Source organism: Equus przewalskii, chromosome 9, assembly GCF_037783145.1.
Source record: "Equus przewalskii isolate Varuska chromosome 9, EquPr2, whole genome shotgun sequence".
In the NCBI taxonomy this organism is placed as follows: Eukaryota; Metazoa; Chordata; class Mammalia; order Perissodactyla; family Equidae; genus Equus; species Equus przewalskii.
In genome coordinates this window covers 55,147,735-55,436,092 of record NC_091839.1, presented here as the reverse complement: position 1 = coordinate 55,436,092, position 288,358 = coordinate 55,147,735, and the positions used below count along the sequence as shown (strand labels likewise).

The 288,358-nt window shown below is 40.9% G+C and overlaps 1 protein-coding gene, 3 long non-coding RNA genes and 1 pseudogene across 7 annotated transcripts; 3 read left to right on the top strand and 2 right to left on the bottom strand.

The window, feature by feature from the left end:
* The first annotated feature begins 57,764 nt into the window (after positions 1 to 57,764).
* Positions 57,765 to 93,475, top strand: LOC103548868 (uncharacterized). 2 transcript variants are annotated; one of them, XR_011522711.1, is made up of 3 exons: positions 57,765 to 57,845; positions 92,559 to 92,745; positions 93,313 to 93,475. It is a non-coding gene; the product is annotated as an uncharacterized lncRNA (long non-coding RNA). The 2 variants fall into 2 exon arrangements; XR_544367.2 differs by lacking the exon at positions 57,765 to 57,845 and adding an exon at positions 81,803 to 82,013.
* A 22,767-nt stretch (positions 93,476 to 116,242) lies between these two features.
* LOC139073362 (uncharacterized) lies at positions 116,243 to 117,499 on the bottom strand. Its single transcript, XR_011522014.1, has 2 exons — positions 117,360 to 117,499; positions 116,243 to 116,448 (listed from the first exon to the last, which is right to left on the bottom strand). It is a non-coding gene; the product is annotated as an uncharacterized lncRNA (long non-coding RNA).
* A 1,288-nt stretch (positions 117,500 to 118,787) lies between these two features.
* Positions 118,788 to 241,646, top strand: PREP (prolyl endopeptidase). 3 transcript variants are annotated; one of them, XM_070556757.1, is made up of 15 exons: positions 118,788 to 119,144; positions 124,495 to 124,569; positions 142,965 to 143,098; positions 144,420 to 144,550; positions 147,284 to 147,493; positions 151,502 to 151,623; positions 168,930 to 169,035; positions 185,116 to 185,307; positions 189,498 to 189,695; positions 196,632 to 196,735; positions 227,514 to 227,650; positions 230,232 to 230,326; positions 233,864 to 233,995; positions 237,823 to 237,979; positions 240,899 to 241,646. In XM_070556757.1, exons 1-15 carry the CDS (start codon positions 119,100 to 119,102, stop codon positions 241,191 to 241,193), a joined length of 2,133 nt encoding a protein of 710 aa, XP_070412858.1. In that variant the 5' UTR covers positions 118,788 to 119,099; the 3' UTR covers positions 241,194 to 241,646. The 3 variants fall into 3 exon arrangements, with proteins under 3 accessions (XP_070412858.1, XP_070412861.1, XP_070412859.1); XM_070556758.1 differs by having other exon boundaries at positions 118,900 to 119,379; XM_070556760.1 differs by lacking the exons at positions 237,823 to 237,979; positions 240,899 to 241,646 and adding an exon at positions 236,472 to 236,623 and having other exon boundaries at positions 118,854 to 119,144.
* Positions 171,186 to 176,631, top strand: LOC139073360 (Y-box-binding protein 1 pseudogene; annotated as a pseudogene).
* A 10,951-nt stretch (positions 241,647 to 252,597) lies between the features above and the next one.
* On the bottom strand, positions 252,598 to 254,391 carry LOC139073361 (uncharacterized). Its single transcript, XR_011522013.1, has 3 exons — positions 254,258 to 254,391; positions 253,224 to 253,388; positions 252,598 to 252,718 (listed from the first exon to the last, which is right to left on the bottom strand). It is a non-coding gene; the product is annotated as an uncharacterized lncRNA (long non-coding RNA).
* Positions 254,392 to 288,358: the final 33,967 nt, after the last annotated feature.

The following is a 288,358-nucleotide window of genomic DNA, read 5'->3' as shown; positions in this document are numbered from 1 at the left end:
GCAGATTCTGGCTTTCCCTGTGCTGAAATCAGGAAACAAAAATGTCACTTTTTGTAACTTTGGTTTATCCTATTCTCTCCTAACCAGATGCACATACTTTGAAAAGACTCTCTTCTTTTTTAAAAACCATGAATACGAAGACAATGGCTTGCTTAAATGATATTAAATGCAGAATATTGAGTCTATTATGGGCATCCCTTGATGTGGTAGGACTTCCTGAAGGAAACTGATTTTATAATACTGGGAAAGTTTATTGTTGAAAATTTTATTTGAGTTAATGGATTCTTTTGAACCCAATGTTCGTGTTGTTATAGGTGGAAGAATTCTTGGAAAGTTTGTCTTTGATTCCCTGACTTAGAAATAGAAATCCACTTTGTTGGGCCTTGTTTCCCATAGAGATACTTGCCAAGTTAATCTATATTAAATTCTTCCCAGATTCATTTAGTGTGGACTGGCTATGGCTGACCCAAAGCTATTTTGAATTGAAAAACTTTCAACAAGTTGTGTGTAAGAGTCAAGCTTAGAATGACATAAAATTGAACAAAGAAAAAACCTCTTTTTGGCATTTCACGATAAGTTGGCCCAGTACAATTTTTGTGACCTTATGTAACATTTTCTCTCATCTTTGGCAGATTAACTTTGTCTTTCGTGTGTGTAAAAATTGGACTTTCATAAGATGGCACATAAAACTAAAACTAATTATTTCAACATTCGTTTAAAAATGTTTATTAAGAGCCAGCTATGGATAAGGCTTGGTCCTGGAGATGTGGTGTTGAAATGATAGGCATGGTCCCTCCCTTGTGGCTCACAGGGAAAGAGGAGACAGGCAAATAGATGAGCAGAAACAATCAAGTATGGTAGGGTTTGTACATTATTCATAAGACAAATTGAGGAGCAACGTTACTCATGGAACAAAACAGAAGAATTTTGCATATTAATTCTCTTGGGAAGAAAATCTGTACATAGACTTTTCATTTTACATGACGATTTATAATTTGCCTTTCCCTTAGTTTGACAGCAAGCAGCTAAGTTTTTATACTAGGATCAGAAGAGTGAAGAAAAATGTCTGAACAATTCACGATTACTGGTGGGGATCTTCTAAAAGAACTTATAGATCAACATCAAAGGAGGTGATTTAAGTATATCTATTAAGAATTTGAGCTGAAAATAAGTGAAAATTTAGTTCCTATCCGAAAAACGAAGCTATAAGTATATAATTTAATAAAACTAAGAGTAGCAGAAGAAATAAAGCAAGCTTTAATCATAGAGAAACTTTGAAACAACTTCTACAAGCAAGTTGAAATTTAAAAACTAGATTTCAGTTCCTGTATGGAATTTTGCTTTATTCAGAACTGCTGGGAGCACTGGAATGAGAGATGTGAGACCCAGGTCTCTCCTTCAGCAGCTCATTGTCAGGCAGGGTAGAAGACAAGTAGGCAATCCCAACACACCCCACCAAGCTGGGGAGAAAAGACACTCCACAGTCATAAAAGAACATTCGTAAAACACAATTGTTGAAAGAGCCTGTCCGCTTCATGAGACTGCGAATAATTGAGGTTGGCAGAGCAGTGGGTATGATCTGGAAGACAAACTGGAGAGACAGACAAGAGAGAGGTAAAGAAGTACCAGAAAATCAGGACGAGGAGTTTAGATTTTAACATGAAGTTAAACAGAAAGCTTTCAAGTCTTATGCCTGAAGGGGTAAGATGACATTGTTAGATTTTGGTTTTTAGAAAAATCTTTCGGTTTGCATGGTGGGGAATTGATAACAGAAAGAAAAGACTGGAATCAGAGACACAAATAGAAGGCCTTTGCAGTAATTCAATTGAGAAATGACCAAGTCCTGAACTTCGATAGTGGAAACAGAGAGGAATGGATAAGCTGGGTAATTGATCAGAAGTGAAAGTTGAGAGGATGCTTCCAGATTAAGTTGATGGGATGGCTGGTGGGGCATTTACTGAGACGGAAATTGCAAATTGCTGGAAGAGAAGTAGGTTTGGGTGGAAGATAAAGAGTTGGATTTTAAATGTTTGCGCAAAAGATGCCTGTGGGTGGAGAATTCTGGAAGGCAGCTGGAAACATTGGCCTGGAGCTTCAGAGAAGAGATCTAGACTTAAGATAAAAATCGTATGAGGGAAATCCCCCAGCAAGAGTGTGAGGGAAAAAGAGGGTGAAGGACACAGGTCTGGTAAACACAGACTTTTAAAGGCTGGGCAAAGAGTAATTCTAATAGATGACCGAAAAATAGAGAAAATAGAAAACAGGAAAGATTGGTGCCATGGACTCTCAGGGTGGAGAGACTTTTCAGGAAGGAAAACATGGTTGATAGTATTAATTGCTAGAGAGGGCAAGTGAGGTGTGTCCTTTGGGTATTCTTGGCAAGAGCAGTTTCAGTGGTAGGGTGGGGTCAGGAGTCAGCTTGCAGGTAAAGAGAGGAGGTAATTAGCGGTGGGGAAGCAGAAACAAGAAGTGTAGACTTGTGTGAGGCTCTGCTTTTCCAAAAGGAGAGAGGGGTTAGGAAATGTACAGGCCTATGGTTTTATGTTTTGGAGTAAAGTCTCACTCACACACACACACACACACACACACACACCCAAAATAAGTACTGTCATTTGTTTTATTGCTCTAGCTTAAGAGCGATAGAATGATGTTGGCATGTAAAATTCTAACAATAGACACCCTAAAATTTTCAGTGATTCCTTCCTTTTTGTTGTAACTCAAGAAGATATAACACATTGTCTTTAATGGTCAAGAAGAAATACAGCAATGCAAAGGAATTAGATATAAAGGCAAAAATTTAGAGACAAATAACTAAAGCATCAGATAACAGCAATCATCCCAATTTGTAACCTCAAGTCCACAAACTTCCATTCATTTGGCGATCTTTTTTAAATGGAGGCCTGTTTTTTTTGAAAACAAACGATTCTTTTACAGTTATCTTCTGAAAGAAATGTACAGATGTTAAAGTGAATCAGAAGAATGGAGGGACATTCATTTTTATATGAACAAAAGTCAAAAATGCCCTTTAAAAATAGCAATTTTATGTTGATTATCTCAACAACAGGAGGAACTTTAGAATCCATTAGCCCATTTTACAGATGGGAAAACTGATGCCCAGAGGGCTCAGGTGGCTTGTTTACTGCTAGGATCAGGACAAAAACCTTTCTCTCTTAACATCCATCTGACCACTACACCCCCAAAAGATTTCCTCTTCCTAAACCAATGCAAGTTGCTGTTGGCTATAAAAGGAATATAATAATTCTGTTCATTTGACTCCCAGAGGTTTCTCACCAATAACTGAAAGGGCTTAGAAAGTGCATTGAGCTCTAGGCAAAATAAATTATACTCATTGAAGGTGTTTATCTTCTACTAATGCTACACTTTTCTATTTCCATTTACGTCTTCATATTTTCTTGGTTGCTCTGTGTATTATTATTTTCCAATCACTCTGGTCCCTAATTTTACACACACACACACACACACACACGCAAACCTTTCTCTTGTAAGCTTACTCCCCTTTCGTAAAGCTGTCCTCACTGCTGTCAGTTGAGCGTTTGGGTCCTACCTGGTCACCATGTGGCGTGTGAGTTCATGCACACAGATGGTCTGAGCTTCCTCACTAAGGGATAGTCCCTGTCCCTAAACCTGGTTCCCACAATTTGTACAAAGGCCAACCTCAAAGGACCACCACTTACGGGTCCTCTGTGGGATTAGAAACAGGTTTTACCACATGTTTTCTGTCCTGGTTCCGTTTCTGAGAGCCCCTCACACATGACATTAGACTTGGAGATACTTAAGAAAAAAAGAAGGAAAGAAAAAAAGAACACCCTTAAAGCTAATCCTGCTGTTGAAAGAAAGCAGAATTAGACTTTGGAAAATGTCCATTCCTTAATATCTCATATTGCTCTCATTTGTAGTATAAAGTGATGCAACTCGCATTGTACTTTGTCCAGTGGTGCGCTTAATCCCCATGAAAGAAAGAAATGAATCACTGAAGAAAGACTCTTGCCTCCCAAATGACTCTTTCTCAAATTAGAAATGAGTAATTATTAAAGGGATAAATAACTAGAGTTTCTCAGAATAGATAAATTTCCTCAAGTCATGAGACAGCCCTCACAAGATTCCCCCATCCCAAATCCTGGAAACGCTAAGCCTCTGACACCCCCATTCTTGCGTTCAGGAACTGAGACATTTAAATGGGCATGAGTGGAAAAATCCACATTGGCTCACAGGATATGAATACGGTTTCCTTGCTTCAAGTGGCATCTTAATGGGAATTGTGTTTCTCACTCCAATTAAGAGGCCAAGCCCCAGAGAAAGCCTCTAACTTTCAATAGCTGTATATAAATAGAGTGGGGGAGTGAACAATCACCTCACCGCTTTCCCAGGCCTGCCTTCAAGGGCATCAGACTACAGAACCAATCGCATGAGAAATATCACTCATGTGTATTGCCATGGTGGTTTCCATTTTAAAGGCTGGTATTTACCATTCAGTCAAGAGCGTACTGTAACCAAAAAAACAACGAGTTACGCGTTGTGATAAAGTTAGTCCGATGCAAATGCCAATTTTTTTGAGAAAATAGCTATGCTAAAGCAATTCAGATGTCTTCAAGAGAAAAGTAATTTATCTTGCCTCTTTGATCTTATAGAAGTTCACTGTCTCTCTTCCAAGCTTCAGGTATCTCTAGTCACTAGGAAATATCTTGAAAATTAGGCTAAAATTGGTGAATAAACAGGCTAAGTGCAAACACATTGGTTCCCCAAGCTCTGGTCATGATCCATGAGCACGAATGAAGAACGGATCTATCTGTCATGCATTGTTCTCTGTAGGCCCAGCTTGATGAGTAAGAAGCTGAGTTACGGTTTCTTGGCTGAGATCAGCTGTCTCCAGGAACTTGAGTAACTGTCTCCAGCCTAGTGTGTGTACAGAAAGCAGACGGGCCTTAGGTAGCCCAGAATTTAGCAAAACACGAGGCTGTCTTCCTGTTAACCTACTCACCTTATACAGCAGCAAAACGACAATTGAAAAAGGACCCAAAACGCCTCCAAGTAAGAGCATTAAAATATAAAAATAACAAAATGCCATGCTCGGCAGGGATGTTTTGTGGGAGGTGATTTCCCACTGTCATCGTGCCTCAAAAGATTTTATTTTATTTTATTTTACTTTATTTATTTATTTATTTATTTGAGGAAGATTAGCCCTGAGCTAACTGCTGCCAATCCTCCTCTTTTTGCTGAGGAACACCGGCCCTGAGCTTAACATCTGTGCCCATCTTCCTCTACTTTATATGTGGGACGCCAAGCCGTGCCGTGTCCGCACCCGGGATCTGAACCGGTGAACCCTGGGCCGCCAAAGCAGAACGTGCGCACTTAACCACTGCGCCACCGGGCCAGCCCCAAAAGATTTTAGACAAACCACAAGCATTCTAATTTCTCTCAGAAGTACATTATGGATCTATCATCCATGAATTTAGCTAATTATTTTGGAAGTGACTTAATTTCAGTCTAAACTACTTTTTGAGCATACACATCATAAAGGTAAATAGTTGGATAGAGATAGATAGGTAGGTAGATAGACCAATAGATAGATGGATAGACAGACAGACCAATAGATAGACAGACAGACAGATAGATAGATAGATGATAGATAGATAGGTAGATAGATAGATAGATACACACACATACTATTCACTGTGTGAAACAGGTTATTCTTGTTTGAGCTAAATTTCTGCCCCTCGAATTTTCTAGGTTATTTTCTTTATCCTATTAAATCAGATTTTGTAAATAAATTTGTGTTATTTTTCTGCATGGTTTGGATGATTTTATGGGTTTTATAGACGCCCCCTCAACCTCCGCTCTTTCAGACTGGAGTACTTTTTGTTTTATTTTATTTTTCAGTAATTTCACTAGAAATAGCAAGTAAACCTATAAATGTCGAAATCTCAAAAGCAGATCTTTTTTGCTCACTTCTTGAGAGATAATCCTTGAGGAGAACACGGAAATAACAGTCCAGAAGGAGATAAAATATACCACGTGGTTTCCGAGGGCACTTCCAGTGATCGTGGCCTATTTGACTCCACCACACAGGGCAGATTCATTTGTTTTACAAAAAGGTTCTCAAATTATCAACCTGCCTCCACCCTAACCCCAATTTTGTTGCAGGTGAAGAGGATAGTTAGTGGGTGACTAGACCAGATCAGAACAGTTACTCTCTACACACATGATCTTATTTCATCCTCACCACACCTCTGAGAGATAGGTGTGATTATCTCCATCTTAAAGATGTGCAGCTGAGGCTTGGAGAAGGGTTAAGAAATATGCCGACGGTCAGAGCTGGTAAGTGGTAGGACCGAGATTCAAACCCAGGATTGTCTGGGTGCCCGGTTGAGAACCTGAAAATGCTTCTGGCCCTGCCATTGCGGGGATTCTTACTCTTTTAGGTTGCCCTCATCTTTTAGGATATGAGTCTATCCTTGTCTTCATGGTTCCTTTACACCAGCTGTGCATGTCAATTAGCTCAGGAACGCATCTACTGCATCTGTCTTTGCAGCCTTCTCTCTGTTCAGCAGTCCTGTTTGCAACGAGATTATAGCACAGTCACTACCATGAATCCCAGATGAGTGAATATGAATGGCAGCAATGTTAGTAATTAAAAATGTGAGATGCTACCAGTTTTCAATTCGGACGGTTGAAATTGTATATGTGGCTATTTTCCACTTGTAAATTCAGTCTTTTATCCCCACAAAGCGTCTGAAATGAGAGAAATAAAAATATGGTTGCTAAATATTTGGGGGGATTATTTTGTAGGCCAGTGAAAACACAATCTTTCATTTGTTTCACCAATGGTGGGAAGGCTCTCTTTTTTATTTTCCTGTATAGGTCCCCTGGGAATGAATGCACACAACACAAAATAATATTCTTTTAATTTTTTTTTCCAAAAACGCTATTATTTCCACATGGTGACATCCATCTCCCTTTTCCAAACTGCCCCAATAAGCTCCAGACAGATTCAATACAACTCAAAAATGTAAGGGATGGCTTATTTTGGCTTCAGTATTCAAGTCTAAGGCAAGACAACTTTATTTTTTTGGTGAGGAAGATTGTCCCTGAGCTAACATCTGTGCCAATCTTCCTCTGTTTTGTATGTGGGATGCTGCCACAGCATGGCTTGATGAGTGGTATGTAGATCTGTACCCAGGATCCAAACCCATGAACCCTGGGCTGCCAAAGTGGAGCATGCAAACCCAACCACTATGCCACTGGGCTGACCCCTTCAGGACAACTTTTTAAGTGACACATGTGGTCAAAGTGTAGATTATTTTCTCCAAATTATAATATCTAAAAAATTAAAATGAATTTCCCCACTCTCTGGGACTTTTGACTGTGAAACTGTGAACTCATCAGGATACCTGGACCAAAAGGTGACTGCCTCGACCCTCTCCACGGTAAGAGCATTTGGGGTGCAAGATGTCAGCTGACTGCTGAGGAGAGAGCCAGGGGCTAAATCAGAATTTTGAGTTACCAAAACATCTACGCTCTCCAGCAAGCATGATATAAGACAGTTTCCCCTAAATGTATTCATCTTGTCTGACTTGTTGTAGATGATCCTATTCAAATAAATTTAGAGAATGTGGTACATTTTCCTTTTTTCCTATTGGCAACATACACTGCCATATTAAGGGAATGCAGTAAACAGCTGAATTTTCTTTAATATAACAGTTCCTACTTTCTTTGACGATGGAACTCTTTGTCCTACAGCGTCACATGAAGCTAATATCGGTGGAACACACTTTGGAAACAATTAATCATCAGCAGAAAGGGCTCAAGATCTAACTTAGGAGGGGTTCAGGCTAAATTTTTTCTCTTGAATTTAGTAGGTATCACTTTGGCAAATCATAAGACATTATCTAGAAAATGTGGGACATGGGGAGAAGGAAACGAAATAATGGTGTGAAAGCATCTCTTCAACAGTAAACTTGCATGTAGTTACTATTTTTTTAAGAGAAAAATTAGGTGACTTTCTTGTTGTGGCACAGTGGGTTCGCGAGTCAGCGCTTGAGCTGCACGCGGGAGAGGGACGACTCCGACATCAAATTTTACAATCCTGAGTTTTATCTCCCTAAGAATCTCAGTGTGACCTTGGACATGGTCTCTGTGTTTCTCCTAATGTGCCTGAGACAGAAAGCCAAAGCTTTTGCCTAGCATATTTGCCAGCCAAGATTCAGAACCACCAGAAACACAGGAGGGAGCAATCCCTCTATCCGCTAGCTAAAATAAGAAAGAAAAAAAAACGGGGCGGGCTGGTTAAAGCAAAACAGGCAGGGTTCCCAAGAGGATAGACAAGCTAACCAGTTACCAAACTAGAAACTTTGATGTCCAGGGAGTTACTGATATATACTATTTTGATTCTGTGGCGTGCAAACTGAAGTCTGCCTTTAAAATTATTTTGAAGAGCACTGTTAACTGTGGCTTTCCTTTAATTTGCAATGATAAGTTATCTACATTCCCAGAAAAGGAATGAATAGTAACTAAACCAGTAACAACAACTTGGTCCCTTCCCTGGACCTCTGTCATTGCCAACTTTCATCCCCTATTCTTTGAGTTTGAAAAATATTTTTCCATATTAATATTTAATAATACTTTATCCTTATGACTTTAGACTGACATAGTGCCCTGTTAACTAAGTTTTATCACAGTCCTTCTGATCAGATGTGGACCGTTTTAACTGCACTTCTCATATTGAGATCCAAAAGGGAGGATTTAAGATAGGTGCCTGAATTCGCAATGGTAATTAACAGGACAAGTGGGCTGAAGTAAAAGAATAGTAAATAATATTTGTTGAAAGTAGACTATTTGTCAAGCCCTGTATATGTTTTTTGGTTTTTTATTTTATTTATATTTTTTAAAGACTTTTTTCTTGTATTTTTTTAAAGATTGGCACCTGGGCTAACAACTGTTGCCAATCTTTTTTTTTTTCCTGCTTTATCTCCCCAAACCCCCCTGTACACAGTTGTATATCTTAGTTGCAGGTCCCTCTAGTTGTTAGGTTTTTTGTTTTTGTCTTTGTGGGGTTTTCGCTCTGCAAGGTAGATGCTATTTTTTCCACTTTACAGAGGAAGAAATTTAGGAATTAAAAAAATAAATAATTTAATACCTTTTATAGATTCAAGCAGCTAACGGATGGAGCTGGGATTTCAACCCAGAACAGTTTGCCTCTAAGACTGACCTTTTTATCAGTAATGACTCTCCAAATGACCAGCAGTATAATTCTGTATCATATCATAGCCTATTTTTCCTTTTTAAATTAGGTTTCACAAGCTTTGGTTATGAGAAAATAAAATGGCAGGATTTTCAGTATTCAGATTTGAACCTACCCCCAGGGAATACTCTGCCCACACTAGTATCAGCAAATTGGACACCGATTCTTTTTATGGCAAAATCCTTCTCACTTCCTGGATTAAATAAGCCATTCAAAGTACAGCTTCTGGGTACCCACAGCAAATCTATTCTTTTTAAGGACATGAGTTCACACTATGATGTATTTTTTTGGTATAAAAATTACCTTACAAAGTATGTGGATAAAGCTTTGCTTTAATGGCTGATATTCCAAGCCTTTGAAAAATAAGATGAGATGATTTTTTGTTCTGACTTGTCAGTATTCAAAATCACTTTTAATGTTATTATTCTTAAAAAATAGCCTTAAAACACCCAACTTTATGGTTTGCAGAATTCATTCATCTGTAGGTTTTGAGGACCCTCTTTGCCCCCGGCTTGCTCTTGGGTGCTAGAGAGCAAGTGATTAATAGTGGAAATCGCTGTCCCGCGTAAACTTGCCGTCTAGAGCAGAAGCAGGCGAATAAATTATAACCACAATACACACAGAACAAAAGTGTTATGTTAAGGTTAAGTAGAAGGTACAGCTAAGCAAATCAGGGGTATTAGAAAAGAATTACCAAAGGGGCTGATATCTAAGCTGAATCTTGAAAGATGAGTACCGGTGTGTTAGGCGGGTAAACAGAGAAGAAGGAGGCAAGCCCAGGTAATCATTAGTTTACTAGATGTATGACACATGGGGTGAATGGAAAAGGATCTGCGTTACAAATGTATTTCCATCAAATGTAAATAATTTTCCTAGTTGCAGGTTTGGGGAAACATTTTCAGTATTCCAATAAGCCCACCATTCTTCAGAGCCTTTTCTAGATTAAAAATGGAGAAAATCGTGGATTTAACGGGAGCAGGGTGTGTTGTGAAAGTAGCTAAATAGCTGATAGGCTAGGATGTTCTCCCGGAATCAAATTCTGATGATCACATCTGTCACATCAGCACACATACAGCTTCAACAAGCAGCAGCTCCATTTATGGATTCTGTCTGATTTTGGAGTGCAAGATTTTGAACTTCCATTATATTCTCCTCTCTGATATGGTTGCATGATATTTAATTCAGCTCCTCATTTTTCTATTGTGAACATGCCCTTGCGTTACTTGGTTTTTAGGAAAATGTTGTTTTCTGCATTGCACTGCCCCTTTAACAGAGAAGTTACAGCAATAGAGTGTTCAAATGTGACAATTTATGAATTCGAAATCTTCAACTTTGCATAACGGTATAACGTTCTTCTCCTCATGACTGCTCTAGTCTGCTAAAAATTACCTCAGAATAACATCAAATCATCAATGAACAAATAATGTAATTTCTGCCGTCATTTAACATTACCAAATATGGAGATGTTTAGTCTTTTTACAATTACTTAAGAGAAAATATAACTTGATGGGAGCAAATGTTGAGAGTTTTTTTTTTTCATTCCAAAAGTATGTTGTCACTAATTTTTTTATAAATTATTGAAAAGACGGAGGGCGTGAAGCCCTTCGGAGAAACCGTGCAGATAGTCCACTTAAAGTCTGTCTCATTTGATTGTCTGGAAGCCAAGTATTTCTTACTTGGAAACGATGACAGTGCATGCAAGTTGTGACATGGTTTACTTCCTTTTGTTTCAACTTCAGGTGACTTTCCCAGGAAGAACTGGTTTGTGATCCATCTACACAGCACCACTCCCTGTCCTTTGTGCAGAGTGGATTGGGTCATTGCAATTCTTCAGAACAGCTCTTTGAGGTTGAATATTTTTGTGGAGTTGGAATGATCTTATCCCTCCTTTCCCGTAGCGTAAAGCAATATCTTGGTGACCTGCTGTGTCATTCTGGAGGGAGCGGATTGCTATAGATATTCCCTTGGAATGTTATCCGAAGGGCCTTTAGATGATCATATTTTATAGGCTTTTGACTTCTTAGAAAACTCTCCAAATTATTCTCACTTAATGTTTCAACCAATGTATCTAAGTAGAAAATTTGCTCGAGAAACTAAGATCTATAATTAACTAATTCGATTCCTAATATTAATTCTGTCACCGACTTGCTGAGGAATTACGTAGCACAATCAATTAAAATAGAAAGTCTTACTACTGGGGGTGAGCACGCTGAAGTGTATTCAGGAACTGATAAACAATAATGTACACCCGAAATTACGCAATGTTATAAACCATTATAATCCCAATAAAATTACTTGGAAAAAAATGGAAAGTCTTAGAGATTCAGAAATAAAAAAGATAAAAGGAGTTATATGCTTGAATGGTTTTGCATTATCAATCCTAGTACAAATGACTAATGAATTTGTTGTTCATTATATTTGAATCTGTTGTTTGAATCAATGACCAGTAAGAAAATCATAAAAGATCAAAAATTTTTCAGAATTAGGATTCTGGTATAGATGTATTATGAAGGATAATAATTTCCTAATTTTAAGAAAGATCCTTTGCCATGATTACAGCAATTAAGTCTGAACATCTTGAGCGAGTTCCTGCCAAGAGCTGCCAAAGAATGAAATTCACTCATACTTGTGAAATTTAAGCGCATTATTGAAGATGGTAATGAATTTAACATTTCGGTTAAAACCAACAGATGATTGCAATGAACCAAGAAACATAAGCATTACCCTAATAGGTAAATTTGCAGTTTTCTCATCTATAAAAGGCATTTGCTAAAAATCAGTCTTCAGACAAGAAAGTATAATAATGATAAAAATAATTATAATAATGATTATAATTGCTGCTATATTGTTATGCTTAATATTTTTATCATTTAATTCTCAAAGCAATTTTATGTAACCATATGAAGAAAGTATACTATATAGCCATAGCTATAGCTACATTATATATATAATATTCTATATATATAAATTCTATATATAATATTAGAAACAATTATGTAATCACAGAGTGGTTAAGTGTGAGTCCAAGAGAATATTCAATTGCTTTATTGGTTTGGGTTACATTTTGAGTTCTGTTTTCTCCTCCTAATCTGACATAGGAAAATTCACTAAACTGCGTCAAATTAATTCCAAAACAAGTAGCTGGAGATGAAACAATAAAATGTCAACCTGGTTGTGCTAAAAAGTGAACATAATTAGTTTTGACTCTGTATGAACATTTAAAATTAATTTTATTTGTACGTAGCAGTAAAGCTAAATGCATAACATACGTTGTTCTCTAGATCGTAAATATTTGCAAATCCTGTCGCAATTCAGAGGAAAGGCATCAAAAAAAGCTAACTATCTTAATCATCTTAATGGATAATATTTCACATAATAATACATTCCATCTAAACTGTGCTTTCTATACTAAATAAGGGACAAAGGAAACTGTCACACCCTTCAATAGAAACTTAGCAAATGCTAACATTTAAATGCTTTATATTTGACCAGGAATGTTTTATTTCCTCCAATATAATTCTGTAATATTATAATCCAGATAGCTTATTTGGGTGAACATTATGAAAATCACAGCATGGTCAACTTAATATCCTGAGGAAACCACAGATGGCCATCACGTGTTTTTGAAGTCACTGTATTATTTGCATACAAATCCTGTGGAAGCCAGCACAGTGACTCATACAGCGAAATGTGAAGTTATCATACATTTCCTGAAATTCCACCTCTTCCATGAAATCTTTTATGTTAACTAATTAGAAGTGACAGTATTCCTCCCTGAGCAAGCAGAGTCATTTCCTCTCAATTCACTTTTCCCCTCAGCTTGTGTGTTATGACACACTTTCTTCATGTGTAGTTGCATAACGTTAAGATGTTGACTACACAGAGACAAATGGGCAATCTGAGTAAATTTTTAGCTTCTTAGGCTACATGTTTGTAAGAAATAAAACCACGTCTGTTTATCTCCTGTTTTTGACTCAGTCTTGCTTCACCTATGATCATTTATATTTTGAGAATGATGAGGATGACGGTGAGGAAGATGGCAAAAATGTTTGTGTAAAGGGATGAGGATAATAAGGTGCATGTTCAGAGTCCTTGTGTTGAAAGGCATTAGGTATGGGCAAAACAGGCAAGTGATTTTAGGTAAAGTTGTGAAGGACCACTTTGACCTGTCTACTGAGGATTTCTGTCTCTGAGAGGCCGTATAATGCAATTGGATGGTCATTTCTTTAGAGTTCCTGTATTAGCTATGTGACTTTGGGCGAGATGTTTAACCTTTATGAGACTCAAGATTCTCATAATAAATAATAACAGTCTTATAAGATTGATATGAGGCCAAGAACCATCAATCATTAGGCAGATAAATAAAATAAAGTTTATAACATTCATGGTACTGGATCTGGCACATGGTTAGCCCTCAATAACTTTTATCTACTGTTATTGGGAATCAAGAAATCTATATTGAGGGGCTGGCCCGTGGCACAGTGGTTAAGTTTGCACATTCCGCTTCAGCGGCCCGGGGTTCGCCAGTTTGGATCCAGGGTGCGGACCTACATAGCCCTTAGCAAGCCATGCTGTGGTAGGTGTCTCACATATAAATAGGAGGAAGATGGGCACAGACATTAGCTCAGGGCAAATCTTCCTCAGCAAAAAGAGGAGGATTGGCGGCAGATGTTAGCTCAGAGCTAATCTTCCTCAAAAAAAAAAAAGAAATCTATATTGAATGCCATACAAGGTTCATACTTAGGTTCTAATGATATTTACCCTCAATTTTGTGTTTACCTTGTGCCAACCAATGTATGATTGTAGGTGTTATCTCCCTCTTTACACTAACACCCTACTGAGTATTTATGAAGTGGATTATACAGTTAATGAAGAGCAGAGGCAAAACTCTAACGCTGGGCTTTGCGTCACCATCCTCTGTTAAGATGCCTCAAAGAGCCTCCACAGCCAACTGAAATCTGAAACCTTTCCATTTGTTTTCCTGATAAGTAACTTGGCATTATTCTTCTGACATTGTCTTGCTCTTCAAAATCCTACCAACAATTTGGGATTGGTAAATGCAAAATTCTGCTTTGAATTCTGACCGGGTGCCTTTTTTTAAACATTATAGTTAAAAAAAATATTTGTTGATTTTTCTATAGTGGAGACTTTTTTGAAGGAAAGGAATCGTTCACTTCAATTCGAAGAAAAATTGCTAACACTTAGAGTAGTTCCTGTCGCATAACAGGCCTTCGGCACATGTTTGTTCCTGTTATTCCTTAGCATTCTGAGCTGTGCTATCTTCTCTTCTTTTTTTATTGAGATATAATAGACATAAAACATTGCATTCGTTTTAGATGTACAACATAATAAGTTGGCATATTTATATATTTGTGAAATGATCACCACAATGTTTAGTTACCACACATATGGTAACCACACATAGTTACCACTTTTTTTCTTGTGAAGAGAACTTTTAAGATCTACTTTCTTAGAAACTTTCAAATATGCAATATTATTAGCTATAGTTGGTTGCCATGCTGTATATTACATCCCCAGGACTTATTTATTTTATAACTGGAAGTCTGTACCTTTTGACCACCTTCACCCATTTCGTCCACCCCTCTCACTCTGCCTCTGCCACCCTCCAATCTGTTGTCTGTGTCTTCTCTTCTTTTCTACATAATCTCCCTAATTCATCCATCCTCATGACTTCCATGCTAATTTCATAAACTCTTTGAACGTCAGTTTCCTCTACCATAAATTTTGTGTCCTCCATAAAATTTTCTTGTGATGATAAATGAGACAATAAAACATTTGGCATGCCCAGAAAAATTAATGCCTAACACATGGTCGTCAATGAATATTTGGGACTGTTATCATTGTTAAGCAGCAATTATGTATTGCTGGCTTCTAAATCTCTATCACCAGCCCAGACTACGTTCTGCCTCCAAACATATCTAACTTCCTATGAGACATCTCCACTTGGATTTTCAACAGCCATCTCAAACACAGAATGTGTGGAACATTATGTCTACATTTCCCCATGACCCCTCCCCGTCCCACCACCAATTTCCTACTTCCACTAAATTCCAGTTGCCAAAGCCAGAAATCTGGAAATCATTCTAGGCGTCCTTCTCCTTCCCTTACTCCTGCATCCGGAGTCCCAAAGCCCTGAGGATTCTACCTCCTACTCACTCTTGAATCTACCTCTCCTTCCATGCATCCTGTACATCTCCATGCAATACCTTCTCTCACGACTGTCGACACAAGCCACCCACACGGTGTCTGAACCCCTAGTTTCAGTCCTGTCCAATTTATCCTCTAGATTGCTGCCAAAGCAAGGCTGTTGAAATGCAAATCTGAGCACATCACTCCCCTACTACAGGCTGAAGGGCCACTTTTTTGCTCTTCAGCCTCATCTCTTTATCCTGTGCTCGCACTAAGTCAGGCTCCACGCACCTCCCCAGTGCAATGTACTCCATGTCTCCAAATCTTCACACAAGCTCTCTGCTTTTGCCACCTCTACACATATGTTCTTCAAAATTCAACTCGTATGTCACTTCTCTAGTAAACCTGTTTTCCACACCAGTCATGAACCACCAAAACTTCTATCTCCTCCTACTCCAGGCTGGGCAGGTCCTTTCCTAGTGCTCACCTAGTTACCTGTACCAACGGGATGATAATTCATCTCATTCTTCATCTATCTTTCTGTCTCCCCTCTACTTGATGAGTACCTTAAGGGCAGAGATTATTTTTCCCTTTGTATTACTACCCAGGATGTTGTCAGAGACACAACCTGTACTTTGTAAATGATTATTACTTAAGTAAATAGATACCTCTTTAAGTTTTCTGCTCTTAATTAAATCTCTTTTGTTTAGTGCAAAGAATACAGAATTTGGAGTTTGAAGACTTGCATTCAAGTCCCAACTGTGCTACTAGTTGGAGACATTGAACAAATTAGTTAATAAATTAGTTAAATTTATTTCCTCGTGGTAAAGATCAGATATGATCATGGATGTAAACTTTGTAAATAGCAAAGGATTTTGAAAATATAATAGATAAGATACAGAGATGAAATACAGTGTAGCTCAAGATGAAATGATGTCATTGAGATGATCAAACTTTAATAATTGAAGCTGTGCACTCTGCGAGTGTCTTTTTTGGGAAACACGTAGCACAGACACCTGTGTACAAACCTAGATTCTACTATTAATTCTTATTGATTGTCTGTATTGTGTAAGTTATTTAAATGCTTTGGGCCATAATTTTCTCATCTGTAAAATAGGAATGGTAATAGAATGTCTCCATAGAATTGTTGTGAAGATTAGATGCATTAAGACCTGTAAAACACGGCAACTGAAAGACTGTAAATCCGGAAAATGTTGATGCTTTTGTCATTAAAAGCCCTTGTTTCTCCCATGAACCAAAGAATAACTATTCTATTTAAAATTTTGGAGTTATAAGAAACTATTGGTCAAATATTACTGAGTCTAGAATTATTGAATGTAGACGCAGATTGAAATTTTAATGGAAGCAACATCCAAGACCTAGAAAATACGAAGGTAGCAGTAACCGTAAGGAGGATAAATGGGTAAGTGTACTTACAATAACTAATAGATATTAATCAATGGTTTTACTTATATTAATTTTCCCCATGTTTTTTCAAAGAATTTGATAATTCACTGTAAAACCTGACTCTTTCCCACCTACGTTCATCTTAAATTCTGCCACATTATAAACACACTAATATGATAAACACACACATTATACAACATTCTAAAAACACTACTCTTACCTTGTCATTTTCTTTAAAATTTTCTTTTTTTGGTTGTCTCCTACACAATGCACAAGATAAAAGCCAAACTTTTAACTTGATGTTCAAGGGCCTCCATCACTGGGCCACCCCCTCCTACAATTTATCACTCCCAATTCAAATCCGCTGCTCCTGATACAACCCCATGAACATGCCCCATGAGTTCCTGTTTCCTAATCTGTTCATGCCACCCCTCTCCACTAAACCTCACCAGAATTCCTTCCTCTCTCTCCCTACTTCCAAAGTCTACCCATCCTTCTCTCACCCCAGTAGCCATTGATAAATTCTTCTACTAAATTCCTCTATTAATGATGAAGATGATGATGATAACAAAGATGATAGTAATTAACATTGATTGAGTGGTGACTAAGTGCCAGGTACAAAGCCAAAAGATTATGTATGTTATCTCATTTAAGTCTTCTAACAACTTTAGAGTGTAAGCACTATTACTTCTGAATGAAGCTGAGGCCCAGAGAGATTCAATCCTGACAAGTTACAAGTACCAGAGTGGGTGGTAAGGGCCTGGATATGAAGGAATACCTGCCTGCCTGCTTCTAAAGTTCCCGCTCTTAACTGCTAGGCTGTGCTTTCCCGGGTTGTCCATACTGATTGTCCATAGGTTTGATGTTTGCCATTTACTGCTTTGTATCATTAGTTAACTCTTCTGTGGATGCTTGCTCTCCCATTGAGGTGGTTATTCTCCATATACCTCCCCAAATCTGTTCTCTGTTTTGCTCTGGGTCTTAAAGGCTAACTGTTTGGGCTGCATCATCTACTTCCTTGCCCTCTGGCTTCCTGATGAGTAGGGAACCAATGGAAGGCATCGGCAGGAGATCAGATGGTTGGGAAAAAAGAGATGGAGTCACTCTCCTACTTTTGTCACTGTTCCTTCCCTGCCTCGCCAAGTTTCACTCCTATTGAAGCAGCCTTCTTCCAGGCCCCCAAGTTCTGATTACACTGCCCTCCTTGTTCATTCAGGCCCAGTGATGGTAATAGCTTCCTGCTGTTCCTAATCCCTTGGTGTTTTCACCATTCCTTGCTGGTTTCCTTAATCTTGATCATGCCATTGTAAATGATCTTTTCTTTAAACTAGTTTCAGTTAAATATTTTTAATATGCCATCTGATTCCTTACTAGAACTTCCACCACCATCTCAAATTTTTAAGGAATTAAAATATTGGAGCTATTTGATAAATACTGATCACCCCTCTTGTTAGTGAAGGAGTATGTACCTCTATGTGCATATAATGTAATAAACTTATGAATATGAATCTACAGCAATGACTATCTTTCTTCTTCTGAATGTGTTTTATGGATCATTATTAACTATGCCTAGAAATCTTAATCACTTCTACGCATCAGGTCATGGTAAAAGAGGAATGCATAGAGAATACTCAGGAAGTTTTAATTTGGCGTTTTACAAGAGTTTCCTGAAAACTGCCTTTTTTCTGTCCAGCTTACACAATGATATGGGATGCTTCCTGTATAGAAGAAATGTATATTTTTAGATGTAGACTAGTCTGTTACAGAACATGGCAACATTTGCCCACGGATCTCCCCAAGCATCAGTGTGTGTCTGATTCTCAGGCTGTGCATCTGTTGAGTTGTCAGGAGTGCTTTTCCTTGGGGCTGTGAACCACCCCTCCCTGGAAGATTGTTCTCAGAGCTGATTATTCCTGAGCCTGTCCTTCCCATCAGACATAACTTCATGCTCTTTACAATGATCTAAGGAGCCTCTCCCCTTCCAACCCCAATTCCAGCTGACATTTATGAACAGTCTGTTCAAAGCAAACCCAACTTTTCTCCACCGAAATGATAACCTGAGTTTAGAAAAATCAACAATGGCAGTAAATGAATGCAACGTTTATCTTTGGAATTAAGGAAGGATTTCCAGTTGGCTGATTTTCTATCATAAAAGCATTGATTGCATTCTTGTATCCAGACAGGGCTTTTACCATACAAAGAGAGCAAATCTATGTAAAGAAAAACATTTTCTGATATTTGTGGCAGTAAAACCTTATTTTTTTTAAACCCTAGGTAAATCTATTTATATTAATCCATTGAAAAGTAAAAATGGAAATTTTCAGGAGAGAGAAAAATGTGTGCTTCAAACCAGTCTCAGTCATTTAGAGAATGCTTGGTACTCAAAGATATAGGAAACAATGACTACTTTAGGTGGCCACTAACATGGGTCAATACAGTTTTTCTTACTTCTTTCCCTCTTATCAAAGTTTCCAAGATGGTAGAGCCATGTTTTAATTGGAGCAAATAGCCCAAAAAGGAGCGTTACAATAGGCCTACTTCCCCAGGCACGGTCTTGTCTGGTTCAGGGGTCCCTGCCCATCTCTCTGCCTCGTGAGCAATGGCAGCTTTGAATTAGGGGTGAGGAGTTTATCGAAGGATTATTTTTAGATAACTGAGAAACATGAAGAGTCAATTTGCTGGTATTTTTCTTTTCCTGTAAGGATGAAAATAAAAGCTAAACGTTGAGGTTGATCATCAGAGATGTTACAATAAATTCAAGTACTTACGACTTTATAAACAATTATCGGGTGCCTAGTGATTTTTAAGAAATGTGTTTAGTGATTTCACTTGTCCAAACAGCTGCAGAGGAACTGGAAATTTGTTTATTTTGAGAAAACTACAACAACAAGAATGTAAGAACCATTTCCAGGCTAGCATTGCTGGGAGAGGATAGTTACACTTGGTGCAATCAGTAATTCCTCAAACATAATAATTAGTCAAGAACCAATCCAGGTTTCTACCCCCATTTACTAAACAGTGTGGGGCTATGTGAGAAAGGTGACGACAACCATGACTTTACCACGGTCAAAACAAGACTCAAGATTCATTAAGGAAGCCTCATGGTACCCTCCATGTTGGTAAGGATACTCTGGGTTCATGATCTGATCTCTCAGTTCTACTAGCCTGGAACTTCACTAATTTGTGTATCCAGGATCTATCAGATTTGAGGGTAGCAATTCTCAATCCAGGTATGCAACAGAATCAATCATCAGCAGAGGTTTAAAAATTTATACATGGCCTGATGTCCCCTCCTGAAATTCTGACTCAATGGATCTAGGTTGGAGCTTTAGTCGAGTCTCTCTGTATTTTTAAGCTTTTCAAGTGATTCAGATGCAGCCAAAGTTAAAAATCACTGTCCTAGAACAAGTACTAAAACTGCCCAAAGTCTTGAGAGCAAAGGTATGTGAGGTTACTAATTTAACTTTTTCTTCTTTCTCCTTCTCACCCTTTTTCCCATCCTTTCTTTCCTCCTTCAATATTTACTAAGCACTTACTGTGTGCCAGGCGCGTAGGAGGAATATCCCTGACAATGTTTATGTATCCAAATCCAATAGTCAACATTTTCTCTTTCCAAAAGACTAATTCCCTTGGAAAAGCAAAGGAAGTTTAGAAGACTGATGGTAAACAGTTAAGTCATTGATCAATTTAACAAGAACCGGTTAAGTCTTTACTGTGTGTTCATCAGAATAAATGTCATTGAGTGATCTTAAGAGAGATTTTTATTTCACTACAGTTGCTGGATGTGTCTCTCTCTACAATTCTAAGATAGTTTCTACCTGCCGACTCCGTCAATGCGTTGTGTTGACAAGTCAGTGTAGCCCTATGTAGGACAGTAACTGGAGAAATACGGACATTCTCTGTACCTCTTATACAGCTGTGAAGACTTCCTTTTTCTACCTTTGTTACTACACCACATCCTTTCTTCATTTCAAAATAATTTCATAACTTATCTTACCTAAGTTTGCAAGTCTTACTGTAATTACTTAGAGAGGAAAGCACCTTATTCATTAAACTATTTACAAGTCATATTTTCAGATGGACATCCAGGAAGGTTTCTTGCACCAAGATAATCCTATTTTCAGGATGGCAAGTGCTTAAGGGCCTCAGTCTGAGAGGGTGGACCTTCCCTGTCCCGGATGGGGCATTCTCAGTCAGCTCTGGTCGGAGAAATGGACATCCATTTTATTTTGGGACCTGTAGCATTCTGTCCGGTTGGACGACTATGAGAAAAGATTCTACTGTAGCAGTGACCCCAGTGAGGCCCTCCTCTTAGAAGTCAGCCATGAGTTTCACTCACATTTTCTCCACTTTTTAAATGCATTCCCTTTATTTTAACTCTCCCTATTTGAAGATGTCTCTCCATATAAACCCCCACCCAGACCTCTGAAATCCAGTCCTGAAACCTAGCCTCAAATCCAGCTACTCACAGTCATCTCTACCAAGAAGACTCACATGACACTTACATCCGAGTGGAATGAATCTCCCCAACAATGTGCTCTTCCTCCTAGATTCCTTGCCTTTTTGGTGGCAATGCCAAACACCTAGTGTCTCAAGGCAGAAACCTAAATGACATCATAGATTTCTGTCACTCCATCCTATTTCTTCTTCTCCCACTCATCTCACTCGATAAATCATCAAGTACTTTTGAGTCCACCTTTTTAACATCTCTCATATCCATCGTGTTTTCTCCCTTCTACTGTAACTGCCTTAGTTTAGAGTCTCATTAACTCTTGCAGTAGTTTTATAATTGGTTTCTACCATTTTTACAGCTACTGTCTTTTCTGCATCACTTCAACCTCAACAGAGACACAAACATAATATTTCTAAAGCAAAGTTTGATCACGATTCTCCTTTGCTTAAAATCTTCCCTGGCTATCATCACTTATGGGATAAAGGTAAGAATGAAGAGGACGACACACACAAAATAGAAAGGAATAAAGCCACGTGGAATGTATGGGGAACCATAAGCATTTTGATAGTGCCCAAGCCCATGAGAGTGAGGTAAAGAAAGCAGAAGGTAGGAGGAGCCAGATCATCCACAGCAGGCCAAGTATCTGCTGTTCCTTCTTCTGGAATGCCTTGGCCTATTCCCTTAACTGGCAGCTCAGAAGTGACTTCTGGAAAGCATTCTCTAATATCCTTACATGGAAGTTAATCATTCCTTCCTCAATGCGGATGCTGTGTCTCATATCGTTGCTATTGTTCTAATTACAGTTTAATATAATTACTTGTTTGCATGTCTGTCTCCCCTTTAGAGTATGAGCTTCTTTAGGACAAGGACTGTGTTTTCTTCATTCCTGTATTGCCGTATGACAAGCTGCCCAGCACATAGTGAGCCTCCAGTAACTGATCTCTTTCCCTCTGCTTTCTTTTTAATTTCATAAGAACGCAGATGAGAGGAGGCCGGCCCCACGGCTGAGTGGTTAAGTTCATGAGCTCTGCTTTGTTGGTCCAGGATTTTGCTGATTTGGATCCTAGGCGTGGACATGGCACTGCCCATCAGGCCATGCTGAGGCGGCGTCCCACATGCCACAACTAGAAGGACCCACAAAAATAAAATATGCAACTATATGTTGGGGGGCTTTGGGGAGAAAAAGCAGGAAAAAAAAAAAGATTGGCAACAGATGTTAGCTCAGGTGCCAATTTTTATAAAAAAAAAAAAAACGAATACAGGCAAGAGATGATAAAATCTTAGCTAACAGTGATGGTAGGAATCCAAGGAGGAAATATGTTTTTAGAACTATTTAAGAAATTGAATTGACTTAGGCATTAACTAAAGGGAGATAAGAAATGGTTGTCAGACCTCTTCCTCAAGGACGTAAGGAAGAGGGAGCTCATCTTCCTTGTCCTCAGTTATATAAGTTTCAGTTCTTTGGGATTTTATCTATTTTGTTCAATTATTCCTCAGAGCTTGTGGTATATCTAACATTAAGTTTGCATTGAATCAGATTAAAATTAATTATAACTTTTGACATTTTGAGTGTTTTAGTATTATTATTAGAGATAGCTTTTAAAAAGGAAGTGACGTTTAAGATAGATTTGAACAAAGCACAGATGAAATTTCAAAGCAACAAAATTACAAGGCAGGAAAGATAATTCTACGAGAATGTTAGCAGAATTTGGACAGGTTCTACTAAAAATCAACTCAGATTACAAATGAATATAGAGAAGAGAATACAGGTGAGGACAGGAATGCTCTTTGGATGAGGAAAACACTTGCTATGGGTGATTCCAGTAATCAAACTGGACGCAAACCATGTGAATCAAGCATCAGGCTCCTTTATAACAAAGAGAGCCCTTGGTCCAGCAAAGAACATGCCTCCCCCTGAAGGAGCGGGCTCCCAGTCATGGCAGGGCTAGGAGAGGGGAAGTGCTATACGGGCAGAGGACATGGAGCCGGAACAGGTTTCTCTTGCAAGAGTGAGGCCGGATTTGGCAACGCCCACCATGCCTCTCAGTTTGAGTCTTTGAGACCTGACCTGCTAGTCCTGAGTTCTGTAAGCTATTCTTCCTGACTCAAGGATGAGAGCAATAAGACACAAATGAGCTATAACGATATGTTCTTACTTGGTCTGTCCTCCCTACTCAGTATACAACCATTGAGTCCATGCCGGTAAGAAAACTTTCTTTCCTCTCATCTTATCCCTCTGCTGCTGGGAATAATTTTAGGAGCTCTTTCAGAGCAAGTCATATCTTAATCAGCCCTAAGCCCTTGGGCCAGTCGTGACTGCAAGACTGGTAGCCTCAATGAATCATCAAAATGGATGATGACATCGCCCTCCGGCCATCGTGACTTGGCACCTCCAGGTCAGCGTCTGTCTTTAGATCTTTACTGGCCTTCCAACACCTACTGTGAGTGTGGGTTTGGGGTCTGAAGACCCCTCTTTTCATTACCCAGTCAGTAATCCTTTATTCTATACAAAATCATTGCCCTGAGACAGAAGATGTGTTGACCACCAGGACAATCTTGGAGCTGGCGTAGTGTCTCAACTCTTACCCCAGGTCCATCTCAGATGCCCTCTGACTTCTGACGTCCAGGTGCCAGGAATTTTTCTCATAAGAAATGAGAAACATCCTTTACTTCTGGCTCTCTCCTTCACCTACCAAACGTGTAGAATTACTTAAAAGGTTTACTGAAGCCAGGTCTCTGGACCAGACACAAAGGAGCAGACGTGTATTACTTAGATGATCGAAGTGCTGCGTAAAACTTGCTTTAGAGTCATGTGCATGAAAACAATGAAACTTGTAATAAAACAACTTTCCCCATATCTTTAGTTTTATCTTCCAATCAATATTATAAATTTACAAGGAATAACAATGACTAGATTTGAATTAATTAGGTGGGATTTTAGCCAGTTTCAATAAAATGTGTATGATCATAAATATAGTGGTCATATATTCAGATGTGCTGAGAAAACGTAGCTCTATAATTTTGTCTATAATATAATTTTTTCACAGCCCCAACCACTTTTTGGATAAAAATTAACTAAATTTTTAATCTAACTTCATATTAATATAATTTGCTAATTTTTTAAAAGATGAGTAACAGTATCTCATTTTGATAAAAACACTTGAACCCTCAGAGAGCCCCATGCCCCTTAAGAGGGTGTCCAAGTGTATGGAGGGAGATATGTGACTTAGATGTCCTTATGGGGTTAGAGTGGAAGGACATCCCGGTCTCGTGCTGGTCCTTTGGGGAATGCTGATAGTGTTCGCTGTTGTCCAGAGCTGCCTGTTATCATCTGGAGGCTGCTTGTCCTGATGGCCTCCATGCTTAGCCTGCTAGAATGCCCTAGGTGACTGTCCCCTACTTCTCCCTCACCTCCTCGCCTGAGCCTACTGGCTCAGCACTTCTCCCCATGGCCCTTTTCTCCCCCTAAGACGGGCTATAGTTCCATCTTCCAGCTGAGTAATTCTCTATTCAGTGGTATTCCATCTGCTGATGAAGTGATCATCCAACAATGTGTTTCAAGTATTACCTTTTTAATTTCTAGATATTCCATTGTTTACTTTAATTCTGCTTGTTCCGTATTCATATTTTCAACTTCTCTTTTATTTCTTCAAGTATATTAAGTATAGTTTATATTGAGCATTGGACATCTCAAACGGGTCAAATCTTTCAGAGTCTGTTGTCAGTATCTGTTCTCTGAAATTCTCCTTTGTGTTATTTCTTAGTGTGTTTTGTGATTTTTGACTGTGAGTTGCTAATTTTCCTTAAAACTTTCTCTGTAAGAATCTTTGAGGCTTGGATTGAGCTTCCAGTTCTCTAGAACAGATCCATATCTACTTCTGCCAGTGACCTAGATGTGCTAACAACTGGAAACTATTTAAATTCTCAGCTTGGAAGTATGAGTTCTAACAGATAATCTTTCCATAATATGATTATGAATGCTCAATGAGAATTTTTTTCCTCCTTTCTGCAACCAAAGGTAAGGCAGCAAGTTATTTTGTACCTCTCCGTACAGTGGAGTTGATTTCTTATTCACCCTGTCACAGTGGATGCAGCCATTTGAGATACTCTGAATCTGACACAAGGATTCTCCCTGTTGGTGAAGCTCTGAGGTTACCTTTCATTTCCTGAACCCCAAGAAGTAGTCAGAGGAGAAGCTCACGTTTCCCAGGTTTAGTCAGAATTCCCCCAGTTAGAACTCACTTTTGGCACTTGTTTATTTCTCAGGGCTCCTGTTTTCTCTTCTTTTATGTGCTTGGTGAATTCCTTACTTTTGTGCCATCTCAACGAAGTGTGCTCTTTTTTTTTTTTTTTTGCTGAGGAGGATTGGCCCTGAGCAAACATCTGTTGCCAATCTTCCTCTTTTTTTGCTTGAGGAAGATTAGCCCTAAGCTGAAATCTGTACTAGTCTTCCTCCAGTTTATATGTGGGTCACCACCACAGCATGGCTGATGAGTGGGGTAGGTCTACACCCAGGATCAAAACCCACAAATCTGGACAGCTGAAGCAGAGTGTGCCAAACTTAACCACTATGCCATGGGGCAGGCCTCTCAATGAAGAATTTTTATGCTGTCCAAGAATTTTTTTTAATCAGGAATGTCATCTAGCGTATCTCCTCCAGCATACTGCTGGTAACATCACCAGCCCTTTTCGTATCATAAATAAGAACAAGCATTTACAAGGTTGAGATTTTATACACTGGAGCTTTGGAACCAGACAAATCTAGGTTAGAATTCCAGCTCTTTGACCCACTATTGTATGACCATAGGCGAGTTTCTTAGACTTTTCAATCTCTACTTGCCTCATTATTAAGAGGAGATTACAATACCCTTGGCTTTCAGGTTAATATAACGATTAAAGAGATCATATTGTAAAGCACTTAGCAAACCGCCTGGAATCTATTCAGTCATGAATAGTTATTTTGATTATTACTGTTATTTTATAAATTTGCTCCATGCATTTAAATTTTTCATAAAATAATTTTTACTCAATTAATTAAACAAGTATTTACAAACAATAAATGTTCTAGATTCTAGAGTTAAAATAGTGAATAAGATAAACTCCCAACCCTTTGATACTTATATTCTAGTAAGAAAGATAATAAACCAGTAAGTAAGTAAATATATACAATATCAGGTACTAATAATTGCCACAAAGAAAAATAAAGCAGGTTAGGAGATGGAAAATAATTGGCTAAGATATAGATGCAGGTCTATGTTAAGTAATATGATCAGATAAGACCTCTCAGAGAGGAAATAATTTGAACAAAATCCTGAATGAGGTGAGAGAAGAAGCCATGTAGATAACAAAGGAGAATAGCCTCCCAGGCAGACAGAAGCACTAGTACAAGACGGTCAGAAACACACTCGCCCTGGTGCGGACCTCTGGGATGGTGAGCACGGCTGGAGCAGAGCGATGAGAACTGAGGTTCGAGAGACTGGTAGGGGACAGATCATGTAGGACATCATGAGTCATAATACGGACTTTAGAGTTAACTCTAATTATAATGGAAAGTCACTGGAGCATTTTGCACAAGGGAATGACATGATCTGATTCATATTTTAATAAGACCACTCTGGACAATGTATGGGGAGTAAACAATGGGAGTAGGACAAGGTAGACTAATGGGAAGCCAGTTAGGAAGCTTACTGCTGACTAGAGAGAGACAGCAGGGGTTTAGGCTAGGATGACAGTGGGAGAGGTGCTAAAAGGAGGACGTGATTTGAAAGTAATCATGTCCAAAGTTCACAGGGTTTGGTGCTAGATTTGGATATGGAAAGACATAAAGAAGTTCAGGATAATGGATATCTAACATTTTGGGCTGAGCAACTAGGGGTAAATGAGATGGGAAAGAGTGGCAGAGAATTGAACTTGTTAGGCTAGGAAATCAAGTTTGGGTTCTTGTACACATTAAATTTGGTATGTCTATTAGTGGAAACATTTACCATGAAATTGGACACTTATGAGTCTGGAGCTCTGAGGACTTGCAGATAAAATCTGGGTCAGCAGCATATGGATGGTTTTTAGAGCAATGAGAGTGTGGATTCAGAGGCAAAGAGCTCTGAGGATTAAACCCTGGGATGCTCCCTCATTTAGACACTTGGAAACTGAGAATGAGAGTCCTGTGAGGGTAGAGAAAGATATGGAGATGGGAGTATTGGAGAAGTCAACTGAAGAAAATGATTCTAAAAAGAGAGTTTGTGATCAGCTGCTTCAAATGCTGCAGCAAAGTCAAAAAAGATGAGGGTTAAAAATTGACCATTGCGAGGGGCTGGCACCGTGGCCAAGTGGTTAAGTTCGCATGCTCAGCTGCAGGCAGCCCAGTGTTTCATTGGTTCGAATCCTGGGCGCGGACATGGCACTGCTCATCAAACCACGCTGAGGCAGCGTCCCACATGCCACAACTAGAAGGACCCACAACAAAGAATATACAACTATGTACCGGGGGCTTTGGGGAGAAAAAGGAAAAAAATAAAATCTTAAAAAAAAAAAAAATTGACCATTGCGCTTGACGTGATGGAAGTTGTTGGTAGGAATGAAAGTATGATTGAAGTTATTTGAGGTGAGATAGTTAATACTGAAACTCTTTTGGGGAGTTTTATAATAAAGAAGAGAAAAGTCATGAGGATGTGTATTCCAGGAGAGTGTTTTACAAGATGGCAGATATTATACCATGTTGGTATGTTGATGGGCACGATCCAGGAAAGAAGGTGATATTAGTAATGCAAGAGGGATGTGGGATATAGGGAAAAGGCTCCAAGTAGGACAAGCAGGAGAGGATTCAGAGCAGAAGGTGTTAGTCTTAGAAAGAAGCATGGACAGTTCATCCCTCCCTCACTTTAGTCAGCTCTCTGCTCAAACCTAATAAGAGACGTCTTCCCTGAATATCCTTCCTAAAATTGTACCTTACCTCATGATCATGGCTATGCTTTCAACCTCCTTTGCTTTCCTTCGTAACACATTTCATGTCTAGTAACATGTTGAATGTGTGTTTATTGATTTATTATTCGTCTTTTACCCAAGAATGAAATCACCAAAAGGGAAGGGACTTCATTTGTTTGCTATCTCGAGAATTTCTAACACTGCCTGGCATATAGTACCCATTTAATGAGTGCATATTGGGTATTAAATGAGTAAAACAGGAAGAAAAATAGAAAAATTTGTGTACAAATGCAGGTAGGTTGGTAGATTTGGTGGCAGGAAGAATGATTATTTCTCTTCTCATTACTTCTATTTTCTCAGTGTAATGAGAGGCAGAGTCAACAGTCAGAAGGGAACAGAAAGGATAAAATATTTGCCTCAGAGAACGGAAAAAGAAATACACTACAAAATGTAGCTGAATTACCAGAAAATGTCAAGAGACTATGTAAGACCTGTGGTCAAAATAGTAAAGTGAGACCAGTTAGTAAATTTGTGAGTTTTCTTTCACCTAAAATATGCCAGTTAGGTGTAGGCATAGAGAAAGTAGAGAAGTGGGTTTAATCAGCGTTGGGATTTTTGCTGTATGAGTATGGCAGAGGGAGAGGGGGCATTCCACTAGTTTCCGAGGGCTGCCATGAAAAAATTACCACAAACTTAGTGGCTTAAAACAACAAAAATTTATTTTCTCACAGTTCAGGAGGCCAGAAGTCTGAAATCAAAATAGCAGCAAGATTGGTTCCTTCTGGAGTCTCTGCCCCATGCTTCTCTCCTAGCTTCTGGTGGTTTCTGGCAATCCTTGGTATTCACTGGCTTGTAGCAGCACAACTCCATTCTCTGCCTCCATCTTCACATGGCCTTTATCCATGTGCCTATGTCTCTGTGTGTCCTTCTGCTCTTCTTATGAGGACACCGATCACTGGATGTAGGGCCCACCTCAATCCAGTGTGTCCTCATCTTAACTAATTACATCTGCAAAGACCCTATTTCCAAATAAGATCATATTCTAAGGCTCTGAGGGCACATGAATTTTTGGGAGACACTATCAACTCATTGTCGGGGTTGAGGGCATATGGGAAGAAGTGACTCTAGCAATGAACCATAGAGTTTAATAGGAAAAGAGATATCAGGACATGTAGTGGGGTGAATAATGGGCACTGAGAAATGGTAGGGACCATGGATTGGTGGGCCCTGCGTGGAGTAAGGGTACTACAATAAGTGAGTTGGAAAAGCAGGAGATGGTAAAGAGTGGGAAGCTTGGAATTTTGGAGACAACTGATAATGTCAAATTCTAGGGCATAACCATGGAAGACATTGGTGTTACGAAGGAAAGGGATCTCAGAACTGAGGAGGTCAAGGAACTATGAGGACAGCACATTAGCTAAATCAGCTATGGGGGTGGTAAAGTCCCCAAGGATGGTGCCAGATGGAAAGGTGTAGTATGTCATGTGCTACAATCCCTAGGGACTGAGGAAAAATGACCATATTGTCAGTTAATCACCTCAATAAGGACAGATAGCCGCTGGTTCCTTATGGCATGTGAGCATGAAAAGAGCTGGAGATTTTGAGGGAGGAGCATGGAAGATACGTGCCCACCTCCAGGTTCTGTCAGAGCTGGGGCGTGCGGACATAACAGCCTCTCCCTAAGATTGACCAGTGGACCGCACCATTGTCAGGGAATATTCAGGTGTCAAGTAGAACAAGAACGTTCAGAGCTTAATTTCTGAACAAGGTGTGCAGAGGATTCTGCTGACCACGGCATGATGGAGAGGTGTGGGAAGTGATCAAAAGTGGGAGACTGGCTGAGACAACAAAATGTACACTGCTGTGGGGGATGAGAGGCTGGGGAGGAGGTTTGGCCAGAAAGACTTCTTATAGTGGTGGAAGTAAACAGGGCAGCACAGCCCAACACTGTAGGGACAGACTTTAATTTAGTTCATCCTTCTCTTAACTCGGGGGATGTGATTCCCTACATTCTCAGTATTATAAATAACTCTAGAATGAATATTTGTACCTCTCCGGAGTGTTACAGCCACTGCACTTTCAGGTTATATGTGGTTCACTATGTTTAGTAACATCTGCCTCTAACTGGAATGGGAGCTTGAGGGCCTTGAGAGCTGGGCTCACGATCTATCCTACTTCTTTAGTCATTGCATTTTGCACATAGTAGGAGTTTCAAAATGGCTGCATTGGTTATAGTTATTTGAAAAACCTAAAAATAAACCCATTTTCAATTCTCTTCCTCTATGCTTTCCTTTGTCATTTCTGGAAATGGAACACGGAGCACAATATTATGTTAAAAGATTTTTTCTACCCTTATAATAGTCTTCAAGCCTGTTTACTTGTTCAGGGCACATTGTCACCATGTGACAGGACGTGTGTGCTCTAAAATGACAAAGTGTGTGGATCCTAGCCAGCAGGGTCAAGAAAACACTTCATAAACAAGGCTGTAAATAACATCTGGGCTGTCCAAATACAGGAGGACCTGGTAGCTTTTCCTTTGGCTTGTTGTTTTGTTTGGTCGTGGCCATCTCCCTGTAGACCCAAACAAGTCAGGGAGCCACTGTCAGCCCCAAATAACTTCAGGCTAATTCTTGTCGTTGAGAATATATGGCAGGCTGTCAATGGGAAAACCAGATCCTGCAGAGTGAAATGACAGGAAACCAGTGAATCACAGTGTTGAAGAAGAAAGCCAAAAGGTCCTAATACTCAAGATAAAGGCTTTGAACCATGAAAGGGAAATAAAGCTTGTAAACACTTTTTATCTCAGAGTACAGAAAACATTTGATGAGAATAATAATAACTTCAATTGATAGAAGAGTTCTCATTTGAATACCTCAAAATACAACTTTCCATGCAGACATTAGTCAACTTAGCCATCTAATATTCAATTCATATTCTTTCTACCATAGTTGTTTTCTAGTCTATTATAAAAACATCCTTTAAGTAATGGAAGTTACATCAAATGAAAGGTTACGGTGATTTTTAATATCTTGAAAGAAAACTACATTATAAAGATGTACTGCAGAAAACTCTACCGTGGCTACAGCTGCAAACTCCTCAGCTACCTTGATTACTCATTTAACGATGGTGCCTTTTCTAGATGCTGTAACTTGTTCAGATGGGATTTGAGTTCTGCGAATGCAACCATTACAAATAACAACAACTTTGAGAAAATAGCAGTGGAATCTGATGAGGTGACTTTTCCCTTTCTCTGTCTCAAAGAGCAGTGCCAGAAAAAGACCTTTTGCTAGTAGCACGCTGCATCTCAGCCCTTGTTAGAATTACAGAATTGAGAATGGGCATGATGTGATGGCAGGGCTGGGTGGGGCTTCAGACTTCATCTAGCTATGTCTGTGTCTGTGTTACTTCTGTATCTCAATGCCCAGCTCTGGGCACCTGCCCAGAGAAAGGTGCCAGACACGCAGCTTCCTTCACTGATGTTCATGGCACAGACTAATAGAATTGCAAGGAGAACCAGATGAATCCACCGTCCTAGTTGGGGACTTCAGGAGTACTCTGGAAGCACTACTCTGTCTCTGGTTCAATTCTATTCAGCAGATACTGATTGAGTAACTACTATGTGCCCTGTGAGACAACGTGGGAACACCCCTGGACTTGGAGTCAGGAGATCTGAGTGCAAAGCCAGGTTCTACCACTTACCACCTATGACCTCAGGTCAATCACTTGATGTTTTTCTCGGTGTGCCTCCACATCTGTGAAACAGGTTGCAATGAGAATTAAATGCCATAAATTGTGTGCTGTTATGTGCTCAACTATTACTTTTCTTCTTGTCTTCTGGTGGATTAGGTGTTGTGGGAAACATAATATCAGTCTAAGTCAGGTTCTGACCCTTGAAGAGTTGAGTGTCTAACGGAGAGACACTGGCCTAACTCCTGGGAGAATTTAGCTCATGGACCTGGAGACGACATGAGGGACTCACCCTAGTACTGTGATCCCGCTCTCTGTGGTGCAAGCAGGAAACTTCACACTCAACAGGCTCCCAGGTGACCTGAAGCATTCTACTGAAAAGCTAGCCTCTATCCTCCTCAACCCTGTGGATGCTGACATTTTAAAAAAGACTCCTGAGACTCAAGACCTCAAAGGCATTTCAGGAGTTACATTATAATACATACAATAGTGTTGGGGACTAGAGATAGAGAGGGAGAGAGAGGGGACCTCCTCCCACAACCTTCTCTTCCATTATATGATATATGAGCTCTGACTACAAAGCTCACATTGCAATTTTTGTGTTATTCTTTCGTGCTACTAATCACTTTCTACTTTCCATTAGAAATTATATATAATTTATTCTCTCCGTGGTTCACCTTGTATCTCTCAAAGTAGCTTAGCACATGGCAATGAGAAATAAATGTTAGGTGAATTGATCAATGAATAAATGCAATGTATTCTTCCCAACTTCCGTAACTGCTGAAGCCCAAAAGGAAAGGGAGGATTGGAATACAGAAAGCAGAAAGGCAATGTCTCTGGAGTTTCCCTGGCCAAGATCAAAGCATTTTTGACTCATGAGGGGCCATTTCCCAAGGATGAGAACAAGTGAACATTTCCCTGTCTCTCTCAGAAAGGGATGAATGCTGAGATCTTGAAAATGCCTTGCTCTATTCTGCCAAACTCACGAACACACCATATGAGATGCTGGTGGAAGTGGATTTACCAAAATAATTTCCAAGAAAGGAAAACCAGTGATCAAAGTGGGCTGTCCTCCAGTGAGACTTAGTGGCCCAAAAAATTCAATCAGCTATGGCCTCAGGACTTTTGGCAGGCAGCTTGGTGCCTTTCTCTCTGCAAGCAATACTGTCCAGTGGAGAGCTCTAATAGCCTGAAACACTGGGTTTATCATGGGGAGATTTCTAAATCTAAATTTAAGAGAGTGTATAAGCACAGAACTAAAAGAGGAGGAATCAGTGGCGCCAAGAGCTTATTCATAATGCCTTATGTGGCATTTGGGAGATTTTCCAGGTTTGAATTGCTTGTTTGTAATCCACATTGGCATCTTGCTGAGGGCAGATATTAAGGTATGTTCCCCATATCCATTTGGGAGACATCAGCTAGCCAACTTCAAAGCCAGGTTGACCAGGCTCTCTTAGGATTTCACAATGGAACATGAGCTTTGAAAGGCAAGAATGCAAATCAGGGTCTCATGTGGCAGTCTGGAGAAATCAATCCATTAGAGTTAAAGGCCTTGAGGGGTCTCCCCAGATCTGCTGTTATGAAGGGGATAACTTCAGTAGGAACAAGTAGCAGCCACTTAACCTGAGCATCAGTTGCGCTGTTTCGATGAGTGGTTCACAAGATTCACTGCCACCCTGAATTAAATGTAAGATCTCACCCAAGCTGGTGTCAACATCATTTGTATAAATATATATACACATATATGCCAGGTCCACCCCTGGAGAGCCTGAATCGGTAGGACTATGGTAGAATTCTAGAATAGTTGCTTTTAAAGCTCCCCATATGATTCTGAGGCACAGCTAGGTTTGGGAACCAGTGGTGTGCATAATTAACATTGTCCAGGAGTAGCCAAGGTATGGAACAACCCACAGGCAGCATTACCATTTTCCAATGAATTTTTGACTTTGAGAAATACTTCAGGTAGTGATTTCAATTTTATAGTTATAGTCATGTGCTTGACATACACACTCGCTCACACACACGCACAGACACACACGCATGCATGCGCCAGTGATAGAAAGAAAAACTCTAGATTTGATTCACCCAGTTACTGGCCAAATTCTTTCCATCCACTGAACTTCCTCAGAGCTCTTTGAAGTCAGCAATTACTTTGTTCTCAGAAGAGTCATTCTGTGGCGAGGAAAATGTTGAAAGTTTGGCAATGTATTAGGACTTTCCAAATCTGGGTCATTTCAAAATATTTATCTGTATGTTGTTTATTCTTTTTCAGTATTTAGACCTCATTCTTTCTAATAACCAGAGGGCAATCTATTGATATTAGTCACCTGGAATGCATCATAAAGATAGTAAATTTGCCAGTAGTGATAACAAAAGACAGCTACTGATAACTGATTTCCTTATTAATCCACCCTGTCTTGGTTCAGAAACCCAGATTTAGTAAACTGAATAGAGCCCTTCACACAGTGTCTGAAACAGAAGCATTCCTCACTAGATATGAACTATGATTTTCATTATTCTTTTTTCATTAACTCATTACCCAGCCCCACTCCTGACAAGTTATCATCGATGTTCTGAGCAAATATTTTACATACACCCTTTTCCTATCTTCTAGAATTACTGTTCCCTGACCTCCTGTTTTATCCCATATGTTTGTCCCTGACACTTATAGACAGAAATCTTTGGGTAACATTTCCATTGATAGTTGAAACATATGGCCTTTTTTTGATGTTCTCTTAGATTCCCCATTTGCAGGAAACCACAGATCCTAATGTCGATTTCCTGTGTTGCTGCAGAATCTCACGATGCAAGGATTTCACTTTTTAATGGTTCCTTCTCTCCTCACGTAAGCCCTTCCATACAGCAATGCTCACTGTTGCGTCTGAACACACACTGACTCGTAACGCTAGGCACGGCTGCTCCAACCCGTTTCTACTCTCCAGCTCCACTCTGTGGTACAATTCAGCCTGACCCTCCAACCCCCAAAGGGTATTGAATCATTGGCTCATACCCAGTCCAGGTCCCAGTTAGCATCCTCCGTTTTTCACTATGTAATGGATTAAGTGTTGATATTTACAGCAGCTTTATTGATAACCCTGATGATAAGATAGCTTTGGTGTCTCCCAAACCATCTATGTTCCTTCAGTGAATACTTCCACTGGATTCCCTCATCACAGCACGTTATCCATCAGGCTCTGCCTCTCACAGGGAAATTCGCAAAGCCAGAGCATGTGTGTGTCTCAGCCTTTGGAAAAGATAGGCAAATTACAAAAAAAGGGACAGTTTTTAATCTGTTTTGAATCTACTGTCTTTCTACTTCTCAAACACACACACACACACACACACACACACACAGAGCCTCTGTTTTTCTAAGAGCTTTTGAAATTTTGGTTGGCTTATACCCTCGAGGCCAATGGACAGGAAATGAGAATTGAATAGGAAAGGAGCTGAAAACATCTTCTTCAAATTTTTTGTTGTGTGGGGTATGATAGTTTTCCATCTAAAATGCTTTAAAAATAGATTTACCAGGAAATATTACTTTATATAGTAGGACTGCCATTCCTTAATATTTGTATATGGTTATTATTATCACTACCAGTTAAAATCACCATATTAATAGCTCTCTTGAATAAAGGCTTTCATTGACCATCTGAAAAATTTAGAAAATATTGAGATAAATTTCCCTGCATTGTAATTGCAGGGATGATGTTCTAAGGAATGTCCTATCGTTAAACAAGTCCCGTAGAATTACAGTGTTGAGGGAAAGACCCTTATTAACTCTTGAATCATTCACTCTTTTAACTTCATTTACTATACAGGAAAAGTTTCAAATGATTTCACTTAGACATAGAAAAATAACCCTTCTAATTCTATTTAAGATTTTAAGACTTCCTAATTCTATCTTCTTTCTCATTTATGCATTTGCTTCCCAACCTACATTAAAATAGGAAAAAAAATAAAAACAATGTAGTGAGTTTTTCATAAAAATCTGTTCTTCAATTTGAGATTATTTTCTACTTACTGTTTTGGTATTCAAATGCCCTTCCTTTTTTGAAGTTATAGATACAATAGATGAAAGATTTTTGCTTATTGTCCTCACTTGACAAAACAAAACGTTGTTACTTCCACATTGGTCTCCAAATTTAATTTTGAAATTTTACTTTTTAAGGAAATTCAAAACTCCTGAAATCATGCCTTTAGAAGTCCATGACAGGACACCCTGCTAAATGCTGCAGTCGTGGTTGCAATAAGCCAGACCACGCAGAGATGCCTGCCGGAGACTTTGCTGCTATAACTTAAGAAATAGATTAGGTGACTGTGGCTGGTGTCCCAGAGGTCATAATTCTTCCTCAGATATTTCAAAAGGATAAGGTAATTAAGTTAATAATCCCTGTTGTTATAAATATTAGATGTGGCGTTGTTCGTTTATTGCTTCTAACATCCATGATATCGATTTACACAAGAATAACTTGAGGGAAGTTCTGGTATTGAAGACTCTAGAAAGGAACTAGGATCAAAGACTCCTAGATTAAAGGGTTGATTTAGGATAAATGCTAAAAGGCATAATGTGAACAACACACTTATTACCAACAAGAAATGCCAGTCTTACCTACAGTTCTATCTGGTGACAAGGATTTCACTTCCTGTAAAAGCAAAACAAAAACGGAAACGTAATCGAGTGAAGTAAATTGTTACTTGTGCAATTAACATAAAAGCGCTGGTATTTAGATACCTTTAATTTACATTTAAAATGCAGTTTAATAGCTAATGTAGGTAGGGCCACACAGGAAGAAAAATTTTACTTCTAAATTTGTGCATATTTGAATAGTATTTACAACAAATATACGCTTGTGTTTATAATCCTAAACAGTTCACTTATCTATGTGTTGTATTTTGAGATCATAATATTTAGAGTCTATATCTGAGCCTCTTTTGAGAAACTCAGAGTACAGTTTAAACAGCTAGATTGTCCCACTTCATGAACCACAGACGTCTAAATTAGCGCAGCTTCACAGGCTCAAAGACTGAGATTGATTGGTATGCGGTCAAAGAAGACTTTTAATATAACATGAAAATACAACCTATACCAACTGTGCAGTATTTCTGAAAACAGCTGCTTCTCAGTGTCATCTCACACGTGACAACTGCTATGGCAGAGGGCTGGTAAAAACTTTTGAAAACAACAAAAACTTACGCAAAACAGTTTTAAATCAGTCTGCCAAGTTGACCTCGAAGGATCATTTCATATAACATTTGCCTTAACTAAGTTTCAATTTTCCCACTTACATCCTACTCCTGGGCAATTTTCCAAGCCTGCTACCACTTTCCAGAAGCCCTGGTTGGGTATTTGTGTTCAGCGTCTGGTACTCTGGAAGGGTCTGTTCTCCTAAGTCTGTGATTGTCCACCATGCCCTGCAAGTAGATATGCTCTCTTCTTTTCCACATTCAATTTTTATTTTTGGCCAATTAGCACATAAGGTTTTGTCCATAACAGCGATCACAGACTGCAGCTCATGGGCCAAATCCAGCCCACCATCTGATTTTGTAAATAAAGTTTTATCAGGCCATATCCATGCCCATTGGTTTATGCGCTGTCTATGGATGCTACACAGTTGAATATTTGCTACAGTTACTGCATGAACCACAAACCTTAAAATTTTTTTCTATCTAGCCCCTTATAGAAAATGTTTGCTGGCTCTGGCCTACGAGGAAGAAAACACATGTTGCCAGAGGGGATTATCCATCCACATGGGCTTGGGTGTTAATTCCTTATCAAAGAAACATTTCAAAAGAATTTTTTATTTAATGTCATTGCCTTTCAAGTCACTGAGGAAAAAACATATTCTTTTCAAAGACAGATGTTGCCCATGTTTCTTATGCTTTTACTTTTTAATATTTGGTCTCTATGTAGATTCATAATGTATGCTGGGGGAAGGGGAAATATTTGGGTCAAGTGTGATCAATGCTGAAATAGGCAGGCCTTTAGCAAAATTTGAAGACGGTGAACCCAACTTTGGTGACTTTCCACCGTCCCTTTTCTCCTGCCCTGCCCTCTGCCTCTTTCTCCTTGGCATGGTCTACGTCATACACAGATTCCTCCTTTACTTAGGTTAGCTCTCAATTAATCCCCACTAGCTTCCTAACTGATAGTGACTTTGGTGTTACTCTCCTCATGGCATTTATATTTTAAAAAGGAATTTCTGAAACTGAGGAAATATAGCAAAAAACCCAGCTTGCCAATCAAGGGGCTGAGTGTATGGGTTACTGTCATGTCAAAGTTTTGATCTCCATCGGGCAGCCCTTGGGCCAGGTGCTTTCCAACAGCCAGGAGCCACTCCAGAGGCAAGCAGCTTCCCCTGGGTGACACACTGGCACTGTATTTTTCTATCATGTCATGAAATGAAGAAAATTGGGAAGCACTCACCTCTAGGGATAAATCATTACGTGTTTCACTTACCCTGAAAGGGGAACAAGTCTTGGGAAATCAGAATTAATGGTGACCACTTTATATTTCCTGGAAAGTTAAAAGACTCTGCTTACAAGTAAATCAATAATCTATAGATTAAATCAGATGAAGGAGTCCAATTTGAGGTCACTTATAATTCTCAATCAAGAACAAAATCAGATTTTACTAATTAATTGGGATTGTATACTGATTATAAGAATGTAGAGTACACCTCTGTCCTCTTCCTCTGGTGGGTGTCCTTATCACTTTTCCCAATGTGTGGTCCATAGAAGGAACTCAATATTGTGTGGTTGTGTGATCTCTGAGGTGATCCATGGACCTGCAGCATTGTCATCACCTGACAACTTGTTAGAAATGCAGAATCTTGGGTCCACCCCCATCTCCTGAATCAGAAGTTGCTCTTTAACAAAATCTCCCAAGTGATTCCTGTGCCCTCAAGTTTGAGAAGCGCTGGGTAAGAAATCAAGTGAGACTAGACGTATGGAAAATATGAAGTTAAAAATAAATATTTTAGGAAAGATGAAAAAAATAAAGTGACTGTAAAAGGAAAAAGTGTTTTTTTTTCTTTTAAATAAAAATCCATGGGGGAGAGCGCCATTTTGTAAACTCAGTCAGCACCCAGACAGACTTCACCACACAGCAGAGTCTGACCTGCGGACAGTTGAGCAGAAATTCTGACATGGTTCCCAACAGGTACCATTTCCTTTGAAATGCTGTGGAGGGATGAAACCCTGATGTGTTGAACTTAGCCTGGCTCTATTTTTCCTGGCAGGAAATTCCATCAGCTTCACGCACATATGGAGGGTTCTGGGCTCGTATTGGGAAGGCTCAGCAGGACACAGAGATGATTTAATGGACTGTGCAAATCTCCAAACTGGAACCCACTCCCAGAATAGAAAGAAGCACCTGGGATTCTTGGAGTGCACTGTCATGGGGCCAGGAAGAAGGATGATCCTTGCCATGGTTTAGTGACTTTTGAGATGCCTTCTGTCGGGCCACTCTGACTCCTAAAAGAAAGAAATTAAAAAACCATTGCCCAACCAAAATGGAAAATAGAATTGCCTAATATTTTAGAGAAAAGCATCACATTTGCAAATCTATAGAATACGAGGTACAACTTACATGCTTGACTTTGATCTTTTGCCATCTTTAGAAATAAATGCTTCTGGAGTCAGAGGTCAGAATAAACACCATGGTGGGGAGAACCATATTCTTCTCTGTCCCTTCTATGCAGTAAAGTGCTTTGAACTTTTCTGGATATCATCAGGAATGTGCAAAGTCAATTATTCTGACTGAGAGGATCATGGGCATTCTTTTAGATTTCCTCCATAAGGACAAAGACAGATCTAACTACAGGGCAAGATTCCTAGAGACGGCCTGGGGTCACAGGCAACTTTGTGGAGAGCTGGCAGAAACTGCAGTCCTCCTTTGGGACTCTGTAGAGCTGGTCCCTGCACAAGAATAAATCTAGACAGCAAGAGCTGAGCTGAGACAGTACAAGTCTGGATGCTAAGGTGGAGAGAAGAAAAGGAGAGAGAAACATGCTCTAGAATCCATAGTCTGGAAGTATAAGCCCACACAAAGTTCCGAAGTCCCTCTTTAGCCACCTTGGCAAGGTGCTGAGCTCTTCATGGCCTGTTCTTTTTTCTTTTTTTAATAGCACAATTTTTGGTTTTGTTTGTTTTTGTTTTTGTTTGCAGGGAAAGATTCACCCAGAGCTAACATCTGTTTCCAATCTTCCTGGTTTCCCCCCACCACCCCCAAAGCCCCAGTGCATGGTTGTATATCCTAGTCGTATGTCCTTCTAGTTCTCTGTGAGCCACCACCACAGCATGGCAAGTGACAGATGGGTGGTATGGTTCCGTGACTGGGAAATGAACCTGAGTCCCCAAAACGGTAAGAGTGCTGAACTTTAGCCACTAGACCATCAGGGCTGGCTCTTCAGTCTGTTCTTAAACTTCCTGTCCAACATCAGTGTTTGCTGTGTTCTTTCCCAGTACAAGTCAACGCCTCTATGATACTTTCTCTCTCCCCAGCACAGCAAACTAAATGTCATCTTTCAAGACTCAGAGCCTATGACATTTTCTTACAGATGTCTTCACACCTCTGCCACGGCCAAAAAGGTAGGTTATATCACTCATTCATTGGGCTCCTATGCACTTGTTACATAATTCTTTTTTAGAATTTATTCCATTGTCCTTTAATTTCTCATTTATAGCCCATACACCAATGTGGTGCCCCAAAGGAGACACCATGTCTTTTTTGTCCATTTCATATGCCTAATTCTTGGCAATAAAGCATGGCATGTAATAGGCAATTAATTTTTGCCAAATTAGAACAAAGTTATTGTTTCAAACATGAATACCCTTTAAATAATCTCTCAACCCTCTTTAACTTTTTTTTTTTGGTAAAATGAAGGTGATATATCTACTATAGAATCATTTTAAAAACTCATTTGGAAAAATGTGAAATGTACTAACAGCCCAAAGTACATCTCAAGTCCTTCATTTTTATAATTTTTTTGCTGACAATTCTGATTCTTTTATCCACAGAGCAGTCAATATGATAGAGACACCGAGGTGTGCTGTCTTTTATTGCTCTTTAATTGTTTCATATCTATAGACCTTACCTCCCCAGATATATCGTAATTCAATTCAATTCAAACAATTTCAAATCAGCAAATGGTTATTGAGTGACCAATGTTTGTGAGGATCTGTGCTACCTGAGCGCTGGCACCAGTTCTTGTTTTGACTTTTGTTTTAATTTATTGAACAAATATTTGTTGAGTATTTACTTATACATTTGATCCCTAGTCCGAGAGAGATTACATTTCCTTTTTGGTCTCCATGTTTCCAAGAAAATGACCAGTATTGCACAAGGTCAAGGGAAAATCGAACAGGCGACAGTGAGTGATCTTGGATGGAGCAGTTGGTGGTCCCAAGCTCAAGATAGATTCACAGGCAGAAAATTCACATGAAATTCAGGTAAACCGTGGCATCAGGAGGTCCCATCCAGGAGGCAAAACATGGCAAAAAGGGACTTTGAACAACAGTCCACGTCAGAAGTCATGTGGTCCACAGGTTATAGCATCCCTGACCTGGGGTGAGGGAATACTGTGGCCTCAATTCTAGAGAACACCTAGAAAGTACTGAGGAAGATGACTTAGGCAAAAACTTGGGACTTTTAGCTGAACTCTCATAGAATCTCATGGTCCGCTGATGAAAATACTGGCAACAAGACAGCTCATACCTAGAATCTCAGAACCCCAGAAGCTGTACCTCCCAGGCTGCAAAAGAGGTTGGAGGAAGTTGGAGAAGCTGGGAAATTATGCCTGAAACAGGGATTTCTGGATCTGGGGACTAGAACTCAATTCTAAGTTCCCCCAAATAGTGGCCCTGAGGCTGTTGACCTTCCATCCTTCCATCTGCCTCAGTTGAGGGTGGGAGTGAGCCAGCTGGTAAGGGGCACTCAGAGGACCCAGCGTCAGCCAAGTCAGAGAGAGAAAAAGAGGATCAAATGGGACAAGTAGCAGGGATGACCAGAAAGGCTCAAGACTGGGAATTCAGCCACCAGGTACTAAAAATAGCTCCTTGTGTCACTGTACTTATTGCACCACATTGATGTTTTCTTTTTACTTGTCTGTCTCCCTTGCTAGGCGCTAAGCCTGTCTGCCCACGAAGGCAGAGCTTGGGTCTTACCTCATTCATCACTTTATTCTTAGTACAAAACATTGCCCGCCACAGAGTGGGCACTCAAGATACATTGCCCAATAAATGAAAGAGTGTATTCATGTCAGGCATGGGGCAAGTAAAGTCAGTCAAGTAAAGAAAAGTCAAAATGCTGAACGTGGAGATGTACTGTGGGCCAGGCAAGCAAGGGGTCAAGTCTACAAGATAAACTGAAACAGTCCTGAATAGTGGTTACGTGTCTGAGCTTTGGGGTCATGCCTGGGCTTGAATTTCTGGTTCTGTTTCTGTTAGTTTCTATCTCGGGAGCCTGGGCAAGTGTTAAATTGCTCTGAACCTCGGTTTCTACTCCACGAAATAGCAGTTTATACCTCATATGAGGATTTAACAAGCTAGTAGGTAAAAAAGGTCAGCTCAGTGCTAGATCCTGTACTCAACAACTGGTTGCTATTAAGGCAGGCAGGAAGCAGCAAATCCCGTAATTCCAAAGCTAATAAGCATCATCCAGAGATGGGGAGACTGGAGCCCAGAGATAAAGAATCTAGTCTCTGGGACTAAAAAATAATGATGAGGAACTCAAATGGAGACTGAAAACACAGGCCAAAGATTGAGGTTTCGAGGAGCAAGACTCAGGCAAGAGATCTTATACGTCAGGCATGGAGGGTACAAAAGAAAGGAGTGTAGCTTGAACCTATTCCAACAGCTTGCAAAGGCCAGAGATCCTTCTGTGCCTTAGAGCAGGACTGTTCACAGCAAGTGGGCAGGTATGAGCTCATCGGAGAAACTAATAAGTACACTTGGCAAGAACGGGAATGAGGAAGGGTGTGAAATCAGGCAGTTCATGACGGCCAGACACATGGAAGGTGGTCAATAAATAGTTGTTGATAATTTACCTTCATCATTAGCACAATTGTTGCAAAGAGGAGAAGTGCATATGTACTCATTTTGATTGTGAAACTTTTTCAAACTAGGCAAAGTTGAGCATCTTATTTGTGAACATTCTGGAGGAAATGATGTTTTCTAAGCTATCTCCACTATTTTATCTGTGGAATCACTGGTGTGTTTTATGGAATATTTGGCCATTTGCCCTTAATCTACCTCCAACAATATAGGAAGCACCACCTGTGCCAGCATGGAAACAAGACTTCTTGGCTGAAATGGGTGTGAGCAAAATTGAGGGCTGGTAGAATGAATGTGACACTTTGACCACGTGGGAGACCTTCTTATCTCTCCAGCCACCCCCTCTTGCTAAAGCTGTATCATGATTTTGCTCACAAAGACCGTGGTGATTCTGAAATTCTCCAGCTTCTTTGAACCCTTGCTCAAACATGTGGCCTTTGGGGGTTGTTCAGGCTGTTTTTTTCTGAGTAATGAATCTGTTTCTGAGCATACAAGCAACGGGCATCACAGAGAATGCAAAGTTTTCTTGTACAAATGTCAGTTGGAATAAAAGGAATCTGGAGCCAGCCTGGCAGCCTGGGAGCCGTTACCAGATGAAGTCAGAACCTCAGTTTGTGTCTGCATGACACCAAACATCCAGCTAAAAAGTGAAAAACTCAAGCAGTCATCCAGATGTTTTGTCTGCTTGATGCCAAACATCCTGATGTTTTCAACTATCCAGATGTTTGGCATCAGGCAGATCAACATCCAAAATCTGGAAACATCTAGGTGTTTGGTATCTTGTAGACACAGCCTTGGACCACTGGGCAGTGAACACCAGGAACTTGGACATCATTTTTGCTGTTAATAGGAACTGTGAATCTCATAAGAGCTTCACAAGAGTAAGGTGATTCAGTTTAAAAAGGGAAAAGAGCTTGGAGTCAAACACATGGGTTAACAGGGCTCTGCCAGAGGGACTGATACGAAGTAGAGAAAAACACAGCAAAGCCCACTGCACTGCAGTTCAAATGACTTTGCAGTCTCTCGCTCAGGCAACAGACCTCTTTCTATGTCCGTTCCTCAAACCCTCGGGAAGAGGCGGCAGGGAGCTCAGCTCTGGAGCAAGTCAGTTTGAGTCTAATCTTGTGTTGATATCAGGCATTACTTATGAAACTGGATCCCCTGCTTCCTAAAAGTGAACCTGAATTTCTCAACTGATTTCAGAACTTTTTTCATGTCCTCATGACCAGCCTGGTCACGCTGAAGTTATTTAACTTTCAAGTCGATGTATTTCTGGATATGCCTCCTTAGTATGAATGTAAACAAGGACTAAGCTGGCCTCTAAGGGGACAGTGAGAGTGAACTGTGCTTTGCCAGAACTAATTTCATTCTCTTTTCTAGACAGGCACTCTTTACTTCATCTCGCTCCTCTTGATTCTGGCTCATGATCTATGCCTAACTCTCTCTTACTCTTCTCCCAATAATCCTGAGAAATGCAGAAGAAAGGAAGGAAGAGCGAGAAAGAAAGAGAAAGAGAGAAAGAAAGGAATCCAAAGGTCCCGAGGACAGCATGTGCAAGGGAGTTTAAAAACAACAACATAAAAGGAAGCATAAGAGCAACCTAATAAAAGGATGAAACACGGTCATGCGACAGAGAAGAGAATCTGAACATCTGCACTTTTTCTTATTTATAACCATGTCAGGAAAACAGGAAAAACAGTGTGCAAAACCTCAAGCGGAATTTTCTTTCTGTCCCAATTTTGCTAGTATATTCCACTTGGAAGAAAGTGACCATTTTGATTGTCTTCTATAGGCTTGAAATATACTATTCATCATTGTCTCATGCATCCTATGATTGTGAGTGAGTCGTTATTACTCATTGTTACGTGGGGGAATTCCTCCCCTACCCACATCTGGACTTTTGCCGTTACAGCAAAGGGTAGAAGCAGAGCCTGTCTGACCCTTTGTCATTTCTAGATTCGACGCATCCTTTTCTCTTTTTGGATGGCTTCTTTGCCATTGTTTTATTATTGTTGTTGTTGTTCCTTACTGGTTGGTTGAATTGTTTTTAAATTTTGTTGTGACAATGGTAATGGCAACGGTTGCACTCAACCCAAATTCCCTCATCAATATCATCACTGTTAAGTCAATCAGGAGATTAGCAATTGCTAAGATACACATAATTTGGGCTCCTTAAAGGAGACAGACATCTGTTTTCCTTGGCAGCAGTCTTGTTTCCAGGCCCTTACTTGATACCATGTGTGTGCCTAACTCCCATTCACAACAATAGCTTTTATCCTTGGGGTTTGGTAGTATAGTTAATTGATGCCTTTATCTTTTCATGAGAGATGCCAGCTCACATCAAAAAAAACAAAAAAGGAGGGAAGAAAAAAAACCAAAACAAGACACACTACAAAGGCTTGGCTTCATATCTGGTGGAACTAAAGAACCTCAAAGCCGGACTCAGTATTAGAGAAAAGTAAAGATTGCTTTCATCCACATTGCTGAAAAATTTGCCTGTATCCTCTAATTTTTCCTGCCAGCACTGAGAATTCAATAAGTATTCAGTCCTCAATATTAAAATCTGATTTTTGCCTTTGAGAAATACAAGTGTCAATCAAAATCGAAGAGAAGGAGGGGCAAGGTGTGTGTTTCCTGGATGAGAACAAGTGATGCCAGACAGCTGGGTGGGAACCATTTCACCTTGGGCCGTGATGGTAACTGGAGGCCAGCTGCCTTCTCCAGAAAGAACTAAAGTGTGCCTTTTTATGAACTCTGGAATAAAGGATCAGGTCAGTTTGTTTGTTTATTGCAGCACTCTGCAAACTGGGATACCCACATATTGGGAAAACAATGCTGTCATGTCCTAACTCCCTAGAGAAAAATCAAATTCTTTCGTAGGAAAATAATCCTACTGTGCTCAGAGGAGTGCCTAGCTTTCTCACATAAGGGAAACTGATGCATTAAAGTTATGATTATTTATTCATCCCCTCAAAAAACATTTATTGAGTAGGAAAGCAGCATGGGGTTGACAGGAAAAGCTCCAGATTAAAAATTGGCTGATGAGAGTTCTAGTTCAGTTCAGCTGGGAAGATAAGATAAGCACGTGAAATATTTCAATGAAAGTAAAAGACAATACACAATTAAGTACCTAAATGGGCATTTGGTTAAGATAAAATCTGTCTAAAGGAAGATAAAGCTTTGTATTTCCAGGATGTAAGAGTAAGAAACACTTTTCAAATATGTCATCTTAACTATTTTTATTATTATTCATTGTAATTATTGATACTTAGTCTCAAAACTCTGATCCACACATTTTCCTTATGTGAACATAAAGAAAAACATCAAGACTGAAGTTTTAGATAGCCACTTCACTACTAGCTTAAATTGTCCTTTTTCTTTCAAATCCAACTATTTACAGGTATATTTTAATGGTTATATTTTCTTTTCTTATTATTACAAGTATACAGAAAGAATAGACTAATAATAAGCACTGATTTATGCATCCAGCTTTGTCAAATCTTGATGTTTTGCCCTATTTATTTAAAATCTTTTTTTAAGGACAAAAGACTGTCCATATTCAGTTGAAGCCCCTTAAATTCCCCTCTCCTAATTCCCAACCCTTCCTCCCTCCATCCTTCCCACAGTTAACCGCTACTCTGAATCTGGTGTTTCCCATTCATGTTCTCATACTTTTACATTATATGTTCATATACATAATATACTACATGTATTTAACTTTATTTCAAAGGTATTATAAAGTATTATTATTATGCAATTTGTTTTTTCACTAAACATTATGTTTTTGAGATTTATCCACGTTGATATTTGTTTTGTATATGTAGGTCACTTATTTTAATAGTTGAAATTGATTATAACACAATTTATTTATCCTTTCTATTCATCACCACTGGGTTGCTTCAAATTTTGTGATGACAAGCAAAGTTCTCATGAATATTCTAGAACAAGCCTCTTTGTGCACATGTGCTAGAGTTTCTATAGGGGCAGAATTGCTGAATCCTATAATATGTGCACCTTATACTTTCCTAGCTATTTTCTAATCATTCTCCAAAGAGGCTGTCTTGATGTATACACCCACAAGAAGCGTGTGAATATTTCTGTTTATCTGCATCCTTGACAGTGCTTGCTATTGCAAGTGCACATTTGAAAAAAGTATTATCACTGCTTCTACACTCAAAATGCCTGAAATATTACTAAGCATAAAGATGCAATTGCTTCATTATTGAAAATAACATATTGCACGTTACCACCAATCGCATAAAAGAATCTCCAGTGCCTACAAGCCTTCCCACCAGGGAAAGCTACCCAATAGCCAAAGATTCTGTCTCTTCCTAAGATGTTTCAGGGTGTTCATCCAAGCCATGATCAAGTTTTAGAACTAGGAAACATTTTAGAAATCATTCAATGCAGTAGCATCATTTAAACATAAAGAGTTATGCACAGAATCACAGTGCAATGAAAATTATAGTATTAGAATTTATTTAGAACCTACTATGTGCCGGGTACCATTCTAGTTGCTTCACAAATATTTTTAATCCTCACGACAATAGCCAGATAACATCACAAAGAGTTTATTCTCCAAAACACATTGTTATTCTCATATGGCTACAGAGAAAAGACACCATGCTATTTAATTGGAATGGAATAAAATTGTACCAGACAGAGTTCCTACTTTTAAAGGCGTACAATCTGGAAGGGAAAGCGACACCACAATGAGGAAAGCTTGGTGATGGCTCGGACCAAGGCACGCTGCTGGCAAAGAATCTTTTTCCAGAGGGGATCACTTAGGACAACATCCTGAGGAAACTGGAATGGGAATTGGGCTTTGAAGGACAGGTAGAATGTGCATGGACACCATCTCACCTTGGATGAGCCGTCTGCGCATTGCCTACTTAATGACTATGAGGTGGCCAATGAGTGGCATCCAAGGGTCTACGGGTATGTCTATGGGGAGAGGGGAGGACAAACCAGACTGGAAAGGGCTAAGGGGAAAGTCAGTCTGACGAAGACAGCAGAAGATCTGGAGTATCAGGCAGCTGGCCAGCAACTGGGGAAGACCCAATAAAACTACTTCTCAGGACCACAGCAGCAAGGCCCCTGTGCTCTGTCCCCCGCTGACCTCCTTTCTTCCCACTCTCCTCATCTTGGCTCTGACCTGTTGGCCTCTCTTCTGTTTCTGGAACATTCCAAGCTGGTGGCCCCAGGAGGATATTTCACCTACAGCTTCCTCTGCTTGGGACATGTTGCCTGGTTTTATGCACAGCTGGCTCCTTATCATTCAAGTCTTTCCCTGAACATCCTATCTAAACCAGCCTCTGCCCTTCCCTTCCTCCCTCTCAGCAACCCATTTTGTTTTCTTCACAGTCTTTCTCACTGTCTGAAATTATCCCACTCGTTTATTTAACCACTTGCCTCAATGACAGAGTGAGCACCATGAGAACAGGGAATTGTCATTCTTGTTCTGTGTTGTGTGGCCAGCCTCTGGCACATAAAATGGCTTCAGTAAACATATATTGACTGTTGGAAGAATGAACCACAATATGCTACTTTCCAAAGAGGCAGGTAGGCTATCGGAAACTGCAGTCTTTTAAGAAGTTGGGATCTCACAGGGGTAGAGTGCAGGATTAGATTAAGAAGACACTGAGTAAGATGTATGAAGTAGGAGGTTACCAAGGGGGACTCAGAAAACAAAAATGTAGCAGGGAGATAATGTGTCAGCTTAGAGAACAGTGCCTGGCACATCACAGAACACAAAAAACTCTTGTCAAAGGAATTGACTCTCAACTTTAATCTGGTGACTATTCTGAGAGCAGAGAGCCTGGATGTGGGCAAATTAGTTGGGAATTTATTCCAAAATCCCTCCAAAATCTGGTTTTAGAAATCTGGTTCATTGCAATAGCAGTGGGATATGGCAAAGAGAATCAACAGGACTTCATGACTGTTTGCCTGGGGAGGGGGCTGAGGAGGGGACAGTGTGGGAAAGAGGGAAATAAAACTGGCCCTGAGCTTCAGAGTCTGGGTGACTGGGTGACACCATTTCAGAGATGGAGAAGTCCAGATGAAGAGCTAGTTTGGGGCGAGACTGGAGAGTTCAGTGTGGATGTTTGGGGCACATAAAGGCCAGAACACAGCAGAATTAGGAGGAGGTTGAAATGAGACTGGAGCTCTATAGAGGCCTAGAATAAGGATATATATGTGCGTGCAAGCTACTTCAATCACTTTTGGAAAGAGGCAGATTGGGAACAAAACTAAACGGAATTGGGAATATCAGCCGTATAGCAAGAATGTAGCAGGACCCAATCTATCCGGCCTGCCCTATTATTCAGCAGCAGAACAATATTGGGATTCATCTCAAAAACTGGGTATGCTGGACTTCTTTGGACCACAAGTCAGGCCCTTAATACCTAATATCCTTTCATCTAAGCAATTTACTTTTCTTAGGAGGCAATATCAATAAGCAGTTAAGAACACAGCAATGGAGTGATTGCCCGGATTCCAACCCTGACTTTGCCACTTACTAGTCACGTGAATTTAAGCAGATTATTTAACCTCACTGTTTCTTTATCTGTAAGATGGGAATAACAATAGTGCCTATGCCACTCAGACTGTTGTGAAGATCTAATGAATTAACGCATGTAAAGCATGTTGCTTAGAACCTGGTACACCAGAAATACTCAAAAGAATCCCCAAAGCTTTGTATTGAGAACTGGAACATGTGTTTTTATTTTCATTTATGAACAGGCCTTGTTCAGTCTGGGTATGTTTTACTGTCTGGGAAATTGTAGAATATTTTCAACAAAATAGGAAAACATCCCCATTAGTGTTCATTCCACCAAAGGAGGCCACCTCGTTAGATTGAGATTCAAAAGGACACCACTTAGGCATGCTGCCACTATGTCAAGTCCCATGTCTTGCCACATTTTAGCAACTCAGGTGCACTAAATTCTCACAATTGAAAAAGCCCTGGGAAGAATTTCAATGCTATTGTTTTGCAGACTTCCTTTCACTCTGCTTTGAATTTGTCCCAGTTCCAATTTTAGACAATAAATCACAAGCCTTTAAAAAGGGAGTTCCATTCAACATTGAGAAAAGGGAAAATGAATTCGTGAACTAGATGTCAATTATCAGTCCCCAACTGGGGCAAAGTCTGAACTCCTCAGCTCGGTAAATTCAACCATGGGGGATTTTTTTGGTTGTTTGTTTGTTTAGTTTGTCATTTTATTTTAAACAATAAAGTTTGTTTAAAATGAGGCCATCTTTCTGCTTTGTTCATAGTTGTTGGGCTATCAGGAGTAATGAGGCCGTGCAATGTATTTGATTGGTCATTCCTGACTACCTTTAAAAATGAACCCTTACAATAGTAACTTTTACAAGGATAATCTACCAGCAAACATCAGTAGGCCAGACATACTGGCAGTCCCTAGTCAATCTGTAACTGAAAACTAAAAGTATAGCAGGAAATCCTAATAATGAAACTTGCAGGATTATAGAGCCACTGAAGCAGAAAACAAAAAGTAGGTGATAACGGCTAAGAAGTGCAACCTTGACAGTTGTCATGTCTTTGAGGATTTTCTTAATGCGTGGGCAGATCTTCACCTATTTTTGAATTCAGTTTAGCCATCCAAAACAACTCTTGGCTCTGGGTTATTTTCCATCCTCTTCTAAGAGAATACCTTGTAGCTACAATCAACAGAGCTATTCCAACAAGCATTTTTTGCTCAGTCTTTCCCAAAGTAATAGAGAGTTCAGGTTATCACATCTTAGTGTCATGTGGTGCTAAATTACACTCCAAGGAGAGATAACAAGACTGCCCCAGGGGGGTGGGAGCCGTGGGTGTGGACTTTGTCCCAGCCAAGGTCCCTTTCTCTCCAGGGGAGCTAAATGTGTCAAGCTTATGTGGTGGGAAGGGGTATCAGAGCTGGGTGGGGTGGGGTCAAGGAAACAAGGAAGGTAGTTCTGCCATTGGCTCAAAAATTCCTAGGCCCCCTTGGGTGCCACAGTTGGAAACAGTGATTCCATCTTGTATTGCCGGTGAATCACAAAGTGGCCTTGAGTGATCACACCCTTCCCATGTGTCCCAGCTTTCTCTCTTCTGCAAGAGAGGCGTCTGCACCACCTGCCAAGTGTGGAATGGGGAGATCTGTTAGGAAGGCCAAATCTTCACCCTGGTCATACCAACACTGTTTTCCAGTTTTCTGCAGTGGATCTTAGAACCCCACTGCCAGCCTCCCATGGTCACAGACCCCCAGACTTTGCATTCAGCCCCACACAGGCTCCAGGTGCAGAGTGAAGAAGTACAATGCAGGCTGGACTAAGACCTATAGGACACGCTTCCTAAATCTGCTAACTTACTCTGTGTTGCCCGCACGTCACCTTCTGCTGACTGCTGCCCACGTGTCCAGAGACTCTGCTGGTCTCTTACTGACTAAAACTACCCAGAAACCGTGGCTTCAGGCAGCAGTTCCCTCTAAGCCTCCTTCAGGAATCTGGGAGGCAGCCACCATGTCTATAGTACTTTCCTGAAAGCCAAGAAGAACCCAGCTGCTCATGCAGTGAAGACTGTCAAGCCCTCGTGGAGACATGACATTATCAAGCACAAAATAACTGCTTTAAAAGAATGGGAAATCATTTATGTGCAACTGGAATCTGCTCTCACCCACTCACCCACCAGGGTGAGCATTTGAAGTTATGTAAATGTGGCAATTATGAAAAGAAAATATGTTTCTAGGATTGGAAACTACTATATTTTTACGTCTTATTCAATGTGCAATAGCTTTGTGGCTATTGAATTAAGAATATGGCATGTAAGAAGACAGAAATCAGGACCTAGAAAATGTGTACCTGTGCAGCCTCTCTACATTGCCAGCTCCCAGAGAAGGGCAAGCACACCTTTGAAGGAGAGGGAAAATCTTTTAGTAACAGGATATGAAGGTGACGCAGTCTACCGCGTCTCAGACTATTCTCGAGCGCCTGGCACATGCGGTCGCTCAGGCTTCTGACAATTGTAAGGGAAAATCAGTACACGTCCTTGCTATGTGGAAACCCATCCCATCTTCAGCACCCCCAGTGTCTGGGACCCTGGGGCTGTCATGGAGCCAATCCATGTCTCCTCTCTGCAGGAGTCTAGGTTAACACTGGAGACAAGCCCAAAAGAACCACTGGGTTGGCCTCGGAGCTCCCCAAGCTGGACTCCTAAGGGTCCTGTCAAAGGAGCCAGTTGGCCTTTTTTACTAAAACAAGAGAAATCTGAGGGTCCTAAAGAATATTTACTGGATTCATACATGTAGGGGAAATCCTCTCACGTAGAGCAGGCTGCATCCAGTCTTCTCTAGGAACGAAGACCTAGAAATAAGAACATTCAACATGGTATCAACCATATTAGAAAATGCTGATATCTGCAGTACCAACGCACATGATATAAAATGTATCATATTCTCCCCGAAACTCATGGAGTTGTAGACCTCAAATATGTATACCTTTGGGGTTTTTTTAGAAGATTAGCCCTGAGCTAACATCTGTTGCCAATCTCCTTCTTTTTTTTTCTCCTTCTCCCCAAAGCCCCCAGTACATAGTTGTATATTCTAGTCATAGGTCCTTCTAGTTCTTCTATGTGGGACACCGCCTCAGCATGGCTTGATGAGCAGTGCCATGTCCACACCCAGGACCCAAACCAATGAAACCCTGGGCCAACAAAGTACAGCGTGCGAATTTAACCATGGGGCCACAGGGGCCAGCCCCATTAAATATGTATAACTTTTTATATGCTAATCATACCTCAATAAAGTGGTTTAAAAAGTAAAAGAATAAATAAAATGTATCATTCTACCATCTAATTTACATCTTTATGTGATTTAAACGGTTTTTAGGTTTTCTATTGAGATTTTTCTAAATCTTTTTTTTCTTCCCATCACACATGTTTGTTTGCAGGATATTTTCCCCCCTAAGAAGGTACATTTGACATTGGACCTCATGTCATTACTCATCTTTCTCTAAAGCCTGGTGAAAGCGTTATGTGATTTTGGAATATGCGCTTTACTTATACACTTGTCAGCTGATCATTTCGTAAGTGCTTGTTACAGAAGATAATCCAAAACAGAGTCCTTCACATCATCAAAAGGTTAAACTTCAGATTCTTTTGTAACACTTACACCTACAGTATTGTGTCTGAAACCAAGAGCAGAAAAAAAGAGACATTTTATTCTTTTGATCTGCCTAAATGTGCAAGTGTTCATTTAAGCTCTCTTCTCGCACATTCATCCACTGGGTGCCTCTTACTGTGTGTTTAGGTTATAGTGAAAACATAGACATTTGTTCAGCCTTACTTGCAGGAGGTCGTAGAAGAAAGTCTATTTTGGCCTCCTGAGAAGCAGGCGCTCCCACAGTCACTGGAGCGAAGGAATGAATGCTCTGAAAGGATATTTCAGAAGAGCTAAATGCCGTCTTCATTCATAACTCAGCTATTTTAGGATATGGTTCAGAAAAGCTTCTTGGTCATTCATCAGTCCGCACAGCAGCAGAAGTCAGATCTTCGTGATAAGCTATGTCTCTCCGCGTGTGTACATCTATACACGTACACACGGGGATAGAAATAAACACATGTGCCTGACGTGACCCATATTTTAACCACAATCCTCCCTATGATGTGATTTCAGGAGCACTTAAAAGACATTTTGCTGCATTGACATCATAAATCTCACAATTAGAGACTCATCCTTTACCTTAAAGTTTCTCCTTCTGTCAGGACACAAATAACCCAGGGGTGGTGTTAATATTTAGAGCTGTACTCCAGTGCAAGTAAAGTTATCTGATTCTCTGCCAAGAGTTGGGTTCGATTTCCAGCAAACAGAGAGGACAGATGACCCTGGCTGTCCCGGGAACACAAGATTGAGAGAAAGGTGTCCAAGAAGGGAGAGTAGCATTGCTCCGAGACAATGTTCAACTGTATCCCTAGGGCCAGAATGGCAGCATGTTTTGAAACAGAGACGACTTAACTAGTGAAATCAAAAGAGGTCTTTAGCCTCAGAAACAAGAAAAAAAGAAATAGAAATGTCAATAAACAAGAGACTTCCACCTTCTCTTCATGAACCCACCCCCTCTCCCTCAAACAGCATCTGTGTTCCCCTGACTTATTCTTGTTCGTGACCCCCAACAAGATCTGGGAGCCTTTCATCCATGCATTTTGGCCACTGACCACGGCCTACATTTCCCTTGTTAAGAAAAGGAACTAATCCTCAGATTGCCAAACATTTATAAACAAACGAACTTAGAGTAGATTTTCAAAATAAGCCTTTGTGACGGTTATAGATGGTCAAGATGGTGAAAGTGAAACCAAACAGAGCAGAGAGGATAACAGGGTGGACTGGAGGCGCCCAGCCACGGGTCCTAGAAGCCTGGCCACCGAAGAGGAAACAGTCGTGTCCCATGCTTAGATCCGGCTGAAGTTTCGCCATCTGAGTGACATCGAGACGGTTTATGTGAATGGAGGTGTTTTCAATTTCTCCTTTTAAAGCACAAGGACTTTGGCAAGGTCACTTGATGTGTCACACCCTGACCTCTCCGAATCCTCTCCAAGCCTTAGTGGGAGACAGAACAAAAGGTTTTAAACGCAAAAGTTGGGCAGACTGCGCTGTGTCCGGGAAAACCCAGCTATGGTGGGCTTATTGTTGTCACGATGACCATTCTTCTTCCGCCGACATCTTTCATTGCGTCTCCGTGTTTTTGTGAAACAAAAGAACCAGCTGAGACTCCAACAAAGAAGAATGCAGGGAAAGGGGAGAGAATACTTTGAGCAAGAATAGCTTGGAAGGAGCCAAAAGTGGAAAAGGAAGTCTAATTCTGTCCCAATCCGGGGGAAAAAAGTTTTTTGAGAAATGTAAACAAATCAGGAAATCCTGGCACTTACTCCAGTTCCGATCTGGGGAAACGCAGCAGTCCTGTCCCCAGGACTGAGCTGCCTGCCGTTTGTGAATGAAATCCAGATTAAACTGTTCATTGAGCCCTGCCAGCCCCGCAGTTTGCAGCTTTCCTTTTGCCTATGGCGTAGCTTCAGCTTTAAAATAATAATAATAAAAAAAACATATGCATGTTATTAACTCTCCATATTCAAATGGAAATTCAATGCTATCATAAATCTCTCTTTTTCTAATGTAAATTCCTTTCTCTAGCATGAAGCTGCAGGAAAGGCATTGTATCTGAGCAATCTAAACTTGAAAGAGAATTTTTGTTAAACCAGTTATGATAGGGGAAACATGTTTTTCACTGAGTCGAAAGATTAAAGTTGGTTGTAAAAAGGGGTGGGGGACTGAGGGAGACTCATTGGTTGCTCAGCTAATGATTAGATACAGAACTTCAAGGGCAAATTAAGAGGCACAAAAGAGTCGTGCAGATAAGTGAAAACAGTTCCAATGATATTAAATAAAAGATGCATTGTTTATCTTAGGTCGTAATCTCCACTTCCATATTCATCTCCATCTAAGCAATGCCCTCCTCCCCATTAGCTACCCCTAAGTGGGTTCCAAATTCGACTTCACAACACATCTGCACATCAGGGCATCTGTGGCTCCCTTTCTCGCTTACCAGAACCACCCTCTTCCCCTAGCTTTGCTATGTCTGGGTGCCTCTTCTAATGAACCTTTGGCCAAGAAGAATGTGGGCATGAGATGAAGAAGAGAAGTAGTCTTTTTTTCTCTCTCTGTTTGGAAATACGTCGTGAACCCTTTGGTTTATGAATATTCACCAAATACCACAGATGCCTCCTTTAAGTTGTCTCCACTAATTGGTTTTCGTTTGTCACTCTTCTCTCACCCTACCACTCCTCTTTGCCTCGTGCCCCCAAACATACCCCAGATCCTTCATTTCAAAAATTATTCTTTCTAATGTAGTCTTGGTCTGGGCATGCAGCAACAAAAATATGTCCAGGTGTTATGGAGCAACAGGGAGCAAATTTAAAGGGCTTCCTGAAGCTGTGATATCAGTAGAAGCTCACAGACAAGGAGAAGTTTCTCTTGGACGGAGGAGATGGTTTTGAGGAGGACACAGGCTCCAGACATGCCTCTCCTCCAGGCTGAAGCTCTTGTCCCTTTAGTATGTGTATTTGCATAGAAACTTCCAGAGCGGAGTGGGGTCAGGGCTTCAATTCTCAAGGCAAAAGCTTTCTCAATTAACTTTTAAGAACACAGTACAAGGATATACAGAGAAAATATATCCCTCTGTATATACGAGAAGTAGTAACTCTGTCCTAGAAAGGCATTTGTGACAAAAAGTAACATTGAAATTGGAAATAAAAATAGTAACAGCAGGACAAAACTTGACTCATACAGGTTTCCTATTAAGGGTTTGAATACACATGCCTGCAGTCAAATTATTACTAATATTTAGAACTGAAATAATGTAACTTAGAATCTTCTCAATAAAAATACCAGAACCAAGCTCTCTGGCAGCCTTCTAGCATCGTCATCTCCCCACAGGGACCAGTTTCTCCCTGATCTCTTATTTAATGTTCAGCATTCAAGATAGGAGATTTAATGTTCTTTCTGGATTGGTCAGAGATTTATGGCACCTATAGAAATGTTCATAAAATCTGAGGCTGTGCAAGGCTTTTGGCGTCCATCTCGTTGTTATCAGAACCATAAAAATCATCACCCTCGTGTCCATGGCCAGTCTTGTCTTTCTAGATAATGTAATCCAGAGAAAAATAAAATTGCCTCTGAGCATCTGAGCATCTGCTTCCAGTAGAGTATGCTGTCAAGCGTGTGTGTGTGTGTGTGTGTGTGTGTGTGTGTGTTGAGAGGGTGGTGGTGTCAGATCAGGAAATGGAGCTAGAGAGCAGCAAAATCAAACTGTATCCATTTCAGGACTTAAAGGGGAACTTTGTGAGACTGTTTCTAGGGCACCTCATTTCATCTGTCAGAAGGGCGCTGTGGTGTGTACATCATTCTCTTCAGCCTGGTTCTCTGGCCTAGCCTACCCGGGAGTGGTGGTCTCCAGAGCGTAGACAGAGAAGGGAAGCAGGTGCTTCAACTCCCAGCATCTGGTTTAGATGACCACAATGCAGAGAACACCTGCAGCCTGCATTTCAGCCAAGTCTGGCCTCCCATTGTATTCCATTGGACTTTCTGCCTTCAGCAAGAAAAAGGCATTGTTTATCAGATTTGCCAAAGGATCTCCGGGGAGGTGGAGAGAGACAGGAAAAACAAACCTAAAACAAGATGCAAGTGTAAGAGAAGCGCTGGGAGACCTTGATGATTTATGTCTATCCGAGGTAATCTTTCAACCTGACACTAGGAAAGTAAAGCTGAGAGAGGGAGAGAGAGCCAAACGTTAGCATGGACCAAGACAGTTTCTAACAGTTTTCCGAGAGAACTGATATTGGTAATCTTGTCCAAACCCTGGTCCTTAGGAGGAGACAGAAAACAAACCATATTCACTAAGGGTCTAATTTGTGCAGGACTTTGTGCCATCAGGTTTAAAGGTAAATGGCTGCTGCCCTGTACTGGAAAAAAACCTGACAGAGAAGATGGTCTTGCTACTTATGTACCAAATGTTCCATTGGCTCATTTTGTAATTTCATGTTTTGTAGTAACAACGTGTTGAGGGAACTGCTTCTCTGCAAATCATACCAAAAGCAGTAACCTTGGTTTAGACTTCTCTAACCAAGGCGGGCAAAGCAAATACAACTGATCCAACAATATAATACAACCTCATGATTGGTATATTGGGACAAAATTAGAGAGCTTATTTCCAGGGGCTCGGAAAATACTGTAGAGGTATCATATAAAATGTGTTTTGTTGTAAATGATTCCCAATGAGTCCCTGAGTTTTCTTTCCTTTGTATAGAGCCCCAACTAGTGGAAAACTGGAAAACTGCAATTAAAGTGAAACCATTTCCATGAGACACGACCACAGGTCTTCCCTCAGGTAAGAAAGAGTCGTGGATCTTTCAGATGTTGCTCTTTTCGGGGGATGAAGATAAGGACTAGATAAGGACTGCTAAGCGGGAGGGAGATGTGAGACAGGCTTATATTTAGCTTTTTACGGGGTAAAGGGCACACTGGTCCTGATGAAAACATGTACAATCTCTCACATTTGAAATGAGTCAATGTGCTGTATCTACAGCTAATTTGAGAAAGGAAAACATTTCTTGAGTTCAGAACTTATTCTTCTTGAAGACATGTTTTCAGAAGAAAGGGGAAGGCACTCTGACACAAGAATGCATACACTGGAGGAAAGAACCCTGGTTTCACAAATTAAATGAGCATGCAATTACAATTGTGTCACGCTAGTTCCGAACAGAACAGATAAGAACGTGTCCCTGTCGGGGTCCGTGAAAGGGAAGATAGAAGCAGGGAGAGGCAGCAAAGGGAAGGAAAGGCTCCAAAACCCACCAACTAAGAATAAAAGAGCAGCACTTGGAGAAGTGACGGATGACACAGATTTTCCTGAAGGAATTGAATCTTGGGAGTTGTTGGGGTTTTAGTTTCTTTCTTTCTTGGTTACTTCTCCATTTTAAGCAATCTCATTTTTTTGTGGCTTTTAGAGGAGTCTTGGCTCCCTTACCAAAAAGTACCAATAAAATGCAGGTGCCCTAGAAAGGTTATAAAAATGCAAGATGAATCCATCAATCAGACGAAGTATAGTTTCTGTGCATCAGGGGTTCATGGACAAGCTTCAGGGACTTCATGCAACTCCCTAACAAGATATGCAATTTCTCTGTGTGTATGTGTGTGTGCCTTTTTTCCTGGATTTTATAGCTTTTACTGATTCTCAAAGGGGTCTGTAACCCGAAGGAAGAATAAGGAACATCACTCTACCGGAACCTATGCACAGACAGAAAACAGTCACATTTTAATGGTTGTCCGTCAGGGTGATCTCAGACTTCATAAAATTCTGTTCTTAGAGAAGCCAAGCAGAGATAGCACAATATTTCAGGATATCACAAAGCAGACGGCAGCCTTCTGGTCTTTCACGCAGTGACTCTTCAGACAGAGTTATAAGAAGGTTCCTGGTGTGATGGCACAGGGGTACCCTCCCCAACCTCAGCATAACGTGCGTGCTGTCCTTGAGCAGTTTCTGAGATGCCTGATGTCCATTAACAAAGCTTGCTTCTGGACACATTAAACAACATGGGTTGTGCTCAAAAACCCAAAAACAGAAGCTGTCATTTTTTTCAACATTTTCGCTGTGGAAAATGGGAGAAAATGTTTAACTTTAGGACCTGGAGGTTTCCTCAGCACATTCGATTGTTATCAAAATTAAGGCAAGAAAGCAGAACTCTTATGCCACTTCCTTAAGTTTTGTGGTGGTGATTACACTCTCCAATCCTTCATTTCGTTTGAAAAGGGGTTTGTTTAAATACGACATATTTGAAGATCATTAAGTCTCTCGAGTTCAAGGATAAGAAGAGTGATAAGGCCTTCTTGATGCTATTTAACTTTTTTTATGGCATCAGTTTTCCCATAGATTTTATTTAACAAATGACTTGGTTGTGAAGAAAAGTCGTTATAGTAATCTGCCTGGCCCAGCGTTCACCTCCCAACCAGACAGTTAATCGCACGCGGGGAGCTTCAGGGATCACTAGGGAACACACACATCACCCATAAGTAATCCCCTGTTAGTTGGCATGTGGTCCTATGTCACTAAGATTTTCCTTTGAGCTCTTGTCACAGCCCCTGTTCTTTCCACCTCCGATAGGCACACTCTGTTTTCAAAATTCATGAAAAACAAGATGAGGAGCTAATCTAAGAAAGAATACGAAACTTGCCTGCATTTTTTTTTCTTGTTTTTGCTCTCTGTTGCTTTTGAGACTAAAAGAAACTTACATAATTGATATAAATTTTTGCGTCCTTATTGGAACAATTAGGCAGAAGACTTCAGGAAAAAAAGTTTTCAAAAATTGAGGTTTGGTGGGTTTTTTTATTTTTTTTACTCCCTTACCCCCTTACCAAGATCATTTAAAAGGTTATTTTAAATATAACCACAAACTGTTCAACCAGACGAAAATGAAAGTAGGCCACTTAGAGGTTTTTGTCTAAACTAAAGCAGAACATCTTAAGCTAATAATTTTAACCATTGGGAGTTCACTGGCTACTAGAAGGAGTTACTTTGAAATTAAGAAGGAAGTATTTTAAATATTACATCTGAATTTGTAATTTTTCTCTTGTAGGATATACAGAGTATATAGTATTTTTTTTTCCATTCCCCTTAGGAATAAACTGACCTTCCTCCCAGAGCAGTGAAACCCCAGACTTGGACCCCAGCCAGCTGCCTTTCAGCGCCACATCATTAAGAACTCTTGGAGGTGCTGTTTAAATGTAAATTTTCCAGCACTCCTTCAGCAGACAGATAAGCTATGCTAAAGCGGTCCGGGCATGTTTGACACATCCAATTTTAAAAAGGAAGGAAAGGGGGAAAGCTTTCAAAAATATGTATATCAAAGTGAAAGTTAGTGAAAATAAGGCCATTCATCTAATTTAGGGGCGTCAAAAAGTCAGATACTGGTACCCGTTTCATGACTTTCTAGATAAAAGCAAATTTGCCAGTCAGTTTAAAGAAGGACGAGCAAACCCTCAAATAAAAACGTTGTTCATGCATTCTCAAGAAGGCAAGCAGCCCAGAAATAAAAGGAGGCCACTTATATTCCCTATGTTCTAGCAATTTAGGATTTCTTCAGACATTGTCAAGGTCCAGCGTGAGGTCTGGGTAATCGAAAGAGAGTTATAATGCACGTGCATACAAGACACAAACCTAAAGAAAAGACGGAGAGAGGGAAGGAGAGAAAGGAAAATCTCTATTTCCATTCAGTTGATACTCACATTTTAAACCCAATATAGGTTGAGACATGCAGGTGAAAATAACAAGGTCAGCTCATGAGAGAGGTTTTGGAGGGGAGCCATGCCATCCCCCGAGTCAATGCTGAATAGTCTAGCAGGTCTAGACTTCATTAAATAATATCATCTGCCCTCTATTGTAACCCGTGATGTCAATTGAATATCCAACCATAGAATAAGGCAGAAGCAGCCAATTTGAAGACCTTTCCTTCATTTCACAGAATTCTATCAACATGTAGAAAAACACAAGTGTATGAGCACATGTACACAATCAATTTTCAATTGCCTGTAATTATGTTCCCACCACCACTGATAAACGAAATTAATTTCTAATTAATTTTGAAATGCATTTCAAGCTACTATACCTTCTGGTATGCATTTAGCTTAATCTCATATTACTATCTTAGCACACTCTGACAGAGTCAGAGGGTTGAATGATAATGATTGAAGTGGCCTGAGATGTTTAAAGCAACCATGAAAATTTACAAAATAGATAATCAATACTAAGATAATGAAAGCGTGCAAACATTTTCTTTTTATTATCTTCTTACTCTTAATTAATTCCTTCTTAATGGCTATTTAACCTTACATGAATCTTCACATAACTTTCCACTGTGATTTTTCTCATTGATTTCCACAATGACTAAATGTGCTGAGTAAAATATTAATTCTTAATTTCTTTGTGGCAGAAGTATACACTTTGGGAGTATTACTATTTTTTTTTAATAACTGATAACTTTTCCTACTTACAAATCAGGGTTTAGTTGGTGACAATTTTTAAAGAAATTGACTTTTCACACGTTACAAGTTTTCTTAACTCACCTTATAAACATACTTGACTCTTGCGACTTCTCTTCAAAGAAAAATATAACCAGATCAAATACAAAAATGAAGAATATGCAGATTATGCCAATGCCACTTTTTTCCATGTATTTAAAACGTATATCTATATTTGATTACAATTAATGAGATAGTTTGTGTCTCCTCTCTTGCAACTTGTACAAAATCTTAAAAGAAAATGGAAATTGACTCTGAACGAGTCCCACAACCTGGGAATTCTGAGTTTTAGCTGTACTTTTTTGTCAGCAGATAATTTTTAGCAAATCAATTCAAACATGCAAAGAAAATACAAAATTGGTTTAAACAAGTTACCAACAAAGGTACAAGCACGAAAGGGCAAGTTATGTCTCCATAAATAAATTTATCTTGGGCTTGGTAAGTCCTATGTCAAGTACACACCAGATAGAAATATCAGTTATGTTTAGTTAAGGTCAAAGTTCCAATTCTAGAATTTTGGTTACCTGTCCTGTATACCTTATACCTATTTTTAAAGGAATACGCCATTATTGTCTGGCCCCTAGACTACATATTTTTTTTAATTTAAATTTTTATTGATGTGTTTTTGCAATATACTTGGGAAAGATGCCAAAATGTTAACATCAGTATCAATAAAAATTAATGTGAATGTTTTAAAGGAAAGAGTGAGAGAAAAGAAGGAAGAAAAACTATTTCCTGTGTGTAGCCATATTATTGTCATCATTAGAATCTCATTAAAAGTAAGAAGACAGAAAAGAGTGGCACATGTGTGTATCCAGTCATATTTATCTCAAAACTATGCCAAATCTCCATTTGAAATTTCATGATATTTATTATTTTGAACCCATCTAAAATTGCTTCTTACTGAAGTTTTTGGATGAGACATGTGTAATTTGAGTAGCTGTAGACATTTATTTGCCTAATATGAAACTTTCAGCCATTAGTATAGTTATAATGTAATTTATCTTAATTTTCACTAAAACATAAAAAGTTTGATACTTTTCTGCAACCGTACAACTAGGCTCCATGTCTATTCTGATGTGAGGGATTCTATAAAATGATTTTTTTATTACTAAAATCTTTCTTATACATTGAGAACCATTTACATATGTATTAGGCTAAAATTGGTCTTATGCAACGAGTCTCATATTTTTTACAGGCCACATATATTTGAATAGAGTTTCCAAAAAAGAATAAACAGTCATTAGAACTCTACTCTATATTCCATCAAATAATATTGAAAAGAAACTTTCTTGTGAACACTGAACAAGAGGAACTTATCTATTCCTCTGTTTCTCCTCTAATTTATGGAGACAGAAAAAAGTTTTTATTTAATAAAGTCAACTTTTATTTGAGAGCCGGTAAATCATTGCAAAGTCCATGTGCCAATGGTTTCTGTATTTGTTTCCTAGGGGTTCCATAACAAAATACCAAAACCTAGGTGACCTAAAACAAAAGGAAGGTATTCTCTTACAGTTCTGGAAGCTGAAATCGAGCCGTCCTCTGTGCCCCGCTCTCTCTGACAGCTCTCAGAGAGAATCTCTCCTTGCCCCTTCTAGCTTCTGCTGTCTGCCAGCTGTCCTTGGCACTTTTCGTCTTGCAGATGCATCACTCCAGTCACAGGGCCGTCTTCTCCCTTTGTGTCTTCACATGGTCTTCCCTCTGTGCTTGTCCTGTGTCCGAATTTCCCTTTTTCATAAGGATACCAGTCATATTGGATAAGGGCCCACCCTAATGATCTCATTTTAATCGGATGCTCTCAGTAAAGACCCCATTTCCAAATTCACATTCTGAGGTACTAGGGGTTAGGTCTTCAACATATCTTTTTTTTATGGGTTTGGAAGGAGCAAAACTTAATCCATAACAATTGATATAACTTAGTTCTGACAAGGATCTTGCTGGGAGGTTTTTTGTTTGTTGTTGTTTTTTGTCCCAGAAAGACATAGTCTCATCACAATTCAGATAAAATTAGAATCCATTTATAAAGATTATGGAGGAATAGGCTGGCTGGTGTCATAGTGGTTAAGTTCACATGCTCTGCTTCAGCAGCCCCAGGTTCGCAGGTTCAGGCCCCAGGCACCGACCTACACACTGCTCATGCGGTGCTGTGGTGGCATCCTATATACAAAATAGAGGAAGAGTGTCACACATGTTAGCTCAGGGCCAATCTTCCTCATCAAAAAACAACAACAAAGATCATGGCAGGAAGAAGACCCTGGAAGTTGAAATTAAAAACTGAAATTTTCTCTAAAAAGTAAATTGTATTAGATTAAACTATATCAAATTACTGAAAATTTCAACCACTTTTTACCAATAAAAATGTCATTCATATGTCCCAAATTAATACATTAGTGGAATGAAAAGAGAATTAGAAAGCTGGGAAACAAAGAAAAAATCATCAAGGAAGCTCTGTAAGAGATAGACACAAAGAGGAAATAGAATTTTAAACAAAACAATCTCCTTCTTAACATCATCATTTTAATTTTTAGAATTTAACAAAATAATGTCAATGTCTAAAAGCATTTTTTATCACAGCACAATTATGCTATCCTTTGTTCTTATTCATTTGATTTTTGTCATCCTATCTACTAGAACTTTTTATTAATCTAAGAAATCACATCTGTTTTTTAAAAACAGTATTGCAGGGGCCGACCCCATGGCCGAGTGGTTAACGTTCCATGCCCTCTGCTTCGGCAGCATTGGTCCATGGGTTCGAATCCCAGGTGTGGACCTACTCCACTCATCAGCCATTCTGTGGTGGCATCCCACATACAAAAGAATAGAGGAGGATTGGCGCATATGTTAGCTCAGGGCTAATCTTCCTCAAAAAAAACCCAATATTGCAACAACACTGCAGATTTGTTTGAAAGAGTCATTGTTATCTATCTTTGGAAGGGAGGCAAAATAAACCTCTCAAAGATAAATTTAAAAGTTCAAAATTTCAGGGGCCAGCCCACCAGGGTTCACTGGTTCGGATCCCAGGTGTGGACCTACGCACCACTCATCAAGTCATGCTGTGCCAGGCGTCCTGCATACAAAATAGAGGAAGATGGGCACGGATGTTAGCTCAGGGCCAGTCTTCCTCAGCAAAAAGAGAAGGATTAGCAGCAGATGTTAATTCAGGGCTAATCTTCCTCAAAAAAAAAAAAAAAAAAAAAAGTAGTTCAAAATTTCAGATCCTTACAAGGAAAATGAAAACTTTCAGGTCATATTTCCATTGCCAAAAGTTAAAGTTAGTCTAATATTCAGTAAAAAGCCATAATTAAGAAAAAGGTTAAAATTCTGTATGTCTATTCTAAAAGCTCACCATTTCTGTAAATATTCTATGTTAATCTTGACAGGCATGTTCATGGATAGATATAAATGTATTTTTACTTTTTCCCAACTTGAATTTTGCAGCAGGAATGCATCCCATGCTTTCGTGTCCAATATACCTGATGAAGAAATGGGGCCTGCTTAAGCAAACAGGATCTAGCATTTTAATCATTTTCCCACAGAGGCCAACTATGTATTTACAAATTACTAAAGAAAAGGTTTTCAGGAACAAATAAATGGTTTTTATATTTTTCAGTATGCTGGCAGTAGTAAGGGTCCCACCACTCTGATTTCTGAGAGTCCTAGAAAGTGTTTAAATTCAAGGATTTGGTCCTCAATTGGCTTTCACAGACATCTTTGAACCACATCTGAATTTTCAGTATCATTATAATGTTATCTTTATAACAGTTATTATTCTTTCAGTTGCAAGTGACTAAAAACCCAACTCAAAAGCACTAAAGCAAAAAAGGGAATTTGGTGGCTTACGCAACTGAACGATTCAGGAGAAACTTGACTTAGGATTCAAACAATGTCACCAGGAAGCAGTTTTTCCTTCCCCAGGTCTGGGCTCCATTTCTCAGTGTTAGTGGCAAATGACTGACACCAGGTTTGAGAACTACATTCTTCTGGGTTTGAATCCATCTAAAAGAACAAACATTTATCCCAGCATTCCTAGTGAAAGTCCAAAATTTGCTCTGAATGGCCCATCTTAGATCATACATTTACCCCTGAACCAATCACTGTGGCCAAAGGAATAAAATTTATATCTGGCTAACGTTCTTTACCCTTGGGCTCCTACCACAAAAATAGGGGATGAATGGATTCTAAACCGAATGGTGATGTATTGCCAGAAGAAGGAACGCAGTGCATCGAGGCAAGCTAAGACTATTGATTTGTTTGAAACACTAAACAAATGAGTAGAAATTATAGGAATCTTGTCAGAAAGAGAAATTGTGTTCACATCAGTTTGACTATTTTAACCTAAGTAATACTTTTATTATGCTTTCAATTGTGAAGATGGTAAATTCAGTCAAAACTAAAACGGGCTGTTTAGGGAATCCTAAAGATTTCACTCTCGAACTATTGTGGAACTGCTGCATAAACACCATCCGTCATATCTCAGATATCATTTGAAAGCATCATCTGCACAGCCTTCGAGCACCTTTAGACTACAGGAGAAGAGGTTTCTGGCATAGTCAGGGTCTGAGAAGCACCCATCAAGGAGGCTATTTTTGCAAAGCTCTGTGGATTACGTTCAACACCTTGAATTACATGGGAAATGAACAGGAGCTGGGAGCAGCCAAGGGTACACAGGTGTGGCATGAGAGGAGCCCACATTCTTAAATCGACAGGCGGCCATATTCTATTCAAGCTTCGTTCCCCGGGTGGTCCAGCTAACAAAGCTTCCTGTCATAAAGCTATCGCTCAGTACAAGGCAAGTGTATTGTGAATGCCAGGTTCAAAACAGTTCATTGAAAACTTCTTGGTGAAGTAATTAAAGCAGGCTGAGCTTTGGGAAATCCTCCAGGAGGGAGCTCGTTTTGAGAACAGCTTTCCAATTCACATTTCGTAAGCCAAGGGTAAGCTTAGTTCAGATGAATAACACACACACAAACACACACACACACACACACACACCACAAATTGTGGGATTAAAAAGTAGAATTGAGGTCAGGGCTAGACCACAGCAGAAGTGAATTGGCTTAAAGAAAACTAGATATTTTGTCTCCAAAACCATCTGTTTGTTGGATTGTTTTGCTTAATTGCTACTATTTGTATCTCTAGATTCAAATCTATGTTAGCAAGATTGCAGGTGAAGTTGCCCGCCTATCAGCTATACAGCTCAGTATTTTTTCTCCTTTGGGCAAAAAAAAAAAAAATAATGTGTGTTTCAAATGAGTAAAAGCCAAGCAGAAATTTATCTTCTGCCAGTCTGGAAAAACAAAACAAAATATAGTCTTTGTTCCTAAGGATCTTAAAAGACATATGGACAAGCTTCCACCATCTATCCTACAGGCTATCCTTTGCCTCGGGTCAGGGGATCAGAAAGGATAATTTTTCAAAGTTCCTTCCAGCTCTGTTCAGTGTGTCTGTCAGGTATATGGTTGTATGTCTCGCTTTTGTCGGTTTGCAGCAATTGCCTCCATGGTAATTGTTGTCAGTCTCCTAGGATTCTGCTGTAACAAAGTACCACAAATATAGTGGCTTAAAACAACAAAAATGTATTCTCTTAGAGTTCTGGAGGTCAGACATCCAAAACCATTTTACTAGGCTAAAGTCAAGGAGTTGGAAAGTCTGAGACCTTTTGGAGGCTTCGAAGGAAAAATCTGTTTCCTCGTCCTTTTCAGCTTCTTGTGGCCACCTGCATTGCTTGGTTTGTGTCCCCTTCCTCTATCGTCAAAGCACGTCGCTCCTCTCCCTGCTTCCGTCATCACATCACCTTCTCCTCTGGCTCTGACTCCTGCATCCCTCTTATGAGGACCCTTCTGATGACAATGGACCCACCTGGATAACTCAAATCAAGAACCTTAACTTAATCACATCTGCAAAGTTCCTTTTGTCGTATAAGGCAACATTCACAGTTCCCAAGGACATATTTGGGGTGCCATTATTCAGCCTACCATAGTACTTCTTCAGAAAATTGGATTGATGTCATTCTATGACATTATTCTGTGATTTTCAATTAAAAGAAAAAACAAAGTCTGCATGTGCTAACTGCTACTAGGAACTGTAATATCTTCAAAATAATAGGGTATAGTTTATGCCCTTAAGGAGCTTTCATCAAGCTGGGAAGACAGACTTATGTGCCAGTTGGAGAAGTATTAAATAGTGAGTGTGGGACCCAGCCCCATGGCCGGGTGGTTAAGTTGGTGTGCTCCACTTCAGCAGCCCAGGGTTTCACCAGTTCGGATCCTGGGCTCAGACTTAGCACCATTCGTCAAGCCATGCTGAGGCGGCGTCCCACATAGCAGGACTAGAAGGACCTACAATTAGAATATACAACCATGTACTGGGGGGCTTTGGGAGAAGAAGGAAAAAAAAAAAAGAAGAAGAAGATTGGCAACAGCTGTTAGCTCAGGGGCAATCTTAACATAAATAAATAAATAAATAAATAAATAGTAAGTGGGAGTGATACACAATGTTATCAAGCACCCACTGTGTGTCAGGCACTATATGAGATGCTGGGTATGAAAAGACAATTGAGTTATGGTACCTACCCCAAGTTGAATAGGAGTCCAGAGAGCAGAGAGAAATATATGGGAGAAAACTCTGTATCTATAGGTAGAGGCAACAGTTTTACACCCAGAAATTGTCTTATAGATTGGATTAGTGTGGTGGGAAAAGCAGTGGATTGGCATAGTCCAGAAATCTTGGTTTTTCCAATGACTTGGCAAAAATTAGCTGTGTATCCTTGGAAAGATCACATCCCTTCTCTGGTTGCTCTGATTTTTAGCAACTTGCTGGTTTTAATAGTCTGTGAGTTTTATGACTATCTTTCAGAATTTTAATGAAAAACTGCTGTCAGTACTGGAATTGATGGAAAACAACCATAGGAATTGAGAAGATGGATAAAAGGATTCAAGATTACTCAAAAAAATAGAAAATAAAGGAAGGCAACAGGAATTGTTATAGATACTGAGGGAATAAAGAACTGAATAGATTCATTGGCTGAGCCGCTATGGAAAGCATTGCCTGTCCACCCATGATAGGACTGACTTTTCTGGAATGACCCGCATGTGTCCAGTTGGCTTTACTTGGTTATTGCATAATCCACAATGTGAGACTTACCTTTATTAATTTAGCACTCCTGATGGTTGAGATAGCTAAAGAACTCACGAGGTCAGTTGTTTCCTGGAGATAAAAGTTAACTCCTGCCTAAAAGCTATGATTTTCTGGCACTGGACACAAAGTTTTCTAGCTAAAGCCTGAATGTTCCAGAACATTGATGAGAAACGCAATTTATTTTAATTTACATGTTGAATTTATATATTTAAATTTATTCTAAAATAATCTCCCAATCAAGCAGGCTACGAGAAAATATATCTCAATCTAGTCTGATGGGAAAAGCCTTAATGTGCTGTATCCAACGCTTATTCTACAATTTAATGTCTTTAACTTTCCAGTAGCCCAACTTTAAAGTGTCCCTGAGCCCTTTTTTATTCTCACTGAAGTAGGGTTAGGGGTGAATATCAGTGAATGGGAAAACGGACCCGTAAGAGAAAAAAAGAAAATCCTTTCTTACAAACAGCCTGAGGTGAAAAAGCATTTGTTGCTCCTGCTGGAGAGTTGGGGCTGGCTCCTTCTCGTCTTGCCTTGAGTTTGAAAAGCTGCTGTTGTTATCAGTAGCATTAATGTGCTTCAGGAGAAAAATAAACAGCTTTCCATTGAACTGTTGATATTTATGGAAAAGGTACAGTGGCTTTCTTTTTAGCCCCTAGAGTAAAAGGAGAAAAACTTGGCGCTTTTGAGGGAAATGATATAACTTGTAAATGGTGTTCTCAGGAAGTTTCTGAGGCGGCCAACAGAAATGGTGTGTCAGCTTACAGATTTTATTTTTTCCACAGTTGTAGAAATGAAGAAAGTTCAAATTTTACTAGAAAAATAAATAAAAATTAAATCGTAATGGCTGACCTGGGGAACTCGTTCTTTCCACTGATCTCCTGGGAATGAGCTCCCAGGCATTAGGTGCAATGCAAACACAAAGCAGCCCAGTTCCTTGTGTAAAGAGAGGTGGAAGAAATACATGCACAGTGTGTTGGTTCCTTACAATGCCTATTGCAAACCTGAAATTGACGATCCTTAAACACAGGGTCGTTTTTTGTGTTAGTACAGTCGAGGTCTGTTTAAAAGCACAGCCTTGGAGTACAATAAATTCCCCCACTTTCCCTAATGGATTTATTCTCCTTAAGTTCTTTCTGTAAGAAACGTTACACCATTTGAACCAATGACATGAAACCGTTGAGGGGAAGATTTATTCACTTCACAGGTTAATTCATGAAAGTGTGGGTCTAATTGTTGCATTTGGTGAGTGGAAATACAACATTTGCACAGCGCCGCTCATTTCCCTTCTTAACAGCAGGTTAAAATAGATTGATATTTTGCAGCCTGGCTTTTCATTTCATGGGATTTACACCCTGTTCCTGGAGTAATCAACAGCTTCTGATGGATGGTGATGCCAATTAATTCAAGTGCTCTTTTCCCATGAGCTCATGAATTTATTGTTACTGCTCACACAATTTACCTTTATACTCCAGACTTTTCTCCCTCTTTTCTTCCGTAGACTTGTCTTAACGTGTTTCTAGGACCAAGCATGTCACCAATGCTAGGTCACCTTGCTAACATGAGATGGTTAGTAAAATTGATATTGTCCTCCTTATATACACTAAAAAGATACTCTGTTTCAATATTCATATTGTAGTCTCCCTCCAAACTATGAGAGCCACAAAAAGGTTTTAAATGGGGAGTTTATAGTGATTTTTTTTCTGTCTCCTAGATTACAAAGTTCTGTCTACATCAACAGATATTTATTGAAATATAAGTGCAATGAGGTGTTTTACATGTTTATACTAGTTTTTACTATTTGTAAAGCACTTTTGTATCCATTGGGTTGTTTGATCCTAACAACCGCCTTGGCAGATGGAATGGGCAAGTATTATTATCCCCATTTTACACGTGGAAAAAGATAGAGGTTAAATGTCTCGCTGAAGGTTGCACAACTAATTACTAGCAGAACCAGTTCTTCGACACAGGTCTTCTAGCTTCCAGGGCAGGATCCTCCTGCTCCACCAGGGTGTTCAAATTCCATCCTGAGAACCCGGTCTGAGGCCACCTAAAAGAAGGGTTGCAGGGGAGGAAAACAGTCCCATTCTGAATTCCCTCGGAAAAAACAAAAGCCTGGCTTTTATCTGCTTTGCCTATTGAGAAACTGGATTGATTTGTATTTCAACAAGGAGATCTGCGGCAAATAAAAAAAAAAGGAAAACCACTGCAAGTCTCTTATGTACCATATGACCTTAAAATGACTAGAAAATACTGGCACGGTGATAATGTTAGTTCAGTCATATTTTTCTGGTACTAATAAAATATTTAGTCAGTTGTAGAGAAAAACGTCAATTCTAACAAATGAAGATATCATCAGTATCATCCTTAAAGCATTAAAAACCTGGTTATCTGTTAATACCATATTAGATAATTTTTTAAAAATTATTTGGAAATCTTCTGGAAACCTATCAATTAATAATAGCAAAAGGGTGACTGGGTGAACACAGAGATCTGGCAATAGGTGTGAGTAGTGCTGGACGAAGGCAGGGAGGATGTGACAGAGCCTGACCTTTGTCTTCTTTCAGGGTACCATGCAGGCCATTTATCACCCAGGCCAAGAACATGCCTCTTTAGGACGCTGTATTCTAAAACCACGTGAATAGTTTGCTTTTCTTTCTCTAGAGAGATATATTGTGATGCGCCTTAAAATCAGTTGACAAATGAGATTTTAAGAAATTATACATACATGGGGACCCTGGAGTCTTGAAGGAGGAAGCATTTGAGTTTGGGGCTACTGGTGATCACCACACCCTCTCCCCCATCTGCCCTCCCCCCACCCCTCCCCAACACACACACACACACACACACACAGAGAAAAGCTCTCTCAGCAGAGTGGAGCTTGAGCAGAGACCACCTGTAGCTGACAGTCTGTTCGCCCCGGTTCCCTAGCCGATGTTCCCAGAAAGACCCTGGCTTCTTTGAACCTTCCCATTATTTTGTGATTCTTCCAATAAAAACTTTCTTTTAGCCCAAGCTAGTTTAAGTTGGTTTCCTATCACCTGTCCTAGAAAAAAAGCCAGAGTAACACGGCAGCAGTTCAGAGAGATGGAAAGGGCAAAGACCTTAGAAACAAATAGCTCTGAACTTGAGTCACAGCCATTCCAGCCATGCAAACTTAAGCATGATTTAATTCCTCAAAGCTTCAGCTTCTTCCTCTGTTAAGTGGTCATATTAATAATACCTTCGTCCTAGAGTAATGGTGATGACTAAATGAAATCATGTGCGTGAAAGTGTCCAGCCGTCTTCCTAATGCTATCTTCAATGGTTAGGAATATTTCCAAGACCCTAATATACTAGTCATTCATTCACTAATTCAGTCAACACTTATTTATTAGTCAAGTGCCAACCATAGACTTAGTATTATACCTAGCATCAGGGCAAGAAAGCTAAAAAAGAAAGAAAGAAAGAAAGAAAAATATAGGCTCTTTGATTTCAAGAAGTTTGTGGTTCAGTTGGAGAAACATACAAATGATAGGGTTGACTATTGTCACAAAAGTTTTTGGCATAAATATGAATCAACACAACCTAAGGGAGTGACCAGGGTGGAGTTCAGCGTGTCAAAGAAGTTTCCTAGAGGAAGTAGAATTTAAGCCAAGGTTTGATAGTAAATACAGTGTGACCAGGGTGGAGTTCAGCGTGTCAAAGAAGTTTCCTAGAGGAAGTAGAATTTAAGCCAAGGTTTGATAGTAAATACAGTGATGCAATCAATAGATTGCGAGAGAGACTCTTTGAAAATGAAATGTCCTTCCTCATCTATTTTTATTTATTTTTTTGAGGAAGATTAGCCCTGAGCTAACATCTGCTGCCAATCCTCCTCTTTTTGCTGAGGAAGATTGGCCCTGAGCTAACATCCGTGCCCATCTTCCTCTACTTTATATGTGGGACTCCTGCCACAGCATGGCTTGATAAGTGATGCACATGTCCATGCCCGAGATCTGAACTGGTGAACCCCAGGCTGCTGAAGTGGAACGTGTGAACTTAACCGCTCTGCCACCAGGCCACCCCAAAATGTCCTTCCTTGTCTGTCAAAACTTTAGGTTCTTGGTCCTTTTGAATGAAAATGTTAGTATCAAATGGCACTCCTGAGTTGAGATTTGACTCATGGTGACTACAGACCCTAAAGAGTCACCTATTTGACTATCAAATAGCCAGTCAAATTTAATTCATACTCAGGCACCTTATATGGTTTTTATCTTCTAAGTTTCTTTCCAGCTCCTTACTTTCTAAAAATGCCTTGTACAGATTAAATAAAAGCAGTTATTATAGGGATATCCAAACAAAAGAGTGTTGTTTAAAAGACTACAAGGGGGGCCCACCCAGTGGCTCAGCAAAGTTCACACACACCCTGTTTTGGTGACCCCAGGTTGGCCAGATCCTGGGAACAGACCTATGCACCGCTTGGCAAGCCATGCTGTGGCAGGTGTCCCACATATAAAATAGAGGAAAATGGGCACAGATGTTAGCTCAGGGCCAATCTTCCTCAAAAAAAGACTACAAGAAGAAGTTGTATTTTCACCTCATCTCTGTAATAATGGTAATTTTGTTAAAGGGTAGATATGTACTAAGTACGAAATACTTTTTTCAGATTTCCTCTAACAGCTCTTGGGTACAATTTTTATGAGCATGTATGAGATGGGGTGCTTCATGCAAATAATCCTAGAATTACTTTCTATCTAATTGTGTTCAAACTCCAGGAGATTTGAACTAACAAGAAAGGGATATCAGCTAGTCGTGAAGCAAATTTTGCCAAAATAAATAATAATATATAATCAATATGCATAGACACTTGCCTAAGAAGCAGAAATTAAACATATCTGTACCTTTTATTCTACCCAAAACCCACACATTTGTTTGAGGAAAGAAATTAGAAAGCTAAGAATATGGCTTTGGTGTCAGGTGGACCTGGTTAACCTCTCTGAGCCTCAGTTTCCTCATCTGTGAAAGGGAGATAATCGTATGTATCTCATAGAATTCAGTGAGTATGAAGTGAGGGAATGTAAGTAAAGGTGTGGGGTGATGCTTGGCACACACTGTGTTAGGCGCTTCTGAAGTGCCTCACTTATGATAACTGGTCCACAGCCCTAAATGGATGCTAGAATTACCTGGAAAGCTTTAAAAAAAAAAAACCCAGATGTTTCAGACCCGCAAAAGAGATACTGATTTCATTGGTCTGGGGAGAGGCCCAGGCATTGGTAATTTTGAAAAGCTCTTGAAGTGGTGGTAATGTGTAATGAGGGATGAGAACCACTGCCTTAGACTTTGGCATCACCAATACCTACAACTCCTCCATGACCCAATTTCAAGTTTCTCCCTCTCCACACTCTAGCTCCTTACTTTCCCATTCACTCTCTCTCCCCATCTCAATAAAAGGCTTTTAACTCCATGAGGATCCAGTGGTTCTACCACCTTTACATTGACCCTCTCTCCAACCTTTTATTCTCTCCCTATTTATCTTCAATTCCATGGTTCATCATTAAGAGTAATCCCTGGCATATTTTCTCAGCTTCCTCGGCCCCTCCACTTCACCCCCCTCATCTGGTATGGTATCTGGTTGTCAAAGATTGCTCCCCATGAAATAAGCCTCCCAGCATTCATGCTCTTTGGGAGCCCCCTCCCATCTTGACCCTGGCTGATCTGTGACTCACTTTGATCAACAGAATGCAGTGGAAGTAACACTGTGCCAGTCCAGGGCTAAGACTTAACAAGCCCTGGCAGCTTCTGTATTTGCATTCGGGGGAGCCCTCAGATATGTAGAAATTAAGCTCTTCTGCTAGAGAGACTCCATGGAGACACCAGCCCAGCTTTTCGGCTGTCTCTGCCAAGGCACCAGCTCAGCTGAGCCCCAGATGACTGTACACCCAGCCAACACCACGTGATGCAAAAGAACAGCCTGGTCAACCCACCTAATTGTGAGAAATAATACATTGCTATTGCTTTAAACCATTAAGCTTTGGGGCTATTTGCAATACGGCAATAGACAAATAGGAGTTTATTTCTGCAAGTTCTTTGCTGACATAATAGAAACCTAAAAGCAATGATGTTGTCTTTGGGAACAGACAGAAGGTAGAAGAGCCTCACAAGACTATTAGCGAAGACTGGAAGAACGGTGAAGAAACTCCTACTGGAGGCTGGAAAACAGAGGACCTGGGTTATGTGCTGGCCAATCAAGCAGCAAAATTGTCACCTATTGTGTCATAAGAGATAGAAGTGGTACTTTTAATGAAGAGTGGATCTGGGTAAGGAGATTTCCAAGCAGAATAAGAATTTTGTTTAATGGAGTGGATTATAATTTGATACACAAACCCACAAAGTTTTTAAAGGAATTATATCAGCTTGGATTGAAAGGGACAGAAATAGTCCAAATGGAAAAGTGACTTTGGGGCCCCAACTTCTAACAGGAAAGAATCAGGCTGAGAATGCTATTCAGATGCAAACATGGGTTATGTCTTAGGGAAAAGAAAGATGGTCTCTGTGGAACCAAGAGCCCAAAGAAAAGAAACAAGACTAGTCTCAGAGAGCAAATTTCTTCCCTAATAAACGTAGATTCCTTGACCCTGGAACAGAGAAAATTGATGGTATATTTCCAGCTGGATTTCGGAATTGATATGGACCAGTGCCTCTCATAGGCTTCCTGTCCCACTCCCTTTTAAATGGGAGTGTCTCCTGTTCTCCTGTTCCTGTGTCACTATTGTATTTTGGGGTTGGGGGTCAGTGCAGATCAGATGTGGTCTCTTTACTTCACACATCTTCAGCTCAAGAGAAGATGTACCCAAGGGATCTCATCTACACCCAATAACAACATCCTAGACTTCAAAGCCTGAGCATGATTCTATGTGAGATGAAAGTTTTGAGGTCTTGGGAAGGGGGTGTGTTTTACATGTGGAAGAGATGCGAATCAATGAAAACCACAGGATAAACTCCAGCAGCTAGTCTCCAAAGATAGCCTCCAACATACCACACCTTCTTGTGTCCTCACCTTCACTGAACCAACAGAATGTGGCAGAAGTTATCTGGGCCAGTTCCAAACATAAGACTTAGTAAGTATTGGCAGCTTCTACTTTTTCACTTTTGGAGCCCTGAGCTGAAATACAGTAAGTCTGAATACCCTGCTGGAGATGCCAGGTGGAATGGAAAAGGCTCTGAAACTACCTGGAGACAGAGAAGCCCAGGCATCCCAGCATCCCAGCTAAGCCCAGTCTTCCAGCCATCCTGCCAACGTACAGACACATGAGTGAGCTGCTGTGGACATTTCAGCCCAGTCAAGTCCACCATGTTACTGCTGCCCTGCCTGACACCTTGTGAAGCAGACCAACAGGTCAAACCACAGACTTATGAGAAACAATAAACTACCGTGCTTTGGCATTTGTTATGCAGCCATAGATAACTGAAACACGTCAATTCCAGTTGAATACAACTCTTCCTTTGTGCAAATGTGGCATGAGTGCGCTCCCAAAGCTGATGAGGCTGGAGAAAATCGCATCACCCTGTTGACTAGTCTCACTTTAAATTATAACAAAATATCAAGTGGGCCGTTTGTGCTACAGAGTAATCATACTAAGTGTCCCTAGTCCGTTCACTTACTCCCCCACGCCATCTGTTTGTTAACTTTTTAATTTGTTTCTTTGAAACAGCCAATTTCTCCTGCTCCATCTTCACCCTCAGCTTTGACCTTTGCTCCTTCTTTCACTCTTAAAATGGAAGCAATTAAAAGACGACTTCCACAAGTATCTTCTCCATCGTATCTATCCTTCTACCTACACCTGGGGCCATGACTCTGCCTTTCCTTCTACTACTTTGCGTAAACTGCCCATTTTCCTGTTTGGTGCCACCCCTCCACTTTTGTAGTAGCTTCTGTTCTCTATCACTTCAGCACCTCCCTGCTCTGCTTCATCAACTTCTCCCTCTCTACGAGGTCCTTCCCATTAGGGAAGAAAACTCTCCCATCTTAAAAATTATACTTCTCTTGGGGGCCGGCCTTTGGTGGCCTGGGGTTCACAGGTTCAGATCCCCGGCAGGGACCTAGCACCACTCATCAAGCCACGCTGTGGCAGCGTCCCATATAAAATAGAGGAAGATGGGCACAGACATTAGTTCAGCAGCAACCTGCCTCAAGCAAAAAATAGGAAGATTGGCAACAAGTTAGCTCAGGGCCAATTTTTCTCACACCCACACAGAAATTACACTTCTCTTGATCCTACTTTCCCATCTAGTCACTTTGCCATTTCCACGCTCCTCTTTACAGCAAAATCCCTCAAAAAGATTGTCCATACTGTCTCCAATGTCTTTTCTCCTATTCTTTTTTAAACTCACTCTAATAAGAATTTTACTTCCAACCACTTCATTAAATCATTTTTACAGTTGATAAATCCAAAGGCCAATTCTCAGTCCTTAGTTTATTTGAACTATCAGCAACATTTAATGTAGTTGATACTTCCCTTTCTTAGAAGCACTTTCTTTACTTGATTTCCAGGACACAGGCTCGCTCAGATTTTACCTCTATTACACTAGCCGCTCCTTTTAGTCTCCTTTCCTGGTTCGTCCTCACTTTTGCAATATCTAAATGTTGGAGTGTCTCATAATTTGGTCTTTAGACCTCTCCAGTGCTCCATACACTTGTTGATATCATCCAGTCACATGACTTTAAAAACCATCTAGAGGGGCCAGCCTGGAGGCATAGTGGTTAAGTGTGCACTCTGCTTCAGAGGCCTGGGGTTCACAGGTTTGGATCCTGGATGTGGACTTATTCACAGCTCATCAAGCCATGCTGTGGCAGCATCCCATATACAAAGTGCAAGAAGATTGGCACAGATGTTAGCTCAAGGGCAATCTTCCTCAAGCAAAAAGAGGAAGGTTGGCAATGGATGTTAGCTCAGGGCCAATCTTCCTTACCAAAAAAAAAAAGAAAAGAAAAGAAAATCTATATACTGCTGTCAATCTCAAATATTTATTTCTAGTCCTAATCTCTCCTACAAAGTCCAGACTCGTATCTGCTTACATGACAATAGACATCTGGAATCTAGCGTGTCTAAAGTGAACTCCTGTCCTTCTCCCTCAAACCACAACCAATTTCTCTCTTTGTTCCTAGGTTCAACTCTGCATTCCCAATCACTCAGGCCGAAAACCTTGGAGTTATCCTTAACTTTTCTCTTTCTCCCACACTACACATTCAGTCAATCTGCCGTTAAAATATGGTTAGAATATGGCCGCTGGTCACTCCTCCACCACTGCCACCTTTGTCCAAGCCGTCATCACCTCTTGTGTGGATGGTTGCGACAGCTTTGTAACTAGTCTCCCTACTTCCCCACAGTCTTTTCTCACTACAGCAACCAAAGCAATCCCCTGAAACTGAGTCAGACCGTGTCACTCCACCACTCAAAACCTCCAGTGTCTCCCATCTCATGCCAAGTTAGAACTCTTACACTGCTTAAAGGGCCCTAAAACATCTGCACCCCATCCCTACCCTCACCTCTCTGACCTTGTCTCTCACTTCACTTCCCTTCCTCACTCCTCCTCAGCCCCTCTGGATTTCTTAGACCCTCTGGATAGGTATCAAGACTTATACTTTCTTCCTCCTGGAAAGATCTTCTCCTGAATACTTTCATGCCTGCTCTCTCATCTCCTTCTATACTCAAGAACACGCTTTCAGTGGAGTTTTCCTAGATAACGTTTTCTAAGTTGCCTGAGCATTCCCTAACACTCATTTCCTGCTCCACTTTTTTGTGTAGTAATTATACCATTTGTGTACAAATAGGAAGCTCTCACCTCCCATCTCCGCTAAAAGGAAAGCTCCGTGAGTGTGGGGATTTGTCTCTTTTTTATTCACAGTTGTCCCATTGTGAAAAACAGTGCCTAGCACATAGTAGGTACTCAGCAGATATTTCTTGAATGAATGGATGAGTAGCCCTAATAAAAACACGAATTCTAGAGCTGATCCACTCAACAACATGGATGAACATCAAAAACATTATGCTGAGCTAAAGAAACCAGACACAAAAGAGTACATACTGGATGAATCCATTTATATAAAGCTCTAAAAAAGACAAAGCTAGTCTATAATGACAGAAAGCAAATTAGTGAGTGCTAGAGGCTGGGGATGGGTGAGGAAATGGGAAGGGACATGAAGGAACTTTCAGGGGTGATAAAAATGTTCTTTATCTTGGTTGTGCAAAACTCTTTGAATTTTGCACTTAAAATGTGTACATTTTACCGTATTTAAGTTGTACCACGTCAGAACGTTAACTGAGAGAATGATGGAAACATGGAGTTAATTTAGATCTTTGGGGTAATAAGATTCACAGTGATTTTGAATGAAAGAAAGATAAATCTCACAAATTGTTACCTATAATAAACATAATATTTAGAGAGCACAGCATAAATTGTCCTTCCCGTGGTCTCTATATAAGGAATGGGTTGTATCTTTATGAGATATTAACCAACGTATCATGCCTCAGTTCTTCAAATTTTCCAATTTTTTTTCTTTTGGCAAGATTCGTTTATTTCTCTTTCTCACTAAATAGGATGTATAACAAAATTTCTATTAAAATAAAGTCAGCATTGGGGCAGGTGGACCAACAGAGAGGAGAAGGCAATAGGATGCCCCTCTATCACTCCAGGTCCTATCAGGAAATCCAAAATGGGAATTTAATAGAGAAAACCAGTGCAAGCCAAAACCCATAGGAACAATAAACTTAACTGAGTACTTCAGAAAATGGCACTTTTTTAATCCAAGAATCTTTGCAGACTATGTTCAGGTGTATTCCCAATAAATTTCACATTAGGTAGATCCATAATACATATATTTGTATACAATACATAAAAATAAATTTAACAAAAAATGTACAGTAAGTAAATAAAGAAAATGTCAAAATATTTCCATGGGACTAAAAAAGAGACTAATTCATGGAGATGCTATGAGTTCCGAATTGGCCTATTCTCTCTCAGTTAACCTATAGAGGAAAGAATTGTTGCAGCAATGATACAGCAATAGTCTGAATGACTCTCCAGAGGACTATGCCAAGTGAAAACAGCCAATCCAAAAAGGTTATATACGATACAATTGCATTTATGTAACACTTTAGAAATGAGAAAATTACAGAAATGGAGAACAGATTAGTGGTTGCAAGAGGGTAAGGGAGCGAATGGGAGCAGGAGGGAAGTGGACGTATCCACACAAAAGGGCAGCAGGATGGATCCTTGTGGTGTAGAAATGTTCTGTATCTTGACTGCATCAATGGCAGTATCCTGGTTGATATTGTTCTATAGTTTTGCAAGATGTTACCACTGGGGGAAACTGGGTGAAGGGTACAGGAGATCTCTCCATATTATTTATTACAACTACATACGAATCTACAATTATCTCAAAATTAAAAGTTTGAAGCAATTACTTAACCATTTGGGAAAAAAATCATGTTATTCCCCTCTCTCATTCTTGACATCAAAATTAATTCCGTAACAAAGAGTTAAAGGTAAAAACAACTCACAGCTACCATTTATTGAGCAATTACTACATGCCAGGTATGTTCATATATATTTCATTCTATTCTTCCAACAAGCTCGTAAGAGAGATATTATTATCTACATTTGACCAAAGAGGAAAATTAGGTGTTTTCCCAAATTCATACATAAAAAAAGAATAATCTACAAATAGAAGAGAAACAATAAACCGCAATGTACTTGTATTGAATGGATGAATATGATTCTAAGCATTTTAATTTTTTTCTTCTATAATTATTTATCTGCACTGAGTTGTCGGTGATGAACATGTTTTATACCTTTCAAAAAATTTTAAGGTTGGGCAAAGATAAAAAGTAAAGAACTTTTATCAAGGACAAGTTAGCAGGGATGTATGGCTCACACAGCAAAACACAAAAACTCCAGCTTAGTATAAGCTGTGCTTTAATAATTGCATCTAATTACGAGGGAGTGTTGAGCATTAATAATGTCTAAAGATGTTTAAAAAATAGCAATTAGCAATGACAAAGGAGAAATTTGGCAACATTTAGGAAATGACTGAATGGAGTAGAAGCAACGTGTTTTGAAAGGTGGATTTGATAATTACTAATTACTTTTGTTCTCATTTCTACCCAATTGAAGGAAGAGAGGCCAGAGTCAACCACAATCTTCTAGGCAAAAGGTAACCAGTGCCTGGATTTGGGTGACAGCAGTGAGGGTAGGAAGGAAGGGACAGAGATCAGAAAAGCTAGGAAGGAAGTGGATAAGACTTGGTGATTCATTAGCAATAAAGAACAATGGGCAGAAAAAAGCCAAAATGTGATGTAATAGAAAAAACAACATTGGGTACAGCCTTGGTTTTGCCATGATCCAGATAAGGATCCTAGAGACAATCTTTTAATGTTCTCTTGGCTTCTTTATCCTCATCCCTACAACGAATGGGTTGCTCTATAACTTTTAAGATCCCTCCTAGATCTAACATTTTAAGGTTAGGTGACCAGAATGACAACAGTAACATTGACAGAAATCCTGAGGAAGAATCTGATCCCAAAGGCTGAGATTTAGATTCTGACAACACCACTGCTGTGTGACCTTGAACAAATTACTTAACCTCTCTGTGCGTCAGTTTCCTTTGTAAAATGGGAATAATAATAACAGTGCCTACCTCCACAAACTAGAAGGACCACAACTAAAATATGCAACTATATGCTGGGGGGATTTGGGGAGAAAAAGCAGAAAAAAAATAATAGTGCCTATCTCACAGAATTGCCCCACATAAACCTGTAGGAAAGTGCCTGGCACGTCATAAACCTCAATAGATACCAGCAATTAATAACAGTGCCATCTATACTTAGAATTGATCACAATTATGCCTCAAGGTCCCAGCACAAGGACTCTCTAGACACCAAAACTTTGTCATAAAATTCAACTGTTATTACCTCTCTACCATAATATAATATGTTATGGGGGCAGATGGCAGATGGTTTGTAGAAATACGCCACGCAGGTTTCTGGGATTTAGGTGGCTGAGTCATCAGACCTGGTGTGCTACATAACCTTCCGATACTGCTTCCTAAAGTGAGCGCTGCTAGTCATCACGTCCAATCTTTCTAGCCCTGCACCATCAGGTCCTAATATTTGTCATGGGTATTACCCTAAAGCAACAGAACATAAAGATCTGAGTCATTTTGAAAAAAATAAGTGTTTATCCAGCAGCTGTAACCGTCAGAAACAAACCACTCTGAGAGAACGGATGCCCATGCACCAGATGGAGAGGGCGTGCGGCTGACCTCCCAGCCTTGGCCCTGTTGCCGTCACTTCCTGCAGAGCGTATGAGGCAAGAACCGGGCAAAATGGTAAGTTTATACACGCAGGTTGATTCCTTCCCTGCCCAAGCCCATCCTCGCCTGAATCTCATTGTAAGGATGGCAGTTCGGATAATGTCTGTCAACTAAAAGAGTAGTAGCTATTTGCCTAGGACTGCAAGAGGAAAACCAAATACAAGAGAGGAAAGCTTGTGAGAAGAGGGTACCAGCGAGGACGTGGTATTGGTACACAGGTCTCAATATTAAAATCATAGAAGAAATCTATATAACAAATGTAGAGAAAATTTTATTATTTAAGATTCAATCTACCAGATTTGTAAAATTTACTTCAGAGCCAACTTTCAATTTCAACTTACACGGGGCTGCATGCCTCAGACACTCTTTAAGCTGCCTTCTAGAACAGTGTGAAAGGTACTTTCCGAGCTCAAGTCAGCGTGATTATCTTGAAGTTCCCTCCACTTCACTTTAAAGGCCACTCAAATTGCTGGTTTAAACATTTCTAGAATGTAAGGAAGAAATGGCAATTGAATAATTCTTTCTTTGTTTCTCTCCCTAATGGCAAAGAGTATTTTTGTTTTATCTGTTTTCAAATTGTTTTCGTCATTTTCAAAATTGTACACTGAGCAGGCAGAGTGGTTATGTTAAACCTTAGTGTCTCTCATTAAAATGGTTCATAAATGAAGAAAGTGACTGGGTGTCTGTGTCTTCCTGACCACTCAGAGCACAGAATTCCACCATCAGCTCAGGACTTCAACCCAACCATCATGACTGTGCCACCTTGCACCTTGAACACTTGCTCTTAGTAACACATTGAAATTTCTCATCAGTTATCTTTTTCTCTACAACTGTTAGTAGAGATGATCAGTAGTTTTAATTTTTTTTTTTTCCTGCTGAGAAGCAAAGCTGTCGAGAGGAGGGTGGGTGCTGGAGAAGCCACTGAATTAGTAGCAGCTTGTTCTTAAGCTCAGTAATTTCAGTGTTGGCCTCCAGCCCTTCCAGTAATTTTCAAAGTGCCTATTTCCCTGTATTAAATGCTTTTCTTCTTAAAATACCTGGAGGTATTTCTATTTCCAGCTCTGGACTTGGACTGATAATTAATACAACTTGTCTAGGACAGATGACCCCTAGGGATGTTCCTGACACACTGTTACAAAATAAATTACTTTTTCTGATGTATAAAAATACATATTGCAATCGGGTGTTTTGGCCACCTTAATTTTTCAAAGTTGAGTTATTTTCATGGTGTTCCCTTATTCCTGTTTTCCTAATTATTGAAAAAATCAGTGGAATAAACACAGAGAGCACAGCCAGGAATTCTTGACTCAAGAAATGGAATTCTTCTTTATGCTCATTTTCCTGTCTACTGAATAATTAAAAGGAGATCATATTCATGAATCTTCGTAGGATCATGGAAACATTTGGCTGAGAACTGTAAAGTCAGTGGTCAAATGTTTCCTAATAATGAATAACTTGCCTAGACTTTACAGAACCCAACATACTGTCATTTCTCTATTATGATGCCAGGAACAGTAAGGAGCCAAGCAAAGACTCAAACCTGGGATATTCTGGTTCCAGACACCATGCCCTATCCTAGAGCAGTCCTCTGTCCCACACTGCTCCTCTGTACACTGGAGCTCAGCCCTAAAAATTTGAGGCAGTATTTTATATATATATATATATAAAAGATATATGTGTATACATATATACATATATATATACATATATAACATATACATATGTGCACATACATATATGTGTGTGTGTTTCCTGATTAACCTCAGTGGTTTTATGAAATATTGACCTTCACCTTTGAAAATTGCAAGGAAGGAGGGGCATATTGGGGTTTAATGTCCCAATTCTATTTTCTATTTTTAGATTACCTATATAAATATCAAGCCACTTTAAGCCTGACGCTCATCATGGTGGTTCTCCTTACAGCTCTCTCCCTTCTTTGAGAAATCAGTTTCTTCTTTTTCTCTTCCTGTCTACCCCACACTTGGGCATTGTTCTTTGGTATCACATGGTATCAGAACCCTTCGTGAAATAATACAGGTCAATGTTCTCTTCCTTCAGGATGTCTCAAATCTCTTGAAGGGCTCCATTCCCTGTACTGTAGTGTTGCCATCTTTAATCATTTGGAGTGTCTTCTGAAAGAGCCTTTTTTTTTCATAGAGGTCATAATAGCTTATAACATTGTGAAATTTCAATTGTACATTATTATTTGTCAGATACCATATATATGTGCCCCTTTACCACTTATGCCTACCACCCGCACCCAACCCCCTTCCCCTCTGGTAACCACTAATCTGGTCTCTTTGTCCATGTGTTGTTTATCTTCCACATATGAGTGAAATCCTGTGGTGTTTGTCTTTCTCTGTCTGGCTTATTTCACTTAATGTAATACCCTCAAGGTCCATCCAAGTTGTTGCAAATGGGACAATTTTGTCTTTTTTATGGCTGAATGATATTCCATTATATATTTATATATCACATCTTCTTTATCCAATCATCAGTTGCTAGGCACTTGAGTCGCTTCTATGTCTTGGCTACTGTGAATAATGCTGAAATGAACATAGGAGTGCATAAGTCTCTTTGAATTGTTGATTTCAAGTTCTTTGGGTAAATACCCAGTAGCGGGATAGCTAGGTGGTATGGTCTTTCTATTTTTAATTTTTTCAGAATTCTCCATTCTATTTTCCATAACAGCTGCACCAGTTTGCATTCTCCCCAGCGGTGTATGAGGGTTCCCTTTTCTCCACATCTTCTCCAACATTTGTTATTTTTTGTTTTGGTGATTATAGCTACTCTAACAGGTATAAGGTGATATCTTAGTGTAGTTTTGATTTGCATTTCCCTGATGATTAGTGATGTTGAACATCTTTTCATGTGCCTCTTGGCCATCTGTATATCTTCTTTGGAAAAATGTCTGTTCATAGCTTCTGTCCATTTTTTGATCGAGTTGTTTGTTTTTTGTCATTGAGTTGTGTGAGCTCTTTATATATTTTGGAGATTAAGCCCTTGTTGGATATATGATTTACAAATATTTTCTCCCAGTTGGTGGGTTATCTTTCTGTTTTGTTCCTGGTTTCCTTTGCCTTGCAGAAGCTCTTTAGTCCCACGTAGTCCCATTTGGTTATTTTTTCTTTTGTTTCCCTTGCCCGAGTAGACATGGTATTCGAAAAGATCCTTTTAAGACCAGTGTCAAAGAGGGTACTGCCTATATTCTCTTCTAGGAGTTTTATGGTGAAAGAGCCTTTATGAATTTTTTTGTACTTTCCTCCTTTATTGCCCTTGCAGGCTTTGTACAGGCATGACTATAACCGAAGCTGGTGCAGGCAGAGGCAAAGGTGGAGAGTGGTGAGGCAGACTCTTGACCTCACTATGCCTTAAACTTGAGAGAAAATAAGTGAACCACAAGAAAATATTAATTTCTTTTTATTTCTCTCTGCTATTTGAGAATATTTACTGTGTAACAGAAAACCAGCTATGGCAATTCTGTTTTATTGTTTCAACTTGCTACGTGTGTTAAAAAAGTGATTAAAAAAGACAATTGAGGTGATACAAACAAACACTTCACAAAGTTGAGTCTCCTGTCGGAGAACTGCAAAATGGGGTGGAGGGCAGGAAGCTTTTATAGGATAAAGAATAAAGAACAAGGAAGAGAAAAGTAGAAAATGTCAGGCTGGAGCAAAGAGTTAATCTTGTTTGTAGTGAGAAGACCCAGAGCTGGCTGGGCGTTTGAGGATTGGTTGACCGGATATACTGCATTTCAGGTCAAGCAGAGCGTTTACAGGCATGTGAAAGTTATCTTAAGTTTCGATTTGCTGACTTTGCACCCCAGGCAGGAGCAGCTCCATCTTGAGCCTAGAAAGTTATTTCAATATGTGATTTTTTGGTAATCATTAATTAACATTTTAGAATGTTTGGAACCATTTGACACCCTGATATACAGTGTGAGGGAAGTTCATATCTACCAGTATTGTATTTTGGTCCAGGTGTATCTTATCTTTCCATCTCCCACCCAGTTTGGACATCTGAAAAGAAAATACTCTCAAAAAGTCAGTTGGCCAATCAGAAGCATCCAAACCTGGGAGGAAGAGCAAATACATTGGATGATAGAAACTGGACCAAAAAAATCATGACAGGCTTGAACTATGGACCAGAAACAATGAGGTAAAAATATAGAGATTCAGATAAAGGCCAGCACCCGGCACAATAACGCAGCTGGTGAGGTTGGAAAAGTTAACATTTACTGAGAACCTTCTTGGTACTGCACCCTCTGCAATGTGCTTTTGCCTATCTTGTAAATTACGGTACAATCACACCCTCAGCATATGATTTTTACCTAGTGGGATAATGTAATGCAAGGTCAATGAGAACAGGGGCTGGATGGGAGCCAACTGTGTTATATTTGAATTCATGTTATGAGTGGGTGCATTATCTTTGGGTTTTATTGTAGTAAGTGTGAGGAGATGCAAGACTTTTGGTTTTCAGTACTGCTGAGGTGCTGCATATGTAGAACTGTAGCATCAAGAACTGATAATAATTACATTCTCTCCTCCGGCAAAGACTACGTGGGGAGTCCCGCTTTTAACTCTGAAGACTATTCTCTAAGTGAGAGAAAGGCACACAGCACTGCCTTCAGAAGAGAATGGAGTGGCATCTACTTTGAGGTGGGGTACAAGTTCTAAACTCACCACACTACAGTCATGCGTGGTAAAGTTCATCTTTGGAAATTCCTTAAATTGATTTTATATTGCCAGGATCTGGGTCGTGTGAAGGTCAAAAGTCAAAAATTAACTCCTTTGGTTTCCCTGTGTGTATGTTTTATGGGCTTCTTCCCCTGGTTCACTATGAATCCTGTGGGAACGGCGAGTGTAAAGGAGGAGAGGAGGATAAGAGGATTCCCATCCCCGACCTCTGTTGTTGCTATTTGTTGCAACACAGATATCGTTGAATTTCTGTAAGTTCAATGAGCTTTGGATGCCACTCACTGTTACCAGGAGAGTGAGGGAGGTTCAGAACCATGCCATATAACTCAAGAAATTAGAGATACTGAGTCTTAGAGCAACCTACTCACAGAAGACCCCACAGCTCCCTTAAAATGTTTGGAGGACTGTCCACTGAAAGAGGAATTAGAACAGAGTCAGTCATTTTCAAACAGCTGGAAATGGCTATCTGGAACTCTGTATTAAACAGAATGTGAGGCAACCTCCAAGGTCAATGGAGAAGAATTTTATTGATGATGATGTTCGTCAAATGCTTGAAAGAAAGCCAGTGCCCAGGTGTTGCACGTGTTGGGAACAGAGTGGATATAGTTGACATATTCTGAGCACTTGAAAGGGGAGTTCATGTGGGATTGGAAATGCTGTTTTCTGTCATGTACACTGAGAAGTCAAAAAAGTCAGTCTGGAAAAAGAAAGAAAGAGAGAAGAAGAAAGCAAATTTTCAGAAATGAGACAACTTACCACCCCAAAGATCATTCTCCTTTATTCCTGGTAAGTTTCCACTTCTCGTGCCTATCCCTCATAAAGAAATCCACGTATCCTTCCAATAAATTTCCCTTTTTGGCTTTAGCTAGTCATCTAGGTTTCTGGCTTTTGCAACCAAACAATCCCTAAGAGGTCTATGTCTCAGTGAGGGCATATTTCCATCCCATTTAATCCAATTCAACCAATGTCTATTGAACGCCTGACATACTTCTTATGTCTTATAATTTGGATCCAGTTATGAGCCTGGCCTACGACTCGAATTGATGGAAAATTCAAAGGGAAGAGCAGGCAGAGATTATGAAGAGACATAAATAAACGAAACAAGACAGAACATGGTGAGAGTCCTTGGTTCTTCTCACCCAGGTCATATGTTCTGAGTTCTCTTTAACATTTTCCCCAATGGGTGCCAGTGGGCAAGAGGTGTGGGTGGCCGTGGCTGAGACACAGCCCTTCGAATTGTCATAAGTGCAAACCCGAGGAATGAGAGGAAGTTTGACACAGGAAATAACAGCCAGCAGCAGAGCTTTCTGACGATGAAGAGCACAATCCAGTGAAGCCCTGTAATTAAGCAAGATCTTTTTTTTTTATTTGTTCAGAAACTACTGCCTTAATCTCTGAAGATAATAAACCTCACTTAAAGCCTTGAGTTAACTCGCTGTCCATAATGACTGAGATACAAATAGAGCTTTTATCCCACAAAAACCATTACCAGGACACAACTGATTAAAAAGTTAACCAAAATCCCTATCCCGAGTTAGAACCCTTACTTCTAGGAAGAGCCTGAGGGGAACAATAAACACACACACAGTTTCTATTTGTGTTCTGACTGCAAGGTTCAAAGCAAAGGAAACCCAAACCAAGTCAAAAGTTGGGAAAGAAACTCTAAATTGGCCAGGAGCAGCCAAACTTCCTCTTCTGACTTATCTGTGCTTAAATAACTAACCCCAGAACAGGCGCTACTGCTGTCCCCAAATCAAAGGCCCCTGCTGCCACCCCCACCGGAAAATGGATTTTCTGCAAAGCTCCTCAAGCTGCTTAGCTCTGAATTGAAGTCTCGTACAGTGTATCAGGTCAGTAGAGCCTGGGTCACATGCTTGGGTGCTACCTGCAAGAGATACTGGAAAAACAAGCCATCATCTTTACTCATGGGGAGGCAGGAGTCATAAAGTGGGAAATTCTCCAAACTCAGGAAAGTTATTCAAAAGGTTCTAGTCATGCAAAAACATGCACATGTCCATTAGATCACCTAAAGGACTTATTCCTCAGTTGTAAAATTCAACTAATTAACAACCTAGTTTGCTAAAAGACTGCCAACTATCCCTCAGGAACAATTCTCCCCTTCTTCTTAGTAGTATAACTCCCTTCAAGTTTAGCTGGGCACATGACCGCCCAGCTAGAGACTACATTTCTCAGCCTCCTTTGCAAGTATGACCATGTGACTAAATTCTGACCAATGGGATGTAAGAAAAAGATAGCATTTGTAGCTCCTCATGTTTTCCTTAAAGATGAAAAGTGCTTAGCCTACCTTTCTTCTTCCTTCTGGATTAGAAATGGCAACAGTTGGACCAGCTGCCTTGGATCTAGATACAGATGCATGTGTTGACGTTGTCAGAACCAACCCATAAGCCTGATTCCTAGATAACCTCACAGGCAGTGGTTCCAGGTGAACTTAGAGGGCAGTGCTGCATTTCCAGCCCTGTTAGAACAGCTTTGGGCTGTTACATCAAAATGAAATAACTCTGCTCTTATTTAAGGTGATGTATTTTATGGGCTTTTTGTTACAGCAGCTTAGGCTCCACACTGCCTAATATACTTGGTCATTCCAGAGACAGCACGTGTGAGTCTGGAGCTCTTAAGATGACTGAGGCACTAGAGGTAGATTCATAGGCTACTGGTGTTCTGATTGCCTTCTCAAGTCGTGCATAACAAACAGGAAGGCCTCTCCTGTGGGAGCCTAAGTGATGTTCTAAATCTCCAGGTCAGTGCATGGAATATGGTAGGCACTTAATAAATGCTAGCGAGTTCTCTGACCCTTCTTTCCAGGAATCATGGTAGCTGAGCGTCCTGAGGGACCACTATTGGCCTTACTCAGGCCTTTGGGATGTTTCACAAAACTCTCCCAGAGAAGATCACCAAATTGTCACAGCTAGGTTCAAGCTTAAATTCACTCAGATAAGAACTTAGAAGAAAAAAAGGGAACTAAGTTTGAGTCTGATCCTATGTATTCCCAAAATATCTAACTTGTTTGGGTGGAATACTGTAAAGATGGGGTGCCTGGCCTACATTTGAATCCTTTTAGGAAAGAAACTCTTCTACAATATTTAAATGCATGCTAGCCAAGGAAACTTCTGAGCTTTCTATCCACAGGGGAAAAACACCCCTCCCTGCTTAGATAAGCCTAGTGGTGGAAGAAGCTTCTATGGCGTCACAGGGAGCCCATGATGCTGGATGAATGGGGGAGTGGCAGTTTGGGGGTTAAGGAGAGTGGAAATAAAAGGACTCATCAAAAGATAGAAGATGAGGCTTCTAGCAGTGACTGTGCTGTAATTATCCATGAATCTATCCAATCCCCACATTAGGTTAAACATCCATCCATCCATTCATTCATCAGTTTAGTGATGTTTGTTGAGCACCGACAATGTGCCAGGTATCATCCGAGGTACCAAAGATGTAGCCGTGAATAAAACAAAATCTATACGGTATATAGAGAAAATTAAAGCAAGGTTAGGAGATGGGGAGTGACAGGGATGCTCTCTTAGATAGGCTGGTGGGGAAGGCTCTCTGAGTGGGGGAAATCCCAACAGAGATCCGAACGAAGTGAGGAGGGAGTGTCAGGCAGGGAGTGTCATATATATCTGGGCATGCCAGGCAGGCGGAGCAACAAGGACAAAGGCCCTGAGCAGGGGACTTACTTGGCAAGTTTAAACAGAAAGGAGGCTGATGTGGCTGGAGTATAGCAAGGCAGGAGAAAAGTCAGTGGAAGTGCCTGCAGAGAGGGGCTCTGGGAGTAGGCGATACAGGCCATGTATGTTGTAGGAAAGGACCCAGTTTCAATGTTCTCAGAACAGTTCCTGGCCACTGAGCACAGGGCTTGGGTCTTACTCACTCTAAGTCCCCTGTAGGGCTTTAACACTGCAGACATTCTGCAGAGAAACTGGAATAAACTGAATAAACTACTCTGGACTATACTCTAAACAGGCACATCAGGTACACCCAGCCACGAACAATACTTATATGTTTCCTTAGGGATTTTGGCAATTCACTGCACTAATAAGCTTGTCTTTGGCCATCAACTAGTTACATTTGCTGCAATAGAAGACTGATGATTTTTCTTTCCACATAACTGCTGACCTTGGAACGAGAAACACAACTGCATAAGACATTAAGTGCCCAAAATGTCATAAGACCTGGAGCAGCGATGGCACAAGCTTATTTTGGTAATCATTTGGGCAGAGTCAATAGAAGCATTCGTTGAATAATCCACTTCTGTATTTTAGGAAAATTGAGTCTTGAGTCAATTACCCAGGAAATGAAATGAACACTGCTGGCATGACAGGTTCTACCTATTGGTAGAAACATTTTTCATGCCCAGATTCTCTAAGAAAATTATGAAATGACATTGCTTAGTCTAGAAATTTTCTTCGGGATATATGAATTTAGTGTTTATTTTAAAACTATACCCTCTCCTTTTTTGAGAAGGGGATTTTCTTTTTTTCCTGAGGCAAGAATGGCCTTTGACTCAAGGTTAGATGACAATACTCCATAAAGGACATTGAGGGCTTTGTAATGGTAACAGGAAAAGCCCAAGAAAAGAGAGAACCTTGCTGAAGGATACATGCCCAAGAGGGAAGGGTGGGCTCCGGTAGGGAGGTGGGAGGAAGGCAAAGAGTGAAGAAGATGAAGGAGATCTGGAAGTGACTATTATTTCAAGAGATGGCCCTGATAAGCTTATTGTAGAGCACGGAGCCCCCGGTCAGCGACCTTTAACTGGACTCAGGTTACATTTGCTGTCAGTATTCAGTTGTCACAGAAATGGTCCATCTTTTTGAAAGACACATGCAAAGTATAGCTCAACTGAAACTATGTCTGTAATGACATTAGGGTTTTCACCTGTTCAGTGTAATATCCATATAAGTATTTAAGGCCATTCTGCCTTCTAGACACTTACCACTTGCTATGCCAAGTTGGGTGTTGTGGTCTCCAATTTTAGCCTAATAGTGCCGTGTACTCAAATATAGAGTGGCTGTTGCAGGGGATGGGGGAGGCAGACTGAGGGGGAAAGGGAAGTGATATATATGGGATGGCTTTAATTTCAATGAGACAATGTCTTAGAGATTCTGTTATCTTTACAAAAGTTTTTTATAGTAGTCTTGAATAGTTCTATTTTTCAGTTTCTCCATTTTGTTTTCTTCCTCAGAAGAGATGCCATCTCTTATATTTTAAATTTCCTGTACAGAATTTAATTTTATAGTGCCATCAAGACCAAAAATATGTCAATTTAGTGAGGGAAGATATTTCATTGCTTCAGAACATCCACATTTTGAAAAATAAACATGTTTCTTTTTCTCCTTGGTCAATTTGGCAGCATGAAGTAACTTATTTGTGGCTGTTATTTGTTTCCACAATTTCCCTTAATAGTAGGTTTCACAGTCTTTATATTCATGAAGCATTTCCTTATGTCTGGACCAAATCCCTTTTTGCTCTAATTTGAGGCCAAAGACTCTGTGGAGTTGCTCACAATCGTCTATTGAATAGATAAACACTTGGAATTTGTTTTGAAAGCTCACTTCAGCCTTGTCTTTACTAGGCTAAACAATCCTGCTCTCGCAGCCTTCCTCAGTGGCATTATAATGCATTCATGATCATGTGCTCCTGTATGAAACTGGACGCAATTCAACAATCTCAGGACTAGTTCAAGAAATGCCATACACAATTTATTTAACTTAATCCTATTATCCCTCGTATTTGAATGGTACTTTAATTTACAAGGTACTTTTATCAGCAATGGCCCATTTGGTCTCTGTAACAAATCTACGAGATGAATATTACTTATTTCTCTTTTCTTTTTTCTTTTTCTTTACAGATGAGGTCACTGAATCTTGGGCCACACTGCCAGTAAGTGGGAAAGTAGAGATACAATCCCACTCTTTTGAGACAAGAACCAGGGAGATTTCCACTACCTAGCAGCTGCCTACTATGTGCAAGGCCCTGTGCTGGGTGTTGCAAAGGATTTACATGAGTACCTGATTCCCACAGACCAGCTTGCACAGGTAAGGAAAAAGGTCTTGGGAAGGAAGTGGAGTGAGTTGGGCTCTGAGTGTTAAGTAAGGATTGGGTAGGCAGAGAAGAAAGTTAGCATATTCCTGGTGTAAGGAGACCTGTGTGTTGTGCAAGATTACTGCGTGTTAAGCTTATCTCTTCACAAGTAGGGGGCATCCTTTGAGAGATGATAAAGTTCCATGGTGAAGAGCTCAGGCTGTAAAGTCCAGAGGCTTGGATATAAATCCTGGTTTCATCAAGTACTAACTTTATGGTCCAGGGCAATTTCCTGGATCTCTTTTTGCTTCATTTTCTCATCTGTAATATTGGAGGATTAAATGTAACAATTCATGTAAGCATACAATAAATGTTAGCTATCATAGCACCAAAAATCCTCAAGAGACTAATTGTATCCAACATATAGTAGGAATAAAGGGTAGATAGGGGTTTTCCTAACTCACATCTCAGAGTATCTTATTTCCCAAGGTTGTGACATAATTCGAAAGCATTCTTATTCTTGCCACCAGTTCCTTAGGCCAAAGCATAATATCATTCTAATTTTCACTCTCGTTTTACAGGAAAAGAACCTGAAGAATAATCTGGTGGATGAACTCGTTATTCCCTCCACAGAGACAACTTTTAGTCTCACTGTTGAATATTCATGAGTCCAATGAACCTAAACTGCACACACAAAAAATCTAATAGGATAGAAAAATAAATCAAATTTTTAATTGGCCTAAACTGTCATTTACTTTCCATCTTAGCATGTAGGTTTTGGGTATTTGTTGTGCGTGGTTTGCATTTTGTTTAAATTAGAATGGCTGTTTCTATAAAACTCACCTCTCACTTGTGACCCCAACCCTGAATTAGAAATAAAGGAATACAGTTGTCATCACAGCGCACTTACAGGGATTTGAGCCTAATCCTGAGTAGTCCCAACAAAATGTGTCATGCATGTGAAAGCCTTCTATCATGAGTGCTCTGATGAAAGGAGAAACAAAATCACCAATTTAGAGGCCAGTGAAGAAGGCTTTTGCTGGAGAGGTGGGAGAGGCAAGTATAAGGTTGATCAGTGTCTTTACATTGGGGTGGAAGTATGGAGTATCACAAATAGTCTGCATTGCCATGGATGAATGGTACATGTGTACAGGCTACTAAATAATCATGGGTCTGGTTTTCTTCCTCCAACGGACCACGTAGTGTGGTGAGAGGCATGTCATTTGGAATTGCAGGGTGGGTATGTTAGTGCACTATGGCTGCAGCAACAAATTACCACAAACTTAGTGGCTTGAAACAATGTAGATTTAATTATTTTGCAGTTCTTTAGAGTAGAAGTCCAACATGGGTCTCACTGGTCTAAAATCAAGAAGTTGGCAGAGCTGCCTTCCCTTCTGAAGGCTCTAGGGGAGAAGTCATTTCCTTGCCTTTTCCAGGTTCTAGAGGCCACTGGCGTTTCTTGGCTTCAGGTCCTCTGCCTCTCTCTCCAAAGCCAGCAAAAGTGGGCCCAGTCATTCTCATACTGCATCACTCTGACCCATTCTACTGCCTCCCTTTTCGGTTTATAAGGACTATTGTGATGACATTGGGCCCACCTGGATAATCCAGGAAATCTCTCTATTTTAAGGTCAGCAGATAAGCAACCTTAATTCCATCTGCAACCTTCATTTCCCTTTCCATGTAAGGTAATACATGCACTATTTGCAGGAATTAGGACATGGACATCTTTGGGGGACCATAATTCTGCCTACCAGAGTAGATATTGGTGTCAAAAGATATTCTCAAAACCATTTGTTCAACAGATGCATTGATTAGTTAGGTTATAAGCCTCTCTTTTATCTAAAAATATCTACTAAAATTGTTAAGCCTACCAGACATGGACACCTTGGTGTCGGCACTTATCTGGAACAGCAGCTCTGCCTATTAACTTGGAGAGAGGCAAGGAAAGAACACAAAGAGAGTCAAGGCAATATGTCCTATGCTCAGCCTCTGTACCCAACATTTTATTCTTTGTTTTTGTTACGTGCACTAAGAGTTTCCCCTGCTCAAAAGCACCATCAGCTCACACTCTACGGAATATCAAGAGCTTCTGTACAAAGTTCTGTGGAGCTCTGCCACACCCATTTGCCATCACCTTACTCCAGCTAAAGTGGCTCATAATAATCCCAGGTTCATCTCTTGTTGGCTTTTCCTCCTTCATAAGTATTGAACTGTCATTTTCAAAATGCCTCAAGTCAACAGAATTCCAACTCTGATCTTGTTTAAAGAAAAGAGATACATTCAGTTGTACTTTTAAAACTCAAGTCCTGACTTAGTCTATCCAGCTGAATTGGGATCATCAGAAAGGAGTAGCAAAAAAAAAAAAAAAAAGATATTAGAGATATTTCAGGAAAGTTAAATTTAATTTTTAAGTTGAACATTATAATATTTTTAAAGTTCTGAGAGCTCTTGAATAATTTTTCTTCATTCATTCCTCTCTTGTACCAGAGTAAAGATCAAACCACTGACATCAAAGAAAATATTTTGTTTTGTTTTTAAGATCCTCATTCCACCAGAGGATACAATTCCACAAATTTTCTTGGTAATGTATTCTGAAGTTTAACAGTTCTTCTGTCTGGAATTTTTTCCTGGTCCAACCTAATTTAAATTTACTTATTCTTTTATAGTCTTAGTCAAAATGTAAAAAATCTGGTTTTCAACTTTATACAGAAGATATTTCTGTACTTAAAGACCCTTATCAGTGTTCATCCTTGCTAGGTTTGTCAGATCTAAACCTGGAGAACATGGTGTATGTTTTGACAAGACTTGTGCTAACAGTAATGCTCTGTGGTGTCTAACCCGGACTCAAACATTGTGTGTGTGAGTGCATGTGGGTAACGGCATGTACATGTGCGAGTGTGTGTGTCTTTGTTCTTTTAAAAACAGAACTACCAGAGAACCCTCCCCATATGGGACATCTGGAAATCCTGCCAAATTCCCTTTTTCCAGATCAAATCATCCCAGTCCCATTTAGTTTTGCTTCCAAAATTCAAATTTGTAAACATCAAAATGCACCATTAAAGGAAGCAAGAACCGCAGTGGCATGCATATGTAGCTAAGCATCTAGGGTAACGTAGAGTCAAACTTTCCTAGGAAAAAGAGAATAAATAAATGGCTTTTTTGTCTATTTCTTTCTAGCCTTAGAAATCTATGAAACAGAACCAAATACACCAACATATATTTGAGTATCCAATGGATTTTTAGCACTGACACAGGCTCTGTGGACCAAACAAGTAATTTGAGTTTTGTAATGTGCTTGAAATACGCACATATAGGATCTGTCTCAGGGGTGTCAGTGGAGCTATGTACTGGCAATTGACTCAAGCTTCCCATTCCCCCAGGGCTTCAAATGTGAGCTTTAGGTTATTTCCCCTAAAGAAAGTCTTTGATTGACAGAAGATGTTCATCATTCAAATTTAAGCTTCTGTCTCATTACAAGCATCCCACCTACAGTGCACTTTAAATGAAATAGTTTTTATAAATCCTGTAATTATCTTATGAAAAGCCCAATTACATTGCATTGCTTTTGTATTAAAAGCATTCATTTATTAACCATAAACATTTAAAATATACCACAATTATTTATAACCCTGTTGTAAAGTTGGGAAGTGGCCCAGGGCCTCTCTGAACCTCTGGGAGGCCCTGTGTGTATAGAACCCTGTCTTGGCGTCTGAGCCATTCAGTAAGAAGCCACAGGCTTCCATGGGTGGCACTATGCCAGCATCCAAAAAAAGCAGGGTCTGCCTTTATTGGCTTGATGCTTTGATGGCCTTTGATCAGGTCATTGTACCAGAGCAGCCAAGATAGAGGGCAAGATGTGGCCTTTCGGTAACCTTCCTTCTTTGTGTGAGAGTAAGACAAGTTAATTGGGCTTGACAGTACAGATGACCCTTTCAAGTCAGGTAAAATGAGACTGTTGTGCTTTTCACAGGTAGATAACTATTCATATTGCTTGTACTGTCTATGGGAAGAGAAAGGGGCTTGTTTGTTTTAAATGTTTTTCAAGGAAGGCAACAAAGATTCCCGGGGGGTTGCCTGGCCAGCTCTATTTAAGGAGACAATGGTGCCATTTGAAGGGTTTGAGACACATTGAAAGGTAGAGAACACACTCCCATTGATAAATTATTATTATTGATAACCCCTTCTTTGTCCTCCGTTTCACATAATTGTCAAAGTTCAGACTATGGGACCCAGTAGACTCACTTTAGAGCTCTCTTTCGGAAGCTACCTCTGAAAAGGGGTCCAGCCTTTCTGTGTTTTAGTAGTGATGGAATGTCCTGGGCAACCCCAGCTGGTATTGTTGACACCTTTTTAAGCAATTTGTTTTGCTCACAATATATTCTAGAACTCTTTTTCCCTTTGCATTAGTTCGATTCTCTTTATGAGCAACACCAATGACCATGCATGTGTTTCCAGGGGAAAAGAGAAATCGTCTGCGAGATCTTTCCTATGAGAGGAGCAGTCACTCTTCTCACTCGGCAAGATTTCCATGGTTGGAACATGGCACCATCTTCTCCTCTTCCCTGTAGAAAACCAAAAACTCACAGGCCACTTTCAGGGAGTCCAAGGCCCCTTAAGGTGGTATCACTTTGGTACCCACTATTCTATTTTCACCTGTGTTGGTCCTGTTCTAGTTTCAGGAGAACAGAACCTAATTTAGAAGAAAGAAAAGGAGAAAGGGAGAGAGGGAAGAAGATAACAGGGCTAGTCTCAGTGGAGGTTCTTAGGCGGCTGCAGTGGGTTTCTGCTCCCTGTGAACACAGCCCTGTCGTTGGAGGCACAATCTGTGGACTGATGTCATATGTCTTCCATTAGTAAAGAGAGATTTCCAAATAACTCCAAGATTTACCAGTAAAATAAAAAATAAAACTGACTTTTGTTGCATAGCACCAATGGAATTTCATCGTTACAGTATTGGCAGGGCTTCAGAAAAATAGTTTTGTCCATTTATTGTTCTAGGCTTTGTGAATAGGTAGCATTTCTTGTGGAGAACAACCTGACAATGCTTACCAAATGCCAGACCATACAATATCCTGTTTTTGGAAACTTACCTTAAGGAAACAATTTAAGAGGAGAAAATCATATTATTGGAAAGTATCTCTAAATAAAGGGAGATGCTTAGAGCAGCATTATGTATACTATTCGAAACTGGAAAGAATCTAAATTTCCAACAATAGAGGCTAATTAAGCAACTATGAAAATATTAAGTGTGGTGAGTGGACATGGAAAAACATTGATGAAACATAAAGTAAAAAATAATGTAAAATTCTATATACACAAAAAACTACAGAGGCTGGCCTGGTGGTGTAGTGGTTGAGTTTGTGTGCTCCACTTTGGCAGCCCAGGGTTCGCAGGTTTGGATTCCAGGAACCGACCTAGCACTGCTCATCAAGCCACACTGTGGTGGCATCTCACATAAAATGGAGGAAGATCGCCACAGATGTTAGCTCAGCAACAACCTTCCTCAAGCAAAAAGAGGAAGATTGGCAACAGATGTTAGCTCAGGGCCAATTGTCCTCACACAAAAAAAAGAAAAGACTACAGTCATGAAACAATTTTTGTGTATATTGAAAAGGTCTGTAAATAAACGGAAATGAATTCTTTGGTTTTTTTTTTTTTATCTTTTAGAATTTCCTGATACAATACTTCAAAGCTGATTTAATCACAGATGATTTAGGAGAAAATTAATTCATGTTTACTGAATGAGTGGTTATTGCCAGGGGTACATTTTCTTATATCATTAGAGATAAGGAGATGGTAGGAGATTAGTTTAGCTACCAAACATTCCATAGAAATTCTTTTGTTATCCAAAGTTTCAAGTGTGGTGTACCCAATAAACTTGAAAAGACTAGGATATTAGAGTCAGCATCTTCCCTTCATGGCATGATCAGTGGAAAAAATCTTTTCTCATCATCTTAGAAAAAAACCATAGAGTTACCACATGCAGTTTCAGAAAAACAGTGAAAGTGTCTTACATAGTAAAAGAGAATCAGTTCTCACTCATTTTTAAAAATTAACTCAAGAACTTTTAATATTGTTCCAAATTCAATAAACTAATTAAACTAAGAAATATATTGTGAGTAGGGCGTAATCTTATTAACAAAGCAAAAATTAGTTTTTCAAAGTTCTGTGTGTGACAAATGTGCTAGCATGAAGACATTTGTTTACTTCTTTTTTGTTTATGGAAATCTTGCCCTCTCTCTTGATTGTAAGTTCCTTTAAGGACAAATGATTTGCTTTTGCATCATTTATTCCCCCACATATGTGCTAGCATCCAGCACAAAATTAGCGCCCAATAAATATTTGCTTAAATAAGTAACAAATGAACAAGCCAAGCCAAATTCCAAACAAGCCCTTTTCCTCTTTTAATTTCTGTATGCTACATTATAGGAGAGTTTGTTTAATAAAACAACACCAAGAATCTTTGATTAAATGCCAAAAAGAATTCAACATTTAATAGTAGAGTAAATTCTACCATATGGAGAGCCAGGGAGGACTTCTACTTTTATATTTTATATACTTCTGGATTATTTTCATGTTTTATAATAAAAAACATATGTTACTTCCATAACTAAAAAATAGGATAAAATAATAGGCTGAAAATGTTTTGTTTTGGCATAAACATTCACACTGTAGGAATCTATTGTTCCTAAAGGGGTAGAGACAAAAGGAAGTTTCAAGGGTGCAGAGCACAGAAATATAAATGTTGTGTTTAATATAAATGTTAAGATTCACATAGCTTGAATTTAGAAAAATGCTGTTGACCCAGATCTCCTCAATCCTTTCCTAATGTAAATGAAAAGGAGCATGTTTTCCTCCACCTTTAGAATAACAGATTCTTTTCACTAGATCTTAGGGAGAGGGAGGTGGGAAATCATGTTGTTTTGCACTTCTTGTGAGTGAGTACAACTCCAATCAAAAGAAGGGAGAAAAAATGCTAAAGAGGACAAGTCATAGCCTTTCTCATTTCCCCCCAACTATTTTGTTCTGGGTTAGTTAGAACTTACAAGACTATGCTGCTAAACTTACCTAATAGTCTCAAAAATGTGGCTAAACATTGAGAAGATTTTACTCTAAAATTCAATTTATGGGGACTTGAAAATGAGTTAAATCTTCCCACCTCTTACATGTGGGCTGCACAAAGTGATTTTCTTCCAAAGAGTACAGAATGGAAAGGAGGGGAAAGAGCAACTTTACATGGAGAGATCCAACACCACTCACCTAGGTGATCAAGGTCAACAGCCACTGTTATAAGTCTTACTGACATCACGTACCCTTGAGATAATGTGGTGAGACCAGCGCTTTACCTCTATGGTCTTTCTCCCCAAAACTCCCAATTCCAGTCTAATCATGAGAAAAACCTCAGACAAATCCCAATTGAGGGATGTTCTACAAAATACCCACCAGTATTCCACAAAATGGTCAAGGTCATCAAAAACAAGGAAAGTCCGAGAAACTGTCACAACTAAGAGTTGCCTAAGGAGACATGACAACTACATGTAATGTAGTATTCTGGATGGAATCCTTCCTGGAACAGAAAAAGACATTAGGTAAAAACTAAAGGAATCTGAATAAAGTATGGACTTTAGTTAATGTTAACATATTAAAATTGACTCATTCGTTATGACAAATGTACCTTGGTAACGTAAGAAGTTAACAATAGGGGAAACTGGGTGCAACATATATGGGAGCTCTCTGCGGTGTCTTTGCGACTTTTTCTGTGAATCTAAAACTATCCTAAAATAAAGCGTTTAATTTTAAAAAGTAAATGAAGCAGGGATAAGGGAGGGGCAATTTAATATACCAATGTTAAAGATTTCTTCAAGCATGAAAGTTCTCATTGTCTGAAAAATATATGCCAGTCTTTGTGGGCCAATATTAATCCAAAGTATTCTTTTATGACATATTCTTTCAAAGAATTTGAATGCAAGAAAAAAAGAGTTATATCTGAAGATTGGAAGGGATCTTGAAAATATTCTCACCCAAACTCTTCATTTTATGAATGAGCTAGTAAGGAACTGAGAGGCAAGGCTAGTGGCAAACGTAAGCCCCATGACTCCACGCCCCCAAACTATGAAGACCCCCTACAAGAAAATGCTAACTGAACACAAGTAATCTGTTTCTCAGATATCCACCCGTCTGCTCGCAATCTGCCCTTGCTTTTGATCAGTCAATTCCTAAGAAGAGATCAGTCTCACAGCCAGAAATTTGGTATAATTGCCCAAAATTTCCCAGTAACTTAAAATTTAAAGTGATCTAGATATCAGCATAGCTGAACGTAGGACTTTAAGAATCATTGACATCTCTTGATTTTTTGCTTTAAAGCTGCTCTATATCCCTGGAGTGTCAGAGCAGATGTATCCAGACTTCCACTGGCTCAAAGTCTGAGCAAGTGAGTTTTGAACTTATATCCAGGAACATCCCAGAGAGGGAAAGTGCTTACCATACCTTTCAGGCATGTATCTCCCACCTAAATGACCCCAAAGTGATGTTAGACAATAGCTCCAGGGAAGGAATATTCTTGTTTACTCTCCCATCACTTCTTGGAGTGACTGAGGATCTCTGATGATGTAACTAAAATGCCTTAATCATGGCCTTTTACGGTGCTATCATCTTATACGGTTGTGCAGGTTGTCCATGGTACAACTAGCATGGTCATACATGACCATCCACTTTAGGACTGACAGTAAGCCAGGCATGAATCAGAGTTGATGTTTAAAGTGAGAAGAGGTCTACTTTAGCTCTTGTGATAGCAAAAGCTCTTTTCCATCTACCTTTTTTGACACGTAGATAGCACTCTATTAGATAGTGATTGTTTTGATAAGTTCATTATTGGAAAAAAATACATGCAGGAGGTATGCTCTGATATTCCTTCATAATTCTGCAGGTCCAGCAAAGTTTCTAAAGCCCTCTTACTTTCCCCAAACAAAGGAGCATGGACAACCCAGTGCTCAGGCGAGGTAACTAGATTTTATAACCCTTCAACACTCAAGAGAAGAGTGAATCTGTGCGGGAGGCGTGTCAGGTTTCCTGACTCCCAATCTAGTACTCTGGATACTAAGATGTGATAATTTAGAATTGTTGGAATCATTTTTTATTCTTTAATATTTCAAACAGATTAAAAATGACACCAGCCAATGTTAGGTGTCATGAAAAAATCGTAATATCAAGTACTGGATCCAAAGATTCGGTCTGGTTATGCTCACCATGCGCTACATCTGAAATATTAGAACCATTTTGCCATCCAGCAAAGATGTATTCATCCTTACTAAGAGCTTCTCTCTGAGTTCTTTTCACCTATAAAAAGGGGACTATAGTATTCTTAAATATTGTTCTAGAATATCGTGCCAAAACAAAATAATGTAGTAGATATTCTCAGTGGGAGAAAAACAGCTCAATTTAACATGTTTCCACAACTCCAGGCCCTCAGGGAGAATAAATAGCTACTTTAGGTTGGCTGTCTCACCACAGTTATTCTAACGTAGAATAAATAGTTAGATTGACAGGGTTTGCTCGTAGATCAGGAACCAGCTATCACAGAGTCTACCATGATGAAATGTCCTATAATAGGCAGCCAAAACACTCCAAGATGAGGTGGATCAAAGTGTAATCTATTGCGCTACTGCCTAACTTTTCTATTTGGTGGCAAAACTGTCCAGTAATAGCCAGAAAAAAAAGAATGAGCCCCTTTTAGATAGAAGAAAAAAAAATCTCCTATATTAGGTAGTACAACGTTACTTTATAAAAGGATTTCATCAAGAAACATTCTCTTTCAAAGATACCATATTTTATTTCTTGTGACACATTCCAACCAAACAATAATTAACATCAGCTTTACTACACAAAGAGAAATCATCGGTTGAGGAGAGCCATTTCAAAGCAAACGTATAATTTCCTTCCAACGTGTATTTTATATTTTGTCAGTTGTAAAAGTTAAGCATTATGTACAGGAAAGATGACACCTGAGCACGTAGAGGATCGTAGTGTTCCACATTCTAGACCAGTGTTATCGATTAGAACTTTTGGTAATCGTGGAAACCTACTGTATCTGTGCGGTCCAATATGGTAGCCACTAGCCAGATGTGGTGACTGAGCACTGGAAACATAGCTAGTGTGAATGAGGAACTAAATTTTAATTGTATTTACATTTAAATAGCCACATGTAGCCAGCGGGTACCTCCCTCGGCAGTGCAGCTACCGACACCAGGTTACAACCTAAGAGTATTATGGCACATGGTTCAGAGTAAGTGCTGGTTTAAATACAAAAAAAAAATAATGTGAAGTTTGGGAAGTATGGGCTTTGTGCCCATCATTTCATCATTAAATCTCTTCAACTGTAAAATGGGAATTTGTGACTCATCTGAGAAGGATGTACTTCAATAAAATTTTGAATACTTTTCAGAATTTTGTATGAATCATAGATTCCTGATCAACGAACAAGGATCATGCCTTGTATTTCTTTGTCGTCCTTTGTCCATTGGTTGCTCTATAATCTTGATGGTTGATTTGATGGCGGCTGATTTAAACAAATGTATTTTTTTAATATAAAGAATTTTATAAAGACTTAATCACTGCTAACAAACAATGTAATTAAATCTCCCAATCAAGGGACTGGATTATCTAAGTAACTTAGTGACTAAGTAAACTACATATTCACATAAAGTTCTCTTTTATCCACACCAAGCCTTTTTTGTGCACACAAAGCCTAAGTAGAGATGTCAAGGAGGCGGTTGAACGCACAAATCTGTAATTCAGAAAGCAGTCAAGATTATAGTTTGCACATTCTCTCTTTAATTTTCAAAGAGTAACATACTATCTAAATATTCACATTATTAAAATTGCAAAGTCCTTTAAGAGACTGCCTGCAATATGGTTCCTATCTTCAATAGTCTATTCCGTAGCATTTTACCCAGTTGCATATACCATTGTTTTATTAATAATATTAAATGAAATGGAATCAAGTGGCATAAATACATTAGCACTGACATTCTAATAAATTATCCATATGTATTTTTATTTTTTTAATTATTTTTTATTCTTTAATTTTTTTTTTTTTTTGAGGAAGATTAGCCCTGAGCTAACTACTGCCAGTCCTCCTCTTTTTGCTGAGGAAGACTGGCCCTGAGCTAACATCCGTGTCCATCTTCCTCTATTTTATATGTGGGACGCCTACCACAGCGTGGTGTGCCAAGCGGTGTCATGTCCGCACCCAGGATCCGAACCAGCGAACCTCAGGCCGCCAAGAAGCGGAACTTGAGAACTTAATTGCTGCACCACCAGGCTGGCCCCTAATTTTTTTTTTAAAAGATTTGCACCTGAGGTAACAACTGTTGCCAATCTTCTTTTTTTCTTTCTTTCTGCTTTTTCTCCCCAAATCCCACCAGTACATAGTTGCATATTTTAGTTGTGGGTCCTTCTAGTTGTGACATGTGGGATGCCACCTCAGCGTGGCCTGATGAGCGGTGCCATGTCCACGCCCAGGATCCGAACCAGCGGAACCCTGGGCTGCCGCAGTGGAGCACGTGAACTTAACCACTTGGCCATGGGGCCGGCCCCCATATGTATTTTTAAATTAGTGTTCTAGTTGATTGCAACAAAACTTATGGGTAGTAAAAATGTGTCAAAGTTCCATAAACAGCTCATTCACTTCAAACTGTCAAAGTCAGCAAAACTTTAATAAACAAACAAGGTTTTACATTTTTTTAAATAGTTCTTTGGAACTCATTTTAATGAGAGTAAAGCTATGATAAAATGCAAAATGTAATGATATTGTATGTTGCTATATTATATATGTATATTAACTTTTTTCCAACTTAACACAAAAATGCCAAACTAATCCAACATTCAAAAAGAAACTCCTAAAGTTTCTAGTTCATCCCTCTATATCTAAGTTAAAAATAAAAATATAAAAGATTCTTTCTGAATATCACTTATATGTCAGTTTCAGGATCCTAAGATATTTAGCGACAGTCACATTTAAAATGACTGGAAGAAAGGTACTAAATTCAATTGTTTACAAAACATATTCATTTTAAGAGCCCTACTTTCAATTCATTTTACAACATATATTGTACATATTTTCTTTCTACCACACAATCTTTAAATGTGGAACTTTCATTTTCTGATCATGTTTAAAATGAACAAAATTAAATGTTCTCTGAAATTCTAGGGATAAATCAAAGGCAGCTAGCCTGCTCGCCTTAACTCACTCAAGAGTAGGTTTTTGCTGCCACCTGTTGACAATAATTGCAAATAATAAATCTTGACTCCACAAATCACAAACCCCCATAGTTGAAGAAGTCCTTGGAAATCCATCCATACTACTTCCTTCATTTTATGAATGATAAAAGGGCTGAGAAGGCTAAGTCCCTCTCCCAAGGTCACTCAAAGGAAACAGATGTGAAACTTGGATATAGGTTTGGGCCTTGGAGTTCAGTGTTTATTTTCCTAAACCAGCTATGTATTCTCACTTGTTTAGGTGGCAGAGCACCTGAAATGCATAGTGCTCTTTGCATACATCATGAAATACTGATGTGCTTAAATTCATTACGTTAACCAGTAATATTTTTGCCATCTTATGGAAGAACAAGTCTATGCCTCTCCAAAAATATTGTAGCAAGTAGGTCCATTTGATATGACATTCAAACAAGTCTGGGCATGTCTGGAAGATGGGTAAGATGGGCTCACCAGGTGTCTGTTTGCGTGAGTGACTTAAGGGCCGTCTGGGAAAGAGTTCCTCTTCATGAGAGAAAACAGTTGAGGCCCACAAGTGTGACCCACGAGCACACGAAAGATCCTGTGTACTGGTTAATGTGCGTCACAGAGTGGCTAAAGTCTCATGTTTGAGTCTGAAAGAGAAAGAGCTGAAACTAAGGAGTGAGTAAAAACTAAAGGAGCTCTTCACACTGTGGGCACTGGCTTCTTAGGTGAAAGGAGACAGCTCCTCTGAGGCCTCCACCCATTTCATCTCTCTGGGAGGGGTATAAGTTCCTTCAACACAAGCCTTGAGGGCTTAGCGGGGACCATGACCAGGGAGAGTCAGGGCAAGGACAGAAGACCACATGGCACCTGGCTGACCATATTTATTAGCACATAGTAAATATCCCCTGCAACTCTTAGAATTAGTTGAGAAGGGAGACTTTAAAGGATTTGAAGTTCTCTCGACTGCTGATGGCAACGTGGCTAAAGAAAAAGCTTGTTGATTTCTATTACTCTGAGCACCAGGCTAATTCCACAGAATTGGCACTTGTTAATTCAAACTTTATGAACACGATGTTGACACATTGTAGATAACTAATAAAAAAACTGGCTGTCATGATAACCTAATCTAAAGGAAAGATGTATGACCTTAAATTAAATGATTTAATCTCTCTAAACCTTGGCTTCCCTATATGTAAAATGAGAAAATTACTAACCTCCCCTTCCTACTTCCCTGAGATATTCAAATAGAAAGTAGTGTTTGTTAATTTCACCTAGACTTTGCTTCTTATTGATTTGCAGTTAATTGCAACCATGTAACTTCTTTGGCCAATAAAATATGAACAGAAGTGACCCACCACATGCAGACAGAAGCTTTAAAAGCCAGTGTATATTTCACTACGTTCTCTTCACCCTAACATGATGATCATGGAACACATGTTACAGAGCCTCTTTAGGTCTAGATCAGGTCCCTGAGTATCTACACGTGAACAGAGCCCCCTACTGATCCACGCTGGACACAGAGCATGAGGGAGAAACACACTTTTGTTGATGGAAGCCACTGAGATTTGGGGATTATTTGTTGCCCCAACATAAACTGGCCTATTCTGACTGATCCAGGGGCCTAGCCACATCTGGGATACCTATATAAAATATAAAGAAACAATAGGAGTCGAGTGGACGTGACTGAAGGAGGCCTTCTTGGAAAAGATGTTCTAGGGAAAGGTTTGAAAAAAAAGACTGACACAATAAAAGATGAGGAATACTAGTTAAAGAACTGTTATGTTTATAGGGCTAGCTTAATTTCATATATGGCTAGGACTCCAATGGTCAAAATAACTATGTGATGTTTTCAGACAACATCAAAATCCTAATCTCTCATACACTCTAACACCTAAATTGGTTTTAGCGAAAATCAATTCTTTACCCACATTTCTATGAGGCTTGGATGTTAAATGAAGAGAGAAATAAGAAGCCTAAGATGCAGATTTTCTTTTTCTGGGTAGCACCTCTTTTATTTAACATGCCAGTGGAGGTCTCTATGAATATACAATTTTAAAATATATCTGAATTTGGACAGAAAGGAGATGCCCCAAGAGACACAAACAGGGGCCAGCCCCATGGCCGAGTGGTTAAGTTCGCTCACTCTGCTTTGGTGGCCCTGGGTTTCGCTGGTTCAGATCCTGGGTGCGGACATGGCACCACTCATCAAGCCATGCTGAGGTGGCATCCCACATGCCACAACTAGAAGGACCCACAACTAAAAACATACAACTAGGTACCCGGGGGCTTTGGGGAGAAAAAGGAAAAATAAAATCTTTAACAAAGAGAGAGACATAAACAAATAAAAACAAATTCTTCATCGACAAATTTCCCATCCCTTCTCATCTCTGCTGAACATCAGTTTTAAACTTGATGAGGAAGGGTATCTCCAAGTCTTTATTTTACCGCTTTCATCCACACCTTCACGGTGTTATACAAAACGACCCAGGGGACATTGTTGAGTGAAAGGATAGGGTGACACAAGTGAAAGAAAGAAAGAACCAAACAACGAGGCCTTTGATGGGGAGCCCTGAGATTTCCTAACAGCCAAGAGGACTAACCAGTGGTTATGAAAGGAGTAGGTCCAACTCCCACTAAAACAACACACACGCCCCTTTCTCTAACTCCTGAAGAGGAACCCCGAGGAGAGCAGTTCACGGCGCTCTCCAACCCAGACAGGTTGAACTTCTTTGCCCTTCCTGAGTCCAATAAGAAGAAAGCATCCACACAAAGGAAATATTTTTGTTGGCAGTCAGTCCAGAGTGTGTTGTCATCCCTGTTTTTAACAATCCGCCAGTCAGTTTGGGTGTGGTCACTCTTTTTGAAAGTTGAGTCTTGAGGAAGTAGGTCAAGTGAGCCATTTTTGTTGAGTCCTCCTGAGTGTGACTACATCCTGGCGCTCATTATATGTGTTGTTTTGGAATTGCTGTCTTGCTGACACAGAGTGCCACCTACTGAATCACCAACCAGCCTTTCTGGTTAGCCCAACTGACCAGAAGGGTTGAACTCTCCTTTCAACAGGCTGAGTTGGGCAAGAGAATGACCTGTTGTGCAGAAAGTCAGTGGAGATTGATCAAAGGACTGAACGTGGTTGAGGAAAGATTGGTGGGTAGAGTTAAGATAAATAACCTCAGGGGGCCTATATTCATCTGCATGAGGGAGTTAGAAATTGAAAGAAGACAAGGACTATGAGATCATCAGAGGCAACAAGACAAAGGGCTTTGAGGAGAAAGTGTGAGCAGCTGTTCTGATTCACAGTCCACTAGCTCTTCCCTCTATTACAATGGCAGAGGCTACACCATCTGTTCCCCAAAATCCTCTTCTTCCCAGCAGATAGCTCGGGTCCATCCTCCAAGTTCCTTGCAGTTAGTGTAGCCATGTGACCAGGTTCTGACTAATGGAATGTGAGAGGAAGCACTGCATGCTGCTTTCAAGTCTCCCCCTTAAAAGCCCCATCCCCTTTTGCCCCCTGGCTGCCGGTGGTGGTAACATTGCAATTCATGTGTTAAAGACACCTCAGCTGCAGTCAGTCTGGGTCTCTTCAAGGAGTAGAGCACACTGGAACGTGAGAGTTCAGTACAGTAGGAGCACGTCGAGCCATGTGGGAGTAGGAGGGATGAAGCTGGAGAAGAAAACTGGTCAAATCATAAAGTTCTCCTGTATTCATTGCTGATAGGGAACTGAGAGAGTTGTGCACTCGTTTTATAGTAAATAATAGTGTGGGAGTCAGACATTGTCAAGGATGTGATACAAAGGATAAGAGTCAGGGCAGGCCTTCCTGAGGTGACAAAGAGATCCTAAAACTTCAGAGACTTAGAAAACCAGTTTCTTTCTTTCCCACTTTATAGGACTGAGCGGTTTCAAGTCAGCAGCTAGGGGTAGAAAAGGGGCACCACAAATGTGCCCCAGCCCCCAGTTCTCAGCATTTCCATAGGATGCTCCTTAAACATTCTTCACCTCCCCTCCTACCACACCTGATCTGTACCTGGTTAATTCCTACTCATTCTCCCTGTGGTAGCTTAGACTTACTAGCTTGGGGAACCCTTCTCTATCCCTCCAAGACTGAGTTAGGTGACCTCTGCACCCCCACAGCATCCTATCCTATACGTCCTACTTCACTAGTCTCTCCTCCAGAATCTAGGCTCCATGAGAATATAACTGAATCTCTGACTCCTACAATGGTGCCTGGAATGTGGCAGACACTCAATAAATATTTATTAAATGAAAGACTTATTCCTGACATGGCCATCAAAATCCTAATATAATAATCTGAGATAATTTGAGAACAAGACAACATATTTTATATCTTTTTATAATTTCATTGTTTAGTTCAGTCCCTTGTACATGGATGTTATGTGTACATATCTGTTAAGTGAATATCTTCTTTGAGAAAGCCTTATATTTTGTTTTTTAAGGGAAAACTAGGTGAAATTTTGAGGCCTAACCCAATATTTGCATTTTATCCTAAAAATGGCTCTTTTATGCATTTCCCTAGTTGTACTTCCATATGCATAAGAAGTAAAATTTTTCTATGAGTGATAATTGGAAAACTCCAGAAATATCAACATAACCATTGAAACAATATATATGAGGAATGGATGTCCACGATAACTGACACAGATGCAAAAGAAATAGTTTAGGTAAATAGAGCAATATCAGGTCAAGTTTAGAATTGAGGCTGTGGTGTTAATCTGAAGGGGAGAAGATTTTAGTGGGTTGTCAAATCTGCAGGCCTGCAAATAAAAATCTGATCAAGAACTCTTAGACTTATGAAAACCTGTTGGAGAGAAGCTGATTTCAACGATGGAAAGGTATATATGTATAAACACACACGCACATACACAAGTGTTTCAAGAGAATAGATTTTGAAGAGCTAATTCTAGGAAGGTCAAGAAGGGATAGAGAGCAAAGAAAATCCTATTCTTATGAAGGTTTTGAATTATTACAGCAAATCTTGAGTTTCCAGGGAAATTCTCAATAACACGTCTTGTGTTTGTACTGTATTGTGGTAAGAGACGGGCTTATAGCAGATAATATTTTTTAAATATTTATGCATTCTTTCTAGAAAAGATTGAAGGCAGGTAGTCCTGAGTGTACACACAGCATGAGTGTTCTTGGCAGTTGCAGGTGGTATCCACATGTGTTTTCATGGGGATGGTCTTAAGCAATTGGTATTACTGCAAACTTGTAGGGTGTAGTACCTCAGGCAAAAGATGTCTGACTCCACTGTAAGGATCCAAGTGAAGTATTGAGGACCAAGAGAGGATAAGTGACTTAGAAAGTAAAGTGAGCCTCAGGCCTTGGCCTTAGAAGAAAATGTCACTGGAGGTGTTAAACCACCAGCAGATGGGCAGCCTTAAGAAGGGAAGTCTTCCTTTCCAGAAGCCTCATACAACATTTGCAGAAACTGTACAATAGCATAAGCATTTGCAAGTTCTCTATGGATGGGACACTTCCAGATAAGAAAAGGGACCCAAAGGCAATGGGAGTGGGTCAAACAGTTAATCTAGGGTGAAGCTCTCATCAGAAGGCTTATACTTAACTACAGGAGCCACCTCAGCTTGGAGTAAAAGCAAAGCTGCGAAATCTGAGTCAGGCCAGCAGAGGGCATAGCAGCGAACTTTGAAACCCTGCTGGTTGGGGCTTAGGAGAGTTTGGTTAAGTGCAAGTATGAACCAGAATCTGTCAGTGAATAAGGAGTGAGGAACTGCCTATGAAATTGGGGCTGCATTGAGAAGACAAAGAAACCATCAGAAGCGAGTCCACACTTCTGATGAGCAGATTTCAGTAGTGTGACAATCAGGAATTAGTTTCTACTTGACTTCAAAGAATATGGACCAGTAAGCAATTGGCCCCTGTTTCTGATACTAGAGAAAAGGATCACAACAAACTGTGTCTCAGACACTCTTCCTGGAATCTACAGCTGGCACCCCAGATCCTTCTGGCCTGAGTGACAGCCTGCTCTCTCCTGCACACCACTACTTGACATAGGGTTGGCAGGGGACTAACACAGTGGTGTCTTGGACCTTGAAAAGCCCTTACCCCACATCTACTGCCAGCCACCTAGATGGGTGAATATCCTATCTTGCCCTAAGGTGAAGAGAGTATGAAGACATTGCTTCCTTCTTTATCCATTGGACTCCAAATCATTAGGCTTCTACCTAAAAAAGATGTTCATATGTTACGAGTGATTTGTTTGGTTTGACCCATAGGTGGGCTGGGAAGGGAAGACAAGTGAGCTATATTTACTATGAAAGTTTTTCTTTGAGTCTAGTACCCAATGTAAGCTGTGAAAAGAGGTCCTGGGAGCAGCCAGAGTTGCTCTCCTTGAGCCCCATGGACAGCAAGTGTTGAGAAGGGAACACTGGAACTCTAAGACATCGGTATAAACCCAGAAGCCTCACTGGACAGTGACTAGCTCTTAAAAGAAATGTATTCAGAAAGACATCCTGAGGCTCCGGGTGACTGCTTAGCAGGGATTCAAAGGCTCTGTCCTATTGGCAAGGTATACGATACTGTTCATTTATAAAAATGGAGACTTCCTTACATTACATCACAGTCAGCATGCTTACTAGTGTTTCACCTCTGAGCTTTTACGCCCTGTGGAACTACCCATGCCCTGCTCTCTCACTGGCCCTTAAATAAACCACAAATTGTGATAGCTGATTGTGAATGCTCTCAGTACTGTGAGCAGTCATCAGTCACTCAGGACTTTCTCCAAGGCCCTCCTGCCCCTCTCTGTTTCTTTTTCTGTTTTACAGTTCACAACCTCCACGAGCTCTGATTTCCCTGCCACAAACTTTGGGTCTCATACTCTAACTTTTCTTTTTTTTGAGGAAGATTAGCCCTGAGCTAACTACTGCCAGTCCTCCTCTTTTTGCTGAGGAAGTCTGGCCCTGAGCTAATGTCCGTGCCCATTTTCCTCTACTTTATATGTGGGACGCCTACCACAGCATGGTGTGCCAAGCAGTGCCATGTCCGCATCCGAGATCCGAACTGGCGCACCCCGGGCTGCCGAGAAGCGGAACGTGCAACCTTAACCGCTGCACCACCGGGCCAGACCCTCTCGTACTCTAACTTTGATGTTTGCCTCTGGACCTCTCAGATCTGGCAGGCTTCAAACTCTAACCGGGTTTTTAGATCTTGGTCCCATAGTGTGGCTTTAAAGTTTGCTCACACCTTCAACCTGAAGGGCACCCGTTGTCTCAGAGGAGGGCTCCACTCCTTCCCTTTGCCGTATATAACAATCAGGCCAGTCTCTGGTCCCCAAAGTTCCCAAAGGAAACTCTGAGTTGGCACCAGCTTAGTAGGCTATCCAGTGAAGAGATTCTCTCTATTATCTGACAGGTAAGTTGACAAAACAAGCCTATAGAGTAGCCTTGGGCCACTTGTGTCTCTGACACCAAGGTTATGCCAGGAAATTCAAGGTCAGTTGAACATGAATTTAAAACCATTTCTTTCTACCATGACTTTCAACCCAGTGGACAGAGAATAAGAAATCAATAAATACCATCTGAGGTTTAAACTTGTACTTAAGAACACCACACCCACCAACACCCCATAAAGACTATGACATCTTGATTTTTCAAACAACAATTTATTCAACTGGTGCCTCTGCAAAAAGTAGGGGGAAATGCAGGTCTCTTTCTTCTTTCATATTACCCCATAAAGTCTAAAGAGCTCTTTCGAGAACTAACATCTCTAGTTTGAAAGAAATGTCTATCTGAGGTTCAGTGATCCCATCGGTTTTATTTTGGTTTCCTCTGTTAAAGTCAAGCAAATATTAATTTTTTAAGAAATTTATTTTAAAGTAATATGTATTGTATAATCCACTGTGCACATATACCAGTTTATTTATTCAATCTACTGTTAATGGACATATGTTTTGTTTCTAGTTTGGTGCTATAAACATTCTCCTCCATGTTTCCTGGTGCAGACATGTATAAATTTCTCTAAATAATACAGAACAGTGGAATTGCCAGCTGTGGTGTATGTGCATGTTCAACTTTACTAGGTACGGCAAAACTGTCTTCCGAAGTGGTTTTAACAACTGCACCCCTCCAAGTAGTACATGAGAGGAGTTGCCCTCACTCTATATCTTCTCCTATACTTGGTGCTTTCAGAATTAATTTTTCTAATCTAGTGGGTTTGTGGTTTTAATTTGCATTTCCCTGATTACTAATGAAGCACCTTTCCAAGTGTTAATTGGTCATTTGGATTTCTTCTTTTATGAAGAGCCTGTTTAAATCTTTTGCCCATTTTCTACTGGGCTGATAACTGTTTTCTTAGAAAATTTAAAATATATTCTGCATACTAGATTTTGATAGTTAGATGTGGTATAGATATTATTGCCCTTAATGTAAACTTTTCTTTTCACTCTCTTTATGATGTATTTGTTGAACAGAAGTTCTTAATTTTAATGTAATCAAAATTATCCTTCTTTTCCTTTATGATTGGTGTTTCTGTTTAAGCAATCTTTCCCCATCCTGAAACTAAGAAGATACTTTTTTCCTGTTTTGTCTTCTAAGAACTTTATTGCTCTTTTTTTTGTTGTTGGTATTTAATCTACCTGGGATTTCTTTCTTTTTTTTTTTTTCCTGCTTTTCAATCTCCCCAAACCCCCCCTGCACACCGTTGTATATCTTAGTTGCATGTCTTTCTAGTTGTGGGAGGAATTTATTTCTATATATAAGCCATAAGTCCAATTTTAATTTTTCCATATTAATAGACATTTTTTTTAGCATCAACTTATTGTATATAAGAATACAACTGGTTTTTACATATCCATTTTTAATCAGCAGCTCCCTAAATTCTGTTAATTCTAACCATTTATGCATAGATTTAAAAAAATTATATACATACATAATCATACTATCTTTATTCATAACTCATGAATGGATATTGAATAATTAAAAAATTAAAATATTTCTATAAAAATAATCACATGATTTTTCTCATTTATTATCCTAATGTGGTAAACTATATTGATTTTTTTTTATGTCAAACCAACCTTGCAGTCCACAGATAGATTAACTAAACTATGATGGATTGTCCTTTCTGTACATTGCTAATATTGTAGAATCTATGTTAATACGTTGTGTTAGTCATAATAATTCTCTTTGCTCAGACTGTTCTAATCAGATTTTTATATCTAGTTTGTGTGAACCTAATAAACCAGTTGGGGGATAGTCCCTTTTTTCTATATTCTGGACTACTTTATCTGAGATTGGGATTACTTTCTCCTTGGATGTTTGGTAGACTGAAAATCATCAAGCTGCTCTTTCTCCTAAGGTTGGAGGAGCAAAAAGTTAAGCAGTGTCATGCAGATGCCATGAGTACAATGCTGCTGCTGCTATCCCAGCACCACTGTCACTAATTACTGCCACTTCTTCACAGGAAGCCTACAGCCTGCACCGCCCTGATGCAGCAAAAGCCTGGGAGTCCACCGTCCCTTTGAAATTGCCAAACTTGCTGCTGATGCTTTGGGGGCCCAAGGTTCCCCACTGCTGATCCAACTCTGGTGCTATGGCGGCAGCCTGCAGCCATCTCCTGGTGCCTGCCACTTCCAGAATGTAAGCAAAAAGAGAAAAGTAGTGTCTCTCCTCCCCCTTCTCATCTCTGTCTCCTTCCATTGATAGAACCTTGCCAGAAAGTAGCTGACAAGGAAGTTTAGGAAACGTAGTTGCCAGGCTTGCAGCCCCTTGCAATACAGAAGATAGCAAATAACTACCAGACTGTTGCTGAATGTTAGCAGACTAAAAGCCAATATAGTTTCCTGGCATGATCTCCCCGAGTTAAATCCTGGTTGATTTAATCACTAGGAAATTTCTGGGCCTACATTAGGATGCTTTCCTTCAAAACTGGCCCCTTGTGATAGACAACTCAGATATAGTCATTTGTTTTCAGGGTAATCTTTCTGGAGTGTGTACAGGGAGACTACATTGCACAGCTCCACAAGGTACCATTTACATAGAGTGCAATGTAAATGATGCCCCTTGGAGTTCTTTATCCTGGTGACTCCACTGCTTCCAATGCTCATGTTTTTCAATGGCTGGTTTGTTTGGAGGGAGGAAGGGGGGTATCCCTGGGAGCCTAGCAAGGGAGTAACACTTCTCTCTTTAGCAGGACCTATCTAGTCTGCCTTAAGCCCAAACTGGAAGCCTCCATGCGGTACTTTTATAAAAACAATAAAGTGGCTCTTTTTTCTCACTTCCCCCACCAAAAATGGTAAGGCCAGTATAGAGTTGGGAATTCTGTCAGCTGCCTTTTAACGGAATTTGAGCCAGCAGCAAGAGACAGCTTAGAGACTTTAAATGGTCCTAAGGTTTGGGGCAACCTCTAAACCAGCTAAGGTGCCAAACTCTTTCGGTTTTATAGGGCACTGAATCTCCCAAAGTGCAGAGGGTAATGGGCTGAACAGTAATGCTCCCCCAGCATGTATTCCTTATTAGAGGCCACAAAACTTCCTTGTGGGTTATAGTGAAATGGTTGAATTATAAATGTTAAATAATACCAGCACAGTGCACTTGAATATAGGTTTAGCTCTTTAGAACTAACTAATTCAAGATGATCCCTGTGAGGACAGCGTGAGAAGCGGTAGTAAATGGAAAAACATTCTGGTTGCTCCTCAGCAACTCCTGAGAAAACTGGAGACACTGAACAGGGTAGAGAACCATGAGTGTGCAGGTCAGATATACTGCTTAGTTTAAATTAGTGAGAAAAAACACCAAGAGGTCACATCATTAATTATTCCAGAGTTGTAAAAGTTCCAATAGAAGTTAAAATTTTTAACATTAATATTCTAAAGGTCATAAGATGAGGTGTTTTTCCATCAAAGACTCTCTGTGTCCACCTCTGATTTTCTGCATGCGTTTTCACGTGTTTCTCATCTGTCTCCGTATTCTCTTCCTGTGTTTAATCTTCACCTTTCTTGATATTAGCAAATCTGGGATGCTGTCTCTCCATCTTCCTTTGTCTATGTCATTTTCTTTCCCTCTCTGTTCCCTCCTAATCTCTTACTTCTCTACTTTTATAGCTAATCATTTTGAACTGCATATTTTTCTATTATGTATTGTACTTACTGAACAGTTCTAAGCTCTCAAGTCTAAATTTAAAACAGATGAATAGATCATTTCATCTTTCTCTACTTAAATAAAACAAGTTCAAGAAAAAGTCACGGTCTGAGTCCTTAACTGTTAGGCATCAGAATACAAATGAATACTGTTAACTTAGTGAGGTGACAGCGTGCTCTGGCATTTATTCTGAGGTGGCACTTGCATTTCCGAGATGGTTCAAATACTTCCTTCTTTTCATTTGCTACAGATAGGGTAGAGCATGGACTTTGCAGTCAACTGACGAACTTGGATCTTGGCTCTGTCTTAGTTGTGCGATGACTTCAGACAAATTCCTTTAAAACTGCTGCGATTCCTTTTCCTCATCTGTAAAATGGGCTTTGTTAGGAGGATTGAAGCAGACAACACACATATCAAGTACTTGGCAAACGTAGGTAGTGTACAATCAACCTAGCCAACGGGAGGGGAATTCCTTGTCTTCCTCGCCATCAGCCCTAGTCCAGCTGCAGACAATCTATGCGGGAGACCATTGCACTGTCTGTGCCACATACAAAGTTTTGGGTTTCAATGCATGAGGAACTGGGCACCAGGATAACTGCCTGGAAGGGAATAGAGGATGATACCTGAGGTTTGATTTGTCCTTTGGGTACCACAATTCCCATAATTTCTACCTAAGTTCCTGCTAAAATGAAGTCCTAGGGACCTACTAATGAACGTCCTTGTAGACCAGAGAGTATCTCTACTTATTGATGAGGAGGGACACCATCAGAGTGGTTAAGGATGAGAATTGGGCACCAGAGAGATTTGGTTTTGATTTTTTTTTTTTTTTTGGTGAAGTCTTGCGCAAAGTCTGCCCCAGTTTTCCTCAACCATAAAACTGGGATAATATTAATTCTTACCTCATAATTAAGACAATTTCCCAGCATATAAGCAGCATTCAATAAGCATCAACCATTAACATCATTGTTGTTGTTATTAGGAGATCTGTTGGGTCAGGTGTTCCTGGGTTGCTCTTAAAGAACCCCCTACAAATGGGAGAAGCATAGGGCAGTGTCTGGTAACCCGGGGGCCAGGTGATAGGCAGGCAAGGCAGGGGTGGCGACTGGGATCAGGAATGCTGGCCTGCAGAGGGCTATGTTCCTGTCTTCCTTTACACTAAATTTAGCATCAATAGTGTGAGCTCTGGGGCTGGCTGGTGGCATAGTGGTTAAGTTCGTGCACACTGCTTTGGCTGCCTGGGGTTCACAGGTTTGGATCCTGGGCATGGACCTACACACCATTCATCAAGCCATGCTGTGGTGGTGTCTTGCATATAAGATAGAGGAAGACTGGCACAGATGTTAGCTCAGCGACAATCTTCTTTAAGCAAAAAGAGGAAGACTGGCAATGGATGTTAGCTCAGGGTGCATCTGCCTCACCAAAAAAAAAAAAAAAAAAAAAATTAGCGTGAGCTCTCCCAGAACTGAGGATTCTCAGGCTGCCCAAGGAGGGGGTCTGGAAACAGACGCAAAACATGCTTATTAAACATCCCACCATGAACAGAAACACTGAACCACGGGGGAGGCATGGAATTGGACCATAGCACAACAAGACACAAGCTTACAATAGTTACCATGTCCACGTGCAATTTAGAACGTGAAGGACTTTCTGGTCACACCAATGCCCTCCCCCAAGGACTTTTAAGAAGCCAGGAGTACAAAACACATCACACACACACCACAGCTCTGATGATTGGGGCTATAAAGCTTCTTCTGGATGGTCCAGAAAGCAAGACCAGAACACACATCATCACTAGCCCAAGGATGAAGAAATAGAACTATTACAACTCGATGAGTGGGGCCCACCCCATGGCCGAGTGGTTAACTTCCTGTGCTCAGCTTTGAGGCCCAGGGTTTCGCTGGTTCAGATCCTAGGTGTAGACATGGCACCGCTCATCAGGCCATGCTGAGGGGGCATCCCACACAGCACAACCAGAGGGACCTATAGTTAGAATATACAACTATGTACTGGGGGGCTTTGGAGAGAAGAAGAAAAACAAAAACCAAAATAAAACAAACAAACAAAAGAATATTGGCGAAAGATGTTAGCTCAGGTGCCATCTTTAAAAAAAAAATTTCGTGAGTTTGAGGTCAAGCATCTTGTCTACTACCCTTTTCTCCCCACAGGGAGGATGGTAGGTGCTCAATAAACAAACATGTTGGCAGGAAAGGAATAAAGGAACCGGCAGAAGGAAGAAAAGACCCCAGATAATTTCCAGTCCTCCCACCTCAGTCCCCTCTCAACTGGTAAATCTCAGATAATGGCTCATCTATTGCCCTACTAACACCCCAACACACCTCCTTCATCCGGATGCCCAACCACCCAGTGCCCACCAGGCGCGTGGGAGTGCAGTGTCTCCTTCAGGGTCATCACTATCCTTTCCTCCTTCCCTTCCAAGCCCAGCGTCGCAGGCCGTGGAAATGAGGCCACCCCAAGCGCTCTGCTCTCAAAGAGGGGAGAGGCAAGGTCTCTCTCCGCCGCCCCTACCCAGCCCGGGCACAGGGAGAGGGAGGAAGGATTCATGAGCAGACCCTGCTGTTCACTCTCCTTGAGGGAGGCCAGCTGAGCGAGCGGAGCAGGGGCGAGGCGGACAGCGGGGGGACCCGGCGCGGTGGCCGCGGGCGGCGGTCCGGCATGTGCCCGCTTGGTGGCCGGGGCCGGGCGGTGGCGCGGGCGCGGCCGGCGCTCCTGCAGAGGGAGCTGTGCGCCCTGCCTGGCGCACGCAACGCGCCGCCTCGCCCTCTTGCCGCCGCCGCCGCTGGGCCCGCCCGCCGGGGAGGGGCTCCCGGCTCGCCGACAGCGGCTTCCTGCTTCCCGCACGTCCTCGCCGCCGCCGCCGGTCGTGCCAGCCCTGGCCGAGAGCCGCCGCCGCCGCCGCCCGCTCCGGCCCGCGCGCAGCCTCGCCCCGCAGCCAGCCCGGCCCGCTCGCGTCCGCTCCCGGAGCCCGCGCCCCTCGCCGCCCCTAGCCCGCGCCGGCCATGCTGGCCTTCCAGTACCCCGACGTGTACCGCGACGAGACCGCCGTGAGTGCCCTGCCCGCGCCCCCGGCCCCCGCCCGCAGCCCCCCGCCCGCGTTCCTTCCCTCCCCTCCCCTCCCCCGCGGCCTTTGTTTGCGCGAACCGGGCCGGGGGCGCCCGGCTCCTCCCGAGCCGCGGGAGCCCTGGTGGCCGTCACTGTCCCCCTGCTGGCGGCCGAGCCTGTGATCAGCCCCGGCTTGGCCGCTGCCTAAAATCAATGGGCTCAAGGGCAGACGCCCAGGTGAGAATGGGCGCCTTGAGGGAGTGGGGAGACAGAACGTGTCACCGCTTTTTTTTTTGACTGGAGGAGGCTCTTGCTTAAATATGGTGGTAGGAGAAAGTGTGTATGTGTGTAGATGATGTCAAATTGAAAAACAAAAGCAAACTTTTTGAACTTGCAAATCTAAAATCCTTAGAGTTGAAGTTCATTCATTCGATTTCAGAACGTATATTGAGCGCCTCCCCTGCCCCAGGCCGAGGGCTGGGCGGTGGGCGGTGGGGATGCAGAGACCAGACAGTGTGATGGGGAAGCTGGAGCAGGGACCCAGTAGTGTGGCGGTGCTGATTCAAGTTTTCCTAAACAAGAAAAGGAGTTAATAGGGGCTGAGAGGGCTTAGGAAGGAGAGGGGATGGCCTTTTTCAGAACGAGTTAAAGTTTTGCCTAGCGGAGGGGTTAGCCACCGTTTACCTAAGCAGTGGGTGCAATTCTGGGCAAACACCTTTTTTGTGTAAAAATTACTCTGGCATCTTGAGAACTGGGGTGAATCCAATGTTATGGGCATGATTCTTTTAGGAATAGCCAAATTTCTCAGATTACTTAGAATTAGAATAGAAGTATTTTTGTATAATACAGTTCTAATTTTTTTCTGCTTATTTTGACTCGATTTATGCCAGAAAGTCTGCACTTTAAAGCAAATCTCACTTTGGGGTACAGGGTACTGAGGCTTTAGAGTAAAGATCATATGGTTTTAAGTTAAGACTTCCCAGTGGCCCGGGTGCATTCATGGTTTCTTTGACCAGTGGCCATCTGGTAACCGTGTTTTCTGTCTGTTCAGCTGCTTGCTTATTAAATTTACTGGTGGTTCAAAGGGTTGCTTCCTTTGTGTATGGGAGTAAAGCAATCTTGCTGGAATGGAAAAGAGGACAAGTAAGAAGACCTGAGGGTTGGTTCCGGTCTTGTAGCTCCCTAGCTTGATGCCCTCTGGCAGATCACTTACCTGTTATAGGTCTTCTTATATATGCAATGTTAGGACTGGCTTGGCTAACCACAGAGCTTACTTGCTTCTGCAGTGAGAATATCATTCATTCATTCGTTCTTTCATTCACATGAAAGTCCAGCCCTGCAGTGTGCCAGACTTTAGTAATGTGAAGACATGTGAGTATCACAGTTTGGTTCTTGAGGATCTTTGAGTTTTCAGGATAGTTGAAAATAGAAAGAACTACCCATTCTGTGGTTTGATGAGTGCCATTTTAGATTTGTTTTACTTTGTTTTTAGGAGGGGTTGCTTCTTGCTAAGTTTTTCCCTATTTGGGTTATCAAAATCCTGCAGTTCATTTATGTATGTTTAATAGTTCTTGAAATGGTTGAGGATTTTGTGAAGACATCAAAAAGATTATGAACAATTAACTCAAAAGGGTACTACACTGTGGATTTTAATCCTCTCCAGTCTCTTCTCACCAGAACTCATGATAACTCTAAGCCTCAGGGCCAAGGGAATGTAGCTCTGGTCCCGCCCGGACTCTGCTCTGTGGATCCTTCAGGGTGCTTATCCCAGCCCTGATAGCCTACAGGGGATATCTTTTTCTGGTGACAGAGTCCTGATTGCTAAGCCCTAGGCTCAAACTGTAGCTTTGATTTCTAGGAAGGGTTTGTTTCTCTCCAGCAGATGCTGGAGATTGCCATAGCTCTCTGAGTCTCTCCCTTGAGCATCTTCCAGCCACATACTGGGCAGTCTCCTACCAAACTGTGGGGCTGGAGCATGTAACCGTTTTGGGTGGATTTCTGCCCCAGCGAGCAGATGTTTGGAAACCATGGTGCTTCCAGTGTAATGCCATTGCCCATTCCGCAAGAGTGTTGCTGTCGGGTTGCAGGCCTGCTACAGGGATAGAAGAGTGTATAAGAGAAGAGGAGAGTACAGAGGAGGATGGGGTTCATTTCCATCAGGAGGAGAAGATAATGCATGAATTCAGCCTGGAAGGTGGCCAGCTGGATAAGGTAGAAAGGACATTCCTGGCCATGTGACTAAAATAGAGCCATAGTTATGTAGGGCTGGATGGTCGTGGGATTGCATTTGTTTGTAGGATGGCAGGAAGGCCATTGTGACCAGAGCATTCACGGGTGGATTAGCTTGGATAGGGACTGGAAGAAAAGAAAAGGGAAGTGTGACCAAGTTTGATGGGCTCTGCCTGCTGTGTGTACAAGTCTGCACTTTATCCTGAAGGCAGCGGGTGAGCGGATGAACAGTACAAGTAAAATATTGAATAGTAGCAGTGCCTTATCAGGGCTCTATTTTTAAAGCTTCTTGGAGAGATGAGGCATGGCTTGCAAATGTAGATGGGAGAATCAGATACTGCACAACCTGAGTTCAGGGGATGTGGCTATGATACCACCCCACTTGTAGGGGATGGTCTTGTAAAAGAAAAACGTGGCGGTAGGGGAGTGCACTTGGCTCCTGGGATTGTCCTGGAAAGAATCCGTTTCTTGTCCTGGTTAAAAATGTCTGCTCAGGGGCTGGCTTGGTGGCATAGTGGTTAAGTTTGCATGCTCTCCTTCAGGGACCTGGGGTTCCAGGGTTTGGATTTCAGGCGTGGACCTACACACTGCCCATGAAGCCATGTTATGTTAGCATCCCACATACAAAATAGAGGAAGACTGGCACAGATGTTAGCTCAGTGACAATCTTCCTCAAGCAAAAAGAGGAAGATTGGCAACAGATTTTAGCTCAGGGCCAATCTTTCTCAAAAAAAATAGAAAGAAAGAAAAATGTCTGCTCAATAACTACTGACCTCAATCTGCTTTAGATGATAATGCTGGTTCTGGGAAGATGGGCTTGTTTCCTCACAGGTAAACACTATTCAGGAGGCAGCATAGTGTAGAATGACTGGCTTCTGAGTCAGGGTCCAGCTGTCCACCTGCCAATTTACACATGGCCTTGCTCATTAGCAGGAGGTTAAATCCACAGGCTTTGAGCTTGGCTCAAGGTGGGTCACAGTCCTACCACTTATTAACCATCTGGCCTGTGTCAATTGCTTTAGCTCTCTCCAGCTTCAGCTTCCTCATCAGGAAAATGGATTAGTAATAACCTCACAGTGAGGACCAGACGAGGTAATGTGGCCGAAATCTATGGCGCAGTGTGATCTCTGAGCAAACAGTAAATCTGGGATGTTTACTCTTACCAACCTCTCTGAATTTCATCCCATAATCTGTAAAATAGAAATATCATCAACTCTCTTACAAGGTTGCTTTAAAACATTGGGTTCAACAATGTGAATATTCAGCAGATGTTTTTTGCTTTGGGTCTGGCAGTTGGCAACACCTTCGCTTAGTCATAAAACTAACAGGATTTCCAGTTAATCTTTTCCACTTCCTTATGAAAAGTTAGATTTCTGGATATGTCTGAATTTGAGTAACATCGTAATCAAGGAACATTTTAAAGTGCCTGGTCTGTGCCCTCTGAGGAATGTTTGGGAAAAGCTCTTAGCAGATTGTTTTTAATCCCAGCTCTGGTTCTGAACTCGGTATGGCCCTGGGCAGGTTGCCATCTTGTGCCTGCCATCCCTCCTAAAAATGTTGGATTGGAAGATCCTTTACAACTTTACATTTTTGTGATTTCTTATTGTCAGAGAAAGACAGTTGCTATTTTAAGCATAGTTCATAACTGCTTTAAGGTTGTAAAATGTAAAAGACTCAGGGATGAGAAGAAAAGATAGAGAGCTTTCATTCAGTGGTGACAATCTGCTAAAGTTTAGAGAAGCTTTACGTAAGGATTGAAAATTGGTAATTTTCGGAAGACTCATCAGGAGAGGTTTTAGTCTGGTATTTTGTCCCTTGTGCTTGTTAGTCAGTTGATTAATGAGAACATTTCTTGCGTGTTCCACCTTAACTGCCTGTTCTTCCAGGTGGGCAGTCCCCAGGTGTTCTGGCACCTGGCACCAGGGGAGGACAGATGCAGACAAGCCTGGGCTTTTAGGCATGGAGAGATTCTTCTCAGCTGGCCAACAGGAGAAACAACGTTCAAGTTTTCCTTTTCCAGGAGAGTCTTTGCCTTCCTTAGGACTAGCCCTTACCTTCTGGTGTTATAGGACAAAGCAAGAAGGAGACAGATTAAAAATTCACCTGCAGTGCATGTGATCTTCCCGACAGCCTCCTGCGAGAAGCCTTAACCAGGATGTTAGAGCTGTTCAGAGAGCCTTGATTGGAAGACATTGTCATTGTGGTTTCAATTAATTAGATTAATCATGATAATATGGAAATGGAGAGGTTTTATGATGATTTTTACCTTTGGAAAATTTTTTTAGGCATGCTCGCCTAGGGAGTGGTGGCTCCCAGTTGCTCTTCCAGACTTGGTCATTCTTTAAGACCAGGCCCAGGAATTTGGGCTTTTAAGAAGGTCCCAGTGGTTCTGATCATCAGCCCCTGTGGGAGCTCCCCAAGTCTTTGCCCCAGCCAGGCCCTGCTTACACCATAATGTTATTTCTGCAAATATCAGGGTAGTCTGAATAAGTGATGCCTTTGTGCCTCCTTTCATAAACTGTGAAAGAAACCATTCTATAATACACAAAAAGGAAGAAAGGCTTCCGTTTTAGAAGTGTTCTTTAAGTGCATTTGTCAGCTTTTTCAGGTCAATTAAAATCACACTGCACAGTAGTAACTTGCTTTTTGGCAGTTTAGATTTAGAGGCAAAACTGATCATATTGTATATTATAGGGAGATTTTCTAATCATTAGTAAGCTTAGCAAGAACGGGAAAATACGCACGTGTGTGCCGTTCCCTTACAAACGTGCCCTCCTTGCATTCCTCGTGCATTGTATGGTTCTGTGCTTTGCCACTGACAACACATTTTCAAGTTTCTTTAGCACAGCAGCCGCCCTTTGTTTTGTGTTATACAGACAGAGCTGTTTCCCATTCTGACCTTTCATCTTTCCTCCCTCTCCAGCTAAAACATTCTTTTCATGAAGGGTGGCTGGACACCTTTGAGAACCTGCCAACTTTGGTTCATGTGGTAATTTGGGCAGACGTGTTGCCAGTGAGCCAATTGGGGTATTTTTGTCGCTTTCCTCTTTCTTCATCACATTCAGAAAATACTAATTTAATTGGGGTGAGATGCTAATTAATACCACATTTTGTCTTTTGCAGGTACAGGATTATCATGGCCATAAAATTTGTGACCCTTATGCGTGGCTTGAAGATCCAGACAGCGAGCAGACAAAGGTAATTGGGGCTTATAATTAAAGACAAGGCAGCCTAGTAGCCAGCACCAAACCCTGGACATCAGTAACTGTGGCTTTTCCTTCCTGGTATCTTCCTGTGTTTTCTGCCCTGGGATGGTGATTATACCTGTTGGTACTTCCAATTTTGTTAAATGATTTGTGGGTAAAAGATGAAAATATTTTTAGTCCCAGAGAAGGTCAAGTAACTGTTTTGAATAATGTTTATGGTTTATAGTGTCACTGATGAACCAGCTGTTTGGGATGAAAATATTAGAAAGAAAATGGATTTTTTTACCAAAGAAATATGAAAACCTAGAAAAAGATAATATGGAAAAAAATTGCCTATATGTTTTTTCCAAGGAAAGAAAATCTTGTATATTCAACAAATATCAGGTCTTGAAAACTGAATGCTAGTTTTAGATTACTTATTGATTTTAACGTAATAACAATAAAAATTAAATCATAAATATAAAAGCATTCTTATGCTTTATAGAAGTAAAGGAGTGGAGGGGAGAATTTTCTGCCCTATGGAAAAACATAAAGCTTTCCTATTCTTTTGGAGAAAGCTGTAGTATTTTGAGCTGAAGTCTGATTTCATTAATGAAGCTGTCTTGAAGTGCTATGTCTTGTGGATATTTTTTCCTCCCCGGAATGCCCAGGACTTGTCAATCGGGACTTGTCATTTGTATACAGTATATGTGGTTAATGAAGTTTGCTTGGGTGAGAGTAGTCTTTCTCCAATCCACCTCAAGTTCCTTGACTCTTTATTTATAACCGTATTTACATGCTACTTAGTACATAAGAATATGTATATAATTTTTAATATACTCACCATTCCAGAAGTGTATTTGAGCTTCTTTGGAATTCCAGGGTACATTTCCCATTAAAAACATGTTAAATGCACTCTGGGTAGTTTTCCAGGTCAGCCTCCAAAAGCCTATGTCTTAGCTCCTCTTGTGTCTTGTGCTCCCTCGCCACCACATAGACCAGTGTTCTCTGCAGAACTGAGCTCGGATTTCTGAGGCAGGTCAGATTTGCCAGGAAAGCATTCCCTCCTGATGTGGCCCTGGACAGTGGGATTAGGATTCTCCCCTTGTCCATCCCCACTCCCCACACACCCTCTCTGTTGATTGGGGTTGCAGATTCCACCACCTTCATATCCTGGAAAGAGCTTGACAAGGAAAGGAGTGGGTGAAGGGCTTAGTGGGGCATGACGATCTATGGAAGAGGAGAAAGTCAAGGCAGGGAGAAGTTGCTCCTGCTCAGGTATAGCCTGTGTTGTCTCTTCTTCCTTCGTTCCCACGCACTGGCTTGTCTGCTCTCCTTTCAACTACCCTCCCCTGTTCCTTGTGGCTAGTATTTCTCTCCTTTGTCCAGTGTAGAAGCTCTTACAACTTCTTCCCTATCCTTTGTCCTTGAAGTAAGTGCACCACCATTTTGACATTTTCTAATGGTCTTTACTTCTATCTGTCATCCTACATTCTCTCCCTTTCCTAATTCCCTTCAAGAAAGACAAAGTTCTCATGGGTGAGAATGATCGGTATTTGGGTTTTCATTTTTCTTTCATGAAGCACTGGGTTATAGAAGTGGATGGGTAAAGATTCCCAAGTGAGAAACAGATGGCTATGTTTAGGAGCAGGCAAAGGCTCTAGTTCCACAGATGAGGCCAGGGGGAGCAGGGAGCAGGTGTGGGTCTGCTCCCGACCTTGACTCTGCCACAGACGACCTTGATCATCCAGCATTGGGCTGAGCTAAGACAGGAGTTGAGCCTGGGAGTGGAGAGGCACAGGCAGCTGCATAAAAAGAACTCCCAGTATTCAACAACAAAAAGACAAAAAGTGCAGTAAAAATGGGGAAAGACTTGAACATACACGTCAAAAGAAGATATAAACATGAAAATACATACATGATAAATGTTCAATATCATTAATCATCAGGGTAATGCAAAATTAAAGTTCCATCCTGGAATGGATGGAAAGCACCAGAGAAGGGAATGAATTTCTTGTGTATCTTTTGGCAAGTTGTCCCAAGGACCCTGTCTGTGATGGTTACTTTGTCTGAAATGTTGGGTACCACCTGGATTTCTTCACCCTTGACAGTGATTATCTGAGTGATTCAGCAATGTCAGAATGACCCAGTTTTGGTTTACATGTTAATAAATGCACACTTTGCTGTTCCTTAATGGATAATGGCTGGTCCCATGGATGACAAGCCACTTATTAGTGGATGAAACTTCACTAATTAATGATCTTACAGTCAGCGTTTGATAGAAGCCAGTGACATTGGCTTATACACTATAATTTTTGTGGTATGCACTTATTGGATGCTTCCTATATGCCAGGCGCTTTACTGGTAGTTCTGCATACCTTGTGTCACTTAATTCACAAACTCTAAAATAGATCTTTTTGTTTTCCCTATTTTACAGATGAAGAAATTGAGATTCTGAGTGATTAAGTCACATGTCTAAAGTCACTCAGCCAGTAGATGTGGAGACAGGACTAGAACGCAGTTAGCCCAGGAGGTTGTCAACTTTGCATTAAAAAAATATTAAAAGGGGCCAGCCCCGTGGCTGAGTGGTTAAGTTCCCATGCTCCGCTTCGGCAGTCCAGGGTTTCACTGGTTCAGATCCTGGGCGCGGACCTAGCACTGCTCGTCAAGCCATGCTGAGGCAGCATCCCACATAGCACAACCAGAAAGACCTACAACTAGAATATACAACTATGTACAGGGGGGTTTGGGGAGAAGAAGAAGAAAAAAAAAGAAGATTGGCAACAGATGTTAGCTCAAGGCCAATCTTTAAGAAAAGATAATGATAAAGAAAACAAGACTCTGGATGTAATAGCTCTGTAAATGCAAGCTATAGGAATTTACTCATGTCCATGCTTGCTGTGTGACTTTGTGGGTCCTCGTGTGTGGATCCAGGGCTGGCCCCCTACTCCCACGTTAACGTGTTCAGACAGCACACCTCAGGTGTCAGAGGGGTTGTGCAGCTGTGCCTTCCCTCTGCATCCTCCATACATACCTTTCTCACTCTTCTCCAAACAGGCTCGTTATTGACCAGGGCTAGTATATCATCTGGGATTTGATGAGTTAAATTTTGGTCTCAGACTGAAAAGGTAGGGTGTGTTCTTCTAATGAGCAGCAGAACAGCATGGACATTTTCTACTCATTTACACAAAAGTGTATTAGCCATAAATACCTTGGTGTAAAAAGGAGAATCTTCACATAGCCTCCAAAACAAAGAAAAAGCTGCTTGTTACATTTTCAATAAAACCAGTCAGGAAGTGAGGAACAAATGTCTTTTATACTATGATCTGAAAGGCTATCACCAGGTCTTCGATTTAATCTTGTGTTTAATATAGGTAATCTGTTTCTGACAGTGTCTGACATTTAAGGCTCTATCCTTTATAAAAGAACATCAGAGCAGACTTGTGACTTAGAAAATTCTCAAAAACAGGGGTGGGGGGCGTTGAATCTGGGTGAATCTTTTCAAGTTGTTAAGGCCCGTAGAACCCTATTTTATAGCAAATGTTCCAGATTGTAGAGGATCCTCCAAAACTCAGTTGATTCTTTGAGGTAAATCCAACCTTGATAAGAAAACTCAACAGAGAAACTTTGCAGAGAGGAAGCGGTAGACCAGTGCTGCCCGGCAGGCGTGTAACGTAAGCCAAATATATAATTCGTATTTTTCTAGTAGCCACATTAAAAAACTGAAAAGAAACAGGTGGAATTAATTGTAATAATATATTTAATCTAGTGTACTCAAGATATTATCTCCACATAGCGATATAAAATATTGATATTTTACATTCTTTTTTCAAACTAAGTTTTCAAAATCCAGTGTGTATTTTCCACTTACAGCACATATCAGTTCAGACCAGCCACATTTCAGGTGCTCAGTGGCCACTTGGGGCTGGTGGCTACCATATTGGACGTGAATGGACCAACCTTTCTTGTGACTATAGATGTAAGGAATATAAATAAAAGTTAATAGATGAAAAAAGCAGAATTAGTCACAGGAATTCATGAACCGTTTAATATTAATATATTGATAGACTAAACTTTTATAATTATCCTAATTGGTCTGTAAAAGAAATTAAAGAAAATCCAAAACTAAAAGTAGAAATAACAATGCTTTAATAAGATAACAAATATCATTCAAAACAACCTAAACACTGGGCTAGAATGTCTCTGTCTCTACTATTTGTAAATGTTTGCAAAGCTTTGACTAGGGCAATAAAACAAGAACTAGAATTTCTAGAGGAGAAAATAAAACTATCAATAATTGTAGATTATATGATTATCTATCTAGAAAACCTAAGGGAAACAACTGAACACTTACTAGAATTAATGAGCTCAATGAAGTGAGTATGTAAAAAATAAAGATAAAATCAGTAGCACTCATATATGCCATCAGTAATGAAAAACCCATCTGATAGCAGCAACAAAAAGCAAGTACTTGAGAATGGAGAAGAGATTTCAAGCCTACTGGAGAGTAATAATGTCACTTCAGAAACTTGGAGGTCTAGAAAAGGGCCAGTTTGGAGCATTACTTGTAATAGTGGAAAATTGGAAATAATCTCCATTTCCAACAGTAGTGTAGTGTTTAAGCAGAATATGGTGAATCTGTTTGGTGAAACAGTCTATGCATCTATTAAAATTTGGGGCTACAAAGATTGCTCACAACATGAAAGAGTGCTTGTGGTAGAATATTAAGTGGGAGAAAGATGCAGGTTTACAGTGCTCCAAATGATGACAACTTTAAAACTACCTTTGTAAAAAAGATTCTAGACAATCTGTATGGAGATACAAACTAAACAACAAAAATAAGATAAAGGGAAAGCTCTGGGTTAAAAGCACTTTAGATTTCTACTAAGTGTGATATGGTCATGGAGTGTCTGACCCACAGTGAAATCTCAATGATGTAAGCGGAGCACCAGGAAAACCTCGGAAGTTTTCAGCGTGAGGAGACAGAGAGGGAGGTTGCAGTCATTAAAAATGATTTGAAGACTAGATAGGCAGGTCCCAACAGGCAGTTAGGCCGTGCTTCCCATTCAACAGGCCTTTCCAGCTTGGCCTTTGCAGATTTTAGGAGGAAGTTTGCGGCCGTGTTATTGCACCTTGCTATTTTGATACTGAGGTAACTTGAGCCCCCAGTCGACTAATAACAAGACTTTATCCTCCATCCTTTATCCAGTGACATTAACGTGCATGTGGTTGACTTCCTAACCCTTAACTTCTTAGATTTCCCTCTAGTTTCCCAGGGCAAACAAGCAAGTGAACCCCAAACCCCACACTCTGCCTTAGCTTTTTGAAGCCTCTTTCTTCGTCTCAGGTGGTCTCCTAGCCCCTTCAGGTGTGCCCTGTTCAGATCTTTTCATGGGCCAGCCTCCCCTCTTCCTCTGCCTGTCTGTACTCTGCGTGCCCCTTGATGTAGCCGAAATGCCCCCTTCCTTTGTCACCACTCCCATCAGTATAAACCATTCTCTTCAGGATCACCAATGGCCCAGTTGCCAAATCCAGAGACTTTAAAAAAATCACTATGTGTTCTTCACTGTGCACATGGACTTCATGTCTGGGGGAACTGTAGACGCTTCCGTGTATTCTGGCCAGGGAACTGCTCTCAGGCCTGGAGTCTGCTTGCATTGCTTTCATCGCTGATGCCGCCATCTCACTCTCAGTAACTGTGAGAGTATGAAATGAGGATTCATTTTTCCTGGCCTCTCTGTCCACTGTGGTGCAGTCAGTCTACACCACACTTCCTGATAATGACCACTTCTTCTCTTTACATCACTGGGCTTGGTTTTGCAGCACCAAAGTCTAGATAGTCACAACGTCCTTGTGACCTCTTGAGGACTCACCCCATCTTACTGTGGCTGCGGCCTCTTAGTTGAATATTCTGGAAGTTGTTACTGAGTTACTGAAAGAGAGATACACAGAAAAAGAAGGAATTTACGCCTTTCCAGGGATAGCTGCCTTAATTGTAACTAACTGTGTCAAGTCTGGCTCTCCGAACTCCGCCCTGGGGCTTTGGCATACAAGGTAACCAAAAGTAGAATATCAGCCTCATGTATCAAATGACTGATTTCTTTTCTCTCCCTGAGAGCCGCCCTGGGCAAAATGAGAGTAACTACAGCTCCATTTCCTTCCTGGATCATGGGAGAAGAACTCTAACGGGAACCAGCAAAAGCAAAACAAAACATTTGTTTCTGTGTATGTTCATTCCTTCTAAAAAAAAATAAAAATAAAAAATAAAACTACCATTTGTTTCAGAGAGGATCAGAGGAATACACAACATAGACCTTCTTTCCTAGGACCTTGTTTGCTCTCCCTTCCCGTTCTCCCCTTTGGCTGAATAGTTGGAGGTTGTACCTGCTGACAAGGGGCACAGAAAAGTAGAGAGAACAGGAGTGCTTCAGCCTTGCAGGGTAAGAAACCTGGAAGCATCACCTTTTTCTTCCCCTCTGCCCTCACTGTTTCCTTCCTTGGCAAGAAAGAGTTAACTGTTACAGGACTTCTGATGTCTCTAGGATGTTTCAGTAGCCTAGGATTTCTGGGGAGGAATTTTAATATCACAGAGGTCTGTGGAGAATCAAGTTTAGGGAGGTAAACACTGATCTTCCCTGGAGTCCTTCCTTTCCTATCCTGAAATCTGTTTATTTGCTTGCTTTTGTTCTTGTTCTTTAAGGTTAACCCTAAAAATGTGTAGCACAAGGAGCTTCTGCCCTGTTCTGGGGTCAGTCTGGGCCAGATCTCCCTGGACAAGTTGCTTTCCCTAGTGGAACAGAGTAACACACGGAAGAGCTGGTGGGGAGCGAGGTGAGCAGAGATTGATTTGTCCAGTTGCGTTTCTGCATCAGGCCACTGGGCTGTTGGCTGAAGAGCCAACAGAGTGGATGCTTGGTCCTGGGACTTCCAGTGCCGGGAAGGCTGGTTCAATGTCCCTAAGCCAAAAGACGGCAGCTAACGCTTACTGTGGGAGCCAGGGAATACTGGAAATTAATTAAAGGTATATAAGACTGGTTTGGGTTTGCAGTGTCCTTTGAAGACTTTAAGACAAACTGTGAACATCCCTTTTGTGGATAGTTCCTTCGTCCCCTGAGCTTGCAGGCATTTCTGATGTTATTCTGGGAGGCAGTGTGGAGGAACAGAATATTTGCCAGATGGGACTAGAAGTCATAACACACGAGTTGTAGCCCTTGATCTTCCATTTTCTGTTCTGTGAACATAGCAAACAATCTAACCTGCAATTCATCTTCTTCATCTATAAAATAAGTATAATCGTACTCAATTCATCCAGCTCCAGCGTTTTAATGACACCCAGCCGAGGAAATGCATGTAAAAATTCGTTTTCCACCCACAGCAAAACTCTGTACAAACAAAAATGGTGCAGGTTGGGCATGCTGCCTACATTTTCACCCACAAAACTGAGCAGGGTCTTTTTGCTTTTTGAATTCTAGGTCTTTTAGAAAAAGATACGTTCTGAGCATTGATTTTTTCCCCCCCAGTGGAACTATGACTTCTAAGTGTGGTTTCATTGTTCTAATGTGCAATGATTAAACTAGGCTGAAGATTATCTTAAAGCTGTTTGGTAGAGCCCCCTTTTAATTGGTGCCTTGTGAACCCCCCTTGCACCCATTCATTAATGTTTCATGTTTGGACCTGCATTGAAAATTACTAGTATGTCATCCCTTGTCTAGAGTAAACAGGAAGTGCTTTAGGTAAATATATTATCACATATTATCTCAGTCTCCAAGACTTCTAAGGTCTTAGATGTCTCACCACCTCCCATGGAAATGTTTAGCCTTATTATAGTTTATCAACATACTTCTCGTAAATCCACAATTGAAATATGTATTTAGAGAACAACTTCCTTTTGATCTCGGGATGGGATAATCATCCAAAGCATGAAGGCGTTTCTGGTCCCAGACCATCTTCAAAAGCACTGCTTTCTCTTTTTCTATCTTCTTACTCTTACTTTCTGCAACAAAGTTTTTGATGCAAGCAGCAGAAACTGATTCTGGCCAAGTTAGGCAAATAGGGAATTTATGACAAGAATAGGAGGCCGGCTCCTGGGATAGATGGAAAGGCCAGGCTTGGAGCAGGAGGGAGCCAGAGAGCTCCAGGGCTTGGTGGCAGGAATTTCTGCTTTTTGCCCGGCACTGCTAATGGCATCTGTGCTCTCCAGTCATTCAGCCCTCTGTCACTTGTTCAAGTGACTGCGTCCCAGCAGAGGGAGTTTTGATTGGCCAAACTCCAGATGTGTGCTTGCAGCCTTGGCTGTGCTGCTGGCAATGAGAAAAGATTTGGTGCAAGCCCCAGGGACCCTCTGGCTTCTGTCGTAGCAGGACAACTACCTGGAGTTACCACCCCGCTAAGAAGGGAGGACATGGGGGAGGAGAATGGATGCTGGCTACCCCAAATATCACAGTCATTCTCTCCTCCTTCTCTCTATATAAAGGCTCATTCTCTGCCTTTCCTCTCCTGCCCTAAGTTTACCTGTCTGCCCTCTGTGCCAAGCATTTGGTTAAATTGAAGGGGAGGAAGGGATATGCTGTCATAGCAAGACAGATGTGGTCCATGCCGGCATGGAATTACATTCAAGCCTGGGAGAACCAGAGACTGGAGGTGGTGCGCCACTTAACCTTTGAGCTGCTGGAGGTCAGTGCTGAAAGGAGGATGAGCCACATCTTGCGTGGAGGCGAGGACTCCAGCCTTGTTTGTTCGCTATCAGGGAAAGCTCCATTTTTGAAAAGCAGACCCTAAACCATTGATGAAATGCTTAAAGCACTTGTGTACATTTAACAGTGTTGTTTTCCCTGCAGGCAGGTACCCAGCTTTGGTTTCAATCATCTACACTTTGCTTATGAGAAATGTTCATATCAGATATGGTATCTTTGGGAAAATAGTTGTTAAAGAACTAACAACTAAAGAACTAAGATAACTCAGACTTCTCCCAGCCTCTTTTTTCCCCCATACTTAGGTATCTAAAATCCATTCATCACCCCATTCTTCTGTGTCCAGAGGAGAAAGCACTCAGTCATAAAAATCACCTGGGCACTTGTTAAAAATACAAATGCCCAAGCTGTGCTTCTGGAGCATCTGATTTCAGGAGAAAGCTCTGTTTCCCAAGCACCTCGCCAGGTAATTCTTAAGATCCAGAAAGCTTCAGAAACCACTAGAGAATGCTTAGACATGATTAGAGAGCAATAATAACACCTTTGAAATATATGGGGCCCATGTGCAAGGAGCTGAAGTGGTAGTAGGTGCCTCACTGTTGTTTATAGTGTCTTTGTAAATTAGGGGGACAGTGTTTGTGGTTCTAATTTTTCCCATGGGGGGAAACCAAGGCTTGAGTCATAATAAAGACTCTGAGACTCTTTATAATATTGCATGGCACTGATCATTTGAAGCATCTCTCTATTTAATCAGACACAGAGTTCTCTGGAGCTCCAGTTCTGCCTCTGTAAAATCTCATACCTTTCTCCTTGTTTTTAACGTGGCTGATGCTGACCTTGTTTGGGGCATGCATTGCCACCAAGCTAGACATTCAGTACCTTCCTAAGCTGTATCCCTTATTCCAGAATTTTCTTTCCACCCTGTTCACCCCAGCAACTAATGAGAACCTTTGGAGATCTTGGAACGTATTTATTCATGGAAAGGCAATAGTGTATGGTCCATTTAATGAACAGCTTTAAAGGTAGAAAATCAGATTTGGATCTTAATGCCACAGTTTTACCAGTTGGGTGACATTGGTCATGTTTTTTTTTTCCCATCTCTAAGCTTCAATTTTCTGATTTATAATTTGTAGAAAACTACTGTGTATGACTGTGGTGACAATTAAGTGGCAGTGCTTTTGAAGCACGCAGCAAAGTGGTAGACACCATTAAGTGCTTAAAAGACGCTTGCCATTGTATTTATTATTGAACAGTTTAAATGGCATGGAAATTATCTGCTCGATAATTTGAAAGACCTCATCTTTAGAGTTATCTGGGATAAATTCTTTTATTGCAATTAATTCTTGGGCTCATCTCCACTTTCCTTCATGGTTATTGCTCTGTTCAGATCTTCCTTTTTGGATCCGTTTTAGTCATTTGTGTTTCCTAGAAAATGGTCCGTATCACTGAGATTTTAAAATTTACTAGCATGACATTATGTGTAACATTTCTCCTGATGACTTTTCTCCCCATGTCTGTGGTTAGATTTATTGTTTCTAATTTTGACTATCTGTAACTTCTCTGCCCCTTCCTTGATTAGTTTAGCCAGAACTTGGAGTGAACTTCTTCTTTTTTAAAAAGCAGTGGTTCTAGGACTTACAATTTATACTCTTTTAATTTTCTAGTTGATTAATTTCATTTTATTTTCTTTTGTTACTTTACAACTTTTTGATTTGAGTGTTTAATTTCTTTCTTTCTTGTTTACTGATGAGACACTGTTAGTGTAGACACTTTTGTCAGGCTTCCCCAGCCCGTACTTGGGCACGCTTCCGGTCACTTCCTCCTCTTCCAGGCTGCTCATGTTCAACTAACTTCACCTTGCCCGGCAAACTGAAGGACTCCTAAAAGAGCTGTATTAGTCAGGACTTGATTAGCGGTGCCAGGAACTCAACTCACATTAGCTCATGTGAAAAAGGAGCTCGGTGGCTCACATAATTGATGACCAGGGTGTATGTGCCTTAGGCACAGCCTGATCCAGGAGTGCACATGATATTTCTGGAAACCTGTCTCTCTCTGTCTCTTAGGTCATCTGCTTTTCCCTGATTTGTTTTCCAGCAGCCTTTCCCCTGTGCTAGGGAAAGGTGGGCCTTACCTCTTTAGGTTTCACACAGTCCACATAGCCCCAGATCTCATGAGGTGATGTAACTTCTATCTTCCAGCGTTCGTCTCTGTCCCTGTAGAATGATTCTGTTGCTTTGCCTGCTTCATGACTGCTTCGTTGACTGTGGCCTGTAGATAAGAACTGATGCAAAGGCTCTGCTTATGAAAATGAACAGCGTTTATTTATATGAAGAACGTAGAAAGGAGATGGCATATTTAGAATGCAGACCAAGGTATCAGTAACATTATCTCTGACAGGTGGTGGTGCCCACTACCAGTACCCAGAAGTGAAAAAATCTGATCGAGAGAGAGGGTAAACGCCAGACTTCCTGAAGGTGTAACGGTCGCTTTCCAGACCCAGCCTTTTTATTTGGTTACAGAGCACCTCACCTGGGCCAGATATACCTCATCAGTCACAGGGTGGTCGCTGTCCTTCAGTACATGGCACACCTAGGCACCAGCACTGTCTCCCGAGCCTGTTCCAGGTACACTCCTGAAGTCAGAGCTGTGGGACTAGATCAGCTGAACTGCCCCAATGAGTGTGGGAGACATGATAAAAAGCCTTTAGAACAGCCTCGAGCCTTTCTTGTGTAGATGTCCTCCCAGGCCCTGGGTAGTCCTTGGTCTAGGAGTGGGGTGCTCTGCTGGCAGCAGAGGTCACACACACCCCTTCCCCCACTCTCTCAGTGGGACTTCCCAAAGGTATGAGAAAGAAACAGATGTCAACTCCAAATGTTTTCACCATATCCCGTGAACTTTAATTCTTAATAGTCTTTTCTTACTTTCTAAATATTCTTGTTGTAATTTGAATTCCCTCATCGATACAAGAATTATTTAAGAGAGGATGTGTATGTATTTAACTTCTCCATGATCAAGTTTTTAGTTAGGTTTGGATTTGAGGTGCAAATCACCTCTCTGCTTACCAGGTTTCTGGTCAGTAGTGTGAGCACCGAAGAACTGAGCCAAATGGGGCTAAAGTTTCAGCTCTGAATGGGCTCCCTGGTAATGACTAGATTTGAGAACGAGGCTTGAGTCTAAGGTCAAAATGAGGGTTTCTGCTTCCTTCCCTCTTCATTGACAGTAACCAGCCCCAGTGAGGGAATGAGTTCATTTGCCCATACAGGGATAGGCGGAGAAGGTGGAAAGATCTGGCTGGGCTTCTGGAAGGCCCCATGTGATTAACAAATCATGTGCAGCTGGAAGCTCACTGGGAGCCTTCCTTACCTGAGAGCAGATGGTCTCAGAAGAAAGGGATTCACCTTGGGGTTTTAATGTTAAAAGACAAGCCCAGTGGATTTCGGCCTCTCACCAATTGAATTCAGTATTTCTCCTCCTTGGGAGTGAGTAGGAGGTTTGTGGGGCTGGGAAGAGAAAGGCACCTCACGTAGTTGAGGTTAATGGCATTGCGGTCACAATGCTTCTTGGGCTTTAAGGTTTCCTTTGTGTCTAATGTACTGCTAATTTTTGTAAATATTCGGTGAGTACTAGAAAATAAGGATATAGGTATAGATTCCTCATATTAGTCTTTTAAAATACATTATTCCATTCCTTTATAGTCTGAGTTTCTAGATGTGTTTCCTGGAGCCGCTGCATCTCATTTTCTGTTTGGCATGACCTGCCTCCGGTTTTCCGTGTGACTGTCCAGCTCCCTGGGTCCTGCAGCCTCAGGCTGAGCTCTGCCACCTCTCAGCTTCTTTTTTATGGGGATCTCCCTGCGCTTGGAGAGTTGTTTCCAAATTCTGCTAAACTCCCAGCAGAGAGAGAGGGTCTGAGTGTGCTGCCCCCTCTGGCCTCCAGGATCTGCTCAGCGCTTCACATGTGGCTGTGGTTGTGGTTTTCTGCCGGGCCATGCTGTGAAAGCATTTTTCTCCAGAAGCCCCTGATTGGTACTTTAACAAGGTCATATATATATTTAGATACACGCACACACACACATATATGTGTGTATCTCATTTGCAGCAGAAACTCCTCAAAGCTTGTGGGATGTAGACAGCACCATCCCTAGTTTTTGTTGCTATTTGAGATGAGTGGAGGTTGATACCCACTGAGTGGGTCTCCTACCTAGAAGTCCCTCCTGGTCATCTTACTGCCTACATGCCCCACTCCCCTCAGCCCCCTGCCCTATCCTGGAAGTAGTTTCTCCTTTTTGTTCTCCTGTAGCACTTCTCTTTATCTGTAATTCATCTTTTTTAATCCCATATTATATAATCATAGTGTTTTGTATATCTGTCTATTTCATAAGTAACTTTATGCATCATTTTGAGTCATATATGTAAGAATTCTACTTGTAAGAGGACTTGAGGTATTTTGTGAATTAAAATATAGTACATATGAGGACAACTACATAGAATTCTTTCTGAAGACACTAGGGGTAAAGGAATCTCCAGCTCCCAAACTGAGTGACTCTTTGCCAGATGGCTTTGCCTTTTTTTTTTTTAAATTATGATAAGAATTAAATTAACATGAGCTCTGCCCTCTTAAGGTGTTACGTGTACAATACAGTCTTGTTAACTATGGGCACAATTTTGTACAGCACATCTCTAGAACGTAATCGTCTTGTGTAACTGAAACTGTGCTTTGAAGGTTTCTAATAGTCAAGGAAAAATGAGATATGAATAGAATGATATATATGTGAATAGAATTATAGTTTTGAGCACCTCTTCTTAGGAAAATGTGTTTGGATTCATCCCCAAAACCTAAACTGTTGATCCTCTTTAGAGGCTCAGCTGTGAGTGTCATTAATGGGCTTTCAGGTTTCAGTTATTGTATTAATACCCTGGAGTGTGACTGTGGATGCTGCAACTCCTGAGGAACAAAGAGAATTTTAATTCCCCTTACCCTGCTTCTTTATCTTCGTGTAATTTCGCTAGTTTTTTTTCCTCCTTTATCCTTCTAGCTTTTCTCCCTTTCCCCCAAATTTGTTCTAATTTTTAGACCAAGAAGCTAGACTATTAAATCCATAAATGACCAAGAAGGTATTTTCTTGGTTAAAATATCAGAAATATTATTGGCATTCTGTGGAACCCAAAATTTTACACAGCCCCTTTTCAGAAAATTTACCACCACCTTCATGACAAGGATTTGCTCAATTATGAAGATGTATGTTATGAAAGAACTTGAGACTTCCGGGAATTTGAATCTTGTTTGGCTTTGTGTCTAGATAGTTGAGTTGCAAGGGTCCAGTTTTTAAATACTGCTCTAAGAGTAATTGACTAACATTTGTGGGTGGGAGGTGACAAAATTGAATGTAACAATTCTAGAATTATTTAGTTATTTAGTAGTATTATGATGCCTGGTGTAACGGTTTTATGAACATTTGAAACAAGAAAAGCCAAAGGATCTGCTTTGGCATGAGATGGATTCTGTTGCAGCAGTGGTGACTGTACCAGGAGACATCTAAAAGGAGCAAAACGAAATGGACAAACAATTGGAGAACACAGTTCCACCTTTCCAAGGGAATGTGCTGAGCAGCCTATGACTCTTGGACCCACTGTGGTCCTAGAGCCAGGATGGGGCCTAGATGCAGCCTCACACAAACACAAATTGGAAGGATTAGAGAAATGATGTCTGCAGGGCTCTCTGCTCACAGGACCCCCAATGGAAGAGGAGGGGCCAGCCAAGACCCTCAGCATGCTGGGGTCTCAAGGTGGGAACCCCAAGTAGCTAGAATGTTCTGCTAAGTCTCTTCTGGGAAATAGCCAACAGATCTACACACTATTGTGCACTGTGCTCATTTTCTCTGTCCTCGTTCCCATTACAATGGTCGTTCCCACTCCTTTTAAGAGACGCTATTCCACTTGGCCTCATCAATCACTGGACCACTGGCCCAGCTTCCTGGCTGGCCTCCCTCTTTCCACTTTTGCTCTCCTATCATCTATCCTTCATCCAAAGCAAGAGTAGTCTTTTTTAAAAGTAAACCAGATTGCATATAGCTATCTCCTTACCCAGTCTTAGCTTGTTTGCACTTAGAATGAAGATTTAAACTTGCTGGCTGCCCCGCAGGTGCTACATGACCTAGCTCCTGCCTGGGTCTCTGCCTATGGCTGGTGCTTCCTCTCTCACTCATTCCCAGCTTCCTTGACTTTTTTACTCTCCTTCACGCCACTAACTCCTATCCCAGGGCCCTGACCTGCTGTCCTCTGCCTGGAACTCTCTTCCCTGCTCTTGTATGGCTGCTCCCTCTCACCTGTTGAACCTCAATTCAAAACCTCAGAAGGGCCTCCCTGGCCGCCCTGCTGGAAGTAGTTGTCCTCCCTCTCAGAGCTTCCCAGGATCTGTGGCGAATGACCAGTTGTTAAACTCCCAAACCACTGTCGATTGGTATTTTTGTAAAATGTCACAAAGATGTCACAGCAACATCCAGTTGCTTGTAGTGCTCCCTCTCAGTCTCTGTACTTGTCTCATCATGGGCTGGCAGTAGACAATTCAGGACCAGCGTGGGTTCTGGATGCTCCTTTGAGTAGCAGCATTGCTCGTGATGACCCTGGGTGTATCCTTAGGACCAACCGCTCTCCACAACCCTCTGGCTTGTCGTTTGTCTCCTCCGGCGGAATGTTAGCAGCTCAGTGGCAGGGATCTTGTCTTGGACTTGTTGCCCTCCATCTACAATGCCAAGATCAGTCGTGATGCACGCTAGTTTCCTATTAAATCCTTGTTGGTGCTTCAGCACCCTGACACACTTGCCTGGCCCAGCACAAGCAGAAGCAGATCATAGGAGGCTCAGGCTGCCCGCCGTCTCCCCCGGGTGGGTCTGCTTTGTCTCCACATCCAGTATCAGGCACGGAGTCAGCCTCAGTCACTGTTAGAATGACTGGAGTAGAGTAATTCCAGCTTGAGTGCTATTGCCAGCTCACTGCATGACCTTGACCAGATGACTTCAATACCGTGTGCCTCCGTTTCCATGTCCATAGCGTAGCGTGGCATTTCCTTCCCGCCTAAAATCAGGTAAGGCTCTTGTACACACTTTGTGATCTCTAAAATGTTGCCCCTGAATGGCCTGGCAGCTGTGCATTGATTTTTGTAACTAAAAAGCAGAAGCCAATTTCCTCGCTGACACTCATTTTAATGAAATAGAGTGGTATCAGCAACCTTTTCTGTAAAGGGCTGTATATTAAATACTTTAGATGTTGTGAGCCACATAGATCTCTGTTGGTGTTTTTTTCCCCTACTCTTTAAAAATGTAACGACTATTCTTAGCTTGAGTGCCACAGGAAAGCAGGCCAGGATGAAGTGTGCCAATTCCTAGAAATAGGCAATTGGAATTGTATTTCTGTGGGACTCGGTAAATTTTATTTTCTCTTTGAATAAAATAAGAAATGTGACCCATAACAATTTTGTATTTCTTGAATTGATCTTCTTGCAAAAGATGTTGTTCATCAGTGTTTATATTTTACACTTTCTCTCTTGTTTTCAAGTGCATTATAAACATTAATGAGTTTTAGAACAGCTTTCTCTCAGCATAGAATCATGGTTCTCCAGAGCGAGGTTGGTGGTTTTTGTAGGAGAGCCCATTTAAAGACCGTTTTGAGCTGGGATGGGCCCTTAAACCTGGATGATCTGTCCAAAAGTAGACTCAAAAAATAACACATTTTTGTCTGCCAATCAACGTATATTGTTGTTAATTTCCTGAAGTTTTCTCCTGAGGTTTTACCTATTTATAGACATCTGATTAAACATTCCCTTGCAGGGAATGGCCTGGTGGTGTAATGGTTAAGTTTGTGTGCTCCACTTTGGTGGCCCAGGGTTTGCAGGGTCGAATCCCCATCACGGACCTAGCACTGCTCGTCAAGCCACGCTCTGGCAGCGTCCCACATAAAATAGAAGACTGGCACAGATGTTAGCTCAGTGACAATCTTCCTCAAGCAAAAAGAGGAAGATTGGCAACAGATGTTAGCTCAGGGCCAATCTTCCTCGAGAAAAAAAAAAGATTCAATTGAATTTAGAGCTGATATAGTTATTCTTGTTTCATTTCTTACTAATAGCCAGATGTGAATTATAATGAGGCCAAGTTTTTGTAGTGTTATAAACTTTCTGACTGCTTGGTTACAAATAAGGTATACTTGGATGCAGCTGATCTGTTGTAAAAACTGCCGCTGCCCTTGCTGCCAGGGTCTCTAGACTTCCTGTAGGCTGTCTCTTGCCCTTCTTATAAACCAGTGTTGTTGATATTCTTATTCAGTGCCACTCATTTTCCTTTTTTAAAAAAAATATTCTTTAGTTTCAAATTTAAGCAAAGTTCTTTGAATTTAACAAGGTAGTAAGTCAAAAACAAAATTGAACCTGGGTATCTCTAACTTTCTTTTTTTTTTTCCCCTTCTTCTTCTCCCCAAGCACCACGCCCCTCCTCCCAGTACATAGTTGTATGGTCTAGTTGTGAGTGCCTCTGGTTGTGGCATGTGGGACGCCGCCTCAGCATGGCCTGATGAGCGGTGCCATATCTGCACCCAGGATCCAAACTGGCGAAACCCTGGGCCGCTGAAGTGGAGCGCGCGAACTTAACCACTCAGCCACGGGGCTGGCCCCTAACTTTATTTCTTTAACTCTGACATCTTTTGGGGTCACCAGCTGCTGACTGAGAAGCCTTTCCTAGCTGTATGATGTTGAGCAATGTTTTAACCACTCTGAGACTCAGTTTCTCTATCCGTAAAGTTGGGCTAATAAAACAACTTTCTCCATAGGATTATTAAGTTCTAAATGAATTAATACTTGCCTGGTATGTAGTTAGTGCCATGTGAGTCTTAGATGGTCTTATTTATTGAAGGAAAGTATGCTTTTGCTGGTACATATTTTTTAATCTTTCTCCCTCAGTTTTATTGAGATATAATTGACATACAGCACTGTGTAAGTTTAAGGTGTGCAGCATAATGATTTGACTTACATATATTGTGAAATGATTACGCCATTAAGTTTAGTTAACATCTGTCATCTCATATAGATACAAAAAAAGAAAAAGAAAAAAAATTTTTTGTCCTTGTGATGAGAACTCAGGATTTATTCTCTTAACAGCTTTCCTCTATATGTGTTAACTATAGTCATCATGCTTATTTATCTAGCACTTACTTATCTTGTAACTAGAAGTTTGTACCTTTTGACCACCTTACTCCAAGTCCCCCTTCTCCTACTCCTGGCCTCTTAACCATAAATCTGATTTCTTTTTCCATGAGTTTGTTTTTGTTTTTCTTTTAGAGTCCATATGTGAGTGAGTTCATACAGCATTTGTCTTTCTCCGTCTGGCTTATTTCACTTAACATCATGCTCTCAAGGTCCATCCATGTTGCTGCAAATGGCGAATTTCCTCCTTTCTTATGGCTGAATAATATTGCCTTGTATATATATACCACATTTTCTTTATCCATTCATCCATCAATGGACACCGGTTGTTTCCACGTCTTGGGTGTCGTAGATCACTCTGCTGTGAACATGGGGGAGCAGATATTTCTTTGACAGAGTGTTTTTGTTTCCTTTGGACATATTCCCAGCAGTGGTATTGCTGGATCTCACTGATACATATTAATGGATAACATGCCACGTGGAAAATATCAGATCTGACTTGCGTTGTCTGTTTACATTTTCTCTGCAGGCTTTCGTGGAGGCCCAGAACAAGATTACTGTGCCCTTTCTCGAGCAGTGTCCTATCAGAGGTTTATACAAAGAGAGAATGACTGAACTGTATGACTATCCCAAGTACAGTTGCCACTTCAGAAAGGGAAAACGGTATGTGAGGATGCTCTAATTCAGTTTTTATTTTTACTTTTCTAGTCAAAGGCTTTCGTAAATTTTAAAACACAAATTCTAAATAACTTATCAGTTTATGAAATTAATTCATCATAAAATCCATCCATTTCTGTGCTTGAATATGAGAATAGCATTTTTTTGTTTATTGTCCAAAATCTTAAAATAAGGGTTAAGAAATTTAGTAGAGGTATGTCCTAGGAAGAAATCTAGATTGTAGGAAATTATTGTCTTACGGCTAGTAATTGGTGAGAGAGGATGATTCATACAAAGCAATGGAGATTTGTTTGCCTCTAAAATTAATTATCTTTGGCTTATACTTGAAAAGATTTTATATATACATTTCTTCCTTCCAAGAATGGAAATGGTCCAAGAGGTGGCATCTATTAATTCACCTCTCTTGTCCTTCTCCCTTTCACACCCACATAAACATATTCTCTTGTATTTTTTTTAAAGTCTCTTTGGAACCACCATCACAAATGTACTTTAGAATTTCTTAGACTCCCCTTCACAGGGATCAGCAAAGTACCATCTGCATGCCAAACCCTGCCCGCCACCTGTTTTTGTAAATGAAGTTTAAATGGCACAAGACACGCCCGTTTGTATATGTACAGTCATGCACCACATTTCAGTCAACAATGGACCGCATATACAGTGGTGGTCCCATAAGATTAGTGCCACATAGCCTAGGTGTGTAGTAGGCCATACCGTCTACATTTGTATAAGTACACTGTAATGTTCACACAGTGATGAAATTGCCTAATGACGCATCTCTCAGAACATATCCCCATCATTAAGCGACGTAGGACTTGCTTTTGTACTGCAACTGCAGAGTTGAGTAATAGCAACAGAGACTGTAGGGCCCTCAAAGCCTACAATATCTGCCATCTTGCCCATTACGGAAACGGTCTGCTGACCCCTCCCCTAGCAGCTTGCGTAGGGAAAGGAATCAGCATTTCACTTTAGAAAATCTGCTTTCTTCTCCATTGGAAAGAAAAATTACTGCTTTATTTGGACATCGGTTTTAATTTTAGCAAATAAGGCAGTGTTCATTTGTCTCTGTTTAGCCAACGTGCAGAATTACAGTAAGTTATTTGAATATCTAAAGCAATTCAGGTAACAAACTCTAGGTACAGGGAGATGATTGGGACCTTCCCCTCTAGTCCCCACGTTCCCGGATGGCCTGTTTGCAGCTGTAGCTTTGTGTGTTGTTTTTCTTTTTTCTTTTTGCTCATATGTGTTTGGTTTTACTCCACAAATAAAAAAACTCCACAGCTAAATAAAGACCATCTCTGTCCCCCAGGTATTTCTATTTTTACAATACAGGTTTGCAGAACCAACGAGTGTTATATGTGCAGGATTCCTTAGAGAGTGAAGCCAGGGTGTTCCTCGACCCCAACATACTCTCCGATGATGGCACGGTGGCGCTCCGAGGTGAGTGCTGCACAGCCAGGCCCATGGGAGTCCCGGGGCCCTCATTTATGGCTCTGACGTTGCTACAGTCACCTCATCTCTGAAATACCAGGCAAAATGTGGACCATATTGTAGAACAGATGCACGTTCAATATCAGGAAAGCTACTTTTTGCACAGTATCTTTAGAACACGTGAGTAGTCATGTGTTCTTCTGATGGCGTGAAGTAGAACTGGAGAATAATTCACACTTGACCCAGTTTAACTTCTAGGGCTTCTGGAATCTTGAAGTATCATCATCTTCTGTAACATCTCTGAGACCTATCTATGGTTGGGAAAATGTTAATCATCTTCTATAAGTAATTTAAGCTGTGCAAAGAATGTTCCAACTATACATATAAAACAGGAAGGAATATTTATGAGATCTGTTTCCTTGGGGGCGGGGGGATGTGATAGAGTTTTAAAATTTGGTTGATTGTTAGTATGTTAGCATTAAAAGTATAAAATAGAATCTTGTAGAAATTAGACAACTTGGTACCCTGTCCCCTGAAGATGCAAGTTTGAAAACTGGGTAAGTTTTGCCTGCAGTTGCTGTGTGTATCCTAAATAACTCTGCTCCCAAGATAACCTCCTTCTCAGGCCTTAAAGAAGATTATCCCAGGTTTGTGCCATAAGCACTAGTTCTAGGGTAAGAAAGTAGGCTATTCTCTGAGTCTATGATTTAATAATTGTACACTCTGAGAATCATCTCTTGTTAGCATCCTAGCTGTTTTTAGTGAAGTTGGCTCAGCATTTCCCCTGTGGCATCTCTGTTTCATAGAAAAAGCACAGTTGTAGGTTCAGCCCAGCAGAACTGAGCAGCTGGACCACTTAAGTCCTGAAATGGATTAGGTGAGAATTAAAGAGCCTGTTCCAAGATCTGTGCAAAGACCCTTATATAAAGGCATTCAGTCGTTTAGTGATTCCCCTCCACAAATAGTCTGTGTATGTAAATGATGATCCTTTATCTAATTAGCATTAAAAGTAATCAGCATTGAAAATAAGGTGCCAGCTAGCTTGTAAGAGTATTCTTCCATGAATTTAAGCTTGGAGTTGTAAATGAATTTTATACACTGGTTCTGTGCAGTAATATGCCCTGTATAAGAATTCATTTAGTTGTAACAAAAGTCTATCTTGCAACTCATCCAGAATGACTTCATGACAATAGAGTCTCACTATTGCTGTGGTAATTCACTCCAGTAACTTTTTAATGGAATGCTCACAATGTACAGGCCCTGGTGGATGGAAAAGTAAATTGGACATGAGGCCTGGTCTCAGTCTTTGAGTTTTCTGAGAATGGTGCTATAAGGAAGATAGAGTATGGGTAAACCTTCAGATTCTTTTATAGTATGTGATTTTTTAAAACATGTATTTTAAATCGAAATGTTCTATTTCAATTTTTCCTGAAAATTTTCTAATTATATATAAACAATCCAAACACTATAGTGTTATGTAGAGTAAGGCGTGAATATTTTCTCCCCATCACCTTCTAGACTTTTTTCTGCATTTATATACCCATGAGCCTGGATACTCTATAGGAATTATAAGTGATTAGTAAGTAGGCTTTGTGAAATCTTAAACATATTTCCCATTAATAGAAATTCCTTGTAAAATAGTAGAAAACCTTTGAAAATAGTTGGGTTTCTTAGAATAATTTTCAACCCCCAGTAAAGTTTGGCAAACATCATAAGAGGAGATCTCTTGTGTCAGTGTCTGGTGTTAAATGCTATATATACTTTATGATTATAAAAACCAATATAAACATGTAAATATTTGTCAGGAAACATTCCACACTGATTGCAGTGTTCTGTCTGTCATGACCCTAAGGAATAGGACATAACAGAACAGTCTGTGGACTGTTGCTTGTCTTTTTTTTTCCACGGTCACTTTTGGAATGTACACTGTGAGCATTCGTTGCCCACCCTCTGCCTTTATTTAGCTGGGTTCATAGTGATCAGATGGTGTGGACATTAATCCTTCAGGGCCAGCAAGTCTCAGAAAATGAGGTTGTAAAGAGTGATTTCAAATAGTTTGGCATCCATTCCAAAAATTACCTAACGGCTCCAGTGTAATTCTGTTACGTGGAATGCATCATAATTCAGTCATTACTCTATATTCCTTACTCCTTTTTCCCTTCATTCCCTTCAGAGTATAGAGAAAAAATGCTGAAAGTCCCAGATGAGCTCTGCTTTTAAGTGAACTGCCTATTGAATTAAAGAAATTTAAAAATGGAAGCATCTTAGTGATAATCCAGTACAGTCATGCATCGCTTAACAATAGGAGTACATTCTAAGAAATGAGTCAACGGCAGTTCCATCATTGTGCGAACATCATAGAGTGCACTTACACAAACCTAGATGGTACAACCTATTACACACCTAGGCTCGATGGTACTAATCTTATGGAACCACCATCGTATATGTGGTCTGTCGTTTCCTGACAACATTGTTATGTGGCGCGTGACTGTACTTCACTTTACAGATGAAGAAAGTAAGACCTGGAGAGATTTGGAAACTTGTCCAAGGTCATAAGGCGACTTCCTTGTAAGACCTGAGCTCAGCCCTCAGAGTTCCTCACTACATTTCCTGCTCCTTCTATTGCCGAATTCTGCCTCATGTATGACAGAGAGCTTGGTCAGACAGCAAAGAGGGCCATGGGCAAGGCTAGGAGTTGTCTCCCCATGTTCACTGTTTGATGATCTCGCCTCTGTCCCATAGGCTATGCATTCAGTGAAGATGGTGAATATTTTGCCTATGGTCTGAGTGCCAGTGGCTCAGACTGGGTGACGATCAAGTTCATGAAAGTTGATGGCGCCAAAGAGCTTCCAGATGTGCTTGAAAGAGTCAAGTTCAGCTGTATGGCCTGGACCCACGACGGGAAGGGAATGTTCTACAACTCCTACCCCCAACAGGATGGGAAAAGTGATGGTGAGTTAAGACTTCAGATGAAAGCACCTTTTTATGAACTAGAAGTGTGACTTCACATGACTATAAAAAGGAAGCTAAACTCCAATAGAGGTTGTTTGGTCTAGAGGCAAGATTCCTCAGAGGACGTTGTGTTAGTTAGCTTTGTTGTATAACAGATCACCCCAAAATTTAGTGGCTTAGAATAATGACTATTTATTTTTGCTTATGAGTCTATAGGCTGGCCAGGCAGTGCTTCTGGGTTTACACAGCTGAGTTCTATCATGTATCTGTGGTCAGCTGCGGGTCAGTTGGCTGGTCTTGGCTTGACTCTCATGTGTCTGGGGCCTCAGCTCTGCTCCATGTGGTCTCTCATCCTCTAGCACACTAGCCTGGACTGGGGCTTGTTTGCATGGCAGCTTAGTAGGATTCCAAGGGGAAGAGTCAAGAGGCACAACCTCCTTGATACCTATGCTTGCTACTGTCGTAACGTTACTTTGTTATGTTCTCTTGGCTAAAGTAAGTCATGGGGGCAGCCCCTCTTCAAGGGGTGGGGAAACAGATACAGCAAACTGTGAAGAATTGTGGCCATTATTGCAATTACTCCTTCACAAATGTGTTACATCTCCCAAGGGGATCATGGAGACGATGGATTTTTTTTAGTAAAACCAAATTATTTAATGATGTTGACTGATTTTAAAATTTTCCTATCGCAGTAGTCATCTCTCTTCCCCTGATCAGGAGTTACAGATCACCTGTTGGTTGCATTCATCTTGACAGTTTTCTCCTTGTTAATTTCCGGGGCACACCTTTGTTCTTCTCCCCTTCAATTGCACAAAGATCCTATTGTGTTCAAGTGGTTCCTCTTTCTTGCCACTGTCACTCCTCATCTTCCTGGACAAGAAGGGCCCTGCACCTTGTACCTTGCTGGCACAAGCTGTCAACATCATCTTCTTCCTTATACCACCCCATATTTCTACATGGTGTATGGCATTCTCATGTTGTCTTGGTTGGTCTTGACGGATGGTTTTTACAATCCCTTTGTTAGAGATTTGGAGCTGGGTGCAGAGTTTCAGTTCCTTATTGCAGGGCCTGGGGCTGCAGAAGAACAGACAAGAAGCAGAGCTGCTCCATTGCTTTCTACTGCACATGCTGCCCCATTGTCATGACTTGCTGTATCTTTGTCATCTTTAAAGGTGCTTGCTTTCTTTTCTGATTCCTCCCCCTAGTTGAATTGGGAATAAGGCTACAACACTTTTTATCTCTTTTGGCTGTTATTAGCTTTTGCTGCCTTTTGATTAGACTACTGCAATACCTTCTTCTTAATTCACCAATGAACTACAGGAGGAGCTAAGAGTAGGCTCTTTATTCAAGGATGTTGGCTGAAGAAAGACCTCTGTGCTCTATACACTGAATTAGCTGCCTGTGTTAAAAGTACCCTGAGTTAGGAAATGTTGGCTATTTCCAAGTTCTGGGAGAACAAAAAAGTGTATAACTGGCTATTTCTTGTTAGAGAACAGTGTTAACTTGTGAAAAACATGAAAGTTACTATTTATCCTTAGCTTTCAGTGGCAAAAATGGTGATGATTAATAATTGTAGTTGATTGAAGAAAGCCAACATCATCTCCCAGCTGTATTTTGCTGCCTTTTTATGCAGAGGACCTCAACAGCCTATGTGATAGAGGGACTTACGAATGACGCTAAGCTTCTTACCAGTGTTCCTGGAAAAGCCGTGGAAAATCACCAAGTATACCCTAAAGCCTTTTTTAATATTATGGTATTATCTTGCTTTTTTTCTTCATTGTCCTGAAGGCTTGGTATGTTTTTATAATGAAAAAAAAATAGTTCAGTTTCATAACAGCCTCCAAAATCAGCAAATATGTGTGAATTACCTCCAGGGTGATACCCGCCTGATACTTAACTTTTTTTTTAAATAGACTTTTTCTTTTAGAGCAGTATTAGGTTCACAGCAAAATTGAACAGAAGGTACAGATATTTCCCATACTTCCCCTGCCCCTGCACGTGCATACCCTTCCCTATTACAACATCCCCCATCCGCCTGGTACAACTGATGAACCTTTGTGGACACATCATAATCACCCAAATCCATAGTTTACATTAGAGTTCATTCTTGGTGTTGTACATTCCATGGGTTTGGACAAATGTATAATGATATGCAGCCACCATTCCAGAATCAGAGAGAGTAGTTACACTGCCCTAATAATCCTCTATGTTCCACCTATTCATCCTCCCTCACCACCCACCCCTGGCAAACACTCACCTTTATATTGTCTACATATTTTGGCCTTTTCTGGAATGTCACATAGTTGGAATCATTCAGTAGGTAGCCTTTTCAGATTGACTTCTTTGACTTAGTAATATATGTTTAAGTTTCCTCCATGTCTTTTCATGGCTTGGTAGCTCATTTCTTTTTAGCACTGAATAATATTCCCTTGTCTGGATGTAGCACAGTTTATCCATTCATCTACAGAAGGACATCTCGGTGGCTTCCTAGTTTTGGCAATTATGAATAAAGCTGCTGTAAATATTCACATGCAGGTTTTTGTGTGGACATAAGTTTTCAACTCCTTTGGGTAAATACCAAGGAGTATGATTGCTAGATTGTATGGTAAGAATATGTTTAGTTTTGTAAGAAACCACCAAACTGTCTTCCAGAGTGGCTGACCGTTTTGCATTTCCCCCAGCAATGAATAAGCGTTCCTATTGCTCCACATCTTTGCCAGCATTTGGTGTTGTCAGTGTTCTGGATTTTGGCCATTCTGTTAGGTGTGTGGTGGTATCTCCTTGTTTTAATTTGCATTTCCTTGATGACATATGATGTGAAGCATCTTGCCATATGTTATTTGTTATCTGTCTATCTTCTTCGATGAGGTGTCTGTTAAGGTCTTTGATCCATTTTTTAACTCGGTTGTTTGTTTTCTTATTGTTGAATTTTAAGAGATTTTTGTATGTTTTGGATAACAGTCTTTCATCAGATATATCTTTTGCAAATATTTTCTCCCAGTCTGTGACTTGTCTTTTCGTTCCCTTGACCGTATCTTTCACAGAACCGAAGGTTTTAATTTTAGTGAACTTGAACTTATCAATTGTTTCTTTCATGGATTGGGCCTTTGGTGGTGTATCTAAAAAGTCATCGCCAAACCCAAGGTCATCTAGATTTTCTCCTATGTTAACTTCTAGGAGTTTATAATTTTGCCTTTACTTTTAGGTGTATGATCCATTTTGATTTAATTTTCGTGAAGTGTGTAAGGTCTCTGTCTAGATTGTTTTGCATGTAGATATTCAGCTGTTCCAGCACCATTTGCTGGAAAGACTATCTTTTCTCCATTCTTTTACCTTTGCTCCTTTGTCAAAGATCAGTTGACTGTATTTATGTGGGTCTATTTCTGGGCTCTCTAGTCTGTTCCATTGATCTCTTTGTTCATTCTTTTGCCAATACCACGCTGTCTTGATTAGTTATAGTAAGTCTCAAAGTCAGGTAGTGTCAGTCTTCCACCTTTGTTCTCTTCCTTCAATATTGTGTTGGCTATTCTGGGTTTTTTTTGCCATTTCACATAGACTTTAGAATCAGTTTTTCAATATCCACGTAATAACTTGCTGGGATTTTGGTTGGGATCACGTTGAATCTATAGATCAAGTTGAGAAGAACTGACGTCTTGACAATCTTAAGTCTTCCTATTTGTGAACATGGAATATCTCTCCATTTATTTACCTCTTTGATTTCTTTCCTGAAAGTTTTGTAGTTTTCCTCATGTAGATCTTGTACGTATTTTGTTAGATGTATATCTAAGTGTTCCATTTTGGAGGGGTACTAATATAAATGTTTTTAGTTTCAAGTTCCACTTGTTCGTTGCTGGTATGTAGGAAAGCAATTAACTTTTGTATATTGACCTTGCATTCTGCAACAAGATGCTTAACTTTTAAAATGTTTCTAGCATGGTACAATATGGGTGGAATAGATTTTCTTGAAATTGCCAAATGTGCTTCAATATACAGTTTTAACTCCTGCAGGCACAGAGACATCCACCAATCTCCACCAAAAGCTCTGCTACCATGTCTTGGGGACCGATCAGTCAGAAGATATTTTGTGTGCTGAGTTTCCTGATGAGCCCAAGTGGATGGGTGGAGCTGAGGTATTGTACCGCTATGAAATTCTACCCTCAAAGACCGTATGTCATGGATTGTATATATAAATATTCTCTTTATATGATGATCTTTATGGGTGATAGAAGTCCCTTGAGTGAATATTCTTTTGTTAAAAATATTGATATTCAACTTGACTCTTAACAGTGAAGGTGATAAACCTTTTAACTGTAATCTCAACATAAAAATCTTAACGCTAAAAGATATATGTGCTTATGGTAAAAAAAAAAAAGAAACTTTAAAGTACAGAATAACATAAAGTAAGACATGAATATTTTGAAACTCAGAATCCTACTTCTCAGAGGTGAGGAGAATATCCTTCCAAAAATTTTCCTTCTATATATAGGTGTGAATGTGGGGAGAGAGAGAGAGGATGTGTGTGTTTTCCTTTTTCACACAACTGTGCTCTTCATGCATATTTTTCATTTATTTTTACGTTAAAATAAGTATCTTTTAGACATTTTCCTGTCTTACAGATAGTTCATACATTCTTTGGGGTCTTGACTATAACTGTCCTCTATGGAAGTGATGTGTTTCTAAGTTACTGGCCCAGATTTTATTCTGTATCTTGAGAATCAACTGGGAAAAAACTTAGAGGTGCTTGGAGTAAGAATTGGATTCTTCTTGTTGGCTCACTTCTGAGTACTAAGAAATAGTTTTTTATTTTATTTATTTATTTATTTATTTATTTATTTATTTATTTATTTTTGAGGAAGATTAGCCCTGAGCTAACTGCTGCCAATCCTCCTCTTTTTTTTTTTTTTTTTTTGCTGAGGAAGTCCGGCCTTGAGCTAACGTCTGTGCCCATTTTCCTCTACTTTATATGTGGGATGCCTACCACAGCATGGCTTTTGCCAAGCGGTGCCGTGTCTGCACCCAGGATCCAAACTGGTGAATCCCGGGCCGCTGAAGTGGAACATGTGAACTTTGCTGCGCCACCAGGCAGGCCCCAAGAAATAGATTTTAAAAGAAATAAAAGCATTCTGAGTCTTTTAATATATGTGGACTATCATCCCATTTTTAGTGGGATTGAGGAGCCCATGAGAAATTTTTTAGCTTATTAAGCCACTTACCTCTTCCCTGAGAGACACTTAATACTTTGCTAAGAAAAGGACATTCACATTTGAACTTCTGCTCGTGGGTCTGGTTCATTGGGGGATGGAATAGAAATCCGTGGTGTTTTTAGTCCATGTGTGTTGACATACCTTATTCCAAATTCTCCTTTTTTAAGTTTTGTTTCTCTAGACCAGAGGTTGGCAAACTAATGCCATCAAGCCAAATCGGGCCTCCTGCCAGTTTTTGTAAATAAAATTGTATTGAAACTCAGCCACACTGTTGACATGTTGTCTGTGGCTACTTTCAAGCTACGACAGCAACAGCAGAGTTGACTAGTTGCCTCAAAGCCTCACAAAGCTGAAAATACTCTCTGACTCTTTATGGAAAAAATTGGCCAGACTTTAATGCAGTGTGTTAAAAATGAATTTCTAGGACTTATTATTACCTACAACTTTCCCCTTTTTTAATGCTTTTTCTTTTCCACCTAACTCCCCAACCTAGAGGCTTTTCTTGTGTAGTTACTTTTGTCATATTTCTCACATACTTGTTTTTAATGGCTCTCTGTATTGGTAGATTGTTTCTACTAAGTTTCCTTCTTAGCCCAGCTTCTCATACCTAAGGCTTCTGCTTACTACAGATAATGCGTATTTGTTTATAAAATAATAGACATTTTTATCTTCATCTGACTGAAATAATTAGGGAGATAAATATGCTATCAAGAAAAATTTTAAATTTTAAATGTTAGGTCTTGTGTTTCTCTTACCCTTTTTGGGGGAGAGGTTGTGATGGGGAAAACCTGAACTATATTTTTAATAATCAGATTTTATTCCTTTGGATTCTTCGTAAAACCAAAACATGCTCTCTTGGAGAAATTTTTATGCTTCAAAACTAATAATTTAATTGCAGCAAACCTGTTTTAATTAAGGTGAAATTATTTGATGGATACAATAACATGAATACTGAAAATAAAGGCCAGAATATTCCTATATTTTCGCATACTGGTCTAAAAGAAACAAGCTTAACAGTAGAAAACACCTGCAACTCTAGTTGTTTGGCTCTCTTTATTAGCATTTGGTTGAAGCAGCTAGGTTTTTTTTCTTTTTTAAAAAGTGTGGTAAAATATACGTAACATAAAATTTACCAGTTTAATCATTTTTTAAGTGTAGAGTTCAGTGGCATTAAGTACATTCACATTATTGTGCAACCATCAGCACCATCTATCTCCAGAACTCTTTTCATCTTGCAAAACTGAAACTCTGTCCCCATTCAGCAATAACTCCCCATCCCCCACCCCCAGTCCCTGGTAACCACCATTCTACTTTCGGTCTCTGTGTGTTTGGCTGTGCTAGGTACTGCTTATAAATGTCATCGTTATAGTATCTGTCCTTTTGTGACTGACTATTTCACTTAGCATAACATTGTCTAGGTTCATCCATGTGTGAGAATTTCCTTTCTTTTTGACACTGAATAATATTCCATTGTGTGTACATACCACATTTTGTTTATCTATTCATCCATCTATGGACACTTGGGGTGATTCCACAGCATTATTGTGAATAATGCTGCTATGAGCAGCCAGTTTTTTAAAATACAGTGGAGGCATATAAGATATGCATTTAACATGTGTATATTCAATTCTACCAGCTAGACAACTGAAAAGAAGAGCAGATTTAAATAGTTCAGGTGGTCCTTCTACCATTCCATTGCATGGACAAAATAACATACCTGCAAGGGTAATTAACTTACAGGTCCATGGCAGGAACCGCTTGCTGGTATGTTAGACCCCACAGCCTGTATCTTCTTAACTACCATGCACTCGGCCTCCATGATCAAAAGAAAAGAAATCATGCAAAAACAGCAGCAATGACCATTTAAAGAATGGCAGTAAATGAAGAGATGCATCTGTACTGCACAGAAGTAATAAACGAAGTTATAAGAAAAACTAAAGGGACATATATAGTGAGTCCTAAGGAACTTTCTATTGGATCAGGGCCCTAATGAGCAAATTCTGCAGAGGACGTCTTTAAGAAAACCAGTGGGCTCAGTAAACAATGAACTGGGTGTAGATTTCCCTTAAGTTGTGTTCCAACTGCTTGGAGGGTCTTGCTAGACAGATGTCACCTCACCAGTTGCCAAGGTTGGTTGGGCAGGTCCTGCTGACTATGTGAGTGTCCCCTTCCTTCTTCACCCTACTGTGTGTGGTCTTTCTGAGCTGAGAGGGCCTTCTTGCTGCATAGAGGAGCATTCTTTGTCACTTCAACACAAGTGCTATAGTTCACACGTATGAAGCCTTCAGAAGCCTCAGGCCCATCCTGGATTGATGGTTCAGTTCCAGGTCAGAGGAATCTAGATTATGAAAAAAATCTTGATGTGGGAATTTCTTGTACTTGTCAAGGAAGTATGATAAGCCCAGGGGAGTCCAAGAAGCTGGTGCAAGTTGACTGGCTGGACTGGAAGCACCCATGACTGGTGCGCAGATAAGCAATCAGGGCATTCACTGGAAATGAAGTAGACAGTTTCCTAACAGCCTTTTTTTAGTGACTTGTGCCTTAGAGACAAGCCAGTAGTCCTTTTCATAACCAGGCACCAAATGTATGTGCTGCAATCGTTGCCTTTATTTTTCAGGTAGTTGCTTTTAGAATTGTCATTTTGCACCTCGTATTTTATTAATATATTTAACAGTATCTCCGAACGGAGAGCCAGTGTTAGAGTGATGCGGTGTAGTGGAGCAAAAATCAGATTTTTATTCTAATCCTATCTGGTGGCCTTGGGCAAGTCACTTCATCTCTCCAAGTCTGCTTCTTTCCTTTCCTCCAGGGCTTTTTCAGCTCTGAAAGTCTATGGATGGAGGATTAGTCATAGCATCTCATAGACCCTGAAGCAGGCTTCCTGGGTGAGAACATAGCTGCTGGATGTGAGAACAGTAGGAGATGGGGTGTCAGGCTTTGTGGCTGTGGTTGGAGGGGCACGTGGGTGGGTGACTGGCTGGGTGTGTGGAGGCATGTGGGTCTCTGGCAAGCTGCCGTCCTCCTCCCCTTTGGCTGCTGCAATCTAGGTTCACTGAGGGCTTCCCTTTGTGTCCTAGATGCTGTCTCCTCATGACTCATCTTCCTTCGCCTGTACCTCCTCTACCTTCCTGCACGGCCAGGTCTTTCTGGCCTTGAGCGGTCTGGAAATTACGATCAAGAAGCAGCTTTAGTTTTTCCACTGTTGCCTCTGACAGCATCTCTCCCCAGGACGACTGCCTCCTACCCAGCAGAACCCATAGCTCTCTGGATGCTTTTGGGTATTAGAACTGTTACTAAACGTGCATTGCAGTCAAAAACAGAATATTGACTCTCCGGTGTACATGCTTCTTCCCTCTCCCCCGCTCAAGTTTGGTGAGCACATGGGGGACTAGCAGATGTAGGGTAGGAGCTATTCATTGTAGGTAGTGAGATCCCTTCAATTCTGGGAACCTTTGGCTATTTTTTTTTTCCTACCATAGAAAGACTTGGACATGAATAGCCATAGCAGCCTTGTTCATGATAGCCCCAAACTGGACACAACCCAAATACCCATTAATAAGTGCATGAATGAACAAATTGTGGTACATCCCTATGATGGGATGCTACTCAGCATTAACAAGGAGTGAACTATTGATGCACCCAACAACGTGGATGAATCTCAAAATAATCATGCTCCGTGAAAGAAGCCAGAAAAGAAAGAGTACATAGTGTTCAATTCCATTTATATAACACTCTCTAGAAAATGCAAACTAGTCTCTAATGGCACAAAGCAGATCAGCAGTTGCTTGGAGATTGGGGGTGGGGAACGGGAGGGAGGGAATGTGAAGGGGCAGGACGAAACTTAGGGGGATGATCAGACTGGACCATTGGAATTTAAGTGTGACAGTTGGGCCATTCTGAGCAATGACAGGATCTTCTGTTACCTCCGGGTAAACCTCCAGATTTAGTTTCTCCAGTGGTGGTGCAGGGAGGAGGAGCTGCAGAAGAGGAATAGAATTTTTGCTCATTGGGAGCTGTGTGATCTCTCTTGGCTGCTGACAGTCGTGAGCTGTGTCCAGACACCAGCTCTCTATGGCGTCCTTCTGTAGGTGGTGAGATCCCTTCCATTCTGGGAACCTCTGTACTTTGTTGTTTTCTGATGTGGGTTATAAACTCTCTGGCTGACCTTTGCACTGCCCTGGCAAAGCTGCTCCCAGCAGGATTCCCTCGAGATTCATACCTCTCTGCCACTCCCCTCAACCCCCATCCTTTGTCAGCTGGGACCTTTAAAATGACTGGAGGCCAGCTACCTTCCTGGTGCCTCTTGGCTGAGGGGAAGCCACATCCACAGGTCATTCCATCCTGGAAGTGCGGGCAGTGTTCACCACTGTCCTCCTCACCTGCCGACCAAGGGCCTCCTGCCTTTGATCCCCCTGACACCTCCGTGCTGCTGGGTCACAGAACAGCAGCTCCCTCATGCCCCTGGGGGCAACGTGCAACAGATAGCTAGCATTTGGTTGAAAGGACAGTGATGTTAATTATTATTTAACATAGACGATGAGGCTTTAGTTGGAGGGCGGGATTGTGGGAGGATAGAATTCGTCATGTTTTAGAAAGTTCTATTGGACACACACAAAAAAAGAAAGAAAATCTTTTTTATTTAAAAGTGAATTGTAGAGCATTTGAAAAAAAAAAAAAACCCAGAAATCAAGTATTTTGAGGCACTTTTCCCAGCAGGGGGTGCTCTAGAATGAAGATTCTGAAAATGTATCAAGTCCCTTTAGAAAGGATTAAGGAGAAAATGCCCAGCCTCTTTGTGATTATCCAGCTGAATCCTACATTGAGAACCTAACTCTATTCTACCTAGTTCTAGAGAAAAAAAAAGTTTGATTTTCTTTTTTTACAAAGGTAATCCTAATCTTGCTATTTGTCACATAAACCATCTTTCTATGTTTACTTGTGATCCCTAATAATTAAAAAATATATATATTTGTGTACAATTTGTATGTATATTTACAGGTATAGGAACATGTAAAATCGTTGCCTGTACCTTGACTCACCATGGGCACTCAGTGAATGTTGATTTCCTTACCTGCCCTCCCCTGCTGAGGCTCATGTATGCAGACTGTCTAGGCCTGGTGTGTACCCGGCCTCACCTTACACATCATACATAGTCAGTGAGGTACAGATGCTCCTCGGGGAGCTCTGCCTCACCTGCCCCTTACTCCTTGCGTAGTTTTGACTTGGCACAGTGACGGTTCAGCAGCCCTCTTCCTGGTCGGCACAGTCCATGTATTTATCCCCTAAATGCCTAGTGAGCCCTTACTTGCATCCAGCATTGTGCTAGGGCCAGGTGATACTCAGGAGCAGAGATGGGCAGGCGTGGGCCCTTACAGAAGATGTTCTGATGTAGTAAACTATTCTGTGTGCACATTTGTAAACAATACAGTGAGGTTGGAGGGCTCATGACAGAATTTCCTCCATTTTCGGTTTGTGTGTCATTTTGAAGACATGAATGTCCTCTTGACAAGGTCAGTGATTGAGCCTGAGGCTGCCAGCGTGTGGTCTTATTGGCGACCCCTCATTTCCTTGTGCTGTCCCAGGGAGTCCTGCACTCTCCCCTGACTCCTAGAGACTGATTCCCTCAGTTCATCACAGGAGCGACTGGGTGGTTGTCTCTCTGTCAGGCCCAGGGTGGACTCCTGACTGGACTGTGTGTGTCCGAGCTTCCTCGCTTGTGTCCTCTTTTTCATCAGCACCGCATAGAGTGATCATATCCATCACACCAAGTAGGACGCGGGGAAATCTCAGCAGCATGGTTGTCAAGGCAGGAAAGTCAGGAGGCCAAAATAAAGACCTGGACGTGAGTAAGGCTGGAAGACTGTGCTGCTCTGGGCACAGAGGACACCTCCTGATGAGAGAGAGTTGGTTTTTGTAGCAGTAATATAGATTTGTTAATCAATCACTTTTCTCACCTGACCCGTCTTATTGCTCAGTAAGGGAGAAAAGAAAACATGCAGTAGCTTCTTGAATAACCAAGCTTATCTGCCAGAGAAACAACCAGGTAGTTTAGAAACAATAGTGGCTATATCATGTCAAGACCTCCAGTATTTATTTTACTCTGAATGGGTTTTCTTTTCCTATCTGTTTCTGGCCTACCGAACAACACATCATACAGTGTGTGGATGATTCTTTTTCCCCTATTGCTGTGGTACTTCACTGTATTGGGGGCCCTCAGTAGTTGATTTAACAACTACCTGTTATCGATGTTTATGTTAATATGCTTCACATGTGCTTGTGACCGCCCCTGTACTTCTGTTACTGACACTGTTATTTTTATTACAAATCCGTAATGAGTCCCATAAATGAAAAGCCATCACTACAGGTGATGAGTTTGACATTTAAAAGTTTTCCTAGGTTAAGTTTTGGAAACATACTTAATATTAAAGAGATGATGTTATGATTCACAACCCTTATGAAAGGAATCCAAAAGAGTCTATGAAGTAAAATTGATAAAGTGTCCTGTTCTGAGAGGAACATGATTAACTCTCAAAGCTATTAAAATCCGTTTTCACTCCTTTTGTTAATTTCCCAGACAATTTTAAGTCTCACTGCTTTTTGTATACTTTTTTATACACACAGCTAATTCTTTCATCATAGTATATAAAAGAAAAGTCTTTCCTCAATTTGAAAAAGTGCATCTGGATTCAAATTATGAAAAAACTTTCTCCACCCTCTTCTTATTGGACTCTAAGTAGGAAAAAATTGTATATAAAAGAAATTTCGTGTCTGTGAAGATTTGATCATTCACACAAGACCACATGACTGGAGCTCAGTAGCTCCAGCATAAACTAGCTTAGGAGTTTTTTTTTGAAAATGATAATGTGTTTAGTGAAAATCTACATATTCTACGTGTATAAAAATACTGGTTATGTGTCCCATCCTTTTGGAAGACAAATAACTTTATAGATATTTAAATGATTGGGAGTTTAAAACATTAATAAATGATCTTCTATTAATTTTCTCCTAACATGAGATGCATGAAGAAAAGCTAGCTTATTCAGGTCCTTTGGAAAGCCCAGCTCTTCTTATTATGTAATATTGAAACTGAGAATAGCCAAATGCATTGATTTAAAAAATTTTATAATGCTAGTAATAGTAAATAATATTGGTTTATTGTTTAAAATGAAATACAAAGATTTCATTCTCCAGAGAAACTGCTATCATTGACATATTCTTTTGCACTTATTTCTGTAGATTCATTTTTTTAAAAAAGCCTCAAATCAATAGATGGTAGAGCTGTTGACCTCTGTGACCGGGGAGCAGCTTGAGCCAGACTCTGGTCTGAATGGATCACTGTCACACCTACATGAGGCATTAACTGAGGACATTTCATAAAAACATATTAGCTGGGATGAGATTCCCCTGAGCTGTGCTCTGGTTCTTGCTTCTCTCTCTACGTTCTGTGATTTTATGCCTCCTGGGTTTGTAGGGGTTATATTCCTGAATATGCTAAGTCACGTGAATTATGTGTTTGTTGGACTAGCGCAGAGTAAAGTAGAAAATGCCTACTCCATCAATTGCTTGAATGAAGTCTATCAAGGGTTTCCTTGGTATTACTATCTCAGTGTAGCTTAATACCATAATATGCGCAATTAAAATTTCTTAAGAAATTAATGTGGCTTCTTTAATGAAAGTATAAAGTCTGATACCCCCATACCTTATTTATGCCTTACTTTTTGATAAATATAGGTGAGTATGGCAGCTGTTATTAGGTGCCTTCTCCAAAAATAGAAGCCAACGTTTATAAAAGTTTCTTCTGGTTAGCGTAAAATGTGCCCAGTTGAGAACCCACAAAGGTTAGAGGGGAACACTTCTCTCCCCACCCCTCTGACCTCAGCTCAGGGTTTCTCAGTGACGAGACGCAAGTGAGGTTGGGAGTTCACAGCCTAGCTGATTCACAGCCCTAAGCCACAATCTGCAGTGAGCACCTTGTTAGCAATCGATTTGATGTCTAGTTCTCCGTCTGTTGAGTTTTGTTTCGTTTCTAGTCGATTCAGAACTCCAGCAAGGAGACGCACACTGTTGTTGGGCCTGCCCAGGAGACTGAGTGAAAGAGCAGTAGCTGTGGGCTGTGCTAATCTACACGCTGCCTATTTACAGGGTATTTTTGACCCCTTGCATGCTGTCATAGGTCAGGTTCGTGGAAAGCAGACTCAGGAAGTTTCATGGGAATGCTTTCAAAATCTCCGCCTGTGCTGGGGAGCAAAGGCAGCAGAGAGGGGAGTTGAACAGTGATGTAGTCATTACAAAGACTTGAGCCAGTCCTTCATCAAGCTCTCGGGCTGGATTAGGCCTTCAGCATTTTCTAACTGGGGGATGAGCAGTCTGGGCCTAAACTCCTGCGTTAATCAGTCATTGCATGTGGGATGAGCCTGGCCTCGGGAGAGGTGGCTCTTTTGAACTTGACAAGGCCTGGGAGTTCTCAGCTGAGTGCTGCCTGGTCCCAACACCCAGCCGCTGGAGGGATGAGTACTTCTGTCCTGGAGGGCAGACCACAGCATCCACTGCGCATGCTGATGTCTGTCGGTGAGATGTGTACTTGAGAATGAACATATATAGCTCGAGTGTATGTTAGACGTAGCTCTCTGAACGAGATACCAATACCAACAAGGCAGTTGTAAGAATGGAAAAATTCAATCAACCATTTTTAGAGTAATTCTACTTCTCCTTTAGGAATCACTTAGGGCCCATCCCTTCCCAAAAGCCTTCTCAGTTCTCACTCTTCCTCCCAGCTCCCCTTCCCATTAGATGCTCCTCTGCCCTCTCATCGTGCTTCCTACTTCTCATGATTACTGTTCTAAAGCATTACCTTATGAGTGTGTGCGTGTGTCTGCGTGTCTGTCTGTCTCTCCTGCCTGAGCATGGCCTCTTGAAGGCCCTGTCCTGTGCATTTCAGAATCTATTTCAGCAGCAGGCTGACTGTCAGTAAATGCTGGTTGAAAACAGCCTCAGCCCTGACTCCTCCAATAATGGACAGCTGGGTTTGGTGGCACGTGCTAAATCATCTCTTTGGTAAAGGATATGGAAAGTTGGCTGACACCAAGATTTTCCTGTTAAAACCAGCCACCTGTGGTGACAGTAGCCATCTCCGACCTCATCCACCCCCAGGAGCAAGGGGATGGCCTTTGGGTTTGTTTTTTGTCTTTCAAGGTTCATCCAGTTATGGATAATAAAACGCTAAGTACCAGTGGATTTCCAGATGTCATTTAGCCCATGTGTAGAATCCATATTCTTCGTACATCTGCATTTTTCCTTTTTCCAAAACTTTTATCAATACAGACGTTATTACTGTCTTCTTCCTTAATTAACATTTTCTTTTTTTTTTTTTTTTTAAAGATTTTATTTTTTCCTTTTTCTCCCCAAAGCCCCCCGGTACATAGTTGTGTATTCTTCGTTGTCGGTTCTTCTAGTTGTGGCATGTGGGACGCTGCCTCAGCGTGGTCTGACGAGCAGTGCCATGTCCGCGCCCAGGATCCAAACCAACGAAACACTGGGCCGCCTGCAGCGGAGCGCATGAACTTAACCACTCGGCCACGGGGCCAGCTCCGTTAATTAACATTTTCTAATGATATTTAATGAGTACTCTAAATGTAATTCAACAAATGACTTCACAGAATTAGATTGTCAAAGTAACTTGTATCTAAAGGGAAATACTTTTTTCAAAAATTGTCAGTGTTAAGAATGGTAAATAATTCTAGCTTTCATCTTGTTGCTATTGTTTGGAATGCAATTAATGGATTTAATAACAGCAAGTGTAACTATTTCATTTACAGTAATTCTTAGAATTTGGTTTTTGTTGATATTTATTTTCATAAATGATATATTTTCATGAAATAAAATCATTTTGACTTAAGGAAAATTTGTTTAAAAGAATATAGACATAAAATAGAAGGAAGCCGTGAAAAGCACAAGTTTAAGAATTACATACTTTATAATTGATCAGACTAGCATTTTTGCAACCTAGTTGTAAAAAGTCAGTGCTTTTGAATCAGATTAATTGCTTCCAGAGAACAGAGTTATTCTAGCTGTTGTCATATTGTTTAAAGAAAAAACAATAATATTTACTGAACTGGAATTTACACTGTTCCATGGGGCCGTTGGCTCTCCTGCTTTTCTCTTTTCCTTTTATCTGGATTTCAGGAAAGTCACTTTATTCCCTTGAGATTCAAGTGTTCCCATGGGCAGGACTTTTGTCTTCCCCTCCCACTGATTTCCAAAATTCATTTTTTAAATTGCCTTGAAATATAGTCTGAATGTGAGGCCGTGGTTCATTATGTACTGTTGTTGATTAAATTTCAGTGGAAGAAGGTGTATTTCTAATCTGTATACTTTGGGGTGACAATGACTAAATGATTTTGAAATTTGAGACCTTTCGCATTTGAAAATTCAGAATTGTTTCCAGTTTAGCAAATTTGTTGAGTGGCCATGGAACGTCTGGGTTGTGTGAAAGAGAGTTTAGTGAAAAAGACTGACTTAATTGGCGTCCCAACAACGATGTACCTTAGGACTTCTGCCTTAGATTAAATATAAACTGCTACAACTATTTAGTCCAGCCAGAAATGCTGAGAAAAACTCATTAGATGTGCTTGAGACAGCTGTCATCGAAGGTTTGGTGTGGTGCGTGCAGTGAGTTTTACTGCCCTGTCTTTCTGTGGGCTGAATCATTGCAACTGATTTGACCATCGTTCATGATCGATGGAGCATGACTTTAAGCACTAAGCTGTAAAGAGCCTGTCTTTATTTAAAGGACAAGAGAACAAAAGCATGAAGTATTATTAATGAGGCTGCTTTCTACTGCATTTAGTAAAGTTAAAGTAGTGAGGTTGCTGATGATATGCTCAATATAGGATGGTTTAAAAATAAGGTGGAACCTGAATTCTGGTCATTGTCTTATTAGCTATGTAGATGAAAAGCTTAAGGAAAATGTATAAAACACTAGAAATAGACTGTATAACTCCCAAAGCAGTCAAAGAAGTGGAAAAGTCTATAAAGAAATTTATACTAACAGTACAAAGAAGAGCAGAAAAGGGAAAAGCAAGGTGTATAGAATATTCAAAATTAAGACTGTGGAAGCCAGTACATCAGCAATAACAGTTAACGAAAACAGAATACAGATCATTAGGTTGGATTTTTAAAACTCCATCAAGTCATATGTTCATTTACGAGAGAACCACTTAAAACGTAATGACATGTGGGGCCAGCCCAGTGGTGCAGTGGTTAAGTTCACACGCTCCACTTCAGCAGCCTGGGATTCGCAGGTTCAGATCCTGGGCACAGACCTACGCACCACTTGTCAAGCCATGCTGTGGCAGGCGTCCCACATATAAAATAGTGGAAGATGTGCACAAATGTTAGCTCAGGGCCAATCTTCCTCAGCAAAAAGAGGAGGATTGGTGGCAGATGTTAGCTCAGGGCTAATCTTCCTCACCAAAAACACCCCCCAAAAAACATAATGACATGCAATTTGGAAATACATTGAGGATCAGAATAGAGAGAAGAGTGAGTGTAAATCAGAAATTTATATGAAGTTTCTCCAATACTGTTTGACGATCTTTGAAAAGACTATAAGGAGCCTAGAAAAAGGTGAAGAGAATGCACCTGAGGCATTTGATATTATGTGTAGTTTATGACAAAAACTCATACAGTAAAATGTGATTCATTTTGGGGAAAGGAGACTGCTTCAGAACTCAGAAAAAAGTCAACAAGAAACAGCAGCCAAATTAAACAAGACTTTCTAGAATCTTTTACAAAACTGTAATTTACTTGGAATCCCACTTCTATTTCAGGTACAAATTACTCTGGCTTTAAAATACTTTTTCTGAGAAAGAGATGTTTAACTTATAACATCCAGTGTACTGCCAAGTGTTTAAAAACACTGGACCTCAGGGTGGTCTGGTGGTGTAGTGGTTAAGTTCATGCACTCTGCTTTGGCAGCCTGGGGTTCACACGTTCAGATCCTAGGCGCAGACCTACACACTGCTTATCAAGCCATGCTGTAGCAGCATCCCGCATACAAAATAGAGTAAGATTGGCACAGATGTTAGCTCAGGGACAATCTTCCTCATGTAAAAAGTGGAAGATTGGCAACAGATGTTAGCTCAGGCCCAGTCTTCCTCACCAAAAAAAAAGCAAACAAAAAAAACGCTGGACGTTTTAGACATGCATAGCCATTATGATTAATTTATAAATGCAAAGAATCTGATTGACAAACAGCTGGTCTACTAAAACAAACCTGTAGATAGAAAGTGGATGGATGTTTTTGGAGAGCTAGAATCCAATTGCTACAAGTCTAAAAACTTACGCTAGTAAGTAAAACCGTAAGTATTCTGTGCTCAAACACGCTCATTTAGATGACATTTAGCTTGATATCAGCACATTGCACTGATACCAGGAGTCGGTGTATGTGGGCTTGATAAGAGCAGTGCAACAGGTCAAAGTTATGCTGACAGTTTTACCTCTGTATAAAAGAAAAGAAGCATGCTCCAAAGGCTGCAGGTAGTTCATAGAAGTGTTATTGGAATAGGAAACAGAAACGGTAAAAATATCCTACTGTGTAATGAGACAGAAGGAAATATATCATTGTTATGCTTTTTGTTAATTATAGGTGTTATCTTTTTAATTCATCCTCTATTAATTACTTTCTTAATTCTTACATCTATATATTTTAAGCGTACAGAATAATATGCCCTAAAAAATGTAATTATCCCAAAAAGAATTAGAAATGAGTTAAAAAAATAAAAACATAATGACAAATTTTTGCTTATGGCCATGACAGTGTATCTGGTACTGGACTAGCCGTCCTGCCATAAATAGCTAGAAAACTTTACAAAATAGACAAAACAACTGTTTACAGATATTTGTCAACAGGCATCACAGGACTGTGATCTGTGAGAGAGATGACCGTCCTATGATTGCCCCAGCTTTCTGCCTGGAGGTATTTTCTAGACTCCATCACTAGAGAAGAAGCCCTCAGGATATTGCAATCTCACTGAATTAAGGATCCAAAGACTGGAATTCAGGAAGACTGAAGCCCCTGGAATTTGCAGGCAGAGTACCAAAAGGAGGAGCCACACACTAGGAGTCCCAGAAATCTGCTTTGGTATCCCCTAGAGTCTTTGGCTGACTATTAAGCAGTGCGTGCATAGGACGAGACTCCATGATTCAAGCTAAGAACAACTACCAGGGAGTTGCAAGCTGACAACTACCAGAGGTTTAACAAGTCTGGGAGACTTTCACATTCTAACCAAGGTGGAAAGACCTTGTGAACACCCAGGGTATTCAGCAGAGAAGAGCCCAGAGAGGCCATGCCTTAGCAGTAGGGCTGTACACCTTACCCAGCAAATCTTGAAGAACAAGCCTTGAATGCATCGAGCTGATCCACCAACAAATTAACTGCCTCAAAACTTTTTAAAGGGAGACCAAAAAAAATTTTTTTAATTCAGACAACATCCAAATTGTTCAGAATCCAATAAAAAAAATTATTAGATGTATAAAGGAGAAAAATGTGACATATCCAAGAGAAAAATTAGTCAAAAGAACAGATCCAGAAATGACACTTAGTAGAATTAGCACATGAGGACTTTTTAAAAGCTATTATACCAATAATTTTTAAAGGATTTTAGAAAATGTTAATGTAATAAACAAAGAAGTAGAAAATATAACAATGAATCGAATTGGAAAATAAACTATCAGAATTGAAAAATTCTCTGCATGGCCTTAACAGCAGTTTAGATACTATAAAAGAAAATGTCAATGAATTCGAAGACAGAAAAATTGAAACTAAATCTCGAAGAGGGGGGAAAAAAGAAACAAGAATGAACACAGCCTCATTGACCTGTGGGACAATACCAAGTGATCTAACATTATGTCTTTGCAGTCCTAGGGTAGAGGTGAGGGAACATAAAAATATATATGAGGAAAAAAGCCAAAAATGATATGAATTTGATAAAATAGACAAACCCACAGATCCAAGAACCTCAAGAAATCTCAAGCAGCCTACAACAGCAAAGCCAATTATAATCAATTCACAGAAAACCAAAGATAATAAAATCTTAAAGGCAGCCAGATAAGAAAATCCACATTCCATATAGAGAGAAGGATAAGGAATGATTTCTCATCTGAAACAGTGCAAGTCAGAAGACAGTGGAAAGACACCACCTTAATGAAGCCAACTTTCACTGCCATATTTAAAACTACAATTCCTCCCACACGTCCTGGCTCCTTTACCCAGACCTGTTCATGTTCTACATGGCATTTATCATTTTATAATATACTACATAATTCCATATTTATGTGTGTCTCCTCCACTAGAATGTAACTCCCCCCCTACCCCTGATTTGTTCATCGATTTATCTTTAAAACCTAGAAAAAATGTCTTGCACATAATAGCTGGTTAGCAAATATTTTTTGAATGAACAAATGAAAGAATAACAGTTGTTGGTAAGTGTACTAGGGTTCTCCAGAGAAACAGAACCAACAGGATATGTGTACAGAGAGAGAGATTTATTTTGAGGAACTGGCTCATGTGATTGTGGAGGTTTGACAAAGCCAAAGTCTGCAGGGTAGGCCAGCAGGCTGGAAACCGGGGGAAGAGTTTCAGTTTGAGTCCAAAGGCCATCTGCTGGCAGAATTCCTGCCTGCTTGGGGAGGTCAGTCTTTTTCTGTAGGGACCTTCAGCTGATTAGATGAGGCTCACCACACCGTGCAGAATAATCAGCTTCACTCAAAGTCCACCAATTTAAATGTTAATCTCATCCAAAAAAAACCTTCACAGAAACATCCAGAATAACATTTTACCAAATATCTGGGTACCGTGGCCTAGCCAAGATGACACAGAAAATTAAACATCACAGTAGGATGTGGGAAAACAGGAACTCTCATAACTTGGTACTCTTGGTAACTCTTGTAACTTGGTACACCCACCTTGGAAAATAATTTGGCAACATCTAATAAAGTTGAGTATGTGCCTATCCTACCACTGAGCAGTTTTACTTCTGGGTACATACTCTGGGAAACACTTAGGTAAGGCCACAAATAAACACCTTCAAGAATTTTTCTACAGTGTTGCTTGTAATAGGAACTAAAACCGCAAAAGAGGAAAACGGAAATAATGTAAATGTTTATTGGTAGGAAAATAGATCCATTAATTGTGATATATTCCTAGATTGGAATACTGTACAGCAGTTAAAACAAATAATGTAAATATATGTATATCAACTTGGATTGATTTTTAAAATTATATTGAATGAAAAAAATTAGTTGCAAAAGGATATATTTAGTTTGATAACACATATATCAATCTTGACAACTCAAAACCATACTATATTATTTGTTGCATTAATTTTGTATCAAGGTTCTTTTTCTACCTAAGATTCTCCTGTTTAATACTATAAAAGAAATCCACAGAAGCATAGGCCTTTTATCTCTGATATCTTGTGATAGAGGAGAGTAAAGATATGCATAGAGTTGTTCAATAGAAACTTTTTGATGTGACCAGTGTGAACCACAAATGAACTTCTTTGCATCCATGCCCGTTTTGCTAATTCTTACTCATTTAGAAAACTTGTAAAATATGTAACCCGTGACAAAACTTCAGTCAGGGATATTAATATTCAAAATGGCAGATCGCATGTGTGTTCAGTTAAAGAATAGACTTTAAATTTAAATAAAAATCACATTGAGTCATGATGTTCAGTTATGTATACTGTTATTTTCTGCTTAAGTATTTCATGGTGTTTTGTTAAACTGTGATTAAGAGTGAAACAAGTTAAAACTGATGTTTACCTTTTTTTATAACTTTCTTTTTTTGTTTGTTTTTTGGGTTTTTTTTTGTTTTTTTGTTTTTGTCCACTTTTATTATTTTTTATTAAGCAAGTAATATAAATTTATTTTTTGAAAAAGTACTTGCTGTAGATTAAAAATTTTTTGAATCAACCATAATCCCATTACACTGAGATACCAATTGTTGGTTAAAATTTAATGTATAATCTCCACAGTATGTTAAATCTTTTTTTAGGAAATGAAGGCTATGTTCTTTAGCTTGTGGAATATAACTTTCTTATCCAATCATAAGTTTGGGGTAAAGATACTACATTTGAGGTTAACGTTTATTTTTTACTTAAGATTTAACAGTGCTCTCACAAAATATATATTCTAATCAGCCCCCTGCACTGCTTTTGTTTCCTTCCTAGTTGTCTGACGATGGTCGCTATGTCTTGTTGTCAATACGGGAGGGATGTGATCCAGTAAACCGACTCTGGTACTGTGACCTACAGCAGGAATCCAATGGCATCACTGGTAAGTTATCTTTCAAACACACATAATTATTCCGGGAAGCTCCATTAAAAAGCAATTCTTTTGATCTTCTAATTGATTTCCCAAGAAATCTTCTTCCATTCAGCCACATCATCTCGGTTCATATGATTTTTTTTATCACTATTATTCCATCAAATGAAGAAGATTGAATGAAGCTCTTTGTTGCCTTCAGCATTTTCTCTGCAGATTGAGCTTACCCATATTTTTTGCATGGTTATGAGTGAAAATACCCTGTGAGTATTGCAGATGGAGAGTGTTAAGGAGAAGCTGGCCCTTTGGTCTGTAAAGCATTAACAGCTGTCTTGATGTAATGGCGCAGGCTGTCACAGGCAAGATGGGAGACCAGTGAGAATTTACCGGGTTAACAGGTAGTCAGGAGATGGCTCCTCACTACTGAGCCACGTATAACAGCCTGAGCACAATAACAGCCTGATTTTGCTTCCTAAAGCCTCATATATCATGATAATAAGCATAGAACGAGCCAGTTACAAATTCTGGAGATGGTTCATTTTAAATGTTGTTCTCTTCCAACATTTATATCATACCACCACCATCATCAAGCGTTAAAGATTTCAACTGCACGATTTACTGTGCTGAAAATTCCCAGGCCCCAAAACTCTATCAGGGATATACTGGCACCCAGATAAGGACACTAAGCTAATTATACCTTGTTCTGGGTTAATGTAAAATAAATAGCTTTTAGAGATGGTTGACACAGATTTTCAAAATATACAATATCGAGTGCATTCTAATTATTAATTAGATTACCTCATTCTTAGTATCGAATCTATATTACATTATGATAAAATATATAAATTGTTTTTATTCATTGGGCACTGCATCTTTTTTAAACTTCTCTGAGCGAGATCTGCATCCTAACATTCTTAGATACTACTGAGCACCATTCACACATGTAGCGGGATGAAGTCAACGACATGTATTCTAGTGTTAAATATCTATCCATTTAATAAAGCTACTTTTTTTTCCTGTTTAAAAAAAAGAAGGGTATACCCACTTTGATCTCAAGATCATCCACATCAGTTTTCACATTCTCTAAAAAGACTAAACCACCACCCAAGAATTATTTACTTGAGTTGCAAGTCTACGTCTATATAGAACTGAGCAAACCTCTGAAGATCAAGGCTAAAAGCAACAGCCACAGCTGTGATTGCCTTTCTCCAGTTTATTAAAAATTCCAATTACAGTGCTCTTCCTCCAGAGAGCGCTTTCATTTTCTCTTTATGACTTCATCATATCTTTAAATTATTAGATAGGCTTGTTATTAAAAGATGCAAGTTAACGAATTAAAAAACACAAATTGCTTCATTTACTCCAAATAGAAAGGAAAACTTCATCTACATATTCATATACAGTAATACTTTGGATGAAACTTACGTGTCGACTGAACTTGAGGAAACCCTCTGTTTTCTTCCTAACCTCTTGGTCCTTGTCTTTTTTCCCACCTTATATGCTTTTCACCCCTAGCTGATCATTGCTGCATTAGTGAGGAATTAGAGAAGAGAATGTGATACCCAGAGACTGGGATTCCAAAAGGAAGGCACTGCCGAGGTGTGCTGGGCCCTCATCAACAAAATTCTAGATAGTGCAGCCACGGATGGACATGAAGAAGAAGAAAGGGAAACACCTAAGAAACCCTATATGGCTCTGATGCATTCAGATTGGAAGACCCTGTTTACAAAGTAATCCAGATCCTGGCTTGCCTTCCCAACTGGGTCTTTCCTTAAGTTGCTTGCTTGTTGCCTTCTCTTCTTCCTAGGTGATTTTTGTGAAGTTTAAGGGAAGAGCCCAGCACAGAGTAAGGACTCAGTAAATGTTAGCAATTATTATTTTCCAAAGTGTTCCCTTTTTTAATTCTTCTGGAGGAACTTTACCATTATTTTGTCATGATCTAAACGAATGTCCAACTGTATATTTGACTAGGACCATGTGTAAACCTATACATTTATTTGAGACTGTATCTCTCAGAGTTATGTAAGAACCACATATTTCTTATTAAAGTTATTTATAGGTATTTTATGTTTGGAAGATATCGATGGTTTGTGAAAGTATCTGTCAAGATTTAACCAGAGAAGCAGAACCAGTAGGTGATATATATTAGAAGGTTTACTGGAGGCTGGCCCCATGGCCTAGTGGTTAAGTTTGTCATGCTCTGCTTTGGCAGTACAGATTTGGTTCTGGGGTGTAGACCTAAACCACTCATCAGTGGCCATGCTGTGGTGGCAGCCCACATACAAAATAGAGGAAGACTGAGACAGATGTTAGCTCAGGGTGAATCTTCCTCAGCAAAAAAAAAGAGAGAGATTTATTGCAAGGAATTGGCTTATGTGATTGTGGGGCTGGCTAGGTAGGTCTGAAACCAGTATGGTATTCAACCTACTCATAAGGATATTCAACTGATTGAATCAGGCCCACCCAGATTATCTCAGATAATCTCCTTTACTTAAGGTCAACTGATTATGGTCTTTAATCACATCTACAGAATACCTTCACAGTAACACCTAGATTGGTGTTTGATTGATTAACTCAGACATTAGCCTAGCCAAGCTGACATGTCAAAGACATTACAATAAGCTCGTGGAAAACCATGTGGAGAGGAAGAGAGCAGAGAAGTCTTAACAATACTAACCTAACTTCATTTTTTAATAAGGTTAGTAAACTGACCACTGTTTGGAATTCATTGGGGCATTTAGAAAATAATGTAATATCCTATAAAGAAGAAAGCAGAATTTGAAGTGAATAATGGGATAGCTGGATTTGACGCTGTTGAGTTGCATACTGATGGATTGGGATCAATTTGGAGAGCATTCTTCTGTGATGGCCACTAAATTCTGGGTGTAGTGCTGGGCCCGTCATCTTTTTTAAATTATTGCTTTACTAGCATTAAATTTGTGGATAATATAAAACTCAGAGTCGTTATTCTTTTAGATGGTGGTCCTGGGATTCTGAAAGCTCTTGACAGTTGCAGTGATTGACCGGTACCAAAAAAGATGAAATGGATGTCAATTTCCAACTTGGGTTCAAGATTGGAGAGAGCTGGATGAGACAAGATTAGAGAGATTGGGGTTTTTTTTTTTTTTTTTTTAATTGATGGCTGGCTCCTTATAAGTCAATGATATTATTATGACTCCAAAGAAACAAGTACCTTGTGTGAGTTTAACTCTTGAAGACATTAAATATGTTTAGTTTATAACAGGAGAGAAATAGCAGATTGAGATAGTGATCATTGGAATTTTTTAAATAATTCCTATTAATTATCGTTGGATATATTGGGACCATAACCATAAGACTTTCAAATCAGATTTTAATTTTAATCTCAGCTCCACCACTGAATAACTGGTGACCCTGGAAAAGTTGTTTTCTCTCTCTTCCTGTTTCCACAACTGCAAGTGGGCAAATAATATCTACTTCATGAGGAGTGATGAAAATGTATACAAGAGGGCTTAGCAGGGTTCCTGGCGTATAGTAGGTTCTCAAGTAGTCTTTTCTTTTTTCCTTTTCTTGACTGAAAGGGGACTATTTTGATTCACCTCACTTTGGTTTTAGGTAGCAGAGGAAAAGAGATGGAGGACGCCCTAAAATAACCGTTTATCTTTGGTATCAAAGCTGCTCTAAACACAGATCTGGGTATTGACTTGTTTTCTGCAAGACCAGATTCATAATCAGAAAAGAGTCCTTTCATCAAAGAAAACATAAATAGGTGTGAAAAAATAAATAGTGGGAGACAGAGGGAAATTGTCTAATTCTGCAGGTTGATAATTGAAAATTCAGGGGTTTATATGCCTAGTTGGTGACCATGACTACAGCCCAGTATCTTTTTCTTGCTGTTTCCTTACCTGCTTCTTCGTTTTTGTTATCCTTTTAAACAAAGGGGAAGAATAATTAACATTTAGCTTAAATGCTAAATGTCCTAGTTAACTTTTTTTTAAGATCAGCACCTGAACTAACATCTGTTGCCAATCTTCTCTTTTTCTTCTTCTTCTTCTCTCCAAAGCCCCGCTGTACATAGTTGTATATTCTAGCTGTAGATCCTTCTGGTTGTGCTGTGTGGGACCCCACCACAGCATGGCTTGATGAGCTGTGCCATGTCCACGCCCAGGATCCTTAACCACTTGGCCATCGGGCCAGCCCCACTAGTTAACTATTAAATAAGTTAAATTTGAACAGTTGGTGACTGAAAACTAAATCCAACGTTATGAAATCTTTAATTTTTATATTGTTGAAATTTATACCACTTTTGCTAACCTAAAGCCTTTCTGCTGTGACTTTAATCTTTTTTACCTTAAAGGCAGGGAGAATTATCAGCATTTTCATATAAATTAATTCTTTACTTATTAGGGCTTCCCTAAATGGCCTGTCTGGAATACTAAGTAATTCACTTAGGTAGCTCTTTTCTAACTTTCCTGGCGTCTTTGTCTCCCAAGAAAACCTCTGCCCTGTGTATTTTGAAATGAGAAGCGCAAAAGCACAAAAAGTGGCCATTAGCTACTAGTATTGTAGAAAAAGCCAGCACATGGCAGGGAATAAAACTACGCAAATACAAGATGGAAAAAATCTCAGCATCTTGAGAGTTAAGAATTCTCTATGAGGGGCCGGCCTGGTGGCGCCGTAGTTAACTGTGCATGTTCCACTTTGGCCACTCGCGGTTCACCGGTTCGGATCCCGGGTGTGGACATGGCACCGCTTGGCACACCATGCTCTGGTAGGCATCCCACGTATAAAGTAGAGGAAGGTGGGCATGGATGTTAGTTCAGGGCCAGTCTTCCTCAGCAAAAAGAGGAGGATTGGCAGCAGATGTTAGCTCAGGGCTAATCTTCCTCAAAAAAATAAAAATTAAAAAATAAAGAATTCTCTGTGAATCTGCATTCCTTTATTGTTTACATTTGTCATGTAAATTTCCATTTCTGTTCCAGACTTGCTGACCATCTTCCTACCTGCTGCTTCGTGAGCAGGATCTCTCCCCTCTGACCCTTTGCCTCTCTTTGGAGAACCTCATTTCTGTCCTTACATTGCAGTATTTTAACTTAAGAATAAAATGAACTCTTGTTACAAACTCTGGGCCATTCCCTTTCCACAGGAACTACATTTGAGTCTGGTGGCTGTTTCTTTACCTGTCCGAGCAGGTAACTGCCCTGACTCACCTCGTCCACCACTCTGTAGAAATGGTGCTAGGCTCATCATCTGGGCCTCAGAAGTTTGTGCAGTTTTCCAAGTGTTCCAAACAGATAAGCAGGTCCCCTCCAGAGAGTATTGCACCCCTGTCTGCACTGGCTGCCAGGACATGTTCCGAGCTGCTGTCTTCTTTCTCTGGGGGAAGAGTGATTTCTACCCGAGAAGTTTCCAGGCTTCCTGGTGCTTTTGGTTGATACCCTTCCTTCTACTCCTTCTGCTCCTCTCCCCTCTTCTGATTTCTCTTTCTCTCCATACAAACATCCTTTGTGTGAGGATTTGTGAGCTGCATGAGATCAGAGACTTTGTCTTGTTCTCTGTGGAGTCCCCAGCACCTAGAACAGTGCCTGGCAGATGACAAAGACTCTGTCCTTGACTGCAGCTTCGTCAGGCTCCTCTGGGCCGCCTTCTTGACAATACCTTAACCTGGGATCCTTGCGCCCCGTCCTCGCTGGGGCTGCACAGCCAATTGTAGCAAGAATCCCACTAAGTCAGTTCAGAGAGAATCCTCTACCCTTGATATCTGAACACCCGTGATATCTGATTAAATTCCTCATCACCCCCTCCTCCACGTGACATCTGATTACCTTGACCTGCCCTCACCAGAATCCTATTCAGTTGCTTTAGCAAGAAACCCCCTACCCTGATGTCTCCTCTTAGTAACTTTTCATCCATTGACCACCTCGTTCTGCTCATTGGCTGTAAATGCCCAGTTGTCTTCTCTGCTTCTGGAGTTAAGCCCAGTCTCTCTCCCTTATTGCAATAATCTTCTTTACCTCTTTATATAATTCTTCTTATACATCGTATAAGTCTTCTTTTCCACTTTAACAAGTGTCAGAATACTTTTTCTGTAACACAGACTTGGAGTAGGTGGGCACCAGCTTGTCTTCAATGATTCTCCCTGCCCCTTTAGGGATGGATCCTTGTGCTCAGGTGGCCCCACTTTATAGGCCGTCCTCCATCAGAATCTGTTAATTTTCTTGTGAGCATTTTGAATCTTTACCTTTCTGGCCTCCTAAATTTTTTTTAATTAAATTTTTGTCCTTTTTAAACTCTGAGAATGATGAACAGGAACAGACCATGTTTCTCCAGTCCTGTATATTGTATGAGCAGAAGATTTCTGCTTCTCTTTTTCCTGTTCCTTATTTAAAATCAAAAGCGAAGAGGTTCAGAGTTCGATCGGTAGCGGGAGCGGAGAGCGGACCCCAGAGAGACCTGAGCAGCCCCACCGCCGCCGCCGCCGGCCTAGTTACCATCACACCCCGGGAGGAGCCGCAGCTGCCGCAGCCGGCCCCAGTCACCAGCACCGCAACCACGAGCAGCGAGGCCGAGACCCAGCAGCCGCCCGCCGCCCCCGCCCTCCGCGCTGCCGACACCAAGCCCGGCACCACAGGGAGCGGCGGCCCGGGCGGGCTCACATCGGCGGCGCCTGCCGGCGGGACAAGAAGGTCATCGCAACGAAGGTTTTGGGAACAGTAAAATGGTTCAATGTAAGAAACGGATATGGTTTCATCAACAGGAATGACACCAAGGAAGATGTATTTGTACACCAGACTGCCATAAAGAAGAATAACCCCAGGAAGTACCTTCGCAGTGTAGGAGATGGAGAGACTGTGGAGTTTGATGTTGTTGAAGGAGAAAAGGGTGCGGAGGCAGCAAATGTTACAGGCCCTGGTGGAGTTCCAGTGCAAGGCAGTAAATATACAGCAGACCGTAACCATTATAGACGCTATCCACGTCGCAGGGGTCCTCCACGCAATGACCAGCAGAATTACCAGAATAGTGAGAGTGGGGAAAAGAATGAGGGATCGGAGAGCGCTCCCGAAGGCCAGGCCCAACAGCGCCGGCCCTACCGCAGGCGACGGTTCCCACCTTAGTACATGCGGAGACCCTATGGGCCTCGACCACAGTATTCCAACCCTCCTGTGCAAGAAGTGATGGAGGGTGCTGACAGCCAGGGTGCAGGAGAACAAGGTAGACCAGTGAGGCAGAATATGTATCGGGTTATAGACCACGATTCCGCAGGGGCTCTCCTCGCCAAAGACAGCCTAGAGAGGATGGCAATGAAGAAGATAAGGAAAATCAAGGAGATGAGACCCAAGGTCAGCAGCCACCTCAACGTCGGTACCGCCGCAACTTCAATTACCGACGCAGATGCCCAGAAAACCCTAAACCACAAGATGGCAAAGAGACAACAGCAGGCGATCAACCCGCTGAGAATTCGTCCGCTCCCGAGGCTGAGCAGGGCGGGGCTGAGTAAATGCCGGCTTACCATCTCTACCATCGTCCGGTTTAGTCATCCAACAAGAAGAAATGAATATGAAATTCCAGCAATAAGAAATGAACAAAAGATTGGAGCTGAAGACCTTAAATGCTTGCTTTTTGCCCGTTGACCAGATAACTAGAACTATCTGCATTATCTGTGCAGCATGGGGTTTGTATTATTTTTACCTAAAGATGTCTCTTTTTGGTAATGACAAACGTGTTTTTAAAAAAAAAAAAAAAAAAGCCTGGTTTTTCTCAATACACCTTCAAAGGTTTTTAAATTGTTTCATATCCGGTCAAGTTGAGATTTTTAAGAACCTCATTTTTAATTTGTAATAAAAGTTTACAACTTGATTTTTTCAAAAAAGTCAACAAACTGCAAGCACCTGTTAATAAAGGTCTTAAATAATTGTCAAAAAAAAAAAAAAGTGAAGAGGTTCGTCCCATGGCATAGTAGTTGGGTTTGGCACACTCCACTTGGGTGGCATGGGTTCAGATCCTGGGTGTGGTCCTACACCACTTGTCAGCCATGCTGCAGCAGCAACCCACATATAAAGTGGAGGAGGATTGGTACAGATGTTAGCTCAGGGCTAATCTTCCTCAAAAAAAAACAAAGAGGAAGATTTGCAACAGATGTTTGCTTAGGGCTAATCTTCCTCAGCAAAAGAAAGAAAGAAAGAAAAATCAAAAGTGAGGTATGAAGGTATCACTTAGGACACCAGGCTGGCATGATGTTTTATTAGTTCTGCAATAGAAAAGACAGCTGAGTCTTGGCTCCTGTGATTCTAATGTGATCCATGCCTGCAGATTCACTGAAATTAATCATCCTGAACCTTGCAAGAAAATGCTTTGTGTCTGGATTTTCTTAGTTACATTTTCTGTGCTTTTCTACACCCAGACTGTTTCTTTTGAATTATATATTTACCTTGTTTCTTAAGTTTGTTGTAAATAACCCTATTTTGAATATATATAAAGTTACTTCCTATAGACTAAATTTAGAATAAATTTTCACATATTATCTACATTACAGTTAAATATGGGGTCTTAGAGCTGTCTCTTTTCTTTCAAATATGTGGACTTTTAAAAATTTCGTGAAAACTTAATTTATACCCTGAAAATATAAGTGGCGGTTTTCAACATACTTTTATGCATATTTAAATTAGTATGATATATTTCTAAATATTTTCATGTGAAAAGTGGAAGAGACTGCTATGTTTTTTAAAATTTAAATTTGGTTACTTCTGTTGTCTTTACATGATCAGCAAATATATGTAATGATCAGTCTGAAATGTAGGATGATGTAAATGTTACACTTAGTTATGAGGCAGACATGTATCAATGCTCCACTTTGTGCCAGGTGCTGTGTTGGGTGATAGAGGTGATGACAGCCCGTCCCATCATCCCTGCCCATCAAGTGTCCTCTGCAGGCTGGACAGTAGCTGTGAGATTGCCAGTGCAGGGTTTCAGGGCATATCAGCGGTGCTGTGACCGAGAGCACATGCCCAGGATCAGAGTTGGGACGTCTCTGAGTTTGAAAACTCTAAATTCCCTCCCTTTCCTCTGTGTTTTCTTCTGTTCGTTCCCTTTTCTCTTTGATTCTTTCATTTTTCTGTAGAAGGTCAGACACTTTGTTCCCTATTTTATATCAGCAGCAAAAAAAGATGCTGGCCATTTGGCCCCCTTTTTTGGGGGGGGCGGTGAGGAACATTTGGCCCTGAGTTAATATCCATTGCCAATCTTCCTCTTTTTGCTTGAGAAAGACAGTCCCTGGGCTAACATCCGTGCCAGTCTTCCTTTATGTTTTGTATGTGGGACGCCCCCACAGCATGACGTATGAGCGGTGCTAGGTCTGTGCCTGGGATCCGAACCTGTGAATCCTGGGCCACTAGAGCAGAGTGCAAACTTAACCACTATGCCACTAGGCTGGCCTTTGGCCCTATCTTGAATAAGTTTAAAATTATATCAGAGGTTTTTAAATAGAATCCTTAGGAAGCAATTGTTAGGTGAAAAGAACTATAAATGTCTGAAATCCCTGTTAGTAACGTAACACCCTTCTGCTTCAATGTAGCCATCCTTAAAATGGGCCAGAAGTGGCCTTTGTTCATGTCGCAGCATTTATGAAGTGTTTGGGAGGAAAAGGTGGATGGTGCTGACATACTGATTTTTATAAGGAAATATCAGCTTATCCTTTACTTCGTCCAGACTTTCACTAACCTGTCTCTCTGCTTTTTCCTTATTTGCTGAAAGTTTGATCATTTTAGATTGATGACATTTTCATCACTCACCATGTCTTCATTTTAATGCTTTCATGAATTACTGAAAATTGGTTTTCTCCAATGTAAGAAATTAGTCTACTCTACATGCTAACACATAATGATGAAAGGAAGCTCGGTATTTGTCAGACATTTAAATTGTTCATTCTGCCATCTCTGGCTAATGCAATGTGGATGACCTCTTGTTTCTAGGGAGCTAAGAAAATATTGACTTCGTGCTTCATGCCTGGTGGGGCTGGGCATCTTTTTAGGGGTGGAGTGGAAAGAAGGAGATAAACATTCGAGAAGCTTTAAACAGATGAGTTGTCCAAAGTTTAGCAAAGTCATCTGAGCATTAAAAGCCAGACCAACAGGGCTTCTGTGAGAGGCAGGGAATTATTAGAAAATAGTGTATATTTCAGAGTGGGAATGCAAAAAAAACCAATGAGAATTAGAACATCAAAAGACAGTATAAAAATAAGAAGCAAAACGTGAATTTTGAAGTAAAATAAGAAGTAATAGTATTAACATTAGTATTTTTACTAATTATAAAATTAGTGATTATAAGGGCTTTTCCTAGGAAAATTGCTGTGTGCTGTGAGAGATGGAAATTAGATTTTCAAAGCTCGCTGTTGGCATGTTGTGCTATGCAGAAGTCACATTTAGCTTATTTTTGTCATTTGAAGAATGCTGGGGTTATTTGGAATAGTAGGAAGTATTGTTTATTTAGCATTTTCTGTGTGCCAAATCCTGAGCTACGAATGTAGCTATTTCATTCAGCCTTCTCAACAACCTCTGAGGAGCACGTGTTGTTAGCCCCAGGAAACTGATGCAGGGGAGGCCAATTAGCTTTCCTGATACTATTGAAAGATTCAGACCCAGGTCAGTTGAGCTCCCATGCCGTGTTCCCGTGCTCTAACCATCACCGTGTGGCAGCTGTGCTGGAAGGAAGGCAGCAGGCCAGGGAGCACAGGAAGAGCAGGCTTCTGCCCACCTCCGTCTCACAGCATGATCCATGCTTTGCATTTCTCGTTGTTCCATGAGAAGGCTTTAATGTTTTATAAAGTATAAAAGCACTTTTTAGCTCCTGTTATTAGAGAGCTTACAAAACATTTTCTATGAAACATGGTCAATACCATTGAATTTCAAAGAAAGCAGTAAAACTAATGACTTTGCTCTGGGGAAAGCATAAGATGACTTATTTTAAGCTAATCTTCACTCAGTAAACAAATCATCCCCCCACTGAGAAGCAGGTTTATAAAAAGTAATTTTAACTTTACTGCAGAGACGTCTGGAAATTGAATTCTGTTGACTTCAGAGTGAATAATGCCACTTACAGACAAAAGGACCTCAGAAAAGGTGGGCAAAAAGTGAAGTGGTTCTGGAATTTAGCCACATCTTTTTTCTTTTTTCCTGAAGAAATTTTCTGTTTTCCATTTAAATCAATAGTGTTCTAAATTGTGAGTAGCAAAACTGAAAGAGCCCCATTGTTCAACTGAAATGCCATTGCTCTTGAATTATTTCCTAGCGGAAGCCCTGAGGAACAGGAGTTTCAGGAGAGTAAAACGATTTCTCCAGCTCCCTGTTTGAACACGCTGCCCTAGGAGGGCCTGGACTTTGAAGTGCTTTTCAGATTTTACAGCTGGATTTGTGTCAATCCAGCCATGTTTCTAAATCTGAATAAATTTGTGACTTGTAGTCTGTATTTATGACTAAGGTTAGTGCTTCAGAATTTGGTGGTAGATAATGCCCACAAACTTTGTTGTTTTGGTGTTCATTGGAGCTTGATTATTTAAAACATGTGTGCCACATCTTCAGGCTCACCTGATTATGCAGAGATACTGAAGGAAATTTCTACTGTGTTTTGCCTTTGGTGGATATTCAGTGACTTTTTTGCTGGGAGTAGGGTCATAATAAATACCTCTGCGATGGCAGCAAGGCCTTTTCAGGCAGAAACCGTAAGATGGTTACTATGAGAAATAAAGGTTTCACATCAGGAAATGTTTTGTTGTCAGGAGAACATTTAAGGAATCTGACATTTCCCTGAACCAAGTCTCTGTATCTACAAATATCATAGTCCAGAAAATTGAGTTTCATCTTTCTTATTATAAATAAATGTACCTTTCTGATTATCTGCAAATTTCACATTGCCAGCTAATTTTTACTTATGCTTCTAAGGAATGGTTTTTAGGTTTTTTTCCTTTTAAAGCATTGTTTTATGTAAACTAAGGTACACTTATCTTTGAGTGGTCATCTGCTTTTGAGGTTAGCAGTTTGTCCCTGAAAAAAAAAAATTGTATCTCGAATGCAGAGGTTAACCTTTTATGAAAATTAATTAACTATAAGGACTTCTGTCTAAAGGAGTTTGGCAGATTATATATTCTGAATCACCTCCCAATTGAAATGCTATGAAAAGCCTATAAAGCATCTTTTGAAGTATATTGCTCAGTTGGCACAAAAAAAGAGAAATCATAGAGACTGAAGATAAAATGAAAGCAGGAATCTTGAATTGTCCCTGAGTGTTTCTGCTGGGCTTCCCTCTGATGCCACGTAGGGCAATGGGGATGGAAGATAAAGCCTCTGCTTCTCCATGCATGTGGAGAGTCTAGTGAGAAATACCCTCAGTGTAAGGGTGATTGAGAAATAAACCTCCCAGTGGCAGAGCCGCGGGCTCAGGAGCAGGGAGGGTGTAGGAAGGAAACCTACCGTCTTTACCTTGGCACTGGGGAAGGAGAAGGGGAGGCAGGGTGTGAATTCTCCTAGATAAGAAAGGCTGAGCTTCACGTGGGTGCAGGGTATCTTGACTGTCCCTGTGAGGTCCAAAACTCCCCACACCAGGAATTTCATTTAAAGTGCCTCCCAAGAATCAAACAGAAGCTGAAAACAAATCTTCTCTGGAAGAGTGCCACTTCAACTCAGGCCTCCAAGAATTTCTACAGGTCATGTTTCAAGGGAAATCAGTTCACAGTCAGAAATCACAAATCAGATGAAGAAATTCACCAACGTGAGAAATAGAGCCAGCAGAAACACCACAGTGTAATTATCAGATTCCTAATGTAAAATAAGTGCATTAAACAAGCTTTTAAAAGTAAATGATTAATGTGATGCTGCTTTTATAAAAAATAAGCAAGAAAGAAGATACTGTAAAGAATGACCAAACAGATTTTGAAGAGGACTAAGTAGAACTTCTGCAAATAAAGAATATGATTGTTAGCATTAAAAAAATTCAGTTATTCAGATTAAAGACTGTTCTTCAGGTTAAAGAAGATATTAGACATACCTGAAGAGAGAATTAATGAAGTAGAATATAGATGTAAAGAAATTACCTAAAATGCAACCCACCAAGAGGTGAAAAGCATATGAGTGGTTAAGAGACATGGAAAAAAGCAAATCTTTCCAGCAATGATAAACTACATAATTGGGACCAACCATTCTGCAGAGGACAACTGGCCCAAGATATTATCATGAAAATGAGTTAGCTGTCTTAATATCAAAGCATACTTTAAAAAGCATTATTAGAGATAAAACTTCATAACCATAGAAGGTTCCATTCAGTTTTATGAATTATATTAAATATAATAATTCTAACTTTGTGTATCTAGCAGCATGTTTTCAAAATAGAGCAAAAGTTAACAGAAATACAAGTAAAAATAGATAATTTTTACAATCATAGAGGAACATTTTAACAGAACTTTCCTGTGACTGATAGAAAAAAAATGGCCCCAAAAATCAGTAAATATATAGATTTGAACAATATCATTAACAAATGACTTAAGAGACATATTTATCATATCACACCTAAAGGCTGCAAAATACACATTCTTTTCAGTCACATACAAGAACATTTAAAAATCATTTAAAGAAAAAACATTAGGCCATAAAGCTTTCCTCAACAAATTTTAAAAGATTGAAATCATACAGAGGATGTTCTTTGAGCACAATAGGGTTTAGCCAAAAGTTAATAACGATAACCAGAGGATGAATAATCTCACAAACATAATGTCAAGTGAAAGAAGTCAGACATAAAAGAATACATGTTGTATGGTTTCATTATATATGAAGTTCAAAAATAAGGCTAAATTAGACTATAGTGTTTATGGATACATATTATGGCAGGAAAAGAACAAAGGAAAGTAAAGTGATTACCATAAAAGTCAGGATGATGATTAGTTTTGTGGGGGAGAGGGGCTTGTTCAGAGCATCATAGTGCAAGAAGTTCCTCTTCATTCTTTTCTAAAAAATGTATTGACTATCCTTATGTGAATAGAATTTTAGAATAATATGGTCAAATTCCTTAAAAATCTCATTTGGATTTTTATTGGAATTGTGTTAAATTTATAGATTTCCCCTGGGATTGTTTGCACCTTTGAAATATATTATGTGTTTCCAGTTATTCAGGTTTTATTTGTTGTGTTGTTTTTAAGATTCCTCAGAAACATTTTAGAGCTTTTTTCATACAGATTTCACATTTCGTGTTAGGTGCATTTCTAAATATTTTATTAATTTTGCTTCTATTGTTAATGAGGTGTGTCCCCCACCCCCCACCATACTTTCTAACTGGTTATTGGTAACGTGTAGGAAAACTATAGATTTTTTTTAACTGCTTATTATTAGTTTTAATTTCAATTGTTTATTTTAAAATAATCTTTGTTCTGTTGTTGTGGGGTAGGTATTAGCAGTCATTTTATAATAATTTTCACATTCACTTACTGTTCCTCATTTACAGTTGAGAAAATGAGGCTTAGCAGAGGATAAAAAGATCTCTCGAAGTCACACAACTGAACAGTGGTGGAGGTTCTAATCCAGTTATATCTAACTGAAAAACTCTCTTTCTACCATGGGATTACATTTTCCCTCATAAATTTAATTCAACAACAAATGATATAGAGATATTATGCAACAGAGGTGAAGGAGAGAGTGAATGTAAAATCGCCAGGGATATAAATGAACTATCCAAATTAATATAGCAATTTCACTGTGAAATTGAAGGTAGGAGATTAAGTGGAGAATAGCTAAGATCTAACATTGCCTCTCAGTCTTTAGAGGTCAAAGGACATTTTTGTTTATAAAACTTTTGAGATGTACTCTGAACCTTTGTGTCTGATACATTGTGAAGCAGATGTCTTCTCAGTCGTTTTTTTTTTTTAAATATTAGAAGTGGCATTTAGTGAACCATTTAAATGATGATGATAGTGGACACCTTTAAGATTATTTTAGTAATGACCATCTCCAGACTTGTTCTTAGGACTAAAGGACTGGAAAGTATTCCTCCTTTCGTTCAACACCAATTTTATTTTGCGTCTTTGAAGTCCCAGCCACTCTATGTAGGTGCTGAGTATTAAATAGTGAATAAAAAAAGGTAAATTATAAACAAACATATAAGCACATATCTTGAGAAAAGTGCTGTGAAGAAATGATCTGGGTGCCAATCAGAGGTGCCTTGCCTTTGAGAGTGGGCTAGGCAGAGAAAACAGCCTGTGACAAGGCCCTGAGGCATGTTTTAAGGAACCTAACAAAAGCCACTGTCGCCAGAGGACAGAGGGTGAGGTGAAAGTTGGAAGAAGCTGACGTTGGCTAAGTGCACAAGGATTGTAACATACAGGACCATGGAGACAGTGGAAAGGAATTTGGATTTTATTCAAAGAGTAATGGGAAGTTTCTAGGAAAGGCACCAACACTGACCAATTTAGGATATTAAGACATTGTAGTGGCTGTGTACTGAGAAGATCAAGAGCAGCAGTGGGAAGACCAGGCGGGAATCTGATGCTGCAGACTAGGGTGTCTGACCCCTGGCTCTGTTGATGTTTTGGGCAGGCTAATTCTTGGTTGTAGATGCTGTCCTGTGCACTGAAGCACACTTTGCAGCATCTCTGTCCTCTACCCACTAGCTGCTAGTTGTAACTCTCCTCTCACCTTCCAAGTTGTGACAACCAAAAATGCCTGCAGACCTTTCCGAAAGTCCGGGGTGGGGCTGTCAAATCGTCCTGGTTGAGAGCCACTGCCATCGACCAGGAGTGACCTAAGGAAGACTTGGAATGGGGTGATGGCAGCAGAGGTAGAGAGAGGCACTCAGATTGGAGACACACTCAGGTGGAAGAGGGTTTACCAGATTACTCAGGGTAGTGGGCAGAGAGGAGATCCCTCATTGCCAGGCTTTTCAGGAGAAGCTTCCTTCCCATTTTTTAAAAAACTTAAAATTTACCCACGTTTGTCCTTGCTCTTTGTCAAGCCTTGGAACTTGCAAATATTGTGTCTGCTGTGTGTTCTATACACAGAAAAGATCCACCCTCCCTCCCATTGCACACAAACCGCGTTTTCAAACACTGGAGAAGTGACCTGGGGCTTGGTCTTTCGCCAGGAATCCTGACGTGGGTAAAGCTGATTGATAACTTCGAAGGGGAGTATGACTATGTGACCAACGAGGGGACGGTGTTCACCTTCAAGACGAACCGCGATTCTCCCAACTATCGCCTGATCAACATCGACTTCACGGACCCTGAGGAATCTAAGTGGAAAGTGCTTGTTCCTGAGCACGAGAAAGACGTCTTAGGTAAGACTGCTGCTTGAAAATTGGGCTTTTGTTCTTGCTGAGAACGTCACCAAGTTGGGGCATCTCTCGTTCTCTGGTGACCGGTTACAAGGTAAAGAACCTTTGACCTCTAATCCTCAGGAATAAAGTGTCTAAACGGCACAACCAAGTATTTACTGTATGGCGTCTTTGTAGTTAGTACAATACCATGCACGGTCTTCATAAAAACCCTGAAGGTGTGACTCCAGACTTTCAAAGGTAGTTTTTTTTTAAAATATCAATTGTTTTTGTCTAGTTATTGGCTGATAATAATCACTAACATTTAATCTTTTAAACCATTTGGATTCAGAATCCTTAGCTTTTAGCTTTTGAATAGCCTTTGGCCGTTTGTATTATACCTATTATAGATCTTAGAGTGGAGTTACAGTCCCCTTATTAGAAAAGAAAATAGACTATTGTCAGATTTAATTGAAATCTGTTGCAGTTGCTGCTGTGTGCACTGAGCTACATTCAACTTTTCAGAACCTCACTTCTGTATCAATCATGTTTCAGAATGCCTTTAAGTTCCCTGTTATTCATTTTCTCTGTGATTTTCCAAAAGCGATATGCTGCTTTATAAAGTATTTATTGCCTGAAAGCTGGATTTGATTAGAATAAGACTCGCTAATTTTGCCACTGCTTTTTACACAAAAGGAGCGTCCAGTACCTTCAAGCCAGTGAAGAGTTTGCTTGTTGAAGGTGAACTTCTGCTGACGGGTTGAATGAGGGTAAAATCTAGGACCGTCCCCAAACGCGAAGGTGGAAGATACGTAGTTAGGAAAAGAATTCCTTTTGAGGTCTGCAGAGTGGCCCCGGCTCAGATAAAGCAGTCCTCACATGCGTTTTTCAGTGAATTAAAGCACAGGAATGGAGTCAGACAGATCCAGGTTCACTTCCTGGAAAGGTCAGGAGCTCTTCCTCCCTTGGCTCAAGCCGGGGTGCTCTGTGCCTGGCAGCTATTTAAGCCTGGCCTTGCATAGTGGGTGGACGGGGAAGCGGGGCGCATGATGACAGCAGACTCAGGGAGTGATTCCCGTGGGGCTCCTGCGGCCGGTGTCTCTGCAGTTCCCTGGGCCCTGGAGGAGGCACTGCTGTGGGTGTTTGCTTGAGATTCTCCTCAGCCCCTGGGCATCCAGCAGCGCCCTCCACCCTCTTCTGTCCTGAGGTCTCCACACCACTTCAGGCAGTTCTATTAGATGGAACCCAGGACAACGTCATCTGTGCTCTTTCCTACGAAAATCACATCTGCAACCCCCAGGAAGCAGCCCATCCCGGGCTCTTCCCCTCATACTTAGTCGGCCCTTCTGCCTTCTGGATGTTCCGGTCACAGTCCCTTTAGCTTCTGGGTTTCAGTTAGGCACCAGCGCTCTGTCTCTGTCAGGCTGGGGTTCTCCCCAGTGGGAAGGGGGACTCACAGCCTGACTGGGGATCTTCCCAAGGAAACCTCTTCACCTGTCTTCTCAAAACCTTCCAGTCACTCTCTGACCCTCCTTTATATCTGGTTGAGTCGTGGAACAGGTTTTTGGCCATTTCCTTTCACATCTGCGTGTGAGCAATCTGCTTCGCAGTGACTTTGGTAGCCTGATGGCTTCTGTCCAAACTGAGACAGAACGTCCGCCCAAGGATGGTAAGAGGCCACATTCAGTGAGTGCTTCCCAAGCGCCACGTGAGTTGATCTCATGCGTTGGTGGGTCCGAGTGAGACTTTGGTGGCATGAGTCTTTGTGTAGGGTGCCCTGGGTGCTTTTCAGGTGCAAGTTAGGGTGGAAGAGTGATTCTCATATGGGGATTCATCAGAGATGAAAATATTTCCTAAGACGTGTGAATTTTCTGCCTTTTAAAGCCAAAAAAAAAAAGTGGTTTTAACTGTGCCTTAAGGTGACATCCTCTCTCACTTGTACTTCTAAAGAAATGCAAATCGGTGCTCAGAGATTTTGGGGGGTGATATATTTTTATACCCTTCCTACTGGAAGGTTATAAGTTCTTTAGACTGGAAAGGGGAAACCTTCAATATTCACTAGAACTCATCAATTCAAAGAGAAGCACAGTAGAATTTGCTATATATCATTAGCACAGAATGCCCTATTGAGAATAAAAACTGGAGATGAGTCATAAAGTACTGCTGTAAAGTCAGAGCTTTTATTAACGACAGACTACAAATCACCTTGTCCTTTTCTGATTCACTTTGTCTGTTTTATAATTCTGATGTACTCGTAGTTAACACAGATTGATTTTTCTTTGACAGAAATAATTTACTTCAATTTCCCCCCCCCAAACTTTCTTTAAAATATGAAGGCCATATGAAATATATTGCTTGATTGAGACAGTTTAAAAAAAAATTGAATTGGGCAATGAACAAATTACTTTTAGACATAAGAGTTCTTATCCTCACCTGAGGAAAAGTTTGCTGTGATAATCTAAACAGCCCGGTGGGATCGAGACCCCTGGTGATGCTGAGTTCCTTCTGGCTTGTTCATGTCTTATTCATGTTGATAACTGATTACGTTATAAGCATGAACTACAGGTTTCTTAGGTTATAAAAGTAAGCAGTGTCCAGAACCCCACCACCACACCCCCCACCATGAAACCCAAAAAGGCTTGTCTTTTCCACATTTGAGCTGTTACCTGCAGCCTTATCCTTGCTTCCATTTACCGCAGCATCTCTCCCTCCAGATGGCCTGTCCTTACCTCATGCTGATCTTGTCCAAAATGAAATGGATTGTGCTCTGTGCCTGCCGTTCTGTTTTCTCCTTTCCCCCATCACCTCGCTCACCTCCACTCTCCCAGCTCTGTCACTGACAGCATGGTTACTCAACTCAGAACCCTGGAAATTGGGGAGGATTCATTTCTCTACCTTACTCTCCCTATCCCCACAGTCGCCAAATCCTGGTGGTTCTTCTTGGAAAATGCCTTTCATTTCTTTCCTTGCCTCTCCGAACTTTATCTGCAGCTTGATTTGATTTGACTGGGATATTGCAGTAGTGTTCTTCCTGCTCTCTGGTCCATCCTTCCGTATCCGTCCATTATTCTACATCCTTCACTGGTGTCATCTTTATTTATGTCACCCTTCTGTCCAAACAGTAGCTCCTCAGTAACAGCTAAGTCAGAGCTAACCTTCCCTCTACCTGGCTCACGGAATCGCCATCAGACCACCGCCACCATCGCCACCCACCCCAAACTGAGCAGCTTTTTTCTTCTTAAAAATGGATCTCTCACTTGTTCTGTTTACCAGTCTCGCTCCCTCCCTTCTTTCCTGCTGTTCGTTCCTGTTCCTTCTCTCTCCTCTTTCCTAGCTCTGACCTTCATTCATTGAGTCATCTGTCTTCCCACCACCTTGTCCCCCAGAGGGCTGTCCTGTTCTGACACCACCCTCGGCAACCCCCATCGCCACACCCGTGTATTTGAGATGCAGCTCAGCACCTGCTTAAGGGCTGTCACTTGATTTGGGTCCCTACCTACCACTCACTTTCCTTTGTTTACACACTACTACTTGTATTTTTATAAGATTGTGTCTCTAGGGCAGACGTGACGTATCTTCTTACAGCTCTAGCACCTTGCAGGGTGTCTGGCACATACCAAGGGCTTGATACATTTTTGTCAAATAAACAACCCTGACAGACATGGGTCATGATTTGGGTTTTGTTGTTTTCCTCCTGATATCTCCTATAACATGATATTGGACACAAAATGGGCAGGCAGGGTTATTTGTAGTACGCGTTATCTGGATTATCACAATCCCATGGCTCAAGGTGGAGAATGTTTTGTTTCATCTGCACTAGACAATGACGAATTATTAAAGAAATATGCTCGGGGCCAGCCCAGTGGCACAGCAGTTAAGTCACACGTTCCGCTTCGGCAGCCCAGGGTTTGCTGGTTCAGATCCCAGGTGCAGACATGGCACCACTTGTCAAGCCATGCTGTGGTAGGCGTCCCACATAGAAAGTAGAGGAAGATGGGCATGGATGTTAGCTCAGGGCCAGTCTTCCTCAGCAAAATAATGAAAATAAAGGAATATGCTGAAAACTATGAATGATTAAAACCAAATATAAAGTCACTTTGCAAGTCTCATTGCTTCATAGCCCCGTGTGTAGCTCAAGAACTATTGTTCAATGAAATAAATGTTTTGCTAATTTTCGAAACTATATTAGGTTTAATCCACCCATATCTTTTCAGAATGGGTAGCTTGCGTCAGGTCCAACTTTTTGGTGTTATGCTACCTCCATGACGTGAAGAACATCCTACAGCTTCACGACCTGGCCACTGGTGCTCTCCTCAAGACCTTCCCGCTGGACGTCGGCAGCGTGGTGGGGTACAGCGGCCAGAAGAAGGACACAGAAATCTTCTATCAGTTTACTTCCTTTTTATCTCCAGGTGAGAGTCTCTTCACCAGTGTTGTTCAATTTAAAAATCACACTAATGTTTGGGTTTCTTTCGGGAAATGGAAATGTAATGCTGTGTTATTGAAAATCACATATGCTGCATTACAGCCAAAATTACTTCCTGGGAGTAAAACAGTAAAACAGACGCTCAGAGCAAAGAGAAAGGTGCAGCCCTCAAACCATACTCTCCTTTCTCTTATATCCTGAGTTCTGTTCTGGGGACAGGACCAACTGTTGTTTTAGGCTGATTTGAAAAATTGTATGAACAAATATGACCTTAGATTCAGCCTTTAGTCTATGTATACCAGGACACACGCAGTGCAGATAACTAAAAGCATAAAATAAAAATCTGTAGTCACATCTGACATTAAAAAACTTATTTCTAGAATAAACTGAGAATAAATTCTGCTTTTGTTAAACTGAATTAAAATATAATTCTAAAAGTATACTCTTACATCATTTAGAAAAAAAGCTTGTTACTTGGGTCTAGTAGAGAAGAAAAAAATGCTTGTAAATTGTGATTTTACATTTCACAGTATGGGTTAATTTTCCCCAAAGCAAACATAGCTCTCTTTTTAACATTTTTTAACTTGGTCACACTCATTTTGCTTTGTTTTATTTTTTTCCTGCTTCTCCACTTGGCTGCACTGTTTTTGTTATAACCGAAGCCATAACGCACACTCTGAGTTGTCCCAGGAGTCTGGCTCCATTGGCAGTTTGCAGTTGACTGGGCAGACCCTATCCTAAAGGCAATCTGGCTGAAACAATTTCTGTGCTTTCCTTGTTTGTTTTTTTGGATTTTTGGTTTTTTTGTTTTGAGGAAGATTAGCCCCGAGCTAACATCCGCCCACCAATCCTCTTCTGTTTGCTGAGGAAGACTGGCCCTGAGCTAACATCCTTGCCCATTTTCCTCTACTTTATACATGGGACGCTTACCACAGCATGGCTTGCCAAGCAGTGCCATGTCCGCACCCGGGATCCAAACTGGTGAACCCTGGGCTGCCAAAGCAGAATGTGCAAACTTAACCACTGCACCACCAGGCTGGCCCCCTCCTTGTTTGTTTTTTAAGCTCCTTCACCGCCCTTTTTGTCCTGCCCAGTTTTGTTACAGTAGTTAGTCCTCGGCAAATAAAGCAGACATAGGGGAGAGCCAGGCAGGGGTTAAAGTGGCTCCATCCTTCTGGGGTTTAGCCAGCTGACAGTGATGTCTCAGCCACTTTTTTTTTGTGCCTCGGAGTCACAGAGTAGGCAATCTATAAGGAATCTTATCGTCATGACAGGTGCTGTCAGAGTTATTAAAACCAAAAGAGTGATGTTCTGTAGGCAGGTCTGATGGTATACCTGGGACACCCAGCTGGCTTTCCTTGTCCATATGCCATTCAGAGTCTATAGGGGGGCTCGGAGAAGTGCCCATGAGGATGTGGAAACCATGCCCAGGGCCAGGAGTCTGGGTGTCAAGAAGCCTCCATCAGAGTGTCCTGCCTCTCACCCCTCCTCCTCCAGAGCCTAGGGTACAGTGGCAGCCAGTGGACATGACCCAAGAAAAATCTGTTTTCTCCAGATAGCCATTCCCAACCCACTGCTGCAGAGTCCACAGTTTATTTCCTCAACTTAGACTGGTTCCAGAAATTTTACTTTGGAAAATCTCATAGCATAAACCGTTTAAATGGATAAAGGGCAATAAGGACAACAGAGTAAGGGTGAATCACTTGCTCTTAATAAAAGCCAGAGTCCCCACAGGCCTGTAAACCACCTTCAGTGACCCCAAGTGGCCATTTATTTCAGGAACAAGCTCGTCATTACCTGGGGAAGAAAGGGCTCGTTGTCCTAGTATAAAATGATGGGTTCTGTGCCAAGCAGTGAAATATTATCTGTGGCCGTGAAGTTTGAAAAGGGAAGTGTGTTCTTAGCTCTGTAGTGCCAGGCAGCTTCTGAACAAGCTTTAATTTGTTACTGTAACGCTTTGTTCTTCTCCTTTGTCTTTTCTTAGTCATTTTGCCTTGAGCTTTTTCTTTTCTTTCCTTAATACAATTTGATATCTAAAACCAGAGAACGGGGCTTCCAGACTCAGGCCTTCTGGTCCAAATGCAAAAGTGGCCATCAGGTAATTAAACTAGATCTCTCGGAAGCAAGAATTGTCAGTGTGTGTACCTACACAGCCGTACACCTACATGTCAGCATACTGGCTATTGTGCGCTGGTCTCTGAAGGTTCACTGTCCACTACTGCAGTAATCAATAGGAACTAAATTTTAAGTAAAGCCCCAGGGCCGAAAATAACTGCAGCTCCAGCTGCTATGGACGCGTGGTGCATCTGGCAGATGCACACCAGCTGACTTTGTTTCCCATGGAGGTACATAGTGAAGACGTGTCTGGGCCCAAGCCATTTTGGAGTTTTGTACCTTGAGTCACACTTGGGAGAAAGTGGGGGGGCCGGGGCAATTTGGAGGACAATGCACTTATTCCCTGTGACTCAGACCACTTAGTGGTTGAGCTGATTAATTCTGTACTCCTGCAACTTTGAAGGGTTGTCTGAGGTTAGCTCCAAACAGACTTGCACATTGTAGTAATCCAGTACAGCAGTCCCAGGTGCGTGGACCTGGGAAACAGAGATGAGAAATCAAAGAACCTTTCCCAGACTGTTGGGGAAAAACAAAAAAAACTTTTTTTTTTTGAGGAAGATCAGCCTTGAGCTAACATCTGCTGCCAATCCTCCTCTTTCTGCTGAGGAAGACTGGCCCTGAGCTAACATCCGTGCCCATCTTCCTCTACTTTATATGTGGGACACCTACCACAGCATGGCTTGCCAAGTGGTACCGTGTCTGCACCTGGGATCCGAACCGGCGAACCCTGGGCTGCCAAAGCAGAACGTGCACAGTTAACTGCTGTGCCACCGGGCCGGCCCCCCAAAAATATTTTTAAGACTTAATTTTTTCTGGAACAGTTTCAGGTTTACAGCAAAATTGAGGGGAAAGAACAGACATGTCTCATATACCCCTGTCTGCACACATGCATAGCCTCCCCCATTATCAACATCCCCTACCGGAGTGGTATATTTGTTACAATCGATGAACCTACATGGACACATCATCATCGCTCAAAGTCCATACTTTGCTCTAGGGTTCACTCTTGGTGTAGTACATTCCGTGGGTTTGGAGACATGTATAATGACATGTGTGCATCATTGTGGCATCCTACAGAATATTTTCACTGTCCTAAAAAGCCTCTATGCCCTGCCTTTTCTTCCCTCCCCCTCCCCCCATCCCCTGGCAACCACTGATCTATTTACTGTCAGCATAGTTTGCCTTTTCCAGAATGTCATATAATTGGAATTATATAGTATGCAGTCTTCTCAGATTGGCTTCTTTCACTTAGGAATATGCATTTAAGGTTCCTTTATGTCTTTTCATGGCTTTATAGCTTGTTTCTTTTTAGCGCGGAATAATATTTCATTGTCTGGATGTAGCACAGTGTATCCATTCACCTACTAAAGGACATCTTGGTTGCTTCCTAGTTTTGGCAATTAGGAATAAAGCTGCTGTAAACATCCGTGTGCAGGTGTTTGTGTGGACATAAGTAAGTTTTCAACTCTTTTGGGTAAATAGTGCAAAAATTTCTGAGAGACTTATTTTAGTTTTTGTTTATACTTTTTTCTTTTAATAACCTTAAAAGCCAACCTATAATCAAATAGAACAGTATCCACATGGATCATCTTTACAAAGTTCTTTTGACTTCTCTTTACATATCGTGTTTTTCAGATCCCTCTGATTCTTTTTTTCAGCTTCCCCAAGCATTGCCCCTTCCTCTTAACTCCCACTTCTTTTACTTTCGTAGGTTCGTTTCAGATTATAGCAGGGACATCTGAGGCGATCGTCCCCGCTTCCTTCCTATTGCTACAGTAGGCTTATTGAAGCACTGTTTTGCTCAGGAGACCTGCCTCCTCCAATCTAGACACCTCCTCTGGCGTAAGGGACTTCCATAATCCAATTCTCTCTTTCTTCCTTAAACTTTGAAATTTATTTCCTAAGGACTACCTAACCAGTCCTCTCTGGTTCTTGATTCTAGAATGTTTTCTCCAAACCCCATCTTCCTTGTACTTACCGAGCCTATTCAGACAGGGCACAAATCATCATTAAATTATAGGGATTCCTGTTACATTGTGAATGTGCAGTGGGCTAACCTGGGCTAACACAGGTGGATCTGTAAATAGAAAGTATTTATCAAATAGATTAAGCCCTGGTACCTTCAGTTTTCACCCAGCCTCCTCCGAGGTGCCTCTTCTGCACAAGACAGAAGAACAGAGGTCAGACAGTTGGCCCTTTCTCTGAACAGTAGCCAGCCCCTGTTGTATACTTTTTTCATTCTGCTGTTAGAGTATTTGATGTCTCAATTTTTCTAGATAAACAAGATTTAGAGTGTGTTTCCTACTCCTTGTCTTCAGTAGGGAACTTGCCTTCTAGTACTTTAGTGACTTGTCTAAGGTCACTGGCCCGGTAACTCAGAGCTGGGAATCCTGGCTCCCGGGTCCCTTGTCATTCACTGTACTGTAAGTACCAGAGACGCCAGGTGAGGCAGGTGCTCAAATGGCACATGGTTGGTCTGCTATCTCTTTTTGTTGTTGTTTGGAGTTTTTTTCATGGATTCAGATGCTTTTTGTCTTTCGGAGAAAGGGAGTAGGCACCAGTCAAGAAGCTCTTCAAAAAATTAACATTCAAGTGAAGAAAGCCTTTGCCTTCAAGATTACATTCATCTAGGCAAGTACGGTATTCAGTGTCTCTGGTGAATTAGAACATGTGCCCAGAGTATAGTGTGAAAGTACTTTAATAAATAAAAATATATTTCAACAAATATCCAGGTAGAACTTAAACTAAGAAAGCCAATACTTCAGTCACATTATACATCTCCCACTGTCAATGTTAATTGTACTCCCTATTTATGGTACCTTAAAATAATTTGTCTGTAAGCATGAGAATTGAGATAACATTCATAGGGATTAGCAGGCATGCTGTTAGTGAACCTAAATATCTTTTTTGCCAGAGGGGGGCAGAGTATTGTTTCTCAACTGTTAGTGGGGTATATACATAGAGGAGTTGAGAAGAAAGCAAGCCACCATTTTAATACCTGATCAGTCAATTTGAAAGTGCCCTGTGGGAGTACCATTTGGTTTCTGGTTTTTCAGCAAGTACTGGGATCACTACATTGATTTTTTCATCTACTTGACAGTGTATGTTTGAAGTATTATATGGGAGGGCTGTTCCACAGCGGCCGCTCTGGATGACTAATTCTGCTTCATGAACCACACCAGTGTCGTTGTTTTCAAACAGTAATGACTCGTCTTACTGTTTCTTTGATTTAGTTCTTAAATGTTAGAGTGTAGTAGCATTAACTTCAGGAAATGGAATTTTAATTAGTGATTAAATAAGCTGGAATTCTTGGTGTATATTCAATGATTTGTGTTCTGCACCATTACTGGGATATGCAAAATTTAAAAAGCGATTCTAAAATGGCTACCCAATCATCTCTAGTCCCTGATTGCTTTCCACAATGTGTCCACAGATGAGTAGGGATCAGGTAGCAGGAGCCCCAGAGTTCCCATGAAGAGACCCCTGACTGGCTGTTGACTTTGGACAGACCATTTGAGTTTTCCGTCTTAATCACCTGGGGTAAAATGCCCCACATGAAGTATCCCTTCTTTGACCTGCACTCCTGAGGGTGCTGGAGTGGGGAACACCTGTTAGGTTTCTGCAGTTAGATGTTTACCTCGTCTCATACTCACAGAATACATTAGAATCTTCTAAAATGTATACTCAGATTACAGCTATAAAAAGGAAGGCCTCACAAAGGCTTAATATCCATAATATATAAAGAACTCACACAATTCAACAACAAAAAATCAAACAACCTGATCAAAAAATGGGCAGGAGACATGAACTGACATTTCTTCAAAGAAGATATATGGATGGCCAATAGGCACATGAAAAGATGTTCCTCATCGCTGATCATCAGGGAAATGCAAATCAAAACTACACTAAGATATCACCTTACACCCATTAGAATGACAAAAATAACTAAAACTAATAGTAACAAATGTTGGAGAGGTTGTGGAGAAAAAGGAACCCGCATACACTGCTGGTGCGAATGCGTACTGGTGCAGCCACTATGGAAAACAGTATGGAGATTCTTCAAAAAATTAAAAATAGAACTACCATACGACCCAGCTATCCCACTACTGGGTATCTATCCAAAGAACTTGAAATTAGCAATTCCAAAAGTCCCATGCACCCCAATGTTCACTGCAGCATTATTTACAATAGCCAAGATGTGGAAGCAACCTAAGTGCCCATCAACAGATGATTGGATAAAGAAGATGTGGTATATATATATACAATGGAATACTACTCAGCTGTAAAAAAGAACAAAATCGTCCCATTTGCAACAACATAGATGGACCTTGAGGGAATCATGTTAAGTGAAATAAGCCAGATAGAGAAGAACAATCTCTGTATGACTCCACTCATATGAGGAATTTAAAAATGTAGACAAAGAGAAGAGATTAGTGGCTACCAGGGGAAAGGTGGGGTGGGGGGTGGGCACAAAGGGTGAAGGGGTGCACCTACAACACGACTGACAAACAACAATGTACAACTGAAATTTCACAAGATTGTAACCTATCATTAACTCAACAAAAAATTTTTTAAAAAAAGTAGGAGGGCCTCGTCTGATGGTGAGGATGAAGAGCGAATGCTCACACAGCGCTCCATGCGCCAAACTGCTGTGAGCATTCTTCGTCCTGTGACCCTGACGCGGCAGTGCTGATGACCTTGTTCCTGACCAATGCTGCTCTCCTGCTCTTCATGGCGTCCGATTGTGCTTTGTGATCTTGTGTCTAGCGAGTCTGTGGACTCAACTAAGACTTCTGCTCCCTTCTAGGTATCATTTATCACTGTGATCTTACCAAAGAGGAGCTGGAGCCAAGAGTCTTCCGGGAGGTGACTGTGAAGGGAATTGATGCTTCCGATTATCAGACAATCCAGGTATGGAGGAGCATTTGATCTCGATAACGTGAGAGTTACAAAATCTGACCTTCCATCCAGGCCATTCACACCTCATCTTGTCAGAAGCCATGTAGGTAATCCACAGTCATACAGACGACAGATATTTTGGGAGCTTCTGCTGTTTCTGGGCACTGAGCCTGCCGGGTCTGCTCCCATACCTGCCACTCTTGACAGGAAGCCAGAGTCCTTTGTCTGGGGGATCTTACTGCAGTAGCTATCAAAGCCACACAGTTTGTCTGCTTGCTTGGAAGTGGGTTGTGTTCTAGTTCAGGTCTTGTGGTGTCATAAGTAACAACATAGATTTGCTCTATATAAAGGATTTACTCAGGTGCTATGAGTCAGTCGTTTCGGCCTCAAGTTCATATATATTTCTTCCTGGCACAAAGTGGGCACACCATGAAGTACTAGAATGAATGAATTAACTAATTAATTGTCAAGGCACCACAAGCTCACCATCCTTTCAGGTTAAGAATCGCCATTTTTGTTTCTTCAGCTCCCCAAAGGTACTGAGTCTCCCAGAAGCTGGATCACTTATTGATTAAGGATTCAGAACGTCTCTGTTCCTTTGCGAGGAGAGGTCACCTCTTGGGTACCAGGTGTTTATCAGGGCTCTCCCACTTGGAGGGCTGGACCACACAGACCACAGATTAGGAATCAGACCGTTGGTTGTGAAGGAAAGTTAAAACAAACAGCACAGGATGCTCCCAAGAATGTTTCTGTGAAACTAGGGCATTATTTTAGCCTTGTGAATTACCCTTCACCTGTCTAGAACTAGTCTAAATGATAGGCTAGATCTACATTGTAAATAAATAGAGCTTTGTACAAAAACCAATGGTGACTGGGTCTGGCTCAGGGCTGCAGTTTTCCAATCCCGCTCTGTGTCAGGCGTCAGCAGACTGGCCTCTGGTTTTATTGGAGAATAGCCACACCCATTTGTTCACATTGTGTCTCTGGCTGCTAATTAAATTAGCACTTTAACAGGGTGAGTGTAAGAGAGACTGTATGGCCCACAAAGTCTAAAGTACTTAGTATTTGACACTCTAAGAAAAAGTTGGCTCATCCCTAGTCTGTATAAATAGTATTTATAAAAGCAGAATGTTCCAGTAGCCGCAAAGGGCCTTTGTCATGAAGCTCTGTCAGACAGGCCTGAAATCTCCACAGTCTTGTTAGGTAACATTGCGCGAGTCATTTAACCTTTCTGCCACATTTTTTTCAGCTGTAGAGTAGAGATAGTATCTACTTTGCAGGATTCCTGTAGGATTATGTGAGATGATGTATATTAAGTGTCTGGCACATATAATGATTTTTTTCAATCGATATTAGAAATAAATGTAACAGACTTTTATAGTCTTCTGTATTCTGGCCTGCTTCTTGCTTCATTTTCAAGATGAGCCATCACCTGGAGAGAGATTTTGTGGAGGCTTATAGCCCCTATCTGGTGCTTACAGTGATCATTAATTCACCCTAGTCCTATATTAGACTTTTAAAATCACTTTTAGGCTGTCATTCTTTGCTGTTTTCCTTTTCTTCATGTGGAGAAAATGTGTCCTTATCATCTGTAACATTTGGTCTTCTCAGGGCCTAATTCTACTCCTTGCCTGGCATCCCCAGGGCCAGAGTGTGTGTGTGCATGCACATGTGTGTGCAACACTGCCTCTCCCACTCCCATCAGTAAGGCCAAGGAGGCCGGGGCAGCACCCAGTGACCGTCCCCTCTTCTGCTCTCAAGGATGCAGCCTCAGCTGCCCTCGAATTGAGTTGCCCACTCAAGACCCCCTGTCTTCTCGTCGTCTCTACTACAGGGTCCTCTCAGCTCTATATAAAAACACCTTACTCTCCTCCCTTTTCCACCCCCACAAACAGTTAGTGCCCAAGTGTACAATGACCTTTGGAGTTTGGGGGAGGGAGGGGCACCTGTAACAATGATGGCTATAACTCTTACGTCTCAGTGACAATGATTGGAGTTGTGTCTCCTGTTGAGTAGCCATTTTTGTCTATTCTGATAATAGTAATATTCTTTACAGGTGACACACAAAGAAACTACTTACCACCTACTATACATTTTTTTTTCATTTATAAATGAAAAGATAAAACTTTACACCTGAGCAAGTGCTTGTGTGGAGTAGGAATCTCTCAGCCATGTACATAGCAGCCTGAATCTTCCAGATTAAACTGGGGAGGAAACGGGCTTGGGTGCTGCCAGTCACCTGTGTCATTGCAAAACTGAACTGCTGTGCCTGGCTGTCCACTGTGCAAAGAAAACTTCCCTGATGTTAAGCTACTCAAATACTTATAACCTTTTATTTGGACTGCTTCAAGAAGAAAAAAAAAAAGAGTCATGGTAAATTTTTAAAGAGATAGTAACTAGAGAGAATGCATTGCTTTACAGATTTTAATGCACTGCTCATCATTTCCATGCTTTAGAAAATGGAGATTTGCCTGTGGGCAGAGTATAGCCTCTATGTATAATGCCAATAGAAGATTTATATCGGTTCATTATACACATCATACATATTGCACTGAGTTGTTAAAATAGAATTCTTTCATTGTGTACAGGCGCTTTTGCAGTGCACTGTGATGTCACAGCACCTAGGCTTGTACCACTTACAATCCTTTTGGCAGTGGTGTAGATTCAAGTGTGTGCAGCAGAGCTGTGACATGGCCTGTGAGCGTGACAGATGTTCTCACATGTTGATTAGGCTCTCAGCGGGCTTGCTAACCATGACCTACCCTTGTAAAAGCAGGCCCTAGAGAGGGATTTGTGCATGGATGGAAAACATCCTGATGGTGTGTAATAGAAACCACAGCATTTTGAAAAAATATTCTATTTTTGTTTTCAGTTACTTTAGGATAATGCCACTTTTGATTCCACTTGACTCTGGTGTTTATATTTATTCCATATGTGATTTGGAAAGAAGATCCCCTGGGCTATTTGTCACTCCTCCTTGCATTCTGTGAGGCACGTTAACATTTTGAAGCAAATGCTGCAGTGCAGATTACCCTGCTTGGTTAGTGAACGCAGTTAATGGTGGTCATGACCATGCACATCTACTTGGTGGTGTAGCTGGTGAGAGAGACAAAGCCAAGGAGAGAGAAGGGTCGAAGAAACACGGGGCCAAAGAAACCACAGAAGGCTGCTATGTGATGTACATTCTCTCAGGACCCAGAGCATCTCGAATGGGCGAGGTGAAGGATATGGTGTCATATTTTCCTGATAGACACAGAACAAAGCTGCTGTCTCTATAGCCTTTATCCATTCCTGATTACCACTCTGGGTAGAAAAATTGATCTGTATCAGAAATATAATTTTGAAAGTCAAATCCTGAAAAACTGTTCGTTTCTCTTCTAATCTGGGGTACATAGAAGAATTTAGTTTTAGGTAGGTTTATCAAATCTGCAGTTGACTAATCTTTTCTTTTTCCTGCTTTTTACTGTGAGTAGCACGACCACATAATATCGATTAGAACCTCTGTGCCCAAGTCTTTTAAAAAGAAGTTGAAATACTGAGCATTAGAATTACATTTGTAAAACAGGTTTGGTGATAAGTGATTTCCCTGAAAAATCTGTCTGCATTTATAACCAATAATATGTTTCATTTTAAACAAAGTGAAGTAAAAGGGAAATGGTAGTTGGTCTGTCAACAAAAAATTATGATGCAACATGCAACGCCAGGTCCTATTTGAATCCAGAGAAGTTCCAGACACAAGCACTGTCCCTGGGAAATTACAGTCAGACTGAAAAGTTGAGACATACAGATCTGGAAGATCAGCCACCCCAAAGATGTTCTCACAGTGGTCCAGGGAAAGGTGCAGGCTGCGGTCAGCACTGTGGTGTTAGAGGTTCTCCTGGCCAGGGTCAAGGAGGCCGTCTTCACAGCAGAGGTGGGAATTGGGCATGGTTTTGAGGGACAGGTAGTTCCGTGATTCCTAGTTCCCCACTAGTGGTGGTCCCCAGTACCACCACGCTTCATTCAGAGGCTGCCTCTGCCTTTTCACAGCAGTGTAATTTCATAATCTCACAGTAAATTCAAAAAGAAAAGAATCACACCCTGCACATCCTGGGCAATAGGGTTGCCTCCGGCAGTTGTCTTTTGAGGATGGAATAGTGTTTGCCCTGTGGTTGAACGTGGCATGATAAAGGAAAGTAGTGTAGCAAAAATGTACTTTTTGGTTTCTCAGTATCTCATTTTTGTTCAGCCAGCTAAGAGACTGGCTTTTCTCCTCCCAAAATGAAAGACAAAATTTAGAAACGTGAAAAAGAACAGTGAACTGAGTGTACTGTGAATAAACTCCATTAACAACAGTTTCCACATTTTATCAGAGGCAATGAATTGGAAGGAAGATCTAATTTTATGGGGCAGAAGCAAACTTAAATCAATATACAATCATGCATAACTTAACAATGGGGGTACGTTCTGTGAAATGCGTTGTTAGGTGATTTTGTTGTTGTGCGAGCATCATATAGAGTATACCTACATAAACCTAAATGGTATAGCTTACTGCATACCTAGGCTCTGTGGTACTAATCTTATGGGTCCACCATTGTATATGCAGTTAGTCGTTGACCAAAATGTCATTATGTGGCACATGACTGTAGTACGAAAATAATAAAATTATAAGTATTAACATAGATTTTATTATCTTGATTCCTGTTTTGTTATACTCAATAGAAATCTTACTTTCCTGAGGTTTACCTACAGTGATGCATATGAGACATCAAGAGCATCCCAAAGGGTGCCGTGTAGCTGAACAGAAATGTTAAAATTAAATGATTCTTTGGGTTCACCAAGATGCCTTGGAGTAGAAGGAGTGGGAATTTTTTTCTTAATTTAGTCTACATTTTTCTAACCTTGGTGATAACCAATTTGTGGTTGCTAGCATACAGGCTCTTCCATTCAGAGCACATGTTCTCAGAGCATTAATTAGTGTTTTAATACTCATTAACTTTTGTGCTGAGCACATGGCACATACAGTTTTTGAATATTGACTCATCCACGTCCTTGGTGAATTGACTGTTGAACTAGTGAGGATGTTTTTCTTTAGCACTGTGTTCTTACCATTAGGTGTAGGTCAGAACATGCTAGTGAAGAGTGAATGGGGAAATATTTTCAGAAAGAACTTTGTGAGGGGTTACTGTGCTTGTATATGATTAGGAGACTTCTTTAAATTGAATCAGTTGTTCTCGACAATTTATTGCCTAAGCGTTCATGTTATATTTGGTATTATGCTTCACGGTGACATATTCTTGCATACACAGATTCCTGCCCTTTCGAGTTCTCTTTGTCATGCAGGTATTCTAGATTGAGGGCATCATCTTCATATTCAGAGAGCACATATTTATGTCTCTTTCTCCTTTACATATCAGCTCTGTTCAAATAATTTGATTGTAAAAGATGATAAGAAAGAGACTTTGTTTTCTTGCTATTTTATCATAGAGAAATAACTTATGGGGCCCAAGTCTGTCGTTGCTGCAGTCTCCATTCCACTGTAAATAAATCCTCTTCCATGTTTTAAAAAAGGACATTACTTTGCAGCAGCCTGAGAATATGTAACCCACTTTCAGTACAAATCACAAGGTAGTCTTGAGAACTGAGCAGCCAGTCCCCATAGTGATAGACCTGGGGAGATCCCTTGAGCCTTCTGTGGGCTTCCCTGTGGCAAGGGATGGAAAGCTCAAGGCTGACTCAGGCCTGTGCTGAGTTTTCTCTGAACTTTGCTCTGAGGAAATGGGTCCTGTTTAAATTATGAATGAGGTCTGCAGTGAGATGGGGACCGGGAAAGCAGCTGAACCTGTGCCTGGTGACTTACAGCATCAGGGTGGAGGCCAGGAAAAGAACCCCATTGGTTGGCTCTCCTGGGGGATGCAGTGGTGACTCGGCATCATGGGAATTTGCTCATCTTGTTTTGCTGCCATGTTAATGAGTCAAACAGGTGTTGATTTAATTTGAAGGTTAGATTCACTTTTAGAAGGCCGTCCAGGTTGATTGTTCTTTAATAATATTGTTGTATTAGAGGTCATAACTGTCAAAGATCAGGCTGTGCATAAACTCGGTACTATAGGTGACAACTATACTCATTGAAGTATATACAAAGTTTTCAATATTTAGATATCTACAGATAATACTGGAATTTATAGGTTTAAATTTTGTTTACATTTTTCTAGGAGTCATCACTTTTGAGATCCATAAAAGTTGCAGGTTGCTGATCTTTGCTGATATTGAGCTGCGTAGATTTCAGGTCACTCACGGTTAACAGCTAGCTCCAACTCCTTGCTAGAAAACCATCTTGGGAAAAATGTTTTGTTATCCTATAAAAACAAAGTAGAAAGTCACTCCCTTCTGATTAGAACTGAATCAATAGCGTAGTACCATCTATGAATAGTATGTGTGCTAATCATACATATCTTTGCCATTTTCATAATTATTTCTGTTTTAAAAATGAATCTGAATCTCAAGGCGTGTTATTCAGGTTAGATTCAGCTGTGAGCAACAGGAAAAAAATAAAAATAACCATGGCTTGAAGAAGAGAGATATTTATTTCCCTCTCACATAAAAGAAGTGCAAGCAGAATCAGTCCAGGGCCGACGTGGTGTCCAAGGTGTAAGGAATCCAAGCTCCTCTCTTGCTGCTTCATCACACATGGCGGCCGTTCCCTGGGTCACTTCATGGTCCTTGAAGGCTGCTGGGGTTCCAGCCATGTTATACCCACTTTCCAACCAGCAGGAAGGCAGAGGGAAGAGGGAAGGAGGGGAGGTACATGCCAGCTGTCTTATAAGGGTGTTCACTAGAAGGTAACATACATCATGTCTGCTTTCATCTTATTGGTGAAAATGTACTCATGTGGTCACACCTTGTGCCAGGAGGTTTAGAGATGTAGTTTTATTCCCAGAAAAAATGTGCCTTATTATCAAGGAAATGGGGGGAATGGATATTAGGGGACAACTAGCAATCTGCCATGCAAGGCAAAAAAATAGGCCTTCAGCAAAAACTTTTTGGTGTGGACCCTGAGACCAGGAACCTAAACACCACCTGGTAGCCAGGTACCTAAATCTCAGGATCAGGGTTGGAAAAACGAAGACTCCAAAAAAGTTGAATTTTCAAATATTATAATTATAGACAGCAGAAATGACACACTACAAAGAGAGAAGCACCTTTTAAAGAGGCTTTTCTCCCACGAAGAAAGACATTTAATGTTGCTTCTAGAACATGAGTATATGTTGTTCCTGAACCCTTGTCTTGACTTTAGCAGAAGTGTGATGTAAGAGTGTGTGGACTGTTGGAGCATTAAAATCAGGATGAACTCTGAGGGGTTCTCTCTGGCGTGAGGGGGACGTGGGTTAGCTAGTGTCCAGATGGCTCTCCAGCTGTTTGATTCTGTGCTAGAGTCTTCTTGCCTGGGATAACCAGCTCCCAGCCACCCTCCTGCACTGTCCTTGCAAAGGATGTGTACACAGGCCATCCTTGAGGGGCCCGCCCACTGGAATGGAAGCATGGCACGAATCAGCCTTTGGGGAGGTAGTTAGGTTCCTACTTCCATGGCTGCGTCTTGTGCTTGCTCCTAGGTGGTATGTTTTCCCACTAATACGGTTTTGGGCTCTGGACAAAGCTGTTTGCTCCACTGCATGTACATTAGAGCTCCTCTAGTTGAGCATTCTCACTTTACAGACGAGGACCCTAAAACTCAGTCGATGTCAGTGTTCCAACAAAGGTCACACTGTTGATAATTGACAGAGCCGAGACTAGAACACAGAACTCCAGAGTGATGCTAATCATGCTCATTTTGTTATGAGGATAAGTTATTTGTGCTCTCAATAACTTAGCTGGGGTTTTTTTTCACCTTTAGAATAAACAAATTAGACCTAAAGGAATCTAAATCCCTAAGTTCCCTTACTTCTAAAAGTATGTTTCTACATCATTGTAAGTATCCGCTGAGTACTTTGTAGACTCTTATGGAAAATGTTAAACAATAAAAATACTCTCTGTGTGAAAGGGGAGATGATAAGGGCCCATAAGTTCATTTTTTAATGACATAAATATCATTATGATTATTTAAATATTCTTTTCCAGTCTCTTGTGGCATTTTAATGGAGAGTCTCATTGCCTTATCCATTTATTTACATCATATATATATGTATATACATATATAGTATACACACACATGCACACATACATAGACACGTTTATATCTTAATCTGAGGGGCTTTATTTAAGTCTTAAATGTTGGTCACCATGTAGCAGTTGAAACTCCATTTAAAGTATCTTCAGAAGTGAAATAAAACTTTAGTTATATTTTTACTTTTGTCATCTTATCTCTTCTTGGATCCCTCCAAGATATTTCTCAGGGGTTGGCATTAACGCCAATCCTCGCACCGGGTTGCTTCTAATTCAAATTCAGAAGAATATTCACAGATTTACTTTGGAAGCTCTAGCCCAAGACTTTGGCTTCTTGTGCAGCGAACCTGGAAAACAACTCCTGTGTCCAAAGCAGGTGACCTTCTTTACTGCTGTTGTTTAGAAGGGGACATCCATGGCAGTGTCTCTCCATGTATTTCTGCCTTCTTAATAGGTGAGTTAGACAAGTATTAACAGGATTAGGGGGCCATCTAGAAACGGGAATCTGATCATTGTTTCGATTTTCTCTGCACTGAAAAGGCTCAGCAGGAGAGATTTGGGGGTTATCTTTCTCCCGCTTTTCTGTGGTGGTATCACTCCTAAACCCCAGGGCTGCATCTTAAGTAGGTTGCCAGCTAGACAAGTGTTCTTTGCCTTCCTGCTCTACTATAGCTTTTAGGGCAAAAGGAGAAAAGAGACCACAGGAGCTTAGTGTGGGCTCTGCACCTGCTGCGGTTCCTTCCCTCGCTTCTGCCTTTGCCTAGAGTTATGCTGGTGGTAAATAGATGATGGCGTGAGTAAAAATAGACCAAGCACTGTGGATGTTCCATTATCTCCCGGGAGGAAAAGCCATTACCGGCCTGACTATCATTGTCTGTGAAGAAGGGAGGGAAAAATGTTCCATTTCCATAAGCATAATCTTTTGATTTGGATCAAGTGTACCCTGATCTGGGTTTAGAGAAGTAGACTTGATCATTCTCTGTTCACTCCTAGTGCTGACTACATGGAAGAGGTAGATTAGAAATATTGAAACAGTGATAAACATGATGGTAAAGTACCATGACATGGAAGGCATTGTGAGGGTACTAACTGGGGACACACGTAGGTGAGGAGGTCGTTGTCTGTGTCAAGTGTGGGTTCCTCTACCCAATTCTTTTTTTTTTTTATTTTTTAAAGATTTTATTTTTTTCCTTTTTATCCCCAAAGCCCACAGGTACATAGTTGTATATTCTTCGTTGTGGGTCCTTCTAGTTGTGGTATGTGGGACGCTGCCTCAGCGTGGTTTGATGAGCAGTGCCATGTCCGCGCCCAGGATTCGAACCAACGAAACACTGGGCCACCTGCAGCAGAGCGCGTGAGCTTAACCACTTGGCCATGGGGCCAGCCCCTCCTCTACCCAATTCTTGATGCCTTCCTTCATGCAGCCCCGCAGGGTGCCAACTCACTGTCCTGAGTTCCCACTCCAAATACTCCACACCATCCAGGCTCATTTCCTATCCAAGCCCTTGACCACCCTACTCAGACTCACCTCCACCTTGCTGTCCTTCTTTTATGCTCCATCTTGGCACTGTTCATTTTATTTATTCTATTTTCTGAAATTCTACACACTTTTTTAGTATTCAACCAAGTCCCAACTCCTCTGTAGAAGCTTCTCTTCTTGTTCTACCCTTGGGAACTCAATCTAAAGCAAAAGACAAGGAAAGGAGATGTTCAGCTATTACTCGAAAATACAGCGTGTGTGTGTGCACACAGTAAGTCAGACTCTGTGCCAGTGTTCTCTATGCATTATCTCATTTCTTCAGAGGAAAACTACCCTTTGAGATGAGTAATCTCATTATCTCAATTTTCTAGAGGAGGACTCTAGAAAAGTTAGATGGTTGCCCTAAGTCACGCAGTGGCATAACTGGCGCTTAAGCCCACCTCTCCGATTCTGCAGTGCTCCTAAGCATGGTACCACCTGCCCTGAGAAGCTGTGCTGGCTTCTCTGGTAAGGCTGTCACAGTTCAACAGTTGTGCACCCTGGGGTGGGTAGTTTTGGGTCTTCATGTAGAAATTGATATAAAACATTGTGGCTTTATTAAGGCCCTAGAGAAAGCATCATCATTTACCTTGGTTAATGTCTTAAAAGAAAGAATGTAAATTATCCACTCAGGCTGTATGGATCAATGCAGCTCATATTAATTCTTGTGCATTTAACATCATCTGCCAATCACTTCTGCTTAGTTAAGTAATAGATGAAAACCTTGTGTCCTCCCTGTTGGTTTGTATACGTGTTATATATATATATATATATATATATATGAGGAAATACAAATATTAGTATGTATACAAACATATTTTTAAGCAGAGAATATGCTGTTTGATCCCAGTTAAGGTAGTGGGTAATTCTGAAATTGAATCCTAAACAGAAAACCCTTTACGGTGCAAGTAAAAATCATGTATGTGCTGCCGACATGTGGACCCTGAATTTTTCTATGTTTTGCATAGAATATATCTGGTTCAACTCCAAAGTTTAATGTGCATATAGCCAATTTAAATAGCTGGAAAAGATTAAGGAAAAGTATAAATAAACTGTGGCTCTGTTGGAAGTGCCAACTTTGAACCACTGCTCAGAATCTTCAGAGATAGGAAGGATAAAGGAGCATTGTGGGGCGTCGCCGGAGTTCCCTCTGCTCACCTGTCTAGACTTTCACACCTAATTCAAGTCCGTGTATGGCTACCAGCAGGTCTCCTCCTCCTCCTCACCTTCCATCAGAAATTCTTGGTCAGCACTGACCAGTGGAGGTGGGATGAGGAAGAACCACTTTCATTCATCTAATCTGTGTATTTATTAAGAATTTACTCTGTGCCAAGTATTGTGCTAAACACTGGGCATGTGCTGTGACCTAGAGAGATGGGGTCTTTGCCTTTATGGGAATATTGGCAAGAACAATGAACAGAAAATAAATGTGAACATTACAAGTTGGAACAAGGGCTGTGAGTGAAATAAACAAGGACTGTTGGGAGAATAACAGAGGAGCCCAGTGTGCATGGAGTGGTCAACGAAAGTTCCCTGGAGTTTTCATTTAAGTGGAAACTTAAAGGCTAAGAGGGAATAACCGGGTGAAAATGAGGGAAGAGCAGCCCAGAATGTTAGGACAAAGGTCCTGAGAACAAATTGCTTGGCTTTAGTGAGGACCTGAGAGAAGACGGGCATGGTGAGTGAGGGGGAAATGGGCAGTGGGCATGGGGGAAGGCAGGGCCTCACGGCTATGTTAGGAGTTTGTTAGGGGTCCCTAGGATAGTGGAAGTCCCTGCAGGGTTTTATACTGGAAAGTGACATGTTCTGATTTAAGAAGATCATTTTCCATTGTGTGGAGAATAGATTGAAGGGGCAGATGTGAATGCAGAGAGAGCTGACAGACATCTGGAGCAGCAGACTAGGTAAGAGAGAGGCGGCCTGGACTAAAGTCGAGACTGTGGGTGTGGGAAGGAGGGGTTTAGAGTACATCTGGGAAGTAGAGTCCACAGGACACACTGAGGGATGGCATGTCGGGGGACAGGGAAAGGGAGACATCAAGGACAGCTCTGAGATTTCAGATCTGCGCAGCTGCTACCATGTATCAAGTTGTTGGCAGTAGGTTGGGGTGGACAGGTTTGGGAGGAAAAATGTTCTGGATACGTCAAGTTTGTAGCGTCTATTAAATTGTGATCCAGCTGGTGATGTCTGATGTGGAGTTGGATATTTGAGTCTAATCGTTAAAGGAGAGATCTGAATTGGAGTTGTAGGTGTGGACATCTTCAGCATAACTGTGTTATTTAAATCCAGGGGAAAGGAGAGAATCACATGGAGGAACGTATAAAGAGTGGAGAAGGCTCAGGACTGAGGGCCGAGGAGCCCCACATCTAGAAGTTAGTTGGAGAAGGAAGAGCCAGCAAAGGAGCCTGAAAAGAAGCAGCCAAAGGGGTGCAAGGAAAACTAGCAAACCCCAGAGTAGATGAGCAAGTCAAGAGAGGGTTTTAAAAGGAGGGAGTGGCAGATGACAACCAGTGTGTTTGGTGGGTCAAATAAGGCAGGAAGAGAGTTCTTGGGTTTGACAATGTGGACTCATTGGTGATCTTGACAAGAACACTTGCAGTGAGCAGTGGAGGCAGACTGGTGGCTGAACAGGGCCTATTGAGAAAGACGAGAGGATGCACATGGCGTTCATATATTGGTTTCTTATGGGTGGGTGTTACTGAGGGATGGGGGGATTCACTTTGCCTCCATACGTTATTGTATTGCATTATTTTCCTAGTTACAGCAATCTTATATTAATGCTATAATCTGGAAAGCTTATATTTTAAAAGTTTAAGAAATTTATAAGAAAAAAAATAATCCCTGATAGGTTAACTGAGCATCTCTGACTTTTAACAGCTGTGGGTTTATACCTTTCCACTCTCTTCCTCCTTCTCCAGATTGCTTTTTAAATTTGTTATTTTATTCTTGTAGAACAACTTGTACAGCTGTGCTAAGAAAGCAAATCAATCAAAAGAATCAAATTTTAATTTCATAAAACATTTCACAAATGGAGCCTTCCATAGCTTTATGACAGTAAGTTCAGGATGGGGGAGCAGGTGTGAGCGGAGAGGGAAATGGAGAACCATGTGTGTCGACAGGCTTTTGGGAAGTTTAATCACATAGGGTGAGAAGGGTGTATGAGGTCATTGGCATGTTTCCTTAAGTTGGGAGAAACCAGATTGTTTTTGGTGTGTTGATGGGTTGGTTCCAGTAGGAAGGGAACCACCACAGGAGCCGAGTTCCTTGAGAAGGTGAGGGGATCCCAAGCCCTGTAGAGGGATTGGCCCTCACAGAAGGAGGGACATTTCCTCCATTCTGCCAGGAGGGAAGAAACCCAGCCTGTCTGCCCAGTGCCTAGGAGCCTCAGAGTTGCAAGTTCTTCTCTTTCCTTCTGTGAGACCTCATAGGCCCTGAATTCTCTATCTTCTTACCTAATTTTTTTCCAAACAATTTCTGAGTTTCAAATAAAATCAAAAAACCTTGAAATATATACATTTTTTGCTGTGTATTCAGTTTAGGAGAGGGAAGACTCAAATACTGAGTGTTAGAACTTTCTGCTTCTTACGAATGGTTCTTTCCTGTTGCTCTTTTTTGTATCAGTCAAGATAGGCTAGGCCATTGCAGTTAACAAGCACCTCCAAAATCTCAGGGGCTTGCAGTCAGAAAAGTTTCTATCTCGTTCCCACATGCTGTCCCTTGGGCATCAGCCTGTGCTTCCTCCAGGCCCTGCCTGAGGAGCTGCCCCATCCCCCAACCCCTGCCACCAAGCCTTGCCCGTCTCCATGGCACAGAGAGAAAGTGTATCACATCCCTCAGTGGCCCTGCAGTCCTTTTGTCTAGGAGTATCACCTCCCACCCCCAGCCACATATCATTGGCCAATACCATGTCATGAGGAGAAACTAGCTTCAGAGTGGACAGATGACGATGGCCATCCTCCATGTGCTGGAAGGAGAGAGAACGGCACACGCGGGACTCGCCTGCTGACACCACACGTCCCTCCCCAGAGAAGGCAGACTAGGCCTTGGTGCAGTTTGGGGGTTGCCTCTGCACCCAGCCCCATCCTTTGACCACAGCACCTGCAATTCTGTCAATAGAAATCCATTCCATTATTTTTAAGCTTTCATTTTTCCAAGTATGTTCTTTAAAAATAGAAGCAGCTCTAGAAAACCTAGTGAATAGTCACTATTTTTTCTCCAAGGACCTTATTATTTTCTCTGGTGGACTCAAAATGATAGGAGTTTTTGTCCTGAACATACTGTTTTTTAACTAATGTTTATTCTTCTACTTTACTTAATAAACAATGTGTACAGCTGCCAGTCAAGCTTCTGTGTAGCCTGAGTGGCTGATAACTGCAGGCTGATCTGTGCAGCCTCATCTTACACATCTGTTCCCACTGGGCTTTCCCAAATTCTGCCCATAGCTCTCGGACCTCCATTACTCTTCGCTGGACCCATTTGGATCCAGGAGCTTGGCTCGGGCTCCTCTAGTTCTCAGGTGCCTAGGGTCTGTGAGAGGAGGACAGGATGATGCTGAGGGCAGGGAAGCAGCACGGGGGCTTGCTGGCCACTAGTGACCCCCTTGGCTGCATCACAGTGTGGCCAGGCACTGGCCCTGTCTTCATTCTCCTTAATTTTTCCATCCACTCGCTCCAGCCCCTCCTTGTCTGGACCTTTTTGTCATACCCCTTCAGGCCACCTCCATCCCTCTCCCACCCCTCTGAGTAGAGCCCTTCATGGAGAGATGGGATCCCCTCTATGGCTACTCTCTCCTCCATAGCCACAGGTCTTGCCCCGAGCTACAGGGCCAATAGTAGTAGGGTTAGTTTGTGGTAGAGATGAAACTGGCGCTGTCTACTAGATTGCCTCTAATGTGGTACTCTTTCATCAGTGGAAAAATAGAAGTGTAATCTAGCCAGACTCTTCCCTTGGGGTGACATCAGTGAATTACAATCTCCTATAAACATAGTAGCCCCACAGTATTGGAGCTTGTGGTGGTATGAGTTTGTGTGAATGATCTGTGTTATTCTTGATACATTAGCGGCCATACTTCCTGGCTGGGGTCAGTATCAGCAGGCAGGGCAGCCAGTTCTGAGATCAGTGGTCAAAAGGAAGTGACTATTTGCTATTGTTTCGTAGGATAATGTGGCTACTTAATAAATAGCATATCCTTCATGATTATCTTTGTCTACTAGTTTGACCAGCCTTGAATAATGCCCACAGTCTGGCCTTTGCCCTCTGCCCGTCATCCACTCAGCTGCAGTCATACTGGGCTCCTCGCTTTGCTTGTATGCACACGTGCTCCCCAAGCACAACACTCCCTCCCCCACCCCTTTCTTTCCCTGCCTGGAATTTCCCCCCTAGTCCTGGCCCACTCCTTCACTTCTTTCACAGCCCTGATCAGAGATCCGTCCCTCACATCAGCTCTACTGTTTCCCCATTGCACGTATCACCAGCTGACAAGCTGACATTATCTTTTCATTTGTTTATGTGTTCGACTGTCTTCCCTTTAGAAAGTGGTTTTGCCCACTACTGTGTCCCCAGAGCCCAGAGCACAGAGTAGATACATGTAAATACTTGACGAATGAATGAGAGGCCGGGATAGATGGTGCCCTCTGAAATTATTTAGTAATCATTGCCAGAAACCCATAAAAATGGAACATTTGCTTCTTGTAATATTTCTTTTTTGGACCATCTCCCTCTTCTCTCCTATGGTAATTGGTTCTCTCTGTTCAAAACCAACAAATATTGTCAGAAGAAGAATGTTTACTGCCATCTGTACTTCTTTGGAATTGTATGATCTAGTCTTTAAGAGTGTTTTGGGTCATAGTCTATGACCAAAGCAGGAAATACTACCACCTCTCCCTTTTACAGCATCCAAGTAAGTTTTTCTTTATATTTTCTTAACACACATTTGTTGCACTGTTATTGCCTACTTACAAATGTGTGGGAAACTTAGACAAGTTGAGCAAGACAAAAGCAATTCTACCAGCATGCAAATTCAATTGACTGATTCCTTGTTATGTTTTATGAGAGTTTATGATCATTACTTTGGATTTCTTTGTATTCCTTTGCTCACACTTTTGAAGCTAAGTTTTCTCCCTTCTAAGTGGCTTTTGTCTTCTCTAACATGGTTTCTAAAGTAGCCTCTTATGTCATGCATTCAATTTCCTTTTCCTTCTTCACTTCTCAATGTCTTTATTGATTTGTATGTATGGTTCTTGTCTTCTTCATTGTTTATATTTCTTGTAATGTCTTTCCATGCTATGTTAGTCTAAGTGAGGTCCCAGAAGTCCCTGTGCCTCAGAGAGAGAAGCCAAAGGATGCTTAAGATAGTGATAGTTACACTGACTAATACGAATTTAAATAAAATGGAATTTTCAAGAGAGAAATGAATGACTAGGTGAAAAGATTGCTTAAGTAAATAAAAATAATTATTTCACAGACATTTACTAAGCTACTACCTGTATCTGACAGTGCTGGGAATATAAAGAAGGATAGAGTTTACTAGGGGAAATGGGGATGCAATCAAATATTTTTAGCAATTTGATGGTAGGAGAGATAGGAAAGTTGATCACTGGTCCTAAGACAGCCCAGAGGAGGAGGAGCATCTAAGACTGCTCCTGGGAGAAGGCTTCCTGGAAAGGCTTTGGGCAGACAGGAAAGGCAGTGGAGGGAGGAGAGCTTGTACAAAAGCAGAGGTATCTTCAGCACCACACTGGAGCCCAGTAGCAGGAGATGAGCAGGAGATTTTGTCCCCTGTACAGTGGGAGCCCTTGAAAGGGCCTGTGCTGGATGCGCATGTGGCATCTACCAGGTGCTCAAAGAATTAGGGTCAGGAGTCAGGGAGAGTCATGAGGGCTGGCAGTGGTGGTAGTGGATGACCCCATGGGCACAGCCTGAACACCACAACCATGTGTATAGAGGGGGAAGAGGACCAAATTCTCAAGGGAGCACTCATGTTTAAAGGATGGGGGCAGGGGAAGAGGAGCCAGGAAAGCTTGCATCATGGGAGCCGGGGGAGAAGTTTCAAGGAGATTGGCATGGTATTGCAGAGAAGTCACAGGGGATATGGGTTGGGCAGTGCTGGGATTGGCTGTGAGCATTTGATGGTGAGAGCAGCCACTGAAAGTCAGGAACCAATGGACTGAAGAGGCTGTGAGTGGAGCCATGAGCCCAGTTGCTTCTAACGGAGGGGTCTCCTTACAGGCCTGGGCTTTGTGTGTTAATTACTAGATAGTAGAGATTGTAGGGGAGGAAGACATTTCCTCTACCCACTCTAAGTCCTTCTGGCCAGACTATGAATTAAATTGAAATGAGACAGAATAACAGGAGAAAATTAAACAAAGCTTTATAACATGTATACATGGAGAAACTCAGGAAAACTGAGCAACTCACCAAAATGGTGGAAGCTCTCACCTTAAATACCATCCTCAGCTAAAGACAGAGGATGGTGGGGGTGGAGGGAGTCAGTTATGGGAGGTTACCAGAAAAGTATAGTAAACAAGAGTAAGGTTATTGTGCAGATTTAAGTCCTTGCCTTCCGCATTGATAAGAGTTTCTAGAGATAAGGTCATCCCCCCTTCTTCCTGGTACAGAGAGGGAGACACCTTTACAGATGGAGATTTCCTTTACAAATGTAAATGTCTCTTGCAAGGGGAACTTCCACTTTTCAAAGTTTCTCTCATGTCTGCAGTTTTTTTTTTTTTAAAGATTTTATTTTTTTCCTTTTTCTCCCCAAAGCCCCCCGGTACGTAGTTGTATACTCTTCGTTGTGGGTCCTTCCACCTGTGGCATGTGGGACACTGCCCCAGCGTGGCTCGATGAGCAGTGCCATGTCCGCGCCCAGGACTCGAACCAACGAAACACTGGGCCGCCTGCAGCGGAGCGCGCGAACTCAACCACTTGGCCACGGGGCCAGCCCCCATGTCTGCAGTTTTTAAGAGTAACCAGCCCAAAATAATCCTCATGCTAAAGAGACTTCTCTTGGGGTGGCCAATTCCAATCCCCCACAGGATATTACACAAAATTCACTAAATAAAAGTTTTTTTATGCAGTGTGCTAGCTTTGTAGCCAGCTTTTCTGCACACACCCCTGATGCTTCATAGTCATCAGATGGTCCCCATCCACCATCCTGAAAGCCGTCTATCATTCGTACAGCACGATGTTCTTTTCTAGATCTTCCATGAACGTGAGTTGATTATTCATCTTAAGCTTTCATTTTGCATGAACTTTGATTTTTTATTACCTTAATGCCCCTTGATTATTGGTGGTAATAAAAAGGGGTGTGTGTGTGTGTGTATAATTAAAAGTATATTATTTCCACATTTTAAAACATTTTGAAATGAATAGGCAAGATCTTTCTATCATGATGGTGCTGGGATAAACACAGTGGTGGGAGGCATTTCATAGCCATCAAAAAAGAAAAAACTATATAGGCTTCGCTGATAAGATTTTTATGCTGCTGCACAAATATAAAACACTTCACACAGTCAAGTTTAGAATATAAATCAGAGAAGAATCTGTGCTTGTACCTTCACAGCAGGATTTCTGAACTTTGTGATTTGCCTGCCTTTCTTCCCCTTCCTCTTTTCTGCCCCCTGGTGAGTTGCCTCCCCCGGAACTATTGGTGATGCTCCTCCCAGCCTCTGCTCTGTCTCTTCTAATTGACCACCTCTTTGCAGCCTGGTGTCACCAGCGTGAGTTCATTTCTGGCCCTGTGTTTCCCGGTGGGGGTAGTGAAATGCACTGTGGGTGCTCATGAGCTTCTTAATGATGTTCTTTAAGCGACTGGAAATCATCTGTGATGGGTTTCTTTCTTGCCTCTTACTCACCTGAGGAGTTTACTTTGGTGATTTGCATTTGTGTTGTCTGAGAGACTCTAGGTAGAAGTGGATCAGAGGTAATTGGAGCACCGGCTGTGTCCAACAGAAATTCACATAAATGTCTCGCTCGGTGCCAGAGAATTTTCCTTCCATATTCACCTTTTCAGTATTCCAGGCATTCATTTTTCTGCAGTAAAATTATTTTGTGTGCATTTGCTCCTCGCAGTGTTTCCCAGTACCTCAGTTTCCCCTCGGATGTACAAATGGAAAGTGGTAATTGGACGGTTGTGCCAGCTTCCTGGTTCTCAGGCTTCGGTCAATAGTGTCCTCAGTTCAGGGCCACTCTCGGCTCTATTCAGTTCTGTTTCATCCCCACCCCCCACAGCCGCGAACCGCTTGATTGCACAAACACTGCTCTCCTTTCTCCTCACTAACATCTGTCTCTCTTTAATAGTTCACCCTTTTAAGGAGTGCATAACTACTAGCGACATAGTTTTAAAGCTGCACACTCCTCTTCTGTTATTGAACATTCTGGCTCAGTTTGTCTTTTCAACATTTTGAGTATTAATTTTACTTTTCTAATGCAATAAAATAAGTGGTCTGCCGCAGTTTCGAGTAAATGAGGATTTGAAATGGATTTCAAGTATTCCTGTCGGGTTTTTATGATGCAGGTGCAATCTCAGGCAGTAAATTACCATAACTAAACAGTTGAGGAGCCATAAAGCTCATCTGCCATGGCGTGGCTAAATTAATAGATTAACAGCTGCACGTTAGGAAAATGTCAGATGTTAAATATTTTTCGTTGGTAATAAGTTGGAAATTTGCGACCTTATACATGCTTATTCAGTCTCGAAAGTGCCTCACCCAGAATTAATTTGTATTTTATTATTTTTCAGCTTCAAGCATTTTGATGCTAGACTCTCGACTGCTCTATTTTTACGGATATTTTTAATGAACTGCCATTCAGAATACTTTTTCTTATGTGGTTTGATTGAAGGATAGGGCCCAGTTTGAGGATTCATTTATGGATTTATCCAGCAGTTGTTTTCTAAGTGCCCATTGTCTTTGGGGCACCATGCTAGGTACAGAGGTGAACAGATGCACAGCCACAGAAGGGAGACACAGGAGGGCACAATAGCTGTGCCACAGAGGGTGCAGGGGGGGCCAAGGGATTACAGTGGCTTAGAGCATGGAGTCTAGAGTCAGTCAGCCCAGGTTCAAATCCTGAGTCCATTACTTATGAGATGTATAACTTGGACTAGTTGCTTCTCTGGGTCAGAGTGACCCCCCCCCCTAAAAAATGGAAGTATTCATGGTATAGACCTTATGTGAATTAAAATGAGGGAATATTTATAAAGCTCTTAGAAGAGTGCTTGGTACATGGTAAGAACTATGTAAGTGTTTTAAACAAATCAAGTAAAATAAATAACATATATGTTGACCAAAGGAAGAACTAAGGAAAACTCTATTGTGAAAAATATACAAACTGTCAGGCATTTTAATATTTGTTTTTAAATCTATGGAAACTTTAGTTGACAGCCAGCTTATTAGGAATTTACTGTCACTAGGTTCTGGCTCCAGAGACTTGGCTAACTTTTGTTCCCTGTGTTTTCAGTTATTTTGATGTTTTCAGGTAAGGAAGAACTTTCTAACAATTAGAAAGGCTCCAAAATGAAATGAGCTATTATTGGTGCTGTTGAAAATTTCTTTCTCATTACTGGATATAGCCAAGCAAAGGTTAAACCTGCCAGAGATGTAGCTTCAGGGATGCCTGCAGTGGGTAGGAGTGGAGGGAGGGGTCAACCCAGTGAATTCCTAAAGCCAATGAAATTTTTCTTATTTCAGTCCTGCTTTAGTCTGTAAAGGCATGCCACATTGGCAGTGGGGGTCTGGAGATGTGAAATGGCAGTTTCGTTGGAGAGGACGTTGAAGTTGGGAAGGATTCACAAAGGTTGAAGGCAGGGAGTGGAGAGTTTTAATCACTGGTCTAAAACGTGGACTTCGTTTTGCAGAGAATGAGGTGCCACATGTTTTCAATAGGGGCGTGACCTCAAGTAAAAGGAAGATTTTTTTTTATCGCAGGGAGATGAATCTGGTAACAAGTGCCTGGGGATTGGGAGCAGGAGTCCTGTTAGAAGACAAGACCATCCTGCAGTCAGGCAGGGATAAGATGGTGTGTGAGAGGCATTCAAGATGACTTTGAGCCTCAGGAACCGAGGCAAGCTGATATAGGTACTTGGAGGATCAGAAAGAGAATGTTTGATGTGCAATTCTTACTCATTTATTCATTCAACAAATGTTTACTGAATGCAAACAGTGCAGAGCTCATAACCTGCTGATGATGGATTCGTCCTACTGTTTTCATTAAGAGCAAAACAAACACACATGCATTCCACGTGCAGCCTAAATCCCATTGTGGGGAGCCTTTATTATGGGGCATTTTATGCGTTCTGCAAGAACACCCCTAGAAACAATGCCTATTACAAAAACAGAAGCTGCTTTCTCTGAACCTCTGCGTATAGTAGGTCCTTTGCTTTTATGAAAGTGTCTGATTATGTGCTTGCATCAACCACAAACAGATCAGAGCAGTAGAACTGAAGACGGCTTTTATGTTCTGCCATCGTCATATTTATTCACTGTAGTCCTCGATGTCTTTCTACCTCAAAATATCTGAATACCTCTAAACTCCAGATAAGCGCATCAAAGTGCCGCGATCCAGTTCTGCCTCTACCACTGTCTTTCTTTTCCTGTATTCAGAACCTTCCACTTGCTATTTCACTTCTTGCTCCACAGTTTGAGACTGGGAATAAGCTCATTATTCCAAAGAACAGACGGCTGAGCCTTTGAGAGCTGATGCATTTCTGCAGAGACTATCTGTACAGCACTTAGCACATTGTTGGTGCTCAAGAAATGTACCAAAAATTGAAGCAGATTTTTCAATGGACTGACTTTGCTGTTACTGAGGTGGCCCATGGGAGTTTTTAAATCTCCACTGTTAGAAAAATGTCCAGCCATCCTTTGAAAAGCAAACTTAAACGATCTGCAACAGAAATTTCCCCACTTCTGCCCAAAGGTGACTCTGAAACTCCACCCTCCTCCTCCCAAATTAAATGCCTGGAAAATAGATAGGATTACAACCTTCTAATGCCAGGCTAGCATTTTTAACCTAAGCACAGAACAGAAATGTGCAGTGCCTCCTAAAAGTCCTAGGAAGTTCTTCATATACTTTTGTTTTACAAGATAATCGGGGCACAGAGGTTGCTTTCTGCCCAGCTCTTTGGGTAATGGAATGTCTTGTTCCCGTTTGCGTTGACAGTGGAATTTCTGAGCAGCTCTGCTCCTTGTCAGACGTATTTGCCGCACTTAGCACAGGCCACACAAGTGGCCTCTGTCAACTCCGATAAAAAGGGAAGCTCAGCACCCTTTTATGAACATTCTCCTTTAAACCTGTCAGGTGCTAAAATTAGGCAGGAGCTGCTGTCACCAGATGTTCTGCTCCCCGAAGGGCTTGCCCTGGGCAGTTTACCTCTGTGTTTTATGTACTAACGCATCCCGGTACTGGTGAGCATCAGAGGCCTGGCATCTGCCTCGGGGGCACCAAATCTGAAAACTAGATCAAATGTGGAGCTGAAGATTGTTTGTTTTTGGGAGCTTAAATGGTTGCGCATGTCTGAATGTCTGAGCAAAATTGATTTTATTACAAAATGTACTCATCTCAAGAAAAGTAATCATTTTAGTAGAGAGAGCTGATCTTTTCATAACTGATGTCATTCCCTTGAAGAACAGTAATGCTCCCTTGATTTGTTTTGTTTACTTGCTCCTGTTTTTCCTTTAAAGGAAGATGCTTTTATTTCATCTGTTTGAAACCAAATTCACATGTTAAGACAGCCACACACACATGTTCAGTGACTGCCATCTGGTGCCAAGCACGCTTCCAGAATAACGCCCCTTTGTATTGGGTGATGCCTCTGGAAGGTCGCACTTGACGATAGGGATGGGTCACTTCTGACATTTTTGACTATGTACTTTATATAAATGTATACCTTTTCTCTCTTTTCCTTAGTAGTTTTTTAATTTAAAGGATTCAGCACAAGGATTCATGAGCTCTTATCTGTTAAACAATCATTCATTAGATTGTGGTCTTAAATGTGCAAAATTTTAAACAAATTTTTAGCAAAAATTTTAAGCAAAAGAAGCTACTTTAAATGTAACTAATTACTTAGAAAGTTGATGTTTTCTTCATGATTCTCTCAAACATTTTTTGTTTCATTTGTGAAATGAATTGTGTCTGTTAAGCCTTTTAAAATACTGCTATTGAAACTGAATTTTTTTAAGTAGAACAGCATAGCAGGATATAGTGGGATTTTTATTATCATTTTAATAATCTGTCTTCAAGATGGTAACACTGATAACTCTTTGGAGAAGGATCGTCTTTCCAAGCAGACTCATTTTGTTTAAAAGAATAAATACATAATAACTCCTGTATCTGGAATATGGCTTTTGACGCACTTGAATAAGTCTCCTTTTCAAGAAGGTAACAAAAACAGAAAAGCAAATAAAGCAAAGCATCTCTGGCAGAATATTCAACCCCTGGATTCTCTGGAGATGGGTGATCATTGTCTTAAAAAAAAAAAGAAGAATAGGGGCCGGCCCCATGGCCAAGTGGTTAAGTTCGCACGCTCCACTGTAGCGGCCCAGGGTTTCATCGGTTCGAATCCTGGGCGCGGACATGGCACTGCTCATCAAGCCATGCTGAGGCGGCATCCCACATGCCACAACTAGAAGGACCCACAACTAAGAATATACAACTATGTACCAGGGGACTTTGGGGAGAAAAAGGAAAAAAATTAAAATCTTAAAAAAAAAATCTATTAAATCTCTGCCAGAGGTTCTAACATTTGCAAAATTTTGCTAAATTACACCCAATAAAGCTGTTTACAAGTAAGTAATTGCTTGAAGTGAATTCCTTTGGGATAGAGTAGGATAAACTCTGGGCCAGGGCCTTCGGAGACCTGGGTGGTAATCTTCCATGAGCTGGCAGTGTAACTGGCAGCTATCTTATCTTCGTGGATCTTAGGTTTGCCATTTGTAAAATGAGAGAGGGTGACCAGCTAGATGAGGTCCTTGTATCTGAAACACTTTCGAATGTTTGGGATTTGGGATTATCAGCTTAATTCCCCAGGGTTGAGAAAGAACTGACACCAGCTTTCTTTACGAGGTGGCACAGCCTTGAGACCGCTCAGAAAATACCCATTGCTGTCCTCTGTCGAGAAACTGTGGGCTTCCCAGAGGGTGTGGCTCCTTATTGCCTTGCCGCACTGAATGGTCTTGGTTTTAGATGTGGAATAACATCGTTATGCTGCTGTGAGAGTCTCCAAAGTGAAGAATTTAAATTTTAAAGGGGAGGAAAACAAAATTAAGAAAGGCCGCTTTCTTAATTCAGTGTTTGACCAACCTTTGGCTGGCTCACTAACGTCCAGCACTAACTGTGGCTTTGAATCCTTTGGATGATGTTTGTTTTTTATTTGCAGTGTCCCAGATGAAGGTTTCATATTGAAACAGGCTAAAAGAGTCCCTCTCATGAGATCTCATGGGTGCTTCCAAAGACAGTCTGTCTCTCATAGATTCTTTGGTGGTGCTTGTAGCCTGTTAAGGTGGAAGGGTGTGCAGGGGACAGAGCCTGTGGCTGTCCCTGGCTCCTTGTTGAACTGGATCTATCAAGACAACCCATTTGCTCTGCTCCTGACAGGAAGAAGGGAAGACAGAGCCCGTCAGCTTCCCGTGATGAGCCATTAGCCCTGGATGACAGACAGACTTTTTCTATTACTCAGGTGGGCGCCTGTTAGATCCCATGTGAGCACTTTGTTTTCCTGTCCATTAAGGATCCTGTAAAAGCTTTGGCATTCCATCAAAGGGCTGTGCCCTCAGTGGACACTCAAAAAGAATGGATGTGTATTGTCAGCTCTCTCTCATTTGGTTACAAGTATGAGGAAAAAAGTAAATCTTTTTTGCTTTTTAACTTGAACCTGAGTATTGTGGTGGCAAGAAATTATTGAATAATTGAAAAACAACACGTGGATTTAAGCTTTGGCAATTGTCTACTCATCACGCACTTACGGCTTTTTTATTTTTTATATATATATACATATATATATATATACATAGCTCATTATAATTTTTGTATGTTACTAATAATACTTTAAGGGTCTATTCCTACCACGACTCCACTTTAGCGAATGAGAGGAGTCAGGGAGACCAGTTGGTTTTGAGGCTAGTGCAATGGAGAATTCTGAGCAGGTTTGCCACTACAAATGGGAGGAGAGGGTCCAGGTTGTGAGAACTGAAATGACTGAATGAGCGCCTGAGTGTGGGGGTCCTTTTTGACAAGATATGATTCTGAGAGTTGGCACTTGGGGGGCTGAGAAGCCAGTGAAATCAGAGACCACCGCTACTAGCCTGTATAAGAGAGCCCCGGGGAGGACCACGGACACAGCCGTATCTAGGGCATGTTGACTTGGAGGTGTAGACGGGCCACCCACCACGTGAGACCACAGCCCGTGAGTCGAGGCAACGCGAGAGGCTTTCTAACCAGCCCCTCATGTGGGCCTGCACTTGTGGACATAAAGGTCCTCAGCTCAGGGTACTTTTTCGGCACTCTCTGAGATGGCAAAGGAGGAATTTGCAGAGAGAAAAGAGACCAAAGTATAGAAAATTGCAAAACAGTAGCATTTGGCAGAAGGAAGAAGAGCTGGTAATGGATCAGTTAAGTAGACTGAAAAAGAATTTGAGAAATAAAAAAAGAACCAGAGACCTACTCCACCCTGGAAGCCAAAGAAGCAGTCGGCAGATAGGGATCAAGACAGATGAGGCCTGGCAAGAATCCAGTCCAAAAATGGCATTTCTGAGCAGTGGGGGAAAGAATAATGCTTCAGTGAATGGTGTGTAATAGTTGGCCGTTTGGGGAAAAGTAGTTAGATGCCAGACCATATGTAAAAATAAACTCCGTTTGGATTAAAAATATAAATGTAAAAATTCAAAATGAAAATATAGACAAATATTTTTATAACCTCGAGTGAAGGGGTCGTATGCATATATGTGGTATCTGTATTCAAAGTATACAAAGAAAGTTAAAAAACAGGTTTTAGACTGGGAGGAAATACAATAAAACATGTGGTAGAAAAAAGGCTAATATCCTTAATGTTAGAAGAGCTTCTATAAATGAATGAGAAAAGTAACAATAAAAGGGTAGGCAGGGGCCGGCCACATGGCCGAGTGGTTAAGTTCACGTGCTCCGCTTTGGTGGCCCAGGGTTTGGGGCTTCAGATCCTGAGGAAGAGAGATAAAATGACTAATAGATCAAAATGTTTGGTAGTTTTAAAAACTTAATCTTAAAGCAATATTGAGATGGTAATATTTGCCTTTTAGACTAGCAAAAATTAAAATCCATTTTAACATCCACTGCTAATGAGAAATAGACACTTAGGTATATCATTGTCATTAGGAGCTTAAACTGATACAGTTTTTAGAGAATTACCTGTCAGAATCTATTGAATTTTTAAATGCACACACACTTTGGTATAATAATCTCATGTCTAAGAATATATCCTACAGAAATCATAGCAGGATTCAACGAGATTTATCTAAAAGGGATTTATTCCATCATTGCTGATAATAATGAAAACAAAGAATAGTCTGAATATCCATCACTGAGCAAATGGTTAAATAAATTTTTGTACATTCATACCATGAAATACTAGGCAACCACTTTTTTAGTGAGGTAAATCTGGGTGTTTGAACCTGGAGGGAATTCCGTGATATCTTGCTAAGTGAGGAGAGGAACAATAAGTTGCAGCCCAATGTTAGCCTGATTCTGTATTGCCACATGATAATAACCTGTGTATGTGTTAATGTATATAAATAGGTATGTCTATAAGCTTATGAAAAAGTTGGGAAGCATATACACCACTGAGGTAGAGGTAGGGATGGAGGGGCAAGGAGAAAGACGAGAACGTTCATGGATGTCCTTTGAGAGAGTAGTGGTGGAAACAGGAGTAAATGAGATAGGAAGGTGTGAGCTGTGGGGGTCGGTTACTGTGGACGTGTTTGATCAGGAAGGAAGAGGAAGATGGAATTTTAGCTTTGAGGGACAGACAGGTCAATACAACAGGTTTGAGCTTTTTGTTTTATCGTACAGAACAGGAGAAATTTGAGTCTGTTGTATGCCAAGACAAGGGAGAAAATACAAAAAGAAAAAGTTGTGGTAATCGGAAGAGTGCGGGAGTGGTGGAGTTGGTAAGGAATGGAATCAAGGCTGACTGAGTGAGCCTTCTTTCTCTGGGGATGTAGAGGGTAAGTGAGGTTGGGGAAGGTTTTTCAAGAATCCCAACCACATGGCCTCTGAAGACAGGCAAGTCCAGAGAGTAGGGGATGCACATGGGTGGTGTTGGGGATGGAAGAAAATGGCAAACATTGGAAACAGCTTTTCTGGAATTGATTTAGGATTAATGGAGGTATAAGGAAGACATTTAGGAAAGACATAAGAAGGAAAAGACAAGGAAGGAAAAACATAGGGAATTCATGTAGGGAAAGAAAAAAAGAGACATCAGGCATAATAAGTTCAGAGCCCGTGAGTTCAAGTCTTATTAATTTGTGATGAAGTGAGTTGGCATTTCCTGAGTGGCAGCAGCCTGGAGGAGGAGAAGGAATCCAGTGAGTCAGGTTAGAATTAGAGGATTTCAGGTATTAATGACACTTAAAGGGCTCGCTAAGGGTCACAAGCTGGGCAAGAAAGCCCAAGGGAGGCTGACAGAGCCAGAGAGCGTATAAGGACTGAATGTTGTAATAAGAGTCACAAATTTAAAAAGGCAGCGACCTCAGGAGTGAGGAAGGGAAGGAGGTGGTGAAAGAACACGTTGGAGTCAGAGGGGGAGCGTCAGAGTTCCTCACAGAAGAGTTGCAAGTTCTAAGGGCCAAGGTGACGGGTGTCTGTAGTGCCTCTTGGTTTGTATCATAGACTTTAAGTCCCCCGAGAGAAGGAATTATCCAAGTCTTGTCCGTCTGTACATCTTCCAGATGTGCCACAGTGCCTGGCACATAATGCACACACAGCAGATATTTGAATGAACAAGTGAATACGGTGGGGTAGAAGCAAAGGTCTTGACATTAAGGCATTCAAACATCGGTAGGATTCAAGCGTCTGTAAGGTCAGGATGCTGGACTGGTCATCAATTTTATTGTTAAAGACACTGAAGAAAATCGCAGAACTGGATAAAGTATAAAGTCATATATTGAATTGTCAAGGATTGTGCAAAAATCCCTGGTTTTAGTAGATAGAATTGACAAGGATAGAGGGAGTGATAAAAGCAAAGGGTATGACTAGTTTTTTGAGCTCAGATCCTCCTGCATCAGAGTAGCTAGGAGACATGCTAAATCCACAGCCTTAGGGGCTCCACCCAGGCCTGTGGAATCAGAATTTCTGAGAGTGAAGCCTGGGAAACATCACAGATGCTTAGCCCCGGCCAATAAGGTTTAAGAACCACTGGTGTAGATTCTAAGTGGAGCTTTTCGGTTTGGCCTGGTTTGGGGAACATAAGGAAACGAGGAGTTTGCTGTCTTCTCCTCCTAACTGAGCAAATCCAGAGCAGTGAGAAAGAAAATACTCACAGAGCCTCTTAAAGAAAAGTTTTGAAGGAAGTGGCTTCAAGAGGAATCCAGTTTCCGTTAAGTCAAAGAGTAGAAAGTGCATGGTGGAAAATGGCTGGGCTATTTTTAATGACTATTTCTAAAATGTCCACATGGATTCCTTCCATAGTTTCAAGACTCAGGATTCAGTTTGCCCTTTTACTGGAGAGTCAGGTTAAGGTTTATCAATTGTCCTTCTATAAATGGAAATGGCATGGAATACTGTTGTGTGTGTGGAGAGAGAGATTGGATAAAATCTATATACACGCATATGCATGTGGTGTATGTTTATTTCATGTCCGAAATAGCCTTCTTGTAAGGAGTCTTCTTGAAGATGATTTTATTGTAATCGTCTTCACAGTGCCCTTTCACTTTTGGACAGGGTTCAAAATGTTATTTTAACATGTGAACCGCACCAACTTAAAATTTGGATATATTTTTGCAACTACGGGCATAAAGGGGACTTTGTGCTTTTGATGGCATTCGAAAAGGATGCCTTTGTCCTGGAGCCAGATGGGAGAGTTGCAGACCAACCTGAAGGCATTGGATATCCTACAGGTGGTAGCAAGAAAAGTGGTACCAGAGGAGGAAGCCAAACTGTCACACAGCAACAAGATGGGGCACTTTGCCAACGGAAGAAGGGTCCCAGAGTCAGCCTAGTGGGGACTAGGGGTGCATCGGTCCTGCTGACTGGCTCAAGAGCGGGGTGCAGAGGAGGTGTTTCCTGAGGGGGTGAGCTGGACTGGGGAGGATTAGGTGCCAGGCAGGAGTTGAGGACAGGTGGGAAGTTGGGGGCTAGCTGGAGGGAACACTATTTGTCGAACAGATGATTCAGTTAAGGTAGAATCGTGGGAGACATTTGCCCCCTTACTCCTTCAGTGCTGTTGCCTCTGTGGTTAGAGCGCTCCAAATTCTTACCAAGTCTGAGTTGGAGTATTTAGCTCGTTAGCCTCAGCCAAGCACTTGGAACCTCTTCCTCTTACTCTGCATTTATTTGTACCACCCACACAGTTACACTCCATTAGCGGCTGCTAATTGGCACTAGATGACTTTAATAAAACTGTGTCCCTTCTGATAATTTTGAACTCTGCAGAATATTCTCCATGTTTCCTAAACTGTCAAATTTATGTCTCTCTAGTACTTCTCCTCAAAGTCAGAAACAAATGCTTTTTTTTTTTTTTTTTTTTAAAGATTTTATTTTTTCCTTTTTCTCCCCAAAGCCCCCCAGTACATAGTTGTATACTTCTCGTTGTGGGTTCTTCTAGTTGTGGAATGTGGGACGCTGCCTCAGCGTGGTTTGATGAGCAGTGCCATGTCCGCGCCCAGGATTCGAACCAACGAAACACTGGGCCGCCTGCAGCGGAGCGCGCGAACTTAACCACTCGGCCACGGGGCCATCCCCCAGAAACAAATGCTTTTTCTACTACTATTTCTTAGCAAGTTTCACGAAACTGCAGACTTGCAGGCATTTACTGTGGCCCTATAGTGCCTTTCTCCAAATCTTCATCGCCTTCCCTCTCTCCTGCCTGCCCCCCACTGTTTGTTTCCAAGGTCTTTGTGGCAGCTTTCTACAACAGAACTGCCACCTTAAAAAGATTTGGGTAGAATATGGCTGCAAAGTCACCTTACGCGTAAAGGTTTATGTTCTTGACTGTAACATGTGAGGTCAGCAAGACATTTCCGATCTGGGGCACTTGCCAGGTGTCAGGTGGGGTAAAGATACCATGTTTGCCCAAAGAGAAAGCTATTTACAGATTTTCTGTCTGGAAGAAGCCATTATCAGCTTTTGGTGGCTTATCACTTATTCTATGGCTTATCCCTTGAATAGCATTCAGTGTTCTCTTTCTTACCCCTTTCCTCTTATTCCTTTTTATCCATAAAGTAATGAATATAGAAATGTTGACTGAACTTGCCTGAGGTTGCCCAGATGCAGGAAAGTTTCATGAGCCTTAATTAAAAATACTGGAGAAAATGTCTTTATTTTATCAGGAATAATAATAGGATTTCTGTTTTGCTCCTCATCTACTCTCTAAGCCGTATATATGTTGTTGTTGCTAGCATTTATTTAAATGGCTGAACCTAGAAAAATGAAGATTTGTGTCCTAACGTATAGGGAGGAAGTTGAATATGAAGTTGTTTTTTAGAAAAGAAATCTCCCTAGATTGAACTGTTCGGTTAGGACGGCCAAATCCCACTTGTCCAGCGCTGGGAGGGACAATCAGGAGCAGAGACTCAGTGTCTGCTCCCTTCGGTGGGCCTCGCAAAGGCCATAAGAGGTGGCCGTGATGGCCCCAATTTGGGATGAAGAACTGAGGCTGAGAGAGAATAAATGGCTTCCCCAGGTCAGTTAGCTAGATGGTTACGGAATAAGAATTCAGATTTAAAATCTTCCTATTTTCAGACCCATGTGCTTTTCACTACTCCACACCATCTCCATAAAAAGTGAAAGATGCTTCATCATCAAACACCCTGAGTGGTACTGGATTTTTGCTGTGTGACTCTACATCTTGAACTGAGAATTTACTCCCTGTATATTTTTCTCATTTAAAAGCATGCAAGTGTTTACTAAGTAATACTAGATCTATTCTGCTTTCTTCTGTTCTAGATTTTCTACCCTAGCAAGGATGGTACAAAGATTCCAATGTTTATTGTGCATAAAAAGGGCATAAAATTGGATGGCTCTCATCCTGCGTTCTTATATGGCTACGGTGGCTTCAACATATCCATCACACCCAACTACAGGTAAGCATGGACCACTCTTGGAAACCACTCTTGGAACTTCAGCGTGTATTTGATGCTCTCCATACAGCAGAAAGAAACCAGAGACTAGTCTACTAAATCATGTTTTTCTAATATATTAAACTCTATATTTCTTGCTTGTTTTCGTGGAGGGGCAGGATTACGTGTTAACTACGTGCATTTTTGGTCAGGAATTTCAGGATCATTGCAAGCTAGCCTTGTGTCTTCAGTGGAATAGGTTGTTTGAGAACTAGATGCTGAGGCTGTAGATGCCACAGAAGGTTGGTGTCACCTGAGGTCTGCGATTATTTCCCAATAACTTAGGTTCAGGGAGAAAAGTCTGCATTTGTACATTTGCTCTTGTTTACATAAATATCTTCTATCAGTTATTTGCAAACTTGATTTTAATATCCCATTCACAGTATAAGATGGAATCTGCTTTGAGCGTGTTTAATAAAAACAAGGAATCTCCTACCAGCAAGACCAGCTTGAAGCCAATTTCTAAATAGAGCCTCACATGAAATCTGATCCTATTAGGGAAGAAAGTCATAGACTAGTGACTACCAGGACATAAATTGAGTAGATTCAATCAGCTGTCCCAAATCTGAATAGAAGAAAACTGTTACTTTGTTTTGAGCACTTGATATCAGTGGAGCACTCTGCTGATGATTTAGGATTGGATGAAGTATATGAATATAGTCCCTGCCCCGCAAGTCGTTTATAGCCAAATTGTGAACTGCCTGGAACATGCAGCTCAAGAGATTGATTTTATCCTCTAGTTAGTGAGGAGCTGATCAAAGTGCAAAATCATCATGTAAAACAGTATTTTCATAAGATAATTGAAGGGAAACGAGTTAGAAGAGGGTAGTAACGGTGGCTCTTCATTTGCTGTACAATGACACCGCCGTTCTACGTTCTGTGATGTCTCCTCTGGACCAGCCATCGTGCTGGGCAGGGCCTGAGCCGCAGACGGGCCTCCTATCTCTTGTCCGAGAGTTTCCCAGGCAATGAGATTCGCTATTTCATGGGTATGTCCATGTCTGTGGGGTAAAACCATACGCCATATTTATTCTCTGTGAGGGTTAATCTAAAACTGCAAGTCGTAATCTTTTTGCTGGTGAGGGGTCTTGTAAAAAATGTGATATCTGCAAAGAGCAATAAAGCAGAGTTTTCCTTTATTTATTAAGCCTGCTGTGTCAGGAATCTAGATACAAGTAAGGAAGGGCCCCTGTACCATTTTTATCCCAGAATGCAGTAGCTATGCTGGTAATTTCAGTAGAGACCATCAGGGGTGCATGAAAAATGTTGACAAGAAGACCAGGTGATTGAAAATCCATTTGGCCAATACAGTATGGTTGTATGGTCAGACACCTACCCCCACTCTCCTTTCCTCTTCATCCTCAAGATCCACAAAGTTAGCACCGAGACCATCTAGAGCCTCAGGTTGCAGAAGCCCATGGTTTCCCCAACTAAAAGGAAGAGTGATGAAATTTTCAGAAATAGTTCTCAAAGCAAAATTAATTTTAACTCACAGCAAATAGAAAAATAAATGTCACTCAGCATCATTAGGGTCAGAGGGGAAAGAAGAGGAGAAAAACATAAAATCCAAATTTTCCAAAGAACTTACTCTTTTTCCTGGAAGCTTTGTGCTATGGTTTCTTCTGTTTATTTCTAGAAAACGTTCTCGAGCCTTGAACACTCCACTGATCTCCTCTACCTCTCAATACACCCATTGTTGTCTAACTCCCCATCTAAATTTCTGTAAAACTGGAAAACCTGTTTAAAATCCATGTTTTGGAAACAGCTTTCTTTTTTCCAACTGTAACAATTTGGAGAGAGACTGGAAAAAATGGTAGCAGGGCCACTGTTGGGTGTTCCTATAAGCCAGCACCATTGCCACCAGGGCTGTGTCACATGGCTGGTGGTATTTTGGTTCCCAAGATAGTTGTTTAAAAGATGGATTCAGGGGCCGGCCCGGTGGCGCAGCAGTTAAGTGAGCACATTCCGCTTTGGTGGCCTGGGGTTCGCCGGGTTGGATCCCAGGTGCGGACATGGCACTGCTTGGCATGCCACGCTGTAGTAGGCATCCCACATATAAAGTAGAGGAAGATGGGCATGGAGGTTAGCTCAGGGCCAGTCTTCCTCAGCAAAAAAAAAAAAAAAAAAAAGAGGATTGGCAGCAGATGTTAGCTCAGGGCTAATCTTCCTCAAAAACAATTTAAAAAATAAAAATATAAAATATGGATTCCGTATGAAATAAGGGCCTCTGGTTTTTTCTGTTTGCATTATGAATTGCATATTCCCACTTCGTATAGTGAAATATTTACCAATATAGAAAAATGAAATATTCTGAATGCTCATGAAAATGTATGAGCTTTGCAGTTAAACATTAATCAGGAGTTATATATTTTCACTTTAATCAAGTAATATAAAACTATTGGGCTCCTATTTAGGTGATATTACATATGGAACGTCTTTGGGGCTATTGTTTTATTTATTTATTTATTTATTTTGAGATGAAGGGAGACAGCACCGTCCTTACTAGGAGGTTAATGAAAGGTTAACTATTTTTACTGTTTCTCAGTGTGTCCAGGCTTATCTTTGTGAGACACATGGGCGGTGTCCTTGCTGTGGCCAACATCAGAGGAGGTGGCGAATATGGAGAGACGTGGCATAAAGGTGAGATATTTTCTCTACAGAAACAAAAAAATATGGCATAGTCAAAGCTGTGGTAAATGAGCTGAGGGGGTTAGGAGCAGAAAAGCATTTTGGCTAGACAGATGAAAAATAAGGATAATTTCAAGCACATTGCAGGCACTACTCCCCTTTTAAAAACAGCTCCGTTTTTTCACATTTTATTTTCCTCTGTAGTCTATTTTAATGAAGTACATATTTTTCAGAAGCATTCCCTATAGACTAGAATCAAAAAAATTTTTTTAGCAATGCATGTGCGTACATTTTTATCTATCACTGTCAGAAGGGAGTCTGAGGGCGGGGACTTTTTCTTATTTATTCTGTCTTCTGTTAGCCTGGCTTTGACCGTTCTGCTTTATTTGCCTATCCCAAAATGGACTTCAAAACAGGTCATTTTCTCTTAAAACAAAAGAGATATAAAATAGAGCTTCCCTGTTCCCAGTGTGGGCATCCTTTTGCTTGTTTTCTCTGTTTTCCCGATGTTGCTGAGAAATGGCATCCTCCTGACATTGCTGCTGTGACTGCCCTGTGAAGGTTTTAGACGCAAGAACTCAGTTGGTTTTGTTTTTCTGGTTTAATGATTCACTCTCCATTCTCTGGCCTCCTGAAGCATGTATTCTAGTTGATTGAGGTATTGCTTATGTACTCACCTTCATTCCCCAGGTTGCCACAGGTTTTTTAAAGAATGATCTTTATTTTTCAATATATATATATATTTTTTAAGATTGTCACCTGAGCTAACGTCTGTTGCCAGTCTTTCTTCTTCTTCTTTCTTCTTTCTCCCCAAAGCCCCTCAATACATAGTTGTATATTTTAGCTGTAGGTCCTTCTGGCTGTGCTATGTAGGACGCCACCTCAGCATGCCCTGATGAACGGTGCCATGTCCACGCCCAGGATCCGAACCGGCTAAACCCTGGGCTGCCGAAGTGGAGTGCGTGAACTTAACCACTCAGCCACCGGGCCGGCCCCTGATGATCTTTATTTTAAAAGCTTGTCTCTTTTCTTCATATATGGAGCACAGCCCCTCTCCCAGGCTTTTGTGTGTCTGGAAATCACAGACTAACCGACGGTCTGAAGAAGACCTTCTCCACTTGCCTTATTCCTGTGTCCTTGTGGGGAGGATGTGGGGAGCCACCTTCACTGCCACCAGCGCCCGGCTTCTCCCCTCTCATCATCAGCCGTCTTTGTAAGAAGGCCTACTCTGGGATGAAGGTGGCCACCAGGGCTTGGGGTTGGTCAGCAGCACCAGGCAAAAAGGGTCTTCTCCTGGAACATGAGAGACCACCCTTTAGATCTGTGCGTTCTCTTGTTCCTCTCCAGCTTCCTGAACCTGAGGCCAAAGGCTCTGGTTTTCTGCATCAAATCCAATCAGCCAAGATGAGGGGAGATATGTGAAGAGATGTTTCATAAGTGCCTGTTACGTGTCAGGATGCAGAAAAGCCCAGGTCTAACCCTGGGTATTCAGCATGCACCCCAAGGGCTGATGTCAGACAACAAACTATTTGAACGTCTTAGGTCGGCTGCCGCCAGGTCATCCCCACAGACTTCATCAATCGTCATTGTATTTGAAACGGCATAGAGTTCATTCTGTAATTTTGACTTTGACCTGATAACTAGAGTTTAATTACACTAAGATCATACCATGAAACTGTGATATTAAGAGATGGCTGACAAAAAAGAGAATAAATAAGAATAAAATCTCTATATACCATGTTTGATTTACATCCCAAATCCAGTGCTGAGTCTGGACCCCTTGACCTGCCTAATTTCCTAGAAAATGTTTGAGGTGTACACACCCACACACCCACCCTCCTGCGTGGACTCCTGACCCTGTGGCCCTCTCCTCAAAGAACCTGAATTCTTTCCATAAAACCCCTCTGGTCTTCAGGTGTCCACCATGCTCAATAGGGAAGTGTGCCCTTGGTCCTGATCAACTCTCTCTTTCTCTTCTCTGTATTAATCACTAACAACTTACTGTCCACAAGCCCTGGGGGAGGGGAGTTTGGAGCTTGACTGAAGCTAAAAGTAGGCTGACTGTGTTTAGACTGATGCATAAACTTTCTTTAAATTTAGGCAGTGAAAGGACCAGAAATGGACCTTTTCCATTTAGACCCCAGTATACTGGACATTAATAAATCTAAATTCCCTTCAGTTAATTGAGTTTAAATTTTAATGCTCTTTAAAAAATATAGTCATATACCCAAAATGATATTATTCCTGGAAACTAAGTAATCCTAGCTGTTCTAATTCACTGGTAATTTCTTATTAAAATCTTAACATTTGTTTTTCTATGAAAAAATTTCTTCAGTAACACTGCTTCATTTTTAATTGAATTTCTGCAGAAGTGGTCAATCTCAAATGTCTGATTAGATCTGCGTCTGCTTTTTTGTTCATTTCATAGGCGGTTACTTCTGACATCTGTTTATGTAAGGGCATACCATACCTCTGACTTTTGGCCTTTACTTTTAGATATTCCGAGATCTTGAAATGTTCCTCTCTCTAAGTAATTTCTTTGTGTGGTTTTATTCATCGGAATAACTTCTAGATGAGAAAGCCCAGGTTCTCTGGGGAGATATGTGAGATCCTCTTCATTCAAGAATTGAGAAACCATCATGGGCTGCTCTGTGCAGCACCTGCCTCCCCATCTCATTCCTGCTTAAGTCCTTTAAATAAGTAACCAAGGGCAAAATTGGGGAACTTATTTATTGTCATCAGCTACTCATTTCAAGCTCTTGCAAAGCCAGGAGGAGTGAGAAATGCACCTCTGCGCAAAGTGCTTGCATCTTCCCAGGGAGAGGGGGACGCACACGGCCCCATACTCCTGTGCCAGGTGGAGCTCAAAGAGAATTGAACACTGTGCAAGGTCTTGTTCCATTTTGAAGTTCAGCTTCTCCAAAATAGAGGGTTTGGGGGTTTTTTTTTTAAGGTATACTTTTTGGTGAGGAAGATTGGCCCTGAGCTCACATCTGTTGCCCATCTTTTTTTTTCTTATTCTTCTCCCCAAAGCCCCTCAGTACATAGTTGTATATTCTACCTGTAGGTCCTCCTGGTTCTGCTATGTGGGACGTCACCAAAGCATGGCATGATGAGCTGTGTGTTGGTCCATGCCCAGGATCCAAACCAGCAAACCCCAGGCCACCGACGCAGAGCACGCACACTTAACCTCTCAGCCACAGGGCCAGCCCTGACGTTCTTTTTCATTACATTCTTTCAATCTCATGCTTCTCTGACATAACAGATCATTTTCTTCCCATTGGGGCATTTGCCTTTTAAGTTCTGGGAGTTTTTAGAAAAATACAAATCCACCATGTGGATTAGTGATTGTGGTATTGATGATAGATTTCCACCATGGGTAACAAAATTTAAATTGAGGCATTTTTCTAAATGTAGCCCATTGTTAAGTTGTTTAAGTTGATCAGTAGTTGAAACTGTGCCCTATCATCATTTGAATTCTCTTTAGGTTAAACTGTTATTTTCTTATGCTTTGTTTTGTTAACTGTCTTTCACTTTGGCACGTCATAGGTGGTATCTTGGCCAACAAACAAAACTGCTTTGATGACTTTCAGCGTGCTGCGGAGTATCTCATCAAGGAGGGTTACACCTCTCCCAAGAGGCTGACTATTAATGGAGGTTCAAATGGAGGCCTCTTAGTGGGTGAGAACTGGCTTTTATTCATTGTCTGTACCAGTTAACACACTTGGGGTTTTCAGATACACTGTCTGCAGGCAGCTCTCAATTTTGGCTCATGGATGGGAGCACTGGTACAAAGAAAGCAAAACCCATTGGTGTTTGAGCATCTGATAAACAACACAGAAAGACACAGCTGAACCCACGTTATACTGACTCCACTCAGGATAGCCTGAAAAGCTGTTCCACCTCCCTGCCCTGAGCTCTTCTGGGCTGGACCGCAATTCTCTCCTCCCTGGGGTGGAACTCCTCTCCCCCAAACTGGATCCACAGGTTTCTAGGGTTCAGCCAGCACAGGACTGAGCCTGATAACCCCTCTGCTTGTGTTCCTGAGAACTTGTAAGATGTGATCATCACTACACATTCGTTGAATACCTAAGCCACAGAATGCTAAATGCTGTGGGCACAGAGAGGGGTCATGATGGAAAATGAGGTACACACAAAGATGGCTCCCCAGCGTAATGGTACTGAAATAGTTCACAGTAATAGTTCACACTTGCTGAGCACCTTGTGTGTAGGGCCCAGGGCTGAGCCCTTGGCGTGCATGCTGTCATTTGATGTGCATGCAGCCTGTGAGGTGGGGACTGGTGTTATCCCCATTTTACAGAGGAGGACACTGAGGCACCTAGAGGTTGAGTAGCTTGCCCAGTGTCACTCGATTGGAAGATGGTGATGCTGGGGTTGGGGCCTGACACTGTGGTTTTAGGTTCTACTCTCTTAACCTCTATGTGGCACTGCCTCTAAGTAGCTTTTCCTAATTCTTGGTAGTTAATGAAATTTCGCTTTGCATTTTGTCTCTCAGTAGCACTTAACGTTGTAGTAAACATTTATGGGGGCCCTGAACTTTGGTGCCGGGGCCTACATCCAGTATCATTAGGATGTGAGGGACCATTGTAGAAATATGGAGTGGCACATGTAGGCTCAACCTAAAACATGCATGTGGCAATTTTCGGAGTTTTCAATCCACTGTTTTGGAGGGGGGTGGTCAGGGTCGTTTAGTTTCCTTGTCTTTGAAATATACCGAATCATGTCAAAACCTGAATTTCTGTTCTTACTCTTTACCCTGATAGAATATAGCCTTGAAAAAAACATTTTCCCATGGAGGGAAAATATATATGTCCAAAATAATTTGTTTAAATTTAGAAAAGGTCTTGATAAAGTTCTTACAAACAAAACAAATACCTCTGCCTATTCCAGTTAGAGGAGGCAGGCAGTACACCAAAGGCCCTGAGGCCAGCATGGGCTTAGTGTTCCAGCAACGGTGAGGAGGCCCACCTCTGTGGCTGGGCAGCGTGAGCGAGGGGAAGTGTCGAGAGAGGTGACAAGAGGCTAAACCAGGCAGGACCTCAGAGCCAGTCTAGAGGACCTGCTGTGCTCTGTGAAAGGAGAAGCCTTTGGGGGAGTTTTGAGCAGAGAAGTGTCATAATTTGACTTGTTTTTTAACAGGATCATGCATTGATCCTGTTATGGTGTTAAGGTAGACAGAAGACCAGGTAGCAGGTTTCTGTCCCTGTGAGAGCCTGTGGTCGCTTGGACCTGGGGTGTGGTGATGGAAGTCATGATAAGTGGTCAGACTCTGGGTATATTTTGAATTTGAGCCAACTGAATTTGCATATGGGTTATATATGAAGTGTAAAAGAAGGAAGAACTAAGGGCGAATCTGAGGCTTAATGGGAAAGGACATTGAAAATATCATCTTATTCCCATAGTGGGAGAATCGTTTTGTCATTTACTGGTTCATCCAATAGCTCCTTTCTACGTTCGGAGTTTTATATTCAGGCGTTGGTTTATGTCTGTTGACAAACCTGGTTGCTTAAGGAACCTGCAGAGACGGAGTTCCCCCATAGGATGCAGAATGCTTAGGTAAAAGGACAGGTTCCTGCCCCTCTCACCTGAGTGAGAGTCAGGGTCTCTAAAGGTGGCACTCAGGATTCAGTCTTATGAAGAAGCACTGAAATCAGGATTGGGGTGGGAATGACATTTTTTTGCAAGAGGCAGGAAAAGTCCAGATCCTTTGACTAACTCCTAGTCATGCCAGCTTTGATGTGACTTCCTCCCAGCCTCCGTAAACTGCCTTACACTGGGGTTAGGTACCTTACACCCCACTTCCATAGCACCTGAACTTTCTCAGCAAGTTGTTGCCACACCATAACTGCTTGTTCACGTCTTTATCTTTCCCACTAAAAAATTCACTCATATATCCCCAGGCCTAGTGCCAGGCACATGGCAGATGTTCAATAAATATTTGTTGAATTATCAAAAACATTAAAGTATGTTAAGTATACAATGAAGAATATTTTTATTTTAATTTTTTCTTTTGAGGAAGATTAGCCCTGAGCTAACATCTGCCACCAATCTTCCTCTTTTTTGCTAAGGAAGACTGGCCCTGAGCTAACATTTGTGCCCATCTCCCTCTACTTTATATGTGGGATGCCTGCCACAGCATGGCTTGACAAGTGGTGGGTAGTCTGCACCCGGGATCCAAACCAGCAAACCTCAGGCCACTGAAGCTGAACGTGCAAACTTAACTGCTGAGCCACCAATCCGGCCCATGAAGAATATTTTTAAAACAGGACAAGGTATGCCAGTATTGATTAGAGCCCTGAGCTGGGTTTAGGCCCTCTTCTGCCTTGGGCCATGTGAACTACTTCTATGCACAATACTTCCGACACCTGATGTGTAGGGTGTTTTTCCCCACACCAGCCAAGTCTCCAACTCTCCAGACACCAACTGGGTGTCCTACAATTCAGTTTGCTTCTGACACTACCCAGGGTTAGCACAGACCCCACATGGTAAGGGCTCAGTCCCACGAGACTGCCCCCACTTCAGACACCAGATCGACCAGCTATAAATTGGGGGTTCCCATGACCCCCTCCTTGAGTTCAGTAATTTGCTAGAACAGCTCATAGAACTTAGGAACACTCTTTTCTTACATTTACTGGTTTGTTATAAAGGACAGATCTCAGGAACAGTCAGATGGAAGAGATCCATAGGGGAACCTATGGGGTAGGGGTTGGCAGGCGGAACTTCCATGTCCTCTCTGGGCACACCACCCTTCTGGCACCTCAGTGTGTCCACCAACCCGAAAGCTGTCTGAACTCCATTGTTTAGGGGTTTTTATGGAGGTTCTATTAGGCAGGCATGGTTGATTAAATCATTAGCTGTTAGTGATTAACTCGATCTCCAGCCCTCTTATCACATGGTTGGTTCCTCTGGCAACCAGCCCCCATTCTGAAGCTGTCTAGGGGACTACCGAGAGTCACCTCATCAGCCTAAAACTCAGGTATGGTTGAAAGGGGCTAGTTAGGGATTATAAAAGATGCTCCTCTCACCCTTATCAGTCAGGGATTTCCGAGAGTTTTAGGAGTTCTGTGCCAGGAAGCGGGGACAAAGACATATAAATACATATTTCTTATTATATCACAATATCACAGGCTAGTTTTGAGAGCCAGAACAAGCTCCTCAACCTCCCTCATCCCTGTGAGTGGGATGGGAGGAGGGGGCACAGGGGTTTCAGAAAGTCCTTGAGTTTTTCAAATACCACCCCCCCCCCCTTGAGATTCTTTGGGGAGTAAATCTCTATAACTGATGAGAACATCCCGTCCCTAGGATATATTGGAAGGAGGGGGAAAAGCTTGTATGCCATTAGGCAGGTGATTTATGCTGGTTTCTTCCTGTGCTCTAAGGAAAAAAGGCAACCACGGTTCTGAAAGCATGTAAGTGTTGTTTTGTTTTTGTTTATTTGGATGTTTAACGATGGACTGCCTCCCTTTTCTATCTGTCTTGGTTTTTAGCTGCTTGTGCAAATCAGCGTCCGGACCTGTTTGGTTGTGTTATTGCTCAAGTTGGAGTAATGGACATGCTGAAGTTCCATAAATATACCATTGGTCATGCCTGGACCACCGATTATGGGTGCTCGGACAGCGAACAACACTTCGACTGGCTTATCAAGTCAGGTTTTAATTCATATTGACATACATGTTGCTAACAATTTGATATCATACTAAACACAGTCAGATGGATAAGTATTTGACTCTTTGTGTCTCATATTTGCATATAATTTACTGCAGAAGTCGGGGAAGTCATCGGAGTACCTGGCTGTCTTTCTTATTTTGATCTAGTCTTTAACAAAAACAAACTACAGAGGTGTAATAGGCAGAATTCTAAAGATGGCCCCCAAGAATCCTGTCCCCTGGTTCTTCAATTCAACCCTAATCGAGGTACTGCTGTGAGAGGACTGCAGATTAAATTAAGGTTACTAATCAGCTGACCTTAAAATACGGAGATTATCCTGGATTCTCCCAAGTGGGCCCAGTCTAACGACAAACTCTTAAAGGCAGGGCACTTTCTCTGGCTGGAGTCAGGGATGCGGCAGAAAGGGAGGTCAGGGAGATTGGAAGCATGAGAAGGACCCGACCCCCACTGCTGGCTTTGAAGATGCAGGAAGGCAGCCTCTAGAACCTGAGAGTGACCCCCACCCAACAGCCTTCAAAGAACTGGGGACCTCAGTCTTATAGCCACATGGAACTGAGTTCTGCCAACAACTTGAATAAGTCTGGAAATAGAAAATTCTGGAAAAAAATCTGATAACAACCCAGCCAGTCAACACTTAATTTTGTCCTTGAGAAACCCAGAGCAGAGAACCCAATAGAGCCATTAAGACTCTGACTTATAGAACTGTAAGATAAGAAATCTGTGTTTTAAAAAGCTGCTGAATTTGTAATTTGTCACAGCAGCAAAAACTAATAAAAAGTGTCATTATACCTTATATCAATGTATATGGGATTTTCTCTTCTAAATTAAGAAATGAGGAAATAGAGGACTATATGCAAGTGCTGTTAAACTTATTTGTGCTCTCAGGATAACCACATGTATTTGAAACCACAAGTCACATAATTGAAATATTATGCAACTTCCCACGTTCGTGTCCCTCGACCACTTTGGCGATAACAATGAGAAAATGGCAGACATGTAGCTTCTCAAGACTGTGAGCTCCATTCTTTTTTGGCTCTTCACTCTCTTTAGTTCCCACGTGTAGGAGTTTGGAGACTTTTATCAGCAGCGTTTAGGAATCGCCCTTGGAATAGCACAAGAAGCCTGTGTCCTCTGTCCCAGTCTTCTCAGTCAACTCTAAGTTTTGATACAATAACTTTGATTTCTCAAGTATTTTCTTTCATTTTATATATATATATATTTTTTTTTATGGCTAGCTCTCTGAAAAATTCAGGCATTTTAGCTGAATTCCTGATTGAATACTTTAAACTACTAAATTCCGTTCTCTAGGAGGGAAAAAGTTTACACAATGTTATAAACCATTATGATCTCAATAAAAGTACCCGGGAAAAAAGTTCTCGGGGCTGGCCCTGTGGCCGAGTGGTTAAGTTCAAGCGCTCCACTTTGGTGGCCCAGGGTTTCGCCGGTTCGGATCCAGGTTGTGGACATGGCACCGTTCATCAGGCCATGCTGAGGCAGCATCCCACATGCCACAACTAGAGGGACCTACAGCTAGAATATACAACTATGTTCTGGGGCCTTTGGGGAGACGAAGAAAAAAGATTGGCAACAGATGTTAGCTCAGGTGACAATCTTTAAAAAAAAAAAAGTCCTCATGATAAGAAAATAAAATTGTAACTATATGGAGGTGATGGATGTTAACTAAATTTACAATGGTGATCATTTCACAACATATATCAAATCATTATGTTGTATACCTAAAACTAATATCATGTCAGTTATATCTCAATAAAAAATAAAAAACCAAAAAACTATTACTTTTAAAGCACAAATAGCCTTGTTGACACACTGGTAAAAACTGAATATTGGGGGCTGGCCCCGTGGCCAAGTGGTTAAGTTCGCGCGCTCCGCTGCAGGCGGCCCAGTGTTTCGTTGGTTCGAATCCTGGGCGCGGACATGGCACTGCTCATCAAACCACGCTGAGGCAGCGTCCCACATGCCACAACTAGAAGGGCCCACAACGAAGAATATACAACTATGTACCGGGGGGCTTTGGGGAGAAAAAGAAAAAAAAAAAAAAAACCTGAATATTGGAAGAAGCTATAGTTCAAATTAGAGAAAATACACATCTAGAAGGAGAAGTGAGACTTTTCTCACTTAACTATTATTAATCACTGTTTAATTCGACTATGCTTTTATTCTTAAAACCATTTTTGTTCACCTGGAGACTTACCTTGTTCTTAAGAAGGTGCTGCCTCTGTTCCTCCGCGCTCTCACCCTTGGCCAAAGGCAGTTTCTTTCAGCTGGACTGAGAGCCAGCAGGAGGCCAGCAACCCATCCATCCCAGGTTCCCCAGTTTACAGACAGGAAACCAGGCCCAGCGAGGACCCGCATTCTTCCTAAGACTGCCAAGCTGAGCCTGGAATAAAGGAGTTTTAGATATTAAAGGGGCAAAAAGCTGCTGTCCACTGTGGATTCCAAATTTTTCAACAAGAAAGGCTTATGCCTATTGTATCCACAATCAGTGGTTTAAAAGACAATCAGTCCACTTTGTAGCAGTGAAAAAGTAAATCTACAGAATGTGAAAATATTCAACTCAAGACAGTAAGTGTGCATATAGTTTGGGTTATTTCAACAGCCCTGTGAGTTTCTCTCTCACACAGTTTTCCAAAGTGGGAGACCAATAAATGACACAGCTCCCAGTTGCCAGTCGCCCTGGCCATTATGGCCTAAAGGACGATACAAGCATGGTCTGCAGTGGTCGCCCGTGTACTAGTTAGCTGCTGTCCTCATTGCTAGTGCACTTAGGCTGGTAAACCGCATAGGTCAGCGTGCCCACCGGTCCTCCTTGATTATCCTAGTGAACAAACAACTGTTTTTGACATCCAGCCTCATGAGAGTATCTTTCCCTTTCAGATATTCTCCACTGCACAACGTGAAGTTACCAGACGCAGACGACATCCAGTACCCGTCCATGCTTCTCCTCACTGCTGACCACGACGACCGCGTGGTCCCCCTTCACTCCCTGAAGTTCATTGCCACCCTTCAGTACATCGTGGGCCGTAGCCGGAAGCAGAGCAACCCCCTGCTTATCCACGTGGACACCAAGGCGGGCCACGGGGCCGGGAAGCCCACGGCCAAAGTGATAGAAGAAGTCTCAGATATGTTTGCCTTCATCGCACGGTGCCTGAACATCGACTGGATTCAGTAAATGGAACTTCCCGCTCCCCACGACAGCCGCAGAAAACCTCAAGGGCTTTCCCACCGTTAAAACCGAGAAACCACTGGGCATCCTGCTCCCCCACACAAACACTATTCCTGCACTCATGGACTGCAGTTGAACGGAACTGCCACGGGAATTTTATCTTTTTTAGGCTTCTCCTTTTTAGCGAGCCCTTGGTGTTTGTCTTTCCACCCTGTGCAGGCACGTGTTTTAAAAAAAAAAAAAAAAAAAGGGCATGTTTGGATAAATAGCTAAACGGCAGCCAACACATTGTGAACATTCGATTGCTGAATTAAGAGTCTAGTCTGGCATACTTCATCCATAGCCCCTCAGTGACATTTGCTTCTATAACCATAACTGATATAGCTTTCAATAATGTGAGAACTGTTCTCATGACAAAGACTTCTTTGCAACAATAATAAATGTTATTTAAGAACGGGAGGCTTTATTTCTGGTTCCTTTGTGTTGAGCAGCAATTTCAGAAGTGCAGTCATTCTGGATCATGTCACTTTCCATGGGAATAAGCAGTTCGCTTTCCACGCAAGTTAGTTTGCAAACAATGGAGTCATAGAATGTTGGCGCTGGAAAGAAGTTGAGTGTGTCCGTTCCGGCTCCCTTGTTTGTGGGGGGTGAAGCTACGAGAGGTGCTCACTGTCTTACGTATTAACCGCTCGGTCAGCTGATAATCTGATCAGGGGCTCTTTTGGTTTGGATGCCTCCTTTTAGAAATCAGTGGACCTGAAACCTCAGTTTATTCACCTGTCATCAGTTTGATTACAAAGCATTCCTGGAAACCAGTAGCCAGGATATAAAACCAAGAGACCACATGAGTGAACTATCCAAACCAATACACTGATCCAAACTTATCTTACAATCAGAAATTTCAGCATTTCCCAAAGCTGTTTTTCCTCCCACAGACCACTTCTTAGAAATAAAAATAGTCATACTCTAACAAAATAATTTGGCCCCCTCTCCACTCCAAATCTTTGAAAGGAGAATAGACCACTCCTCAAACTATGGTCCGGAAAAAAATTTCTAAGGCATTTTTTTTTTTTTTTAACATCTCATGAAACACTGTTCCTTTGGGCATCAGTTTGGGAAATGCCCATCTAATTTATAAGAAAACAGTTTCTTCTTTGTCTCACTTCATCAGATATGACCAACATGATTACTATTTTGTATGAAGTGTCTTAACCTTAAAAAGGTAGCTTAAAAGATTACTTCATTATTCCAATAACTTGTACTTTTCCAGGTAAGTCCTATTTCCAAATCTTCCATATTTGTGCTTTTCTTTAAAGCTCTCTCCACCTCTCAAATTGCAGTCTAAAATTAGACGCACTATTTTCTGTCAGGCATATCGCTAGGTACCAAGCACAGCTGAAAGGTGGCTATGTGGTCTGGTTTTTCTCTTCTAGAATCATGTTTTCTGTTACCGTTTGTTTAAATAAGTAGTGTATATAGTATGGCTGTCATTGAACGTATGATTCATCATGACCCCCTGGAGAAGTGTGCCACGAGCTAGCAGTGCACGCAGAGACTGACGTCATCACCATCTACCCAAAGAGATGCTAACATGGACTAACTGCCACGTATCTGCTGACCAGCACAGTAGAAAATAAATAAATAAAATGCATTTGCATGGCTACACCAAAGGTAGCCTTTTTCCTGGACCAGCTGGGTTGTTTGAAGTGCAGACAGCTGAGTTGCAGCCACTTAGTCCAGAGCATTTTCCAGCCTGCACAGAATCCAGCCATCCTTTCTCACTGAGGTCTCCTGCTTCACAGAAGAGGTGGAAATACCGTGTGTAGGCTCTGAGCTACAGGAGCCATCAGTCAGGCCCAGGGTCAAGTCCCAACCTGTCATTTAGTAACTGGCAATTATGAAGAATGAACAAAGTAATACACTTATAATTGGCCTCCAACTGTGAGCTCACTTTCCCAAGCCAATTTCTGTATCTAGATTTTAGCTGGACATCTGAGCCCACACACCAAAGGTAGCTTTTTTAAGCCTTAAACATTGGAAGTAAGACTTAAGGTTGAGTTCCTTCCCAGATCTCAGTATCTTCCATATTAGATGCCACCTTCCACTCTGTCCTGTTTTCTGCCCTTTTGTCTTACACTCGTCTATTGTGTTTTGGGGGAAAAAAGCTACATTTAATGTGTATACACCTGGAATACTGTAAGACTTCGTGATGAGTCACATTTCCTAACACTCCCACTAAGGCTTAGCAGTTACACACAAGTGGTGCTGCTAGTTTGAAGGGATAAATTTCAGCTAAGCCTGTCACCCATCCCCATGTGTATCAGACAATTTTACCAGCCTTGGGGAGTCCCCCAGGGAAAACCACATAGCCAGTGCCCAGAAGGGTTACAAAGACTCAAAGATGAGTTAAAAACAGGCTGGAAAGCTATGAGAAGGGCTGTAAAAAAGCAACAGTCATTGGGGCTGGCTCCGTGGCCGAGTGGTTAAGTTCGCGTGCTCTGCTGTGGCGGCCCAGGGTTCGGATCCTGGGCATGGACATGGCACCACTCATCAGGCCACGTTGAGGCGGCGTCCCACGTCCCACAACTAGAAGGACCTGCAACTAAGATATACAACTATGTACTGGGGGGGGGGGGGGGGCGGGGTTTGGGAAATAAAGCAGAAAAAAAAAAAGCAACAGACTAAGGCGGTGATCAGGCCAGTGGGATGAGGGCTGACACCAATGAATAAGAAATACTTAGCTATATTCTGCAACCACTTATGTTCCAGGAGTTGGGGGTAAAAAAAAGAAAAGTCCTACCCTCGTGAAGTTGACCCTCCAGAAGGAGGAGAGAGACAATAAGTTATGTTGCTGAGTCCCCTGTGCCACCCTGCTTAAGCACTCTGTGTATAGATATGTTTGTCCTCAAGCAAAACTTATAAACCATGTGTTACCCTTAGCCTTCATTGGCAGAGGCCCAAGTTGCACAGCCAGGAAGTGGGCAGGCAGGGCAGTAACCCTGACAGCTGGACCTCAGAGACTGCACTCTTACCCACTAGTTTTTTTGTTGTTTGTGCCATAGAGTCGATTCTGACTCCTAGCGACCCTGTGCATAGCAGAGTGGAACCCTGCCCGGTCTTTTTGCAACATCCTCTCACCTTCCAGCACTATATCAGATGATGCTCTGCTGCTATTCATAGGGTTTTCATGGCCAGTTTTTTTGGAAGTGGGTGGCCAGGTCCTTCTTCCTAGTCTATCTTACTCTGGAAGCTCCACTGAAACCTGTCCACCATGGGTGCCCCTGCTTGTACCTGAAATACTGGTGGCATAGCTTTCAGAATCACAGTAACATGCAGATGCCACAGTATGACAACTGACAGATGGGTGGTGTGGTTCCCTGATAGGGAAATGAACCCAGGCCACAGGTGGTGAGAACACCGAATCTTGGCCACTAGACCAGGGCTGGTTAGTCTAGTAACAAGATAATAAACAGAGTTCCAGTTTAAGATGGTAACATAGGAGGGTCCTGAACTCACCTCCTCTCATGGACACACCAAAGCTACAGCTATGTGCAGAACAACGTCCTCTGAAAGAAACCCAAAAACTAGATGAGCAACTCCTACACATCAGCAAATGAGAAGAAACCCACATGCAAACAAGTGGGAGAGGCTGAGACACAACCTCACCATAAAGCCCACCCCTGGCATGGCCACCCATGGTTGAGAGGGAATTCACAACTCTGAGCTTCTCCCTGAGGAGTGAAGGGTTTGGACCCCACATCTGGCATCCCAACTTTTAAGACTTGCACCTGAGAGATGAGCCCCCAAAACATCTAGACTTGAAAGCCAATGGGGCTTACATCCATGAGACCCACAAGACTACAGTGAACTGAGAAACAGTTTTTTGTTTGTTTTTGCAGTCTGGTCACATTTTTAATTTGAAAGATAAAGAAAAACTGTAAGACTATAGGAAATTCTAATAGCTTTTTTTAACCTCTGTCTTAGCAACTGTCAAACATACAATACAGTATTACTAACTATAGTCATCATGTCATACATTACACCCCAGAACTTATTTATAGCTGCAAGTTTCTACCTTTTGACCCTGTTTACTCATTTCACCCACCTAAAAACCAGTTCTTAAGAAGCTGCAGGGACTCACCCAGCTACTCCCCAGGGCCCAGCAGAGAGGCAGCCAATTGACAAGTGCCCAGCCATTTTGTGAAAGAGGCCTATTTGCTTATCTTAAAGCTTTGGCCTGAGGGGCAGGCTTCTAATCTGACAGACATTCAGATCCAGGAAGCCCAGAGAATCCCAAATAAGAGAAATCCAAAGAGACCCACACCAAAACACTTTAAACTATCAAAAGTTAAAAACACGAAGAGAATCTTAAAAGCAGCAAGAGAAAAACAACTTGTTACAAACACGAGAACTCCCATAAGACTATGAGCAGATTTTTCAGTAGAAACTTTGTAGGCCAGAAGGGAGTAGAATAATGGATTCAAAGCCCCAAAAGAAAGAAAACAAAACTTCCAACCAAAAATACTCTACCCCAACAGAGTTATCCTTCCAAGTTGAAGGAGAGAGAAAGAGTTTTCCAGAGAAGCAAAAGCTAAAGGAGTTCATCACCATTAGAGCAGCCTTACAAGAAATGTTAAAGGGACCTCTTTAAGCCGAAATGAAAGAGTGCTAATTAGGGGCCGGCTTCATGGCTGAGTGGTTGGGTTTGCGTGCTCTGCTGCGGTGGCCCAGGGTTCGGATCCTGGGTGCGGACATGGCACCACTCATCAGGCCACATTGAGGCGGCATCCCACAACTGGAAGGGCCTGTGGCTGGGATATACAGCTGTGTGCAGGGGAGGTTTGGGGAGATAAAGCGCAGGGGAGGGGGGGTGGAGAAAAGAAAAGATTGGCAACAGTTGTTAGCCCAGGTGCCAATCTTAAGGAAAAAAAAGAGTGCTAATTAGTAACAGGAAAACATATGAAAGTGTAAATTTCACTGGCAAAGATAAATATATAGAAAAATTTAGAATAATCTAACATAAAGGTGGTGGGTCAATCACTTATAAAGTTAGTATAAAAGGTTAAAAGACAAAAGTAGTAATAACTGTAATTACAATAATTTGTTATTGGATACACAAGTTAAAAAGATGTTAACTGACATGAAAAACAATGTGGGGGAGGGAGTAAAATATGGCTCTTCAGAATGTGTTCAAACTTAAGATGATATCAACTTAAAATAGACTGTTATAAATATAAGTGGTTTTATGTAAGCCTGATGGTAACCACAAAGCAAAAACCTATAGTAGACACAAAAAAGATAAAGAAATTTAAGCATATCATTATAGAAAATCATCAAATCACAAAGAGTGCAAGAGAAGAAGAAAGAAAACAATTACAAAAAAGCCAGAAAACAATGAACAGCAATAAGTACATACCTATCAATAATTACTTTAAGTGTAAATGGACTAAATTCTCCAATCAAAAGACATAGAGTGACTGAATGGATAAAAAAATGACCCATCTATGTGTGGCGATTGACGTTAACTAGACTTAGTGTGGTGATCATTTCACAATATATACAAATATTGAATCATTATGTTCTATACTTGAAATATATTATTATATGTCAAGTATATCTCAGTTAAAAAAAAAAACGAGAGTCATCTATAATGCTGCCTACAAGAGACAAACTTCAGATGTAAGGATACACACAAACTGAAAGTGAAGGGGTGAAAAAAAGATATTCCATGCAAATGAAACCAAAATAAAGCTGGGGTAGCTATACTTATATCAGAAAAAATAGGACTTTAAGACAGAGACTGTAATAAGAGGCAAAGAAGGTCATCACATAATGACAAAGGAGTCAATTCAACAGGAAGATATAACCTTTGTAAGTATTTATGCACCCAAAATAGGAGCACCTAAAAAATATTAACAGAACGAAAAGGAGAAATAGACAGCAATACAATAATAGAAGGGGACTTTATGCCACTTACATCAATGGATAGATCATCCAGACAGAAAATCAATAAGGAAACATTGGCCTTAAATGACACATTACATCGAATGGACTTAACAAATATATACAAAAAATATATACCAAAAAAAAAAAAATTCCATTCAAAAGCAACAAAATATACATTCTTCTCAAGTGCACATGGAACATTCTCCAGGTTAGAGGATATGTTAGGACACAAAACAAGTCTTAAATTTAAAAAGATTGAAATCAAGCAAGCATCTTTTCTGACCACAACGGTATGAAACAAATCAATTACAAGAAAAAAACAAAAATTCACAAATATATGGAGATTAAACAACATGCTACTGAACAACCATAGGTCAAAGAAGAAATCAAGAGAGAAATTAAAAATACCTTGAGACAGGGGCTGGCCCCGTGGCCGAGTGGTTAAGTTCGCACGCTCTGCTGCAGGCGGCCCAGTGTTTCGTCGGTTCGAATCCTGGGCGCGGACATGGCACTGCTTGTCAGACCACGCTGAGGCAGCGTCCCACATGCCACAACTAGAGGAACCCACAATGAAGAATACACAACTATGTACCGGGGGGCTTTAGGGAGAAAAAGGAAAAAATAAAATCTTTAAAAAAAAAAAAATACCTTGAGACAAACGAAAATGGATATATATCATACCAAAACTTATGGGATGAAGTAAAAGCAGTCAAAACAGGGAAGTTCATAGTGATAAACACCTACCTCAAGAAACAAGAAAAATCTCAAATAAACAACCTGACTTTATACCTCAAAGAACTAGGAAAAGAAGAACAAATGAAGCCCAAAGTTAGCAGAAGGAAGGAAATAACAAAGATAAAAGGAGAAATAAATGAAAGAGAGACTGGAAGATACAATAGAGAAAAAAAAGTCAATGAAACTAAGAGCTGGTTCTTTGAAAAGATAAACAAAAGTGACAAACATTTAGCTAGACTCACCAAGAGAAAGAGAGAGAACTCAAAATCGGAAATGAAAGAGGAGACATTACAACTGATACCACAGAAATACAAAGAATCATAAGACTACTATGAACAACTATATGCCAACTAATTGAACAACCTAGAAGAAATGGACAAATTCCTAGAAACATATAACCTACCAAGACTGAATCACGAAAAAATTTAAAAACTGAACAACCCTATTGCTAGTACGGAGATTGAATCAGTAATCAAAAACCTCCCAACAAACAAGTCCAGGACCAGATAGCTTCATGTGCAAATTCTACCAAATATTCAAAGAAAATTAATGCCAATCCTTCTCAAACTCTTCCAAAGAGAATAAGAGGAAGGAATGCTTCCAAACTCATTTTATGAGGCCAGAATTACCCTCATGCCAAAACCAGACAAAATAACCTCAAGAAAAGAAAGTGACAGGCCAATATTCCTGATGAACATAGATGCAAAAATCTTCAACAAAGTGTTAACAAACCAAATTCAACAATACATTAAAAGGACCATACACCATGATCAAGTGGGATTTATTCCAGGGATGCAAAGATGATTCAGCCTTCACAAATAATACACCACATTAACAAAATGAAGGATAAAAATCATATGGTCATCTCAATAAATGCAAAAAAAGCATTTGACAAAATTCAACATCCATTTATGATAAAAACTCTCAACCAAGTGGGTATAGACAGAACATACCTCAACCTGATACAGGCCATATATGACAAGCCCACAGTTAACATCATGCTCAGTGGGGAAAAGCTGAAAACTTTTCCTGTAATATCAGTAACAAGACAAGGATGCCCACTCTTACCACTTTTATTCAACATAGTATTGCAAGTGCTCTACCTAGAGCAATTAGGCAAGAAAAAGAAATAAAGGGCTTCTAAATCAAAAAGGAAGAACTAAAACTGTCACTATTTGCAGATGACATCATATTATGTTGAAAACCCTAAAGACACCACCTAAAAACTGTTAGAACAAGTAAATGAATTCAGTAAAGTTGTAGGATACAAAATCAATATACAAAAATCTGCTGTATTTCTAAACACTAATAATGAACTATCATAAACAAAAATTAAAAATAAATCCCATTTATAATTGCATCAAAAAGAATAAAATACCTAGAAGTAGATTTAACTAAGGAGATGAAATGTACACTGAACACTATAAGACATTGATAAAAGAAATTGAAGATGACGCAAATAAATAGAAAGAAATTCTGTGCTCATGGATTGAAAGAATTAATATTGTTAAAATGTCCATATTACCCAAAGCAATCTACAGATTCAATGCAATTCCTATCAAAATTCCAATGGCATTTTTCACAGAAATAGAACAAGACAATCCCAAAATTGATTTGGAACCACAAAAGACCCTGAACTGTCAAAGCAATCTTGAAAAGGAACAAAGCTTAGAAGCATCATGCTTCCTGATTTCAAACTATGTTACTAAGCTATAGTAATCAAAGTAGTATGGTATTGGCGTAAAAACAAACAGATCAATGGAGCAGAAAAGAGAGCTTGGAAATAAACCCAGGTATATATGATCAATTAATTTATGACAAAGGAGCCAAGAATATACAGTGGGGAAAGAACTATGTCTTCAATAAATTGTGTTGGGAACATTGGACAGCCACATGCAAAAGAATGAAACTTGGCCACTATCTTATACCCACACAAAAATTAACTCAAACCAGATTAATGACTTGAATGTGAGACTTGAAACCATAAAACTGCTAGAAGAAAACATAGGCAGTAAGTAGTTCCTTGACATCATTCTTAGCAATGATTTTTTGGATCTCACTCTAAAAGCAAGGCAACAAAAGCAAAATATAAACAAGTGGGACTACAGCAAACTAAAAAGTTTTTGCACAGCAAAGGAAGCCATCAACAAAATGAAAGGGTAACCCACAGAATGGGAGAAAATACTTGCAAATCATATATCCGATAAGGGTTTAATATCCAAAATATGTAAAGAACTCATACAACTCAATAGCAAAAACAAAATCCGATTAATCAACGGCCAGAGGATCTGAACGGACATTTTTTCAAAGAAGACATACAGATGGCCAACAGGTCCGTGAAAAGATGCTCAACATCACTAATCAAGGAAATACAAATCAAAACCACAAGGAGATATCACCTCACATCTGTTAGAATGGCTATTATCAAAAAGACAAGAAATAAATGTTCGCAAGGATGTGGAAAAAAGGAAACCCTTGTGCACTGTTGGTGGGAATGCAAATTGGTGCGGCCACTATGGAAAACAGTATGAAGTTTCCTCAAAAATTAAGAATAGAAGTACCATATGATCCAGCAATCCCAATTCTGGGTATTCTGAAGAAAATGAAAACACTAACTCGAAAAGATGTATGCACCCCAACATTCATTGCAGCATTACTTACAGTAGCCAAGATACGGCCACAACCTAAGTGTCCATCGATGGATGAATGAAAAAAGTAAATGTGATATACATATATACATATACAAATACATATATATATTTATAAAGTGGGGTATTATTCATCCACATAAAAGAAGAAAATCTTGCCACTGTGACAACATGGATGGCCCTTGAGGGCATTATGCTAACTGAAATAAGTCACAGAGAAAGACAAATACTATATGATCTCACTTATACGTGAAATCGAAAAAGAAAAAACAAACCAAACTCATAGATACAAAGAACAGATTGGTGGTTGCCAAAGGCAGGGTTGGGAGACGGGAGTATGAAACGGGTGAAGGGGTTCAAAAGGTACAAACTTCTAGTTATAAAATAAATAAGCCATAGGGATGTAATGTACAGCATGGTGACTATAGTTAATAATACTGTACTGTATATTTGAAAGGTGCTAAAAGAGTAGATCTTAAAAAGTTCTCATAAGAAAAATAGTTTGTAACTATGTGTGTGGGGATGAATGTTAACTACTTATTGCAGTGATCATTTCACAACATACACACATATTGAATCATTATGTTGTACCCCTGAAACTAGTATGTTGTCAATTAGATTTCAATTTTAAAAAAGTTTTTTAAAAAGGTAAACAGAATATAATTTCAGAAATTAATGAACTATGAAGAAACACAAAGTAAGGCAAGTGAATAGTCATACAAGGAATGCAATTTTAGCCAGAGGTCAGAGAGGACCTCTCTGAGGAAGCAACATTTAAATAAAGACCTGAATGTAGCGGGACAGACTGGAGAGGGCAGGGCGGCTCAGCCCAGGTGAGGCCATCGGGGGCGCAGAGCAGGCAAAGAACAGGGAGGAACCTGACAGCCATGTGGAACACGACTGAAGGAGAACATAAAGAGAAGCAGGAGAACCATTTAAAGAGCGTGTGGTCTTAGCACCTTTAAGGAATTTTGAGATTGGGGCAGCAGGAACCCATTCACAAGAAAAACCTCTGACCTGCTACCTCATAGATGAGCCTCAAAAAACGCAATGCTGGGGCTGGCCCCGTGGCCGAGTGGTTAAGTTTGCACGCTCAGCTGCAGGCATCCCAGTGTTTCGTTGGTTCGAATCCTAGGCGCGGACATGGCACTGCTCATCAAACCACGCTGAGGCAGCGTCCCACATGCCACAACTAGAAGGACCCACAACGAAGAATATACAACTATGTACCGGGGGCTTTGGGGAGAAAAAGGAAAAAAATAAAATCTTTAAAAAAAAAAAAGAAAAAAACACAATGCTAAATGAAAGAAGCCAGACACAGATGACCACGCACTGCAAGATTCCACTCATATGAAATGTTCAGAAAAGGCAAATCTGTAAAGACAGAGCAACATAGATAAGAGGTTGCCTGGAGATGGGGGTGAAAATGGGGCTTAACTAGTTGGACATAACGGATCTTACTAGGGTGATGAAAATGTTCTAAAACTGGATTACAGTAATGGTTGCACAACCCAGTAAATTTACAAAAAAGCCATTGAATTGCACACTTGAGTGAATTTTACAGTGTATAAATTATACTTCCATAAAGTTGTCAAAATAAACAAACTCTGGTAGTGAAATAAAGAGGAAAAGGAGCCAATGACTCTCTGGAGGAACACCATCCAGGAATAGCCACCTGGAGAACTGCTATGTCAAGTGGCAAAGGCAGGTGACAGGGAGCAAGTGAGATTAAAGCTTGGTTATCAGGTCCCAGCAAGGAGGACAAGGGCTATTTTGAGCAGTGGTCCTTTTGTCAGAGTTCACCTCTCGGGACACAGCGGGCCCTCTCCCCTCTACTGCGCCTGCTTCTGTAGATCAGACTGCTGATACTACATCGGGTGAATACCACCCTGAATCCACTTCAGGGGCTTCTCTCTGCTCAGGAGCTCAGAGCCCCGAGCCCCGACTAAGAAAGCCATCGTTTTTCTCTACTGTTCAAGAGAAAAAGTCTTGGCGGCCATTTATGGAAATTAACGCCAAATAACCATAGGAATTGTAAACAAACTCCTTTAGTGGTAATATGTGATTTAGAAAGTGACTTACATTTAGATGGCACTGAAAAATATAATACTGTTCTCTGGCTCCAAAGTATTAAAGGCTTTGGTGAGGATCAAAGGCAACAGCTTCCAGCCATTTTGAAGAGGGAGTCAAACCGAGGTTAACCTGAAAACAAGGTCAGCATCAAAACATAACAACTCTAAATTCTGGGGAAAAGGATAGAAGTTAGCACAGGTGTTACTTCCCCTAGGCCATTCAGGTGTTGGCCCTGCTATTGGCCGTTTCCAGAGTGCCAGGTCCCCTGCAACCTCAGTCCCCATAGGTTGCAAGCACCTGATGACTTCAGAACATGAGGAACTTCCCAGCTCTGGTCTTGCCTCCGAGTGTAAAACTCCCTCTAATTTGTCCGCGACAGTTGTTAAATGCGAACGTCTTTTGAGAGGGAAGATAACTGGGAGGGGCTTCCTCATTTGTTAACACCTGAACTTCTGAGCTGATTTTTGCCATTTCCCAGCGAATAGCAAGGCTGTGTGGGATAACATGTAAATGAAGTGTGTTTCAGGTCTGCTTGGCAAGGGAGAGAATGGTCAGAGTAGGAAGGTAGGCTGTGGGAAGGGATGATTCCAGAAGGGAAATGAGGGAACAGTTATTACAGACAGAGTTTGTCTACCTCTCATTCTTGCCTTCAGCACGTCAGCCCAGGAGTGTTCTTACATGGCCTCACTTGTCACACGGGAGTTTGCTCTCAGCCACCCCACAATGTCAAGAGCCCCAGCTGAGAGCAATGATCAAGATGGTGGAAATACGGAAGTTCTGTAGCCTGAAGCAGTCCAAACTGGTGAAGAAGGAAAATTATTAGACACAGAGGAACCAGAACTAATTCACATAGATATTGGCCACCTCATATACATGTTGTTTCAAGCACCAGTATTGTCTATCCCAGAAACTGCATACCTTTTTAAAAGTGTCTTTTACTAATATTTTTTAAAATGTTGCAAAGATGAATGTCCCTTGTAATTTTTAAAATTTTTAATTTAGATGTACATAAAAGCTGCTAAAATAGTAGAAAGAACCCATATGCCCTTCACCCAGATTTCCCTAATGTTATCTCCCATAATCATAGTACAATTATCAAAACCCGGAAACTATCACTAATATACTACTATTAACTAACCTACACAGCTTATTTAAATTTTGTCAGTTTTCCCACTCAAGGTTCTTTTTCTGCCCTGGGTCCCACATTGTATTTAGTTGTCATGTCTCCTTAGCCTCCCCAGTCTGTGACAGTGCCAAGTTCTCCCTTGCCTTTCAATGACCTTGACACCTTTGAAGAGGACTGGCAAGTTATTTTGTAGACTCTCCCTCATTTTTAGTTTGTCTGATGTTTTCTCATAAATAGAATGAATTTCTGCATTTTTGGCAAGAATACTGCAGATGCGATGTTGGGCCCTTCTCAGTGCATCACGTCAGGGGGCACATGGTCTGTCTGTCTTGTTCCTGGTACTGTTGGTTTGGATCACTTAGTTAAGGTAGTGTCTGCCTGGTTTCTCCATTGTGAAGTTACTACTCTTCCCTTTTGAAGATTACCTTATAATTAATGATAGTTATATTTTGCCCAAATTAAAATACATAATTAAACACCAACTTTTGGCAAAGTATTTGAGACAAATTGTAGTAAAAGATATATACAGATAAGGTCCTTACCTGTTTCCTAAGCTGGGAGGTCCTCTTGATATTCCGTAAGCCTGGAAGAGGTCTGGTTATTTCCTTCTTAAATCCAGCCATCACCAGGTTCTACCAATTCCACCTTCTAAATATGCCTCAGCTGTGTCCACTTCGCTCCATCCTCACCATGTGTCATAATTTATCTCTCTGACTCCAAGTCTGGCTCCCCTCAAGTTCTGTCTACTCACTAACTCCAAAGAAAGCTTTAAAAAGCAAATGAGATCAAGTCACCTCCCGCCTTGAGCCCTTAGTGGCTTCCCACTGCCCTTAGGCACAGATGATCTGTGCAGCCAAGCCTGGAATGGGCCCTCCAGATGAACTGGTGACAAAATGATCCCCTGGGTAGCAGAACAAGTTAATCTCCCAGCTGCAAATCAGAATCAACTGGGGAGCTTGTTAAAAATATAAATCCCAGGAGTCCTACTCACAGAGATTCTGACTCAGGGAAGGAACGGGGATTGGCGACGTAACAAGCTTCCCCGGTGATTCTGACGCGGGGTCAGCTGGGGAATCACCCATTAAACAGACCAAAATGATGTTACTTCTTAGGGGAAACTATGAGAATTTTTTTCTCTAGTTTCCAAATTTCCATAATGCTGTGGCAATTCTGCTGTACTTATTCAATGTACCTAAATTTATTTTAAATTACATTAAATAAAAAATCAGCTAAATGAGAAGTCCTGATATATTCTAACTCCTGCTGAATTTGCATATATGACAAGGATGTTAGTTTTTTAAGAAAGGTGATCATTTTGTTTCCTAAGACTCGTTAAATTTAGCTCCCTCGTGGTGTGGATATCATCCTTTTGGGATCATGATTGAAGTCTTGTCCTATAGTAAAGATCCCAACCACGGCCATCGTCCAGCAAAAGCATTTACCAAGCTCTAGTCCCCAGATTTTAAAACCCAGGTTGGGCTGTGTGCCTGGCTGTGGAGTACCGGAAACATTACATGTCACGTTGGCATCCAAGGTTTGAAAGACAAATACAGTCAGTTCCAGGGCTAAATATGTCTTTTTTGTCATTCCCAATATTTTCAAATTTAAATAAAAACTAAGCAATTTCAAAAGCCCAAGCAGGCAACTATTTACGTGAAGTTTATTATATTTTTATAGAGATCGAGCCATTTCAAAACCCCTATGTCTGACTTATGTAAGCGGCAGCATAATTCCCAACAGGAACGCTTAGCCTCATTTTTAAGCAAAATATGTATTACACCAATGAAATTTAAAGTTCAAATTAAATATGTTATGTAAATACATATTTTATCTCCCGACAGAATAAGAGGAGGAGTGGCATTTAATCAGACTTTTTCTACAGCCGATGTGTACCTCCCTCTACTTCTGGTCTCGCAGGTTTTACAGCTGAACCTACTGGGGAAATTCCGGCAGAGAGAGGAGATGGGGAGCCAATGGTCAGGATGTACTGGCTCATGACAGGCTGTAACTACCTGGCTCCCTAGGCTGCTCAGCCCTGAGTCTGACCACACACATGTGCCTCCTTCTCAGGCCGAGAGCGAACTCCTTCGTCACCTCTTCCTTTGTTGGTTTTTTCCTTCTGATGAATGTGTATTTTTTTAACTGTCAAGAAAAATTTGGGGATGTAAATTGACAAAATCCTGATTAAGTTATGGAATTTCTATTTTGTTTTTTTTTTTTCTTTGAGGAAGATTAGCCCTGAGCTAACTGCTGCCAATCCTCCTCTTTTTTTTTTTTTTTCCTGAGGAAGACTGGCCCTGAGCTAACATCCGTGCCCATCTTCCTCTACTTTATATGTGGGACGCCTACCACAGCATGGCTTGCCAAGTGGTGCCATGACCGCACCCGAGATCTGAACCAGCAAACCCTGGGCTGCTGAAGTGGAACGTGCGCACTTAACCACTGCGCCACCGGGCCGGCCCTGTTTTGGTTAATTAATAAGGAAAATAGAGGTATTGAGATAGATCTTTATCACAGACTCTGACCATATGCAAAACAGAGAAAAATGGAAGATGCATGAAGTGTGAGGCAGTTGAAAATTCAATATTCTGCTCTAACTATATCCTTTTGGGTTTGGAGTCTAAACTGTAAATCCAATAAGCTCCAAATGAATGAGTCATAAAATCAACTGGGAGAACTAATCAGGGTCCCCCAATAGCCACTTTTATCCTGTGAGGAATTTGGGATTACTACAGCATTTTGATTAAAAGGTAATTGATTGAGTGATTACCACAGTATCAAACCACATTGCATTTTATTTGTTTGGAGTGTGTATCTTGGAAGAATTCTGGGCATCTTTCAAAATTAGGCAAGACATCTAAAAATGGAAACCAGAAAACAGAAAAAGCTTCAGAGGAGCAGAGAAAGTGATGCTGAGCACCTGGATGAAGTGCTGGAGTTGAGTGCTCAGCTTAGCCCTGAGCCAGCGAGCCCCTGGATGAGTGTGGCTAAGTTATTCTCAACTTCAGGAGCCGCAGCTTCTTCAGCCACAAAAGAAAAATACTATTTACCTCAAAGCAGTAATATACGACCCATGGATTCAGGGAGCAAACGACTTCCTAACCAAGGACAGCTCTTCTCCTCTAGCTAGTCTCTCTCTCACCTCCTTCCAGGGTCAAGTCCTCTGTCACACAGTTAAGGTCAGCTCTCTGTCCCATTCTGGTGACCGCTGAGGCTCAACAGACCCATCTGCCTGCCCATTAGGAACAACATTCTGTCATCCACCACCTGGCTCCAACATGCTGGCCACTTCCCCTGATTCTGCAGCTTCTTCATCCTGACCTCAAGCTCCTAGAAGCTCTGAATTTCTTCAGTGGGCCACATAAGAGCCTCTGGCTCCCTGCTTACCTCCTGCAGGCTATGGAGAGCTAGAAGCTGCCCACTGTCAAGCCAACTTCTCCTTCAAGAATGCATGTCAGTGAATGTGCCAACCAGTGGCTATTGCTAACCTCATAGGAAGTCAGAGGGGGCAGGGCACAAAGCCTTTTGCTTTTGTCTCCACCTATTTACCATGACTCCTAGAACTCAGCCTGAAGAGGGGTGGTTAGGACACACATGTCTCACTGCCTGCTTCCCCTCCCTCAGTTTTCCCTCCTTTTTCACATATGCCAGCTACTTCATGTCATAGGCTGACTTCTCTCTATCCCGGTCTTTTATTGTCATCTAGTCCAAAGGATGGTTCTTGATAGATGCTAAAGAATTCTCTCTCCTCAAAGTTTGCCTTTTATTTTTTTTTTATTTTTTTTTAATTTTTTTAAAGATTTTATTATTTCCTTTTTCTCCCCAAAGCCCCCCAGTACATAGTTGTATATTCTTCGCTGTGGGTCCTTCCAGTTGTGGCATGTGGGACGCCGCCTCAGCATGGTCTGATGAGCAGTGCCATGTCCGCGCCCAGGATTCAAACCAACGAAACACTGGGCCGCCTGCAGCGGAGCGCGCGAACTTAACCACTCGGCCACGGGGCCAGCCCCAAAGTTTGCCTTTTAAAATGAATGCTTTTCTGCAGACCCAGAAGTCCTACTCTAGATGTCAAAGGCTAGATAATGAGTCTTTCTCTTTGTATTCCTGCTGCGACACTCCTAATCTTCCCTTGAGGCAAACAAGGTACTTCTGGTCAGAAAATGCAAAGCTGTACTTTAATATATTTCAAAGAACATCCACGTTCTTCAGAATGCCACACCTCTCCCTGTAAGAATTTCTCTCTCCACCTCACATTTCCTCTCTGATTAGACAGGACTGAAAAGTTTCCCTAAAAGGAATAACTTAAATGTAGAACTTAGGGAAAACATAGAAAGAAAGAAGAAAGTTGAGGATGAAGCAAGCCACGTGGCTTTTCCTTTATCACATCAACTCCTGCCTTTGGTCATGTGTCTATCCTAAGATGACTGGATCAAAACACACAGTATCCTTCCCTTTAAATACTACTCTGAATAAATCAGAACAAAGACACAAATGATAAAGAGAAAACCATCATAGAAAGTCACCAAACTGAAATGGCAGTCAGAGATACATGGGAAGAGAAACAAGAGAAATATAGAATAACTGGAAAACAAGTGATAAAATGGCAGCATCTAGCCCTCATATATCACTAATCACTCTAAATGTAAATGGATTGAATTCTCCAATCAAAAGACACAGAGTGGCTGAATGGATTAAAAAACAAGACCCAACAATATGCTGCCTCTAGGAAAAACATCTCAGCTCTAAAGACAAACACAGGCTCAGGGTGAAGGGATGGAAGATGATACTCCAAGCAAATGGCAAGCAAAAAAAAGCAGGTGTTGCCATACTTCATCAGACAAAGCAGACTTCAAGATAAAAAAGGCAGTGAGAGACAAAGTGGGGCACTATATTACGATAAAAGGAATATTCTGCCAAGAGGACATACACTTATTAACATATATGCACCTAACACAGGAGCACCAAAGTACACAAAGCAACTATTAACAGACCTAAAGGGAGAAATTAACAGCAACACAATAGTAGTAGGGAACCTCAACATCCCACTTACCTCAATGGATAGATCATCCAGACAGAAAGTCAACAGGGAAATAGTGGAATTAAATGAAAAACTAGACCCAGGTGGACTTAATAGATACACATAGAACATTCCATCCAAAAACAGCAGAATACACATTTTTCTCCAAGTACACATGAAACATTCTCAAAGATAGACCATAAGTTGGGAAACAAGGCAGGCCTCAATAAATTTAAGAAGATTGAAATCATATCAAGTATCTTTTCTGAACATAATGCTGTGAAACTAGAAATCAACTACAAGAAAAAAGCCAGGAAAGTGACAAATATGTGGAGAATAAACAACAGGCTACTGAACAACCATTGGATCAATGAAGAAATCAAAGGAGAAATTTTAAAAATCTGGAGACAAATGAAATGAAAATACATCATACTAACTCTTATGGGATGTAGCAAAAGCAGTTCTAAGAGGGAAATTCATAGCAATAAGGCCCACCTCAACAAACAAGAAAAATCTCAAATAAGTAATCTTAACTGCACATAAGAGAACTAGAAAAAGAAAAAATTGAGCCTACAGTCAGAAGAAGGAGGGAAATAATAAAAATTAGAGCAGAAATAAATGACATTGAAACCAAAAAAACAGTTGAAGAGATCAATGAAACTAAGAGCTGGTTCTTTGAGAAGATAAACAAAATTGACAAACCCTTAGCCAGACTCGCTAAGAAAAAAGACAGAAGCCTCAATAAATAAAATTAAAAGTGAAAGAGGAGAAATTAAAATGGATACCACAGAAATACAAAGGATTATAAGAGAATGCTATGAAAAATTGTACGCCAACAAATTGGATAACCTAGAAGAAATGGATACATTCTTAGACTTACACAGCCTCCCAAAACTGAATCAAGAAGAAACAGAGAATCTGAATTAACCGATTACAAGTAAAGAGATTGAAACTAACCAAAAACCTCCCAAAAAACAAAAGTCCAGGACCAGATGCCTTCTCTGGAGAATTCTACCAAACATTCAAAGAATATTTGAATTCTCAAACTATTCCAAAAAATTGAAGAAGATGGAATGCTTCCCAACTCATTCTATAAGGCCAACATCACCCTGATCCCAAAACCAGACAAAGACAACACAAAGGAGGAAAATTACATGCCAATTTTGCTGATCAACATAGATGCAAAAATCCTCAACAAAATATTAGCAAACCAAATACAGCAATACATTAAAAGGATTACACACAATGATCAGGTGGGATTTATAACAGGGACACAGGGATGGTTCAACATCCACAAGTCAATCAATGTGATACACCACGTTAACAAAATGAGGAATAAAAATCAAATAATCATCTCAATAGATACAGAGAAAGCACTTGACAAGACCCAACAACTTATGATAAAAACTCTCAATAAAATGGGTATAGAAGGAAAGTACCTCAACATAATAAAGGACATATATGAAAAACCCACAGCCAACATCATACTCAACAGTGAAAAACTGAAACCCATTCCTTTGAGAACAGCAACAAGATAAGGATGCCCACACTTGCCCCTCTTATTCAACATAGTACTGGAGGTTTTGGCCAGAGCAATTAGGCAAGAAAAAGAAATAAAAAGTATCCAAATAGGAAAGGAAGAAGCAAAACTCTTGCTGTTTGCAGATGACATGATTCTATAAATAGAGAACCCTAAAGAATCCATCAGGGGCTGGCCCGGTGGCACAGCGGTTAAGTTTGCACATTCTGCTTCCGCAGCCCAGGGTTCGCCAGCTCAGATCCCAGATGTGGACATGGCACCGCTGGGCAAGCCATGCTATGGTAGGCATCCCACATATAAAGTAGAGGAAGATGAGCACAGATAGCTCAGGGCCAGTCTTCCTCAGCAAAAAGAGGAGGTTTGGCAGCAGTTAGCTCAGGGCTGACCTTCCTCAAATAAAAAAAAAAAAGAATCCATCAGAAAACTATTAGAAATAATCAACAACCACGGCAAAGTTTCAGGGTACAAAATCAACTTACAAAAATCGGTTACATTTCTATATCCTAATAACAAACTAACAGAAAGAGAACTCAAGAATACAATCTCATTTACAACTGCAACAAAAAGAATAAAATATCTATAAAAAATTTAACCAAGGAGGTGAAAGATCTATACCCTGAAAAGCGTAAGACATTATTGAAAGAAATTGAAGATGACATAAAGAAATGGAAAGACAATCCATGCCTGTGGATTGGAAGAATAACCATTGTTTAAATGTTCATGTTCCCTAAAGCAATCTACAGAGTCAATGCAATCTCAATCAGAATCCCAAAGACATTCTTCACAGAAATAGAACAAAGAATCCTAAAATTTATATGGAATAACAAAAGACCCTGAATGGTGAAAGCAATCCTGAAAAAAAAGAACAAAGCTGGAGGCATCAAATCCCAGACTTCAAAATATACTACAAAGCTATAGTAATCAAAACACCATGGTACTGGCACAAAAGCAGACACACAGATCAATGGAACAGAATTGAAAGCCCAGAAATAAAACCACACAAGTATGGACAGCTTATCTTCAACAAAGGAGCCAAGAACATACAATGGAGAAAAGAAAGTGTCTTCAATAAATGGTGTTGGGAAAACTGGACAGCCACATGCAAAAGAATGAAAGTAGACCATAATTGCACCATACACAAAAATTAACTCAAAATGGATTAAAGACTTGAAGATAAGACCGGAAACCATAAAACTCCTAGAAGAAAATATAGGCAGTACGCTCTTTGACATCACTCCTTGGAGTATCTTTTCAAGTACCGTGTCTACTCAGCCATGGGAAACAAAACAATAGATAAACAAATGGGAATACATTGGACTAAAAAACTTCTGCAAGGCAAAGGAAACCAGGAACAAAACAAAAAGATAACCCACAAAGTGGGAGAAAATACTTGCAATTTATATACCCAACAAGAGGTTAATCTCCAAAATATATAAAGAACTCATACAACTCAACAACAAAAAACAAACAACCCAATCAAAAAATGGGCAGAGGATATGAACAGACATTTTTCCAAAGAAGATATACAGACGGCCAGTAGGCACATGAAAAGATGTGCGACATCACTAATCATTAAGGAGATGCAAATCAAAACTACAACAAGATATCACCTTACACCCGTTAGAATGGGTATAGTCACCAAGACAAAAAATAACAAATGTTGGAGAGGATGTGGAGAAAAGGGAACCCTCATACACTGGTGGTAGGAATGCAAACTGGTGCAGTCACTACGGAAAACAATATGGAGATTCCTCAAAAACTTAAAAATAGAAATACCATATGACCCAGCTATCCTGCTACTGGGTATTTACTCAAAGAACTTGAAATCTCCAATTCAAAGAGACTTATGCACCCCTATGTTCATTGCAGTATTATTCACAATAGCCAAGATGTGGAAGCAACCCAAGTGCCCAAAAATGGATCAACGGTAAGGAAGATGTGGTATATATATACAATGGAATACTATTCAGTCATAAAAAAGACAAAACCATCCCATTCGCAACAACATGGATGGACCTTGAGGGTATTATGTTAAGTGAAATAAGCCAGACAGAGAAAGACAAAGCCTGCATGATTTCACTCATATGTGGAAGATAAACAAACACATGGATAAAGAGAACAGATTAGTTGTTACCAGAGGGGAAGGGGGTTGGAGGGTGGGTGAAAGCGGTAAAGGGGCACATATGTATGATGATGGATAAAAATTTGGCTATTGGTGGTAAGCATGATGCAGTGTATACGGAAACTATAAATAATAATGTCCACCTGAAATTTCACAATGTTATAAACCATTATGACCTCAATAAAATAAAAAAAGAAAAAGAAAATACTATTTCAAAAGATGATGCATTCTTGCTATAAGAACTTCAGAACACATTTTCAAACCTCTCATAGCAGCAGAAAGGTCTTCTGCAATCCTAACAATTCCTCACCACCCCTAAAAGATCCTGCACATTCTCAATCACAGTTGTATGAAATATTTTGTGAAATTCCTCATGCAGACATTTTATTCAACGCCTTCTAGGGCACAAGGCAGTAGGCAATGTAGAGATGAGTCATTCAGGGCTGGCACGCCAGGACTTTACAATCTAGTGAGGGGCAGAGAAGGGAGATGAGCAACTACATAATTAGCTATGAAAACAACGGAAAATAAAATGCTATGCAAGTGCTAACAGTGCATCCTAAAGGACACTTCTCACATGTGATCTCATAGAAGTGACACTGAGTCATGTGCTGGAAAATGGCCTGACAATTGTTTTAGCCAGTACAGAAGCGGCCTCCATGAGACTGAGTTCTCCTAGTGACCCCTAATAAACCATCACGGTTCAAGTTCATTGGCTTTTGATCAAGTGGAGGAGGCTGAAGTGCTAGCAAGGCCCTCAGTCTAAATGGCACTTCTCTGTGCCAAGCTTTGTTAGAAGCTGGGTGGACAGGAGCCAGGAATCGACTACAACGGCTAGCATAGAAATCTGCTGCAGCTCTGTGTGGCGTTCTGGGGTGCTGACTGAAAGTGGACGTGTGCTTTGGAAACCAGGTAAGTGGAGGGTAAGGTTGCTATTGTGCCACGAAACCTGAGACCACACTCTTTATCCCCATTATTTTCATCAAGGTGGAAGGCAGAGAGGGGTCTACAGAGAGCAGTGATGGAATGAAGAAAAACACAGTGAAGCAAGGAGAGCTGGCAGGGGTTAGTTGTACAAGCAATAGGGAGAATATTAAACTCTGGAGACCACTGACATTCCTAAATATGGGAGCGCAAAATTATTGTGTATTTGTTAAACTTGGGATAAACCCTCAAAAGAAGGAGATGAGGGAGTCAAGAACCACAAAAGACACCTTCAGAGGGAAGCCAATAAATATAATGGGAGAAATCAAGCCAACTTTAGAAGAAGCAACCCAAATTTCATTGGAAAATGTTGCTAGGAACTTGGAAATTAAAATAGATCCACTTAAATAAACATCCAAGGGTCTCTCATTTCACATCATGTGCTGAGAGCTGGCAACACTCTATCACAGTGACCAGGGCCTGGAATGCGGCCAAGGTACTTTACTCCCTTGTACCATAATCTGACAGCAAGGGGTAATATGCTTAGGAAACTATTGTTCAGCCCAAAGTCTAGAAAAAGGCGAGTCAAGGGGCCAGGTACATGAGGCTTAGCCAGCCCTGTCCAGGGAAGAGGAGGCTGATTCTGAGTATTTTATGTCTCCATGCAAATGAACAAGTTGGTGTTCTGCTTCTCCATTCAGACATGATAATGCAGAGAATCTGAACCAAGAGTCAACAAAGCAAAATGCAAAGCTGCAAAAGAACGTGGAGAAGTGGGATCCTATTGAAGATGTATGCACAGGAGCTGGGCCAGGGAGAATTCTTGCCACACACGTTCCACAGAAAGAATACGAAAAAAAAAATCTCTGACAGAAAAATTAAGTCGAAAGGATAAAATCTAAATGGCAAATTTGGACATTAACTGAAGGAAGGAGGACAAGACTTAAACTGAGCAGTTTCTTGGGGTCACCTTTTCTGTGTGTTAATTACATGTGACTCATAGGAACAAGGTATGGAGATCTGATAGGAAACTTTGTAGCCAGCCCTATGATAGGAGGACAAAAACTCAGAAAACATTTCTTGACTGTACCATCAGAGAAAGTGGGGCGTTGTTTATACATGACTGCTTCTCAATTTAATAAATTTATTTAAGGCAGAAGATGATAAGATCTGGGGGTCGAGGGTCAACCCTCTGCACCCCACCCTCCCATTACACAAAGTAATGGAGCTGGAGAGATGCCATGGAGGGGGAGAGAGATGTGTACAATCCAGAAAGACAAGCCCTGGAAAAGGTCATGGTACATGGAGCAAAGTGAAGCATCAAAAGCCAGGGGTCTGGGGACAAACAGGAAAATCTTATCCCATGGGACAGCAAATAGACCGAGAAAATTGAGAAGGACTTGAAATAACCCTCAGGCAGTGCATGCCTGTCTAGATCTCATTTTCACATCTATAAAATAAGGAAGTTAGACAATCTCTGAGATCAGATTCAGCTTGAAAATTTCATTACTAAATAAAAATTTTAAATTGACAGGAAGCAGAAGAATTAGGCCAAAGCAGGGTTATCCCATGAAACGTCTTCTATGACAAACTACACTAAGACCAATAGAGCCCCTGCGCCAGGGTGGAGTCTGAGCAAAGACTGGAGCAGCATGTGATCTAGGCACAGAGACTTTTTGGATCAGGTTCTCCAGGATCGTGTGGAGAAGGCTACAGGGCAAGAAAGGCGTAATAGATGAAGGGAGAGAAAGGGAAGGGAAAACAAAATAGCTTGAGATCTTATATTTAAAATGAGTTCAAACTTCATGTCTTACAAATTTTTCTTGGTTTTAGGAGTAGAAGAAGAAATGAAGAGTTGTCTCATAAATTTTTTTTAAAGTTATAAGCACAACTTTAAAGCACTTCACAAATACATAGCAGTTACTATTTTCGTTATTATTTAACTAGTTCAGTGGGAACATCGGTTCCTTGAATTCCCAGGGCACTCAGTAGTTCCTTGGGGACTTTTGGATATATGCTACAGGGCAGCCATTGACATCCAAAATCATTTATGGACTCTTAAAACAATGAATATGACAAAATAATAATCATTAAATAATGATGGTAAAATTGAGGAGGGCCAAACAGCTCCAAATGCAAAAGAACAAGTTGAAGGTACCAGAAGAGCTTAAATTTTTAGAGTCTTTAAGGTTATCATCAGTACGAATATTAGTGCAAGTTTATGAATGGTTTTAGCTAAGCTCTTAGAAATCTCTCAGGCTTTCATCAAGACTAGAAAACAAGGCAGAATGCATTTCAAAGCAGAAATAAATGGTAATAATGCTGGTGTCAAGCATCCTACACACTTGAAAGTCTTAACACTTGTTTCTTGAGAACACATGCCAATTTTCTGGGAAGTTGAATAGCACTTAGTTATCTTCCTGATGTTTCCATTCCCCCTCCTGTGACTTTGGCCACAGATCATCCACAAGAATATGATGGAAGTTTCCTTATTCTGAAAAGGGAGTGTGTGCTGCTGCACTCTATCTGCTGTTAGGTTGACAGGCAGCTGCACCAAGCCAAGAAGTAGCCTAAATGTTTAATGAGGCAGGAAAGTCATTCTTCTGTTGTAATGCAGACCCACCAGACGGTCTGAAAAGATCACCTCTGTTTGTTTTAAACTGGGAACAGACTGCTGAATATTTAATGAGTGCCACAGTATTCTGCTCTGTGAGGGACCAAGCGAGGGCAGGTTATGGCTGCCTGCTGCTCCCTACCATTTCAGATTCCCTCAGGTTTATTAATGGTGAGAGACAGCAAGGTCAAACCAAGACAGCCTTCAGCAGCACCCTCTGAGGCACTGCATACGGGGAAAGAAAAGTGGAAAGTCATGTGCCTGTCCAGGTGAAGCAACGTTAAGAATTAGAAGCAATCTTTCGCAAAAAAACGAGGAGAAGGCCTCCTATTTATTGCCTTATTCACAAACGTGGGGAAGAAAGATAGTGTTAGGAAGGAGAAGCGATCAAAAATTCTTGTTGTGATTATGGTGGAAAAGAGATCTTACATCCAGTTGATTCTATTATTTATTTGTGGTGTTAAATACCGTGTACTAACTGAATAATCCTAGGCCAAGACAAGAGTACTTTTGTGAACAATTTCCTCATGGCCAGGCTCAATCTTTACCTGATTAGAATCTGCTGCAATAATATGGGTGGGAGTTAACAGTGGCTTGGGCAAGAATAGGTTCTACTTCTCTTGTAGCTATAGAGGTAGAAGTAAGAGGTGTTTGATGATTGATTGGATGTAGAATATAAATAAATAAATTTCTTTAAAAGCATCAAGGATGATGCTAAGATTTTAGCCAGATCATTTGGAATAATGGAGGTGCCATTTACTGAGATGGAAACGGAATGAGAAAAGCAGTTTTAAAAGGAAAATAAAGAACACAGTTTTAAACAATGTTAAATTTGAAATGCCCTTGAGACAACCAAATCTAGGTGTCTAGTAGACAGTTGGATTTACTGAGCTGTCATTCGGGGTTGAGATATTTGGGATTCATCATTGTAGTGATGAATTTAATTAAATAAAACCACCTGGGAAATGGAGCTAGAGAATTGAAGAGTTCTGAAGACAGAGCCCCGAGGCACTCCAACATTTAGTGGTTAGGAAGTTGAAAAGCACCCTGAGAGGAGATGGAAAGAGGAGCCTCAGTACATAGGAAGAGAAACAAAGGACAAGAGGGAAATTCAAGTGAATAAAGTGTTTCAAAGAGAGAGGAACAATTGTGTCAAATTCTCCTAATGAGTTAAAAAAAAAAATGAAAACTGAGAATTGGCCATTGGATTTGGCAACAGGGAAGTCATTATTGTCATAAGCATCTCTGAAGAGTGGCAGAGACAAAAGCCTGAATGCAGTGGGCTCAAGAGAGGAGGCGGGTAAGTGGAGAATGCGAAGGATAGAGAAATATTTCCAAAAATTTTGGTGTAACGGTAAGTAAGGAAACGGAGAAGCAACTGTCCTGGGAAATGGAGTCAAGCAGATTTGTGTTGTTCTGTTTTGCTCTGTTTTGAATGGGAGGTATTACCCTGTATTTGTATGCTGATGGGAATAATCCAGAAGAGAGGGAAAAAATGACAATGAGGAAAGACACTCATGTCCTTGAGTAAGCAGAAGGGGATGGGACCGGTGCACACGTGGAGGGGCAGTCTTTATCCAGGAGCACGGACAGGCCATCCACTGTAACAGAAGGGAAGTGGGGTGCAGGTAGACACAGGAGCGGGTTAGTAAATTTAATGGGGGTATGTTGAAGTCGTCTTTGAATTGTTCTATTTCATAACATTGTTACATTTTTCAGGAAGTGGATTGCATCATGTAGAATACTTTTGGCTAGAAAAAGCACAATATCCAACCAAAAATGGCTAAATAACCGGGATCTCTATAAGAAGTTTCAAAGTAGACAGCCCCAGGTTTTGTTCAGTAGCTCAGGGATGACTCCAAGGATCCAGGCTCTTTCAAAATTTCTGTTTGCAGTCCTCTGGGTCTCGACTTGGTTCCCTTCGTAATTGCAAGATGGCTGCTGCAGACATAGCAGTATCTCACTGAAGAGAACTGGTACAGATGAGGAACAGTGGCATTGCTCACTGTCTCCTGTTTCCAGGTAGGAAACATTTCCCAGCCAGCAGACTCTCCCTCAGCCCCACAGGTAAGGATTCTGTCTCTTGTTCATGTTCCTGAGGGAAGATAGGCTGGCAAGGTGATCCTCTGGTATTTTCAACACCTTAGCAGGAGGCAACCGTTGTGACAAGGAAGAGATGAAGACTGGCCTTTGGGTTGGCTATCAACAGTGCCAGCCCCAAAGGGAGAGCTACTAATTCATTTCAGACAAAACTAACAAGTATGAATTTTAAGTATTAAGGATAACTACTAAAAAATAGAAGTAAAGTGACTAATTTCCTTATTGTAGATGAAAATGAAGGACAATCAAGGAAACTGAGATCCAGAGAGGAGGTGACTTGTCCAGGGTCGAGCAGTTAAGGCAGAGAGAGAACTAGCACTCCCAGATCCGAACGCCTGATCTAGAATTCTTTCCACAAAAACAGCCAGTCCTTTGCTTTACTGTTCTTAGAGTTATACTCCATGGTTTTATTACTACTACCACACACACAAACACACACACACACACACGCAGACCAAACACCAATTGTTGTCAGAAGTCATTTATTTTGTTTTTCAGGAGCATTGAACAAGTTATATTGTTCTGTCAGTACTCCCTGCCATCTTCCTTGTACCCAACCACACATTCACACATCATCCCTCAACAAGGGATGATGGAGCAGTCAGTGCCCAGTCACTAAAGAAAACTGATAGGCCCACATGAACACAGTCTATGATTTTGGCATCAGCTTTACCAACCATCAAATTCCCTCATCTCTTGGAGTTACCACTACAAATCTTGTTCTCTGTGCTCATCGTCTCCCTGTTCAGCTGCCATTCATCCTTTTTGTTTTCTTCAATCGTTTTTTTCTTCTCATTGCCTTATTTTTATCATGGTAAAATATACATAATCTAAAATTTGCCATTTTAACCATTTTTAAGCGTACAATTCAGTGCCATTAAGTACATTCACAGTGTTGTGTTGCCATCACCATTGCCTCTCTCTTGAACTTTCTAATCATCCCAGACAGAAGCTCTGTGCCCTCCCCTCCTCCCCACCAGTCCCATGGTAGCCACTATTCTACTTTATGCCTCTATGAATCCACCTATTCTAGGTACTTCATATAAGTGGCATCATATAATATTTGTCTTTTTGTGTCTGTCTTATTTCACTTAGCATAATATCTTCAAGGTTTATCCATATTGTAGCATGTATCTGAATGTCCTTCCTTTTTATGGCTGAATAATATTCCATGGGTATATTTGTACTACATTTTGTTTATCCACTCATCTGTTGATGGACACTTGGGTTGTTTCCACATTTTTGCCACCCATTCTTCTCATTGCCAACACTGGAGGATTTGTCTTCCCTTTCTCTATTCTTAACCTCCAACTTCTATTTGTTCCTGGCTTGTTTCTCTACAAACCTCCTTATTAACCTTCCTACCCACAAACCACCCCTAGCCTTCTTGAATCATTCTCATTCCCTTACTCTCAGATACAAGGCTTCCCTTTCTCATATATGATTTTGAACACTTCATCTTCTAACACAAAAGGTAACTCCCAGCTGCTTCTCAATTTACACATCTAAGAACAACCATTGACAAAATCTCCTTCCCCTTTGCTCTAACTCAAATGGATTTATTTCAGTCTCTACTCTAGTTCATGCAAACCGAGTCATTAACCAATATTCACATATGACTTATCCACTCTCATAAAATAGACCTTTCTACCTAGTCTCTCTGTTTTTCTCTTCCCAATCATCTTCTCAAATGTTCCTAAAACATTTCCTTCAATGTTCATAAATCATTTTCCTTAAGAAGCTATGACAAGTCCCAGTTATCACTAACTATACCAACAATACTCTTGGTTTTTGTAAGTGGATCTACCTATTTGTGGAAATCTGACCGATGGAGATACATGGGGCTAACTGGAAATGGCCACATGGTTGTTATGCAAATAAGAACTTGGATTAAGGGTATAGTAGTCATGTTTTGCATTTTATGATGTTTTGACATCTTGGGGGCTTTTCTGGCCAGGGAAAGAATGTCCCAGAGATAACAAGCAACTCATCTGTAAATGTGCCTTTCATATACAAACCAACGAATCCCAAGTCCAAATCCCCAACCACCTCCTTTATCTAACTCTCACACCAACCCTCCCCTAGATCAACCCAGGGCCAAGTACCAGAAAACCAGAGACCATCCCTATAGCCTAAAGTCTGCTGACATTATTCAAACTAGCTAATCCTAAACTGTTTCTCCCCACCCAGCCTTGCCTTTCCTGCAACAAACACAATAAAGACACTGGGCCATGCTTTCTTTTGTTCCTTCTGCCTCCTAACCAAACCTGGTGCTTCCCCATGTGCCCCTGTGTGGCATGGCATGCCCCACCTTCCCTTGGGAATTGTAAGTAATCAATTCTTCTTTCAATAACGTTAGACTTTCTGTGTTGTCACTCAGACACCTCCATAAATTAAAAATCCTGAAGGTACAATGGAGACAAAGGGCCAATCAAAACCACCAATGGTGTCTACACATTCCAAAGGGAAGTGAGAGTAATGCAAAAGTTCTACCAACTTGTCCTACCTAAAGAGAATCCCAAACCATGCTGTGCAGAAAAGAGTTAACATAGCAGGACTGATGCTGTCTTTTGAAAGGCCTGCTTACAAAGTTGGCCCTTGGCTGATGTCTAGGAATTTAGATTTTAGGGGAGTTCCCACAATTAACTGATAAGAGTGGCTCATTGTATCTAAACCATTCATACAAACAATGTGTTTTAAGATGATCACAGACTTTCCCTCTGGGAGTCTTGAATTTGGGTATCTGCCAGGCAAAGGGTGTCCCCAAACCCTGGATGCTGAGTCTCTAATGAGCTTCCCTGGTTTGCAACATTTCACACATGCTATCACAACTCATTGTTGGGAGAATTAAGCATGTGCTATGGGGCTCCACTGGGAGAGGGCCCTTGGAAGCTTGCACCTGGACTCCCTGGATTTGCCCCATGCACTTTTTCCCTTTGCTGATTGTGCTTGGTGTCCTTTTCATGTAGTAAATCATAGTCATGGGGACATCCATGAGCTGAGTCCTGTGAGTCACGATAGCCATTCTTCCAGTTCAGATGCTGTAATTTTTCTTTCTTATCTAATCAAAGCAATTCTGTCCACATCCATCATTCACCAAGGCTGATATATACTGTCATCATTTTGGAGGTTCCTTGCTCTCCCTTGAATTATGGAAGAGCCCCGCAAGAGGCTCTCAGTCTGTGGCTGCTATTTCACTACCACTTCTTTTCCAGTGGCCCAGGCACTCTTCAGTGATGTCCCTCTCAGTGTGCTCGCTGCTGTTCACAAGCTGAGATGTAGACATTCCACTCCATGCCTCCCACCCCCTGTACCAAAGTTCAGACAACTCCAGGATAAAGTAGTTTCTAGAGATTCCATCCTTCCCTTATTGAAGAATACACCCTTCCTCCCCCTTTTAGACAATTTGCTGAAATCCTCGCTCCTCAGAGTTTGGTCCTCAGTCCCAAATAACTGTCCATTCCTTCCAGGAGCTGTGGATCCCAGAGCACAAGAGCACAGATCTAACATTTGATGTATGGGGGTGAGGATGTCTTTGTGTGTGTGTGTGCACACGTGCATGAGTGTGTGTTAAGGAAGCAGAGGGAGAAGCAGCAGAGAAAAACAAAAACTGTTTCTCTACTTACAACACTTCTGACACCAAATATGCGGGGGTTTTTACCCACACCAACCAATTCTTCAACTGTCAGGACATCAATTGAGTGTTCCACAATTTAATTCAATTCTGACACTAACTACCTAGAATTAGCATCAGACCCCACAGGTTAAGGGCTCAGTCCCACGAGACTGCCTCTACTTCAGATGCCAATCACAAGTCTCAGGCCTCTGGTACTTCTGACTGACTTGGATATAAATCAAGGGTTCCCACAATCTCTTCCTCAGGTTTGATAATTCGCTATAATGGCTCACAGAACTCAGGAAAACTCCACTTAATATTACCGGTTTATTATAAAGGATATACAGATGAACAGCCAAATGAAGAGGTACATGGGGTCAGGCCCAGAAGGGTCCTAGGTGCAGGAGCTTCTGTCTCTATGAAGTTGCGGTGTATCAGCACACAGATGCATTCACTGACCTGGAAGCTCTCTGAACCCCATCATTTAGGGTTTTTATGCAGGCTTCATCACATAGGCATGATTGATTAATTCACTGGCCATTGGTGATTAGGTCCATCTCCAATCCCTCTCCTTGCCCCAGAGATCAGGGGGTGGGGCTGAAAGTTCTAATCCTCTAATCACACAGTTGGTTCCTCTGGCAAGGAGCCTCCATCCTCCAGGAGTCGCCTCACTGGCATAAACTCAGGTTATATTGAGAGGGGCTTATTATGAATAACAAAAGACACTTCTCCTACCCCTATCACTCAGGAGATTCCAAGGGTTTTAGGAGCTCTGTGCCAGGAACTGAGGACAAAGACCAAACATATATTTCTTATTATACCATCATATTATACCACATCGGGGGAGGGGGGGTAGATGAGAATTAATCCTTTATTCTTTGATTCTTCTACGACAGTATGAATAAGGCAGAAAAATAGCATATCAATAGGTTATCCTGCTACAAAAACAGTAAACTTAACTTTTTTTAAGGAACATTCTGATCAAAGTTATTTACTTATTAATGCCAGCCATCCATTTTTCTTCAATATCATCTCATGGCTACTAACAAACATTCGCTATTATTCAACCTTCTTCTAATACATAATCTCCACAGGACATCTCCAGTCTATTCATTGTTTATACCATCCACAGACAGCAACTTCCAACAACAATTTATGACTGAGAAAAGAGATTTCTAACTGAAACAACTGTTGGCAATAGAGGCATTAAGATTAATTCCGGAAGACTAACAGTCACAGATAACAGCCACAAAGGCATATAGATAAATTTGACTTAGGAATCCCAATTCCTGTTGAGAGACTTGGCGAAGGGATTTGCATTCTTCTGCATCAATTCTGAAAGACTGAAAAATACATGTATCCCTGTCCCCTCACACACGCTCCCAATCCTCTGGATCCACCCCTGCCCTGAAGCCCCTTGTAGGGCCACTTGATACCACTGTACTTTAAAGCTCAGTCTGCACCCAAAGTGGATCCACTTTATGCCATAATTTTCTCTACACAGAATACTGCTGAAGCTTCCAGAGTAGTATTCAATATAAGATAGGATTCTCCAATGAAAAGAACCAGGGCTTCTTGGACAAATGACTGGGTGTAGGGCAGGTAAAATACCAGATAAGCAGGAAGCATCTTTGAGTGCCAGAAAGGAAGTGCTCACAAAATAAATAAATAAAAATTTAAGACAGGGCATGTCGAAGGGACTCAAAAATGAACCTGAAAGAGCTCCCAGTGGACAAAGCTGCAACAATTTGAGCAAAGAAATAAATAACATAGCATTGGATTATCACCCAAAGTATAGATAAATATCCACAAGTCCATACTGATAATAAATAAATGATTGAAGAAATAAACGTGGGAGAACAGACAAATCCTCCTTACAAAGAGTTTCAAATAATTTGTGTAAATACTCCACACTCCAGTAGATGGAGCTTAATCCACCCCCCGCCCCTACCCCCAGGGATTTAGCCACTTATTTCCAAAGGATAGACTATGGCAAGGCGGGGGAGTAACTTTATGGTGGAACAACCTAGCAAACACTACCTGGGCCAAGTGATCAAGGTTAACAACACCAGTGATAAGTCAAGTTCATCATACAGACTCCTTGATGTGATGTGATGAGAACGGCACTTTGCCTCTGTAGTATTTTTCTCACAAACCCCTACCCCCAGTCTAATCATGAGAAAACATGAGACAAACCAAAAGTTGAAGGACAATCCACGAAATACCTGAGTACTCTCTTCAAAATTGTCAAGGTCACAGAAAACAAGGAAAGACTGAGAAACTGTCACAGACCAGAGGAGATTAAGGAGACATTATAATGACATGCAATATGATATCTTGGATAGTACCCTGGAACAGGAAAGGTGGTAGAGGGAATGCTAGTGAAATCTGAACCAAGTCTGTAGTTGAGTTAATAATACTCCAGTGTAAATTTCTTAGTTTGACAAATATATTGTGGTTATATAAAGACATTAAAATTAGGCAAAGCTGCTGAGGAGTATATAAGAACTCTGTTCTATATTTTCAATTTTCTATAAATCTGAAATTATTATGTGTGTGTGTCTCTGTAATGCACTGGGCACTGACTCAAGCAAATGAAAGTGTCCTCTCCATCCTGGTGTTTCCATTTCATTTATTCTGAATTCACTTTGCCTGGAAGCTGAAACCCGATTCCTTAAAATCGACCAGGATGAGTAGATCTGGAAGAGAGCCTCTCCTCAGGAACTGATAGGAGTATTATAGAAACACTTTCAACCCCATGGGCAGAGCTTGGAAAGCCCTGGGACCGCATCTGCCAAAGATGAGCAAACAGGAGTTATAGCTTTGTGAAGGCTTCATATCAGCCTTTTGTAATTAACAGCTCACTGCAGTGCTACAATGCAACATAAGAGAAATCGCAAAGGAACCGGCGGTCTCTGCCATTCAGAAGTGCTAAGGAATATGCTATTTGCAGCTATTAACACTACTCGACTGCGAACTTTGGTAATTACTTATACACTCCAACACCATCTTCATTTTTCACTCCAATTCTTTCCAAAACTTTCTTATAACAATAGTGTATTTAGGTTAATTTTACCTGCAAAATCAAAACTTAAAAACTATTGTTTAAAAAACTTCTGGATCATTTCCTCAACTAGTATCTATTGAAACAAAATAAAATTCCCTCTTTCACATGAGAATTAAAGATTTAAACATGTTAATAACATCTAATCTTTATATAAACATTTGTATATATAATATGTATAATAATATATAACTTTTATCCTCCTAAATTCATCCTTACATCAACCCTTTCAGGTCGGCAGGGACGATACCATCAGGGTGAAAAATCAGGCAAGTTGGCTTCAGTCCCACTGGGATCTCAGCAGCAGACAGAGGGGAAAGAGAAAAAACCTAGAGTGGGAGGGAGTGGAGTTGGGAGAATTGGTGCTGTTATAGGGCAAACCCCCTATAAAGGGAAAGCCTATAAGGGAAAGCCATGGCACACATTACAGAGAAGGGATGGGCTGGGTCTGGCCTGAGCCAAAAGACGTCTCATCTGGAAATGGTGAATGACCCAAAGAGCATCATGGAGCCTGTAGAAGGCCAGCTGATGACTAAGGGCCCCAGAGAGAGAGTACTCTGGCCCTAGCTCTGGCAGGGCTCTGATCCTGGGTAGAATATTAACCCAAAACAAGCAGAACACCTTGCCTAGGGTACTTCTTACTCTGTCCCAGATTACCACAAGAACTACACAGAATTCAGTTTTCTTCTGGAGACCTCAGGACACTAGCTTAGAAGCCTGGAGAGACAGGTTGTAACAATCATTCCCATTTTTCAAATGAAGTAGGTTAAGTGATTTAACCAAGGTGGACTTTGCAGCCAGAGTGCCCGGATTCAAATCCAGATTGCCCCACTTCCTGGGGTGTTAGCGACGGCAGGCTGTGCTAACAAGTAGATCCGCAAAGGTGTAACAGTTCAGACAGAGTAGGAGTTTGTTTTTCATCTACATGCTACTCCAAGGAAGGTGCTCCTGATTGATGGGAGTGATTCAGGGACCCAGGTCCTTCCACCTGCGGCTGCCATCCCCCCATGCCTCATCATCATTTTCATCCAGCCAGAAAAAGGTGAAAGAGCATGGAGGGCACTCCTGCTTCTAAAAAGCTCCAGAAATGGCACACATCTCTCACATTCCATCAGCTGGTACTCAGCCCACTGGCCACTCTACTGCAAAAGGGGCTGGGAAATGTCAGCTGGCTATGTGCCTACAAAGAAGAAACAGATCTTGGGTGAGTGGTGTCTGCTATGCTGGCTGTATGACCTCAGGAGAATTACTTAGCATCTCTGTGCCTCATTTTTTCCTCAATTATAAAGTGGGGATTATCATATTGCCTGCCTTAAAGAGTTTTTCATGAAGATTAAATGAGCTAATACATGGAAAGCAATTGAATAGTGTGCCATGTTCTCAGTAAGCATTCCACAGATGCTGGCTGTGGTCATCATCATCATCATCTTCATCATCATTCTTTTCATCCTTATCATGATTATTTGGAAACTAAGTGGCTGGCATTTAAATTTACATCTTTGACTCAGAACCCAGGGAGAATTTTCCTTCTCTTCTAGACTGCTGCTACAGCCTTGAGCATCTGTATAAAATGATTCACTTCTTAGCTTTCCTCCTGAAATACAAATATTGTTCCTCTAAAAAGCACAAATTAGAAAATCTCGTCACAATAATTGGAAGCAACTGTTGGGGCTAATGGAAGGATATGGTAGCCTTATTTGATTTCAAAAGTAATATTTCAGGGCCCTAACTATGGCAAGGCTCTGATCCTGGGCTGAAAATTTTCATTTTAATGAAAGACAGCATAGAAATGATGTGCTGGGGAAAAAAATCCAACTAAGGGCTCATTTTTCCCTAGGCCTGTATTTTGAGGGGAGAATATACATATTTAATTTTTTTTTCAGACAGCAGTTTAGTATCTCTCCCTACATATTCGTTTATTAAGAACATATTAAAGCAGCCATGGAGTGCTTATTCAATTTTTCTTTGCCCTTCCAGCCTTTTGGCTAAAATAGATTATATCATTCCATTTTTAGTTAATTCTATTTCATTTGCTTGAATATTGAGAAGAGTGTCAGGAAATGAAAAAAAATTTCCTTCAGTGAATAAATCGGACAGTTTTCAATCAGTTAAATAAAAATAGAAGGGCAGATAGCATCACTCACAAACAGTATGTTTTTCATTCAATATCCTTGAGCTACTTGACCATCTAATGTTGCCGTCTGTCTGCATATAAACCAAGGCTTTATGGAGAATGTGCTGTGATTATGACTCTCTCTCAGGCTGCCTGTGCATCTGGCCTGGACTTGTTTATTTTCTTATCTCACCCCTGGGACAGGAAAACTTGCCGCACAGTAGATCCAGCCCAGCAAGACTATCTTTGCTGGAATAATATGATACCGGGTTTGAAGCATCAATTTATTCTCACCAAAACAAGAAGCATTCAACAGAAGCATTAAGTAGATCTCGAAGAGGCATAATCTGGTTATCTTGTTCATTCCAAAGTCATGAAGGTAGAATGAGAAAGTCTACTCATGCATTCTCTCCTAAACAGGCCACCTCCGAACTTAGGAAATTCTGGGGGTGGAATATTTCAAGAATGTGCTGAAGGAAAGAATGCTGTGAAGAGCAGGTCTGGAAAGTGTCCTGGACACTTCTCTGAGTCTACCTCACCTTACTGGGTGACCATCAGGGGTCTCTGGGAGGTGCACGAGGGGCCTTTAGATAGAGGAATGTGTCAGCGACTGTGAGTTGTCTGCCAACACTGTTCCCCACTCTTCAAAAGTATAGAATTGTAGCTGTGTTCATGGCTGCCCAGCAAGATTACATTTCCCAAACGTCCTTGCATTTAGGTGTGACCATGTAACTCAGAGTTCACCCAGGGAACATGAGCAGAAGTGATATGTGCCACCTCCAAGTCATCCAGGGGGCCTCCGCCACCCTGCCTTTCCCTTTTCTGCAGGTTAGACCCTGACCACGGCAGTGACTCAGCTTTGACAATGCAGACACGGTAACTCCCTAGGGTCTTGCTGCTCCAGTGTGGTCAGGGAACAGCAGCACCACATCATCTGGGAACTGTTAGAAATGCAGGTTCTCAGGTCCACCCCAGATCTACTAAAACAGAATCTGCATTCTAACAAGATTCCTAGGGGATCTGTATGCAAATAAACTTTGAGGCACACTGGCCAGGGAATGGCAGAGCCAAAACTTGGAACAAACCTGGGTCCTCACATGAACAGAGCTTGTCCCACTGACCTGCCACATTGACTTTGAAACTACTATGTGAGAGAGAGAAAAAATGTTTATTATTGTTGCTATTATTATTATATTTATTACTTTGGAGTATCTTTATTACTGAAGCTTAGATTTATCCTAATACAAGCAGTGTGACACTGTCCACAGGGTCTCATTTGTCAGACCTTATTTTAAACTTCCCATGGAAGTTTCTATTCTCAAAGAGATCAATCTTAAAACCCTGCCACAAGCTTGCACTCTTATCAGCTTCAAGATCTACCAAGTGAGACTTCGGGACCCAAAGATAACTCCCACTACTAACTAGTGATCCTTGTCCTAGAAGATTCAGCCACTCAGAAATCATCAGCAAAGTCAGGAACTGGGAAAAAAAGAGAATTCCTAACGAAAAGTCACTCTGGGGTCAAAACTAGAAGTCAAGAGAGGAATTGTGGTAGATGAAATTAGAGCTACAGTAAAACAAAAAAAAGCTCTGGGGCCCTCATGGTTGTCTGGAGCAGCCGCCTTCCAACTGTGTTGCCCACACCCCCAGCCTGAACCCCGTCTTCCCAATGTCCACTGGTCTGTTCAGAACACTGTGGTCTTTGCCCTGCCCAGCTAAGTTCAAAAGTTGTTTTGCGGTCAACATCTTATTTATGAAGGAAATGACAAAATTGTATTCTTATTGATACTTCCCACATGAACGCAATCATATCTAATTATCTAAAGAACTCAAATGGCTTGGCCCGGCATATAACCCTGTTCTCAGTTTCGCTGCTTACGTGCACCTCCAGACTCACTTTCCTCCACTCTCCTCGTCATCACCAGCCTGCTCCACACACCCGTTCTCTGTTTTCAACACACAAAATATTTTGCCATTCATTTGAGACATTTCCTTTCTCATCTCTTTGGTGTTGCACTTGTGTTTCTTTGAATGTACTTTTTTCCGGAACCACAACCTTTCTCCACCTGGGGAGGTCATCCTTCAAGACCAAGTTTAATGCTTCTTTCTCCCAGAAGCCTTCCCCCAACTCCACCTTGGCTGTAGGTCTCTCCTTCTTCTGTCTGTGGCGTTAGTAGCCTCTAAGACACAGTATTTTAATTTATCTTCTTCTCTTACTTTCAAATTATCTGGAAATACCTAGGGGGATAAACCTCGTATTTAGATTCACCTTTGAATTCTCCATGGCAGAGCCAGCACATGGAAAGTAAATGGCTATTTGCTAAATGAATTAATTCCTTCCCCTACTCCATTCTCCCTGGGTCCATTTGTACTCAATCATTACATTTGACAGAGCCTCCTTTGTAGAATGTGTGTACACAGATCCCTGGCTGGTTGCAAGCTTCCATTCTCAGGACCTGTGTGCACTTTTTAAAAACCTGTGAGAGGTCAGAGTGCCTAACATAATTTGCAAACAGAAAGTACCCAAATAATATTGGTTGATCAATGGAATGAAAGGTTTTCTCTAGAGAGGCTTTAAATAGGAGACTGCCAAGTCACTCAAGTAAAAATTTGAGGTTTCCTCTAGATTTGAAATAAAAATACATTTCCCTTATATTTTAGTTTTCCTGTTGAGAATTTTTTCTAAATTTTCTATTTCTAACATTTGGGTTTACCTTTAATCGTCTGCTACTTTACCCTTAGAGCTCAGATTGTGACTCTGAACACCATTCCCATCAAAAAGAACTGGGGCTCCTTGCAGAAATGGCTGATTCCAGGTCTGAGGCAGGAAATGTACAAGACACCTTGTCGCACCAGAAAGCAAGGAAGCTCTCAAAGACTTCTGCTGACTTGTCAGTAGGAGTCAGAAAGCAACTTGAAGTGGCTTCCACTGACCAAAGAAGGGACAATTTGCACATTTATAAAATATGCATATGTGCAAAATATCAATTTCAATGGATTGAAATAAATCAATTAAAAGTTTTAAAAATTCATGGATTTGTGGGGCTGGCCCCGTGGCCGAGTGATTAAGTCTGTGCGCTCCGCTGCAGGCGGCCCAGTGTTTCGTTGGTTCGAATCCTGGGCGCGGACATGGCACTGCTCATCAAACCACGCTGAGGCAGCGTCCCACATGCCACAACTAGAAGGACCCACAACGAAGAATATACAACTATGTACTGGGGGGCTTTGGGGAGAAAAAGGAAAAAATAAAATCTTTAAGAAAAAAAAAATTCATGGATTTGTAATGGTATGCCCACCCTCCTAAAAAACAAAACAAAATTAAAATTCCTCACTGATCACCCTTGGAGGATCTATGGAACCAATCACTACTCTGAAAAATAGTTCGAAGGGGAAAAAGTCAAGCATTTATTCTGCGTTTTTTGAATGAAGTATGCCTCAGAGAACATAAAACTGAGTTTATGCACCTCCCCATATTTGCACAGCCCCACCTGCCCCTGAGGGTTGGCCACTTCTTCAATGGACATCCCCAACACTACCATTATTTCCTGCTCTCCCAACACTGCCAACTCTCTCAGCCTCCCCTGAGGGAAGGGCTGGGCTCTGAGCATGGTGGCTTTCACACCTGCTGCTGTGGGGTATGACACACATACCTGGTGCCCAACAGATATGGGCCCAGGTCCAACCTGATGGGGTGGGTAGAAAGATGCTGGCTGCTCCCACTGCTTCTGGGCTCAGATACAGTATTAAACGTTAGTGCATGGGATCTGGCTTCCCCCAGTGCTGCCCTGGGCAGTCTGATGGCTCAACCTGGAAGGTTAGAGGAGTTAACACCTCTTGAAGTGAACTTTGAATATGACCAATGAGAGACAGGATGCGGGAAGTCTTCAGTAGATGGTTTGCCTCCCTTCCTCCCCTATGGACTGTTCCCAGATATAGTGTTTCACACTGGCGCTCAGGAAGATTATCGTCCTATTTGACCAAACAACCAGTTGTGTGTTTTTGTGAGGCTATGTCACCTCAGAAACACGCTACTTTGCGTTTGCTTTTCCTCCTTCCTTGCCTCACTTCCCCTTTTCCTTCATTCACGCTGTCCTTGAATTGTATCTCCCAATAAAACGTGAGCATGAAAATTTTCCTTCAAACTTTGGTTTCTAGGGGACTGAGTCAATTCAACGGTAACTAAATGGATAAAGCAAACAAAATTGGTATTATGTAAGTTAATACATGATGAAGAAACTATAGAACTAGAATATCATCATTTTGCAATCTTGATAAAATAATGGGTCCATTATTTTATACCTAGCAATGGCTGATGATATGACAAGAGAGAGAAGTAGACATTGTACTCTCCTTAATGGAAGCAGGCAGAGAGAAGGCCTGCACTCTGACTTCTGTGGTGGGAGAAAGGATCTTTCTTCTTGCAAAGATTCATATGATAGGAGAGTTCCCATCACATGTGCCCTTGACATCTGAGTGTCACCCGTGCTTTAACCTGACGCCATAAACCTGACGTAATTCAGCCACAATAGTCTATCCATTCTACACATACTACTTGCACTTTTTCAACACCGCACACTTCATCATATCCATTCTTTGACCTTCTTTGAAAATTCCACACAAATTGCCATCTTGAAATGTAGGCAGAAGGGTTGGGAAAGGAAAAGCATTGCACAGATCAAAGATACGTGTGCAAAGTTGGCTCAAGTCTATGCCAGTGAGGCCATAATTGAAGACAAATTTTCTTCCATCAAATTTTCCTTGAATATTTTCCAAACACATTATTTCTTTCCTCCCATGAGTTTCTGAAGCACTTGTTTTGTACTTTTTGCAAGTCAATTATCACTTCCATGCTTTTCAAACTTAAATATTTATACCCACATTCACAATGGACCAGGATTTAGGCAAAACCACAGAATAAATACAGAACCTTTCTCAAGTTGTCAATTTTACATAAATATTTGGGAGATTAAACAAATTTTTAAAGAGTATTTTAGTGTTAAATGTGGATAGATATGCACTAGAGTGCATATATTATGTAATTTTTTCAGGTAAAACATGCAGCAGGCAGCTTTAAATTTTGGTTCAGAACTTCCCTGAGTTAGACTCTTTGCTTGACAGACGTGGAGGGGATGCAGATGGGCAGGTTCAACACGTCTCTGATTTAGTAAGGGCCTGGAGAGTGTGCAGGCCTCTTCCTGTAACACATGCCTCACTCCTATTGTTACATAGAGCGTGAAGTTTTTTGAAAAATGGTGGTTATTTTCAAAGGGAGACAAGAAGCCTTCTGGAAGGAAAAGATTGAGATCTCAGTTCTAGTTTTTCAAGGTTCAAGATTATGGAACATGTACATATGGTCTAGAATGTTCCTGATGAAGGTTAGGTGGCAAGGAAGGGTTACAAGTCCCCTGTAAGACAGCCTGACGAAGACAGGAGTTGGGCCAGGGTGGCTTCTGCACCAAGTGTCAGAGGGTCCTCCTTGGGACATCAGCTTGGTCTTCAGACCCCAACTGGTAGGAGAGCTTGGTAAAAACAAATGAATATACTAAAAGATACCATAAATTCTGCCAGTGTCAACTCTAGGCTATGGTTTTCTCTAAAATGAAAAGGTTGATGGGGAGTATTGAAGGTCCAGGTGAGTCCTTTGGTGCTCTCAGATAACAAGTGCCTTCTGTACTCTTGTTGTAGGAAGAGACACCTATGTCTATTCAAAGTCTAATACACGGGTCAAACTAAAAGGATGGAGTAGAAGACTATGGCAGTACTAACAAATTTTTTTTTTAGGAAGATTGGCCCTGAGCTAACATCTGTTGTCAATCTTCCCTCTTTTTGTTTTTCCTCCCCAAAGCCCAAGTACATAATTTTATATCCTAGTTGTAGGTCATTCTAGTTCTTCTATATGGGATGCAACCACAGCATGGCTTGATGAGCAGTGTGTAGGTCCATGCTCAGGATCTGAACCAGCAAACCCCAGACCGCTGAAGTGGAGCACGCAAACTTAACCACTCGGCTATGGGGCCAGCCCTGAGATTCTTCTTTTAATTACCTTAACTGCACTTTCTAAACCACTTACTTCCCCTTTGCCCTGAACACAACCACCACCCCTAGTTAATCTCTATATTTAGCTGCAGAAGATAGATGATGATGAGGAGGAAGATAGATAGATAATGTAGATATGTGCATATATGTATACACACATACATCATGTTTTTACACTTACTCATTTAATACTAACTAAAATTTACATTCCTTGGGGCAAAATGCCTCCTCCAGTTTTTCCTCTCCTAATGCTCCAGAGCATGTAAAGCAGGCTTCCATACACCGTGGGTGGACACTCCAGGAAATTTATGAACTAGCTGATGAAGTTACTGCAGAGAATGTCATCATTTGCTTTGCTCTTCCAGGAAATAAGGATTTGGTTCTTATGAATACCAATAAAAAGCTGCTTCTCTGGGTTTCATAGCATTATTTTCTTCACTAACACATTCACATTCCCAAAACACAATTCTCCAGATTTAATGATAAGAAACCAATGGTAAAAGATTTAAGAGATTACACCTTATTGAAGGAACCCATTCTCTTATGCAGGAATTCAATTTTGCTATGAGAGCTGAAAAGGATCTCAATCTATGTCAACATAGATATGTACAAGATTTAGTGGTTTTTGTTTTGACACAGGCATTATCAGAATTCAAGGCATGCCTGGATTTCCTTGGAGGGCAAAGAATGCAGGAACAGAGACTTAGATGTGCCCTGCTGGAGAATAAATACATACATGTGTGTATTTTACACTGGGCTTTTCAAGGAGAATTGTTGGTTTAGGTAGCGTGGTCTCTCATGGCAGAGAAACCTCTCTTCAGGCCATGTTCACAGAATTGCATGCTTGTTCCAAACATTTTGTTTCATGAAGCACTTTCGACTTTTGTCATAATGAGGATCTGTGAATCTTACTAGGTCAGGAAAGGTTATCAATAAAGACTCAGAGTCTACAAATCAATCTTAGCCAACTGAGCTAGAGAATTGCTATAATAGGAGCATCAGCATCAGCAGAATTACAACCAATAAAGAAAAATAATGACTTTCTCAATCTGAGTGCAAAAAGTGGCTGGCTTATTAACAGTCAGCAATAGAACCAGCTAGCATGGATTGTGATTCCAAGACTTCTGAGAAATGCCAAGTTTGTTTTCTTCTTCTTTTTCCACTATGAGATTCCCAATGTAAATAATTTCATTTGGGCTTTTTCTATCTATTTTTTCCCTTGGTAGTCCTAGTTTGTTAATGTAATTCCAATTCCTAGCTGTAATAAGAAAAAGAACTCATGTTCAACGAATATTTGTAATAGTAACTAACCGAAGAGACTGAAATAGAAATCAGCATTCACCCCCTACTCCTTTAGTATGTATTTAAACACACATTTGTATACTTCACAATGTATTAAAATTATGAAACCTGTCACATCCCTCTATTATTTCTTAGCAGATCAGCATAAACCATTGAGAAAATTTGGTTGGAAGGCTCTCAGGAGCATGTGTTTAGATGTGGATGCTCATATCAGGCAGATCCTAAAGAAGATGTTTACTAAATAACATGAACAGCAGTTTAATAAAACATATCTAATAATATTATCATTATTAGGAGTGTTAACATACACAGTAAATAAGACATCTTTAACAGATAATGCAATAATCATCATTATATTGAATAAATCTTGGAATTGTTTTGATGAGAAGTGCAAAAGTTTTGGGAAAGAAGGATGTAATATCTTTTCCAAATCAACTTTATTAAGGTATAATTTACATACAATAAAATGCATCCATTTTAAGTGTAAAATTTGATGAGTTTGATAAACGTATACACTCACGTGACCATGACCACAATCAAGATATAAAATATTTCCATCACCCAAAAAGATTCTTCATGCCCTCTTGCATTTAGTTCCCTTTCCCCCTGGCCCCAGGGAACCAGTAATCTGATTTCTGCCACTATGGATTATTTTTGCCTTTTCTAGAATTTCATCTAAATGGCACCATGCATAAGTACAGTACACAGCTGCCTTCTTTTGTTCAGCTCAACGTTTTTGAGATTCATCCATGTTTTTGCATGAAAAAGTACTTCCTTTTCATTCACAAGTTGCTATCCATTGGGCAAACTTGCTTATTTGACCAGTTGTTTTTGACTTGTAATGCAATGTAGTGAACTTGGTGTTTTCTTCTTTATTAACAGTTGGCTGTTGAATTTTGTTTTTAAAGACTTTATTTTTTTCCTTTTTCTCCCCAAAGCCCCCCGGTACATAGCTGTATATTCTTTGTTGTGGGTCCTTCTAGTTGTGGCATGTGGGACGCTGCCTCAGTGTGGTTTGATGAGCAGTGCCATGTCCGCGCCCAGGATTCGAACCAATGAAACAGTGGGACATCTGCAGCCGAGTGCGTGAACTTAACCACTCGGCCATGGGGCCAGCCCCTGGCTGTTGAATTTTGATGAGATACATCCCAGTGTCATCACTACGAAAATGCCCAGATGGTTGGACTGACCATGAGTTTGTTTAAACTGATACAAGAATATGACATTTCTAAGCTCAAACAATTGAGTAAAAAATGAACATGATACGATTATTAGGGTCAGTATCACATCTCTAGTATTATGGTAGGTACGTGGCTTCAAGATTTTTCCTTTTTGGAAAAGTCATTCTTTATTTGCCTCATAAGATAAGCTTTCTTTTACATTTAAGCAATTTTCATGCCTTGTTGAATATGGTGAGGAAGAAACCATTTTAATATCGCCTTCTGGCTTTTTATTCCCTGTCCTTTGCAAGTTGGCATGATCCTCTCACAGTCCTTAGGAACTCTGGATTTTTGATATAATTATTTTAAAGTTAAAACATTGAACGCTTTTTTTTTATATATCATTTATAATGTTTAAAGGTTTGGATACTTAAAACATAAAAGAAGAGATAAAACAAAAAATTTGAAGAAGGAAAAAAGTACCCTGAATGCCTAGCTCTGAGAAACTCTGACAGATGTCACCTATATTTCTCAATTAGTTCTGCAGACCTCTGCAACTGACTTAAAAATTAAAGTTCATCCACATGGATAAGAATTCAACCACAGCAGGAAAAAGCAAAACAGCCAACTAGTTAGAATAAGGTAATTGTGGAAGATTTTTTCCTTTGATTTTTTTATATCACCAAGTTTGTGCGATAAGCACAATGTTTAAAATATACTTCACTGTAGAAAGAATTCTCAACTGAAAAATTAGTGCAAAAACATGAAGTTAGAATAATGCCTTCTTGAATTTCTTCTCATGAAAAGAAAATTGAAAAGTAGTTTGCACTAACAAATCACTAGTATTCTATTTTGCAGAAAATAGGGCAAAGCATTTTAATTGAGAAAGCAGAAACTTGGGGATAACATGGTGAGCAAAGCAGATGGATCCCTGGCTCCCACTGGGCTCACCTTCTAGTGCAGGGGTGAGGGAGGCAGCAGACAATTAAAATTTCTAAAAAGATATATATTTTATAATGCTAGAAATGAATAAGTGATACGAAGAAATATAAAGCAGGGTCAGGGGCTAGAGGATGACAGGGGCTATTTTAGAAGGGTGATGAGGACAAGGCTCTCTGAGGAGAGACCTGAGGAAGTGAGGTGAGAGCCGTGTCAAGGTCTGGAGAGAAAATACCAGGCAGAGGGAAGAGCAAGGGCAGAGGCAGTGTATTTCTGAATGTAGCATTTATGACTCTTAGCAACTATGGTCCAGTCAGGTCTGGATTATGGATTCTCCGAACAACTGAAAACAACAGATAATCTATAATCAGACTATAGTCACACACACAGACACACAGGTTCGCAGGCACACTCTTCTGTCAACAAAGCTATGAAGAACATGAATTCGCTAAATGATTCTCAAACTGTAGTGTGCATGAGAATCACCTGGGGCTCATGATAAAAATGAAAAATGAACATTGCAGGACAGCTGGCCGTCTGCCAGGCATTTAGTTAGCTCTCACTTTGCATTGTGGGGTTCAGGCTTCATCTTTCTCTGAGCTTAGTTTAAACTTTTTCAGCACAGGATAGTTTGCTGGTGTGGATCCGGAAAGTAGAGGGTTATCATGAAAAGAGCAAAGAGTAACTCGGAGCTGGAAACAGCAGATGAGGTCATTGGGAGCAATTCTTCTACTGAAGGAAACAATAAAATCTAGATGAATTTTTTTTTTGAATCTTAAAAGCATCATAGCAATAAATAAAAGTAAGGACTTACTAGGCCAAAATTTTGAAGAGGAAGGTAGAACCTCGACTAGCCTCAGTTTTATATCCTCAGTCTAGAAGCAGCAGCCAAAAGATGATCTTGTGAGAGCAGGGAAGTGGTGGGAGGGGGTGTCAAAAATTAGAGTCCAGTACATACCAGGGTTAGAAGCTGCTGAGACCCCTCCCCTCAGGTTCTGGGCTGGGCCTCCAAAGGGCTATACCATGGGAATGAGGCTGCAGATTGCTGTCCATGGACCACCAGCACCTTCAGGGCCTGGCAGAAGAAATGATTTCTAGAGCAAGAAAACCTCATCTTAGGTCCAAATTAATTCTATAAGTCTTTTTTTTAAATACAATGCCCAGCAAAAATAATGAGGTGCATGAAGAGATAAAACAACATGAACCAGAGCCGGCAGAAACAACAGAATGCATGAAGAGGCCCAAAGCAACTCTAAAGAGTGGAATTATTAGACACAAACTATCATAAAACTCTGCTTACCATGTTCATGGGGATAAAGGACAATCTTGGAAACTTGAGCAAGAAACTGGAAATTTAAAAAGTGATATCGCAGATTTGACAAATAACCAAGTAGAAAGTGTAGAAAAAATACAATAAGTGAAATTGAGAAAACAATAGATAGGTAGCTGAAGAAAGAATCAGTGGTGCCTGGCCCCGTGGTTGAGTAGCTAAGTTCGCACAAGCCACTTCAGCAGCCCAGGGTTCTGCTGGTTCAGATCCTGAGTGTGGATCTAGCATGGCTCATCAAGCCATGCTGAGGCCGCATCGCACATAGCAGAGCCAGAAGGATCTACAACTAGAATATACAACTATACACTTGAGGGCTTTGGGGAGAAAAAGGAGAAGAAAAAAAAAGAAGATTGGCAAGAGATGTTTGCTCAGGTACCAAACTAAGAGAAAAAGAAAAGAATCAGTGAAACAGAAAATTGTTCCAAAGAAATAGTCCAGAGTTAAGCACAGAGAAACAAGAGTGACAAACATAAAAGAAAGGGTAAGAAGCATAGGGGCTGGCACAATGACATAGTGGTTAAGTTTGGCACATTCCACCTCAGTGGCCCAGGTTCACAGGTTCAGATCTGGGCTTACACCTACAACGTTCACTAAGCCATGCTGTGGTGGTGACCCACATCCAAAGTAGAGGAAGACTGGCACAGACATTAGCTAGGGCCAATCTTCCTCACTAAAAAAAGAAGAAAAACCAGCATAGAGGCTACTATGTGAAGGTTTAAATACATTTAATTAGAGTCACAGAAGGAGAGGAGAAAGGAGCAGAGCA

Excerpts from the sequence above, each read along its gene's own strand:
- PREP (XM_070556757.1), top strand. The coding sequence starts at position 119,100 with ATGCTGGCCTTCCAGTACCCCGACGTGTACCGCGACGAGACCGCC. Across the intron at positions 185,308-189,497 it reads GCACGAGAAAGACGTCTTAG|AATGGGTAGCTTGCGTCAGG; the intron begins GTAAGACTGCTG and ends ATATCTTTTCAG. Across the intron at positions 227,651-230,231 it reads TCCATCACACCCAACTACAG|TGTGTCCAGGCTTATCTTTG; the intron begins GTAAGCATGGAC and ends ACTGTTTCTCAG.